Source organism: Culex quinquefasciatus, chromosome 3 (genome assembly GCF_015732765.1).
Source record: "Culex quinquefasciatus strain JHB chromosome 3, VPISU_Cqui_1.0_pri_paternal, whole genome shotgun sequence".
In the NCBI taxonomy this organism is placed as follows: Eukaryota; Metazoa; Arthropoda; class Insecta; order Diptera; family Culicidae; genus Culex; species Culex quinquefasciatus.
The window spans coordinates 139474890-139763247 of record NC_051863.1 but is presented as its reverse complement, the minus strand read 5'-3'; the positions used below and the strand labels follow the sequence as shown (position 1 = coordinate 139763247).

Genomic DNA, 288358 nt, shown 5'->3' with positions numbered 1-288358 from the left:
TTTGTCAGGATATGGCTTTCTCAGTCGGATAAAAGAATCAAATTACCGGTTCTCAGCGAAGCTACACCAAATCGACGCTGTCGTACTATCTTGTCGCCCCGCCATTCCGACGTTCCAAGAAAAACATGTTTTAATGTTTGACCTTGAGTAAACAAAAACAAGGGCACGTAATGTAAACAATAACAAACACGTTTTGTTTGGCATTATTCCTAAGTTTGGGGGAATTTTGTTGCCGGAGTCCCGAGTTATATTTACAAATGTTTACGGTAGTCGGGCATGCACGTGTGTCAACCGCGTTCTGACCTGATATCCCTTTGGCCAGTTGTCGCACTAACATAAATTTTCTGGCTGTATCAAGAAAGCACGACAAGATTGAAACTTCTTTCAAATGAAAAGTAACAAAAGCGCACGGAGTTTTTTGGTATTTTTTTTACTAGCTCAAGATTGAAATCAAATTTTGGGAATCAATGAAGGTAAAAAGATGAGGCATTGTAAGCTGCACAAAATTACGTTCCTAAGTCAATTTGGCCAAAAATGCACATGCGACAAGTTAGAACGACAGCGGCGAAATGTCACCATTTTTCCAATTGTCATTGTGATTTTTTAAGTGATGGAATCAATTTTTATTATGATTTAATTATTGCAGAACTTAAATTTTAACCAATTCGTTCTGTTCAAGGAGCAATAGATTCGTTTCCCACTTTGTGATAATGTATAGAAGAGCAAAAAATTAAAGAAATCAAACTTTTAAAAAGGAAAATATGTCATATATTAACTAAATTAAATGTGATCAAAATTTACAACAATGCTATTGTAAAAAATGCTGTTTTTGTTACTTTATGCCCATTTTAACCCAATTCATCTTATTAAAGTTTCGAGCAGTGACGAAAACGTGTTTTCTTTATGCTTATTGGTCTACATTCAGGCGTATAGTTAATCTTTGCTGAATATTTCTTTCGGACAGCTAAACTGTGTGGAAGCTTTTCGTGCACGTTTCGTAAAACTAGCTTTTCAGCTGTTTCTGGTTGGGTTGTTTTGTATGTTTGTCACGTTCAGAAATGGCTAGTTTTTTTTTTGCATGGTTCGTAACTCAATTTCTTCAATATAAATATTGAAATGTTTGAATTTCAATTTTATGCTTCCCTACATTAAATTTTGAAATGCTAAATAAAAAAATAGTGTTAAATATTATTTCTACGAATTGTATACTTTACAATACTGATAAGATATATTTCAGATATAGACTTGTTAGGATACTTAAGATCTTCAAAGTAAAATGTTTTCTTAATTAAATTTGAAGCCGAAAAATGTCATTCCAATATGTCACAATAAGTCACTACTCTTCAGCATTCAACGCGCGAATTAAGATTCAGCCCCACAGCCCTTAAAAAGGCGAGACCTAATTTGTCCCAACATTAACCAAACACGCTGCAACACGACCTGACGCGACACGACGACGACGGTGCGACGGTTGGTATTTCCAGCGAGCTTTTACAGATCTTTTCGCACCAGCCAATTCAAGCCAAGTTGAAGCACGGGCCTACAAGTCAAATAAAGCGTGTTTATGAGCCCCATGGGAAGCTCATGAGAGTCTTTTTTGTGAGGTAGATCTTAGAGTTGTTTTTTGAATATTTGTAAATTTTGAATGAAACGATTCTTCAAATTTGACCAACATAATGTTACATTTTCAATATTATATTATAAATTAACATAATAAACGCTTTTTCTCATATCAACCAGCTTCAGTATTTCGTTCTTTGCTGAGCACTGGGTGGCTAAGTAAAACGGCGGTCAGTCAATAAAATCAGCCCAAGTGTCACATGTATCATTTCGGACGTGCAGAACTGGCCCGCGGACAGAGTTGGACACCGATCCGGGCGTGGGACGTTGTCGGTTGACGTTTGGCAAGAAGCCCATTTTGGAGCCACGTTTGAAGCACAGATTCGCGATCGAAAGGCAATTTTTCACATCAAGTACCGTTGACTGTAGTGATTTTGAACAAATAACAAATAACAAATAACAAATAACAAATAACAAATAACAAATAACAAATAACAAATAACAAATAACAAATAACAAATAACAAATAACAAATAACAAATAACAAATAACAAATAACAAATAACAAATAACAAATAACAAATAACAAATAACAAATAACAAATAACAAATAACAAATAACAAATAACAAATAACAAATAACAAATAACAAATAACAAATAACAAATAACAAATAACAAATAACAAATAACAAATAACAAATAACAAATAACAAATAACAAATAACAAATAACAAATAACAAATAACAAATAACAAATAACAAATAACAAATAACAAATAACAAATAACAAATAACAAATAACAAATAACAAATAACAAATAACAAATAACAAATAACAAATAACAAATAACAAATAACAAATAACAAATAACAAATAACAAATAACAAATAACAAATAACAAATAACAAATAACAAATAACAAATAACAAATAACAAATAACAAATAACAAATAACAAATAACAAATAACAAATAACAAATAACAAATAACAAATAACAAATAACAAATAACAAATAACAAATAACAAATAACAAATAACAAATAACAAATAACAAATAACAAATAACAAATAACAAACAACAAATAACAAATAACAAATAACAAATAACAAATAACAAATAACAAATAACAAACAACAAATAACAAATAACAAATAACAAATAACAAATAACAAATAACAAATAACAAATAACAAATAACAAATAACAAATAACAAATAACAAATAACAAATAACAAATAACAAATAACAAATAACAAATAACAAATAACAAATAACAAATAACAAATAACAAATAACAAATAACAAATAACAAATAACAAATAACAAATAACAAATAACAAATAACAAATAACAAATAACAAATAACAAATAACAAATAACAAATAACAAATAACAAATAACAAATAACAAATAACAAATAACAAATAACAAATAACAAATAACAAATAACAAATAACAAATAACAAATAACAAATAACAAATAACAAATAACAAATAACAAATAACAAATAACAAATAACAAATAACAAATAACAAATAACAAATAACAAATAACAAATAACAAATAACAAATAACAAATAACAAATAACAAATAACAAATAACAAATAACAAATAACAAATAACAAATAACAAATAACAAATAACAAATAACAAATAACAAATAACAAATAACAAATAACAAATAACAAATAACAAATAACAAATAACAAATAACAAATAACAAATAACAAATAACAAATAACAAATAACAAATAACAAATAACAAATAACAAATAACAAATAACAAATAACAAATAACAAATAACAAATAACAAATAACAAATAACAAATAACAAATAACAAATAACAAATAACAAATAACAAATAACAAATAACAAATAACAAATAACAAATAACAAATAACAAATAACAAATAACAAATAACAAATAACAAATAACAAATAACAAATAACAAATAACAAATAACAAATAACAAATAACAAATAACAAATAACAAATAACAAATAACAAATAACAAATAACAAATAACAAATAACAAATAACAAATAACAAATAACAAATAACAAATAACAAATAACAAATAACAAATAACAAATAACAAATAACAAATAACAAATAACAAATAACAAATAACAAATAACAAATAACAAATAACAAATAACAAATAACAAATAACAAATAACAAATAACAAATAACAAATAACAAATAACAAATAACAAATAACAAATAACAAATAACAAATAACAAATAACAAATAACAAATAACAAATAACAAATAACAAATAACAAATAACAAATAACAAATAACAAATAACAAATAACAAATAACAAATAACAAATAACAAATAACAAATAACAAATAACAAATAACAAATAACAAATAACAAATAACAAATAACAAATAACAAATAACAAATAACAAATAACAAATAACAAATAACAAATAACAAATAACAAATAACAAATAACAAATAACAAATAACAAATAACAAATAACAAATAACAAATAACAAATAACAAATAACAAATAACAAATAACAAATAACAAATAACAAATAACAAATAACAAATAACAAATAACAAATAACAAATAACAAATAACAAATAACAAATAACAAATAACAAATAACAAATAACAAATAACAAATAACAAATAACAAATAACAAATAACAAATAACAAATAACAAATAACAAATAACAAATAACAAATAACAAATAACAAATAACAAATAACAAATAACAAATAACAAATAACAAATAACAAATAACAAATAACAAATAACAAATAACAAATAACAAATAACAAATAACAAATAACAAATAACAAATAACAAATAACAAATAACAAATAACAAATAACAAATAACAAATAACAAATAACAAATAACAAATAACAAATAACAAATAACAAATAACAAATAACAAATAACAAATAACAAATAACAAATAACAAATAACAAATAACAAATAACAAATAACAAATAACAAATAACAAATAACAAATAACAAATAACAAATAACAAATAACAAATAACAAATAACAAATAACAAATAACAAATAACAAATAACAAATAACAAATAACAAATAACAAATAACAAATAACAAATAACAAATAACAAATAACAAATAACAAATAACAAATAACAAATAACAAATAACAAATAACAAATAACAAATAACAAATAACAAATAACAAATAACAAATAACAAATAACAAATAACAAATAACAAATAACAAATAACAAATAACAAATAACAAATAACAAATAACAAATAACAAATAACAAATAACAAATAACAAATAACAAATAACAAATAACAAATAACAAATAACAAATAACAAATAACAAATAACAAATAACAAATAACAAATAACAAATAACAAATAACAAATAACAAATAACAAATAACAAATAACAAATAACAAATAACAAATAACAAATAACAAATAACAAATAACAAATAACAAATAACAAATAACAAATAACAAATAACAAATAACAAATAACAAATAACAAATAACAAATAACAAATAACAAATAACAAATAACAAATAACAAATAACAAATAACAAATAACAAATAACAAATAACAAATAACAAATAACAAATAACAAATAACAAATAACAAATAACAAATAACAAATAACAAATAACAAATAACAAATAACAAATAACAAATAACAAATAACAAAAATGTTTAAAAATATTTTCTTTAACTTTAGTTCAAATATGTTTTTTTGGCTTCTATAAGTTTAAAGTCACATCACTTTTCAGTAACTGTAAGATATTTTGTATGAACTACACCTTCAACAGCCCAGACAAACTCGGACACAGGTAGCCGGTAGGTGGCAGCCCCAAGTGTGTATGTGTGTGCATTTAATCGTGTCGCGTTGGGCACCGCGAAATAAATTTCAATCAGCTGACTGCAGTTTGGTTTTACAGCCGCGAGTACATTATTATCAAGAATAACCGATTGATTGATTGATTGGCCGGCGGCGCGGCGGTACGCATTCACAAGTGAGGTATTGCTCTCTTTTTTTGGACTTTTGATGTATGATAGAAGGGTTTATGTTTGGAGTATACATGTTGCATGTCAGAATTCTGTGCTACCGCAAAACAGCCGCCACCATTTGTCAAATGCCTTGGGGTTTTCCTTTTCGGAAATTGAGGTGAACGTATATTTGTAATTGAGATGGCTGAGCACTTGAGGAAATGATAAAATGATAAAATGATAAAATGATAAAATGATAAAATGATAAAATGATAAAATGATAAAATGATAAAATGATAAAATGATAAAATGATAAAATGATAAAATGATAAAATGATAAAATGATAAAATGATAAAATGATAAAATGATAAAATGATAAAATGATAAAATGATAAAATGATAAAATGATAAAATGATAAAATGATAAAATGATAAAATGATAAAATGATAAAATGATAAAATGATAAAATGATAAAATGATAAAATGATAAAATGATAAAATGATAAAATGATAAAATGATAAAATGATAAAATGATAAAATGATAAAATGATAAAATGATAAAATGATAAAATGATAAAATGATAAAATGATAAAATGATAAAATGATAAAATGATAAAATGATAAAATGATAAAATGATAAAATGATAAAATGATAAAATGATAAAATGATAAAATGATAAAATGATAAAATGATAAAATGATAAAATGATAAAATGATAAAATGATAAAATGATAAAATGATAAAATGATAAAATGATAAAATGATAAAATGATAAAATGATAAAATGATAAAATGATAAAATGATAAAATGATAAAATGATAAAATGATAAAATGATAAAATGATAAAATGATAAAATGATAAAATGATAAAATGATAAAATGATAAAATGATAAAATGATAAAATGATAAAATGATAAAATGATAAAATGATAAAATGATAAAATGATAAAATGATAAAATGATAAAATGATAAAATGATAAAATGATAAAATGATAAAATGATAAAATGATAAAATGATAAAATGATAAAATGATCAAAATCTTTTCTCTCCGTTCACAAACCGTCAATTTCCGAAGAATGTCGATCAATTTTCCCCCCATTTGCCAGAAACGCCACTTCATTTTTCAGGCCCGGGAAAATTCTCACACGCACCTCGGCCAGTCTCTGCTAAAATGTATTTCAAACCCTTCAATAAAGCCAAAATAGCTAAGTCGTTTGGCAACCTGTGCCCATACCTGACGACGTTACCGGCCACCAAGAAGGAAGGTCAGTTGAAGAGGGTTGGAAATCGCATTTTGCGGACCTTTTAAGATTATCTTTTTTTTTGCAAAAGTGTGCGAAAATTTGATTGCGCACCCTCCTGGGGGGAGGTCTTGCCACTGTTGGACACTTGTACTTCATTTTTAATTCATAAATTCTGCGGGTTTTTTTTTCTAACTCAAACCGTGTACACTTGCTGAACAAGTTGTCGCTGGATCTGTCGCAAACGGTTTGAGTCGGCGGCAAGACCAAAAACAACCCCGTTGTGAATGCCATGAACGCTAAATAATTGACTTTTTTTTAGTCGCTGAATCATTAGACTTGCAATGAGGCTGCAACGGGCCCATCTCTGGGGGTTGATCAGCGGTGGAGTTTCAAATGACGCCAAATGGGGGAAAGTCTCGGTCTTTCGGAGTAATTTGGCGGAAAATATGAGAAATGGTGAGATGGTTTGGGGGTTTTGTGCAAAATAATTAATAACCCTGGAAGTAGTTGCGGAAACTTTGGGAAGGAAAGTTTAACGATCTGAAGAGAAATTGACTGTGATGAGCGAAGAGGGTGTTGCATCATTTTATGTGACATTGTAGTCTACTTAAATCACTTGTTTGGAAAAAATGCCTAAACTTTTGAGGAAAAAAATCTAATTTATTTGATATTTTTTTTGCAAAACTATTTAAGCAGTTCTTGATTTTTTTTTGCAATGTTTAGACAAACAATCGATTTACCTCGATTCGCACGCTCAACACAAAATGATCCATGAAAACATGTTCGATCTATTCAATGCCTTCATTGATCCAAGCCACTCCCAGCCAGCAGGTCATTGAAACCATCTGAAAAGATTTGAATCTATTCATCAAACCGATTAACAAAAGAGAACCTGTCGTATAAGTTTTTCAAAGACCTTCTCTTGCATGTGCGTGTTTGGACCACCACAGCCCAAAGGTCATCGCTTTTTTATTCGTTTGAAAGATGATGCGCCCGATAGAGGCATATTAAGCGGCAAATCTCCTAAGGTAGTATAAGAGTTTGGTAATCTTTGCAAACAAATCGATCTGGTTTTGAACAACAAGACGCCGTCGCTGACAATGACCCAGTAAGAGGGAAGCCATCAGCCGGAGTACGACGTCGTGGAGCACGTGCTGCTGGTTACTGGGCCAACCTGGTAGCGGTTGATGAGTTACTAAATCGAGTAGCAGGGCAACCATGTGCAATTTGGATCTTTTAAAAATTTAAACTCTGAATTAGCGTGGTTCACGTTTCTATGAAAAAGACAAAAGTTGTTATTTTGTCTTGCATCAACCGGAATTTCGTTCTTTTATGTCCCCAGAAGCACTCCTGAAAATTTGAGCCCATTTGGTAAGGTCTAGGAGCTCCAGTTTTAATTTGAAATTTATATGGGATTTTGATTTATTTTCCATGGGAAACTATCTTTTTTTTACATTGTATTAGGATTTTTTTTTATAAATCGATGAAATGACTTGATTCTTATAGTAGGAGATAGGTTTTGAACTGGGGAACAACTTTGTAGAAAATAAATCAAAATCCCATATAAATTTCAAATTAAAACTGGAGCTCCTAGACCTTACCAAATGGGCTCAAATTTTCAGGAGTGCTTCTGGGGACATAAAAGAACGAAATTCCGGTTGATGCAAGACAAAATAACAACTTTTGTCTTTTTCATAGAAACGTGAACCACGCTACTCTGAATGTTACAGAAAAGTGAATAAACCAAAGTTACAACCTCAGCCCATGCGTTTTCATCGTAAACCCTTATGCACTTCACTTGCCTTTTATTATTCATGTGAGCGATGGATCATTGTCCAGTACCTGCGTGGCTTTCCGATTGGATTAAGTGGATCACGATTTGGATTGTTTGTTTGGACAGTGATTCACCTTAAATTAGGGGGGCACCATGGCGCTACCGGTGGTGTGGTGGCGTTAAAGCTCATTGTAGTACCGAAAAAGTTGACCCTCGACATTGTGGTGAAGTAGTTGGGGCTTATTGTACGTTTGAATGCACCTCATGACAGGTGCTGTCACGATTTCCCTTCTTTGGTATTGAGACGATGGCTCTAGAAAAAGCTCAATTTCAGCGGGGTTTTGTTGAATTGAAATTCAAACAATGAGTAGGATTTAATGCAAGGCGATGCCGAAGTTAGAAAAAAGTTGTGAGTGTTTTTTGTTGGTTTTTCAACTTATGAATAAACTATCTTGCTTAGTTAATATTCAAGGGGGTAATTCATAAAGAACTTTACACTAATATCAACCAAAATTTTCTCCTTCTTCCCCTTTGTCACGCGAGCTTAATTTTGACCATTTGGGGTCCTCCCTTATTTAAAGCTTTGGAAAGTTTAATTTCACAGGTGGCATTAGTCAGCCGTGTATTTTCTTTTTAGAAAAAAAAAAAAAAAAACATAGAAATCGTGATTCAGAATTAATCAACCAAGAAATGGTTTGTACAAGTTGATTGTGTTTTAATATGGTGGTTCATATTCACTTCAATTTACTATTTAGTGGCTCTGTTTCAGAACCATCATCATTGCTTTAAGCTCAAATGACTGCAGTCACGACTGTCAACATATTTATTTTAGTTTCTTCAAAAGTTAAAAGGCCTATACTGCCCATGTTCGCATAAATGTCCCTTATGCAAAAACAGCAAGCTCAGGAAAACGCGAGGGAAGTTTGTCCCACACATAAGGCTACGTGTTAAATTTTTTGAAATTAAATATGTCTTTATTGAATATTCTTATAATAATTACATTTGTTTTACATGCTAAGTGGTATGGCCTAATGCTCTTCATCTTTGTTGTATTTTTCGTTTTATTATTAACTGATCACATTTATTTTATTTATTTCAAATTGTTTTACATTATTGCATTGAATCGAATACATTTGGGTAAAAAAGAAAAAAAAATCACTTTAACAACTAATCCTAACTTAAAACTAAAAAATAAATTCATTGAAATATTCAAAATCACTAGAACGAGTAAACTACGAACTGTATTTTAAGATGAATGCTCCAAGCGTTCTTACTTGTTCCTGACGAGTTTTGCAACCACGCAGTGTTGTTGTCATCTCGATGAAAATGTTCAAAAGTTCTTGTGGTGAATACAGGTCACTACTGCCTTCGCCCGTTGATGTTGGTTGGTTTTCCCTCGGTTGCTGACTGAAGCCTGGAGGTGTTGTATTCTCTGCAACTCTTTGCCGCTGATTCAACGGCAATGGCTGCAGATTTGGAACCACTCGAACAGCTCCTGCTCCTGGTGACGCCAAAGCAGGAAAATCCACGTCCGTGTATGCTGGTGGTGTTTTGCGACGATTTGGTTGGTGCCTCGTCGTCGCTTGCTGCCGAATTTTTACAAACTCAGCTCGTTTTGGGCAGCTTCGATTCTTGGTAGAATGGTCGCCGCCGCAATTGAAGCATTTCGCTTCGATGTTCTCGTTGATTGTTTCGCAAGCTTGAGTTTTGTGTTCACCTCCGCAGGTTGCACAACGACTCTTGATGAAACAGTTCCTTCCACCATGTCCAAACTGCAAGCAGTTCGAACATTGCGTCACGTCACGGTGCACTGGACGATAACGTTCCCAAGTCACGATGATGTTGAAAATTGCCCGAACTGCTTTCAGCTCAGACGGCGTTGTCGATCCTTTCTCGAGATGAACCAGGTACAGTTGATCACGATACTTGATGTCCTTGTTGTGTCTCGTCATCTTGAAGACTTCGATCACGTTCAACTTAAGAGTTTTGAGCTCTTCTTTCAGCACACTCACATCCATATCGTACAGGCCTCGGAGGACCTGTTTCATGGGGCGTTTACCTGGATCGTCATGGCTGTAGTATTCAATCTTTGTGTTGTTCAGGAAATCCCGAACGTAGTTGTAATCCTTTCTGGTAGGTAGCAGAATTTTGAGTCCATCAGCACACAAGCGAATGGAAGCTCGTAAAGCACCAGATTTGATAAACCCGGTCAGCCACTTTCGCACCGAATCCGATGACGAAGTTTTCACAAAAATGGGTGGCAACTTTTCCCGTCGTTCAAATTCTTCCTTCTCGCTCACGTCCACAGGGAGGGTAGCGAACTGGTTTCCAGACAATTTTTGAGCGTCCTTGCTCAAACTGCCTGGCTTTGCAGGTAGCGCTTCGGCATTCTTTAGCTTCTTCAAATCTGCCGATCCTGCTGGTGAGGACCGCCTCTTTTTCTTGCCGTGAGGCATTTTTGCACTTTTTAAGCACTTTTCAGGAGCTAAAATCCAGGAGTACCTCACTGAATGGTGTTCCACAAGGGAATGAGGCTACGTGTTAAGTTTTCACAAAAAAACAGGATTTCCTCCTGATTTCTAGAACAAAGTACTGGATGTTATAGGCTCTTTTGAAAGAGCACACAATTGAACCAAACTGCATCAATACATCAAAAGTGATGAAAATGCATATGGGACATTTATGCGATCATGGGCAGTATAGTCTGGAAGATTTTAAAAAGGGTGGCTCAAAAGATAAAAGATTTGTAATCCCTATCATAGTTTGTGAGTACTTATGTGTTAATTATTAACTTTTTTGAAGCCGGATCTCAGATATTTGATGACAATTATTTACGAATCCATCATGCGACTCATGGGTGGATGGGTAAACAAAACTCCTTTCTGATGAGCTCTAAATTTGATCGAAATATTTGGCCCTTTTAAAACGTAAGTCGTGATTTTTTTTTTCCAAAAGTTTTCACACTTGTTTCTAATTTAATCTAATCTAATCTAATCTAACACTAGCGCAGCCAGTCTTTCGAGGGCATCCTGGAGAATGCCTTAGATTGATTGTCATTCTTGTCATTATCAACATTTGCAGTGTGCCATTGCATTAACATGCATTGAAACATCACAAACGTCGAAACGGCCAGGCAAACTGCGTAAAGTTAACCGCAAAGATGATTCGTTGAATTGGATTGAGTTTGAACACGAATGTTCAAACAGCAATACATTTCTGAATCTACAGGGGAGGAAGAAACGTGGGGATCCCCCGCTCACGTTCCTGTTTGTTAGAGCAATGAATCGTTAGGAGCACCATGCTAACAAGTTATGGTGCTCCGGGACCCTCGAGGATGGGACATCGTATTTCCACAAATACCCTGGACACTATTTGCCGTGTTTATAGCGCCACAACTCGCTCTAAAAAAAGTTTTCACACTTGTTTCACTTTTTAACATAACAAATTGAACTAATTGTGATCCCTTCTCTAGGTACAGATTTTCGAAGATTTGCATAGCACTTTTCAATAGATAGCCCCCGAATTTGTTAAATTGGCTTTAACTCTGGAACGGTACATTTAATTTAAAAAATACAAAGTACTCTTTATTTGATTTTTTCTAAATTTTTGGGAGCTTTTGTGGGGAAATTTCCGAATCTTTTCAAATTTCACCTTTTTTTAATAAGCTTAAAATTAGAAATAACTTAAAACTAGTACTTTTTGTCCACAAAAACATTTTTGCCTTCCTCACTGAGGTAAGGCTATAATCCTGCTCGAAAAATGAACTTTTGAAAAACAGCTCGTAGACCTATATTCATGTATACCTATCGACTCAGAATCAAAAACTGAACAAATGTCTGTGTGTGTGTGTGTGTGTGTGTGTGTGTGTGTGTGTATGTGTGTGCGTATTCACCTTGGTGCTCAAAATTCTTGCCAAGTTTTCTCGGCACTGGCTGATCCGATTTGAGTAAAACAAGTTGCATTCGATTCGTTTTGGTGCCCCATACTGCACTATTGAATTATTTGTAGTTCAAAAGTTACGTATAAAAAAGTGTCAGAGTTGCGAATCAGGTGCTGGAATTTTGATGCCGGATCTCACTTATCTACATGAAAACTATGTCCGGATCCATCATCCAACCCATCGTTAGTTAGGTAATCAAAAGACCTTTCCAATGAGTCCAAAACGTTGAAGATCTGGCAACCCTGTCTCGAGATATGACCACTTAAGTGATATTTATGTACTTTTTTGTAGCCGGATCTCACTTAAATGTATGTAAACTATGTCCGGATTCATCATCCGACCCATCGTTGGTTAGGTAATCGAAAGACCTTTCCAATGAGTCCAAAACATTGAAGATCTGGCAACCCTGTCTCGAGATATGACCACTTAAGTGATAATTATGTACATTTTTGAAGCCGGATCTCACCTAAATGTATGTAAACTATGTCCGGATCCATCATCCGACCCATCGTTAGTTAGGTAATCAAAAGACCTTTCAAATGAGTACAAAACATTGAAGATCTGGCAACCTTGTCTCGAGATATGACCACTTAAGTGATATTTTTATACTTTTTTTTTAAATTCCTAAGCTTTGTCCGGATCCATCATCCGACCCATCGTTGGTTAGGTAATGAGTTTTTTGAAGATTTGGCAACGCTCAGTTTCAAGTTATGACCGCTTAAGTGACATTTGTGTATTTTTTTATTGTGAAATAGATGGAATTTGTGTCCAAACTCATCATATCACCAAATGTTGATAAAAAGTGAGGAAGGCACCAACCACATAGGTGATATATATAAGGGGTAAGCCTCCCCCTTCCGCATAAATGTCTCATATACGTTTTAATCCCTGCAGTTTAGTTAAAATCGTGTGCTCTTTCAGAAAAAGAAAATCAAAAAAACATTCAGTACTTTGCTCTAGAAATCTGGAGGAAATCCAGTTTTTTTTTCGAGAAGGCCTTTTGTTTTTCGCAGCTTGCTGTTTTTGCCTATGGGACATTTATGCAAACATGGGTAATAAAAGTTGTCAAAATCGATTTTTGTTAGTACAAAGTTGATTGAAAGAATGGCTATTTTTTCCCGTATTCCTATTTTTTTCAAATTGGCCTAATACATACAAATTTTCCGGAGATAAAAAAAATTCGAAAAAAAATCCTCCTCTAGATACAGATTTTTGAAAATTTGCATTGCACTTTTCTATGGAGAGCCCCCAAATTAGAATGCAAAATGGTATAATGGAATCGATGGTCAAAGTATCATCCAAATAAAAAAAGACACAAAACATAGAGAGAGGCTGAAATCGGTTATACTGTTATCATTACTCATTTCCAAGCCAAATTAGAGAGCCTTTGATTTTGAGCTAATCTATATATCTTGACTTTTTTTTGATAAGGTCCTATAAACAAATGTAAACATTGAGTGTATCCCTTTCACACCTTATGTCAAAGTCCATCGGAGTAAGCGGGATACACTCAATGTTTACATTTGTTTATAGGACCTTATCAAAAAAAAGTCAAGATATATAAAAAATTTCGACGGTTTTGTTCGAACGCGAATCAGTTCAATACGGAGCGTCGGATCGAGGTGCTTTTTGTTGCCTTGGATTCGTATAAGCCCAAGGAAGGTTCTTACGCTAACTAATTGACACTTTGGCCACTCTGGGACCGATTCAGGAGCATCTGCAGATTGTATGAGAAAAGTTGCGTAAAATCAAATTTTGATCACAGGAGGCTGAATAAGCAAACAAGCAAGAAACGTCAGAAAACCTAAAAAGGGCAGGACAAAGTTTGTCGGGTAAGGCTTGTATATTTATAAAATACTTATTTAATTTGAATCATATTGGATAAAACATTGTAGTTCATTTAAAATCCAAAGCACAACAAAGAACAAAAACCCGATTTAATCCCACCTGGGGTGAGATAGAGCCTTTCTTACTAAAGAATATAACGATGGTAGAGCTTCTTACAATTCATAACATTGACTTTGTTTAGAAGAAGAAGAAAGTCTTATGATGAAAGCAAAGTATTATAAATGATAAGATTTCCAAAAGAAACATAAAACGCCATTTTCACCAAAAGAATATTTTTAATCGTACATATTCTTAATCAAACAAGCGTTTATGACAAACGCGAGCATAGCAAGCTTCACATGCGCCAGTGACAACGCACACCGCGGTAGGCGCAAAGAAAAACCGAGGTATAAGTGAACCGCGTGTGCCGCACGGTGCAGGGAAGATAGCCATTCAGCTTCTACGAATGTGACAGAGTCAGAGATAGCTATTTTTACAACCGCACCACTACACACTCAATCACGAGTACCTTAGGTAGAAAGCCATTGGCGTCGCCAGCATTGAAAACTTTGAAAACGATATAAACGATGAAAAGCTTAGAAAGCTCCTATTGGAATCCAATGAACCCTGTTAAATAAACTTACGAAATCACGAAAAAATTGAGTCTACTTTTAGGCGATTTTCGGAGCCCAAGGAAAACAAATAGATTGTAGCCGGATGAATGTCATATGTCACAAAAGTTTTTAAATAAACATTGGACAGTTATGCAAAAACAAACAGGGCAAAAGAAACCGAAAAGCTACGATATCTTACATGTTGTAGGAAACATCGGTAGACAAGCTACTACAAACGAGTATAAGTCGAGCCAGCAAATATATGCGCCAGCATTCTCGCGCCAGTATTCGAAGCTCAACTTGACAACTTGTCGACTTGGCGACGAAGCGTCAAAAATCGATGCAGTGTGATTTTTTGACGATTTTTCCGATTAAAATTCATGCTGAATCGACATATTTACGAAGATGGAAATGACGTCCTGGCTTAAAGTAAAACCTATACCTTACTTTAGTAAGAAAGGCAAAAAGTAAATCGTTCTAAAAATTGATCGGGATTGCCGATCGATGTCGAATTTGTTTCAGATGCTCACTCATGGTCTGTACTATGAATGTAGCAAGAAATTTTGAATAAAATCAGAAATGAAAAATGTTGACGAAGGTCAAGGTGGGCTTTTACCTTTTTTTAGGGATTTTTTTTCTTATGGTAGGTCAATCAAACGGCTCTAACTCCAGAACCATATTATGAATCTGGATGAAAATTTGGGAGGTTGTAGGGCTCGAAAAATGCAATTTTTGAGATAAATAAAAGACATGAAAATGAAAAAATTTGACCATATTTTCATTTGAAAAATTGTGTATTTTGTTGAAAAGTCTGGCCGCATCCGAAAACAGATGGATATTTCGAAATTTTCGCGGCAACTCGCCCAGGTTCAGCACACTAGCTTTCATCTGCATTTAGAAGAATCGAAATCGGATATATGGGAGCTGAGAACGGCGCGACACAAAATTTTGCAAAATTTTACCACATACGAACATCACTCGACCTCCACGGAATTTATTTTCTCAAAATTCGAGGGTGTGAGATAGACGAGTTCTGTCAAGGTGAATCGATAGAGCGTCGAAAATCGATGCAGTGTGATTTTTTGACGATTTTTCCGATTAAAATTCATGCTGAATCGACATATTTACGAAGATGGAAATGACGTCCTGGCTTAAAGTAAAACCTATACCTTTCTTTAGTAAGAAAGGCAAAAAGATCATATTCTAATTTCTTCTAAGCTACATATTTTCAAACTATCGTTCTTGTTTAGATTTAAGTGTAGATTATCAACAATTAATATTATTGAGCTAATTCTATGATTTTATGTTTTTAAAACATAACAAATATATTAAAAAACATAGATTTTATGCCTTTTTCAAAAAATTCCTGGGATTTCAAAAATATATTTCCGTATCCCGGGAAATTCAAATCCCGTCGCCCTAATTGGACGGTAGAGGGTTAAATTTTTGGAAGCCAAATTGCTTTGCCTGACGAAACCGTAAAGAAAATTACTATGATCGCTAATTTTGATTGGTACAACTTATGAAGCAAATAAACAAGCAAAATAAAATCAAACAAACAGGATGTCAGCTCTTGAACTCACGATGTCATTTACTGCTGGCTCACGACACAGTGTTTAATTAGCTTTAAATAGCTCACAGAGTCATCTTCGGCGCCCAATTCCGCCTCGAAATCGTGTCAGCAAATTTGCATAACAACGTGCCAAGGTCATCGCGACCACCTTTTTATGGAGATGAATTAGTGGTGTCATCCGGTGCCAACCTCCCAAAACTCTAATGCTAATTTAAATAATTTATTCGTTTATGTACAACCTTTCCTAAGTTCAGCTCAATAAATTACTACTAGATAATTGCTCTACAAAACTCTTTTACGCACTAATTTTTACAACTGTCCCAGCTTCAGCTTGAGCTTGTTCGCGTCTGCCTGCTGGTCATCTGCCGGCTTCACCTCTTCAGCCCCGCTACTCTCTACGGCTGCCGTTACCCGCGACAGCAGCTTGCGACCTTCGTCGGAGTCAAGATCAACGAGCCGCACGTTACCGTTGGCTTCCTCAATCAGCACGATGCGCCGAACGACGTCGCCGGACCGGATGCTTCCGTCCACTTCGTTCTCGTCCGGGCTGACTTCGTTGGTGACGGCCTCCGCTAGCAGTCTTAGCTGACGCAGCCGATTGACGCGGTCCAGCTCCCGGGAGGGCAGTCGACCGGCTCGGCGAGCGTCCATTTCACGACGGCGGGCCACGCGCTCTTCTTCGAGGGTTTGTTTACGTTCCGCACGTTGCAGTTCGTACTCCCGCTGACGATCGCTGAGGTTACCGAGGTCCTTCAGAGCGTTGGCGCGCCGTTCCTCGATGCGCTGTTGACGTTCGGCACGTCTGCGTTCGAGGGCTTGACGCAGGGCGTCCACGAATTTCAGGATGGTGGAGGGTGCTGTTGACGACTCTGGAGCGGGTTTGGTGACATCGGCGATTGTTGTCAGCTCGGAGGTCGTTGTAGTTGATGCCAACGTGGTGTTCCTCCTACGCTGAGCCTCCACCGAACTCAGCAGAACTAAGACGGCTACCATCACTGTCAACTAAAAATAAATTCATAATGAGTAATCAAATTTCCCCCCAAAACAAGATCTCGCTAATACCTTAAACATGTCGTTCTTTTTCGGGGTTTCCCTTTCACCAACCGATTCAATGACGCACCCTCCCAAACTCGCTCAAATCAATTCCTGAAAGCAACGAAACAGACAACACAGCAAACCAATCGATACTGATACCCTTCCAACGGTTGCGCAAACTTTTTATAGCCATAATTATTACACGATTGATCCGCGTGTGTGCGCCGGCTTCCTTGTTCACCGTCCGACTGAGCCAATCAACTGAAGAAGCGACTCCAACGAATGAAGAATGAGAGCAGCCGCGGTGGGCACCTGTTGTTGGCCTAGATCTGAAAGGACCCGCACGGACTGGTCATGACCGAGTAGGTAAATTAAGTGGGACTTGTTCTGAACAGTGTAGAACGGGGGCGCAAAGTCGGTTTGCTAGTCATGGTTGATTAGCTGGTTTGAGTGGAGGAGAAATTAGGCTTGGTGAACTTGATGTTCGACATGTGTTTTGCTGGTAGACCGTCATTTTTTTTTTCTTGAAGGCATCAATTAGATCATATGTCATAAGTTCAAACATGAGACAAAAAAAATAATGATTCGTAAGATACTGAAATTGAACATCAGATCTGAAATCATTTACATTAAACAAATTAAAAAAAACACAGAAACTAAAGTATCAGAAGACACAAAACCATAAATAAACAGAAATAAATAAAAACAGAAACGCAGAAAAATATCAAAATAACAAAAAACAGAACAAAACATAAGACAAAAATCAGAAAACAAGAAAACAAAGTAAAATGCAAACACATAATAAAAGACAAAGGATACAAAGAGGAAACAATAAAAAAATTAACAAAATACAAAGAAAAAAAAGCAAAGAGAAAAACATTAAAACGGAAAACAAGAAAAAATTAAGAAAAAAAAAACAAAAAATATTTAATACAAAATAAAAAATAAGAAAGAAAACCACTGAAAAATATTTCAGCAGAAAACAGAGTACAAACATCAGAACAGAATATTAGAGAAAGACAGACAAAGAGAAAAAAATTAAAATTAAAAACAAGTTAACAGACAGTAGAGAATAAAAAATAATAGAATAATTAAAAAAACAGAAAAACTAGAAAACAGACTCAGAGAAAAAAAACAGAAACACGGAATCAGAAAAAGAAAAACAAAAGAAAACAGAAAAACAGAAACACAGAAAAACAGAAAAACAGAAAAACAGAAAAACGGAAAAACAGAAAAACAAAAAAACAGAAAAACAGAAAAACAGAAAAACAGAAAAACAGAAAAACAGAAAAACAGAAAAACAGAAAAACAGAAAAACAGAAAAACAGAAAAACAGAAAAACAGAAAAACAGAAAAACAGAAAAACAGAAAAACAGAAAAACAGAAAAACAGAAAAACAGAAAAACAGAAAAACAGAAAAAACAGAACAACAGAAAAACAGACAAACAGAAAATAGCCTTAAAAACTCAAAAAAAAAAAAACAAAAAAACACATGAAAACTTAAAAACTTAAAAACTTAAAAACTTAAAAACTTAAAAACTTAAAAACTTAAAAACTTAAAAACTTAAAAACTTAAAAACTTAAAAACTTAAAAACTTAAAAACTTAAAAACTTAAAAACTTAAAAACTTAAAAACTTAAAAACTTAAAAACTTAAAAACTTAAAAACTTAAAAACATAAAAACTTAAAACTTAAAAACTTAAAAACTTAAAAACTTAAAAACTTAAAAACTTAAAAACTTAAAAACTTAAAAACTTAAAACTTAAAACTTAAAAACTTAAAAACTTAAAAACTTAAAAACTTAAAAACTTAAAAACTTAAAAACTTAAAAACTTAAAAACTTAAAAACTTAAAAACTTAAAAACTTAAAAACTTAAAAACTTAAAAACTTAAAAACTTAAAAACTTAAAACTTAAAAACTTAAAAACTTAAAACTTAAAAACTTAAAAACTTAAAAACTTAAAACTTAAAAACTTAAAAACTTAAAAACTTAAAACTTAAAAACTTAAAAACTTAAAAACTTAAAAACTTAAAAACTTAAAAACTTAAAAACTTAAAAACTTAAAAACTTAAAAACTTAAAAACTTAAAAACTTAAAAACTTAAAAACTTAAAAACTTAAAAACTTAAAAACTTAAAAACTTAAAAACTTAAAAACTTAAAAACTTAAAAACTTAAAAACTTAAAACTTAAAAACTTAAAACTTAAAAACTTAAAAACTTAAAAACTTAAAAACTTAAAAACTTAAAAACTTAAAACTTAAAAACTTAAAAACTTAAAAACTTAAAACTTAAAAACTTAAAAACTTAAAACTTAAAACTTAAAAACTTAAAACTTAAAAACTTAAAAACTTAAAAACTTAAAAACTTAAAAACTTAAAAACTTAAAAACTTAAAAACTTAAAAACTTAAAAACTTAAAAACTTAAAAACTTAAAAACTTAAAAACTTAAAAACTTAAAAACTTAAAAACATAAAAACTTAAATACTTAAAAACTTAAAAACTTAAAAACTTAAAAACTTAAAAACTTAAAAACTTAAAAACTTAAAAATTTAAAAACTTAAAAACTTAAAAACTTAAAAACTTAAAAACTTAAAAACTTAAAAACTTAAAAACTTAAATACTTAAATACTTAAAAACTAAAAAAACTTAAAAACTTAAAAGCTTAAAAACTTAAAAACTTTAAAACCGTCAGGGATTGAACCTAGGCCTTACTGGAATGAGAGGCTACCACGCCAACCACTACACCATCGCACCCGGCAGTTTTATGGATGTAATTTGTGAATTTGGATAAACATGACATAAAGAACCACGGAAATCTGGAAATCCTGCTTTGAGATTCTGTCTTTTCAGTGGTTAATAGATATTTTCAAAAATAAAATTGCATTTAACATCTTGTTTGAAAGATTTTCTGGTATCCAGGGAACTAAAGCTCAAATCAATTTACATAAATGTGAGTAAGTGCCGGGTCCGGTGGTTTAGTGGTTAGCGTGGTAGCCTATAAACCCCAGTATGGCCTGGGTTCAATCCCAGACGGACCCGGTGGCATTTTTCGAGACGAAATTTGCCTGATCACGCCTTCTATCGGATGGGGAAGTAAAACGTCGGTCCATTTGCGTAAAAAGAGGTTTTGAGTGACTCACCACACATAACCTTCGGACGCCTAGAAATGAGCAGAAACTTGCAACAGAGCCAACAAAAGACCCGGGGGTCGTTAAAGTGGATTGCTTTGCTTTTTTTGCTTTTTGAGTAAGTGGCTTTTTTTTCTATATTATCTATGTTAGAATGCAATTGGAAGCCATTCCACCAAGAACATTCGCCGAATGCACTCGTTAGCACTCCATTCTAGTTCACCATTTCCGACAATTTCCCATCGTTCTGATGGACACTAAAGTTCCTCGCGGCTGGCGGGGTTTCGCTCTCATTCATTCCGAGTTCAAACTTGGTCTTCGGCATTAATTGATTGGTAGCCGTTCGGCCAAGAATGGTCAGAACCAATTGGTTGTATAAATGCACTTGCTTTAGGGTGAAGAATTATTATCAGTTTGCTAGCGCTCGAAGGGATCGCACAACTTGTTCAAGAATGTTGAAACTTGCGTTGATTTTGGCGTTGGCACTGGCAATGGTACAGAGTTCCTCAATCAGTGAGGAAAAACAAATTTTACGCTATGAAAATACTATTCTTCATAAAGATTCTAGCGCAAAATTGGTACAACAAGTTGATCGCTCTGTTGGCGTCGAAAAGAAGAAGAAACTGACCGAGCTGCTGGACGAGATCAACTCTTACCCGGAGTACGAGTTTGCGTACGGCGTGCGGGATCCCAAGACCGGAGACCATAAGGATCAGTGGGAGAAACGAGTTGGAGATCACGTGCAGGGAGTGTACATGTTCGAAGAGTCGGACGGAACCCAGCGGATCGTGAAGTACGAAGCGGATGACAAGCAGGGATTCCACGCCAAGGTGACCAACGTGGGCCACAAACATGCGGATTTGGAGGGCGTGGTGAAGTCGAAGGGCGGTGGAGTTGCGACCAGCTACAACATGGTGAACAAGAAGCTAAACTGATCTGATCGCAACTGAAATAAAATCTTTGTAAATCGGCGTCCATGCAGAGAGTTCAATTAACTTGAAAGTCCTAGCTCCTAGAATTGGCAAGTTGTCCCCGGCGGGAGTCGTTGCATGCATGGTCCTCTGCCTTAGAAGTCAAGTCTAATTACCATGGGTCTAGAAGGGGCCCAAAATCAGGTTGATTGGAGCATGTAACGACCCGGACTGGGCCGTTGTGTGCTAGTTTAAACCGTTAAGAGCTTGAGATATATCGAGCGACGATGGCACGTGGTGATAAGTGAAAGGAATACCGCCAGCATTGATTGGTCGTGTGTAGCTTATGGCGATACAAGTTGTGTTTGTTTTTGCCTGAAATTGGGCCTAATTATGCTAATGATTGGATGTGATTGTGTGTGTCTGGAAGGAACGAATCGTGAGTTCGATATATATGAGATGTTTCATTGCTCGTTCTTTATAGTATTTTGTGTTTCATCAGTACTTCAAATTTTAAATTTCTCTCACCTACAACAAGCATTCCACAACTACCTTTTAACTTATTCTAGCCAATCCTTCAAAGTCTGATTTAAGAGTGGCAATTCCCATCGTGTTAACCGTCATCACCACCCATTTTCGACAGATCGTCGCACCATAAATCAAGAACCCACCTCGGCAAAGATTCGTCTTGCCTCCTCAGCGGTGGCACAGCAGCAATGCTCGACTGAACCAAATTTAAAGCAGCTCGGAATGTAGTTGGTACTGCAATCGACACCGACTCGTGGTCTAAACTTTGTATTCACTTAAAACTTCACTGGGTTTGACTTTAATTATCACAACCAGCATACTTGCCGTCAGTACCAACCCAGCAGGGGGGCTTTACAAGTTCGACTCATTAGAAAATCTGCAACGTCGCTCTCGCAGAGCTGGTAGGCGTATTTGTTCAGCGTGTTATCGGCACGTCGTCAGTTGGGCATAAACTTCAATTAACGCTAGATTAAAACATTCATCACTTTGGCGCGGCCGCATTTGCATGGTGGAATGAGTTTCTGATCGGTGGCTAATTGAGTAGCCGTGAAAAATATGAACGAAATTCTTACAACATGAGCTGTCAAGAAAAATATTTTTTAGGCTCAGAGTTGAAGTTTGAGTTGTCTTTTCCTAACGCGACAAACGACAAGATGGCAAGATACTGTAGAATTTCTGAAAAGCGGGAGACATGTTGAAATTCTAGGTTGTTTTAATCTGACTTTGAATGACAATTGTTACTGCACCCTTCATTAAACAAAAACAAAAACAAAAACAAAAACAAAAACAAAAACAAAAACAAAAACAAAAACAAAAACAAAAACAAAAACAAAAACAAAAACAAAAACAAAAACAAAAACAAAAACAAAAACAAAAACAAAAACAAAAACAAAAACAAAAACAAAACAAAACAAAACAAAAACAAAAACAAAAACAAAAACAAAAACAAAAACAAAAACAAAAACAAAAACAAAAACAAAAACAAAAACAAAAACAAAAACAAAAACAAAAACAAAAACAAAAACAAAAACAAAAACAAAAACAAAAACAAAAACAAAAACAAAAACAAAAACAAAAACAAAAACAAAAACAAAAACAAAAACAAAAACAAAAACAAAACAAAAACAAAAACAAAAACAAAAACAAAAACAAAAACAAAAACAAAAACAAAAACAAAAACAAAAACAAAAACAAAAACAAAAACAAAAACAAAAACAAAAACAAAAACAAAAACAAAAACAAAAACAAAAACAAAAACAAAAACAAAAACAAAAACAAAAACAAAAACAAAAACAAAAACAAAAACAAAACAAAAACAAAAACAAAAACAAAAACAAAAACAAAAACAAAAACAAAAACAAAAACAAAAACAAAAACAAAAACAAAAACAAAAACAAAAACAAAAACAAAAACAAAAACAAAAACAAAAACAAAAACAAAAACAAAAACAAAAACAAAAACAAAAACAAAAACAAAAACAAAAACAAAAACAAAAAAAAAAACAAAACAAAAACAAAAACAAAACAAAAACAAAAACAAAAACAAAAACAAAAACAAAAACAAAAACAAAAACAAAAACAAAAACAAAAACAAAAACAAAAACAAAAACAAAAACAAAAACAAAAACAAAAACAAAACAAAAACAAAAACAAAAACAAAAACAAAAACAAAAACAAAAACAAAAACAAAACAAAAACAAAAACAAAAACAAAAACAAAAACAAAAACAAAAACAAAAACAAAAACAAAAACAAAAACAAAAACAAAAACAAAAACAAAAACAAAAACAAAAACAAAAACAAAAACAAAAACAAAAACAAAAACAAAAACAAAAAAAAAACAAAAACAAAAACAAAAACAAAAACAAAAACAAAAACAAAAACAAAAACAAAAACAAAAACAAAAACAAAAACAAAAACAAAAACAAAAACAAAAACAAAAACAAAAACAAACAAAAACAAAACAAAAACAAAAACAAAAACAAAAACAAAAACAAAAACAAAAACAAAAACAAAAACAAAAACAAAAACAAAAACAAAAACAAAAACAAAAACAAAAACAAAAACAAAAACAAAAACAAAAACAAAAACAAAAACAAAAACAAAAACAAAAACAAAACAAAAACAAAAACAAAAACAAAAACAAAAACAAAAACAAAAACAAAAACAAAAACAAAAACAAAAACAAAAACAAAAACAAAAACAAAAACAAAAACAAAAACAAAAACAAAAACAAAAACAAAATTAATTTTTCAACCAATTTTTGATCTTTAAATAGCATTGGAAAGAAGAACTCTAAAAATTTTAGAAAATGTTATAGTAAACTTGTTTTATGTGACTTTGCCAATGATTTTAAAAATGTATTTTTTTAGGGGTCAACTTTGGCCGTGTTTCTTACTAACATTTCATATATTTTAAGTAAAAAGAAGTATGCAGTATTTTTTCTAGTGTCCTAGACTATGCCTCTTCGCATTTTTTTACAATTTAAATGATAATGGTGCCATTTTATAGCAGAAAATTTGAAAAACAAGCAAAAAATTGACTGTAAAAACATGAACAAATAAGATAAGCAAAATGTAATGATAGGAGGTGGTAGAATAGGTAAAATAGTACCAAAAACAAACATAAACTAAACCAGACTAAATTGGGCGGTAGAGAGTTAAAATTAAATTGTTAAATTCCAACAAACCCTCGAAAGCTTCATTCAAACAGATAACCTTTTCAAGTCTGTCTGATAAAATATGGGTCAAACTCGCATGATGCCTCTTTGAACAACAAACAGCTTTAACGTGGAAACAGAGAGAGATGAACTGAACTTGGCATTGCATTAACCCAAACGCATAGGTTAAATGAGCTTTATTGAATGAGCGTTACACGCATCGCATAATTTCACACGTTCTATAGGTGCGGTAGAAGTTCTTGGTCAAAACAAACAAAAGTGTTCTTAAATGAACATTGCAAGTATAAAAGTTTGTAGAAATTTGCCCAGCATCATCAGACATCAGCCATCACTCTTCCGAGCATCAACAGCAGATTTAGCAGTTCTTGTCAGAAATATGAAGGTATTAATTTTTGGGAAAGTTTAAAGTATTTTTAACGAATATAATAAAATTAATTTCTTTTTGCAGTACCTACTAGCAGTGGTGATCCTCATCACCGTCAACTGTGTTGTTTCGTTTCGCCGGTCGGACCACCAGGTCAGCGAATATCGGTACAAAACTGTGCACATCCTGCCCGAAAAGAAGCTGGTTGATGAGAACTTTGAGGAAAAGCTGGAAGTTTTGAGCAAAATACTGAAGAAGCAGCAGCAAAGCCGAAAAACAGACGTTTCGGTCAAGGCTGAAGTTCCGCCCAAGTCGGAGGAGAAGCTCAAGGTGGATTCGTACGAGGAGCCCAAGAAGGATGAAAAGGTCGCCGTTCCACGGTACGAGTTTAGCTATGGAGTTCGGGACCCGAAGACCGGTGATCGGAAGGAGCAGTGGGAAAAGCGAGTTGGGGGTCAAGTGAAGGGCCAGTACAAGTTTGCGGAATCGGACGGTACGCAGCGAGTGGTGGAGTACGAAGCCGACGATGATAAGGGTTTTGAGGCGAAGGTGAAGAATGTGGAGCAGGGCAAGTTTAGTGAAGAGGAAGAGGAAAAGGTGGCTACGAAGTTCGATGGTGGTGAAAAAGTGGCTGAGAGTTACAGCTATTTGAAAAAGTATTATTAGAGAGTGAAGTGTGGCAGGTCATGAATTTCCTCAAATAAGTTAATGTGTATTGTACGAAAACCTATCGCAAGATTATTATACGTTTTATTTCATTAATTTCATGAAGTTTAGTTTCGTTTTAATAGCATTATGTTTCCCGAAAACAATGTACTAGGGTGGTCTTAATCCGGACTTACTCGGGGATACCCTCTGAAATCAAAGATTGACCCATCACTAGACTAACTTCCAAATTTGAGCTCAATCTGACCACGAGAACCCCTCCCTAAATGGAAAAAATCGTCATAATTTATGGAGAAAAGCATCTGTTCCAGTTATTCATAACAAATGGTTGGATAGAGAATGATAAGCTTTTAAGGTCTTTAAGATATAAGTCGGTTACTAACCGAACCGTCTCAGTTGAAACATACTGTGGTCATGGCCAAGTCCTGCCAAGACGGGGGTACTAATACATACATACATACATACAAAAGCATCTGTTCCAGTTATTTACCTGTGAAAAGCTCAATAACTACCCAATTCTTACCAAATTTCGGTACTAACACATTCATTAAATTTGGAAAAACTTTCCCGAAGACACCATATTTTTAACTTAACGGGCTTAGAAAGAGGGGTTCCCGTGGTCAGAATGAGCTCAAATTTGGAAGTTAGTCTAGTGATGGGTCAATCTTTGATTTCAAAGGGAATCCCCGAGTAAGCCAGGATTTGGCCACCCTAGTACATGCCTCTATTTGTATTGTTAAAGATCGTTTGGTAATTATTTCATTATACAGCATTTCCACACGAAAACAGCACGACAAAACACTATTTTCACAAAAACCACATTTTTCATAAAATCACAACTTCGTGCCATTTCAACCGATTAGGTGTCTTGAAAGCAAATGAAAGGTTATTAGTTAGCCTTTACTTTGAAGTTTCGATAAACTAGCCTATAAAACTTTAAAATGCCGTTTTTACGGCGTTGGAACCCAAAAACCTAAGTCATAATTTTCATCTGATTCGTCGAGAAGTTTTACATAACATACTAAAAATTTGGAAGAATTAATTAACAGGATTTCAAGATATGTATGATCTTTTGGAAATAAAAACTGGGGTTTTCTACGCGCTGTGCACAAAAACAGGAAAACTACGAAAACGGGAAAAAATCTTCGTATGTATTCATTTAAATTGTGATAAATTCAAAATTTAAGCAATGACTTTAACTTTTTTGGGTATCATTTTTTTTTGTAATTGAATGACGCGGCTATAGGTCATTGTACTCATAAAATAAAATAAACGTTGTAAACAAAACTATCAGCAATATCAGCACAATTTTAAGACCCGCCTTTGAGACATGTCCTAGTCCATACAAAAATGTTATCAAAATATTAAAAAATCGATATCTTAGGAACTGGAACTGATCGAGTTGATGTTTTAAGTAAAGTTAAAGGCTGTTACTTTAAAAAAAACTAGGCCTAGAAAAAACACTTTTTGTTCAAATATTTAATACACAATTGAATTGGTCAGAAAAAGGCAATCACAATTTTTATTTAAAGATGTTGGTGGAGGAGGAAATCAAATTGAAAAATTCAAGTCTAAATCTAAAATCTAAGTTATTCGCTCTACTAAAATTCAAGTCTTATTTTTAATAATCTGTAGCAAAACATATTACAAAATACTTTTTGCTAGAAAAAATGCAAATTGCTAGACTGCTAAACAATTTGAAATTATGTAAATATTCTCAAAAAAAAATAATTATTTCTCCAACCTGTTGTTACAACAATCAAAATCTTTAAAATAAATGCAAGAAAATTTCTGTTGATAAGCCAATTGTCTACAAAATAGCTACCAATGTACACGAAACATTTTCTCAACAACTTTTGGAATGATTTCTTATGTCAAACCTAGAAACATTTTTGATCTTCCAAGTCAAAATATTTCCAATCGTGTTTTAACATAAAGGGTTAAAAGTTCCCCTAATAAAATCAACAACAACAACAACTTTAACATAAAGTCTAATACTCGAAAACAAACTTATTGAGTACCTTTAGTTGAAATCGTATGAAGACTTGTCTAGTTGAAATAATTAGGCAAAAGGGCTTCATTAGTAATAAACACACTACCGACAAAGTTTTAGTCAAATAAACAAAAATAAAAAAATATACTTTAACAAATCTTGCTAATTCTTGTAAGAGTTTCATATTTCTTTATTTAACTCAGGTGCTCTAAATTAAAAAAAAAAGGCGGGCCAAATTTACAGTACAGTAAAGTACATCTATTAGTTAACGTTAAGGTGAAACGGTTATCATTTTAGAAGAAAATCGATCATTCTTCTTAAATGCTCTGTATTGAATTATTCAACGAATTTGTGGTCTAAATCAAATGTGATGATATAATAGTTACGAGAAAGTATCATCACATGTAGGGTACTATTGAAAACAACTTGTTGAAGTAATATTGTCAAAATATTGATAGCGACGCAAAATTTATATTTTTGAACGAAGAATCATAATCATAGAAGTCTTCACGTTAATTGAAACTTTATTAATTTTTTATGTCATTTAATTATTAGAGAACAAGAGTGTTATTCCAACAGTTTTGTTGAATCAATAATTACTGTATTGTTTTTATTTGGCTGTGTAAGCTACCAAGACCAACAAGACCAAAAAAAATCTTTAAAACTAATTTTCATGCCTCATCAAACATTGAAAACCGGTTACACAATATTTTAGTAAGAAGTTTATATACCTTGGTCTGGGCAAGGTCGTAGGTTGGTTGATCATTTTGTGCCTAAAGACAATCGTTATTTATATATATTTTTAATGATTTTTTAAGTATATTAAAATAGGTAATACAAAATTTAGAACCTACCATAATTTTATTTTTTAATAAAATGCAACTATCATGATACATAGATGCAATAGATTTTCAACAATAATTCCTCTAATTTCAATTAAATTTGGTGGTCCTGTTTCAGATATCAGTTCAGACTCTACTGAACGTTTTATAATAACTCCTTAAAAAAATGATGAATATTATGAAGAAATTTTCTGTTATCAATCACAATAAAACATGTGATTTTTTTGAAAAAGATGGACTTAACAAAATTATGCTTATTTCGATTTATCAAGATCAAATATGGATAAATCAATAATTTATATTAACAAAAACTTAAAATGTTCACAAAAAATAAGTTTAAACCAAACCCTATTATTTGAGAATTACGAAATCACTTTACGGATATGTCAAAGGGACATTTTACCAGATCATTTAAAATGAGTCCGCCGGCCACAAATAATCTCCTCGCGGGCCATATTTGGCCCACGGGCCATACTTTGGTCACCCCTGATTTAATTGATGATGATAATGTTGTCAATAAAAATTAGAAAAAGAGAAATTCAGAATGATGATTTCAAAATATTTAGAAAAACAAAGCTGTCTTTATATTTAAGTAGACAGAAAGAAACGTGTTAGAAATGCCGATATTTTATAAAGCTCTTTGTTGTCTGGTGTTGTCAACAAAAATCATTTTGAAACCCTAAGCAATGTCTTGAACATGAAGAATTTGTAATGGATCTGACAACAAGACCAGCAACACTAGCATTTAAACTTATTGTATTTAGTAGGAATATCAATCATGGCATTTTTCATCAGTAATTTAAAACATTAAATAAAATATAAACCATCTAGGTTTAAATATAAATGGTCTTCGTTTCGCAAAGAAATAAGTTTTAATTTACGTAAAATAATACTTTCCTCTAGGCGCTCCGCTGTTCACAGCCGTGTTTCCTTCCAACCATGCTTGTTGTTTTCAATCGAAGTTGTTAACAGTGATACACCGTTTTAGTCTGATTTGATAATATAAACTTAGATAGGATAATGTTACCAAAACTTGCCTTAAATTGCTTGTACGTGCAATGTTTAAAATCTTACCAAGTTCTGGGCACTTCACCCTGGTAAATTTCATCAGCCGATGTGTAGCGCTGCCAAAGAACAACCCTGTACCAAAGCTTAGTAGAACAAACAGTAGACGGTACGAATTCCGGCCCGTCTAGACTGTTGCCAGCCGACCCGGTCTCGCCCGCCCGCTAGAAGTTCACCGAAACGCACTTACCGGAAAGTTCGTACACGAGTTTAGACCAAGTTCGTTCGTGCAAGTTTAGACCAAGTTGCAGATTTCTACGCGTTTTCAAAGTTGCAAAAAAATGCTTCGGTATAAAAACCATGTTATGCAGCAAGAATGATATCAGTCGATAGTTTGGATTCTCGGAGTAATTATCTAACTCACTGAAGCAGCACAATGCTTAAGGTAGGATCAAAGCTTCTTTTTTTCATACAAAGTTCAATAGAAACTAATCAAAATCATTTCACAGGTTGCAACGGTGCTAGCCCTGGTGGTGGTTGCTGCCGTACTGGCGGCCCCCAAGGGATCACGCCAGGATCGGGAAAAGGGTAACGCCGTAGACACCCGACGCGGCGAATGGTCCTGGCAGCAGATCGAGCGGTACGACGAGAAGGCCGAGCGCGAACGTCAACGGGAGCAGGCGGAGAGTCGGGGACGCGTGGAGGAGCAGGAGGAGGAAGAGGGGGATGAGGGGGAGGGGGAAGAACAAGAAGAAGCGGAAGTAGAGGACGAGGATCAGGAAGCTGGAGATGAGGGTGAGGAGGAAGAATCGGCTGATGAGAGTGAGGGAAGTGAAGAGCAGGAGGAAGAGCAGGAAAAACCTCGTGTAACTGTTTGGGGACGTCAACTGAAACATCGTAAGGAAGAGGAGAAGTCCGAGCAGCAGAAGCGTCGAGAGGGGGAAAATAGTGGGGAAGCTGGAAAGAAGCAGGAGAGCAAACGAAACGACAAAAAGCGAGAGGAACGCGAGCAGGAAAAGAAGCGCGAAGAGCGTAAGAAGAAAGAGCAAAAGAGCAAGGTGGAAGCTCGTGAAGAAGGGGACAAGAAGCGACAGGAGCGAAAGAAGGGTGAGAAAAAGGACAAAGTAGAAGCTCGTGAAAAGCAGGACAAGAAGCGTCAAGAGCGAAACAAGGGTGAGAGTAAGGGCAAGGTTGAAGCTCAACGCGAGGAGAAGAAGAAAGAATCCCGCAAACAAGAGGTCAACAAGAAGGAAGAACGCAAGCAAGCTGAGCAAAAGCGAAGCGAGAAAGGTGGCAAGAACAAGGGTGAGCGTAAACAGGAGAGCAAGAAAGGTGAGGGAAAACGTCAGGAAGCTCAGCGTGCTGAGCAAGATGGAGGGAGAAAAGGCAAGGCTGGACGCCAGGAAGGATGGTTGAGGGCTCGTCAGGAGGGGCAAAGAGGCGAGCAGGCAAGTCGCCAGGAAGCTCGTAGGGAGCAACAACAGCGGGAAGAGCAAAAGAACGAAGAGCAAAATGAAGGCGGAGAGGAAGCGCAGGAAGAAGGATCAGTGGAAAGCGAAGCTGGAGAAGCTGAAGAGAATCGTGGCGACGAGCAGCGTGGTAACGGAGACGGCAGCAAGAAGGGAATCAAGCTTCCAAACTACGAGTTTGCGTACGGTGTGTTTGACCCGGTGTCTGGTGACCACAAGGATCAGTGGGAGAAGCGCGTTGGTGACCATGTTCGGGGAGTGTACTCGCTGCAACAACCCGATGGTAAGAAGCGCGTCGTTGAGTACGAAGGTAACGGAAAGAGCGGAATCGAAGCTGTCGTGAAAGAACTTCCCAAGAATAAGAAGGAGGACAAGGAACATCGCGAGAAGTCGGATGGAGTTGCCCACAGCTACATCAGGGTGAAGCAAATTAATTAATTGCGAACAATTGAAGAACAGTATATTATCCGGCTAATGAATTAATGACTCCCTATCTATACCTAAATAAACACTAAATATATATGCATCCATATCACGGTAGTTATAAATTGGGCTTATCATGTAAAACGAGGGGTTTGTACGTGTGTACTTCGCTATGCTCAATAACATTCCCATGCGAGGAAGAAACTGCCTACCGCTATCATGTAAAAACGTTCAATCAAGCTGGTTAAACACGTGATAGAGCAAGCGCAGCCAACATGCATACCAGGTACGTGCACTATCCGCATGGTACATATGCGTGCAATGCTTCCTCATTGGTATTCCTTTACATTTCGAGGGGGGCATCCGTGAAAGAAACCAAAAGGGCATTGAATCGGTCGAGGAGGGGTGGTGCTTTCGTGTGAACAACATTCGATTTATTGACAAATAACAACTGCAACTAACACTATTTCAACAATGCTACGCGCTAGCTTTCAGTCTGATATCTTCCGCATATGTACTTCTAGTTAAACTTTTCGAACTTAATATAACTTAGTCCTCCTTGATGGCCACTGTTGGTAGGGTTTTCGCTTACACTATTTCCCTGCTGCTGCTGCTGCTGTTCCGGTTCCCCGGAAACACTCTGCTCCTGCTGCTCATACTCTCCCCCGTCCTGCTCTCCACTCGGTGCAATCTCCTGCAGATGCTCCGGCGGTGCCCAATCGTCCTCCACGCTGGACTCTTTTAGCTTTTCGAAGAACTTGGGCGACTTGTACACCCCCTGGTGTGACTTGGAGCTCCCGTAGCCAATTTTCACGATCGGCTCGTGCCGAACTCCTGCCTTGTTGATTTGCACTCGGATGTTCTGCTCTTGATCGTCCGCTTCAAACGACCCCGGAAGATCTTCTTCAACCTCCCCTCCCACCTCCACCGATCCACTGCTTCCCGAAGCAGGAGTCAGCTCGTTCCCGTCAACCCCCGCCGATCGTCCACTGGTCCCAGTTTCCTCTTCCAAGTTCTGCACATCACTCTCAGTCAAATCCTTGTCAAAATAGTCCCTAAACAGCTTGTTAAACTGCTCCACCGTCAGCCCTCCATTCCTGTGCACCAACATCCGACTCAACTCCAACGGATCCGTCGTCTCACTCAACTCCTCCAGCGACGCATCCTCCTCCTCCTCCGCACTCTTCGTGTCCGGCCTCCTCGCCCCTTCACCAAAATCCGCAAACTCCTCCCCAACAACGTCCCCGTAACTGTCCCTCAATCCCGAACTTCCCCCATACTCCCGCTGCTCGCTCGATCGCGAATCCTGCTGGAGCGAGTTCCCCGCCGGTTCCTCCACCGAACCCTTGGCACTGCGATCCAGCTGCACCCGTGTATCACCCTGGTCGGCGAGCTTCAGCTCTGGAGTCGCTTCCGGCTGCGCTTGCTGATGCTGCTGGGTTTGATGCTGGATGCGGATCGCGTTGTGCTGCACCATCAGCCCGTCCGGCTGGTGCACCGTCTGCTGCATACCCTGGTTCGGTGGAATCTTCCGGATGTGGTCCGGGATGAGGAAGGTGGGCGGAAGGTTCGGTGCGCTGCTTTGCTCCTCCTGGGACTGTTGATTGATTGAGGGTTGGGAGTTCTGGGTGTTTTGCGAATCGGTTGGGAAGAGCTGGGGACCGGTTTGGTCCTGCTGGCTTTGCCGCTGAGCGTTCTGAGCGTTGTCCGGACTTGCTTGGGAGTTGGCGGCGTTCAGCTCGATGTTTCGATTGCCAAAGTTGGGGGATTCATTCTGATTGCTCTGACTGTTTTGCTCGTCATCCTGCTTGAAGAACGTTTGCGGTCTTGACTGCTGGTTCTGATTTTGGACATTCTCTTGGTTGAATCGCACATTTCCTCGCTCATTGTTTGAAACCTTGTTCTGGTTCACAAAGTCGAAGCTCTGGAAGCTGCGCGGTGGAGGTTCGGTAGTTGCTTGATTCTGCTCGAAAAAGGATTGCGGTTGATCACTGTTCGAGTTGAGTTGGTTGGAATTCTTGTTGTTTTGAGACTCTTTCGTTTTGGCAATCAGATTGTCAAAATCTTGACTCAAACTTTGGAAGTTTAGCGGTTTGTGAAGTCCTTCCGGTTTGTTCCACGAGTGACCCAGCTGGTTGAGGAAGGCTTGCGGGTTCAGATGGTTTGCCGAGCTCAGCGAGTTCATCAGACTTCGCGTGAACAGGTGTTGTGGCGAGTTCATGTAGTTGTGGCTTTGACCGAGGAAGACATGCTGGTTTAGTGAGTTGTGCGGGAATGCCGGACCTGGTTGGTTGAAGTATGTCTGGGGGTACATTGGTTGGTTTAGTGGCGGTATCATCGGATTAGCCATCGGTCCGGAAAAATCCAGATTTTGGTTTGGGAAGGACGGCGCGCTCGGGAAGTTGGGAAAGGTTGGAAGGTTCGGTTGGTTGAAAAAGGGTTGAGTCGGCCTAGTTTGTCGAGCAAGCGCCTCAGCCATTCGATTCCGGTTGATAAGGTTGGTCTGCTGGTTCTGGAGGGTCTGAAAAAACAGGTTCTGGTTTTGGAGATTCTGCTGGTTGAGCTGATTCTGGATGTTCTGGAAGCTCTGCTGGTTCTGACTCCAGACGCTTTGCAGGTTGGGCTGGCTCGGGAAGTTTTGGTTTAGAGTGGGTGGTGTATTTTGAACCCAGGGATTCGTTGGAGTAGCGTGCGTAGGACCAACTGGTTGAGGACTCGCAGGGGTTACAGCTTCCTGGATGATCTGTACATTCTGCTGAACAGGGCTGCTCTGCGTCGTCGAAAGCTGTTGGTTCTGTTGATTCTGTTGCAGCTGCAAATACTTCTGAGCTAGACGATCTTGCTGCACCGGGAATCCGGGCGCAACTCCGCTCTGATTAGGTCCAATGTTACCATTGCCAGTATTTGGAACTCCCTGACCCGCTGTAGTTCCCAGCAGCGGCTGCGGCGTCGGAGCCTGATTAACCCGCTCACCACTCTCCAAATTCTCACTCACTGAATAGCTTGGTGTCGACACTTCTACACTGTTCTGCTTCACGCTCCGTTGAGTGTCGTCGAGTTCCGACGAAGAAGATCCGACTTTGTCGGAAGTGTATCGAGTTCGACCGCGTTTGGCAGCAGATTTCGCGAGTTCGTTATCACTGTCATTGATTTCCAGAATGTTGGCCTTTGCCTTGCCGCCTGGTTTGGGCTTCTCGTACTTTACCAGCAGGTAGATTTCGTCTTTGTCGTCTTTTTCTTCGCTTTCTTTTGAAGATGGCAGCCGGAACTTTCTTGGCTTTTGGGTTGTCATAACCGGTGGTGGGATGGTTGGTTTTTGGGTGGTCTTGGCAGCTGCTGGAAACTTTACCGGACCTTTCTTTTCCTTGCCGGACGGAACTCGCAGCTGAGGGTTGTTGTGCAGCACTGTAGGCGTTACGTACCTGGATTCTGGAGGAGCCTTTGTTGTTCGCTGAAAGTAGTTCTCATCCATGTTGTGATTCTTAAGACGTTTTTGAGCTTTGAACTGATCGTCCGGAAAGATGTGCTTTTCAAACGGGAAGTTCTTCATTCCGGCCATCAGCTCCTTTTCGGCAAGCTCTTCCATCTGGGTTCGTTCCGAGGACAGCAACGTTTTGAACTCGACATCGTCGTCTTCCAAATTGACACTGTGATGAGGTCGTCGAGTTTTTTTCTTCCGTTGTCCGTACTTTGAGAACGACTGAGGTCGCTTCGTCGTAGTTACGAACTCACTTTGCCCGTAATTGGCCGTATAACCCCAACTATGACGCGCCTTCTTCTGACCCCTGTAGACACTGGCTCCCCTCACTTTTGACCCCTTGGAACCGCTGTTGTCAGCGTGCTTTCGCGGTGGTTCCTTCTTCGGCTGCTGCTCCGTGACAACCTCTTCCGACAGGGACGCCTCCTTCCGGTAGCCCAGCTGATCCATGGCGCCCTCATCGTTCGGGTTGGTTCGCTTGAACGGCTTCGTGTTCACGTGCCGCTGGTGGATCTCGAACGGACCATGCCGCACGTTAATCTCGTACTGATTCTCACGCTTCTTGGAAACACACTCAGACGTTACCAGCAGTGTTGCCAGCAGTAGCACTGGGACGAACCACTGCAAAGAGGAGGAAAATCACTTATCACACAAGTTCTTCTCGCTATAACTCTCACAATGAAAACACATGTTGACGAAACTCTCAATTAAACTTGCTTCAGAACAATTCCCAATCAATTTCCAAAAAACCCCAATCACATCCCTTCATTTTCATCAACACATGCCCCCGTTCCGTGGCGGCGAGTTTCTCAGAACTCACCTGGGCCATGCTGAAATCGACCACTACTGACAAACTCGCTGCGCTACACCCTTCTCGTGCAGGCAACAATCGACGGACTGACCACTTTCTCCGCGATTGCCAAACTATTTATAATTGTACTCGCATAACTGCCGAGAAAACAATCGAGGAAATGGGCGCTGGCGCCGTGGAAAACCAAACATTGGCCGAACATTTGCAAATAGGGGGCCCTTTTCGGACTAACGCTGTGGGCGCGATCGCGAGAAAGAACGGATGGGTCTCTGGAAAATTTGCAACATTTTGTTTTTTGTTCAATTTATACTCGAGATTCGCAAAGAAGTTCCTAGTTTAAAAGTTTTATATTGATTTTTATGAATTTTGTTAGCCTAATTTTTTTAGAGTCTTTGACAAATTCTGAGCCATCTGGGAACGTAGACATATTCAACATCAAGAAAAATGTACCGTATTACCTATAACAATGTGTAACTGCACATCACATTTATGTGTAATTTTACTTATTTCACATGATTTGAGGTAACATTAAGTTTAAAAGTAATACCACAGATAAACAGACGTAAACCTTTCAATAACAGAATCAAAACTTCATCAAACACTTCTCACTGGAGCAATCTAGTTGTGATCATGCATCGGGATTTTTTCATAAATTTCTAAAGTTATAACAAACATGTTTTTAAATACTCACAGTTTTCCCAAAACTTCGTATTTTTGGAAAAATACTCAAAATTTCTTTGTATTACAATATGGGTATCTAATGATTGGGATTTTTTCATACATTTTAAAAGTAATAATATTTTTTGTGATATACTCACAGTTTTCACAAAACTACGTATTTTCGAAAAAATATTCAAATTTTCGGTTTTTGACAATCTGTGTATCAAAGGATCGGGATTTTTTCAAACATTTCGATACTATCGAAATGTTTGGAATAATATTTAAATATATGAAAATAATATATGAAATTCTCAAAGTTATCACAAAACTAGGTATTTTTGGAAAAATACCCTAAATTTAGTTTTTTTTACAATACGGGTATCTTATGATTGGGATTTTTCAAACATTTCAATAGAAATAATATTTGTTTTTTTTAATACTAAAAGCTTTCACAAAACTACGTATTTTCGAAAAAAAAACATACTAAAAATTTAAGTTTTTTACAATATGGGTATCAAATGATTGGAATTTTTTCAAACATTTCAATAGTAGTAATATTTTCTGTGCAGTACTCAAAGTTTTCACAAAACTACGTATTTTCGAAAAAAAAATACTAAAAAATAAAGTATTTTTACAATATGCGTATGAAATGATCGTGATTTTTTTCAGACATTTTGAAAGTAATAGGGGAAATATACCCATTTTTATCACTCTAAGCCGTTCGACCAATTCTCATCACTTTTGTCGTTTTCCGCTATTAAATCAACATTTTCAGATGTAACAACAATGGAGAGTTGCTTGCTCACTTTTATTTGAGCTATTTAAAACACTTTATGAAAGCTGTAATTCATGATCAAAGTGCTGATAGGCCGATAATATAAATAGGCTGAGAAAGGGTATAGTTCCCCTAACACAAATTTTTGAAAATCTAAAAAAATTACAAAATTTCGTATTTTCGAAAAAATACTAAAAATTCAAGTTTTCATGCAATGGATATCAAACGATCGGGATTTTTTTCATACATTTCAAAAGTACCAACACATTTTTTAACACTCGCAATATTCACAAAACTACGCATTTTCAAAAAAAAAACTGAAAATGAGACCATGAGTAAAGTTTTTTTTTTAATTTTTTTTTTGAGTAAAGTCAGTAATTTTTATTGTTTTTTTTTTCAAAAGTATGTAGTTTTGTGATAATTTTGAACATTTTCAATCAAAAGTCTATTGAAATGTATTAAAAATTCCCAATCATTTTTATCCATTAGAAAAAAAAATGTTTTTTTCCAAAAAGACGTAGTTTTGTGAAAATTTTGAGTATTTCACAAAAAAATATTGTCAGAATGTATGAAATAATCCCAATAATTTGATACCCATATTGTAAAAAGCTGAAATTTTGAGTATTTTTTCGAAAATATGTAGCTTCGGGAAAATTTTAAGTATTCTTAAAAAAATGTGTAATTACTTTCGAATGTATGAAAAAATCCCGATCTTTTGATACCAATATTGTAAAATACTGAAATTTTAAGCATTTTTCTGAAAATACGTAGTTTTGTGAAAATTTTGAGTATTTCACAAAAAAATATTGTCAGTATGTATGAAATAATCCCAATAATTTGATACCCATATTGTAAAAAGCTGAAATTTTTAGTATTTTTTCGAAAATATGTAGCTTCGGGAAAATTTTAAGTATTCTTAAAAAAATGTGTAATTACTTTCGAATGTATGAAAAAATGCCGATCATTTGATACCCGTATATCAAAATCAATCATTTTGAGTATTTTTTCAAGAAACTGATATCAGCATTGGAGCATTTTAGTAATTTGAAGTTAGAGTTCTTATATTTTGTAAAACATATAAACTCATACAAAGGAATAAGGTGTTTAAATCTAGAATCGTTTAAAAAAATACCATAACTAAAATTTTGAATATTTGGGATTCCGTCATTTGTCGAAGAATTTCCAAATTATCCATCAAATTTTGTCCAGTTATGTTGTGAAAACATGCAAGCATGGTTTTGGAACATCTCGGATGTTATTAATCATCCGTAACTTCCGGGTATTTTGTGCAAGAGACTTACCAAAGAAACATGTCGAAACTTCATGATTTTGACTACGGATCTTACCCAGTCAGCATAAAGGCTACAACGCATTGTTGTAAAAACCCATTGGGATGTTCTGGGTTATCCAAGAATTCCTTGGAGTTGAGACATGTGGGTCTACCACCGTAGCCAAGCTAGGGGTCGACGGGTTTGGACCCCGGAACATGAGTTTGGTAGACTACTTTGGGATGACTTGGGTCATTGAAGGACTTCTTGGAGTTAAGATCGGTGGGTCTACCGCCGTAACTAGAAAGAGGTCAATGATTTTTGACTCTACTGTAATTTTGGGATGTTCTGAATCATTCTAGGACTCTCTGGAGTTAAGATCTGTGGTCATACCGCCGTAACAGGCAAGAGGTCGGCGGTTTTGGACCGCGGAACATACCCGGGTAGCTTCAGTGAGTATGTTAGACCACTCTGCTGTGATGTTGAAATGTTCTGGACCATGTTTTAGAATCCGGAGTCAGAGTTGGTTTGTGTGGAGAAACTTGGGTGTTGAACCCGATGTTGGAATCGTTACTCTTTGAATACGCGGGGTCAAAGTTGAATTAAAACTTTAATCTTGGAAAGATGGCGTCGAGTCAGGTTCTGTAAAGTTGATACATATTTAGATCCGGCGAGAGAATTAGGAGAGAGAGTCGGGATAAGAGAACTCATAAATCATAAATATTGAAAAGAGTTGAATAGTTAAACACTAAATTGTCCAAAGCAACGTTTCTACAGAGAATCCGGTGAGGGTGAGTTGATCTTACGCGTACACTTTAATCGGTATCGATCGATTATAGCTTATTCGAAGGCATTGATGATAACACACTGAGCCGATTTAGCATGGGTGCTGACAATTCACAGACAACGACACCGCGACTAGCTTCACCAAGAGTTACCACCTACAATTTCACTTTCATTTAAAGCCCCCTATCTGTGAAACGCGGTGGGCCCTCGGGTGTTGATTGCATGGTGAGCTATGGCTTGTTCGAGTGATGTATCAGCTGGTACCAACGTCATCACGGCTAATGGGCAGAAGTACTACAGCGCTAGAAGGTGCCCTCCCCAAGAAGGGCGTCCAACTGGAACGTCTAGACCTCGCCGTACGCTTCGGTTTTATTACGGGCATTCGTAACAGTTAAAGGATTGGCGGCAATTGAATGAAACACGTGTTTGTTACATATATCTGCTTAATGGGCGTTAAATCTGGGGGTTATTAAAGTGACACGGGTTGAGTTGAAATGCTTTCCATTAACCTTTTCCAAATTTTGACATGAACTTCACTAAGATGTTTTTGAAGCATTCAACAGTTTCCGATTCATCCTTGAACACCTCAAAATTTGCACCCATAAAACCTTCTCGGCAAATTCCAAACTCTGACGCAGCGTGACCCACAGGTTTTACCCGGTTCCACTAAAAAATCCAACTTTATGCTAAAATCCAAACCACACGATCTCCACATTTGGCACGGTGACTTCCTGACTCGTGCCTTGATCTTCTTGTGCCTGTTTGTAGACTCAAACAATGGAATTTACTGTCCCATCCGGTTGTCACCAGGGTGAGTAGTGTAAATAAATTCGAATTGTAATGCGACCAATAAAATTTGCTCAGAAGAGGAAGTTCCCATTAGTGCCACTAATTTGAAGACTAATTTTCTGATTAGCGTGGTTAGAGGTTCTAGTCGCAATCTGGAGATCCACCTCACCCAGAGATAATCACGTTCTTCATGCTTCAAGTGACACGCTCAACCGTAGTTGATGATGATTCATTGCTGTTAGTTGGCACATGCAATTTGGGATAATGATCTAAACACCTTTTAGTCTAAGGTTAAACGTTCCAGGATGTCTAGAGCAAAGTTTTCGAATTAACCAGCTGTCAGAATGCTGACGGGCTGAACCTTCTCCGTTCGAGACGAGTTGGAGGAATTGGGAATGGTGTGCTTACAATAGGTCGTTGTTCTTTGCTTTTTGGCGTTGAATCTGAAGTTGGTGTAATTCCCATGACGAATGGATCCACACAATGATGGCGCTTAGTTCTGGGATCGGCTTTTGGAAGGTTCAACGCCTCTACGGTATAATGATCCATCCGTTTAAATCTTCTGAATCGCGACTTGAAAGATTTAAATTTGATGGGGTTGTGGATATGATGGGGTCGTTGAACCTTGTTATTGTTTGAAATATTGTGGGATAAGTGATGATGATCGTAATTGCTTTGACGAAAAAAGTTAGTTCTAAAAAAATGCAACAATTTTCTAAAGAAAGGTCATGATTCTAGATCTACTTTGTAAATAAAACCTACAAAGTTGACAGAACTTCACATAAACTTTAGCATTTCCATCCAATACCGGTCATGATCTACATCTATCCCCCACTTGAAACAGTAAAATATACTATTAATCCTGAGCTTCATCCACGCACTTGGTTGGTCAGTTGCGCGCAAAATCTAACACGCCATGACAACTCAAATCATAACTCCGAACCCCGCAAACTATTAATAACGCTTTTTATTGACGGCTTATTGATCAGCTGAGGCTGCTGGCGTAAAACCACAAACCCGCTGCTGCTGCTCCATGGAAAATTATGAAGGTTCAAGAACAAATCTCACCATCGCGATCGCAATATAGGGGAAATATACCCTTTCTAATCAAACACCTATCTTCGTCATATGGAGGGTTTGATGCTCGATTAAAGCTCCAAAAATACTATTTAGGCTGTAAACTTACCAGCAACAGCACCGCCTCGAGTAAGCACGCAAATGTATGCCACTTACTGGCCAAAAAGATCAAATTTAATGCACTTTTGATCATAATTTCTATTTTGCGAGACCATTTCTCATCATTTTGTTAGCACACACATCCACACGCAAGATCAGAGGTTAACTGCTTAACGAAAGTCGCCATCAATATCTTTTCACTTGCGCTAACAATTTCAAAGCGCTTAAGATATAAAATTGCTTCCCACTACTGGCTACATGTTCTTTTGACCGTTACTTAGTCACTCACTTGAAAAATAATCCCGAAACATGTAAATAATTAGCAAGCGCCATCTAAAAAACAAACGCGCTAAGTCTTTTGACGTTTCAATTTTGCCCATCCATTCTAATCGAAGGCTGAAGAAAACCGAGCGAGAAGCGAAGGCAAATAAAGAACAAAGGGTGGCCATCAACACCACCAGCAGCGCTTGTGGTGTTGCCAGGAAACTTTTTCTATAAATGCTACTTTTCGTGAGTGTTCGCTCAAAATTTCATCAATTTTGGCAGCACGAAGCAGACCCAAAAGAGCGCTGAAGAAAAAAAGAACTAAGCTGAAAATACAAAAATGGGCGTGGCCCAATGCACACGACTGATTAGAATGCGTTTTTGAAATATTTTTTTAAAATGCTTGTAAAAGGAATAGCATAACTTTTAATAAAAGTGAAAATAAATAGAAATGTTCACAAAAAGTTGCTCTACTCGTTGGTGTACTTGGTTTTACTGAATTTCAAGGAACACTCCAGATTATCCAGCATCATTCAAACAAGACCGCTTATTAGGCTTAAAATGGGTTTATTTCCCCTACTTTGTCGTCGATCCTGCGGCGTCGTTTTCCTAACCTAGCCTAGTCCAGCGCTGCTGAACTAATCAGCGTACATTCTCTGCGCTGAAGATAGAGAGGGTGGGCCGTTTCGTCGAATGGTTATTCACCGAATTTGTGATTTCGGTTAATGTTGGCCGTTTCATCGAATGCGACAACCACAACAAGCGCACGACTCTTTATTTAATCAAATGGACCTTTTCATCGAATGGATCAATTCAACGAATTAGTCATTTTATCGAAAAAGTCATTTCATCGAATGGATCTATTCATCGAAAGGGTAATTTCACCGGCTGGATCATTTCACCGGTTGGGTTATTTCAACGAATGGGTCATTTTATCGAGAAGGTCATTTCATCGAATGTGTCTTTTAATCGAATTGGTCATTTAATCGAATGGGTCTGTTTATTGAAAGGGTAATTTCACTGGCTGGGTCATTTTATCGAATGGGTCATTTTATCGAAAAGGCCATTTCATCAAATGGGTCTTTCCATTGAATAGGTCATTTCATCGAATTGGTCTGTTTATCGATAGGATCATTTCACCGGCTGGGTCATTTTATCGAATGGATAAATTCAACGAATGGGTCATTTTATCGAGAAGGTCATTTCATCTAATGGGTCTTTTCAGGGAATAGGTCATTTAATCGAATATGTCTGTTTATCGAAAGGGTCATTTCTCCGGCTGGATCTTTTTATCGAATGGGTCAATTCAACGAACGGGTCTTTCAATCAAGTAGGTCATTTCATCGAATGAGTCTGCTCATTGAATGAGTGCTTTTCATCGAATAGGTCTATTCATCGAAAAGGTCACTTCATCGACTGGGTATTTTAAATCGAATAGGTCATTTCATCGATTCGGTCATTGTATCGAATAGGTCATTGCATCGAATATGTCATTTAATCGAATAAGTAATTTTTTTGAATGATTCATTTCATCTAATAAGCTTTTCATCGAATGGGTCTGTTCATCGAAAGGGTAATTTCACCGGCTGGATCATTTCATCGAATGGATCATTTCAACGAATGGGTAATTTTATCGAGAAGGTCATTTCATCGAATGTGTCTTTTAATCGAATTGGTCATTTCATCGATTAGGTCATTGTATCGAATAGGTCATTGTATCGAATAGGTCATTGTATCGAATTGGTCATTTAATCGAATAAGTATTTTTTTTAATGAGTCATTTCATCTAATAAGCTTTTCATCGAATGGGTCTATTATCGAAAGGGTAATTTCACCGGCTGGGTAATTTTATCGAATGGATCCATTTCAACGAATGGGTCATTTTATCGAGATGGTCATTTCATCGAATGTGTCTTTTAATCGAATTGGTCATTTAATCGAATGGGTCTGTTTATTGAAAGGGTAATTTCACCGGCTGGGTCATTTTATCGAATGGGTCATTTTATCGAAAAGGCCATTTCATCAAATGGGTCTTTTCATTGAATAGGTCATTTCATCGAATTGGTCTGTTTATCGATAGGGTCATTTCACCGGCTGGGTCATTTTATCGAATGGATAAATTCAACGAATGGGTCATTTTATCGAGAAGGTCATTTCATCTAATGGGTCTTTTCAGGGAATAGGTCATTTAATCGAATATGTCTGTTTATCGAAAGGGTCATTTCTCCGGCTGGATCTTTTGATCGAATGGGTCAATTCAACGAATGGGTCTTTCAATCAAATAGGTCATTTCATCGAATGAGTCTGCTCATCGAATGAGTGCTTTTCATCGAATAGGTTATTCATCGAAAAGGTCACTTCATCGACTGGGTATTTTTAATCGAATAGGTCATTTCATCGAATAGGTCATTGTATCGAATTGGTCATTTAATCGAATAAGTAATTTTTTTGAATGAGTCATTTCATCTAATAAGCTTTTCATCGAATGGGTCTGTTCATCGAAAGGGTAATTTCACCGGCTGGATCATTTCATCGAATGGATCATTTCAACGAATGGGTAATTTTATCGAGAAGGTCATTTCATCGAATGTGTCTTTTAATCGAATTGGTCATTTCTCGATTAAATTTTCAAAAGGCCCTATCTGCATAAGAAACCCATGAGGGATAGGTTGTTTTGGAAATTTAATCTAGATTTCATTGAATGGGTCTGTTTATCGAAAGGGTAATTTCACCGGCTGGATCATTTCATCGAATGGATCCATTTTAACGAATGGGTAATTTTATCGATAAGGTCATTTCATCGAATGTGTCATTTAATCAAATGGGTCTGTTCATTGAAAGGGTAATTTCACCGGCTGGGTCATTTTATCGAATGGGTCATTTTATCGAAAAGGCCATTTCATCGAATGGGTCTTTTCATTGAATAGGTCATTTCATCGAATTGGTCTGGATGGATAAATTCATCGAATGGGTCATTTTATCGAAAAGGCCATTTCATCGAATGGGTCTGTTTATCGAAAGGGTAATTTCACCGGCTGGATCATTTCATCGATTGGATCATTTCAACGAATATGTCTGTTCTTCGAAAGGGTAATTTCACCGGCTGGATCATTTCAGAAGGTCATTTCATCGAATGGGTCTTTAAATCGGATTGATCATTTCATCGAATGGGTCTGACCATCGAAAGGGTAATTTCACCAACTGGGTCATTTATCGAAAAGGTCATTTTATCAAATGGGTCTTTTCATTGAATAGGTAATTTCATAGAATGGGTCTTTTCAACGAATATTCTGTTCTTCGAAAGGGTCATTTCACCGGCTGGATCATTTCATCAAATTGATCCTTTCAACGAATGGGCCATTTAATCGAGAAGGTCATTTCATCGAATGGGTCTTTTCACCGGATTGGTCATTTCATCGAATGGGTCTGTTCATCGAAAGAGTCATTTCAGCGGCTGGTTCATTTCAAAGAATTGTGTTTTTTAATTGTATTCTTAAATATTGATCCCTGTCAAGATCAACGTTTCAACCTAAAATCATTCGGTGAGTTAACCCAACCTCCTCACAGTAAACAAATGCTCGCAAACTCCTCCGCATGTACGTACTCCGCCAGAACCAATCAATCTCCCGGTCACCACCGGCGTGAGGTGACACTCGGAATCGCGATGTGATCCCCGCAAAGTGGCACGTGGCCTTCTTGCCGTACCGGAGAGTTGTAGAACAAAAAGAAAGACGATTAATCTGGCCTGAAGTGGCAGATTGTGGGCAGCCGTGTCGGAGTTCATCATAATGACCGAGATCGTACGGCGATGAGGTTTTGCTACCCGGCAGTTGGTACTGGGTACCTTTTGTTCGAGTTATGACTTTTGAAAGTGAGAAGACCCTCGCGCCGACTTTCAGAACGACTTGCGGGTAACTTAAACCTAGTATTTTATTACATGCAACCTCTCTTTTCTAAGAGGAGGTGAGAGGAACCGGTTTTTGCGGCGCGCGCGATTGCATCCTCCTAAGATGGGGGCCCATAATTGCTGATCTCGCGAGCTTCTTGAGGGGGAGGTTGAACGCAATGTAATCCCTGTGTAAAGCTTGAACGTGCACTTGAAGTTTCTTGGCATGAAACCATGGCTGGGAGAATGTTTGGATCCCAAAATAACAACTTCACTACCGCCGATAAATGCCATTCCTGGGGACTTGAAATTGGCGAGAAAAGGACCAAACATGGAATATTTGCAAACGCCGGCCTCTTCGACTTGGTCGACCGTATGATTAAAGCAATGATGAGCCACGCGGTGTGTGCAGCAAAGTTGAAAGAAGCAGTTCTGTCACGCCTTATTTAACATGAAGTCTGCTTTGAACGGTGCCGACAAGCGAATCAAGGCGGTTGTTGTTTGAATGTTTTTTACACGAATCTGTTGGAGACTATAATTACTGAATTAACAATTAGGTTGAATCACTGCATTTTATAACAATTTTAGATTCAATCGTTCAAAACCTCTTGACAAAAAACATGGACATCTCATCTCTGTGTTTACTTTTATAATTTTAACAAACACATTGTGATATTCATTTATTACCTTCCCATTGATCCTACAATCTAGCTTTTGGTTCTTAAAACTTCATAGTTTTGGCAATATATTTAACGGTTTTATCGGAGCTAACCCATAGAACAGAACTTCGATAATGCCAGAGATCATTTCACTCCCCTCAAGTCGCCTTCCTCCAAATGCCAACTTGTATGCAAGTTGCTTGGTCAACACACTTCGCGATCTCCACCGAGTGGTCACTCAGAGCTTCGCGATCAACGCACGTGTTAACGGTGCACACACGTGTGCTGTGCAGCCAGCAAAGATCACTCTCGCTCTTCATATCGGGTAAACAAAAAGTGACATAACTCACCTGTGGGGGCACTCTCGCTCTCGCTTTGCAGCGTCTGCTCAACTCACGCAACGGTCTGCTGGTCAAGAATCTTTGGCGGCACGCGTCTTCGTTGGGGGAGATCACTCTCCAGTGCACTACGCCGACAACACGCGATATGCAGAACGCGCTCGCTGAGAGTGAGCGACTCTCCGATTCGAGCCGGTGTCCACTGCGGAGTAGCTAGCTGATATGGTGATGACTTGTTGTCGCTGGACATCGACTGATATTGAGAGATTTGCCATCGGGGTAAAATTTGTAAATTTACAATTTATGGTTCGTATTATCGATCCATACCAATTTGAGCAATACTTGACGTTTGACATGAAAATTGACAATTTAAACAGAATTCGCTTTGCTGGGCAGGGTTACAAGTTCCGAAATTGAAAAATCTGGCAAGGTTTTGATTAAAAATCTGGAAAAATTTTGCGGGTTATAATAGGGGCATTGGGGGGCAGAATGGCCCGCCTTAGTAAAATGCGCCAAAAACCATAGAAAAACATGAATACTTATGAATTCAGTGTAGTAGGCTTATGCTTTGGGATGTTCCCTTCAATGTTATATACTTGGTTGATGAAATTTTTTAGCTTAAAACTGTTTTTGAGTTACTTTAAAAAAAAAGTTTTTTCGACTTTTTTTCCAGGGTGCGGGGCAGAATGGGCCACCTTAGAAAACAAGCCATTTTGTCTAATACAATGTTGAAGGGAGATAAGAAATGACTTAAGGTACCTTTCTAACATAGTTTCCATGAAGTTAGACCACTTTAATAAAAATAGTCACTTACCAAAGCAAAGATTTTTGAAAATAGTGTTAATATGTTGAAAAAAGACACTATTTTTACAAATAATCATCAAAACAACTAAAAAATCAACGAATACTGCATTAAACGTGATTTGTGAAGCTACCAGGAGTGAAATAATCCATTTAATCCAAATTTTATAACTTTTGATTGTTTTTATAAGGCAGGATAAGGGTGGTCCATTCTGCCCCCAAGTGGATTTTTATTTAACACTTCCACCACCAAGTCTCTAAATGATTTTAAGGTTCCGTTGTTGTTTGTATACCTTGGTAGTAACATCTAGTAACGTTATAAACATTGAGCAAACTTTTTCAAACAATCCAACTTTTAAGAAAGCTTATTTAAGAACCTCGAAATAAACAACTTTTGCGTGGTTTTTCAATAAATTTACATTTAAGGGTGCACAGCAACGAAGGATGTTGTTGTCTTCTTATTCCAAAATTGTCAAAATTACGGACCCAATCCTGCAACTACGGGATTGTAAAATTAGTGAAACTTTGTTGTAAATTACTTTGTGGACAGTATTTTAGGGGAAGAATTAAAAAATATTTCGATAGTACCCGTAGTTTTAAAGATACTAAAATGTCTGCAACAAAAATCTGGGTGCAAAAGTTCTGGTTGCTGTGCACCGTTAAGCTCATAATTCGAAAAATATAATGAATTCAAACGTCGTTTTCGGTATGGTGAAGTTATTTGACGTCCTTTATAAGACCCTTGCCTTACACTTGGTCTAAATCAATTCTAAAGCCCAAAACCAAGGGTGGCCCATTCTGCCCCCCTGCCCCTATGAAAATTTTGAATGGTGCAGGGGAGGAAGGATATGATAAAATTCAAAATTTATTAGAATTGAGATGGTTAAATTGATTTTATGGCCTCAAAAATATTTTATTTAAATTTTCTTCAAGAAAAACAAATTCTTATTTTTTTATTTTAAATTAAATTCGTTCATTTTTATCAAAAAGTAGATTAAAATGGGCACAAAACGAAAAATCTGGCAAAATCAGGCAATATCTGGCACAGAGAAGGATGACATTTGAAAACATTCAAGCATTCCCAGATTTATCTGGCAACCTGGCATCCTGTTGCTAGGAGACTTTGAATTGAGCGGATTGCAGATTGGATTTCACCATGGGAAATGATGATTGTCTAAGCCCAAGTTGTCTAGGATTAGTGCGTCCATCCCGGGAATTCAAGGGACAAAATTCCCAGGATTTTTCCAAAACCGAGAATTCTTGTATCCTGGGAATTTTAAAATTTATCCCGGGAATTCCCGAAACTAAAAACAATAATGTTATAGTATAGAAATTATGATATGGTTATGGAAATGGATGAACAGTTAAATACTTAGTAATCGATATTCGGCATATATCAGCATTAATTTCACGTATTAGGAAAAAAAAATTAAATTTTAGTTTACAGATTAGTTAAATGGTAGCTGGGGAGATCAGCTATTATTTCCCATTTCGAATTTTGAGAAAAAGTTACCTGAAGCTTGAGAAATAGCAAAATGGTTCAAACTGTCAAAAAGCTTATCCGCCCTTTTCTCGTGTTGCTTCAGATATTTCCTATTTGATTATATATATTTTCAAAAGACGGGATATTATATTCACGTATATTTATGATTTAACATTAAAACAAATCAAATTCAATTATTTTTCATCAACTGGAACATGAAACAAATCAGAACAAATGAAACGAGTTAAGACAGCCATTTAAGATTTTTTTTGCATAATGTTTTTAATGACTTCGGTTAAAACATGAACAGAATAAAACAATAAGTACACCGATTACCAAATTAATTGCCCTAAGATCTCCTGTACCAATTCAGACTGTAGACTGCAGACAGAAAAAAAGACTGTAGCCCCGATTTTTCCGTTTGGCTGTAGTAACTTATATATAGCTTGTAAAATATGTTTTTTATGCAACACCGTCGTGAAACAATTTACTTTTTCTGTCATTATCGAAAGACGAAACGGCCTACTTTTTATCCACAAAAATAACAAAATGGAAAATTATTACCTTTCAATACCAGTTCAGAAAAGTTAAATTTTTCAGCACATTTTTAAATTCAAATGGTGAATTTACTTAACACGAGGATGTTTTCAACTAAATCTATTCAAAAAGTGTATTTCGGTATCATAAAAAAGCATTTCGTCGCTTGTGTGCTATCTTGTGACAAGTCTTATCTTTTTACAGCAGACGTGTCACAAGATAGCACAGAAGCGACGATTTGTGGTATTTATCCAAGTATGACTCGTACCGAAAAAATCTTTTTTTTTTGTAACTATTTGCATTAACTTCTATCATATAAAACATGCAATTCAAAACATATCTAAAATTTAACATAGACTGGTATCATTTTATTTATTTTCGCTTCTTGTTTGTCTTTTCTTTTCTTGTTTGACATTTTCGAAGAAACTGTTCAAGCTCTTTAAAAAATATTTGAAATAAGTGTATTTATAAAAAGACTGGTTTAATTTACATAGTTTTGTTGATTATTTAAAATCCAAAGCATAACAAAATTCAAAAAAACATCTAATTTTAATTTATTTTAAGCTATTTAAAAACTATCGTCCTTAAAGTGTAGTTTATCAATTGATATTATTGAGCTAATTCTATGATTTTAAGCTCGAAAAACAACAAATATAATAAAAACATAGATTGTATCACTGTTTAAAAAATTTCCCGGGATCTCGGGAATTCTCGAGATTCCAAAAATATTTGTCCAGTTTCCCGGGAAAATCAAAACCCGTGAAAATTAGAAGCCTTACTAGGAATTGATAATTCGGGATAGAACCAATTCCACCTGGACCAGATTCTCACCACCATAACAGCCGTATGATTTGGAATTTTTAAACATCTCGACGTCGTCGTGCTATTTTGTCGCACCCGCCATTTCGACGTTCCGAGAAAAACGCGTTTTGATGTTTGACCTTGAATAGACGAAACCTAGAACACGCAATGTAAACAATAACAAACACATTTTGGTTGGCTAACTATTCTGTGCATTGTCCCGAAGTTTGGTTGAAGTTGGTTGCTGGAGTCCCGAGTTATAATTCCAAATGTTTACGGTAGTCTAACTTGTACGTGCGTCAAACGCGTTCTGACCTGAAATCCCTTTGGCCAATTGTCGCACTCACATCAATTTGCAGGGAGTGACAAGATAGCACGACGAGATTGAAACTTCTTTCATATGTAAAGTGACAAAAATGCACGGAGTTTTTTCGGGTTTTATTGAATATCTCAGGATTGAAATCGAATTTTGGGGATCTGTCAAGGTCAAAAGGTGAGGCATTGTGAGCTGCACAAAATGGCGTTCTTAACTCAATTTGGCCCAAAATGCACGTACGACAAGTTAGCACGACGCCGACGATCTACGGTGTGTTAACGTTTCTATATCAGAGGTTAATAAACAACTTTATTGCAACGTAGCAGTGCGTGGCCGAATGGTTACGCTGTCCGCTTTGTAAGCGGATGATTCTGAGTTCGATTCCCATCTGCTCCAACCTTCCATCGGATGAGGAAGTAAAATGTCGGTCCCGGCCTTGGTTGTTGATAGGCCGTTAAGTCAATCCAGGTGTAGGAGTCGTCTCCATGCCATAAGTACAAACAACACACCAAACCAAGCCTACTCCGGTGGAATCGCTGGCGGCGGTTGGACTCGCAATCCAAAGGTCGTCAGTTCAAACACTGGGGTGGAAGGTTCCTTGGAGTAGAAAGAGGTTTGGGTGCTCTCCCCATTCAAGCCTTCGGACTCCTAGGTTCGAGCAGAAACTTGCAATAGAGACCACAAAAGACCCGGGGGTCGTTAATGTGGATGGTTTGATTGATTGCAACGTACAGTATGTAAAAAAAGTATTTACACCCCTTGGGCACTATGCACATTTTGTGATGAAACATGTAAAAAATTTAAAGTTTGACAGGAACCTAGTACTACGTTTTGTTCAGAAACTCATGCCAAACATGTTGCTTCAAAAAGCTCATGAAAAGATGATTTCTATAAAAAGTTATATAACAAATACTATTACGAAAATAAAAAAGGTGCAAAAAAAGTTTGTACACCTTTCGAAAAATTTACATAAATAATGTTATTTGTTGACAAATCACCATAAATCCAGTCTACCAACTCCAAATAGGCATCCTTGACTGATTAAAAAAATAATTTGGATTGAATATAAAGTTTACTAACTACTTAGTATAAAAGTTTATATAACTCTGGAAGTTCTATAGAAAACTTATCTTAACTTAATTTTGAAATCTTCTAATTCAACTAAATGTCAATATATTACCATAGAATTGCAAAAAAAAACATTTGGGAGTGGGTATAACACCGTTTTGGGGGTCTTTGTATCGCTAGAATAGATTTTTCGTTGGAATTTCGTAACAACCCGGAATTACGTCGTCGGAAAATCCGCCGGCATCCGAACCGGTCCACAATTCACAAGTCAACCTATGTGGAATCGGAAAGGGCATAAAATTTCCGATCTTTGATACCCAAACATCTAGGTTTTCCTTAAAACCTACGTTTTTAAATACCTGGGCAAAAAGTAAGGTTGATCCACGAGAACAAAAATTACGAAATTCCATACATTTTTGGCAGGTTGCTCAAACGAAACCATAACAACGTTTTTGCTTAGGTATTTAAAAACGTGGGTTTTATAGAAAACCTGGATGTATGGGTATCAAAAGATCGGAAATTTTATGCCCTTTCTGATGCCACATAGGTTGACTTGTGAATTGTGGACCGGTTCAGATGCCGGCGGATTTTCCGACGACGTAATTCCGGGTTGGTATGAAATTCCAACGAAAAATCTATTCTATCGATACAAATACCCTAGGGCGTCCAATTTTCCCGGGTTTTGAATTTCCCGGGAAACGGGAAAAATATTTTTTGAATCCCGGGAATTCCCGGGATCCCGGGAAATTTTTGCAGCAATCATGAAATCTATGTTTTCATTATATTTGTTACGTTTTTCTAGCCTAAATCATAGAATTAGCTCAAAACTGTTAATGGTGATAAGCTACACTTCAATCTGAACAAGGATAGCAGTCTTTAGATAGTTTAAAACACATAAAAAAATGTGTTCTTTGATGTGCCTTGGAATCTGATAGAACCTGATTTTCGAATATATTTCTTTTATTTTTTATTTATATAATATAACTACAAAAGCTTATACAATTTCATTGAAAGTGTCTAAAACAACAAGAAATAAAATTATACCAGACAACGTAACACTTTGGATAAGTTTAGAATTTAATGTTTTATATTTAAAAACATATTTTGAAAATTTTCTTTAAGTCACTACCAACTGGGGCTAATCGAGACTGCAGTCTGAATAGGCACAGGAGATTCTAGAGCAATAAACTTGGAAATCGGTGTGCTAATTGTTTTGATATGTTACTGTTGTAATCGAAATCAATCAAAACAATCAGAACATTATTCAAAAACAAATTTCGTAATTCGTTACTTTTGTCAGGACTTTTGCTCCAGATGCCGGTTTATGATGAAAAGTTAAATAATTTTTAAAATATTATGCTTTTTTCAAGTTTAAAGTCATAATTATACGTGAATATTATAATAAGTCTTTTTTTTAAATAAATAAAATTTAGTAGAAAATGTCTAAGACGCAAAGCATTATGCGGATCTGTAAACAAACATTTGAACAATTTTCCTTGCAAATTAATGCTGTTATATGCCGAATACCAATTTTAATGCTTTAAAATGTTTATCGATTACTAATTTCCACAACCAAATCTGAATTTCTAGACCAAAATTTGATATGTTTTCAATTTCGGGAATTCCCGGGACAAAATATGAAAAATCCCGGGATTCGGGAATTCCCGGTTTTGGAAAAATCCCGGGATTTTTGTCCCGGGAATTCCCGGGATGGACGCACTAAAATACCCCCAAAACGGTGTTATACTCACTCCAAAATGTTTATTTAGCAATTCTATGGTAAGGTTCTAGGTTCTATGGCTATGTAAGGTGGGTCTCGTGGCGCAGGGGTAGCGGCTTCGGCTGCCGATCCCGATGATGCTATGAGACGCGGGTTCGATTCCCGCCTTATCCACTGAGCTTCTATCGGATGGTGAAGTAAAACGTCGGTCCCGGTTTCTCCTGTCTCGTCAGAGGCGCTGGAGCAGAAATCCCACGTTAGAGGAAGGCCATGCCCCGGGGGGCGTAGTGCCAATAGTTTCGTTTTTTCTATGGTAATATATTGACATTTAGTTGAATTAGAAGATTTCAAAATTAAGTTAAGATAAGTTTTATATATAATTTCCAGAGTTATATAAACTTTTATACTAAGTAGTTAGTAAACTTTATATTCAATCCAAATTTTATTTTTAATCAGTCAAGGATGCCTATTTGGAGTTGGGAGACTGGATTTATGGTGATTTGTCAACAAAAACATTATTTATGTTAATTTTTCGAAAGGTGTACAAACTTTTTTTGCACCTTTTTTATTTTCGTAATAGTATTTGTTATATAACTTTTGATAGAAATCATCTTTTCATGAGCTTTTTGAAGCAACATGTTTGGCATGAGTTTCTGAACAAAACGTAGTACTAGGTTTCTGTCAACATTAAATTGTTTAGATGTTTCATCACAATATGTACATAGTGCCCAAGGGGTGTAAATACTTTTTTTACATACTGTATAACAGCCCAGCCAGTTTTCTTAGTTGCACTAAGTTACGTTCTTTTTCTACACAACTTATCTATTCTACTTAACTTAACTGGTTTTAGCCCATGAAGATCAAAATGTATATATTTTAAATAAACAATTTTAGGTGATAAGCCCAAACATTGCCAGAAAAACTATTTTTTCGTTTTTAACGAAAATTACAAAAAAGAGTTTTGTTTAGTATTCGAAACGATTGCTTCAAAAAGTTTGACTCTATCATTCATAGTTTCAAAAATATTTATCATCAAACTTTAAAATTCGATTTTCTCGAATAGTACTAAATGGTCGTTGTCACAAGATAGCACACAACAGAATATTTATTTTAAAACAAAACTTTCAGAAATAACATAGTGTCAGTTGTTGAAAAAAACAAATTTCATCTCTCAATTTCAAAAGCTCACTCCGTTCACCTCACCCCACACCACCTTTCTGTCACCCCAATCTGTGAGCTCTACAGTACACTACTCCACCAAAAAAAGCTCACACAAAAGAGAAAGAGCTCGCCAGTTGGCAGCTCTCTCTCTCTGATCTGCTGCTCACTCTCTGGCTCGTCTCGCGCACCTCCCTTTTCCTCCTCTCAAACCTCCCAACAGATCACCCCACGAAGCCGCAGAATCACAACAAACTTTAATACGTTTCCTCTGTTTTGAAACTTTTAGTACGATTTTTGTCGTCACCGGGTTTATCACGCGCCCCTCTTCGAGATCGAGCTCCGTTCGCCGCGCGTCTTTGCTCGTTGAACCGTTTCTTCAGGGGTGACAGTTTTTGTTTTTTTTTTGTAAAAGGGGGATTCATCAAATTTTGTGCAATTGGTGAAGCGATTATTTTGCGGTGTTTTTGCTTAGTGGTGAATCATTTGCTGACCTGTGAAGATTGAGCAATTTTGGCCAAAAGTGTTTACAGTGTGAGCTTAATAGCCAGGTTTTCAGATTACCCTCGAATTTTGTAAGTTCTTTAGAGTGTCAAATTGTGATTCGTTGAAGCATTGAAGTAGATAACTGTTGAAGGAAGAAACAATCCGCCGTGAAATCCACTGCAACTCTTCAAAAATACTCAAAATACTCAGCCCAGCTTGTAGTTTACAACCCAACATGTCAATTGTTCGCATGTTCTCGTATGTTTGACACATGCTACAAGTTTCAGAAGGTTCTGTACCCTTCAGGAAAAAAGTGCATTATCATTGAGATTCTCGCGCGTCGCAGCTTGTAGTTTGATGTGAACAGATGTGTGTAGTGCTGCTTTGTGTTTGGAAGCTTGTTTCTTGGCAAACAATTAGCATTGAACACGACGCCGGGCCGTACATCATCCTCGGGCCGACCTCCATCGCCGTAGACGACACCGCCGTTGACATCAAATTGGTCACCTTCTGAACAGCTGAGCTGAGCTAATCTAAGCTGCGATGCACCGGCTGCTCGATGATGCAACGCTAAGTGACTCGCTGAACATCTCTGCAGGATTGCGCATTACTCGATGAATAGAGAACTAACCTTAATTATCGATTGGACGTAGCGACGTAGATTTTACAACCCCCCTGCTGACAAGACACTCGCCAGATGAGTTATCGTAATATTATGCATCTGCCACTCCGCGGAACCAGTTCTGTGGCATGATCCATTTTGAGACGTCCCTGCGGGGACTCGACCTTGAGAGTGACAAACTGGATCATACGCCGCAGTGGAAAGTGGAGTGACTCTGTGGGGTTCTAGAACGCGGAAGATCGGCAAGCGAGCGAGCGAGCGGGATCGGGGGAGATGAACTGGCAGAGCTGTAGAGAGGCTTGTTCTGGACAATCTCGATGCGATGCGGCTTTGATTACAGTAATTTGCAAGCCATTCTCTCGGGGGTGATTGGGATTGGAGTTCTCTTGGGAATCGGTGATAGGGTCTTGGTTTGGACTTTTTTTGATTGAAATTTAAAGTGTTTAGGATAACATAATTTTTCGATTTCTTATTTAAAAAAGTCCTAATATTTTGATCTCGATATATTTTTGAATAAGGCTTTTTAAAGTTAATCATGATGATAGGATTCATTTTTTTCTTCAAATTTTATTGATACGGTAAGATTATCAAAAGGATTGTATTTTTAAAACATATGCTGAGGGTGGACATACAACGCCAACTACTTTCTTAAACAAAAGTTCAATCATGTTTTTGATAAAAGTTTCAATGAAAATTAATAATTTAAAATTCGTCACTGCGTTGTCAAAAAATGCCAGTTTCAAAGTGTTTGCACACTTAATTGAATACCTCAAATGGAACATAAGTAAGCAACTATTGATTATTCATTTGAAAAATTCACAATTAAATGATTTTTTTTACATTTTGCAAATGGGTAATTCTCTACAAACTCACACTAAATCGGGAAACGTTGCCCCGACCGTTGACTTTTGTCCCTGATCACGAATCCGAGATCCGTTTTTTGATATCTCGTGACGGAAGTGCGGTACGACCCCTTTCATTTTTGAACATGCGAAAAAATAGGTGTTTTTCAATAATTTGCAGCCTGAAACGGCGATGAGATAGAAATTTGGTGTCAAAGGGACTCTTATGTAAAATTGTACGCCCGATTTGATGCCGTACTCAGAATTCCGAAAAAAAAAGTATTTTTCATCGAAAAAAACACTAAACAAGTTTTAAAAACTATGCCATTTTTCGTTACTCGACTGTAAAAAAAATTGGAACATGTCATTTTATGGTAAATTTAATGTACTTTTCGAATCTACATAGACCCAGAAGGGTATTTTTTTCATTTAGAACAAAATTTTTTATTTTAAAATTTCATGTTTTTTCTAACTTTGGTCATTTTTTAGAGTGTAACAATGTTCTACAAAGTTGTAGATTCCAAAAGTACATTAAATTTCCCATAAAATGACATGTTCCAAAAAAAAATTACAGTCGAGTAACGGAAAATGGTAGAGTTTTTAAAACTTTTTTGAGTTTTTTTCGATGAAAAATACGTTTTTTCGGAATTCTGAGTACATTAAAAGTCCCTTTGACACAAAATTTCTATCTCATCGCCGTTTCAGGCTGCAATTTATTGAAAAACACCTCTTTTTTCGCATGTTCAAAAATGAAAGAGGTCGTACCGCCCCTCCGTCACGAGATATCAAAAAACGGACCTCGGATTCGTGATCAGGGACAAAAGTTACCCCTTAAGACAAAGTTTCACGCAAATCGAAGAGGGGTCGGGGCAGCTGCTGTGTGAGTTGGCGGAGAATTACCCAAATATAATCTTAAACCACCCAATATCACCCCGGTTTACGGAACATCTTTTATGCCAATAATTAACAAAGAAATTTTTTAAATGTTGAGTCCATTTGAAATCTTCCCACTTACTTAAAAAAACACAATATTTACATATCCTTTCATTAAATCTTTGATTACTCTTAATTGAAAAAGTCGTAAAAAAAATAATTTGTCGTAAATGAATTCTTGACGGATATCTCTAATTCACTGTAAGAAATCATGTTTTGTATTTGTATGTTAAAAATGTTTACCTTCATTAAATTGTCTATTTCTTATAAATATTTTATTTTGTCATTTTTTATATTCCAAGATTCAATAATTTTTTTAATTTCTTTTACATTAGAATTTCTGTGTAATTTGACATTTCTGCCTATAAACATGAAAAAGAAAATCCATATGAGGTGAATTGAGACAACGGTTGAATAAACAACAATTTGGTTTAATATTTAAAAAAATGTTATTGGTTCGATTACAGCATTCACAGATAACAAATTAAGTACACAGATTCTTGAATAATTTGAATTTTAGTGATTTTTAAAGGGGCCAAGAATGCTAAATAATATCATTTCTGAATCAAAATTTGAATTACACTGCCATCCCGTTTTTGGCAACATTTTCTTCTCGATTTTCAAAACACCTTATAAATTTGATTTTATTAGGACTCCTACAGGTTTTGGAAGATTTATTTATAAATTATTTCTCAAATTATAATGTATTTTAATGGAAAATAAAACAACTTGGAGACATTGAATAATGTCGTAACGTTCTTAAAAAATTAAACAATATTGCTGAATAAAAACTTTATTCGAATACAATAATTTTATCACGTCTTTGAGCATAAATTTTTACAAGTTGCTTATCGCTTCTTGTTTCGTGTTTATCTTTTTTTAGATTTGAAATTTGACATCAATTGTTACTATTTTTTTAATTCTATGGTAGTTTATGACCAAAAGTAAATCAAAAATTTGTTTTACTGGTTTTTTCTTAATATTTTTTTCTTGATTTGGCTTTTATGTTAGTTATTCGAAAAATTTAAGCACCCGTTTTTGACTTTAAAATAAGGACGAAAGCTGGCTCAAAATATCTCAAATCATTGGCAAATTCACAACAAACAACTGATAAAATAAAATTATCAATCAAGATTACTATTTCAAAACAACCAATTCGTCATGGATTTCCTATGTACATAGGACGTTTTGAAAAAGTAAGCGAGAAATATTCCTTACATTGAGTTTTTTTTTTATCCAACCCTTATTGTCAAAAGGTGTTTTTTGATTTTTTTACATTTTATTAGAGTCGCATTTCAACACCCCAACGTCCATGCCTGGAAAAAACAATTGGAAGTATAAAGTTAGAACTTTTTTAAGCCTTGGATTTCGGAGTGGTTTACAGGTACAGTTAAACCTCGCATATGCAACTCATATGGGGGTTTCTTATGCGAAGCACGCATATGCGAGGTACAGGGCTTATGGGATTTTGGCTATATGGGAGACATGGCCTATATTTTTATAAAAAATCATCTTAACTATACAAATTTATAGTGTTTTGGAATCGTTATGAAGTCAGCTATACAGCTACACCAAATTTACAAGGTTTACGATGTTCTAGGTCATCCGAAACTTCCTCAAGTTAAGGTCATGTGTTCCCCGTCGTACAAGTATTAGGTAGGCGATTGTGACTGTGGTTTTTGACCTCAGATCATATCCGGATAGGCTCAGGGAGGTTCAGGGACTAGTCTAACGATATGTGGTGATGTTCTAGGTCTTCTGTAGAGTCCCGAGTTACGGCCGATGAGTCTACCGCCGTAACAAGATAGTGGTCGGAGGTTTTGACCTCAGATCATATCCAGATAGCCTCAGGGAGATCCAGGGACTAGTCTACCGATGTGTGGTGATGTTCTGGGTATTCTGTAGAGTCCCGGAGTTACGGCCGATGGGTCTACCGCAGTAACAAGATAGAGGTCAGTGGTTTTTGACCACAGATCATATCCGGATAGACTCAGGGAGGTCCAGGGACTAGTCTACCGATGTGTGGTGATGTTCTGGGTATTCTGTAGAGTCCCGGGAGTTACGGACGATGGGTCTACCGCAGTAACAAGATAGAGGTCAGTGGTTTTTGACCACAGATCATATCCGGATAGACTCAGGGAGGTTCAGGGACTAGTCTACCGATGTGTGGTGATGTTCTGGGTATTCTGTAGAGAGTTACGGCCGATGGGTCTACTGCCGTAACAAGATAGAGGTCGGAGGTTTTGACCTCAGATCATATCCAGATAGCCTCAGGGAGGTTCAGGACTAGTCTACCGATGTGTGATGATGTTCTGGGTCATCTGTAGAGTCCCGGGAGTTACGACCGATGGGTCTACCGCCGTAACAAGATAGAGGTTGGAGGTTTTTGACCTCAGATCATATCCAGATAGCCTCAGGAAGGTTCAGGGACTAGTCTACCGATGTGGTGATGTTCTGGGTCATCTGTAGAGTCCCGGGGAGTTACGGCCGATGGGTCTACCGCCGTAACAAGATAGAGGTCAGTGGTTTTTGACCTCAGATCATATCCGTATAGGCTCAGGGAGGTTCAGGGACTATTCTAACGATATGTGGTGATGTTCTAGGTCTTCTGTAGAGTCCCGGGAGTTACGGCCGATGAGTCTACCGCCGTAACAAGATAGAGGTTGGAGGTTTTTGACCTCAGATCATATCCAGATAGCCTCAGGGAGGACCAGGGACTAGTCTACCGATGTGTGGTGATGTTCTGGGTTGTCTGTAGAGTCCCGGGAGTTACGGACACTAAGGCCGTAACTCCAGAGAGTCTACAAAATTCCCTGAAGGTATCCGGATGTGATCTGAGTTATAAAACAAACAACCTTTGTCGTGTTACGGCGGTGAACTAATGGGCCATAACTCCCGGAATTCTTTAGAAGATTCTGATCATCACCACATTCTGGAAGACTAGTCCCTGAACTACCCTGAGGCTATCCGGATATGATCTGAGGTCAAAAACCACTGACCTCTATCTTGTAACGGCGGTAGACCCATCGGCCGTAACTCCCGGGACTCTACAGAATACCCAGAACATCACCACATATCGTTAGACTAGTCCCTTAACCTCCCTGAGCCTATCCGGATATGATCTGAGGTCAAAAACCACCGACCTCTATCTTGTTACGGCGGTAGACCCATCGGCCGTAGCTCCCGGGACACTACAGATGACCCAGAACATCACCACATCGGTAGACTAGTCCCTGAACTTCTTTGAGACTATCTGGGTATTATCTGAGGTCAAAAACCTCCAACCTCTGTCTTGTTACGGCGGTAGACTCATCGGCCGTAACTCCCCCCGGACTCTACAGAATACCCAGAACATCACCACACATCGGTAGACTGGCCCCTGAACTTCCCTGAGACTGTCTGGATATGATCTGAGGTGTAAAACCACCGACCTCTTTCTTGTTACGGCGGTAGACCCATCGTACGTAACTCCTGGGACTCTACAGAAGACCCAGAACACACCACACATCGGTAGACTAGTCCCTGAACCTCCCTGAGCCTATACGGATATGATCTGAGGTCAAAAACTACTGACCTCTATCTTGTTGCGGCGGTAGACTCACCGGCCGTAACTCCCGGGACTCTACAGGAGACCCAGAACATCACCACACATCGGTAGACTAGTCCCTGAACCTTCCTGAGTCTATCCGGATATGATCTGAGGTCAAAAACCACTGACCTCTATCTTGTTACTGCGGTAGACCCATCGTCTGTAACTCCGGGACTCTACAGAATACCCAGAACATCACCACACATCGGTAGACTAGTCCCTGAACCTCTCTGAGGCTATCTGGATATGATCTGAGGTCAAAAACCTCCGACCTCTATCTTGTTACGGCGGTAGATCCATCGGCCGTAACTCCCGGGACTCTACAGGAGATCCAGAACATCACCACACATCGGTAGACTAGTCCCTGAACCTCCCTGAGTCTATCCGGATATGATCTGAGGTCAAAACCACTGACCTCTATCTTGTTACGGCGGTAGATCCATCGGCCGTAACTCCCGGGACTCTACAGGAGATCCAGAACATCACCACACATCGGTAGACTAGTCCCTGGACCTCCCTGAGGCTATCTGGATATGATCTGAGGTCAAAAACCTCCGACCTCTAGCTTGTAACGGCGGTAGACCCATCGGCCGTAACTCCCGGGACTCTACAGAATACCCAGAACATCACCACATATCGTTAGACTAGTCCCTTAACCTCCTGAGCCTATCCGGATATGATCTGAGGTCAAAAACCACAGTCACAATCGCCTACCTAATACTTGTACGACGGGGAAAACATGACCTTAACTTGAGGAAGTTTCGGATGACCTAGAACATCGTAAACCTTGTAAATTTGGTGTAGCTGTATAGCTGACTTCATAACGATTCCAAAACACAATAAATTTGTATAGCTAAGATGATTTTTTTATAAAAATATAGGCCATGTCTCCCATATAGCCAAAATCCCATAAGCCCTGTACCTCGCATATGCAACTCTTGCGACAAAACCGAATCAGGTGGAATGACTCGTATATGCAAAGTTGCATATGCGAGGCGCTCTTATGCGAGGTTTGACTGTAGCTACATTAAAGCAATTCTCTCAAGAATGAGCATGTTTTTTTTTGAAAATTAAATCTCTTTTTTAATTTCGATGAAATTTGTTGTGTGTATTTTTCCTGTAACCGAAGAAGTCGTGTTTTAAGAAATATTTCAAAATTTTCAAATCAGTCTCAATTTTGAAAAGGCTCAAAATCGCATTTTTTCGACAATATCGATTGTTTCAATTGAAAATCTTTTATTCGAAAGATCGTAAAATTCACAAAAAAACTTTTTTTCTTTCAAAATTGGACGCGTTGTATTTAAAAAACTTGACGCTATTTTGTATTTAAAGCAATTTTTTAGCAACTTACTGATCTTTTCCAGATTTTTTTTTTAGATGGTGAAGCTTGGTTATGAATTCTACTAGTAAAAAGTGTTACGTTTTCAACAATAAAATAATATTAGGTGGCTGTAACTTGAAAATTTGTTTTGACAACAGAAAACAAAGTCAATAATATATTTTCGATTTTTTTCAACGTTTATCAAATCTTGAATTTTGACTTCTTGTTTCATAGCATTAGCATTTTTTGTCATCAAAACATATCCAAAAATGAAATTTTTTAAAGTTCGATGCGAGATACCGATTTTTGAGTACTTTAATAGACTTTTTGCAATTCCGTCGTGAAACTACTTACTTTTCCTGTCATTCTTGAACGACGAAATAGCCTACTTTTCTGTACCAAAAATAACTGAATCGAATAGCAACACTTTTCAAAATAAATGCTGAAAAGTCCTACTTTTCAGCACTGAAATGGGTGTTGAAAAGTTGAACTTTTCAGCACTTGTTTCGAAAAGTAACACTTTTCAAATCTTTTTTGATTTAAACGATTTATTGACAAAATACATGAAAATTAGACTTAAAATTTCACTCAATGGGTGTTTTTCGGAAGTGCAAAAAATGTTGTATGGAACTCGTTACAAAACTTGACTTTTTTCAGCACTCGTCGTATTTATCCAACTCGGTGAACCTCGTTGGATAAATGTACGACTCATGCTGAAAAAATACTCTTTTTGCAACTTGTTGCATAAACTACTATTTTGTATAGACGGTTTTCAAGATTGACGACTGACGACATGACGACTTGTATGGAGAATCAATGATGCAAAATGACTTCTTTAGTAATAGAAAAAGTATCCACAAAGTTTCACCTAAATAGCCGGAGCGTTTGGTACGGTATGTCCACGCATCCTTCCTCCCCTGTAGATTCTGTGAAATATGATCCGTTCTCAGAATCCTCTCTGCGGTAATCACAACGCAGTAGGATGGCCGCTTTAACTTTTGTAATACATTTTCAGATGTTCTCGGATGTACTGCAATTATTAATAATGACAAGGAAAGTGCTTGGGGCGTAATCTAATCACAAGACTTTCCAGCATGTTTTCATCGGACTGGCTGCGTTTGGGTTAGATTAGATTAGACAAAGTTTCACCTAAATAGATAAAATGCGACAAGTTATCGAAATCTCAGAGAATTACTTATTATCAATAGTTGTATTTTATTCCTTAAGGTTGATTTGTCGCTATTTCCCTCAAAATATGTTAAGGGCTCAGAAATCCAGACTCATCAAAATACACAAATTTACAGAGAACCTCTCCATCTGCAACGATAGAGCCAGGGTTCGTGTTCTGTTCTGAACGCTCCAAGCAATCACTCATTAATCGGTCCTATTAATTCCGATGCACTGCTCTGTTGCTCTCCGGCAAACCGCAGCCGAGATGATTGTTTGCGGCAGACGGTTTCTCGGTGTAGATGCCTTGTTGCCGATTCCAATTTGAATACGTGAGCTGTTTGGCGTAGTTGGATATTTGCATCAGGGCACACAAAATGATACGTCATTATGGGTGGGAATTAGAGTAATATAATCTGGAAATAACATCTCGTGCACTGAATAAGGATGTAATAAGGTAGTTGTAGTTCAAAATTATTCGCTAATGATCAAGACTTGATGTTTGACGGAAAATTGGCAAATCACGCAGAACTTCATAACAGTTAAGTTGCTAAGAAGTTCAGGACTTTCTATCAATTTAACGTTACTGTATCCCAATTTTGTATCATTTGCACTGCACTCCAGCTGTAATGTATCAGTATCGAAAATGCTGGTCGATGCACTTTGCTGAAATTGTAAATAAACGCATCGAACCATCCCCCTCCTTCTGCAAAAACACGAGACATAGTGCTAATAAATGATAACTGCATGCAAATGTGCACGAACAGACACACACACTCACCCGCCAAAATACATGGAGTGTCGGCACTGGCAATTGCGTCACCTTAAGCCTATGCACACTCGACGACCGGCGGGTGACTTCAACGACGCATTTGCAATTTATCGCATCACCACCAAGCGACGAACCTGGCCTATGGGTTGAAGTCTGGCAGGTTGGATTTTGCCAACTGGGTTGTTACAGTACGAGGTACACAGTAGCTGGCTGCCTTTTTTTTTGCAAACTACCTTGGGTCCATTTTTCAACCCACCAGAAGCAGAAAGCACCAGCTAGAAGGCCGACAAAAGCCGGGCGTGTGCGCTCGATAGATTAGGAGCCCGCGGCGATGTTGAACCAATTTTTCAAACCGAGCTCCTTGCGTTATGGTTGCCCTAAGGGTGAGATAAGGGAGCGACTTGGGGTGGGGTGGATTAGGTACAGTGGAGGATGGATTGGGGTTTAATGAGATCGAGAAGTTTACTTGAATTTGTTTTTTTTTATTCTGTTATCATAGTTTTGCTGTTATTTGTGATTTTATGGTTTTGATTTTGATATTAACTGTTAACATTTTACAAGTAATGTATTCTTATATTTTAACCGTGAGCTCAAAACAAAAAAATCATGTACTTTTTAACTCAACAGTCTCCAATTTCATTGATAATTTGTAAATATGTTATCCTTGGATTATATTAGGCATTTTTGAATATTTGAAGCCAGTTGCATTCGAGAATGATATTTGAGAAGGAAGTACGTTATTAAAATATTTTATTGTTTCGTAAATTCGTAACTGTACCAAAAAATGGTCAAAGATCAACTTGTAGATAATTGGACGAGCTTTCTAAAAACAAAATAAAAACAATAGAGCAATTTTCTACGAAATCGGTCTTTTTTCTTCAATTTTAATTTTTGCATTTTTTAATTTGACTGAAACTTTTTTGGTGCCTTCGGTATGCCCAAAGAAGCCATTTTGCATCATTAGTTTGTCCATATAATTTTCCATACAAATTTGGCAGCTGTCCATACAAAAATGATGTATGAAAATTCAAATATCTGTATCTTTTGAAGGATTTTTTTGATCGATTTGGTGTCTTCGGCAAAGTTGCAGGTATGGATACGGACTACACTGGAAAAAAATGATACACGGTAAAAAAAATTTGGTGATTTTTTTATTTAATTTTTTATCACTAAAACTTGATTTGCAAAAAACACTATTTTTAATTTTTATTTTTGATATGTTTTAGATAAAATGCCAACTTTTCAGAAATTTCAGGTTGTGCAAAAATCATTGAGCGAGTTATGAATTTTTGAATCAATACTTATTTTTTCAAAAAATCGAAGTATTGGTTGCAAAAATTTTCAACTTCATTTTTCGATGTAAAATCGAATTTGCAATCAAAAAGTACTTTAGTGAAATTTTGATAAGGTGCACCGTGTTCATGTTAAATCCATTTTTAAATGACTTTTTTGAAAATAGTTGCAGTTTTTCATTTTTTAAATTAGTGCACATGTTTGCCCACTTTTGAAAAAAATATTTTTGAAAAGCTGAGAAAATTCTCTATATTTTACTTCTCGGGACTTTGTTGATACGACCTTTAGTTGCTGAGATATTGCAATGCAAAGGTTTAAAAACAGGAAAATTGATGTTTTCTAAGTCTCACCCAAACAGCTCACCATTTTTCAATGTCGATATCTCAGCAACTAATGGTCCGATTTTCAATGTTTGCCTATGAAACATTTGTGAAATTTTTCGATCTTTTCGAAAAAAATACCTTCAACATTTTTAAACCAAGACTAACATTTTAAAAGGGCGTAATATTGAATGTTTGGCCCTTTTGAAATGTTGGTCTTGATTTGAAAATTTTGAAAATATTGTTTTCGAAAAGATCGGAAAATTTTACAAATGTTTCATATATTAACATTGAGAATCGGACCATTAGTTGCTGAGATATCGACATTGAAAAATAGTGGGCTGTTTGGGTGAGACTTAGAAAACATCAATTTTCCTGTTTTTAAACCTTTGCATTGCAATATCTCAGCAACTAAAGGTCGTATCAACAAAGTCCCAAGAAGCAAAATATATAGAATTTTCTCAGCTTTTCAAAAATATTTTTTTCAAAAGTGGGCAAACATGTGCACTAATTTAAAAAAATGAAAAACTGCAACTATTTTCAAAAAAGTCATTTAAAAATGGATTTAACATGAACACGGTGCACCTTATCAAAATTTCACTAAAGTACTTTTTGATTGCAAATTCGATTTTACATCGAAAAATGAAGTTGAAAATTTTTGCAACCAATACTTCGATTTTTTGAAAAAATAAGTATTGATTCAAAAATTCATAACTCGCTCAATGATTTTTTGCACAACCTGGAAATTTCTGAAAAGTTGGCATTTTATGTCCTCTAAAACATATCAAAAAATAAAAAAATTAAAAATAGTGTTTTTTTGCAAATCAAGTTTTAGTGATAAAAAATTAAATAAAAAAATCACCAAATTTTTTTTACCGTGTATCATTTTTTTCCAGTGTAGTCCGTATCCATACCTGCAACTTTGCCGAAGACACCAAATCGATCAAAAAAATCCTTCAAAAGATACAGATTTTTGAATTTTCATACATCATTTTTGTATGGACAGCTGCCAAATTTGTATGGAAAACTATACGGACAAACTAATGATGCAAAATGGCTTCTTTGGGCATACCGAAGGCACCAAAAAAGTTTCAGCCAAATTAAAAAATACAAAAAAAATCGAATGACCGAAGTCCTAGAGAACTGCTCAATAGGGAAATTCTCTACCAACTCACACGAAATCGGGAAAAGTTGCCCCGACCCCTCTTCGATTTGCGCGAAACTTTGTCCTAAAGGGTAACCTTTGTCCCTGATCACGAATCCGAGGTCCCTTTTTTATATCTCGCGACGAAGGTGCGGTACGACCCCCTTCATTTGTGAACATGAGAAAAGAGAGATGTTTTCAAATAATTTGCAGCCGCGGAAACAGTGATGAGATAGAAAATTGGTTTCAAAGGGACTTTTATGTAAAATGAGACGCCCGATTTGATGGCGTACTCAGAATTAAAAAAAAAACTTATTATTCATCGAAAAAAACATTAAACAAGTTTTAAAACTGTAATTTTTTTTGGAACAAGTCATTTTAAGGGAAATTTAATGTACTTTTCGAATCTACATTGAAGGGTTATTTTTTGATTTAGAACAAAAATTTTCATTTTAAATTTTCGTGTTTTTTCTAACTTTGCAGGGATATTTTTTAGAGTGTAATAGTGTTCTACAAAGTTGAATAGCCGACAATTACAAAAAGTTGATATATAAACATAGGGGGTTTGCTTGTGAACGTCACAAGTTTTCGCGATTTTACGAGATAATGTTTTGAAAAAGTTACTTTTTGCGTTTCTCTTTGTTTCGTCGTCCGTGTCTGTCGCGGGTGACCTTGAACAGCCAGGATCAACGACGACCAACTTTTTCAAAACTTTTTTTTCGTAAAATCGCGATAACTCGTGATGTTTATAAGCAAAACCCTTTTGTATATAAATCATTTTTTTAATTGTCTGCTTTACAACTTTGTAGAACATTGTTATACTCTATAAAATAACCCTGCAAAGTTAGAAAAACACGAAATTTTAAAATGTTTTTTTTTTTGTTTTTTTGTTTTAAGTCAAAAAATGACTCTTCTGGGTCAATGTACATTTGAAAAGTACATTAAAGTTCCCTTAAAATGACATGCTTCAAAATACAGTTACAGTTGAGTAACGAAAAATGGCAGAGTTTTTAAACTTTTTTATTGAATTTTTCGATGAAAATTACGTTCTTTCGGAATTCTGAGCACGCCATCAAATCGGGCGTCAAATTTCCATCTCATCACCGTTTCAGGCTGCAAATTATTAAAAAACAGCTCTTTTTTGCAATGGTGCTATAATGAATAGTTACGTTAAAAACTGTTATTTAAAAAACCGGGCGACTTTGATGGTTACTGGATAATGGTTTTATGATTCAAACTATTTTCATTGAGAAAAACATGTCACTTTGAAAGTATTGGAATAATCTGATTTTTATTATTTTTTCATAATAAACGTTAACTTAATTTGAAAACTTTTCAAAAAAAAAAAATAAAACTCAACTTTGACTGGTTGTTTACACATTCCTATATTTTAAGTAGATAATGTGCCTCAGAGGAATATCCTCTGCATTTTTTATCAAAATAATTGATAATTGTATTGTTATATAGAAGAAAATATTAAAAACAAGCAAATAAAAAATAATGAAAAAGTGACTGTAAAACCACGAAAAAAAAACTTTAAATGCAAAAGATAATTACAAGAGGTGGTAGACTAAGCCAAATACTATCAAAAACAAACATAAACTAAACAACCAAAATTGAAATAAAAAAAAGAAAAACATTGAACAAGAGAAGTAAAGTTATTCGTAGAACAAAAGTTGCATACGTAAAATCGCGATAACTCGTGATGTTTATAAGCCAACTCCTTATGTCTATATATCAAAATTTTTGTAATTGTCTGCTCTACAACTTTTTAGAATACTGTTACACTCTAAAAACTAACCCTGCAAAGTTAGAAAAAACACGAAATTTAAAAATGAAATTTTTTATTCTAAATGAAAAAATGACCCTTTCTGGGTCAATGTAACATGTTCAAAATTTTTTTACAGTCGAGTAACGGAAAACAGGAGAATTTTTGAAACTTTTTCAGTATTTTTTCGATGAAAAATACGTTTTTTCGGAATTCTGAGTACGCCATCGAATCGGGCGTCTAATTTTACATAAAAGTCCTTTTGACACCAAATTTCTATCGTTTCAGGCTGCAAATTATTGAAAAACACCACTTTTTTCGCATGTTCAAAAATGAAAGGGGTCGTACCGCCCCTCCGTCACGAGATATCAAAAAACGGACCTCGGATTCGTGATCAGGGACAAAAGTTACTCCTGAGGACAAAGTTTCACGAAAATCGAAGAGGGGTCGGGTCAACTTTTCCCGATTTCGTGTGAGTTGGTAGAGAATTACCCAAATATGAGTATTTATTTACTAAATACTTTTAATTAGAAAAAATGTGTAACTAATATTGCTCCAAAATGTGTAATTTTTATACTTGTAATTCATTTACATTACAAGGCCATCTCTACACCATGGATGATTGACGGTTGTCCTTTTCTGCAATGTCACCTCGACTCACACATGCGTGTTATCTGCATGAATTCAAGTTTACCCCCAGCATGATCCAAATAACACCCCGTTTCTGGGCAATGTATATTCATTCACCGGCCGGGGTTGGAGTCTCCCCCTCGAGAGACAAATTGCTAATTGAGGCCAATTATTATCAGAAGAGCGGTGCCGGTTGCATCAGTAATAGCGCCGCCCGGAGTGCCGACAGAAAGTGAAACCCCTTCAGTTTTTCGCGATTCAGAGCTTCGGCCGGCTTCGGGGAACGGATGTACGCGTCAGCTGGTCTATACGAATATGAAGCTGTTGATTTATGAGCCCAGTTTCGTTCGTCATTGGAGTTATCTCATTTGGAATGGGGGAAATGAATGTCACGTTGGAATTAATGTAACACAAGGTTAAATTTAGATTTCAAGTTTAGTGTTATTGTTTTCATGCGTGCCTAAAAAAATTGATATTTTTCAAGGCATTTAGATTGTTAGCACTTTTTTACGTATTGATAAATATCAATTTCAATATTTACTCAACAATTTCGTTCAATCAGATAATAATTGGAGTCGTACACCAAACCAAAGGTGAAGTTTACAAAATTACATAACAGTCCCACAGTGATAACAGTTTAAGGGGAGAAACAGCCACCGCCCTCTTCTGATCGATTCACTAACAGGTCACTTTAATATTCAATTTCCAATCCAAGACCCCGAAGTTGCACCCCCCAGTGAGAAAGACAATGGAAAGAAAGCTCACTGAAATCGAGAGCTTAAACACAGTTCAACATTGAACTGAATGGGGAAAAAATGAAAAAAAAGAATGACAGAGCAGAAAAGCAAAGAAAAGAAAGAAACCTTTCATTGATGCATAATTTATTGGGAGCATGGCGAGCCACGACCTGCCCCACCACGCCACGGTGTGGCTTGTAAAGTCGCGCACCGTACATGATTCCTCCACAATGACTGGGTTAAGTCGGGTGGTTGGTCGATTTGCCTTGCCTGGTTTGTGGGAGGGATGTGGAGTAAAACTAGTCAAATGAAATAAAGTTTTTTTTTTTTAGTTTTTGTGATTTCATTTATAAACTTAATTCATAAGGATTTGAAACTATTATCTTTCAAATGAATCAATTACCATGAAAATTAAATTTTCTATTTTACCCTCCATCACCCATTAATAAAAAAGCACGAAGACTGGAGGGTGCCACTGCATATTGTGGTTGATTTTTGCATGAATGGTCTTGGCTGCAATCAATGGCTCCGGCAGTGGCATCGTCCAGCCCCGCATCGATGACGACTCAGTGAAGCGGTAATAAAACGGCCAAATTGTGATTACCTCTCTCTGCGTATTTATTCAATATGTGTCTCTGTAAATTGGTGTGATTCATGGCTTTTCGGTGAGCGCCCATTAATTAACGCCACAGCGATTTTACGGAAAGTGGCAGTTTTATTGAATGTTGATAATGATGTTGACAAAATATTTCGAAGACAGACAAAAGTTAAGCTATCTTATTTTACCTTTTGGTATTTAAATAGAAACTTTTTCAAACCCTGAAGAAAAATAAAAGCGATTCAGTCCCGTTTTCTTTTAATAGCTTTTTGTAATTGTTGTTTTTTATTTTGCTCGCTTGCGTTAATTACTATTATTGCAGTCTACTTAAAAAAATGCTTGTATAATCTTATTTATGTAATTTTGTTATTCGACCTGAATTTCATTAATCAAAATGCCAGCAAAAGAGTTCAAACATTATTTGAAAGCTAAAATTTTAACATACAACAATTCTACATGAAAATAGCACGATTCGAAAAAAAGTTATCCGTTCAAGCCCACATTGGAGAGTTTTGAGAGTTCCTTGGCCAAAATAATTAGATCCGTATTTATTTGTTCAGTCATTAGGGTGACCAACGCCGTGTAAGGTAGGTCCAAAAAATGAAAGGTGATTGATTGGGCATTTTGAGAAAAACATTTGGAGTTTCAAACAATTTGAAAAATATTAGAAAAGGTTGCATGAAAACTTAAAATGCGGTTTTAGAGGCCTCGGTACCAAAGAACTTAAAATTGAAAATCATGTTATAGGATTGCTTGGATCACCCTAACACGGCGTAGGTTACTCCAAACTTATAAATGTTTTTTCGAACCGTGCTGTTTGCGTGGGAAATTGCTGCATATTAATATATTTTTTTTCAAAGATTTTATTCTTTTTCAAAAATTATTTCTGTTAATAAAATATCCGGGTTCGCAACGACTGATTATTTTTTAATCTTTCTGGTTTTGGCGAGCAGTCTTGTCGAAAAAGAAAAACAGATTTTCTCTACTTCACCGACGTTTCGGCCTTTATTTTGAGGCCCCCTGAAGAAGGCCTCAAAATAAAGGCCGAAACGTCGGTGAAGTAGAGAAAATCTGTTTTTCTTTTTCGACAAGACTGCTCGCCAAAACCAGAAAGGTTAATAAAATAATTTTGGAATTTAATATAAATATGGATAATCAGATTTGTAATTTTTTTTCTATAAACACCTTTCTTTTCCACATTAGAAATCACCAGTACTTGAGTGAAAGATTTAAAATTTTCCCTGTTGTGAAATTTGATGAAAATGATTCCAAACTCCAAGCATTGAGCAAAAAAACTTTTATATTCATTTCACTGTTTATCGTTGCATTTCTTTAAAATTGCTTTCCGATTAGTAGGATTAGTTAAGTTTCACGATTTCGCGGAAAGCGTAAAATTTGGAAAATTTTGTGAAATATCGTAAAATCAGAAAAAAATCATAAATCAATGCAACAAATACTTATACAATCAACAAATATTTCTTCGACAAATCATATTTTTTGATAATAATATTGGTTTTCAATTGAAAAGCGTGTTATGAACTATGTGCGTAGTTGAACGGATAACATGCAAAAAAAAAACATTATTGATATAACATTTATCAAGAAATTAATTTTATGAAAATTTCAATGAATTAAATAGGAATCATGTCTTATCTCTCAGTTAATTGTATAATTGCAGTTATAATTTTCAATAAATACTTGTTAAATATTCTTAATAAAAAAATTGAAAGATTCAATATTAACAAACACTCTTGTAAAAGTTACATTCATTTTTTAATTGAAGTTGGACATTCGTTGGGCGTTCCAGTGTTAAAAATTAATGATCGCTTTTTGGAGCATCGATAGTATTTTATCAGCTTTTCTTCGTTTACGTCGAACTTACCTATATTAATATTATGTTTTCATTCCCTGAAACAACAATTTTACTATCTTTTTATTTTAAAACAAATCGCACAACAATTTAGAAAATTCAATTTTTTGTATATCCCAGGTTCAATGAGTTTTGCTTCACTATGATATTTGTGGTCAGGACTTTTCAGAATTTTCAAGAAATTTGATGATTTCGTTAAATAAACCTCGTTGAAATCAATTTTTTTTTAATTAAAAAAATTGCAGATTATATTATTGCTTTTTTGATTTTTTAAATGAAACTTTTCAAGGGGATATTTTTTAAGGTAATGAAATGTTTGAATAAAATAACTAGCACAAAGATTTTCTTATTTTTTAGAAAAAGAAACGACAAATTCATAAAAAAAATGTAGGTACTGAATATTTCTGCCACAAATATATTTTGGAAGTAAAAAATTAACCCTCTACAACCCAACCCCGCCTTTAGACGGGCTTTGATTTAAATAAATCGCCATAAATCAATTTTTCAACCAATTTTTGATCTTTAAAAAGCATTGGAAAGAAGAACTCTTACAATTTTAAAAAAATTAATGGGTTGGAACTTTTACTTGTTTTCTGTGACTTTGCCAATGTTTTTTAAAAATGACATTTTTTTAGAGGTCAACTTTAGCAGTGTTTTTACTAACATTTCTTATATTTTAGGTAAAAAAAAGTATGCAGTAATTTTTCTATTGCCCCAGACTGTGCCTCTACGCATTTATTTACAATTTAAATGATAATGGTGCCATGCAAAAAATTGAAAAAGTTACTGTAAAAACATGAAAAAATAAGATAGGCAAAATGTAATGATAAGAGGTGGTAGAGTGGGCAAAATACTATCAAAAACTAACATAAACTAAGCAAGATAAATGCAGATTAAAATACTAAAAATGAAACAACAAAAACATAAAACAAGAGAAGTAAAGTTTTTCGTAGAACAAAATTTGCTCAAAATAACCTCATGAACACGAAAAATAAAAATTTTCGAAAAAAAGATTTGGGCAGTAGAGGGCTAATAAGTTTTTAATTGCTTTCAAGTAATAGCTTTTAAGGGTTTATTGAGGGTGATAGCAATAATATTTTTATTTTATATTTTTTGTTGTTTTCATTTAGGCTGTTGCAAATATTTTTCAAAGTTTATGTCGCCCCTTCGTGTGTGTGTGTGTGTGTGTGTGTGGTCCAATCCAATACCCGCTGGCCGGCAGCGAAATTATGGGAAAGTATAATTTGTATCAGGCTTTGTTTATGCTGATACAGCTTATCTCAGTCCCGGGTATTAGGTGGTGATAGCCCTCGCGCTGCTTCCAATGACCCATTTCAGAATGACAGAGCTCCTTGCGGTCCAATTCCGAGGTCGCTGGGCATTGTCTGGCCCCGCCTAAACATAGAAGCAAGAATCAGAAGGACTCTCGATCTATCTTTAAACTTCCAATCCCATAATGCAAACCAGGGATTAGCGCGAATTTAATAATGATTAGAAAGTATGCAACAATTGAAAGATTCAGTTTGGATAGATCTCACCAATTTCCTGAAACATCCTTTAGTGTCGTCGCTTTAGTCCTTTTTGCAGCGTCGGTCTTCCAGCTGCGGGTCCTCAATCACGAGCAGTTTGAGCTTTCACATGCTGCTACGGAACACATCCTGTCGTCCTAGTCATCTTGTGGTAAACAAGACCACGAACAAAAACTGGATCGACCACAAAACATACAATTTTCACCCTAAAACAAAATTATCGCGGCACGCGCAAACCGTTGGAAAAGTCTGTGACAAAACATAACCGATTGCTAAATCTGATTTACAGATTCCTCTATCGTTTATTTGGCAACCCGGCTCGAAAGCTCTCCTGCAACAACCGCCCGAGCGCGCGAGCTTTTTGACAGCTCCCGTGGGAACAAAAGAAAACGAACGTCGCTACGTGGGACCGCGCGAAAGCTCCCGTAGATAAAAAAAACAAAAACAAAACCTTTGCGGGCCGTTACACAAAACTGTCTTTTTTCGACGAAATTCAAGGGAAATCCTTAGAACTCGATATTCTTCCACTACAACGCGTTGTTAATAATCATTATCATCACTTTTATACATATTTTATGGACCGAAACACGCAAAAAATACAAAAATACGCGGAGTAAAAATAATGTCCGAACACTCACGAGCAGTGCTATCAGCGCCTCCTTCAAAGTTTATGTCGCCCCTTCGTTTCGAAAATCAGTTGCAAATTTTTTTCTCAGAAAACTTCTAAATTTTAACGAATTTTTGAGTGCAATCAGCTGAAAACAATTTAAAATTATTTTCCTTGTGTTTATTAACATGTTTAACATGTTAAAGTTCATTTCAAATTTCAAGTTCATTTAAAACACACTTTTCATTCAAATTTTAATACCATGGCTTGTGGTTTCAAGTTTTATACTTTTTTTTATTTTTTATTGATCTTTTCTTCTACAATGACTATCAGATGTTTCAGTGCTTTGAAGAAACAATCATAAATTTTTGCTTGAATCCGGTATTTGCGTATTTGTATGAAAACTATGTCCGAAACCATCGTCAGACCTATCGTTCAATAGATACTCGAAAGATCTTCCAAACAAGTCTAAAAGCTTAAAGATCTGGCAACCCTGTCTCAAGTTATCAGTATTAAAATGATATCAATTTATGTTGGACGCCGGATATTTATTAAATTTTATTATAAGTGAAGTCTGTTAGTAGTATTTCCAATTGAAAATAAGACATAAACCTACGCACCTCAATTTTTAAGCCCATCCGTGCACATATGTTTTTGTTTGTGCTCTTTCAATATGGAACTGCTGTAGAAATAATGCTGTAAAATCAATGCTTCAGCGAATTGACATGTCATCTTATCACTTCTAGTCATGATATCTTATTGTTTGATCGAAAAATTAACACATTTTATTTTATTTTCAGATCAATTAAGAGCAGTGTAAAAATCTTCCACTTTGAAGCAGATCAAAGAATTGAAGAGCAAAAGTTTTCAGTAAAATTAGTGTCTTGTGAAATCAAGTGTCCTACTAGTCAGGGGGTAAATCGCAAAGTGAAATCTTGCAAAAGTGCACCGTTCAATCTGAAACACCCTAAAAAATCTCCCCCCAAAAAGAGCCAAACCTAAACAGAAGAAGAACCTGCCTCACCTGCCGTGTGGCCAACCCGGTGATCGACCATGGCGCGAGTACTGCATAACGTGGTGGTAAGTTTTGGGGGGAAAAAGTGCACCAAATATTCATTTAACACTCTCCTCGGGCGGCTTTCTCAGCGAGGTGGGGTGCGCAGTCCATTCAATATTTAGTCGATTAATTTACATTCAGCGCCTCTCAGTCAGTGTCGGTGGAAAAAGCCGCCAAAAACTGGCCTTTCATTTTGGCTTTTTAAATTTATGCTGTCAGTTTGATTCGCAAAAAAAAATTCAATGGGTAATTGTTAACTTGATAGATTATTAATTGCACAATATGGGCGTTTAATGGCCAGACTTCAATACGAAGTTTTCGTTGGGGCATTTTTTGGCAGTTTTCTTTCACACTGAAAGAAGGTAATTGTGTCCAAAAGTTCAGCAAAAGGCGTTTCCTGCCACGTTGATTTGATGCAATTTGAAAATGTTTAAACGATTTCCGCGTCTCACAAAAAAAAACATAATAAATCATTAAGCGGAGTTACAAATGTTGCAAAACGCTCCAAACCAGCACCACCACCAGTGGTGAATTTTTAATTTCTCATCAATGTCATCGAAAACGAAACCAGAGCCGTAGCACTGTCAGACGCACACGCCTCAGGGTAATTTGCATAATTATCACCGCCTAGTAATTATCCAATATTCACTGCTATTACTCCAAACAGAGAAGGAGGGGGGCCTCAGCATGGCACCTATCGATCAATATCCAATTTGGTGGCGGTTACATGGTGGCTTAGTGCGTACTTCTAGGTGATTACCATAATACAAGACCACAGTTTGGTCACACCTTTTTATTATAATTTTTGACTCTTATGAAGTTTAGAAAAGGCTGAAAATAAGCTCTAGATCATGTTTTGAGACAAAATGTCAAGGTGTGTTTGAGCAATTATCATTAATCTATAAGCAACTTAATTTAGACCAGTTAATTGATTTTGTTCAAGAAGCATGTGAGAAAATGTAAGAACGTGTACATGATGTTTAATATTTTAATTGGGATCTAGTACATTTACGATCATACTGATAACAAGTTGATAACGATAATGACTATATAGTTGAGTGAGCAGAAATATGTTTTTAAAAGATTAACTAAAACCATCCAGACAAAAAAAATTTTAGAATACATAATTGTCAGTATTCTTCTGAATACCTCTTTTGCCGAAAAAGACTACTGAGCATATTTTCTTTGAAGAAAAGCGAAATTCCTCATGTTTCAGATTTTTTAAATTTAATGGGTTGAGTTTGATCGGCTACACAGTCTGGGCAAAGTAAAACGCTGTTTTATGCTGTGTCCGACGTTTCGGCGCTGATTGGCGCCTTCTTCAGAGGGAACTATTAATAAATAATTTATTGTTAGAAACACATAGTAGAGGACTTATTACAGAAACCATACATAGCTTGACTTTTCTTGTAAGCTGCCTTTTCTAAGGCTAACGTCATAAAATCCATCAAAAGCTGGTGGTACACTGACTAAAATTAACAAATAATGTGACAGTGTCTTGCGAACCTTCGTGGTGAACGGACACTAGAGCTGCGGTATTTTTTACTACCTAAGCTCAGAGTTATTTCAAACAAAATTCACAGTCTTTTTAAAGACTACCTGAGTTACTTTCCAAAATTCTAAACAGTCTTTTCAAGACTAACCCCACCTGAAATTTTTTGTATTTTACAAACGAAGCCATCTTTTAAGAGAACTTTGCTTGCAAAATGCGTCAAAACAAAGGTAAACGCAAATCTTCTGAAGATTTGGTCGTTACGTCGGTGAAGCGTTTGAACGCTAAGCCGGCTAACGGAAACAGAAAAAGAAAACAGCCTCATCCGAGGTCTGATTCTGATTCTGAAAGTGAGGTCAATCCTCCAATTCCATTGGCAAACAGTTTCGGTGTTTTATCCGAAACTGTTGACAAGGATCCTTCTCCTCGTACTGAGCCTTCTGCCGTCGAGAAACGAGTAAAGGCTCCGCCAATTGTAGTGACTTCCGTCTCTGATTTGGCCAGCTTTCGAACGCAACTGAAGAATTGCAAGGAAACTTGCAATTTGAAGGTTTCGTTCCAGCTTGGTCGAAGAGGAGAATGTCGCTTGTTGACGGAATCTTTACAAGATCACCAAACTTTTGTTGGTTATTTGAAAAACCACAAACACAATTTCTACACGTATGAGACCAAGAATGCTCGTCCATTCAAGGCGGTCCTGAAAGGTCTCTCCAACGACTTGTCGGTGGATGAGATCAAAAACGAACTTAAGGTGTTGCTTGGCTTTGCCCCATCCCAAGTAATACCAATGAAGAAAAAATCAAACGGGAATATTTCTCGCTTTGGTTTGACTTCACAATTTTATCTGATTCATTTCAACAGAAATGAAATCAACAATTTGAAACTTTTGGACAAAGTACAGTTTTTGTTCCATGTACGGGTAAAGTGGGAGCATTTTAAGAAACATGGCGGTAATGGCCAGAATCTGACCCAGTGCCGGCGTTGCCAGGCATTCGGTCACGGTACTGATCATTGCGCCATGGTTCCAAAATGCATGGTTTGCGGGGATTCTTCTCACGACAAGGACAATTGTCCCGTGAAAGAAGTCACCCAATTTAAATGTGCAAATTGTGGTGGAAATCACAAATCAAATTTCTGGGATTGCCCCATCAGAAAAAAGGTTTTGGATTCTCGTGCTAAGCATCAGCCGAAAACCAAACCGAAATTTTCTCAAAGTCAGGTTGTACCTGCATCTTTAAATCAAACGTTCGTGCTGTCTCACTCGAACAATACCCCTACCGTGGAAAAGTTAGGTAACAGCAATGGCATTTCTTATGCCAACGTCGTTTCGGGTTCGGGTTCATCCACGAATTTTAAATCCTCTACCAATCTTCAAATTGGGCAGGTACCTCAAATTTCATTTGAAAATTTTTCTGCTGGCAACGCTTTGGGATCTTCTGATCTCGGCGATGTTACGTTTGAAAAATGACTTTTTGCAAAACTCACTGTTTGGTTTGATTCAAACAATGAGTAATGCTACATCCATGATGGAAGCTATCCAGATTGGATTAAAATTTGCGAATGATGTTGTTCTTACCCTGAAGTTTAATCATGGATCTAAGTAATTCCATCAATATTATGAATTTTAATGCTCGCTCTTTAAAAGCGAAAGAAAATGAATTTTTCAACTTTTTACGAGTTCATAACGTGCATGTTGCTGTTATAACCGAAACATTTTTAAAAACTGGCACTTATTTGAAAAGTGATCCAGATTATAAAGTTATAACCAATAACAGAATGAATCGAAATGGCGGTGGAGTTGCAATAGTTATCCACCGTAGTATGACTTATAGCACTTTACGTGACTTTAAGTTAAAAGTTATTGAAAGTTTGGGCATTGAACTTGAAACTTCTTTTGGGAAAATTATGATTGCAGCTGCATATTTGCCTTTCCAATGCACTGGGGAAAATAAAAATTATTTCAAAGGGGATTTGAATAAACTTACTCGGCATAGATCTCGATTTTTGATCATCGGTGATTTTAATGCCAAACACCAATCTTGGAATAATTCAAAAGTAAATTCCAATGGTAAAATTCTATTCAGAGATTGCACTTCTGGTCTTTATTCGGTTTTATACCCGAATGGGCCAACTTGCTTTTCTTCTGTTAGAAATCCATCAACAATTGATTTGGTTTTGACAAATCAAAGTCAGTATTGTGGTCCTTTAGTGACTCATGCTGATTTTGATTCTGATCATCTTCCAGTAACTTTTTCACTTTCTCATGAAGCAGTTACCAGACCCAATAGTTCTGTGTTTAATTACCACAAAGCTAATTGGGACAGGTATCAGCATCATATTGAGAATAATTTAAATCATGATTTTGTTTTAGAAACCAAAGCTGATATTGATTCAGCCTTGGAATCTTTAACTAATGCAATTTTGGATGCTAGGAATATTGCTATTCCTAAAGTCCAAGTCAAATTTGATTCTCCCATTATTGATGACGATCTTCAGCTTCTGATTCGTCTGAAAATGTTCGCCGAAGACAGTATCAACGTTCTCGTGATCCTGCACTGAAGCGAATTCAAAAGATTTGCAAAAGGTTATTGACCACAGATTCACTCTCCTGCGAAATGAAAAGTTCGCAAGAGATGTCGAACAAATTAAACCTTATTCCAAACCTTTTGGAAACTTTCAAAGGTTCTTAAGAAACCTCAAAACCAATCCCTTCTTTAAAAGATGGTGATAATATTCTATTAACTAATGGGGAGAAAGCTCAAAAACTTGCTCAGCAGTTTGAGAGTGCTCATAATTTCAACTTAAATGTTTTGAGTCCTATTGAAAATCAAATTTCAATAGAATTTCAGAATATTGTTGAACAAGAATTTTCATCAGATGAAGTTTTTAATACGGATCTGAATGAAATAAAATCTATTATCAAAAAATTTAAAAATATGAAAGCCCCTGGTGAGGATGGCATTTTTACATTTTAATTAAAAATTACCAGAAGCAACTTTAAGTAGCTTGGTCAAAATTTTCAACAAATGTTTTGATTTGGCATATTTTCCCAGTAGTTGGAAAAATGCCAAAGTAGTTCCGATTTTGAAACCGGATAAAAATCCTGCTGAAGCCTCAAGCTATCGGCCCATTAGTTTGCTTTCATCTATTAGTAAATTATTCGAAAGAATAATTCTTAATAGAATGATGACGCACATTAATGAAAATTCAATTTTCGCTGATGAGCAGTTTGGATTTCGCCTTGGGCATTCAACTACTCATCAGTTGTTGAGAGTTTCAAATTTAATTCGAAGCAACAAATCTGAGGGCTATTCTACTGGCGCTGCTCTTCTAGACATAGAAAAAGCATTTGACAGTGTTTGGCATAAAGGTTTGATTGCGAAATTGAAAAGGTTTAATTTTCCGATTTATATCGTGAAAATTATTCAAAATTATTTGACGGATCGTACTCTGCAGGTATGTTATCAGAATAGCAAATCTGATCAACTACCTGTACGTGCTGGCGTTCCTCAAGGAAGCATTTTGGGTCCAATTTTATACAATATTTTTACTTCTGACTTGCCTGATTTGCCCCCAGGATGTCAGAAATCACTTTTTGCTGATGATACAAGCATCTCCGCCAAAGGTAGAAGCCTTCGTGTCATCACAAGAAGATTACAAAAGCTTGGATATTTTCAATTCTTATTTGAAAGAATGGAAAATTACTCCAAATGCTGCAAAACTCAACTTATTATTTTCCCTCACAAACCAAGGGCTGATTTTCTTAAACCAAAAGTCATCACATTATAAAGATGAATGAGGTAAATTTAAAGTGGGAGGATCAAGTGAAATATCTTGGACTTGCTTTTGACAAAAACCTTACTTACAAGGATCACATTGAAAGTATCCAGGTTAAATGTAACAAATATATTAAATGTTTGTATCCACTTATAAACAGGAATTCTAGACTTTGTCTCAAGAATAAACTGTTAATTTATAAACAAATTTTCAGACCTGCCATGCTTTATGCTGTGCCGATCTGGACAAGCTGTTGCTTAACCAGGAAGAAAAAACTTCAGAGGATTCAGAACAAAATTCTGAAAATGATTCTGAAACTTCCTCCTGGTTCAGCACCAGTGAACTTCATCAATTAGCCGAAGTTGACACTTTGGATGTTATGTCCAATAAGATAATTGATGCATTTCGACAAAAATCATTGCAGTCTTCAGCTGCATTGATCCGCTCTTTATATAGTTTATAAGTTAGTTTTAAGGTATCCCTTTTCCCTTTTGTGCATGTAGGACCTCCTACATTTGAAATCACTGAATAGCGAAAGCTACAATATTTCATGAATATATGAAAGTTGCTAGTATTTAAAATTGAGGTGAAAAGTCATCGATTGTGATTGGACACTCAATAATATTTTAACTGAATGAATGTACATGGAAAAGAAAAACTGAATAAATATAAATTAAAAAAAAAAAAAACAAATAATGTGAGATTAGGACATTTAGGGACACTGAATTAACATTTAAATGTCTCACATTGTCGCTATGGTCACAAATTTTGTGGCGGTTCGAGTTACTTCGGGATATGATTTGGGCGTTAAGGGGTATCATTTCCATCGGGTACGCTTTGGGTCAAATTGTGCGGGCGAAACGTCGGACACAGCATAAACAGAGTTTCACTTTACCCAGATTGAGTAGCCGATCAAACTCAAAATAATAACAACAGTCGAACTCTCATCAATTTTAATGGGTTGTTTATATATTTTCCAAACTGCATTTTTTCAAAAATAAATACTGTTGAAAATGTTTTCAGCAAATCGAACATTATAATTTATTATACAAACTATATTGCCCGTTGCTTTTGTTTTTCGTCATATTTAATCAAATTTAACTAAATTTCAAATGTTAGTTCATATCTATCCTATTTAAATATTCTCATGTCAAAAATCCAGAGCAATATTTTTATGAATTCATATTTATATGTTTTAAATGACAAAACTAGCATCTTTTGAGAATAAGTTGGAAATAAGTTATTTGGCAGAGTTGCCAACTTTAAAAAATAATCATAATAATTTTTGAATTACGTAGAAAAAAAGATGAAAATTTTGTTTTCATTATTTTAAATGTTAAATCAAGTTTGCATTCAAAAATTAATTCAAAAATAAAAGATATCGTATACCGTTTGCAATTTTTTGCAATGAAAATCCTAGATCGAGAATGACCAACACTGTATTTTTTTGTTTGCGACCGCCTCGGAATTTGAACCAATGACCTGTGGATTGTGAGTCCAGTGCGCGGTCCGATTGATCCACACAGGCAGACTAGAGACCTACATAGGGAAATGAAATGTTTTGGGAGAAATTTCAAACACCCAAAGTCATTCAAATTTAAGGTTGAAAAACTTGTAGTTTTTTTTTTTTTTTTTTTTTTTTGGTGCTGGCACTTTTCTTGTACCGAACAAGCACAATCATAAAAAAATGTTACTTTAAACCACCTCAGTGATTGATGCCTTCCTCCTAAAATCAATTGAAAACGCTTACTGCTTGTATTCAAATGCGCCTGAATAACTAAATAAACTAAATACTATAAAAGCGATACTTACGTTTCTGCCATGAAAAGCCATAACATGTAGAAAGCTTGGGCTAACAAGGTCGATTCCATAAAGCTTAGTGCTGCCTCAGCCGGATCTTTTGGAATGTTCACCCATTTTTGTACCGTAAACCGGGGTGACTTTGATAGGATTTCAATTTGTTTTTGGAATATTTTCCAACAGGTTAGGTTTTTCTCTAGATTATTATTTTTAAAACATGTACTGGGGTAGGTCACACAAAGTCCATGCACTATTTTGGAAAAAAGAGTTGTTTCAATAGTATTTAGAAAAATAATTACGTTAAAAATCCTTAGTTTAAATTCCGGGGTGACTTTGATAGTCATAGTTTTTCTTGTTAAAATCATATTTATGATGTTCAAACTTTATTTGTAAGTTGAATGTACCATCACTAAAGTAGCCGATTTAGTTTTTAAGAAAAAAAATCAATGTTTATATTTAGTTAACTAAGTTTATAAGCTTTTTAGCAGAATACATATAAATTTTTGGTAAAATTATTAAAAAGTTGGAATTTCGCCTGAAATTTGTTAAAACTAGTTTTGTTTATAAAATTATCGATTTATATTGCATTTTATACTGAATTCAAAGCACGAATCACAAGTTTTAACATTTTACCTGAAATTTGTTCGACTGAAATTTCAAAAACACATACTATTTATTATTTACAAACTTATTGAACCTTCTCCTAGTGGAAAGTTTTCCAAAGAATCCGAAAATGCATTCCATTTTCCGATTCAAAATCATGTTCATTGAGAAAATCATGACACTTTGAGATGTTTAAAATAATGGCTTTCATCACCTTTTTGTAACCATAGTTATCTAACTTTTTAAACTTTTCAAAATTTTATTAAAAGTTCTGTTTGAGGTACTTTGAACACTTCTCTACCACGGTCAGTATGATTGTAAACAATCCCGTACGTATTTTAATTGAACTCTTCATTTTGCGGAAAAATCACAAACCTATCAAAGTCACCCTGGCTATCAAAGTCACCCCGTTTTACGGTACATGTCAAAATAATATTTTTGCACAATTGCTCATAAGTTTTGATAGCGTTGTCAAATCTTCAATCTTTTGGGCTCGTTAGAAAGGTTTTTTCATTACCTATCTAACGATGGGTCGTTTGATAGATCCGGACAACTTTTTCATCAAACTTTTTGAGATCCGGCCTCAAAAAAGAGCATAAAAACACATAAGTGACCATAGCTTTTGATAGGGTGGTCTTCAAAATTTTGAACGCGTTGGAAAGATCTTTTAAATACCTTTCTAAAAATGTATAACATGACGGTTTTTCTTACAAAAACCACCCTTTTTACAATCTTTCGGACTTTAGTCAAAATCGTTTTTAAAGCATAACTTTTGAAGTACTTTACAAAACATCACCATTTATAGATAGTGACTTAGGGGACCCTAAGACGGATCGAATGAGGCTAAAACATACAAAATCGGTTCTGCCAGTCCCGAGATAATCAAGTGCAATTATTTTGATCAACATCCCACCACACACACAGACATTAGCTGAGAATTTGATTCTGAGTCGATATTATACATGAAGGTGAGTCTAGGAGATCAAATTAAGAAGCATGATATTGTTGGTCGATGGAAACCCCGATTTGACAGTTCGATTGGAACCTTGAGAATGACATTTCGCCTCTCCATATAGGCTCTCTAGGGCAGACTTTCGTTAAGATCAGAAAATTCAAAATTATAAAAAGACCCTAAAATACTTCTTTTTGATCGTACACAATTTTAAGGTTAATTTAAGTTTTAATAAATATGTTTCTAAAGAACGCAAAATTTTGCGATTGATTCGATTTGTTATTAACCCTCTACTGCCTAATTTTTTTTTTCGAATTTTTATATTTTTCCGTGCTTAGGAGGTCATTTTGAGCAATTTTTGTTCTATGAAAAACTTTACTTCTCTTGTTTTATGTTTTTCTTGTTTTATTTTAAGTATTTTAATTTGCATTTATCTTGTTTATTTTATCTTTGTTTTTGGTAGTATTTGGCCTATTCTACCACCTCCTATCATTAAATTTTGCCTATATAATTTTTCATATTTTTACAGACACTTTTTAATTTTTTTGCTTGTTTTCACATTTTCTGCTATAAAATGGTACCATTATCATTTAAATTGTAAAAAATGCGTAGAGGCATAGTCTGGGACACTACAAAAATTACTGCATGCTTTTTTTTACTTAAAATATTGGAAATGTTAGTAAAAAACACAGCCAAAGTTGTACCCTAAAGAAATTACATTTTTTAAACCTTGGCAAAGTCACATAAAACAAGTTAAACTTCCAACCCTTAAATTGTCTAAAATTTTAAAAGTTTTTCTTTCCAATGCTTTTGAAGATCAAAAATTGGTTGAAAAATTATTTTTTGGCGATTTTTTAAACCGAACCCGTCTAAAGGTGGGGGTTGGGTTGTAGAGGGTTAAAAATCGACACTATTTTGATGATGCACAAAAAACTAATTTTTCAACTTTACTTTTCTTTCCAAGGCTGAATCATTGGATTTGGACAAATCTTCGATATATCGTCGCTTGTGTACTATCTTGTGACACGTCTTATCTTTTTAGAGCAGACGTGTCACAAGATAGTACACAAGCGACGATATTTGGAGCAAATTTGTAGGAATTTTTCTGATCTTTTCGATAAAAACCTAGAGATGTCAAGCTTGACCATGCCTTATTGAAATAGGTAAAAAGTCACGTTATCAACAAAAATCAGTTTTAGTGGATTGATCTCAAAAAAGTTGCAGGTAAACGAAATTTTTGAAAAGTACTTTTTGATTGCAAATTTGATTTTCATAAAAAAATAAATTCAAAATAATTTGTTAGACTTTGTGAAGATATTTTTGAATAATGTTTTTTTTCCAAAATTCCAGATGAATGTTGACCAACGTGTGCATTAGTTAAAAAAATAAAGCCATTTTTACGCATCTACATATAACAAATCCAATAATGAAACTTTCCAAAAATAGTTATTGGCGTTATCCAACTTTTTGTCAGGCCATTGCAAATATTTTTCAAAGTTTATGTCGCCCCTTCAAAATTGGTCTGAAAAATCGGGGGGGCAAAAATTTTTTTGTTCGAAAAACTTTAAAGATTTAATGAAAATAGAAGTCAAATTAACTTAAAACAATCTTAAACGCATTTTTCTGCTTTGATTATTATAATTAGCATTTTTGGGCATGATTAAAAATATTTTGAATTTTTATGAAGCTTTAATGTACAGCACCGCAAAAAAAAAAAATTTGCAGAGAAATATTTTTTTGTCAATACCTAGGTACTTTGAAAACTAATAATTGCATAACAACTGGACATGTGTTTAATGCATTTTCAAACACTTTTTTTATTTAAATGTTGAAACCATGGCTCGTTAATTACATTTTTAAACTTTTTTTACCTGACCAATATTCTTGAAAACCTGAAAAAATATTCCTTGAGACTTTGAAAACTGGCATTTCGCTTCGGAGGTACATTCTCACAAAGAATTTGAATCGAAGAAAATGAGTTTTTCTCAGTGTTACTAAATTATCCTGCAGTTTTTAACTGACGATACCTCGAAAATTATTAGTTTGATTTTCAGTGTTTAAAAATTAATCTTAATTGTAACATGTTCTGATCATTTCAATTAAATAATTTAAGAAGATGTCTTGTTTAGTCCCATAAAACATATCAAAAATATCGAAAAAACATACTTATCTTGAAAATTTAGTGTATCACAAATAAAATACAAAAATCGGATAAAATTCTGGTACCGGGGAATGCATAGACAAAGCTTCATTGAATTCTAAAAATGAAAGTTTAAAAATCTCGACAAAATTGTATGAAAACATGGTTTCATCCAAATAAAAATATCAAAAAAATAAATTTCCAAAATATTGCACAAATCTGTTTAAGTATTGACCACATCAATTAAATCAAAACACTTCTGGTCTTGAAATCAGCGATCACCACCAATAACAACATAATCACTTCCAGAACGAGGTGTCGAAAGATCCATTTTCCGTGATGGTCAATCAATCCGCCCATCATCGGCTCGTTCTCGGTGCCTCCAAGAAAGGGCAGCCCGTTTTCATGATTTATGGCAAATTAGCCAGGGTGATCTGGCATCTGGCTGGGCCTGAATTGTGATTGACTGGCACGGATAAGAGCTCAAAAAATTGATCCCACTTGGCCCGTAACACGTAATAATCAACGCCCACCCGCCGCACCATAATAACCTAATTGTCTACGACGAACCACAATTGCTCATAAGTTTTGATAGCGTTGTCAAATCTTCAATCTTTTGGGCTCGTTAGAAAGGTTTTTTCATTACCTATCTAACGATGGGTCGTTTGATAGATCCGGACAACTTTTTCATCAAACTTTTTGAGATCCGGCCTCAAAAAAGAGCATAAAAACACATAAGTGACCATAGCTTTTGATAGGGTGGTCTTCAAAATTTTGAACGCGTTGGAAAGATCTTTTAAATACCTTTCTAAAAATGTATAACATGACGGTTTTTCTTACAAAAACCACCCTTTTACAATCTTTCGGACTTTAGTCAAAATCGTTTTTAAAGCATAACTTTTGAAGTACTTTACAAAACATCACCATTTATAGATAGTGACTTAGGGGACCCTAAGACGGATCGAATGAGGCTAAAACATACAAAATCGGTTCTGCCAGTCCCGAGATAATCAAGTGCAATTATTTTGATCAACATCCCACCACACACACAGACATTAGCTGAGAATTTGATTCTGAGTCGATATTATACATGAAGGTGAGTCTAGGAGATCAAATTAAGAAGCATGATATTGTTGGTCGATGGAAACCCCGATTTGACAGTTCGATTGGAACCTTGAGAATGACATTTCGCCTCTCCATATAGGCTCTCTAGGGCAGACTTTCGTTAAGATCAGAAAATTCAAAATTATAAAAAGACCTAAAATACTTCTTTTTGATCGTACACAATTTTAAGGTTAATTTAAGTTTTAATAAATATGTTTCTAAAGAACGCAAAATTTTGCGATTGATTCGATTTGTTATTAACCCTCTACTGCCTAATTTTTTTTTTCGAATTTTTATATTTTTCCGTGCTTAGGAGGTCATTTTGAGCAATTTTTGTTCTATGAAAAACTTTACTTCTCTTGTTTTATGTTTTTCTTGTTTTATTTTTAAGTATTTTAATTTGCATTTATCTTGTTTATTTTATCTTTGTTTTTGGTAGTATTTGGCCTATTCTACCACCTCCTATCATTAAATTTTGCCTATATAATTTTTTCATATTTTTACAGACACTTTTTAATTTTTTTTGCTTGTTTTCACATTTTCTGCTATAAAATGGTACCATTATCATTTAAATTGTAAAAAAATGCGTAGAGGCATAGTCTGGGACACTACAAAAATTACTGCATGCTTTTTTTTACTTAAAATATTGGAAATGTTAGTAAAAAACACAGCCAAAGTTGTACCCTAAAGAAATTACATTTTTTAAACCTTGGCAAAGTCACATAAAACAAGTTAAACTTCCAACCCTTAAATTGTCTAAAATTTTAAAAGTTTTTCTTTCCAATGCTTTTTGAAGATCAAAAATTGGTTGAAAAATTATTTTTTGGCGATTTTTTAAACCGAACCCGTCTAAAGGTGGGGGTTGGGTTGTAGAGGGTTAAAAATCGACACTATTTTGATGATGCACAAAAAACTAATTTTTCAACTTTACTTTTCTTTCCAAGGCTGAATCATTGGATTTGGACAAATCTTCGATATATCGTCGCTTGTGTACTATCTTGTGACACGTCTTATCTTTTAGAGCAGACGTGTCACAAGATAGTACACAAGCGACGATATTTGGAGCAAATTTGTAGGAATTTTTCTGATCTTTTCGATAAAAACCTAGAGATGTCAAGCTTGACCATGCCTTATTGAAATAGGTAAAAAGTCACGTTATCAACAAAAATCAGTTTTAGTGGATTGATCTCAAAAAAGTTGCAGGTAAACGAAATTTTTGAAAAGTACTTTTTGATTGCAAATTTGATTTTCATAAAAAAATAAATTCAAAATAATTTGTTAGACTTTGTGAAGATATTTTTGAATAATGTTTTTTTTCCAAAATTCCAGATGAATGTTGACCAACGTGTGCATTAGTTAAAAAAATAAAGCCATTTTTACGCATCTACATATAACAAATCCAATAATGAAACTTTCCAAAAATAGTTATTGGCGTTATCCAACTTTTTGTCAGGCCATTGCAAATATTTTTCAAAGTTTATGTCGCCCCTTCAAAATTGGTCTGAAAAATCGGGGGGGCAAAAATTTTTTTGTTCGAAAAACTTTAAAGATTTAATGAAAATAGAAGTCAAATTAACTTAAAACAATCTTAAACGCATTTTTCTGCTTTGATTATTATAATTAGCATTTTTGGGCATGATTAAAAATATTTTGAATTTTTATGAAGCTTTAATGTACAGCACCGCAAAAAAAAATTTGCAGAGAAATATTTTTGTCAATACCTAGGTACTTTGAAAACTAATAATTGCATAACAACTGGACATGTGTTTAATGCATTTTCAAACACTTTTTTTATTTAAATGTTGAAACCATGGCTCGTTAATTACATTTTTAAACTTTTTTTACCTGACCAATATTCTTGAAAACCTGAAAAAATATTCCTTGAGACTTTGAAAACTGGCATTTCGCTTCGGAGGTACATTCTCACAAAGAATTTGAATCGAAGAAAATGAGTTTTTCTCAGTGTTACTAAATTATCCTGCAGTTTTTAACTGACGATACCTCGAAAATTATTAGTTTGATTTTCAGTGTTTAAAAATTAATCTTAATTGTAACATGTTCTGATCATTTCAATTAAATAATTTAAGAAGATGTCTTGTTTAGTCCCATAAAACATATCAAAAATATCGAAAAAACATACTTATCTTGAAAATTTAGTGTATCACAAATAAAATACAAAAATCGGATAAAATTCTGGTACCGGGGAATGCATAGACAAAGCTTCATTGAATTCTAAAAATGAAAGTTTAAAAATCTCGACAAAATTGTATGAAAACATGGTTTCATCCAAATAAAAATATCAAAAAAATAAATTTCCAAAATATTGCACAAATCTGTTTAAGTATTGACCACATCAATTAAATCAAAACACTTCTGGTCTTGAAATCAGCGATCACCACCAATAACAACATAATCACTTCCAGAACGAGGTGTCGAAAGATCCATTTTCCGTGATGGTCAATCAATCCGCCCATCATCGGCTCGTTCTCGGTGCCTCCAAGAAAGGGCAGCCCGTTTTCATGATTTATGGCAAATTAGCCAGGGTGATCTGGCATCTGGCTGGGCCTGAATTGTGATTGACTGGCACGGATAAGAGCTCAAAAAATTGATCCCACTTGGCCCGTAACACGTAATAATCAACGCCCACCCGCCGCACCATAATAACCTAATTGTCTACGACGAACCACGAAATCGCGGGCATTCGATTCGACGATAAGCGTGAAATTCGTGATAGGCCAAAAAAGGGGGGCCAAACGGCTTGAACTCCGTTCAAATTTGTTCCGTGTTCCCTTGGCCGCTTTGGTCCATTTTTCGGTTGACCGTGCAGGGGAGAGGTATTACATCACACGAAATCGATAGATTGATAGCCAATCGGTTCGGCGGGTCTTTCACTTTCAGCTGTGCGCGGCAGTTGTGGGGGGCGTCGTGACCACTTGACGTCGAACAATCTGCGGGCGAATCTTCGACCGTTGTTGCTTCGTGGCGGGCCTTCGAGAGTTCAAAAACGAGGCCAGCACTGGGGCTGCGCCCAAATTTGCAACCGCGACCTCACACTGTGGTACAATTGTATGAAAAAGTGTCCAACTTGCAATAATTAGTTAAGGTGCAGTTCCACCGACAGCTGGTCATCATCACTTCTTGAGGGTTTGGCTCCTGTCAAACCAGAATTGCCCCGATAAAAAAAGAAATAAAAGACACACCGCCATTAGGAGTTTAATGTCCCCTTTAATCACGATCTAATCAAATGGCCGTAACTAAAAAGCTCCAAAAGCACCGTGAAAACCCGCCTTTGCAGGCTTATTTGAATGTTTTTACATAATCTGCGTGGCACACTCCGACAAAAGTGTGGTGCATTTTGGAAGGCTTGGCGTCGAATCGCCGGTAATTGAGCGTACCGAAACCATCAAAACATTGAACGCTGGCAAGGTTGTTTGGGGCACAGGCAGACAACAGGTCGCTTTACTGTGGAGGATTGGCAACGGGTCTTGTTCAGAGTCATCATGCCAAGCAAATCACGAATCACACTCGGTAGGACATCAACGACACACACAGGGTCATTGCTACTTTTTAAGTCAATTGGTGTGCATTTGATTGTTCTGTTGATGACGAGGTTATTCGATTGGATTTAATTTAATCTATTTGAAAAGCAATAAATATCTCATTTAGAAAAAAAAAATCATCTTCAACTTCAGTTTTTGGAAATAAAACCAATTCAATATGTTTTCAACATTTATTTAATCTCTAATTTCATTAATTTAACTATAAGCGTAATGCTAGAGATCTTCAAAAGAACTTCATTTAGGGTGAAAGGACAAAACGAGTGAAAATTGTGTAATTACTTTTTTTTTCAAATTCCTTGCAGGCTGTAAAACTTTTGCCAAAATTTGTACATTTCTTCGTCGAATCCATTAATCAACTTGAGTGCTGCTGGAGCTTTTGGATTTTCAGAGTTGGTAAACTCCAAAATTTTACAATCTTTGGCACTACATGTGGGACCGGGAATTCTGAAAAGAAACAAAATAATTCAAACTTTGTTTATAATCATCATGTAAGCATAATCATACCTTCCGTAAGCGATTTTAACAAAATAGTCCACAAATCCTTTCGACACGATCCATTCCGGTGAGCCGACGGGGAAGTCGGCTCCTATCGCGGTGTTCCGGAACAGATAGAGCAGCTCGTCGGAATGGACCACGCCAAAGTCGGCGGTCGTGTAGGTGTACGAGTACGAGTGCGAGGCACGTCCCTTGTAGTTGAAGTAGTACACCCCGATGGGAGCTTTGTGGGGCGCTTCCAGCGCCAAGTGCTGCTTGATACTTTGAGTCGTGGAGTAGGTGATGGTTGACTCGGTCATGAGCTGTTGAGAAGAGATTTTTGAGATATTTATTCTCAAGCTTCCCATGCGCCAGTGCCAACGCACACCGTGGGTTTGGTTTTCTAGCTTCGGTACGTGCCTGAACCCATTTGTGTATTGGTATCTTGGTACATCGTACCAGCGCACCACGACACTCTCGGCTCGCCCCATCGGTTTTGTGTCTGGCACTCACCCATGGCATGAACCCAGCGTGCCGTGGTACGTGTCGTGGTATTGAACCCGTTTTGTACCGCCAGCGCGTACCACGACACGTACCTCGGCTCGTAACGAGTGAAGCACCTTGGCTCATATAACGGGTTCATGCCATGGGTGAGTGCCAGACACAAAACCGACGCGGCGAACCGAGAGTGTCGTGGTGCGCTGGTACGATGAACCAAAATACCCTCGGTGAGTCGGGTACGGGTGTAAACCGAACAAAGCAGGCGCAAAGCAAACCCGAGGTACAAGCGAACCGCGTGTACCGCACGGTGCAGGGAAGCTTGTTTATTCTTGTTTATCATTTTTTTTTAATTTGAGGTAAACTTCATCTAAATTTTCATTATGTCAAAGAAAGCTTATTTGCATCATAAGTTCTTCCAGATGTCGATAAATTTTTTTTATTAAAAGTCAACCACGGATTTCATGATTTCAAAATATTTTTGGTACATATTACATGAATAAAATCAGAGAAAACTATTAGCTCCCGAGATCAGTTTACCCGAGACTCTACCCATTCTTCTCCGCCAACTCACACAGCAGTTGCCCCAACCCCTTTTCGATTTTCGTGAAACTTTGCTCTAAGGGGTTAATTTTTTCCCTGATCACGAATCCGAGTTCCATTTTTCGATATCTCGTGACGATGGGGCGGTACGACCCTTTTCATTTTTATGGATTTTTATTAAGACACGTTTTCAGTAGTTTGTAGCTAGAATCCCTGAATAGATGAAAAAAAAAATGTGTTAAAGAGACTTTTGGGGAAAATTGGACGCCCGATTTAATGGCGTACTGGGACCATCCATAAACCACGTGGACACTTTAGGGGGTATGGCGATTGTCCACGATCCATACAAAAGTTTTTGTATGGACAATTGTCCACGAAGGGGGGTAAAAGATTCCCAAAAGTGTCCACGTGGTTTATGGATGGTCCCACTCCAAATTCCGAAAAAAAAAAACATATTTTTCATGAAAAAAATAATTTAAAAACAGTTTTAAAATCGCTGCCAATTCCCGTTACTCAACTGTCAAAAATCGTGAGACTTGTCATTTTATGAGAAATTTAATGCACTTTTCGAATCTACATTATCCTAGAAGGGTCTTTTTTCATTTAAAACAAAATGTTTTTTTTCAAATTTTTCAAGATTATATTTTAGATTGTAACAATGTTCTACAAAGTTGTAGAACAGATAAAAACTTTTTTTTGTATATAAACATAAGGGGTCTGGATGTGCTCTTCACAAGTTATCAGAATTTTACAAAAACTTTTTTTTAAAGTGATGATTTTTACAATTTTTGACCAGTTTTTCGAACTATTAACCCCTAATCTTTTGAAAGTTTTTTTTTTCTTTTTTCAATCTTTTGAAAGTTTTTTTTTTCTCGAAAAGTTCAATAAATTTTGCATAATAATGACCCTTTAGACCAGCGATTCTCAACGGGGTTACCGGGCATACTTGATTACATGGCAGGGGGTACCAACATAGAAGAAGGTTGAGAATCGCTGCTTTAGACGATTGTTGTGACTCGTGCATTGCTAGAATCTGATTTTTCTAAAAAAAATATGTTTATGGTGAGTGGCAGTCTCTGGCTTGTTATTTTTTTTTAATTTTATAAAAATCCTTACATACAAGCAGTGCACGAGCCACACCAATCGTCCAAAGGGCCATTCTTATGCAAAATTTGCTGAGCTACCCCTTAGAGCAAAGTTTCACGAAAACCGAAGAAAGGTAGGGGCAACTTTTTCCGATTTCGTGTATGTTGGTGGAGAATTATCCATATATTTAAGGAATTTTATTGCAAAATTTGATTCTCGTTTTTTTTTTTCAAATACTTTTAAATGATAACGAAATACAATTTAAAAATAAACAATTATTTTATTTTCAGTGCAGATATTTAAAAAATCCTAATTCAAGCCTTTTTAAAAAGTACAAAATTTGTGTTTTCCGTTTAGGTCATTGCAAACAATTTAAAACTTTATGTCACCTCTCTTTCAAATTTGATTCGAATAATCAGGTAGCAATTTTTATCAAAAAAAAAAAAATCAAAATAAGCAAAAAATAAAAAGGTTAAAAAAATAAATTACAGGCCACGGTTGAATGAAAAAAGTGTTGTCAACTAATGCATTACAAATCTGTCCAGTTGTTTTGCAATCATAAGTTTCCATAATTTCTCAGCATTGACGAAAATTTTATTTTTGCGAGAAAAAAAGTTTTTGCGGTAATGTACATTGGCATTCCATAAAAGTTCAAAATATTTTTAAATTAGCCCAAACATGCTAAATATGATTATCAATGCAGAATAGGGAATTTTAAGTTGTTTCAGTTGATTAGACTTCTATTTCCATTGAAATTATCAAGTTTTTTTTGAAAAAATATATTTTATTTTGCTACCTGATTTTGAAGGGGGGCGACATAAATTTTGAAAAATACTTGCAACGTCCTAATTGCAGATATCCACAAGAAAATATTAGAATTTGAAAAAAAAACTATACAAACATTCAAACCAAATTGCTAAGACATTAAAAAAGCTTTGGATAGAGTTTCCTATATTTTAGGATCTTTTCATTAAAAAAACTTCGCATATGACCTAAATAATGATAAAAAAAACAACGTGTTTGATCAATCTTGTTCAAATTTGAAGGGTACAGATATTCTTTCACTAAAAATTGTTTAAATAAAAATTAAATTCGTTTGCGATGTTGATATTTTTGTGTCTATTTGATTTTGATGTTTATTTCATAATTTCAAAGATTTTTAGCCAAAACTATTTAAATTTGACTTTTCAAGTATATTGTGAGTTGTAAAACATTGCTTATTGTTTTCTATATGATCTAGTTAATTTCTTATTCTTACTTTCGGATAAAAGAATATATTCTCGACACTTTAGCATTCAGCATTGATAGATTCAGTCAACTTTATCTGTGTTGTTATTGCTTCATACAAAAAGAATAATTTTGAAAATAAGAAGAAAAAAAATGTTACATTAAATTGAGCCTAATAATTCCAAAACCCATGGAAAGTATTTGTAAGATTGAACTATTTTCTGAACAACCCTCACTAATTAATAGTATGGCAGTTAACCAATCATTACAGCTGTATGAAGACTTGGATGCAAGAACAAATGATACAAAACGTTCGAAAATAAAGAATTTCACGGAGATAAAAGGTTCCCAAAGTCGTTAACATGCGTTCATGAAAATAAGAACCACGCACAAAGTGTTCAAACGGCATGCTACGTTTTTCAAAAACATATCAGGAGTTTTAAACACTTTGTTCGTGATTCCTATATTCATGAACTTATGTTCACGATTTTTGAGAACTCTTTTTTCTCCGTGCACTTTCCTTTTGACACTATGCCACACAATCATACAATATTTGCGCTGTAATACGGTTCATGGAGATCCTAGAAGATCCACAAAAAAAGGACAAGAGCACAGCACACGACTAGTCTAGAACACCTTTACTTACTTCTTGTAAATTCAGAAAGTTTTGTGCAGTCAGCCACCGCTCGTCCGTTCCGTCGGGGAAGAATCGATCCTTCAACATTGGGGTGGTTTCAGCATTGTCAACACCCCCGGCCAGCCGAGGAATATAAGCTTTTGACTTTTCGTTCAGCTCGTACAGCAGCGTAGCATTCGTGACAATTCCGAGCGAGTCAGCAGCGCCATCGTTTGGTACCGTCCCGGTAATCCACGGGACTTGCTGATATTTGCCCGCCGCCCAGAGCGCACGCGGTTCTTCGTTAAGGAACGAACCGTTTGTGAGATGTCGCTCCGCAACTGGTTGATACAGGCCCGTTGGATGGACGTGGAAATATTTGAGCTCATCGATACTTTTGCCCAACTCTATGGCATCGACCTGGCGAAGAGCCTCAACCAATTGTTCTGTTGATATTTTGTATGCTGCTGGAATACCCACAACTTCTGCTTGAAGCCTTGCAAGCCACGGTTGGTCAATGTTCCAATTCCAATACGCTAACGCCGTTCCGCTCATGCTCACACCACGTTGAAAAGTACCTTGGCTTAGCCGGGACATCATGTGCATTTGCACTGCAGCTCCTCCAGCACTTTGCCCAACCAGTGTGACTCGGTTTGGGTCTCCGCCGAACCTTTCGATATTCCTTTGTACCCAGCGCAGTGCCATGCTCTGATCTTTGAGTCCGTAATTTCCCGGAGAACTACTGTCGTCGGTTGAGAGGAAGCCAAATACTCCAAGACGGTACTGAATCACTACCACTATGACCTTCCCGGTGTCCATCAGTCGCTCAGGACCGTACTCGGCAAAGGATGCCGAGCCCGATGCATAACTGCCACCATGGATGTAAAATATCACCGGGAGTTTCTCGCGCACATTCTGAGGTCGGTACAAATTCAAATACAAACAGTCTTCACCTCCTTCCACCAAAGACATGGGCCGGGCGTCACTCTTCTGTACACACTTGCCTCGTTCGAAACTGGCATCGTAATTTCCGTCCCATGGTTCAACTTCCACTGGGTCCTGAAAAAATCACCAATTCAAATTAAACACCTTCACGTCACCAACACCAAAAACTTCAATCAGCTCACCCTAAAACGTAACTGCCCTACGGGAGGCTTCGCGTACGGAACTCCAAAAAATGCATCAAACTGACTCCCCTCGAGTGCATCCCGAGTGGTCCCAATAAGGCACCCATCCTCGATGCAAACCAACGGAGTTGGCAACACTATCGGTAACTGAGGGAACACGTTGCCCGAACTGCTGGCGGCCACAATTGCACCCGTGGCCAATAGGGTGGCCAGGAGCGTCTTCGAGGCGGGGTCCAACATGTTTACCGCGCGCAAATCTATCGACAATTAACGGCCAGTCTCAACACTTGGAGTGATTTTTATCGGCTTGAAGAATGTTCTGCATCGCTAGTTTTGGTGCAAGCGTGTTTGCACGAGCTTTTTGAGCTTTAAACCCTTTGAGCTGATTTTAAAACTTGTACACTCGACATGTTTAACTCACTGTTTGAGGACTAACATGAAGGGTTATATAGTGCAAAACGAGTATTCTTTGAAACGATACGGTTTTAAACCTCACAACTGGGGTTATCTGGGGGCGAACAAGGATTATGGGCTTAACAGGGACTTATGAAGGATAGAGTAGTCATCAATGTTATTGTTCATCAAATTATGGCGACTTTAACCAAATTTTGGTTTTTCGTCAATTTAGAAAATTTTGTTAGGTTTTCAGTACAATTTTAGTTTTATATCGATAATTTTGCAACAACTTTGTGAAATGCTTTCTATTTGTTGAAAAAGCTCTCAAAATTTGCGAATACAAGTTCATTATAAAATATAACCCTGCAATGTTAGGAAAAGCACGAAATATTTAAACGGAAATTTTTGTTCTGCACGAAAAAATAACTTTCTGGGTTATTGCAAATTCGAAAAGTTCTTTGAAATTCCCTTAAAATGACATGTTCCAAAAAAAATATTAACAGTCGGGTGGTGAAATTTTTAAGCAATTTCGGACGTCAAATTTCACATAAAAATCCCTGCAATTTCAAATAATAAGTTGGATTGAAAATATAATTTATGAGTCCCTTAATTTCCAAAATAATATAGAATAGAGAATGAAGGTGATTTGATATAACTCGAAATTTCTAAATGACTGTTTTACAGCAGTTTGTTTTTTTTTTCCTGGATTAAAAATATATCTTTATTTTTATGACAAAAAAAAATATATATACACTGTATTATACAGCAATTCCATTTGAAAAGAGCCTAAACCGAAAAATAAGTTCTCCGATCGGGTTCAAAATTTTGCTGGGGGTTCCTTGGCTAAAATAATTAGACCCGTATTTTTTGTTTGGCCATTAGGGTGACCTACATCGTGCTAAGGTGGTTCGAAAAATGGCAATTTTCGTCATTTTTCGCAAAGACCACTTTTTTCTAAAAATCATATCTCCGCGCCATTTCATCCGATTTTAGCTGTCTTAGATGCAAAAGAAAGGTGATGAGTTTGGCTATTTGGGAAAAATAGTAAAAAGTTCCAAAAATCTAGCTTAACTATTGAAAAAGTCGTATGAAAACTTAAAATGGCGTTTTGACCGTGTCTGGACCAAAGAGCCTATGTCTGAAAATATTTTTATCGGATTCCTCGGAAAATTTCACATAACATATCAAAAAATTGGCAATGTCGAACCGTACGTTTTGGAGATACGATTTTTTGAAAATAAAAACTGCGTTTTTCGACGCGCCACGCGCAAAAACGGAAAAATGACGGCAAAAAATCAACTTTTTTCACTAAAACTGCGATAACTTTAAAATTTCAGCGATGACCTATAGATGTTTGGGTATCAAAATTTTTGTAATTGAAAGACGCAACTTTGGGTAATAAACATTTTTTGAACAAATTTCCCTAAGTAGTGAATATAACTTGAATACAGTGCACGTTTTAAAATAAATTGCAGTATCAATATCAATTGAAAATTCTGGTTTGCATCTAATCATTAATTTTTAATTCTAAAATAGTTACATCTATATTTTCAATATTTAAAAAATAACTGTCACCCTCAAAGGTTGTTTTCAATATGCTTTTTCAATTCCCTTAAATATAAATATTTAAAAAATAAATAAATTCAATGAATCAATCAATTTTTAGTGAAGAAAAAAGGAAAAATATCGATTTTTTCATTCAATGGTAACCCAACATTTTACCGAAGATATCAAATAGATAAGAAAATCCCAATCGATGATGAAGATATGGATATTTATTGTGTGACTTATAAAAACGGTTCTTATTTACAAACAAAATTAAATCATTCTTAAGTGTAAAACTCTTTACAATTTTCTCAGTTCGATAGGAAATCCCAACTCAAGTCCCACTTTACGAATCGAATTACCAAAGAGTATCGAACTGACAGGAACCGTCAAGGTCTGCGTCACCGCGCATCAGTTGCGGAAACCCATCATTAATTAGCATTAGCGCATCCGGCATCGGCAAAACAATCAACCAAACGATGCTTGATGCTCTTCTGCCTTGCGACCACAGCAGCAACAACAACAACGGCAAAACTTGAGAGGATGCACCGATGCGCACATCAGAGCTGTCGGAGATCGTTCAGTGTTTTTAATCACATAATATTGCAATTGCAATTGATGCTGTTACGACGACGACGACGTCTAGAAGACGTCTATTGTATTCTAAGGCCGGTGTGCGACTTCTCACGACACCGCGTTGATCTGTGAAGTGCGCTACATAATCTGTAATCAACACCTTTGACGTGTTTGTATTTGATTTAACGAGCAAAAAACTCTTCCAGCAGCAATGCGAAGATGACTCACGAATCAAGTCGTACATTTATACAACACTTCCCACGGCAATAGATCATCGACCGACGCCGTTGACGTTTCTATGACCTGAAGCACGATCGAGAAACCTTAAACGCGATACACTTATTTAGCAAATTAGGCTGAAGATCATCCTCTTGGAGGATGTTCACGACCTCCCATAAATCTTGGCAGAGTGGCAGGTTCGCTTCCTTGTACTCGGCACGACGTCCAGTCCGGCGAATCTTCAACTCTTGGGTGAGCTCCCCCTAACAAAAAAATAAACAGATGTTCCGTCGTTAAATGACCAGCAGGTTCCAAACCGGCACACTGGAAACGAAGCCGCGTGGTTTAACGAAGCAAAGCAAAGCCCCAAGCGACCTTGATCTTGAACGCTAGCGAACTTGCGATCAGCGCTAAAGACCTGCAGAGGCAGAAAAAGGTAGTAGAAGGAGGGAAATAAGGGGGTACACTGGGGACAACAAGTTTTGATTCGTGGAGAAATCGTGAGCCATTGGAGTAATCTGTGTAGTAGCAATGTTTTGATCTGGTTGGATTAGGTTATTGAAACATTTTAATTTTTCTACCAAATAGTGGAAGTTGAATCCATATGACTGTATTTTTTACTTTATCATAGCTAAAAAAATTGTATTGTTCCAAACACCAACTAACTTCGTAATATAACTATTTTCCTTGACACCTTACAATTCAAGGTTTTCAAAGGAGTGTCAAATCGCTTTGTTAGGGAATAGGACCTCGAGTAAACCTTCCTCATCACTAACAACATCACAGCGATAGAGCCGATTCGTTTATGGCAATCTGTGGCGTCGGTAACGATAGACACTGTTGGCGTGCCCATAACATGTACGGTGATGTGTAAAACCCGGCGAGAATCGATCAGTTTGCGATTAATTAAGGTATGCAATAATTAACTGTCAAAGGACAGTCATCGACTGACACCAGGCAAGGTTGACAGAATGTCATCTTTTATTGGATGAGTGAGTTACTTGTTCGCCTTAGGTTGTTTGCAATTGAATAGTTTTTTACGAATCGTTGATGAGAATTGACATCCAAAGTTATGTAATTTTATATTACAAGTTTATTTTCATATACCAAGATAGCTTTTTATAACTCGATTCAGTATTAATCAAAAAAGTCAGATAACATTATTTTCATGTAAAAGAATATAAAACTAATTTATTGAGTAAATCAATAAGAAAACCATATTCAAAGGTCATTTAAAACCAAACTCTGTTTTGTATATTATCATTTTTTATTTCATAAGATGATTAACTCGATTCTTTTTCATGCGCAAAATAGTTTCCAACATAAAATTAATCAGCTCTTAGTTTGGGATGATAATCATACGTAAGTTAATGAAACATTGACCGAATAAAATAAATAAAATGAAACAAAACAGACTTCTCACAAAGTACACAAGTAACCATTTTCACTTTTTATCCAAAGTGTCAGAATTATTGCCAACATTTTGGACCTTTTTTGTTTAACAGTTTTTACATGAAAATTAATCAGTTTAACAGTTAACACTAGAGCGTCCAATTTCCCGGGGTTACAAATTTCCCGGGAAACGGGAAATTTGCAGCCAATTTCCCGGGAAATCCCGGGAATTCCCGGGAAATTTTAAATTTAATGAAAATTGTTATGATCATGGTTTTGATTAATATTATGCAACAAAATTGTATAGGACATCATCATTAATGGTTTAAATAAGTGTGAAGATCAATTAACAGCTTGACTGCATGTAAAAAAAAATTCAACTACAAGGAAATGTATTTTGGTATTTTTTGATAAGAAATTTTAAACTTGCCTCTGTACCCAGTTTATTGAAATGAGAAAAAAAACATACAGAAATTATTTTTTTCATGGCAAATACTGGTTTCGACTCTTGAACAAATGGTAAAGCTTTTTAGTGTTGGTTTTACTCCAAACAACCCAATGTTTTCAAATATTTGAAGCAAGCTTTGAATATATTTTTGCATTTTTTGAGAACAAACAATAGAAAGTAATTTTTCAATGATTTGTTTTTGTATTATTAGGCCCTTGCAAATATTTTTTGAAGTTTATGTCCCTCGACTCTGACCCTAGTCGAGGGGGGGCAAAAAAATAAAAAAGTATACAAATTGAACTTACGAGCAATGGTTTCAATATTTTAATGAAAAAAGTGTTTAAAAATGCATTATACACCTGTCCAGTTGTTTTGCCATCATTTATTTCCAAAATATCCAAGTATTGACGATTGTTTTTTTTTTTGCGAAAAATAAATTTTTTGCGGTGCTGTATATTGGAATTTTATAAAAATTCAAAACATTTTCAAACAAGCCCAAACATGCTAAATATTACTATCAATGTAGAAAAATGCATTTTAGAATGTTTTCAGTTGATTCGACTTCTATTTTCATGAAAATTTTGAAGTTTTTTGGAAAAATATTTGTTTTGCCCCCTGATTTTTCAGACCAATTTTGAAGGGGGGGGGGGGGGGCGACATAAACTTTGAAAAATATTTGCAGCGGCCTTATGCAAAATTATTTAAAGTATACGATAAATTAACATCATTCCACAAAAAGTCTTCTATTTTTTTACATTTTAACCTCTAACACCTGTAGTTGCACCAGTGCTCCATAATTATTTTACTTCAAATTGTAATTTCTTTAGTTTGAATTAATTCTTTTTGCACAAATTCGATTTTCATCTCATTTGATCATCGTAAACATAAACGTAAAAAAATCTCAATCTTAATTTGGAGGTAAGGAGTTAATATTGTTTAGATGAAATGACATCAATCTGTTGAAAGCTTACCTAATTGTAATAATTAAATACTCAGTAAGCATGATCTATTCCCAGTTGCTTCAAAAATTAATATTATCAGAAATAATTCTGATATCATAATTTCTGATATTCTGATTAGTTATATATAAACCAAACAATACATTTAATTGAACAAAATCATGTTGAGTTTGTTCATTTATTATTGTTTCAGAGCAATTTCAAGAAATAGTTCCAAAAATTTTAGAAAATTTATACTTCCGCTTGAATTTCGGGAATTCCCGGGAAATTTACAAATTTCCCGGGAAACGGGAAATATTTTTTTTCGGGAAATCCCGGGAATTCCCGGGAATTTTTTTCCCGGGACGGGAAATTGGACGCTCTAGTTAACACATGAGTTTAAAATTGTGACCTGTATTGATTTACATCAAACAATACAACAAAAACTATGGGTAAAGAAACTTTTTTTTTAAAGAATCAACAATACAAAACAACAAATAATGTAAATGAAAACTGAAATGTGCAGTTCTTAAAGATTTTATGATTTTTGAAGAAGTGCATCGTATTCCAGTTGTTTCTCCTATTTTGAACATTTTTAATCCGACCGAAAATTTAATTTACAAAACATGTTTTTTCGAGGTGATTTGATATCTTGATAAATATGAATTTTATTTTCAATATTTAAAAAAAAACAACAATGCAGTGAAAATTGTTATAAAATACCTGAAATACTTAAAAATAAAGACTTTTACTTAAATGATTAGAGAATATATTTATTGTTGTTTTAAAATATTTTTAACTCTGTTCTCCGTGTACGCACGAGTGCAAGCAGCAGTCAAGTGCTAAGTGCTCCATCGTTTTTCCGATTTTTTTGCCGTAATTTACCGTGATTCGCCGCGAGTTTGCTCCACCAGCATGCCAAGGGCCGGCCGTGGCCGTGGCAGTTCGAGTGCGGCCTCGAAAAACCCGCGAAGTTCGTCTACCGGCCGTGTGCAAAAAGGTAAACAAACCAACGCCGCGTCGACCGCCATCGCGCCGGGGAGTGTGTGCGCCAAAGGATTCGACCCGAAGTTATTACACGCTAATTACCGCGTCCAGGATCGCAGCCCTATAAGGCTCCGTTCAGCTACTTCCGGCAATCCGTCGACCGATGGCGCTTCAACATCCGCCAACATTCCCACCAGTAACAAGTTCGCGAGACTGAGTGACGATGAAAGCAGCTACAACAACACCGACGGTAGCACTACCGACGACGACGACGACGATGGTCGTGCACGGAAAAAAGTGCCGACGCCAAAAAAAGTAATTACTCCAAAGGAACGACGACCACCACCAATTTTTGTTTTGGACACGTTGGCGGACGATGTTGACGAGCAGCTGGAAGGCCTCGTATACTGCCTAAAAATAGGTAAATCGTCAGTGCAAGTGTTCACATTTGACCAAAAGAACTTCGACCTGGTTGTGGAGAAATTGAAGCGTAAAAACTTCAAGTTCTACACATTCGACCCCGTGCAGAAGACCGCTGTTAAGATCGTCTTGCAGGGTACCAAGACCGCCCGATCTCCGTCCTCAAGGAGCACCTCTCGGGTGTCGGAATAACGCCGCGAGACATAAAAGTCCTCTCGCGGAAGACAACCGTCACAGGTACACACACACTGTACCTGTTGTACTTCGACCGCGGCACCGTCAAAATTCAAGACCTGCGGCGGACTAAGGCGTTGGACGGTTTTTGGGTAAACTGGCGGTTTTACTCCAAAAATCCGACGGACGCAGCGCAATGTCACCGTTGCCAGAAATTCGGCCACGGCTCGCGGAACTGCAACCTCCCGCCCCGCTGCGTGAAGTGCGGTGAAACACATCTCTCGGAGGTGTGTGCACTGCCACGAAAAGCGGATCTTGGAGATGATGCAGAACAAACCAAGCCGCGCGTAAAGTGCGCGAACTGCGGCGGTAACCATACCGGTAATTACCGCGGATGCGTTACGCGCAAGTCCTACCTCGAGGAGCAGGAAAAGAGGAAGAAGAAAGCAGCAGCATCCCACCCTCCTCAGCGAAGTACGAGTGCAGCCGTTCCTGCAGCTGGCCAGCGTACGGTTCCAGCGGCCGGTCGTTTGCAAGCGTGGTCGCTGCCGGAAGCGGCGATGCGGCCCAGCAAGGAGTCACCGGGGAAGATCTCTTCACCCTGCCGGAGTTCTTTGCTCTCGCGGGGGAGATGATGACGCGGTTTCGGACCTGCCGTAACAAGGCGGAGCAATTTCTGGCCCTCGGGGAGCTGATGATTAAGCACATCTACAAAGGATAAAATACTGTGATTTAGTTATAAGCTTTTCCTCTTTCTTTCCCCTTTCCTTTGCAATTTTAGCAAGTTTTTTATTATTTTTTCTTGCTCTTGTTAGTGCCTTAGTTATAGAAATAATTGTTTCAAAATGGATTATGATTCAACACACAGCTGAAAGGAACTCCAAAACTCTGTTATGAATTGCAAAAGAACTTATTGTATCATGATTATTCACCAATAAAACCGAATTGAAATTGAAAAAAATATTTTTAATGGAAAAATTCAAAATATCACAAAAGTATTTTTGGAAAACTATGTAAATATGGTTTAGAAAATCTTAAAAAAAAGTATTATGGATGGTTTAAACTGAACTCTTGTTCAAAAATGTGTGGCAATGCCATTAACAATTTGACCGGTGAACATTATTGATCGTAAGTTTGCTCTTAAAATCCATTAAAACTAGAGGTGGGCAAAAAAAGAGCGAGCCGCTCAAAGAACCGGTTCACTGAAAAGAGCGAACGAACCGTGGCTCAGAAAAAAAGAACCGCGGTTCTTTTTAAACTTCGGACTTTTGAAAGAACCGTTTCAAGATGGCATGATTTATGTTATAAATATAATTTACAAGCCTTACCCGAAAAACTTCGTCTTTTCCTTTTTTCGTTTGTTGACGTTTTTAGCTTTTTCCTTGTTCAGCCTCCTATGATCAAAATTTGATTTTATGCAACTTTTTCCATACAATCTGCAGATTTTCCGGAATCGGTTCCAGAGTGGCCAAAGTTGCCACTTTTTGGCGTAAGAACCTTCCTTGAGCTTATACGAACCCAACGCAACAAAGAGCACCTCGATCCGACGCTCCGTATTGAACTGATTCGCGTTCGAACAAAACCATCGAAATTTTTTATATATATAGTAGAGTGTAACAAAAATAAAAAAAAATAGTATTAAATTTGTTTTTGAGAATTGAAAATGCAATTTCAAATATTTTAATGCTAATAAAAATTTATCTCAAATGTAAATGATTGTCTGAACAAAATGATTGCACAACTGATTGTACACTAAAGTATTACCAGAATACGAATTTGAGCATTTCAAATTGCATAATTTGTAAAATATTACCAAAAATCTACTGAATGATTTTTGAAAAAAAAATAAACCCTTTTGTCCGATTAAACTTTAGCGTTTATAGACTTTGTCGATTAAATCAGAATGTAGAAAAGAGTTCACAGGTTATTTTCTTCAAATAAAACATCAGCATTAGTTCAATTCTTGCAGAAATAAAAGCAATTAAAAACAATTTTCCAGCATCCTAAATTTAAGTTTGGATGCCATTCAATTACTGGAATGTTTAGGTTCGAGTAGAAATCTTAACAAAGAGACCACCAAGACCTATAGTTTCCAAGGGCATCTTCTCGTTTTCAGTTTTAATTTGTTTTATCAAATCTATATATATAAAAAATTTCGACGGTTTTGTTCGAACGCGCATCGGTTGATAACGGAAAGTCGGATCGAGGTGCTCTTTGTTGCGTTGGGTTCGTATAAGCCCAAGGAAGGTTCTTACGCAAAAAAGTGACAACTTTGGCCACTCCGGAACCGATTCCGGAAGATCTGCAGATTGTATGGGAAAAGTTGCGTAAAATCAAATTTTGATCACAGGAGGCTAAAAACGTCAAGAAGTGAAAAAATGACAAGACGAAGTTTGTCGGGTAAGGCTTGTAATTTATAAAAGTCCAATGCGAAATAACTTATAAAATCACACGATTCTTTAAAAAAAACCTCTTTTTATCCAAACTTTGAAAAGAGCGAAAGAGCCGTTCAAAAGAGCGGTTCTTTTTAATGAGCGAACGAAAATGCACGGCTCCTAAAAAAGAGCGGTTTTTCCCACCTCTAATTAAAACATATAAAAATGAAGCCAATACAATTTGTAAACATAAAAATCATATTAAATGAAATTTGCTACACAAAATCATGGAACAAATATTTCAATTTAAAAGGCATTTCCCGCAAACCAAATTTCTTATAAGGGCCATTTCAATAATTTAAACTTTTTTTAAAGCCCTAGTGAAAAAAAAAATATATTTCGAGAAAAAAGTACATGGAAATTGTGTAGGCTACCCAAGTAAATGTATTCAATATTTAAAATTCGAAGCACGCATTAACAGTTCTACAATATTTTAGAAAAAGATTAGAATTCTTTCTGTGCCATCGGTTGACGGCTTGATACAAATAGTACACAACTTTTTATTTTCAAATTTCAAGTTTTCTCTGAAAAATATTCGAAAATTTTAAATTTCAAAAACCTATTTAAACGAAAAATGTCATGTATGAAGAGAAGTATAAGAACCGCTGAATAAGATAATGAAGGCATTATTTTCCTAAAGGAATATACATATTTTTAACTTAACAAACTTTGTTGAAGTAATATTACAGTCCAGACTCGATTATCCAAAGCCTCGATTATCCGAATTATCGATTATCTGAAGTTCGATTATCCGAAGGTTTGTATGGGTCTTTGGATAATCTAATGATCATACTTAAGCTTCCGAGAAATTTTTCCGAGTCCTTCGGATAATCGAGTCTGGATTGTATTTCAAAAAGAGAAAATATTGCAACATCTAATTTCACACCTTACATATTAACACAATTTTAACTTTGTATACTCAAAACGCTTCTTTCAAATTTATTCCTACTTTAGAAGTTTAAATTCGAAGATATGTTGGTTTCTTCGATAGTTTAGTGAATAAGATACACGATAGGGTTTTCTTTCTTTTTTGTGGGCTATTGGTGAAATTAAAGATTAACTAATTTTATTACAATTTTAACCCACCACAGCCCAAATTTTTTTTTTCGATTTTTTTTTTGTTTTTCGTGTGTTTAGGAGGTCATTTTGAGCAACTTTTGTTCTACGAAAAACTTTACTTCTCTTGTTTTATGTTTTTCTTGTTTCATTTTTAGTATTTTAATTAGCATTTATCATGTTTAGTTTATTTTTTTATAGTATTTGGCATATTCTGCCTATCTAATTTTTTCATGTTTTTACAGTCATTTTTTTCAATTTTTTGCTTGTTTTTCACATTTTCTGCTATAGAATGACACGGGCACCATTATCATTTAAATTGTAAAAAAAATAAGTAGAGGCATAGTCTGGAACACTTCAAAAATTGCTGCATACTTCTTTTAACTCAAAATATAGGAAATATTAGTAAAAAACACAGCCAAAGTTGACCCCTAAAAACATGTCATTTTAAAAACATTGGCAAAGTCACATAAAACAAGTAAAACTTCCAACCCATGAATTTTCTGAAATTTTGAGAGTTCTTCTTTCCAATGCTTTTTAAAGATCAAAAATTGGTTAAAAATTGATTTTTGGCGATTTTTTAAATCGAAGCCCTTCTAAAGGCGGGGTTGGGTTGTAGAGGGTTAAATTTTACGATTTTGCATAATTTTTCAATAAAATTGAATCAAAAATTCAAAGCATATTGCTTTTTCACTTTAATTTTTCCTCTAATCTTTTTGAATTTCAGAAACTCAACAAAAAAAAGATCTAGTTTTCATTCGTAATATTGATTAAAATCATAAATAACTCGAATTTAAGCCATGATGCCAGATATAATAACAATTATCTGTACGACCTGCACGGATACAAATCTTTGTAGCGTCGTTTAGCATCTTGAACGAGGCACAACCCAGTGATTTATTTTCAATTACATCTACTTAATAACTAGGGACAGAGATCATTTCAGTATTGACCCTTTACTACTCAAGTCTTTGCCGTAACTTCGCAACCCTTCAATTGCACCAACATTTTGTCACGAGCCTCAAAGTCAAGTTTTCATGTTTGGTTATAATTATACGTGATTTATGTCCGTTAGTTAGTTTCAGAGTTCATCATAAATTTAAACTAGTCTAGAGCGTTGAGGTTGGGATTTTTCACCCCTTTTCAACGGCTGTACACCGCAAAACAAGAATGCCACTTTGACAGCGTAAAGTTCTCTGCGCGCAACGGAAAGGGTCAAAGTCGTTGCGGTGAACTCCTCGGGGATTTGCAATTATTGTATTATCACTCGTGGTAGCTGGCAGTGGGGCAATGCAACATTATTTCCATTGAGTGACAGGGTTCAAGCTTCAGGCTTTGAACATTCTTGAAACCAACTGGCTCCGGGTCATGCTTGCAGGAGATTTATGGTCTGAAATAAGCAATTGCACGCTTGGAGTTTGATATTAGCGAAAATTTGCTCTAAGTTACTTCTGTGTGACGTTATAAGTAATGTCACTCGAATTTTTGAATATTTTAATCAAAGAATTGATATCTCACCAACAAAATCAAAACACATCGTTGGCTTTTCATATCACATATTTATTGAGGAGCATGATTTGAAACTTAGCATAGTGGTGTCGCAGACGACAATCGAAAGATAGACACGACTTTGAGGGGTTTTCACAAACAAGAACCCCCCCTCGATGAGGCACGCCCGCGTTACATCAGTCTCTCAACATAGTTACTCGTAAGATTACAGAGGATTTCAGGGTTTGAAACGTATGTACAAGGTTATGGCCGCTGCAATCAGTCCTGCCTGCAGTTGACGTCCTACAGAAGGTGATGCTGCTGGTTGTTGTAGCTGAAGGCATCGTCGTGATGCTCGTAACCTCCCTCGGACTCCAGATGATGGTGGCTTCCCTCGTACAGCTGCGGATGCTGACCGTGGCCAACGCGCTTCACCTTTGCCTCGAACCCGGAGTGCTTGTCCGCCTTGTACTCTACGATCCGCTTGGTGCCGTCCGGTTCCTGCAGCGAGTACTCCCCCTTGACGACGTCCCCGTCGCGGATCTCCCAGTGGCTCTTGTGATCGCCGGTTTTGTGATCCTTCACGCCGTACTCGAACTTGTACTTGGGGTACGCGTAGTAATCCTTGTAGTGCTCATCGCCACCTTCATAGCCGCCACCCTCGCCGAACAGTCCGAGGCCACCCGAGGAGGAAGAGGACAGTCCTTCACCGCCGCCATAGTATTGGGCCCGAACAGTGGAACCGGCTACCGCTACGGTCGCTACGAGGATAATCTGTAATTGGACGGTTTATGTTGAAATTATTATGAAGTCTGGAAACTTCCATTTAAAATGACAATTCGTCACTAACATTTCAAAAAAGCGTCATAGCTTAGCATATTGGTTGAAAAAAAATACAAATTAAATATTTGAAGAGAGTTTTGATTGATACATGGACAGAAAATTTGAATAATTTCGGGCTATTCAAAAAATACGTAGCATTTGAGAAGAAGAGTGAGAGGATTTTTGACAAAGTATGATTGACTCTACACTACATTTATCTCTGAAAGGGGAGTGAAAGGAGAGGGGATTTTCAAAAATGCTACGTCATTTAAGAGGAGGGGTCAAGTGACGCGATTTGTGCAGAATGCGAAGAGAATAAAAAAAAGGCAGTCAGTTTCGAAAAAAATACTACGTCTTTTATGAATGGCGAATTTTTTTTTTTTAATACTCCCCTCTAACCACTACTTTGTGTGTGTGTGTGTGTGTGCAACCAACCAAACGGGACCACGCGGTCGCTTCTTACAAATTGAGTTGTTTCCATGTATTTTTTTTAGATCTTCATTCTATACATGCAAATAACTCGCATAGGCATTTGGAAGGTGTTAGCTCTGCCGAGCTTCGGTGACCCATTTCTACGCTGGCTAGCCGAGCGCGAGGACCCTCAGCTTTTATCGACAAGCCCCGCCCTGAAGAACGTTTGCACCAATCGGGTTCAAACGTTATTTAGAACTTCCGAACCCTTGTCAAATGGACAAGGACCCAGCGCGTATATAGTTTGATAGTAACAGTATTCCTAATTCCAGGCATTGCTCACCAAGCCGTGATGGCCTAGTGGTTAGCATTTTTGCCTACCAATCCAAAGGACGGGGGATCGAACCCCGACTCGAGCGACTTTGGTTTTTCGTTCATGTTCAGAGTTTCAAGATTAATATTTCCTATACTTTCTCGTTGGGAGCAGATGGGAATCGAACCCAGGACCATTCGCTTAGAAAGCGAACACCGTAACCAGTCAGCCACGGCCACTCCTACTCCCCTCTAACCACTACTTTTATGTGAAAAGGTAATTTGATTTTTTTTGTATGAAACTTTGTCCATCGATTTTTTATGTCCAAAAAAAAAAAAAAAAGGTTACACTTCATAAACAAATTAACCATTTTTTTAATTATGTTTTTCTCAAATACTTGATTTTTTTCACAAGATGCAACAAATTTAACCCCTTCAATTTTATTTTATTTTTTTATAAGTTTCAAAAGACAAGAAGTGCCAAATTTTGAGCTATAATTCCAATACAAATATTTTTAAAAGTTTTTGTCATCCCCTCCAAAAACGGCCGAAAAATCAGAGCGTTTTTTTTTGTAGTCAGCTGAATTTTTTTTATATGCATGCTCCTGCGTTTGGAATCATTTTAGTATGTTTGGGTTTATTTATAAATCAATGGAATTTTTGAAAATTTTCGATGTACAGTACACCAAAAAGTTTTTTTTTTTGCTAAAATTTTTGTTTTAGTCTAATCTTACATTTTTTGAAAACTAATGATTGCTAAGGAACTGTACTAGAGTAAAACGCATTTTAAAACATGATTTTCATTCAAATGTTGAGACTGTAACTGACCGATTCTTAGCGAAGCTACACCAAAATGTCACATTTTTCAATTTTCAATGTGATTTTTATTATGAAAAAAATCATTTTAATTATAATTCAATAATTGCAATGTGCTTTAAATGCGTTTTCTTACCTTAAAAGCCAAGAATATTGACCAAATATGGTCTGCAAGCCATTGAACGGGAGAGGAGTTTTTTCATAAATCTGCTCCTTTCGTTGTCCCGTCACGAAAAGAAATGCCCTGCAAAAACTCAAATTTCAACCAATTCTTTCAGTTCAAGGAGCAAACAATTCGTTTTTTAATTTGTGATAATGTGTAAAAGAGCAAAAGTTTTTAAAAATCAAACTGGCAAAACTGTAGCGATTTTTGTAGTGTGCCTTTTAAAAGTCCAGTTTTACGATGTTGTCCCGTCACGCTACATTTTTATTTCAGGGGAAGCACAGGTACTATATGATTCATTCTGCATGATATTTCTTTGTAGGAAAATCAATTATCTTTCCAAATATGTAATAACATTGGGGGGTTTTCTCTTTTATTTTGCCACTACAGCCAAAATGTTGAAAAAAACTTGGGATTTTTTTGAAAAGGAGCCAAAGAATCGGTCAACTTATTTTTTCAATACTAATATTTTTAAAGTATCGAAATTGCACAGAAAAAATCTAGAAAATCATTTTAAATGTAAAAATAAATTCTAAATCAAAAAGTACTTCGGTAAAACATAGATAAAGTTAACCGTTTTTGAGTTAAAGTCATTATTAAGTTAAATTATTCATTAAAATTGTTTTTTTTTGTTTTAATATTAATATATTAGAAATATAAGATAACGGAGTAGCAACTATAGGTGAGCACTAATGCTTGTCTTATACTTATTTTATGCTAATATATTAGAAAAGTCGTAAAAAATCTCTTAACTTTGCTTTCTTGGGCATTGTTGATCCGACCTGCGATATGGCCATGCAAAGAATGAAAATTACCAAAAATGAGTTCGACGCAATTGACCCCCAATTTTCAATCGATGATATCTTGGAAACCATTGATCAGATTATAATCTATAGATTATATTAATGTAAGAAGTAAAGTTTGTGTTTTCTTAACCTCTTGAATTTTTTTTTCAGATTGTTTCAATCACGACATAATTTTGGTATAGGGCAATATAATATGAGTTTTAAAAAAAATATTAATGTAAGATTAGACTAAACGAAAAATTCAAGAGGTTAAGAAAATTTCACGCAAGTCTTACTTCTAACATTGAAAATCTGATCAATGATTTTCAAGATGTCATCGTTGGAAAATTGAGAGTAAACTGGCCCTCAATTAATTATGGAGACTGTATGAAGGAACAAATTACGCAAAAATTGCTTATTTGGACAGAAAAAATCGGTGATCAAAGTTTCTTAACCCTCTACTGCCCAATTTTTTTTCGAAATTTTTTATTTTTCCCTTGTTCCCTTGAGGTCATTTAGCGCAACTTTTTTTCAACAAAAAGTTTACTTCTCTTGTTTAATGTTTTTCTTGTTCTATTTTTAGTATTTTAAATTGCATTTATCTTGTTTAGGTTATGTTTGTTTTTGATAGTATTTGGTCTATTCTACCACCTCCTGTAATTAAATTTTGCCTATCTAATTTTTTTATGTTTTACAGTTACTTTTTTGATTGTTTTTCACATTTTCTGCTAAAGAATGGCACCATTATCATTAAAATTGTAAAAAAATGCGTAGAGGCAAATCTGGGACACTAGAAAAATTACTGCATACTTCTTTTTACTTAAAATATAGAAAACAAGCCTTACCCGACAAACTTCGTTCTGCCTTTTTTTCGCTTGTTGACTTTTTTTGCTTTGCTAATTCAGCCTCCTGTGATCAAAATTTGATTTTACGTAACTTTCTCCATACAATTTTCCGATGCTCCGGAATCGGTTCCAGAGTGGCCAAAATGTCAATTAGTAAGCGTATAAACCATCCTTGGGCTTATACGAACCCAACGCAACAAAGAGCACCTCGATCCGACGCTCCGTATTAAACTGATTCGCGTTCGAACAAAACCATCGAAATTTTTTATATATAGAAAATGTTAGTAAAAAACACATCCAAAGTTGACCCCTACAAAAATGACATTGGCAAAGTCACATAAAACAAGCCAAACTTCCAACCCATTTTTTTTCTAAAATTTGAAGAGTTCTTCGTTCCAATGCTTTTTAAAGATCAAAATTGGTTGAAAAATGGATTTTTGGCGATTTTTTAGATCGAAGCCCGTCTAGGGGCGGGGTTAGGTTGTAGATATTAAATATTTGTTTGAAACAATAAAGAGTATTTAAAACCCCGTAAGGAAAATTAATTGAATATGTTCCAAATTCTTAATTGACTGTTTGAAACAATCTTAAATTATAATTGATTGATTTTTTTTCAAATTGTTTTACATGTTGAAAATCTCCCAAATTCAAACTATAAAAGACATTGTTGAAAAATATAATAAAAAATCTGATATTTTCTAAAATGTTTCGTACTTTCCGCTAAAGTTAGTTTATGTTGGCTACCATTAAAATGTAACTTTTTTTTGGGTAATTCTCCGCCAACTCACACAGCAGTTGCCCCGACCCCTCTTCGATTTGCGTGAAACTTTGTCCTAAGGGGTAACTTTTGTCCCTGATCACGAATCTGAGGTCCGTTTTTTGATATCTCGTGACGGAGGGGCGGTACGACCCCTTACAATTTTGAACATGCGAAAAAAGAGGTGTTTTTCAATAATTTGCAGCCTGAAACGGTGATGAGATAGAAATTTGGTGTCAAAGGGACTTTTATGTAAAATTAGACGCCCGATTTGATGGCGTACTCAGAATTCCGAAAAAACGTATTTTTCATCGAAAAAAACACTAAAAAAGTTTTAAAAATTCTCCCATTTTCCGTTACTCGACTGTGAAAAATTTTGGAACATGTCATTTTATGGGAAATTTAATGTACTTTTCGAATCTACATTGTCCCAGAAGGGTCATTTTTTCATTTAGAACAAAATTTTTCATTTTAAAATTTCGTGTTTTTTCTAACTTTGCAGGGTTATTTTTTAGAGTGTAACAATGTTCTACAAAGTTGTAGAGCAGACAATTACAAAAAAATTGATATATAGACATAAGGGGTTTGCTTATAAACAACACGAGTTATCGCGATTTTACGAAAAAAAGTTTTGAAAAAGTTGGTCGTCATCGATCATGGCCGTTCATGGTCACCCACGACAGACACGGACGACGAAACAAAGAGAAACGCAAAAAGTAACTTTTTCAAAACTTTTTTTCGTAAAATCGCGATAAATTGTGATGTTTATAAGCAAACCCCTTATGTCTATATATCAAAATTTTTGTAATTGTCTGCTCTACAACTTTGTAGAACATTGTTACACTCTAAAAAATAACCCTGCAAAGTTAGAAAAAACACGAAATTTTAAAATGAAAAATATTGTTCTAAATGAAAAAATGACCCTTCTGGGACAATGTAGATTCGAAAAGTACATTAAATTTCCCATAAAATGACATGTTCCAAAATTTTTCACAGTCGAGTAACGGAAAATGGGAGAATTTTTAAAACTTTTTTAGTGTTTTTTTCGATGAAAAATACGTTTTTTCGGAATTTTGAATACGCCATCAAATCGGGCGTCTAATTTTACATAAAAGTCCCTTTGACATCAAATTTCTATCTCATCACCGTTTCAGGCTGCAAATTATTGAAAAACACCTCTTTTTTCGCATGTTCAAAATTGTAAGGGGTCGTACCGCCCCTCCGTCACGAGATATCAAAAAACGGACCTCAGATTCGTGATCAGGGACAAAAGTTACCCCTTAGGACAAAGTTTCACGCAAATCGAAGAGGGGTCGGGGCAACTTTTCCCGATTTCGTGTGAGTTGGTAGAGAATTACCCTTTTACTCTTTTCAAACACCGCAGAACTTATGCATAGCTCCTTTTTATTAGTTTAATAAAATTATGAGTTTCTTCAATAATTTTTTTTTTTATAATTTTGTCAGTTAGAGTAACTACTGGAAAAATGAAATCCCTCGCAATTTCAATATCAGATAAATGTTGTAAGATAATTTAATAAATATAACATTTTGTCTTTTTACGGGTTGAATCCCATTTAAAATCCAAATGCAAAGCGCCAGCGCCTGTTACGTCCAATCAAACTCATATTCGGGATTTGGACTCAGTATGTCCACCGGAACAAGCTCCTGAATGCCTGCCAAAAGTATTTTTTGTTACACTCTGGTTTATACACATCCGAAAAAAAATTCTAATAAGTTAACATTTCTTCTTGATTAAATAAAACTTAAATTTTCCTTCATAATGATATTGCACAACCAACATTGCATTTACATAGATCTTCATTGTGGTTTAGTTGAGCGTTTTAGCAAAATGCATTTTTATTCATAGTATAGATCTTCAGTTATGATCCCGATTCTTGAACCCCTTTTTGATTCTTGATCACTTTAACTCACTTTGAACATTTCTTCGCTAGAACTGCACTTTCACTGCACAACGAACACGGGCCTGCACTAGATTCAAATCACCGTCGCCGACTGATAAAGCCCTGCCGCATAAACTGCAATTTTATACCACCGGCTTTCCCAAAAAACCCGCAAGTTTGCGCCAACTCTTGGATAACTGTACACACAGACCCTTTGTAGCAAACTCTGCAAGAAAAACAACATACGTCTAATTCGTGTAACAATGAAAACGTTATGGAACAGTTTTTATTAAAGCCGGGTTGCGCGAATTCTTTGCCGCTTTTTACCCACCCAAAAGGGCTTGAAAAGTCTGTGATGCGCCCCCGTCAAGTTGAGGGGGGAAATGTTGGTCAACCCCACCCAACCAACCACCTGCTCCGTGGAAAAAGCCCACGTGCGTTTTCCGTTGAAGTTTGCAGCAGCTACCAAGCCTACCTCAACTTGAGTTTATTGCTTTGTTTGAGCCGCCCAAGACAGCTGGCGTTTGTGTTTGATGAATAATTTAATTAGTGCATAGCAAAGGGGGCCACAGAATTGAGACACATTTTTTATTGGAAGATTTATGGCCGAATTGATCAGGTGGAAAAACGATTTCGTGCTGGCTGGGGCTGACGACTTGTGACAGCAGGTGCAACTGATTTACCGCGGTGATAAAATTAGCTGACTGTGGGGAAGTGCCCGTGGATAAGTGGTTTTATGGGAGGTGGTTACTTGTCAAAAATATTAGCGAAGAGAGAAGACTTGAGTAAATTGTGGTTTAACATTCATACTTAAGTTTTTACTTTGTGGCTTGAGAAGTTGTCAAATTGAAAGTTAAGCAATAAAGCCATATTTGTAAAATGGAAATTATGATTTTTTTGCTTTCAAAGGTTAATCAAGAACATATTTTCGTCTATTGTGATAAACATAAATATAAATGCACGTACCTACCGTCATCAGGGGTGACATTGGGTCTGGGGGTGAGATTGGGTCATACAAAAATGCTGAAATTTGTATGATTGGTCGTAATTCATAATCAAAATATAAAAAAAAAACTTATTTTTCTCACATTTAATGCAACATGAAACGAAACTATTGGCACTACGCCCCCCGGGGCATGGCCTTCCTCTAACGTGGGATTTCTGCTCCAGCGCCTCTGACGAGACAGGAGAAACCGGGACCGACGTTTTACTTCACCATCCGATAGAAGCTCAGTGGATAAGGCGGGAATCGAACCCGCGTCTCATAGCATCATCGGGATCGGCAGCCGAAGCCGCTACCCTTGCGCCACGAGACCCACATTTCCAATGCAACATGTTCATTGTTATTTTGATACATTTTACAAAGATTCAAGTATAAAAAACTCTAACTTTTTTGCATTTTTTTATCGTAGTGTTGAATAATTGGGTAATTCTCCGCCAACTCACACAGCAGTTGCCCCGACCCCTCTTCGATTTGCATGAAACTTTGTCCTAAGGGGTAACTTTTGTCCCTGATCACGAATCCGAGGTTCGTTTTTTGATATCTCGGGACGGGAGGCCGGTACGACCCCTTCCATTTTTGAACATGCGAAAAAAGAAGTGTTTTTCAATAATTTGCAGCCTGAAACGGTGATGAGATAGAAATTTGGTGTCAAAGGGACTTTAATGTAAAATTAAATGCCCGATTTGATGGCGTACTCAGAATTCCGAAAAAAACGTATTTTTCATCGAAAAAAACACTAAAAAAGTTTTAAAAATTCTCCCATTTTCCGTTACTCGACTGAAGTTGGTCGTCATCGATCATGGTCGTTCATGGTCACCTGCGACAGACACGGACGACGAAACAAAGAGAAACGCAAAAAGTAACTTTTTCAAAACTTTTTCTCGTAAAATCGCGATAACTCGTGATGTTTATAAGCAAACCCCTTATGTCTATATATCAAAATTTTTGTAATTGTCTGCTCTACAACTTTGTAGAACATTGTTACACTCTTAAAAAATAACCCTGCAAAGTTAGAAAAAAACACGAAATTTAAAAATGAAAAATTTTGTTCTAAATGAAAAAATGACCCTTCTGGGTCAATGTAGATTCGAAAAGTACATTAAATTTCCCATAAAATAACATGTTCCAAAAAATTTTACAGTCGAGTAACGGAAAATGGGAGAATTTTTAGAACTTTTTTAGTGTTTTTTTCGATGAAAAATACGTTTTTTCGGAATTCTGAGTACGCCATCAAATCGGGCGTCTAATTTTACATAAAAGTCCCTTTGACACCAAATTTCTATCTCATCACCGTTTTAGGCTGCAAATTATTGAAAAACACCTCTTTTTTCGCATGTTCAAAAATGGAAGGGGTCGTACCACCCCTCCGTCACAAGATATCAAAAAACGGACCTCGGATTCGTGATTAGGGACAAAAGTTACCCCTTAGGACAAAGTTTCACGCAAATCGAAGAGGGGTCGGGGCAACTTTTCCCGATTTCGTGTGAGTTGGTAGAGAATTACCCAATAATTCTCTTCTCTTTTGGGATATTTGTGGAATAAAGAAATTTTGCTGGAAATGTACAATCAATTATCTGCATTCGTAGACATATTGCTGAAAAATTTCAAATATCTTCAAAATATCAAACAGTCTCATGTTTGATGCTCTAAATGACAACATAGACCAGTGATTTTTATGGTAAAACAAATTTTAACAATATTACAAAATACCCAACTGAAAAATTTGTTCTAATGCTTTTTTTGGTAGATCGCAATTAAAGTGCAAGAAATCATTTTATGTTTTACGTTTTTATTTCTTGTCCAAGAAAACATTGTTCCTAACATTATATTCTATCATTTCAAAAATAAATATTTCGATTTTCTCGTTAAGACATGAGGCTTGGTTTTTTTTGTTTAAAAACATGCTTTTTTCAAAGAGAAGAGCTGATTTTTTCTAGTTAAAAATTTAAAAACAAATAAACTGCCGTCATCAAGGGTGAGATTGGGTCATTCAAATTTCTGCCTTTTTGTATGACTCACTCTCACCCTCAGACTCTATTTTGCCTTTGATGACTGCTACTATAAAATTAAACATTAAAAATACCAAAATAATCTTGAAGTTAAATTCTGGTCTAGTTGGTAAGTTTTTTGTGTACACAGCAACAAATCTACACACACAAAAATGCAATTGAAGGGATTCATACCCAGCTCTTACAGGAAGAACTGGCGCCTTAGCCCGCTTCCCATATTGATGTTCTACATATGTCTGGGTGTAAAATTACATAAAATTTTATAAAATAATGCAAAATTTATTTCACACCCAGACCTTTTACGTTGCTGGATAACTACTTTTTTTTGCTGTGTTGGTTCCCATACTTATGAGCTACATATTTTTGAGAGTAATATTATTTACCGTAAAATGGGGTGACTTTGATAGCCGGGGTGACTTTGATAGGTTTGCGATTTTTCCGCAAAATGAAGAGTACAATTAAAATACGTACGGAATTGTTTAGAACCATACTGACCGCGGTAGAGAAGTGTTCAAAGTACCTCAAGAAGAAGTTTTCATAAATTTTTGAGAAGTTTAAATAGTTCTACAGCAAAAAAGTAGTAGTCTAGGTGTCCCGCCCGTGTGGATCAATCGGACCGCGCACTGGACTCACAATCCAGAGGTCGCCGGTTCGAATCCCGCGGCGGGCGCTCTAAAATTCTTTGTGTAAATATGGGTATTCGGCGCCGTCGCTCCGTGCCATACTTTCATACACTTAGGAGCCCAGGGCGGCGAAGTCCTTGTAAATAAAAAGGAAGACACTAGTGGTTGGTACTAGCAATGGTGGCCGACAGCTATAAAGTCAACTTCGTTTTTTTTTTTTTAAATAGTTAGTTAACTGTAATTTTAAAAATGAAAGTCATTATTTTAAACTTCTTAAAGTGTCATGATTTTCTCAATGAACATGATTTCGAATCGGAAAACCGAATGCATTTTCGGATTCTTTGGACAATTTTGCACTAGGAGAAGGTTAATTAAGTTTGTAAATAATAAAAAATGTGTGTTTTTGAAACACAATTAAAAAAATTTCCAATTTATAGGCAATTTCAATTGAACAAATTTCATTTAAAATGTGAAAACATGTGATTCTTGCATTGAATTCAGTATAAAATGCAATAGAAATCGATTATTTTATAAACAAAACTAGTTTTAACACATTTCAGGCAAAATTCCGACTTTTTAACAATTTTACCTAAAATTTATAGTATTTTGTTAAAAAGCATATAAACTTAATTAACTAAATATAAACATTGATTTTTTCCTAAAAACTTTATCAACTACTTTAGTGACGATATATTCAACGTACAAATAAAATGTTAACATTTAAAATGTTAACATTTTATTTGTATGATTTTAACAAGAAAAACTATGACTATCAAAATTTAAACTTAGAATTTTTAACGTAACTATTTTTCTAAACACTATTGAAAAACTTTTTTTCCATGCACTATGGACTTTGTGTGTCCTACCCCAGTACATGTTTTAAAAATAATAATCTTGAGAATAACCTTACCTGTGGCAAAAAATTCCAAAATCAAATTGAAATCCTATCAAAGTCACCCCGGTTTACGGTACATAAAAGTTTGTAAAGAATGCACAATTTATTTTACACCTAGACTACTACTTTTTTGCTGTAGATGATTTAGTTGGGGGATAATGTTACTTGATAGCAAACTGCGATATCTCGAAAACCACGAATCGTAGAAGGTTGATCCAGGAATCATTTGAAACAAAAGAAGACGTAGAATCGATTTACGCAGTCACCTTTTAGATTTGAAATAGTTTTTTATGTTTGTTTTAAAATAAAAACACATTGATTAATTTTCACTAAGAGCGTATTTCTGAGCTTTTTTTTTACAATAACCACTTCTAATCTTATTATTTTTTTCATGGACATAGAATTTTAAAGGTTACTGTTTATTAATTACCATAAAACATGTCAATTTTACCTAAAACATGCTCCCTTAAAAACCAATGTCTGAAACTGAAACGAAAACATTGAGATTTAAAGTGGATCTTGTATAAAATCTTCTTAGGAACACGATCGTAATGTCAAAACTTATGTTAAAACCTGCGCTCAAAGTAAAAATTTATCAACAAGTTTTTATTTGCGCAACTTATACAGAAAACAATTTTTAATCTTAATGTGAACTGCGATCGATTTTACACGTGGTTTATGGATAGTCCCTTCATAAAAACAACTTTAACAAATTTAAAAAAATAACCGTAATTTTTCACATCATTTCTCAACATTCTTTTACTATCTTCCCTATCTTCCAGGGGCTGATAGGACTGCTAGCCATCACAGTGCCATTTGCCAGCGGGATCCGCGTGTACTGGAACACGAACACCGGTCCGATCGTGCCCCCCACGTCAACGCCCGCCCCGGTGCCCCAGCCACCCTTCCGGGATCCGGCACCGGTGTGGGAGGACCAACGGGACGACGTGCCCAACCCCAATCCCTACGTGTAAGTTTTGAAACTCGAAACTTGTCAGTTCTTTCGGATAAGTACCAATCGTGTCAATGTTTAATTCATCCAGCTACATTCTACCCCCACCATCCCGACCCAAATACAACGACATCACTGCCCAACGCAAGCAGAACCAACAGGTGTACTCCACCGCAGCGCCGTCCCAGCCAAGCCCAACAACTCCGGCGCCGGTGACTCCATCCGTCAACCCGACTCCCACGCAGGCACCCAACACTGGACGCATCATCGAACGACCCGTTCAAAACCAGAACCAACTCAGTCAGAACCAGCAGCAGCAGTTAGTTCCTAGCTTAGCCGTCCAGTACGTGCCCAACCAGGGCCTGAAGTACTACGCCGTGGTGCCGGTCGTCCAGAACGGACTGCAAGGAGGAGGAGCGCCGGCACCGGGCAAGAGCGCCTACCTGAAGACGAACGATGCCCAGCTGGGCAAGGAGTACGAGCGGTACCCGGAGAAACCCAACGGAAGGTACAACGCCAAGCTGAAGAAGTACAAGGCGTACGAAAAGGTGAAATATGTGCCGTACTACGTGGTAAGTAAACGAGCCACCGCTTTTTGGCCAAAAAAATCCAAACTTGATGGAACTAGCGTAACTGGCGGGTGAGAGGGATAGTTATCAGTGACGGTGGCAATTCTCTGTGAAATAAGCAGCTGTATCATGTTTGTAGTTATGTCTGGTATAAATTTCGAAGCCAGATTGAACTTCTACTAAGTTAACAGCATCTCCAAGAGAACTGCACTACCGAGCACTAGAAGGCAGGTTTTATGCAAATTTGTACCGTTTGCTGATTACCAGGTTCGTCGTCGCCTTCCGCTCTCTGCACTCGAGACTCGACTTAATAATGCTTGAAAACTAACCCCCTTCGTCTGGGTTCGTACCCGTAATCAATTCCGTCCGAGTTTAAGTCTATGCAGAAAATCTGCGGCTACAAAAGAGCAAAAGGTCTCTCGCAGGTTCCCTTATTATGCAAAAATGTGCGCGCGTTATGGAGAGTTTGAACATACAGAAGGGGTTATATCATAGAAATGCAAGCTGGGCTTTTACTTTTCTTTGCTCTTTTCTCCGCCCGCCATTATTGGTTGCTGTACCAGCAGAGAGACTATTTTTAAAAAACGGTTATATGCGAGAACGGAGCAAATTTGAGACCATCTGTTTAGGGGAAATAGGCTTATTTTGAGTATTCAAAAAGCAATTTCAATTTTATCGATTGAAATTGCGTTATTTGGTATGATGTTAACGGTTCAATTTTGAAAAACAATCGGAGAAATATTTAAAAAAAATCTATTTTGTCTTTTTGAATCCTAAATAATTCAAATACTGCACTTTGAACATACAAACTACCATCCCCTAATTTCAACATACTACTTTATCCAATGATGGAAACGGCCCCATGTCGAACCTCACGGTAGCACGAGCCACCCAACCCTACACGTGTGCGATCATGTTGCAGCACCAAATATGATCGCAGGTGAAACGAAAGTAATCTGTTGTTTCCTTTTCTGCACACTGCAGGCAGACATTCACTTCCAGCATCCGAACAATTGTTTGTTTTGTAACGTCGTGTTAACCCTCTACCGCTCAATTTTCTGTTTTCTTTTTTTAAATTTTTGTTCGTCTAAATTTTATTTCTTCGTTTATTTACTAATATTGATTATTGTTATTTCTTTCAGATAATTATGTTTTGTTTTTATTTATCTTTTGATTGTTTTGTATTTTTCACGTTTTTCAACTTTTTTGATTGACACCGAGTCTTCGACAAAGTTGTAGGTATTGATCTATTCAGAAAAAAGTTACACGGAAAAAATGTCATTTTTTAACAAAAAAATCAGTTTCCTATAAATCCGTATTTTTTATTTGTTTTAGGGGATAAAAACCCGCATCAAATTTAATTCAAAAGTTTGAACAAAAATTTTGTCGACGAGTTATGAATTTTTAAAATTGATTTTTGTTTAAAAAATAAATCTTAAAATTGTTTGATCTAATTTTTATGCAAAATCGAATTTCGATCGAAAAGTACTTTACAATTTTTTTGATTAAGTGCACCGTTTTCAAAATATAGCCGTTCAAAGTTAAATTTTGTTCGATAAATTCCGTTTTTTTACTGTTAAAATAGTGTCGATGATTGTCCATTCCCAAAAATATTTTTTTTCGAAAATTTCAGAAAATTCGAAGATTTGACCTCTGATTGCTGAGATGCAGCGGCACAAAGAAAAAAACAGGAAAATTGAAGTTTTTTAAGTCCTACCCACCCGAGCATGGGTAAATAACAAGGGAAATGCGTAATAATACCTTTCTCTGGTATCAATACCAAATTTTGGTATTCCTGGACCCTTTAAAATTTGTCTTAAGGATTATGCAAGAGCAAAATATGGTATCATACCAATTTAAGGTATTGTTTTGATATTGCAAAATTGCAGAATTTGTCAATGGTCGAACACCACATTTTGGTATTCTTTTGGTATTACAGTATTTTATCAAATTCCTCTGAAACTATGGTAAAATTTTAACCAATTTTGACAAAATAATTAATTTTGCGCTAAAATGATGTCTCAAAGCGAATGCTTTCATTGAAAACCGGAAATTTCAAACTTGATTTTAAACATTTTTGATATACCCCCTACAGAAATGACTTAAAATTGTGGAAAATTTTCTAAGTCAGGATGGCACATTTTGGTATTATTTTGGTATTAAAGTGTTTTATCAATTTCCTCTGAAACTATGGGAAAATTTTGACCAATTTTGACAAAATAATTAATTTTCCGCTAAAACGAGGTCTCAAAGCGAATGCTTTCATTGAAAACCGGAAATTTCAAACTTGATTTTAAACATTTTTGATATACCCCCTACAGAAATGACTTGAAATTGTGGAAAATTTTCTAAGTCAGGATGGCACATTTTGGTATTATTTTGGTATTATCAATTTCCTCTGAAACTATGGGAAAATTTTGACCAATTTTGACAAAATAATTAATTTTGCGCTAAAATGATGTCTCAAAGCGAATGCTTTCATTGAAAACCGAAAATTTCAAACTTGATTTTAAACATTTATGATATACCCCCTACAGAAATGACTTGAAATTGTGGAAAATTTTCTAAGTCAGGATGCCACATTTAGGTATTATTTTGGTATTGAAAGGTTTCATCAATTTTCTCTGAAACTATGGATTTTTTTTAAATTTTTGACGAGATAATTAATTTTGCGCTAAAATGACTTGAAACCCAAAAATTTTAAAGCTGATTTAATTTTTTTTTTGTGATATACCCACTTATATTTTTTTCAAAAACGTTGAAATTTTTCTAAGTTGGGATAACCAAATACTTTGAAAAACGAGTCAATCAACAGATTATTGAATTTTGGTGAATTTCAATCCAGTTTCATTTTAATAATACTTATTTTTCAATCTTGTTATTTTTCAGAAGCTTCAAGAACTTCAAGTACAGCCGTTCATCAATGACAAATGCATTCGGTGTGGTGAAGAATATCACTAAAAACAACATGGAATCATCAGGTGGGTAGATTTGGTTGTTGCATAAGGATCATTTCCGTTTTTTCACTAACTGCAACTGCTGCACTAAAAATGGTATGAAAATAGCAAATTTAGGTATTACTTGTGCAAATACCAGCGACCAAAATGTGCTCTTGGTTGCCCAGTAATAGATGGTAAAATACCATGAAATCAAACCAATATCATGTTTGTGGAAGACCACAGGAATACCAAAATATGATTTTCCAAGAGCGCGGGAATACCTAAAATTAAAACCATGACAATACCAAGTTTTGGTATTGAAGCAATGTTCAAAAATCCAGAAGACCTCAACTTGGTATTGAAATGATTTTATTTTGTGGTATTATTTTACCTTTGGAATAACATGGTATGGTATTGTTGTGCTCTTCCACATACAAGCTTTTGGTATGATTTCATGATATTTTACCATCTATTACTGGGCAACCAAGGGCACAATTTGGTCGCTGTTATTTGCCCATGTAATACCAAAATTTGGTATTCCCGTGTTATTTACCCCTGCTCGGGCAAACAACCCCCCGAGCAGACGGAAATAACTTGGGAAGGTCAGTTTTTGATATTGTGAGAAGATCGAAATATGTTATTGGGATGATCGGATTAGTTGTTAAAATAACAAAAATCAATAACAAAGATTTGTTCGAAGAATAACTTAAACTGTTATTATGTTGTTATTGCAATAACAAACCAATAACACAGAAGGAATCATGAAGGAATAACAAGATTTGTTATTTTGTGCGGAGAGGTGGAGCAGCATAATAACAAAAAATGTTATTGAACTGGTATGTCTCCATAACAAAAAAAGTTATTGTTTTGGTTTATTTGTAATTTGCAAATAAACCTGCAGTTGCCATAACTCCTCTGTACTAGTCAGGGCTACAGAGTCGGATACCTCCAAGCGACTTTGAATCCATACTTTGAAGACAACTCCGACTCTGGATGCAGGATATGACGTCAACGACGACTTCAGCTCTCCAAAAATACCCGACTTCACAGATTCCGACTCCAAGTAAAAGTTGCTGAAAATTAGATGAATCCGATGCAGTCTCCGAGGTCACACTCCAGCTCGAACTTCAACGTCAGCTCCGACTTCCTGGCTCTGTGAAAATAATAACAGTTTTTGTTATTCACACTTCAAAAATTCTCAATAAATAAATCAATTCCGTTAGGGAATATAACAAAAATAAAAAAAAAAGAACTCTCAAAAGTTAATTTATCGAATTAATTTTAGCTTGAAACCCCATTTCATGGTGAAATAATGACCCCGATGAAATTGGTCAAAATTATTTCATAGTTCTAGCCAATTTTAGTAAAATCCCTTAGGGAGTATATCAAATAATTAAAAAAATCAACTTTCAAAATTTCAACTTTTTAGAATAATTTTAGCTTAAGGACCCCATTTCATGGCCAAAATAATGACCCCGACGAAATTGGTCAAAATTATCCCATAGTTCTAACCATTTTGAACTAAGTCCTTTAGGGGGTATATCAAATAATTAAAAAAATCAACTTTCAAAATTTCAACTTTTTAGAATAATTTTAGCTTAAGGACCCCATTTCATGGCCAAAATAATGACCCCGACGAAATTGGTCAAAATTATCCCATAGTTCTAACCATTTTAAACTAAGTCCTTTAGGGGGTATATCAAATAATTAAAAAAATCAACTTTCAAAATTTCAACTTTTAGAATAATTTTAGCTTAAGGACCCCATTTCATGGCCAAAATAATGACCCTGACGAAATTGGTCAAAATTATCCCATAGTTCTAACCATTTTAAACAAAGTCCTTTAGGGGGTATATCAAATAATTAAAAAAATCAACTTTCAAAATTTCAACTTTTTAGAATAATTTTAGCTTAAGGACCCCATTTCATGGCCAAAATAATGACCCCGACGAAATTGGTCAAAATTATCCCATAGTTCTAGCCAATTTTAGCAAAGTCCCTTAGGGGGTATATCAAATAATTTAAAAAATCAACTTCCAAAATTTCAACTTTTTAGAATAATTTTAGCTTAGGACCCCATTTCATGGCCAAAATATTGACCCCGACGAAATTAGACAAAATTATCCCAAAGATCTAAACATATTTAACAAAAGAAAAAATAATAACAGATTGTGTTATGGACACTTAGAAACTTTTCCATTTGTGCGATTTGTGGTAATTTTATTTCTAAGTCAGTATACCGAACGAATAACAAATTTTGTTATTAGGAGAGTTTTTGAAATGTATAACATTTCCTCTTATTGGCGTGTTATTAAACATTTTCAGTATAATATCACTTCAATACCAAATTTTGTTATTTTATCAGAAACTGTTATTATTTTTTCTTCTTGAAGTTGAACTTCAGGTTAAAATAATAACACTTTTTGTTATTTTAACAGGATTTGTTATTGAAATATTATTAATTTTGTTATTACCGTCTGCCCGGGCCTCCAATTCCTAATGTCGATATTTCAGCAACTAATGGTCCGATTTTAAATGTTAAAAAATGAAACATTCGTGAAATTTTCCGATCTTTTCGGAAACAATGATTTCAAAAAAATATAAAAGACTAACATTTCATAAGGGCGTAATATTGAATGTTTGGCCCTTTCGAAATGTTAGCTATGTTTCAAAAAAATCAATAATATTGTTCTCGAAAAGATTTTTTTTAATTAGGTCGACGGAAATATTAAAAATTAAAAATTAAAAATTTTAATAAAAATATTAGTCTAACTGACTGAAAACACTTTAAATTGCATTTCTCTGCATTTAAACTCATATTATGCATGTTTGGAATCGATAGTATCGATTGATTGTAAATTATACAAAATAAAACAATTAAGCAAACTTATCATTTTAAAAAATTAAAAAAAATATTTATTTATATAATTGACGATAACACGAGTGAAGAATTTATTTCTTGCCCACTAATTCATGCAACGCACTAGGGTGTAAAATCGTTGCAATTATCAGCAATTTATGGGGTTTCCTCCCTCGATCAACACAATCTCACAAAGCAAAAAATAAAATGCCGAAGGCAATTATGTTTATTTTGCGCCGTTTCAACGCATGCCACTTGCGTAGAACTCGTTAAAAAAATAAACGAACGAGTTGGTCCAACAACGATTTTAACCTTAAATTCATGAAAAAAAATTTCAGATAAAATTGCAAGTTTCTGCAATCTTTTTTTGAGAAAATGGGATTAAATGGGAAGTGTTTCATCAACCAAATATTTTTTAAAATTATGTTTTGCTCTTTTAAAACTACATAAATTTTAATAAAACAAAGTCAAAACATAAATTATTTACCGTATCAATAAAACTGCTCGATCTCCAAGCGTTACCTATCCCAACTTATCGTGAGTTTTTAATCTTTTGCCGTGTTGAGTTCGATTTTTTCTCTTGTTCTGCCAGCCCACCCCAAGGCAAATAAGATATTATCGGCTTTTAATTATGCAATTTGTATCCGATCACAGTGCTGCAGACATGGGTTGAATGAGCTTACTTATAAATTGATCTTATTCAGAACGAATTAAAAAACAGCTTTCACGAAATCTTAAAAAGTTTTAAAACTTAAAAAAAAACGTACCCCTCTTCGATTTGCATGAAACTTTGCCAAAGAGGTAATTCTAGTCCCTGATCACTAGGGTGACAAGAAAAACTTAAAATTTTGGAAAATCTGAAGAGATACCACACGGCTTGATTCTTTAGGCAATCATAAGTATCTGTGCCAATTTTGAGCCAAATCGGTTACGGTTAAGGGGTCGCTTTTTATCGTTGAAATTTATATACCGTAAACCGGGGTGACTTTGATAGGAATTCAATTTGTTTTTAGAATATTTTCCAACAGGTAAGGTTTTTCTCAATATTATTTTTTTTAAACATGTACTGGGGTAGACCACACAAAGTCCATACACTATTTCGGAAAAAAAATTCAATAATGTTTAGAAAAATAGTTACGTTAAAAATTCTTAGTTTAAATTCCGGGGTGACTTTGATAGTCATAGTTTTTATTGTTAAAATCATATTTAAGATGTTCAAATTTTATTTGTACGCTAAAGTAGCTGATATAGTTTTTAAGAAAAAAAATCAATGTTTATATTTAGTTAACTAAGTGAATAAGCTTTTTAGCAAAATACATATAAATTTTAGGTAAAATTGTTAATAAGTCGGAATTTTGCTTGAAATTTGTTAAAACTATTTTTGTTTGTAAAATTATCGATTTATATTGCATTTTATACTGAATTCGAAGCACGAATCACAAGTTTTCACATTTTACATGAAATTTGTTCAACTGAAATTGCCCCTATAAATTAGGAGATTTTTTTTAATTGTGTTTCAAAAACACATATTATTTATTATTTACTTTTTTACACCTTCTCCTAGTGGAAAATAGTCCAAAGAATCCGAAAATGCATTCCGTTTTCCGATTAAAAGTCATGTTCATTGAGAAAATCATGACACTTTGAGAAGTTTAAAATAATGACTTTCATCAACATTTTCTTAACTATAGTTAACTAACTTTTTAAACTTGTCAAAATTTTATGAAAAATTCTTCTTGAGGTACTTTGAACACTTCTCTACCAGGGTCAGTATGTTTCTGAACCATTCCTTACGTATTTTAATTGCACTCTTCATTTTGCGGAAAAATCGCAAACCTATCGAAGTCACCCCGGCTATCAAAGTCACCCCGTTTTACGGTATGGGGAGAAGGTAAAATGGGGAAACAATAAAAAGCGACCCCTTAACCTTAACCGATTTGGCTCAAAATTGGCACAGATACTTATTTTTGCCTAAGGAATCAAATCAGAGGGTATCCCTGATGTAGATTTTTTTTATTGTCACCCTATGCACCACACATAACCTTGCAACAAAGACCACAAAAGACCCGGTGGTCGTTAAAGTGGATTGCTTTGCTTTGCAATAAAAAAAAGTCACAAAAAAAACACAAAATTTTTAAATGAAAAACAAAATCAAAGTGCAAAATTTACTCTGCAAGTATATTTAGAGTTTTATTTGAACATGTCCCTAATTATAGCAAAACTCTTAGATTGTAGGACCTAGAAAAAAAACTCTATAAAACTCAAGTCTTGGTGTTAATATGGCACTGGCTTCTCATTTCACTTTAACGACGCCATTTTATGCAGCTTTCAGTTTCAATGCCTCACCGTTTGACATTTGCAGATCCTCAAAATCGATTTCAATCTTAAGAAAATCAATAAATATTTAAAAAAAAACTCCTTGCATTATTGTTATTCTTCATATGAAAGAAAATTCGATTTGATCGTGCTATCTTGTCACACTCTGCAACTGCGACAACTGACCAAAGGGATTTTAATCAGAACGCGTTTGACACACGAACATTCCCGACTTCTGTAAACATTTTTAGATATAACTCGGGACTCCAGCGACCAAATTCAACCAAACTTCAGGACCATGCACAAAATGTTGTTAGCATTGCGTGGTCTATTTTTTGTTTATACATTAAAACGCGTTTTTTTCGGAACGTCAAAGAGCGACAGGTGACAAGAAAGAACGACTTCGTCGATATGATTTTACACTGCATCTTTTAATTTAGTTATTTATTTTGAAGAACTCTCATAATACATTTGTTTAACAACAACGAAAACCCTTGCAAAATTAATAATCACAAAATAAAATAAAACCATTGTTAAACATGAAAAAAAAACTATTTGCTAAAATCACACCGTCCACTGATAGCACAACCAGCGGAGGTGAAGACAATTTGCGAGAACTTCTCCGCACACCGCACCGCACCGTTGACAGTGACAGTGAAGGTCTCCTGCCGCGGCGTGATGCCACGTCGTCAGTTGACACCCGCAAGGCCGGCGGATGGCACATGTTGGGGGGCCGGCCGAGAAAATTGAGCATAATCTCTTCCTCATTGTTCTCGTCGTGATGGCCAGACAGGTCTAGCCATGAGGTGCAAAGTGAGTTCTCTGGAAAATTTCCTGAATTGATTTTCAGGAAAATTTATCACTTATGTGAAAATAACAATGCAAAGATTGCATTTAATAGTTATTTTTTAATTAAGTCTAAACTTTTTGGGATGTTTTCATTTTACAGAGAAAACAATTCGCACAACTTGTTTCAGTATCTACGTGTCGTCAAGTACGACAGTGCGTGAGGTTCCCTGCCTCGTAAAAGCTAATTGACCATAATTATTCTTCCGTTTGCTTGACAGACACTTGGAAAACAATTTCTTGGCGAAGAATTGCTTGACGAGTTTAACGTGGATGGAATAATCATCAAAAATATGGCAGCAGTTGACATTGGGATGAAATGGGAAGAGAGGATTCAGACTTTATTACAGGGATTTCAGTACAAAGTACTCTTAGTAGTGCTGCTTAATGTTGGAGTAGCTCTCGCCATGGGGATGATGGGCATGACCCACTCGCTGGACATGGGGCTGGAATCCGGTCTTGTGGTCCGAGCTGTAGTCCACGACACGGTGGGTTCCATCGGCCTCATCCACGGTGTACTGTCCCTTAACGTGGTCACCCTCACGGGACTCCCACTGGCTCTTGTGGTCGTGGGTGTGCGAGTCCTTAACTCCGTACTCGTATTTGTAGCTCGGATGGCTGTTGTAGTCCTCGTAGGCCAGGACGGCGACGGCCAGACAGGCAACCAGGGCGATGATCTGTTACAAAACAAAGGTCAATCACTCGCACCAAAACCACCTCCATCAAAACCTACCTTGAACATCTTGAATCTCCGCTAAATTTCTTTCGGTTTGTTTGGGGCGTGTAGCTGCTCGTAGACTGATGTCGGTTTCAAATGGTCACAGAATTTTTATACTCCGAAAAACTTGGAAGCCGTTGTCGAGTTTTGTCGTGCCGGCGTGGTTCGATTTCCACTCTCGTTTTCCATTTTCCACGGCAATGGCGACGGTCATGTGAATATGTGCTGCTGCCGCCAGGTTTGGGTCTGGGTGGCCACACGACGGAAACCTTGGTTGCCGGTCTTACCTCGACGGCGGCGCGCCAGTCACATTGACCAATGAACCGTTTCGGCAAACCGCAATCAAATGGTTCTCGGAGAGTCCGGTGGTTACCAAGTGGAGCTCGTTGGGGGCATGTGTGTTGGGTGGCGTTCTGGGTTTTTGATGAAATTTTTGTTTATGGGGAATTTTGTCAATCGATTTTTGTTATGCAATACATTTCCAAGCAGTATATGGTATCGTTTTGTTTTGCTGTACGGTTTTCGAAGTAACGAGCACGTTCAAAAAATCCTGAACTGCAAATTGGAGACAAATGACGGTGTTTTGAAGATTTAGTTTTTCGTTTTTTTTTTTCGTGAATTTTGGTTTGGGGCGTTCGGTGTCTTAAACAACCAAATGAAGGAGAGTTGCAGCCGAGGTGTGTTGTTGGCCATCCCATCAGCATAATAAGAAGCAGCTGGAAAACCTTTCTAGAGTAACGGCTCTGGATATTCTGGTCATCACGTTTACCAGTTCAATATGTGCGGAGAACTTCGGTCAAAACATTAAGGAGGAGCCTTCTACTTATTTGGTGAGATCAATCCAAAAAAAACTGATATTGCATTTATCATTGCCACTTAACTAAATACACGCTGATTCCATTTTTGCCTTATGGGATTGGAAGTTTAAAGATAGGTCGAGGACCCGTCAGCTTCTTGCCCTATGTTTAGGCGGGGCCGGACAATGCCCAATGACCTCGGAATTGGACCGCAAGGAGCTCTGTCATTCTGAAATGGGTCATTGGAAGCAGCGCGAGGGCTAACACCACCTAATAACCGGGACTGAGATAAGTTGTATCAGCATAAACCAAGTCTGATACAGATTATACTTTCCCATAATTTCGTAGCCGGCCTACGGATATTGGATTGGTTGAACACACACACACACACACGCAATACATTCCCAAGCAGTATTTCGGGAGTTCCAACTCCGGCTCGAACCAACATAAGAAGTGATCGTTTCCCTTCTGGGTTCGATTGCTTAATAAATGAGAGATTGTGTATCATTACTAGCTGGACATTATCAGGAAACCTTAGGGAAGGCAAACTGGACACTTAATCTGCTTTGTAAATGCCAGATTCATTACTCTTCAAAGATGTTCTCCTCAGAAACTGGGACACATTTACAAAAACAAATACCGAAGCTTTATATTTAATATGATTAGGGATGCGAAATGGTCAGGGTGTAGTAAACTCTAGTTTTATTTTACAGTAATAGGGAAAATTTTCATATGTTTGGCAGGTTAAGGGTCCTTTCCTAACTCCGTCCAATTTAATGATTTTCTTGCTTGATCACTTCTTGTTGAGCTAATGATATTCGCGTTCAGTTGAAAACGCATTTAAGACGCCGTAATTGAACGTCAATGTGCTGATATGCCAATATTAGATGGTTGAAAGAATAACATGCTTGTAACATGCTAATTTCCTGTGTCATTCAAAGTCTTTTAAGAACTTTTGCTTTAGAGGGCAGACAAGATGTCACCCAGACGATGATCGCGATTTAAGATCTATAAAGCGTCAAATTTAAACTTAACGGTGCACATCAATCAAACCTTCTGCACCCAGATTATTGTTACAGACATTTTAGTATCATCACAACTACTGGAACTTTCGATTTAATTTTTTATTCATCCCCTAAACTACTATTTCCAAAAAGTTTAACAAAAAGAAATTGGCAATTTTATAATTAAATTATTTCAGGGTTGGATCCGTAAGTTCAACAATTTTGGAATAAAAAGACAAAAACTTGCTTGGTTGCTATGTACCCTTGAATAAGTTTTTTTTTTAAATTGTACTCAGTAAAAAAAACAATGAAAAAGTTGGCAGATAGTCTTCTAAAAAAAATTTTTTTATAGGTAAAATGTATCGTTAAATTGTGTTAAATTTCCAACTTTCTATGTGTGATTGAACACATTCCATGATATTGATGTAAAATTACATCGAAAAAAAGGGATCAACATTTCAATAATCCAACTTTTTTTTTGCTGTGTGCCTACGATATGTCGTTTTCAAGGAAAAATGGACAAGTTCACATGACCCCCAGGAAAATTTGCGGAAAATAAAATTTCCATAAATGACCTTTCTATAGATATGGTTTATGACATCCAGGTGTGCCATCATTATTATTTTTTTAATTTGTTTATATAATAAATGGTTGAGCAATTTCCAGAACCTTGACCAAATAACTTCTAAACTTCCTTTTCCCCTTTTCAAAAAATAGTGGGAGATTTTATTTCATTCATTTCAAAGTTCAATGCATGCAATAAATTTTGACATAAGCCAAAACATAAAAATGTACCTCTGGGATTTTTTTCAAATATCCAATAGAATTTTTTGACTATTATTCAATGCGACTCTATGAATAAGGCAAATGTCTTTGTTAGGGTTGTCTTTTTGGCTGAATTGTTCAGGGTTTATTTGTTTGTTGCTTTTCTATATCTGAAATGCTTTGAATTTCAAAATTTTGTTAGACAATTTTAAGAATATTGAGCTTACCACATAATTCCATGATTCGAAAGATTCATACTTTTCCAAGATAAAAGCTACAAACCTGTAAACGAATAACGTGTTGGAATATTTTCATGATTAGAAAGTTTCGGATAAATAAATTAAGATCAAAAATTGTACTTTTGAAACGATTGTAGCAATAACATGATTGCAAGAATATTCCATCCAAAAATTTAAAATTACAAATTCCAAAGTTGAAAAAGGATTAGAAAATTAATTTAACAATACATGACGCACGTTCAAAAAATGAAAAAGAAATGAAACAGAGAAAGGATTCAGCAATAAAAACTAAAACAGTGTATGATTTCAAAAATCCTCTTTTTTATTTCAGTCTGTCAATTGTGCCAGTATGACTTTAGTAGTGCTGCTTAATGTTGGAGTAGCTCTCGCCATGGGGATGATGGGCATGACCCACTCGCTGGACATGGGGCTGGAATCCGGTCTTGTGGTCCGAGCTGTAGTCCACAACACGGTGGGATTGCCTGTCTGACCGTCGCCGTCTTGGCTTACGAGGACTTCAACAGCCATCCGAGCTACAAATACGAGTACGGAGTTAAGGACTCGCACACCCACGACCACAAGAGCCAGTGGGAGTCCCGGGATGGTGACCACGTTAAGGGACAGTACACGCTGGATGAGGCCGATGGAACCCACCGTGTCGTGGACTACAGCTCGGACCACAAGACCGGATTCCAGCCCCATGTCCAGCGAGTGAGTCATGCCCATCATCCCCATGGCGAGAGCTACTCCAACATTAAGCAGCACTACTGAGCGAATTTCTTTAGAAAAGGAATATGATGCCATCATAGTCAAATATAAAGTTGATCTTGAATAGTATCTTCTTAAAACCTTTTTGTTTTTGTAATAAGTTTAAACATTTTTCTCATTGTTGTGAATCTTCAGTCCACTACTTGTTTATAGATTTTTTATTTTTGTTTTGTTTTGTATTATCAATAGCACTCCTGCAATGAAAAATAGCACTCCTGCAATGAAAAATCGTCACATTCTTATTTTTTTATATTGAAACAATGGGAAACTATGTAAAGCATCACACAATCGTGAAAATTTTACCTGACATGGGCTAATGAAGATTGAAACTTATGCAACTCTTTTTATGATTTTACATGCTGATTTATTTTGCTTGCAGAAATTCTTTATATTTGATAAAATACAGATAACTCTAGAGGTAATTAATTCTCCTAGAAATGAAAACGATTTTCCATCTATAAATTGAAAATGTTGTCTTATGCAACGTGGGAATAAGGACGTCGAAAATAGCTACTTCATTCGTGAATGGCACCATAAAAATATTTATTTTTAACCAGAGATCGTTCTTATCTACATTTTTGGCATTTTCAAAAAAAAAAATGCGATTTTAAATTAAATACTTTTCCTGTGATTTTACAGTGACAAAATCACCTTCTTATCATTAGGCCGGTACAAATATAATTTCAAAATTCAAGCCTAATTTTTTGTTTTAAAAAAAGGCGAGAAGTTTCAAAAAATGCTTATAGATCACTACAAATTTGGTACAATCAAAAATTTGTAAAATATCAATGAATTTATTTACGTATAATATTTTTTTTAACGATTACGGGAATTGATTTCTTTCTGTGTGTAATAATACTTAAGGGTTCGGGGTACTCAACGAAGTTCTTTTTTCTTCTTTTAAAATCGTTGAATTTACAGATCCAACCCTGCAACAATTTGATTGTCAAATTAGTTCAATTTAGTTATAAATATATTTTTAGACAAAGTTTCAATTCAATTCAATTCGGTTTTATTAGTGAATAATCATGGTACTATTTGTCCATTCGCAGTACATAACAGAGATTTGGAGTTCCTTTCAGCTGTGTGTTAATTCTCAATCCATTTTGGAACGATTATTGCTTATCACTAAGAGATTGCCAAGAGTAAGAAAAAGATTAGAAAAACTTACTGAAATTGCAAAGGAAAGGGGATAGAAATAGAAAAAGCTTAAACTAGATCACAGTTTTTTTATCTATTGTAGATGTGCTTAATCATAAGCTCCCCGAGGGCCAGAAATTGCTCCGCCTTGTTACGGCAGGTCCGGAACCGCGTCATCATCTCACCCGCCAGAGCAAAAAACTCCGGCAAGGTGAAGAGATCTTCCCCGGTTACTTCTTGCTGGGCCGCATCGCCGCTACCGGCAGCGACCACGCTGGCGAACGATCGCCCCATCCAGGAGGGAACGCTGGGTTGTCCGCTGGAACCGTACGCTGTCCAGCTGCAGGAACGGCAGAGCTCGTATTCCGCTGAGAAGGGTGGGATGCTGCTGCTTTCTTCTTCCTCTTTTCCTGCTCCTCGAGGTACGCCATGCGCGCGACGCATCCGCGGTAATTACCGGTATGGTTGCCGTCACAGTTGGCGCACTTAATGCGCGCCTTGGTTTGCTCTGCCTTGTCCCCCAAGTCCGCCTTGCACGGCAGTGCACACTTCTCCGAGAGGTGTGTTTCACCGCACTTCACGCAGCGGGGCGGGAGGTTGCAGTTCCGCGAGCCGTGGCCGAACTTCTGGCAACGGTGGCATTGCGCTACGTCCATTGGGTTTTGGAGTAAAACCGCCAGTTTACCCAAAACCGTCCAACGCCTTAGTCCGTCGCAGGTCTTGGATTTTGACGGTGCCGCGGTCGAAGTACAACAGGTACAGAGTGTGCGTACCTGTGACTGTTGTCTTGCGCGAGAGCACTTTTATCTCCCGTGGCGTTATTCCGGCACCCGAGAGGTGTTCCTTCAGGTCGGCGATTGGGCGGTCTTGGTAGCCCTGCAGGACTACCTTAACCGCGGTCTTCTCAACTGGATCGAATGTGTAGAACTTGAAGTTGCTACACTTCAGTTCTTTCACCACCAGGTCGAAATTCTTTTTGTTGAAAGTAATCACTTGTACTTTCGATTTTCCAATTTTCAGACTATATTGGAGGCCTTCCAGCAACTCGTCAACATCGTCCGCCAACGTATCCAAAACAAAAATTGGAGGTGGTCGCCGTTCCTTCGGAGAATTATCTTTTTTTTTGTCGTATTACCTTTTTTTGCGTGCACGTCGATCATCGTCGTCGTCGTCGGTAGTGCTGCTACCGTCGGTGTTGTTGTTGTTGGTTTCCTCGTCACTCAGTCTCGCGAACTTGTTACTGGTGGGAATGTTGGCGGATGTTGATGCGCCACCGGTCGACAGATTGCCGGAAGTACCTGAGCGGAGTCTGCTTCTTATAGGGCTGCGATCCTGGACACGGTAATTAGCGTGCAATAACTCCGGATTGAAACCATCAGCGCACACGCTCCCCTGCGCGATGGCGGACGACGCGGCGGCGTTGTTTTGTTTACCTTTTTGCACTCGGCCGGTAGACGAACTTCGCGGGTTTTTCGAGGCCGCACTCGAACTGCCACGGCCACGTTTAGACAAAGTTACGGTACCATAATCAGGGGTGACATTAGGTTTGGGGGAGAGATAAGGCCATACAAATTTCTGCATTTTTGTATGACCCAATTTCACCACAGACCAAATGTCACCCCTGATGACGGTATGAATGAAAATGTATGCCAATAGTTCCCATTGTTTTTGAGATACGAAAATATTTGCAACGTAAATCTCGATGCACCACTCTCTGGTTGATGTGCTCTGTTATACAATTAAAAAGGATGTTGAGCTCAAAAATCAATTTTATTTACAACAAGTCTGTCAACGATTCTAGTAGTGCTGCTTAATGTTGGAGTAGCTCTCGCCATGGGGATGGTGGGCATGACCCACTCGCTGGACATGGGGCTGGAATCCGGTCTTGTGGTCCGAGCTGTAGTCCACAACACGGTGGGTTCCATCGGCCTCATCCACGGTGTACTGTCCCTTAACGTGATCTCCCTCTCGGGACTCCCACTGGCTCTTGTGGTCGTGGGTGTGCGAGTCCTTAACTCCGTACTCGTACTTGTAGCTCGGATGGCTGTGGTGGTAATCTTCATGGCCCTGATCTCCTCCGTAGTACTGGGCAGAGGCAACAACGGCCAGACAGGCAACCAGAGCGATGATCTTTTGAGTGAAGAACGGTTTAAGAAGTTTGCTTTAATCCAGTTGATAAGATATTACCTTGAACATCTTGGATCTCCTGTATTCCTAATGAATGTTTCAATTAGATGGTTATTAGTGAACTGATGCCAATTGTTCGCCAGCTAAACCATTTTATACTTTATTGGACTTCGTTCCTCTATCGTTTCAGTTTTCCTTCTTATGTACCGTTTGTCTTAGCTCACATGTGAGGAAAGCGCAGAAGGAAAATTAATAAATTTTCACCTAACTCGCTTTAGTAAGTAAACTGACCGTAACGAACCGTCACTCAAATCAAATAAAAATCGCAAAAGAATCGTTGACACGCAGCGCAATTAATTGGAGGAATGTCTAAATCGGATCAACCACATAATATGGCTGCAACATGAGTGACAGGTTTCAACCGTTTGGTGGTTGCATTGTATTTGGCTGGCAATGAGCATTATTTTTTTAGAAGAGAGTGTTCGTAAAAGGAGTGAAAATGTTTTTATATATAAACTGTACTGTAGTCCACAACAGTCACAGTTTGCATTCTATACTCAAATTAAACAGTTCAAGTCGTTTAACAGGAGATCCAAGATGTTCAAGGTAGAGTTAAAGTTGTTAGATCCTGCAATCAATTTACTCACAACCCCATACAAACACTTAGATCATCGCTCTGGTTGCCTGTCTGGCCGTTGTTGCCTCTGCCCAGTACTACGGAGGAGATCACGGCCATGAAGATTATCACCACAGCCATCCGAGCTACAAGTACGAGTACGGAGTTAAGGACTCGCACACCCACGACCACAAGAGCCAGTGGGAGTCCCGTGAGGGAGACCACGTTAAGGGACAGTACACCGTGGATGAGGCCGATGGAACCCACCGTGTTGTAGACTACAGCTCGGACCACAAGACCGGATTCCAGCCCCATGTCCAGCGAGTGGGTCATGCCCATCATCCCCATGGCGAGAGCTACTCCAACATCAAGCAGCACTACTGAATGAAGAGACAATAAATAAGAGCAATTGAAAATGAATTTCGTTTTGTTTATTATTTTTTTTAATTCCATCATGTTTAGTTATAAATTTATAAAAATAATATATCTGGATAGTGAACCAATATTATTTTCGAAAAATCATAATAATTGTCCTTTATTATATGAGCACTGGTGCATGCGAATTTGGCCGTTTTGGTCTTAGGATCCCATAAAACACTTTTGAAAATTATGAAGTTAAGTTGTACCTCTAAAGTTATGCTAAAAATCTATTTTACTTAGGGCCTTGAATATTGTAAAAAGAAAGTTTTTCAGAAGAAAACCTTGATATTATAATTTTTTAAAAAGTTATTTAAAAGAACTTTCCACTGCGTTCAAAAGATTGATTATCCGACAACTTGTTGAAAGTATACACACTTAAGTGTTTGTTTTTTAAAGACTGATATCAGATGTTTAGATTAAAATGATTTCCGCATCAATCATGCGACCCATCGTTGGGCTCATAATCATAAGTCTAATAGATTGAAGATCTGAAAACGCTATTTAGAGGAGAGTTATGATTAAATCTTGCTTACTTTTTCAAAAGGTCCTATGTACAATGAGAACCAATAGTGCATTGGTTGTTTTGAAATAGAAATCTAGATATGAAGTTAAAATTACAGATCTTTTGTAGCTCGTGCATTTCAACTTTACACATTTTTTTTCTAATTTACAATTGATTTTAACAAACTTAAATACCCAAAAAATTTAAGCTGTGAATTTCAAATGTTTTAAAAAATCTGACAAAGTCACCCAGGTTAACCAGTTTATGGTTTTTGAGGATGTACAAATACTTTAACACCCTCTTAACAAATGTACATAAAGATAAAAGGTATGCACAAAACAACACAAAAAACAATTTTAATGTCGATGCCCGTGTGCTCTCTTCTACTATCTAGATAGGAACCCCAGCAAGCTTAGTAAAAAAGTGCTCACCAGCATCGATGTTTGTAACCAATTGAAAATTTCAAAAGAAATTCCACATACGAATATTAAATTTTCATTTTCATTTCATTTCATTTCATTTATTGGATTGTTTTGGCAAAAACATCAGTGCAGTAATTATCCTAAGCTGAGATATGGGGTACCTTTCAACAGCTGACTAATTCAAACGGTGTTAGAGTTTACTGGTACACGAGAGAAAAATTGAGCAAGGGAAGGAAAAAAGTTACAAAATAACCTTCGAAATTGCTAATAGATAGGGGATAGTTAGAGGAAAGGAGGTAATTCTTATTCTAATATCACATCAAGGGGACATCCGCTGCAGCAGAGGATTAGCTGAGGTGGCACACCCCATCCAAAACTTTGGAAGCACTCGTAGAAGCCAATCGTCAATCAGCTCCATCTTCGCCATCCTGTGGACGTCGTCAGTCGGGTGGAAGGGATCCAGGTTTAACACCATCTTCAGCAGCCGGTTCTGCTTCACTTGCAGTTTCTTCCGATGTGAAGCAGCGCAATCGTGCCACGCCGGGTATGCATACGTCATCGCCGGTTTGAGCACCGTCTTGTAGAGCAGCAGTTTCGAGTTGCGGTCCAAGTAGGAACACCGTTTCACAAGCGGGTAGAGCATCCTGGTGATCTTGTCGCACTTGGTCGTGGCGTTCTTGATGTGTTTCGCGAACGTCAGCTTCTTGTCCAGGGCGGCCCCCAGGTACTTGACGTCCTCCGACCATGGCACATGGCTACCCCACACTGAAACCTCCCTGCGCGGAAGGTAGCGTGGGCTTCGCTTGCGTGTGAAGAAGATCGCTTGCGACTTCTCGGCATTTGTCTTCATCTTCCACTTCTTCTGGTAGCGTTCGATGGCGTTTTGGGCAGCTTGCAGCTTGGTCACGACGATGGTTGGGTCGGAGTCTGACGCGAGGAATCCCGTGTCGTCGGCAAAAAGGAAGTAGCTGACGCCATTGATCATTGCCAAGTCCGCCGTGAATATGTTGTAGAGCGTGGGACTAAGGACGGCACCTTGCGGGACGCCGAAGAGAACTTCGTGCCGGTCCGACACATGTCCGTTTACCACAACGTGGTACGATCGGTTTTGGAGGAACGAGCGGACGATCTTCAGGATGTACAGCGGAAAGTTGGCGAGATACATCTTGTGCAGGATTGCTTCTTGCCACACTGAGTCGTACGCTTTCTCGACGTCCAAGAGCACCATGCCGGCTGACTTGCGCCGCGCGAAGTTCGCGCGCACCTCCTTCACGAGCCGAACGAGCTGATGATTGGTGGAGTGCCCTCGCTTGAATCCGAACTGGGTGTCCGGAATAACCCGCGTGTTCTCCAAGTGTTGGTCGATGCGCACCAGAATTACCCGCTCCAGGAGTTTGCTGAGGGTTGGCAGCAGGCTGATCGGCCGATAGTTCGAGGGGTTAGTGGCGTCCTTATTTGGCTTCGGAATGCCTATCACCACCGCATGCTTCCACGCGGCTGGGAAGTATCCGAGTCGGACACAGGTGGAGAAGATCTTGGCGATGAAGATGTGCGCCTTCCGGGGAAGCCGCTTCAGCACGATGTTTCTCAGTTGATCCTGGCCCGGTGTTTTCTTCGCCTTCAGTCTTCGGATGAGCTGCGCCACCTCTTTGGGACGAACCAACCACGAATGGTTGTCCGCCAGCGGGGTCCGATCGATGGCATCGATGGAGTTGTTCACCTCTGCGACAGTCACTGGATCATCAGGCATCTGGTTGGTGTGAGCGCTAGCGAAACTGGCCGCCAGTAGTTTAGCCTTCTCGGATGAGGATGCGATGATATTTGTTCCCTTGCGCAAGGGAGGGCTGTACTTGGTCGTCTTCCTCAGGGCCTTGGTGATTCGCCAAAGCGTATCCCGATCGTCGTGCAGCGTCCGTAGCGTGTCCTTGAACTTGTTGAAGTTTGCCTGGTTGCACTCCTCTCGAATTCGCCGATTTAGCGACGACACGATGTCCTGGTAGATCGGGTCCCGTCTCCTGTACCATTGACGCCTTCGCGTGTTGCGGAGCGCGATCAGCCGGCGAGTGTCCTCCGGGATTGCAGCTGTTTGGTAGCTACGCTGTTGAACTTCTGGAACTGAAACAGCTTCGGCGTCCAGCAGGATCTTGGTGAAGAACTCTACCGCTGCGTCAACATCGGCTTCCGTGTTGAGGTCGGTGACTTCGGGGTTCAGCAAGTCCAGCTTCGCGTTTATCTCCCTTTGAAAGCGCGACCAGTCAGCACGAGCGTAGCAGCGAAATTTGGGGGATGACTGCTCAATCGGAGCTGACAAGCTGACGTCGAACAGCACAGGCTTGTGGTCTGACGAAAGCTCGTTCAAAGCGACCGGTTTTGTCATGTCCAGCAAGTTGTTGGAGAGCGCCAAGTCCAACGTCGAGGGTCGACCACGCCCCGCCGGGTGAAACGTGAAGGCGTCAGGGAAGTGGACGAAAAAGTTGCGGCTGGCTGCCTCCTGGAACATGACTGTTCCCGCTGTGTTTGCTCGTGCGCAGTTCCAGGAACGATGTCGAGCATTGAAATCACCGACCACGAAGAAAGGCTCGGTCCCTCGCGTGATGGTGGAAATGTCGCGGCGGAACTGTGTCCATGCTGAGCGCCGTCTTGCCCCGGGGAAGTAGGCAGCGATGATGTGTACGTTTCCGTCCGCTGTACTGACGGAAATGCCAACAGTTTCGATGACCTTGGTCGAAAAATCGAGCTCAGTGTGCGTTAGGCCCTTGCGGACCGCTATCAGGACGCCGCCGCCTCTTTCGGCATCGGCTGAGTCGCGGTCGAATCGAACACAACGGAACTTTGGATGGTAGAAGGCTTGTTCCTCGTGCAGCCAGGTTTCGGTCACGATTCCCACGTCCACGTCGTGCCGTTCCAGAAAATCAAAAAACTCTAGCTTCTTTCCGTGAACGGATCGTCCGTTCCAATTAGCCACGCGCAAGATATCTACAGCGTTAGACACTGTAGATATACTTGGCTGTAAGCTCCACGAGAGCTTCGAGTTGGTCAAGTCGCGATTTGCAGCTTTTCAGCCGGGCGAACACTTCTCTCGCAAGGGCGAGGAACTCAGACATTGTGAACAGATTGCTGTTGATGTTGTTGCTGCTCCCTTGGGACAGCGCTTCCGCGAATGTCATGGTCGATGTACCGACCGGTGAGTCGTTGCCGGTGCTACCGTTCTGCGGCACGGTGTTGCGGGGAGGGGTCAGGATTGGGGGTTTGGCGTTCCTGAGTTGTGCTTTCTTCTCGGCCAGTTTGGCCAAGTAGTTTTTCCGAGTTGGACAGCCACGGTAGTTCGCGGTGTGCTGGCCGCTGCAGTTCGCACACTTTATCGCTTCTCGCGTCACGCTCTTGTCCACCCTCGCCAGGTCCGCTTTGTTCGGCAGCCTGCACTCGGCCGAGAGGTGCTTCTCGCCACATTTCACACACAGCGCCGCAAGATTGCAGTTGCGCATTCCATGCCCGAAGCGTTGGCAACGGTGACATTGAACCGCATCTGTGGGTTTCCGCTCGTAGTAACGCCAACGAACGACGATGTTGAACACCGCCTTCACCTTTTGCAGATCGGACAACTTCACTGTCCCTTTGGCAAAGTGGAGAAGGTACAGCGCACTCTCCTCCAGCCCGGCAACTTTCCGCGAGAAGAGTTTAAGCTCCTGGACGTGGACACCGAGAACAGCCAGCTCAGTTTCCAGTTCAGCTTCGTCGTACACTGGCAGTCCCGAAAGGACTACTTTCATCGGCTGTTCAGCAGCGGGGGTGTACGTATGGTACTGGATGTTGGCACCCCGAAGGGCCGCGAGTGCACTTCGGAAGGTGTCTTCACCAGAGCAGATCAGCTGTACGCCAGTCTTCGTCGCCTTCATGTTGAACGCTGTTTGCTGGATTCGGCTTTGCCCCAGAAATTCGCGAAGCTGCCGGGTCGATTTTCCAACCACCGAGATAGGAGGGACACGTACCTTCTTTCCTTTTGCTGGTTCCCCGATTCGCAACACCGGGGGTGGTGTTGGATTTGGCGGCAACGAAATTGGGTCGTCACCCTGCTCATCCTCCAGCCCGTCGAATTGGTTGCTTGTCGGTATGTTGACTTCAATCACCTTCGTTGAACCGTCACAACCCTCGCTGGCGCTGTCTTCGGTGTCCATCGCAAGTGCCGCTGCTGCTGCCGCCGCTGCTGCTGCTGCCGCTGCCGCTGCCGCCGTCGTCGACCGCAGGTTGTACGGGTTCTTCGTCGGTGTTTCCTCTTCGAGGTTAGGGTCGTCGTCAAGCTTGCGTTTTTGTGCAATGTTCACTTGTACCGTTTGCGCCGTTTCTTCGGCCGCATTTTGCACTCCCGTGTCCGCGGAGTTCACCTGGTCCGACAGGATGCCGATTCGCAGGTAACCGAACCGTAAAACAGCGAAAAAATCGAAAAAATATGCACCACGAAAACGTTGGTTTGTTTACACTACCAAGTCAGGGTGTCAACTTCATATTAAATTTTCCAAAAATGTCAAATTCAACAGAAACTGATGAAAATTTTACCAATTACTGATGAACAACTATTTTTTACACAAAATCTGTCACCATTCTCAGATGTAATATAACATTTTATCTGTGCATAATTAGACAATAAATCAAGAACCATTTAGTAAACGAAAGTACAATTTACAGAAGATTTATTCAAACTAATTTTATTTTCACAAAGGTATCTGTCTAGTAGTGCTGCTTGATGTTGGAGTAGCTCTCGCCATGGGGATGATGGGCATGACCCACTCGCTGGACATGGGGCTGGAATCCGGTCTTGTGGTCCGAGCTGTAGTCTACAACACGGTGGGTTCCATCGGCCTCATCCAGGGTGTACTGTCCCTTAACGTGGTCTCCCTCACGGGACTCCCACTGGCTCTTGTGGTCGTGGGTGTGCGAGTCCTTAACTCCGTACTCGTATTTGTAGCTCGGATGGCTGTTGTAGTCCTCGTAGGCCAGGACGGCGACGGCCAGACAGGCAACCAGGGCGATGATCTGTTGAATTTGATATGAAGGTTAGAGTACGTCTATATTTCGAGTTTTGAATAACAAACCTTGAACATTTTGGATCTTTAGATTGGTTGAAATGGTTGGACTGAGCGATACTTGAAAACTGATAACTTTCAAAGCATTCATTCAGTTTTTATACTGTTTACTTTCCCATGTTCAGAATGCATTGCATGGTTTCCAATTGCTTAACTACCCATATGCACTTTTTGGAGAAACAAAATTCATACGGTAAACTGTGAAGGTGTCACCTTGTCATACGATTGGTTTATTTGCAGCAATAAGTTAATTAATTTTCAATAGAGTCGCTGGCCCAACACCAATTTCACTGCCATGCACTGGTCCAAGACACGGACAGAGTGGAAAGCAAACTCAGAGTCGGAAAATCGGAGAGCTAACGGTATAAAAAACTGAGAACCGTTTTCAATCGACATCAGTCAACTCACATCATTCTTACAGAACAAACCATCCCAAAACAAGTGATCCAAAATGTTCAAGGTAAGTTATTCAAAACCAAAAATATGTGCGAACTCTAAACTTCATAACGTTTTCAACAGGTCATCGCCCTTGTTGCCTGTCTGGCCATCGCCGTCCTGGCCTACGAGGACTTCAACAGCCATCCGAGCTACAAATACGAGTACGGAGTTAAGGACTCGCACACCCACGACCACAAGAGTCAGTGGGAGTCCCGGGATGGAGACCACGTTAAGGGACAGTACACCGTGGATGAGGCCGATGGAACCCACCGTGTTGTGGACTACAGCTCGGACCACAAGACCGGATTCCAGCCCCATGTCCAGCGAGTGGGTCATGCTCATCATCCCCATGGCGAGAGCTACTCCAACATTAAGCAACACTATTGAGAAGCTACTGGTCAAAAGAAGACGAGCCATTGAATAAAACTTTTGTAAAATACAAACCTATTCTTATTTTATATCATTTTCTCCTGTTTTTGTGACTAATCTCAATAAATGAAGAAATAATAATAAAATTCTTTCTCGCATCCTCTCTTCGATCTGCTGAAAAAAAAAAGTTTTTTTTTTACACAAATTTCGAAATATTGATGGGAGGCAATACATCAAAAGATTGAATAAGGCTAATTCTATCGTTTAATGATAGGGGTTTTTCGAAGAATCAAGATGCACTATCAATATTTGATCATAATTTATGTATTTGGGTTCCCATCCGGTGTAGCCATCCGAGCTACAAGTACGAGTACGGAGTTAAGGACTCGCACACCCACGACCACAAGAGCCAGTGGGAGTCCCGTGAGGGAGACCACGTTAAGGGACAGTACACCCTGGATGAGGCCGATGGAACCCACCGTGTTGTGGACTACAGCTCGGACCACAAGACCGGATTCCAGCCCCATGTCCAGCGAGTGGGTCATGCTCATCATCCCCATGGCGAGAGCTACTCCAACATTAAGCAACACTACTAAAAAGACGATATTTTTTCAACAAAATAAAAGTACCATATTTATCTTCAAATCTACCATCTCTTTTTATTCTATTGTAATCGTTGAGATTTTTTGCTTACCTGTTAAATATTTAATTAGTATGAAATTTGTGTATCATTTGAATTTTCGAGAACGATATTTTCTCTCTGTCAAAATTCGGATGTTGTGAATCACGAGGTATGACATTTTTGATTTATTTTTTGTTGAATCATCAATGGGCCTTTTATTTCGAAATTATTTCTTTCAAAAATTTGATTCGTCAATTTGGATCATTTTCCAAAACATTTTTGATGAATGCTTCAGAATCGATTGAATCGTTTCCTCCAGGGCCCCGGCGATGGCCTGAAAAAAAGCTACCGAACAACATTGGCAATATGGCGGCGTTTGTTTATAAACAATGCGAAGTGTAAACACGATTTTTTTCTTGATTCAAAAGTAATAAGAGTTTTAGTTGCTGCTGCTAAATGTAAAATTCGTTGTATTTATGTGGAAACTTCGCAGAATCACAAGATACTGCCGGTGATTGCGACCGCAGCAGCGGGTTATGTCGGCTGCGCGGATGGCAAGTCTGCTACTGGCAGGTATGTTCTTTTGGTTGATTGTTGAGTATATTATGAGTACATTGAAAATAAATCTTTGTAGCGCTGGTTTGCAGCAAAAGGTACCTGCTGGACGCGACAGATCTGGAGAATGTTCCTAAAAGGGAACGAGCCTGTGCAGTGCTGCGTCCACCGGACAAGGAATGGTTTCGCTGGAGGAGTTGGAGCATGTTCTGGGCAAGTTGCCGCTACGGAAGCTGGAGATTGTGACAAACAGTGAACGGGCCGGGTCAAGAACGCCCCTATTCGGTGCTGCTTCCATCGGCCGGGGCAACGTTCCGCTTGAAGAGCAGGAGAATGTGACAAAAACGCCCTTGCACAGAGCTGCGCCCTCCGAACGTATGACGTTTCGAGGCGAGGCCCTGGTTTCCTCAAAATTAATCGGGGGCTCAGTGCCAAAATGTAAAGAATAATGCTACCAACTCACATCATCAAAACAAATGTGATCATTCGTTAATTGAAACAATAAATCTCCAACAAGTGTCATACATCGACTTCTGACCACTACTTTGTCACCAAGCTGTGTTGGCCGAGACAGTTAAGTCATTGGGTTGGTTTGTCAAAGGTCTCTGGTTCGATTCCCGTAGTTGACTGTTTTTGTTTTATGTTTTGACGAATTAACTTATTTTTACAAATTAATATAATTCCCTCGTCCATCTCGATCTGTGTACTCTGTGACACTTTAATGTTTTAAACGTTATCTTGAGCTGACTTTACAGTAATATCTAAAAGTAATGATCATGATGGGTAGTAAAAATAAAAACGTAATTTGCTAGCAATAGTTATTTTTATTCAATGGCATCTGGTTGTTTTATCGTTATTCTTTTAGTAGTGCTGCTTAATGTTGGAGTAGCTCTCGCCATGGGGATGATGGGCATGACCCACTCGCTGGACATGGGGCTGGAATCCGGTCTTATGGTCCGAACTGTAGTCCACAACGCGGTGGGTTCCATCGGCCTCATCCAGGGTGTACTGTCCCTTAACGTGGTCTCCATCCCGGGACTCCCACTGACTCTTGTGGTCGTGGGTGTGCGAGTCCTTAACTCCGTACTCGTACTTGTAGCTCGGATGGCTGTTGTAGTCCTCGTAGGCCAGGACGGCGACGGCCAGACAGGCAACCAGGGCGATGATCTGTTGAAAACGGCATAAAGGTTAGAGATCTTTAAAATTTTAGTAACCTCAGTTTTGATTACCTTGAACATTTTGGATCTGCTGTTAGATTTGGGAACTGATCTGCTTGAGTTCTAACTGAAAACTGATATTTTCTCTCTTGACTACCACTTGAATATATACTCAACAGCTTGATACTTTTAAAAATGGCATGTGCAGTTCTTTGCAGAGCAATTCAAATCAATTTTTCTACAAGTTATGCAATACGTTAAATTTCGCACACCACAAAATATGTATCTTTTCCTTTCGCACAGAACAGTTGGTTTCACTGCCTCTGCTGGTGGAAGCTAACCGTGCAAATTTCGTCCAATTCTCCTTTTGCCGGTTCGTAATAAGCCGGGTAGCGTTGAGCTACACCCACCAGAAAAGCGCCACCTTTCGGTTCAACTTCTAAGTGGTGGCCAAGGTCAGTGGCAACTGCACTCGTTCAAAGTGGCTAATGAGAAAATTGGCAAAAATGAAAAACTGTTGGTTGGCCAGGCAAGAATTCAGACATGCGAAAATTTGGAGAAATTTGACCAAACCCAACGGTGAGGTATAAATTTCTTGAGGTAGGTTGGACCAGACATCAGTTCAGTCACAGCTTTTCAACTATTCAGTTCTAGAAACTATTACAGCAGAACCAAGATGTTCAAGGTAGGATACTAAAAATTTAAAAGGGGAAGCATGTTTCAAACCACGATTTCTCAAATTAACAGATCACCGCCCTGATTGTGTGCCTGGCCGTTGCTGCCCTGGCCTACGAGGATAGCCATCCGAGCTACAAGTACGAGTACGGAGTCAAGGACTCGCACACCCACGACCACAAGAGCCAGTGGGAGTCCCGTGAGGGAGACCACGTTAAGGGACAGTACACCGTGGATGAGGCCGATGGAACCCACCGTGTTGTGGACTACAGCTCGGACCACAAGACCGGATTCCAGCCCCATGTCCAGCGAGTGGGTCATGCCCATCATCCCCATGGCGAGAGCTACTCCAACATCAAGCAACACTACTAAGAATGGCCATTGAACTCCGGTGATGCAGTTGGGTTTATTTGCGCGTAAAGAATAAATATTCCTGATTGCTCTAAAAAATTTGAACTCAGTCATTACAGAATCCAAAATAGTAGTTTATGCAACAAGTTGTTGATTGATTTTTTTCAGCAATTGTGGTACTTATTTCCAATCAGGTTTATTGAGTTGGATAAAATCGACGAGTGCTGAAAAAATCAAGTTTTGTAACAAGTTTCATACACTTTTTTTGCAATTCCCAAAAACACCCTTCGAATTGGATTTTTCCAGTGAAACGATTGTTTTCCCGCTTGAATGATATGTGTCATCAAGCTAAGTGTCTATCTCCAAAACAGTATCAAAAAGTATTATTTGCAATACAAGTGCTCCAATAAATGCTGATAAGAGGATTTTTTCAGCACAAGTCGTACATTTAAATAAATGGATAAACAAGACGAGTGCTGAAAAAATCAAGTTTTGCAACGAGTTGCGTACAACATTTTTTGCAATTCCAAAAAAATGTATGGAATTCCATGTCAAACACACATGTGTGAAGTAAATTCACCGATCAAAACTAAAAAATATTAAAAAATGTTACTTTTTGATACTAGTGTTGAATAGTTTAACTTTTCAGCATCCATTTCGAAAAGTGCTGCTATTCGATTCTGTTATTTTTGGTACTGAAAAGTAGGCTATTTCGTCGCTCAAGAATGACAGGAAAACAATGTAGTTTCACGACGGAATTGCAAAAAGTACGTGTTATTTTCGACGATGAAAAGTTTCCCAACTTTCCGTACAAGTTTTCTTACGACCCTTTCAAATATAAGGCTAGATTCTTGAAACTCCAAACTTCTTTTCTCTAAAAGCCCAACTTATCCCAATTTTATTTTTGAGAAATTCGTCGGAAATTGGAATTTTTGATGATGATGAAATAAATATTTTTTTCGCCTGAAAGATTGAGCACGTTACGCAAACAGTTAACTGGCTCCAAATACACAGGTGACCTGCCTTTAACTTCTTGGATCTTCTGTGATCTTTTCGGCTAAACGGTTTGAGTGGTGTTCGCTAACTGGTGTTTAATTCAATTAATTACAGAACTTTTATGCTGCACTCAAAACACGACATGCTTGTTGTTATTTGAACCTGTTTAAGCTTTAGAGTAGCGTGTTGTCACGCTATTTGCAAAGAAGGTTGTTTTGATGAATCGTAAAGCTCTTTATAGGTATGTTCAAACTTTCTTCTTGCCGACTGAAAAAAAATTAATATAAATTTTATTAAGTGGATCAGTAGATCAATTTAATACGTTGCAATAAACGGAATCGATACAGCTATTGTAAAACTTGGCAAATACCGGCACAATTTGTTTTTTTTTTCAATTCTATGTTTCTTTCCAGAATCTCAAAAATAACATGTTTATTTTTTTCTAAATTAGTCATTTTGCATCATTGTTACCTAATACCTAATAAAAAAGTTTTGGCAGCACAAATTTCATAGGCATGAGAAGTTAGATTGAGCCAATGTGATTTTTCAGATTTGGAAATTTATTTTATAATCAATTTAACTTAATCTTCCTGACTAACATCAACTTAAAAAAATACAAAAACAAAACCCAGTTTAATGCTGCTCATGTTGGCGAAAGGGTCTCATAAGCATTTTCGTCACATTTAATTTAGTGGTGCAGTCTAGTTTTAAAGCATATAGAGTAGGATGTAACAAAAATGACTTTTGGCGGGCATTCAGGGTTTGTTCATACTGAGAACGAGCTTGAGTGGCTCGCCCTTCAATTTAAATGGGATTTAACCCGTAAAAAGATTTTTCAAAAATGTCAATTTTTGAGGCATTTTGCCACTGAAGCGTTTACCAAAAACATCACTGGCGTGTAGGCCAGATCCTTGCGCATCTTGGTATATATAACATTGAAGTTTGGAGCACCCTGAAGCAGACAAAGTTTGGCATTTTTCGAAAACCGGCCCCGGCAAAAAAGATATGCGTCGCGTCTCGCGACGCCCGAGACGCCATTTGATTTTGCTGGGACCGATTTTTCGAAAAAATGCCAAACTTTGAAGGTCTGTACCGAGCTCCAGGGTGCTCCAAACTTCAATGTTATATATACCAAAAGATGCGCAAGGATCTGGCCTACACGCCAGTGATGTTTTTGGTAAACGCTTCAGTGGCCAAAATGCCTCAAAAATTGACATTTTTGAAAAAATCTTTTTTTACGGGTTAAATCCCATTTAAAATTGAAGGGCGGAGCGCCAGCTCCTGTTACGTCCAATCAAGCTCATATTTGGGATTTGGGCTCAGTATGCGCACCGGAACAAACCCCTGAATGCCCGCCAAAAAGTCATTTTTGTTACACTCTAATATAGAGCTTCAGAAAAAAAAAAACTGTACACTAAATCCCCTAAATACGCTCCCCCCGATTGCGCCTCTCCCGTTTTGCGCCCCCCGAATTGCGCTCAAACCCCGAAATAACGCTCCCCCTGAATAACGCTCTAATTGGCGCAAATCGGGGGAGCGTTATTTCGGGGTTTTGGCGTAAAATGGGGTTTTCTTTTTAAATGTACTTTATTTACATATAAATGAAACATTTGTATAAGGGGTCATCCACAAAACACGGATAAGGGGCCATCCACAAATCAGGGTATCCAAGAACTCCCGGAAGTCATGCCATAGATATCTACCTGATCATCGAGGGTATATATGGGTCTATTAACCATCGGTATAGCTTCAGGTAGCTTCAGTGAACCACCATGGATACTCTGGGGTACGTTAGATTGTTATGGGTCCGCCAGGAACTCCATGGAGTTATGACCTGATGATCTACCTGACCAACGGGGGTCTATATTGGTATATTAACCATCGGTATAGCTTCAAGTAGCTTCAGTGAACCACCATGGATACTCTGGAGTACGTTGGATTGTTATGGGTCCTCCAGGAACTCCATGGAGTTATGTCCTGATGATCTACCTGATCAACGGGGGTCTATATTGGTATATTAACCATCGGTATAGCTTCAAGTAGCTTCAGTGAACCACGATGGATACTCTGGGGTACGTTGGATTGTTATGGGTCCTCCAGGAACTCCATAGAGTTATGACCTGATGATCTACCTGATCAACGAGGGTCTATATGGGTGTATTAACCATCGGTATAGCTTTAGGTAGCTTCAGTAAACCACGATGGATACTCTGGGGTTCGTTGGATTGTTATGGGTCCTCCAGGAACTCCATGGAGTTATGACCTGATGATCTACCTGATCAACGAGGGTCTATATGGGTGTATTAACCATCGGTATAGCTTCAGGTAGCTTCAGTAAACCACCATGGATACTCTGGGGTACGTTGGATTGTTATAGGTCCTCCAGGAACTCCAGGGAGTTATGTCCTGATGATCTACCTGATCAACGGGGGTCTATATTGGTATATTAACCATCGGTATAGCTTCAGGTAGCTTCAGTGAACCAACATGGATATTCTGGGATACGTTGGATTGTTATGGGTCCTCCAGGAACTCGAAGAGTTATGACCTGATGATCTACCTGATCAACGAAGGTTGGTCTATATGGGTCCAACAATCCAACGTAACCCAGAGTATCCATCGTGGTTTACTGAAGCTACCTGAAGCTATACCGATGGTTAATTCACCCATATAGACCCACGTTGATCAGGTAGATCATCAGGTCATAACTTCCGAGAGTTCCTGGAGGACCCATAATAATCCAACATGGCGAAGGGTATCCATCGTGGTTCACTGAAGCTACCAGAAGCTATACCGATGATTAGTTCAACCATATAGACCCTCGATGATCAAGTAGATATCTAGGGCATGACTTCCGGGAGTTCTTGGATACCCAGATTTGTGGATGGTCTTACCCGTGTTTTGTAGATGACCCCTTATATAAATATTTCATTTATATGTAAATAAAGTACATTAAAAAAGAAAACCCCATTTTACGCAAAAAACCCGAGATAACGCTCCCCCCGTTTGCGCTCAAACCCCGAAATAACGCTCCCCCCGTTTGCGCTCAAACTCCGAAATAACGCTCCCCCGAATTGCGCTCTCCCCCGGTGTGCGGGCCCCCAAAAAGAGCGCACATGGGGGATTTAGTGTACTGTCTAGAAAACTTCATCCGTTTCTCTCAGCTTGCTATTTATGCACATGTGACATTTATGAAAACATGGTAATATATCTGAAAAAATGTTAAGCACCGAAATATTTGTATAAGAACGATGCTCAAGTTTTTTGTAAATAAAATCATACCAATGAGAAAAAGCCAAACATTAAAATTTTTTAGGCACATTTATTTTCAGTCGTGTTGGTTTGCTTGTTCAATCAGCCAATATCCGTTTAATAGTGCTGCTTAATGTTGGAGTAGCTCTCGCCATGGGGATGATGGGCATGACCAACTCGCTGGACATGGGGCTGGAATCCGGTCTTGTGGTCCGAGCTGTAGTCCACAACGCGGTGGGTTCCATCGGCCTCATCAATGGTGTACTGTCCAGTGACGTGGTCACCATCACGGTGTTCCCAGGCGCTCTTGTGGTCGTGGGTGTGTCCGTCCTTAACTCCATACTCGTACTTGTAGCTCGGATGGCTATCCTCGTAGGCCAGGGCAGCAACGACCAGGCACACAATCAGGGCGGTGATCTGTTAATTTGAGAAATCGTGGTTTGAAACATGTTTCCTCTTTTAAATTATTGGTATCCTACCTTGAACATCTTGGATCTTGTGTGTAGATTTGTTGGTTAGTTTTAGAAAAGCTGCTAGAAGACTGATGCCAGTTCCAACGGAACTCAGAACTTTTATACCCAAGCACAATTTCCACTTTCGGATGATTCTCCTTGGTGATTGATCTTTTCCACGCCCCTGGCGCAGTTTTTCGTGCACCCACCCAATTGGGAAATTCTGCGTCCATTAGAAGTGATCCAAAAGCGCGCGCGCGCTCGTTTCCACCTGCTTGGAGTTCATTAGCGTGCGGCACGACCTTGCCGGCGTCGTTTTGCGTTTTTGCAGTCACACATCCGAAAGTGGCCAACGCATGAATAAGCAGGTGCCGTTTTTGGAACCACTCAATAAGTTATATTTTGGCTGGAAATTGAGTTTTTGCATATCATTTGAACTGTTAGGCATACTTTATCGGTTACTTATTAAATCTGGCTTAACACTGGAACGCCCAACGCATGTCCAACTTACACGGACGCCCAAGCCTCCCAAAAAAGTTGGAACGGTAACTTCAACTCGCTGGTTCTCGGGCATAACTCAACCAATCGAGGCGATTCTTGTTTCCAGTGATTTGTAAGAATGTTTAGATGATTCTAGAACTTTGCAGAACTTAATTTGATCAAATCTGTAATTTTTGCGATCTAAAACATCGTTCCACCTTTTTTAAAACGACTGCCTCCGCGGAATTTTTGGCGATTTTTTTTTTACACGCGAAAAAAAAAGTTGGAACGATGTTTTTGATCGCAAAAAATACAGATTTGATCAAATTAAGTTCTGCAAAGTTCTAGAATCATCTAGACATCCTAACAAATCACTGGAAAGAAGAATCATCTTGATTGGTTGAGTTATGCCCGAGAACCAGCGAGTTGAAGTTACCGTTCCAACTTTTTTGGAGCCTTGGGCGTTGGAATGTTAATAAGCTTTTATAAGCTTGAAAACATTCTATTTTTACAACACGTGTTGCAAAATCTTTTTTGAAAAGTTAACTATGTCCAGAATGAAAACTTACTTGGCCTTTCGAAAGTTTTTCTTCTTAAAGCTACTTTTCCTTCATGAAGTGTTTTATAATTGAAAAAATCCTTATAACTTTTAGAACATTTCAAACTAAAATGCATTTTACTTGAAAACGATGCAATTTATCAAAAAAGTTGTACAGTCAGTTTCATGAAAAAATTCATTTTGCATTTAGATTAAATTTTAAATTTTGTTTCGATAAGTTTCGATAAGTAGTTCAAAAGTTATTTATAAAAATGTGTGTGAACATATATTCGGATCTCACTTACATGCATGTAAACTTTGTCTGGTCCCATCTTCCAACCCATTGTTGGTTAGGTTATCGAAAAACCTTTCCAAAGAGTACAAAATTTGTAAGATCTGGCAACCCTGTCTCAAGTTATGACCATTTAACAATTTTAGGCCTGAATTTTCAAAAAAAAAAAAATTTTTTAGTTAATGATGGGAAAATACGAAAATTATAGGCTACTTTAGAAAATTTTGATTTTTGATTTTTATATGACCCATCAGGTCTGAAAGGGTTAAGTGATATTTATGTACGTTCTAGAAGCCAGATCTCACTCAAATGTATGTAAACGATGTCCGGATCCAGCATCCCATCGTTGATTAGGTAATTGAAAGATCTTTCCAACGAGTCCCAAACATTGAAGATCTGGCAACCCTGTCTCAAGTTATGACAATTAAAGTGATATTTATATATTTTATTGAAACTGGATTTCACTTAAGAGCGAGTTTTTCACCGATGTGAAACAGGTCGCTCCGATTTGGATGAAACTTTCAGGGTTTGTTTATCTATACATGAGATGAACTCATGCCAAATATTAGCCCTCTACGACAAAGGGAAGTGGGGTAAAACGGGAATTGAAGTTTGAGGTCCAAAACACATGAAAAATCTTAAAATTGCTCGCATTTCCGTAAAACTTCATCAATTCCAACTCTCTTAGATGCATTCTAATGGTCTTTTGAAGCCCTTCAAAATGTGCTATAGACATCCAGGATTGGTTTGACTTTTTCTCATAGCTTGTGCAAATTACTGTTAAAAATTGATTTTTTTTAAAAACTTTATAACTTTTTGCAACAGCCTCAAACACTCATACTCCTATAGGTCAAAAGTTAGTGAATTTCTATAGTCTATAGTCTATAAGCCTACGGGATTAACTTTTTGGCCAATCGCAGTTTTTCTCATAGTTTTACGATTTTTCTATAACAAACTTTTTACAACGTTAGTTTTTGCCCTGTAGGCCTCCAAAGCGGCACTTTTTGGTCTCAATTTTGACATATTCGGAATCCTCAGAAAATTTCACATTAGATTGAGGTGTTGGAATTTTGAATTTGATTGGAAAATATGCCATTTAGAATTAATTAATAGTAGTTTATGCAACAAGTTGCAAAAAGAGGATTTTTTCAGCACGAGTCGTACATTCATCCAACGAGGTTCACCGAAAAAAAAGTTCAACTTTTCAGCACCCATTTCAGTGCTGAAAAGTGTTACTTTTCAGCATTTATTTTGAAAAGTGTTGCTATTCGATTCTGTTATTTTTGGTACAGAAAAGTAGGCTATTTCGTCGCTCAAGAATGACAGGAAAAGTAAGTAGTTTCACGACGGAATTGCAAAAAATATTATTTAGCATTTTGTCAGATTATGGGTAAAACAGGTATTCGCCTACTTGATGCAGCATTTAACGTATTGAACACAGGGTATGAAAAATCTAACTTTTTTTTCATAAATGTTTTATTTAATTTTTTTCTTAATCAAATTCATAAATCCAACATCTTAATCTTATGTAGAATTTCCTGAGGATTCCGAATATGTCAAAATTGAGACCAAAAAGTGCCGCTATGGAGGCCTACAGGGCAAAAACTAACGTTGTAAAATGTTTGCTATAGAAAAACCGTAAAACTTTGAGAAAAACTGCGATTGGCCAAAAAGTTAATACCGTAGGCTTATAGTCCATGAAATTCCCTAACTTTTGACCCATGGGAGTATGGGTGTTGGAGGCTGTTGCAAAAAGTTATTAAGGTTTTAAAAAAATCAATTTTTAACAGTAATTTGCAAAAGCTATGAGAAAAAGTCAAACCAATCCTGGATGTCTATAGCACCTTTTGAAGGGCTTAAAAGACCATTGGAATGCATCTAAGAGAGTTGGAATTGATGAAGTTTTACGGAAATGCGAGCAATTTTAAGATTTTTCATGTTTTTGGACCTCAAACTTCAATGCCCGTTTTACCCCACTTCCCTTTGTCGTAGAGGGCTCATATTTGGCATGAGTTCATTTCATGTTTAGACAAACAAACCCTGAAAGTTTCATCCAAATCGGAGCTCATCGATACGACCTTTAGAACAAACCGAGCAGAATCTACAAATACTGCCTCTTAAATGTATGTCAACTATGTCCGAATCCATCATTCGAAACATCGTTTGTTAGGTAATCGAAAATCCTTTTTAAATGTTTCTTAATTTGAAGATCTAGCAACCCTGTCCCATGTAATGACCACTTAGGTCAGGGGTGCTCGAAGTTTTTGAATGGCGGACCAAATATGATGATGATGAGCTTGCGGGCCATGTGAGAAAAAAAATGTTTTTTTTTTATTTCAATCTATAAAACTAAAAAAAAAAACAAATATCAGAAAAAAAAAATAAACAGTTTTGTACAAAAATGCCTCCCATCAATTGGTAAAAATTTATTAATTTATAATTTATCAGAAAATCAAAAAAAAAAATCAACAAAAATATTATTCATCTGCTTTTCATTACAACTTTCGAGCCTCAACAATCGTGATTTCACAAATATAATGAAAGTTTTAAAGTTGTATTTGGATGTTTTTTTTTTTAAATTTATTTTTTAAATATATTTTAGAAGGGTTGACACAAACTTTGTAAAAGTGTGTAATTTATTATTTAAATTATGTGCAATCTTGATGATAAAAAGTTGCTTAAGGATTTTTCTAAAATTATTCCTCCAATTCTAATAAAATTTCAATAAATATTTAAAGAAAATTTTGACATAATTTACTCTTTTTAATCACATTTGAACGTGTTACGATATATAGATACGATAAGATAGATTTTTATAATCTTTTTTACAATAATTGTTTCATATAATCGCGATCAAAGTATGGGTTTCTCATACTTTGATCCCGGTTATACAATGAGTTTTATTTTATTTATTTATTTTATCTAAAAAGGTTCACAAAATGGAGGAGAAATTTATGAGAATTTTCCTTATTTTTTTAACATAAAATCAAACTATTTAACTTGTTCAATGGGACAACTGTTGTCGCCTAGGGAGCCCAGCAAAAAAACAATGAGTTTTTCTTTGATAGTTTAAAAAAAAGTTCAACAGTCTCACTTAAAATAAAAACAAAAAATAATTTGAACCGTTAAAACCCCCTACTCAAAAGTCATTACCTGAAATTACCCGCTTAATTCTCGTCAGCAATAATTTGACACTGTGGCCCTGCCCACTTAATTATGCGGTTCGACCACACCAATTTCGTTAATGCCATAATGTTTAAATCAATTCGTCCACTTCGCTCCTCCAATCTTTCGAGACAACTTGGAGCTTCGCTCCACAAAAAGGAGGAAATAAAATTCTGCGAGGCATTCCACCTCATGACACAAAAGCGCAAGTGCCATTAATTACAGAAAATGAGGTACCTTTTGGGAACAGGAAATTTCGTAATATTCCTCGGAGATCCAAAAATTGCCCCAAAAAAAGCGTTCCAACTTAACTTAATTATAGGATCGTCGCTCGGTGCGACAAGCTCGACGTATGTTCGCTAATTGCATCGAAGAGAGTACCAATTTTGTGTGCTACGTGGAACCCATTTTCACCCCATGACCTCTCCGACAGACAGTGCCTGTTATCACATCACTCACCACACAGCCAGATTGGGTTGGCCGTGCCGCGGGGTTGACTGAGATCGAGTGTGACATGGAACATGGACTGGTCGTCGGGGCGTCGAAAGTACATGTCATCTGGACCACGCGGACCATTGTCGTCTTGGCGTGGCGGGCGTGGGAACGGCTTGTGACATAATCGGTTGACTATGCTAACTTTGAGGTTTTTTGGTTTTTTGGAGTTTCTTTATATATTACTTTTGGGAGTGATAAAATTTAAATGGCCGGCAAATTTATTCCATCTTTTCCAAAGTTGTCTCCTTAATAGTGCTGCTTAATGTTGGAGTAGCTCTCGCCATGAGGATGATGGGCATGACCCACTCGCTGGACATGGGGCTGGAATCCGGTCTTGTGGTCCGAGCTGTAGTCCACAACGCGATGGGTTCCATCGGCCTCATCCACGGTGTACTGTCCCTTAACGTGGTCTCCCTCACGGGACTCCCACTGGCTCTTGTGGTCATGGGTGTGCGAGTCCTTAACTCCGTACTCGTACTTGTAGCTCGGATGGCTGTTGAAGTCCTCGTAGGCCAGGACGGCGACGGCCAGACAGGCAACCAGGGCGATGACCTGTTGAAAACGTTATGAAGGTTAGTGGTCACACATATTTCTGGTTTTGAATAACTTACCTTGAACATTTTGTTTCACTTGTTTTGGGATTTGGTTTGTTCTGTAAGAATGATGTGAGTTGACTAATGATGCTTGAAAACGGTTCTCAGATTTTTATACCGTTAGCTTTCCGATTTTCCGACTCTGAGTTTGCTTTCCACTCTGTTCGTGTCTTAGACTTGTGCATGCTCTCAGGTGCATGGCAGTGGATTGGTAGTTGGTCCAACAACTAAATTGAAAATTAATTAACTTATTGCCGCTAATAAACTAATCGTATGACAAGGTGACACCTTTACGGCTTGCATTTAGTTTCTCCAAAAAGTGCATGTGGGTTGTTAAGCTATTAGAAACGATGCAATTCATTTTGCATGCATGCAACTCCATATAACGAAATTAAGTGAAATCAAGAAATAAACAGTATAAAAACTGGATGAAAGCTTGGTAAGTCATCAGTCTTCTAGTATCACTTCATCCAACCATTTCAACCAATCTAAAAATCCAAAATGTTCAAGGTAAGTTAATCAAAATCAAAAATATGTGCGTGCTCTAACCTTCATAACGTTTTCAACAGGTCATCGCCCTGGTTGCCTGTTTGGCCGTCGCCGTCCTGGCCTACGAGGACTTCAACAGCCATCCGAGCTACAAGTACGAGTACGGAGTTAAGGACTCGCACACCCATGACCACAAGAGCCAGTGGGAGTCCCGTGAGGGAGACCACGTTAAGGGACAGTACACCATTGATGAGGCCGATGGAACCCACCGTGTTGTGGACTACAGCTCGGACCACAAGACCGGATTCCAGCCCCATGTCCAGCGAGTGGGTCATGCCCATCATCCCCATGGCGAGAGCTACTCCAATATCAAGCAGCACTACTAAAAGGATACTGATTCCACATAAAAATGCCATTGAATAAAACTTTAGTTGAACCCTATTTATGCGAATCAATCGACGATGTAAATTGTTTTTTGTTTTTTTTTTAATTCTTCGTCCATCTCTCCATTTAAACCACCCTCGGGGTACAATTTTGGTTTAAAGAATGGAAACTAAATTAATATACCATGATTTCTTGAGGAAAGATCAAACTTTTTGTAGATTTTTACTAAAGTTCGCATGAATACAAATTCGTCTTCAGGTCTGAGAAGTGAATTAAATAGGAAAAAATATTTCTGCTTTTGGGAAGCATTTAAGACTATGGTGTCAAATGAATATTTAATCAATATAAAATTGTATGTCTTTTGGCCATGTCGATACTCGATACTCGATTTTCTCTATTATTTTTGACAGTTTTGACGAAAGAATGAAGTCGCTAGCTTGTTTGGTTAACAAGTGCATAAAGGCTAAATAAATATTTGTCAATCGTCTGCTGTGTGCTATCTTGTCACATAGACCATTTTGGTCGAAAATGAGTTAATGATGACGTTTTGCTATACTTAACCAACACTACAAGATGCTTTAACCTGATTTTGGGAACTCGCTTCCGTATCCCAGAATTCGCAAAACACACTTGTGACATAGACCAATTTATCATCAAAATGATCGTGCACACTTGTGACAAGTCATACGAAGTTGACTTTATAGCTGTCGGCCACCATTGCTAGTACCAACCACTAGTGTCTTCTTTTTAATCTACAAGGACTTCGCCGCCCTGGGCTCCTAAGTGTTTGAGTACGGCACGGAGCGACGGCGCCGGATACCCATATTTACACAAAGAATTTTAGAGCGCCCGCTGCGGGATTCGAACCAGCAACCTCTGGATTGTGAGTCCAGTGCGCGGTCCGATTGATCCACACGGGCGGGGGCAAGTCATACATGTTGTTGGAAAATGTGGAAAAATTTTCTTGTTTTTCACAAATTTATGTACACACATACTTTCTAAAAGCAATGCAACCTTTTGTTTTTGAAAATATACTGATTAAGTCGGTTAAACTATTGACTTAAGCCTATTTTAGTTTGTATGGGAATTCTGTGCACACTTGTGACACGTAATACATTTTAACTTTCGAAACACACTTGTGACACGTGCTTTTCAGATTTTTGTTTACATAATTTATTGTATCTTTAAAATGGTTTAACCAAATTAGTTGAAGCTTGGAGCGTTTATTAAGCGATAGTATACGAACCGATTGCTTTAAAAAAGTTTGTTTCTATCATTCATAGTTTTGAAAATATGTATCATCAAACTTTAAAAATCGATTTTCTCAAATAGTAAATCTGTCTGACAAGCCTGTTCCAAATAACGTAGAGAGTTCTCAAGTTTAGGGGTGCAAAGGCCTTTTGCTAGCAAACAGCAATGCCCTTTAAAAAATAATAAATTATTTCTAAAATAAAAATATAACCTAGAATAGTTGTGAATTGGAAGGTTTCAAATGAAAACATGTTTTTTATCACTTGAATTCCACTTCTAATTAAAAATTGAAATGACTCTATCAATGTAAAACAAATGAATTCAATTTGTTTCAATTTAAACTGTGCTGTGAAAAATATTTTGCTAGAAAAAGGTGTATTAAAAAAAACAAAACAATTCGAAAATTGAAAGCAATACATTTTCAATATAAACAAGTTTTATTCAATGGCATTTGCGTGTTCAAACTATATCTTCCTAGTAGTGCTGCTTGATGTTGGAGTAGCTCTCGCCATGGGGATGATGGGCATGACCCACTCGCTGGACATGGGGCTGGAATCCGGTCTTGTGGTCCGAGCTGTAGTCCACAACACGGTGGGTTCCATCGGCCTCATCAATGGTGTACTGTCCCTTGACGTGGTCTCCCTCCCGGGACTCCCACTGGCTCTTGTGGTCGTGGGTGTGCGAGTCCTTAACTCCGTACTCGTACTTGTAGCTCGGATGGCTGTTGAAGTCCTCGTAGGCCAGGACAGCGACGGCCAGACAGGCAACCAGGGCGATGACCTGTTGAATTTGATATGAAGGTTAGAGGTCACACATATTTTTGGTTTTGAGTAACTTACCTTGAACATTTTGGATCACTTGTTTTGGGATGGTTTGTCCTGTAAGAATGATGCGAGTTGACTGATGTTGGTTGAAATTAGTTCTCAGTTTTTTTATACCGTTAGCTTTCCGATTTTCCGACTCTTTGTTTGCTTTCATTTTGTTTGTGTCTTAGACCTGTGCATGCTCTCATGGTTGTGCATGGCAGTGGAATTGGTTGTTGGTCCAACAACTCTATTGAAAATTAATTGACTCATTGCCGCTAATAAACTAATCGTATGACAAGGTGACACCTTCACAATTTACTGCATGTATTTTGGTTCTCCAAAAAAGTGCATATCGGTAGTTTAGCAATTAGAAACCATGCAATGCATTTTGCACACATGGAGCTTCACAGAACATGTATGGTGAAGTCGAGAAATAAACAGTATAAAAAACTAGATGGTTTATATGACAAGTATCAGTTCTCAAGTATCGATTCAACCAATCGTTTCAATCAATCTAACGATCCAAAATGTTCAAGGTAAGTTAGTTAAATGTCTTAAATTGTACAAACTCTAATCTTCACATCAAATTTGATAGGCCATCGCCCTCATTGCCGGCCTGGCCGTCGCCGTCCTGGCCTACGAGGACTTCAACAGCCATCCGAGCTACAAGTACGAGTACGGCGTTAAGGACTCGCACACCCATGACCACAAGAGCCAGTGGGAGTCCCGTGAGGGAGACCACGTTAAGGGACAGTACACCGTGGATGAGGCCGATGGAACCCACCGCGTTGTGGACTACAGCTCGGACCACAAGACCGGATTCCAGCCCCATGTCCAGCGAGTGGGTCATGCCCATCATCCCCATGGCGAGAGCTACTCTAACATCAAGCAGCACTATTAGGAAGATATAGTTCAAAGACGCTAATGCCATCGAATAAATCTTGTTTATTCTGAACATTATCGTTGTCTGAATAATTTAAAATTAGATTATGTTTTCCGGAACCTTTTCCATTACCGATTGCTTTCTTGCAAAATAGCTTCCACAGCAGAGTTGTTAAGTTTTTGTTTGTTTTAAATTTCAAGTTAGATGTTAATTGAAAACAAATCAAATACTTTTGTTTGCTTGGCATTATATCAGATTTGTATCATTAAAACCTTTCTAGATTCTAGATCATTAATTTACAATTTCAGGCTTTTTTATAATTCTTCGAAATGATTAATTAATTATTCAGGGGTATTACCTGTGGATAAGCAAAGTACTTTTGCACTGCTATTTATATGTATTTTCCACTTTTTGAGATCATTTTGTCAGAAAAGGTCAGCAAAGTTATTTCGCTGAAATTTGTGACGATTGTACATTTAGCCTAAAATTATTTAGCCAAATGAAAATGATCGAAAGACATAATTTGGAAGCATGCGAACTTTCCGAAAAAAACAATGCCTACAAAATGTTGCTAAAAAAAACTTGGTAAATACAAACTTTTTCACGAAATCCTCAGAACAATGTAAACAATGAAATAGCCGAGTAGTTCTTTTTACGTTCACATTTTTAAATATTTCTGTTAGTTTTTTGATTTGGCAGTTCCTTAAAAAATGATCGGGTTTGATAAGAAAAAAAAAATAGTTTTATGAAATATCTCTGGCTGTCGATCTTCTCGATATCAATATGGGTCTTTTGTGGTCTCTATTGCAAGTTTCTGCTCGAACCTAGGAGTCCGAAGGCTTGAATGGGGAGAGCACCCAAACCTCTTTCTACTCCAAGGAACCTTCCACCTCAGTGTTTGAACTGACGACCATTGGATTGCGAGTCCAACCGCCGCCAGCGATTCCACCGGAGTAGGCTTGGTTTGGTGTGTTGTTTGTACTTATGGCATGGAGACGACTCCTACACCTGGAATGACTTAACGGCCTAACAACCAAGGCCGGGACCGACATTTTACTTCCTCATCCGATGGAAGGTTGGAGCAGATGGGAATCGAACCCAGAATCATCCGCTTACAAAGCGGACAGCGTAACCATTCGGCCACGCACTGCCACCTAAAAATTTGCAGTCCCTTTAAATAGCATGCTTTGATTTATCGTTCTATAATTGGATACCTCCTGCAATATCGACTCAGAGAGAGTCCACTGTATTTCAACCAAGAGCTGTTAAAAAAAATAAATACGATTTTTTTCATTTTTGTTCAACATTAATCCATCATGAGCCGTCTATAACTATTTTTATTTTTATCAATTTTGGTGAGTTTTTGCCTTTTTTTTAAACATCATCTCTGACATCATCAAATGTACAAGAAGCATTTAACCTTTTATAATTAATTTTGAAAAAAAAATCTTTGGTATCTTTTTCTAGGAAGTAAACATATGTTGATGACTACTACCACGTAAAATTTTTCAATGATTTATTATCCGTTCTTTTAACCTAGGTTGTACCCAGATTAAGGCTTAGATGGAGAGAAGGACTAAGAGTTCGAAAAAGGAGAAAAATGTCTTCGTCATTTGATTCGCATAGATAGGTTTCAACAATTGTTTTATTCAATGGCATTTGCGTCTTCAAACTCTATCTTCCTAATAGTGCTGCTTAATGTTGGAGTAGCTCTCGCCATGGGGATGATGGGCATGACCCACTCGCTGGACAAGGGGCTGGAATCCGGTCTTGTGGTCCGAGCTGTAGTCCACAACACGGTGGGTTCCATCGGCCTCATTCACTGTGTACTGTCCCTTAACGTGGTCTCCATCCCGAGACTCCCACTGGCTCTTGTGGTCGTGGGTGTGCGAGTCCTTAACTCCGTACTCGTACTTGTAGCTCGGATGGCTGTTGAAGTCCTCGTAGGCCAGGACGGCGACGGCCAGACAGGCAACCAGGGCGATGATCTGTTGAAAACATTATGAAGGTTAGAGCACGCACATATTTTTGATTTTGATTAACTTACCTTGAACATTTTGGATCTTTAGGTTGAAAGGATTGGAAACGATTGGTTGAAGTCACCTCCGTGTAAGCACGAGAGCAAGCAGCAGTCAAGTGCTCAGTGCTCCATCGTTTTTTCGATTTTTTTCGCCGTAAATTACCGTGATTATCCGCGAGTTTGCTCCTGCAGCATGCCAAAGGCCGGCCGTGGCCGTGGCAGTTCGAGTGCGGCCTCGAAAAACCCGCGAAGTTCGTCTACCGGCCGTGTGCAAAAAGGTAAACAAACCAACGCCGTGTCGACCGCCATCGCGCAGGGGAGCGTGAGCGCAGAAGGCATCGACAAAAAGTTGCTACATCCCGGATATGTTCCGAGATCACCAGTGCGAACCCGTTCCGGTACCTCCGGTGCCACAACCAGTGGCACATCAACATCCGCCAACATCCCCATCAGGAACGAGTTCCAGATGCTGAGCGACGACGAAGAAAACAACAACAACAACACCGACGGTAGCAGCACTACCGACGACGACGACGACGATCGTCGTGCACGGAAAAAAGTGCCGACGCCAAAAACGAACAATTCTCCAAAGGAACGTAGACCACCTCCAATTTTTGTTTTGGACACGTTGGTGGACGATATTGACGAGTTGCTGGAAGGCCTCGGATATTGTCTGAAAATCGGTAAGTCGTCAGTGCAAGTCTACACATTTGACAACAAGAACTTCGACCTGGTTGTGGAGAAATTGAAGAGTAAAAACTTCAAGTTCTACACATTCGACCCCGTGCAGAAGACAGCCGTTAAGGTCGTCTTGCAGGGGTACCAAGACCGCCCGATCTCCGACCTCAAGAAGGACCTCTCGGGTGCTGGAATAACGCCGCGTGACATAAAAGTCCTCTCGCGGAAGACAACAGTCACAGGTACACACACACTGTACCTGTTGTACTTCGACCGCGGCACCGTCAAGATTCAAGATCTGCGGCGAACTAAGGCGTTGGACGGGTTTTGGGTAAACTGGCGGTTCTACTCAAAGAACCCGTCGGACACAGCACAATGCCACCGTTGCCAGAAATTCGGCCACGGCTCGCGGAACTGCAACCTCCCGCCCCGCTGTGTGAAGTGCGGTGAAACACACCTCTCTGAGGCGTGTGCACTGCCGTGCAAGGCGGACCTGGGGGACAAGGCAGAGCAAACGAAGGCGCGCATCAAGTGCGCCAACTGTGGAGGTAACCATACCAGCAACTACCGTGGATGCAGTGCACGAAAAATTACCTCGAGGAGCAGGAAAAGAGGAAGAAGAAAGCAGCAGCGTCCCACCCTCCTCAGCGAAGTACGAGCGCAACCGTGCCGGCTGCTGGGCAGCGTACGGTTCCCGCGGACAACTCAGCATTCCCCCCCCTGGCTGGGGGCGATCGTTTGCCAGCGTGGTTGCTGCCGGTAGCGGCAATGCGGCCCAGCAAGAAGTCACCGGGGAAGATCTCTTCACCCTGCCAGAGTTCTTTGCTCTCGCGGGGGAGATGATGTCGAGGTTTCGGACCTGCCGTAACAAGGCGGAACAATTTCTAGCCCTTGGGGAGCTGATGATCAAGCACATCTACAAAGGATAAAATACTGTGATTTAGTTGTAAGCTTTTTCTCTTTCTTTCCCTTTTCCTTTGCAATTTTAGCAAGTTTTTTTTTTTAATTTTTCTTGCTCTTGTTAGTGCCATAGTTATAGAAATAATTGTTCCAAAATGGATTATGATGCAACACACAGCTGAAAGGAACTCCAAAACTCTGTAATGAACTGCAAAAGAACCGATTGTATCTTGATTATTCACCAATAAAACCGAATTGAAAATTGAAATTGATTGGTTGAAGTGATACTTGAAGACTGATGACTTACCAAGCTTTCATTCAGTTTTAAACTGATCGTTTCTTGGTTTCACATAATATTGTTCTTGGAGCTACATGCATGCAAAATGCATTGTATCGTTTCTTATATTCTAACAACCCATATGCACTCTTATTAAGAACCAAAATGCATTCCGTAAACTATGAAGGTGTCACCTTGTCATACGATTGGTTTATTAGCGACAATTAGTTAATTAATTGTTGTTGGCCCAACTACCAATTTCGCTGCCATGCTCATGTACATATCCGAGACACGAACAGAGTGGAAAGCAAATTCAGAGTTGGAAAATCGGAAAGCTAACGGTATAAAAAACTGAGAACCATTTTCAACCAACATCAGTCAACGCACATCTTTCTTACAGAACAAACCAATCCCAGAACAAGTGATCCAAAATGTTCAAGGTAAGTAATTCAAAACTCAAAATATGTTTGAACTCTAACCAGCAAATCAAATTCAACAGGTCATCGCCCTAGTTGCCTGTCTGGCCATCGCCGTCCTGGCCTACGAGGACTTCAACAGCCATCCGAGCTACAAGTACGAGTACGGTGTCAAGGACTCGCACACCCACGACCACAAGAGCCAGTGGGAGAGCCGGGATGGAGACCACGTTAAGGGACAGTACACCCTGGATGAGGCTGATGGAACCCACCGTGTTGTGGACTACAGCTCGGACCACAAGACCGGATTCCAGCCCCATGTCCAGCGAGTGGGTCATGCCCATCATCCCCATGGCGAGAGCTACTCCAACATTAAGCAGCACTACTAGGAAAATAGAGTTTTTAGAAGTAAATGCCATTGAATAAATCTTTATTATTCTGAAAATATTTTTCTTTTGTTTTAGAATATTTTTGCCTTGTTGTGTTTTTTGGCACTAGGATTACAAAATTGTATTATGTTATCCGGAACCTTTTTTTTTACTGATTGTTTTCTTACAAATTATTTTCCACAGCAGAGCAGTTCTCTCAGATTTCGGTCATTCGATTTTTTTTGTATTTTTTAATACGACTGAAACTTTTTGGTGCTTCCGGTATGCCCAAAGAAGCCATTTTGCATCATTAGTTTGTCCATTTAATTTTCCATACAAATTTGACAGCTGTCCATACAAAAATGATATATGAGCAACTCTCTACAAAACCGGCCGATTTCGACCATTTTTATTTTTTGTATTTTTTTATTTGGCTCAAACTTTGTGGAGGCCTTCCCTATGACCAAAGAAGCCATTTTGCATCATTAGTTTGTTCATATAAATTTCCATACAAATTTGGCAGCTGTTCATACAAAAATGGTACGTAAATATTCGAAAATCTGTAACTTTTGAAGGAATTTTTTGATCAATTTAGTGTCTTCGGCAAAGTTGTAGGTATTGTTAAGGACTATTTAGAAAAAAATAGGTACACGGAAAAAAAAATTTCCCGATTTTTTTATTATATTTTTTTTTACAAAGACTCAAATTCCCAAAATACGTATTTTTTGATTTTCGAGATTTTTTGATATGTTTTAGGGGACAAAAATCCGCAACCTTTGAGCTATAGAGAAACATGGTCAAAAAATCTGCCGCCGAGTTATGATTTTTTGAAAAACTGGTGATTTTTGGAAAAAATCGAAATTTCATACATAAAATTTTTTTGACCTCATTTTATTATGCAAAATTGAATTTGCAATCGAAAATTACTTTACAGATTTTTCGATAAAGGGCCCCGTTTTCAAGATATAGCCACCGAAAGTTTGATTTCAGCGAAATATTTGTAGTTTTTCGATTTTTAAAAATAGTGACCATGAGTGACCATTTCTAAAAATATTTTTTTTGAAAAGTTCAGAAAATTTGCTATAAAATTGTCTAAGAGACATTGAAGATTGGACATCTGGTTGTTGAGATACAGCGGCTTAAAGAAAAAGAAACACGAAAATTGAAGTTTTCTAAGTCTCACCCAAACAGCCCACCATTTTCTAATGACGATATCTCAGCAATTAATGGTCCGATTTTCAATGTTAATACATGAAAAATTCGTCAAATTTTCCGATCTTTTCGATAAAAATATTTTGAAAAAAAATAAATCAAGACTAACATTTTAAAAGGGCCAAACATTGAATATTATGCCCATTAAAAATGCTAGTATTGATTTAATTTTTTTCAAAATATTTTTTTCGAAAAGATCGGAAAATTCACGAATGTTTCATATATTAACACTGAAAATCGGACCATTAGTTGCTGAGATATCGTCATTAGAAAATGGTGGGCTGTTTGGGTGAGACTTAGAAAACTTAAATTTTCGTGTTTCTTTTTCTTTAAGCCGCTGTATCTCAGCAACCAGAGGTCCAATCTTCAATGTATCTTAGACAATTTTATAGCAAATTTTCTGAACTTTTCAAAAAAAATATTTTTATAGATGGTCACTCATGGTCACTATTTTTAAAAATCGAAAAACTGCAAATATTTCGCTGAAATCAAACTTTCGGTGGCTATATCTTGAAAACGGGGCCCTTTATCGAAAAATCTGTAAAGTAATTTTCGATTGCAAATTCAATTTTGCATAAAAATGAGGTCAAAAATTTTATGTATGAAATTTCGATTTTTTCCAAAATCACCAGTTTTTCAAAAATCATAACTCGGCGGCAGATTTTTGACCATGTTTCTATAGCTCAAAAGTTGCGGATTTTTGTCCCCTAAAACATATCAAAAAATCTCGAAAATCAAAAAATACGTATTTTGGGAATTTTAGTTTTTGTGAAAAAAAAGTTAATAAAAAAATCGGGAAATTTTTTTTTCCGTGTACCTATTTTTTTCTAAATAGTCCTTAACAATACCTACAACTTTGCCGAAGACACCAAATTGATCAAAAAATTCCTTCAAAAGTTACAGATTTTCGAATATATACGTACCATTTTTGTATGAACAGCTGCCAAATTTGTATGGAAATTTATATGAACAAACTAATGATGCAAAATGGCTTCTTTGGTCATAGGGAAGGCCCCCACAAAGTTTGAGCCAAATCAAAAAATACAAATAAAATCCATTTCCGGTTTTGGTAGAGAATTGCTCATATGAAAATTCAAAAATCTGTATCTATTGAAGGAATTTTTTGATCGATTTGGTGTCTTGGGCAAAGTTGTAGATATGGATACGGACTACCCTGAAAAAATGATACACGGTAAAAAAAAATTGGTGATTTTTTATTTAACTTTTTGCCACTAAAAGTAAATTTGCAAAAAAAACACTAATTTTTATTTTTATTTTTTATATGTTTTAGAGGACATTAAATGCCAACTTTTCAGAAATTTCCAGGTTGTGCAAAAAAATCTTTGACCGAGTTATGAATTTTTGAATCAATACTGTTTTTTTCATAAAATCAAATTATTGGTCGCAGAAATTTTTTAGCAATTTTTTTTCGATGTAAAATGAAATTTGCAATCAAAAAGTACTTTAGTGAAATTTTGATAAAGTGCACCGTTTTCAAGTTAATCCATTTTATGTAACTTTTTGAAAATCGTCGCAGTACAGTGGACTCTCTCGTTGTCGATATTGAAGGGACTGTCGAGAACGGGAGTTATCAAATTATAGAACAAAAAATCAAAGCAATCTATTTGAAGGGACTGAAAAATTTATTGGCAGCTGGAGCAATATTGATATCGAGAAGATCGACAGCCAGAGATTCCATTGTATTTTTTTTTTTTGATTAGTGCACATGTTTGCTTACCTTTGAAAAAAATATTTTTGAAAAGCTGAGAAAATTCTCTACATTTTTCTTTTTTTAAGCTTTGTTGATACGACCTTAGTTGCTAAGAAATTTCCATGCAAGTGTTTTAAAACAGGAAAATTGATGTTTTCTCACCCAAACAACCCACCATTTTCTAATGTCGTTATCTCAGCAACTAATTTTCCGATCTCTTCAAAAAAAATATTTTCAATTTTTTAAAATCAAGAGTAACATTTCAAAAGGGCCAAAAATTCAATATTTCGCCCTTTAAAAATGTTAGTCTATGAAAATCAAACAAACAAACTTTTTGACAGTTTGGTGGTTTGCCAGCTTCGTTTGTTTGCCTGCATTTGTTTGCAGAAACGTAAGCCTGCATTAATTTAGCTTTGTTTGCGAGTTTGGCAAACTGTCAAACACAAAAAAGTGCGAGTTTGTTGGTTTGTTTCCTATAGTCTAATATCTGCTTTATATGAAGAAGAAGGACGAAGCATATAAAAAAGAAGAAAATATTCTTCGTTGATTGATTCGCATAAATTGGTTTCAAAAAAAGTTTTATTCAATGGCATTTGCTTCTATTAACTCTATCTTTCTAATAGTGCTGCTTAATGTTGGAGTAGCTCTCGCCATGGGGATGATGGGCATGACCCACTCGCTGGACATGGGGCTGGAATCCGGTCTTGTGGTCCGAGCTGTAGTCCACGACACGGTGGGTTCCATCGGCCTCATCCACTGTGTACTGTCCCTTAACGTGGTCTCCATCCCGAGACTCCCACTGGCTCTTGTGGTCGTGGGTGTGCGAGTCCTTAACTCCGTACTCGTACTTGTAGCTCGGATGGCTGTTGAAGTCCTCGTAAGCCAGGACGGCAACGGCCAGACAGGCAACCAGGGCGATGACCTGTTGAAAACGTTATAAAGGTTAGTGGTCATACATATTTTTGGTTTTGAATAACTTACCTTGAACATTTTGGATGACTTGTTTTGAAATTGGCTTGTTCTATTAGAATGATGTGAGTTGACTGATGTTGATTGAAAATTATTCTCAGTATTTATACCTCAGGTTTTCCAACCAATTTTCCGACTCCAAATTTCGCTTTCCATTTTGTTCGCTACTTTGGTTTGGTTTCTATCGTGCACCCCTCGACAATTCTCTCTGTATGCAATGAAATAGACAGTTGTGTCAACATCTTATTCAAAAATTGGGTTGGAATAGAAACGTCTAAGACCATCAATTTAGGATTAAGGAATTATTTTATATGTGATATGATCAAACTAATTAAAAGGTCAGCAACAAAAACGTGCCAAACAATTAACCCTCCAACCAAGGGTTAATTACGACGAACCTGGTTAATTGCTTCGAGGTTAAAGCGTTCTTCTCACCCGCCGTTTAATTGAACCACATATAATTTTAAATTACTCTTGTTGCTTTTCTTCTGACTGAGTTTTTTCTTCTTTTTTCATTCTCGTTACAGTACTTTGATGGAGCGAAGCAGCAATACATCTTGTCCAGTGTGGCGCCCAAAACGGCGTTGCCGGCCAAGACCGCATAAATTGGAGACAGAGACCCACCAACAAGGAGGGGAGGTGGCCAAACCAGCTTCATGGACAGTAGCATTTATAGTAGGAGGATGAGGTGTAAGCAGAAGAGGAAGACGGTGAACAAAATGTGACGAAATGAAAATTAATAAGTGATTCTCGAATGCAAAATTTTAACCATGTTTTGTGTGATGAAGAGAAAAAATGGCAATTTCAACAGAAAGTGTTTTGAGGAAAAAATGACGAAACTTTGACATGAATCATGAATCCATTTATTAGACGTTTAAGATTTTTCAGAATATATACCAGTGAAAGAAGAACGACTTAAAAATGACAGTGGATCAGACAACGAGTGAAATGTGGTAGGAAAGTGCCGAACCAGTGTAAATTAGGTTAACAAAAAAACAACTGTAAATAAATGAAATCAATAAATTATATTCTACCTTTTTGTTTTGTCCGAAAGTCCACTTGTTTATGTTTTTGGCGTAGTTCTCTAGAGTTTCGAATAAAAATTATATTTTTCTTATTTTTTTATTCATATTAAAATCATGTTAAGTAATTCTTTAAGTTCAAAGAAAAAGCTCAAATTGAGGATGGCTGCTACAAGCTTGTGAGCAACCTGTTATTCCCAAAATATTGCAATTTTAAATTAGAGATTTTTCACAATATTGACTAGGAGCCTTCTGTTAGTGAAAAATCTCATCAAATTGACCTCATAGTGGACAGTACCACTCGTGTAAAGATCGATGATCAGCTCTTTAAAAAATAAGAAATTTTCAAGTGCATCAACATTTCTGATTTAAGGTCTGTGCTCATTAGATTCACCCTCACCGACGACGTTGCATTTAATGATCGTTTCACAGCGGATAAATTAAACCATGATTAAAAAATATCGTGTAATTTGCCATTCAAATGCGACCAGTCCCGACCTGCTCTACCCCACATCCTCCCCTTAACTTGCTCATGAAGGTACGACACCTTTTCAACGATTCGGTGAAATCTTTGTACGGAGAACGTCTCGCGTTCTTCAACCGTTCCACAACCGTATCGAATCATAATTACAGAAGATGATTGACTTGAACCGCGAGACGACACATTCGCTTGCTCTAAATCCGAGGACACATCCCATCACCACCACCCCCATCTCCCCCCTCAATAACTTGAACGCCAATCAGACCATACAGGTAATGAGTTTAGAATGGGAGGCCGTTAATTAGTTTGCTTTAAATTGCGACTGCTCGGCAATAATGGGAGCTTTTAGAGGGCTTCTTCTTGTTTGTCACATCTTCTTCCAGCTTGAGGACATCGAGCAAACATCGAGTCATGATCTGCGTTGGTTGGAGATGTACTCCACTGTATGTAATTGCTGAACCTGGGTGTCACGATTCCGTGTAAGTGTTTTGACGTGGGAAGTGTCCTTGAGGATGTTTGTGTTGATTTATGAGAGATTTATTAGATCAGTGAAACATTTACATGTGCTAAAATTTGTTAAATGTGCAATAATTCATGAATAAATTAATTTTCAAAAAGTATTGAAAAGTATTTTTTTTTTTCAAAGACTTTGTGTTTGAAAAATTGTTTAATATTATCTCTAAAAATATGTAAATTTACATCTTTTTATGCAGCAATTCCATTTGAAAAGAGCCTAAACCGAAAAAAAGTTGTCCGATCGGGCTCATTAATTTTCTGGGGGTTCCTTGGCCAAAATAATAAGACCCGTATTTTTTTATTTGGCCATTAGGGTGACCTATGCCGTGTTACGGTGGTTTGCAAAGTGGCTATTTTCGTAATTTTTTGCTAAAACCTCTTTTTTCGAAAAATCATATCTCCGCGCCATTTCATCCGATTTTAGCTGTCTTAGATGCAAAAGAAAGGTCATGAGTTTGGCTATTTGGGAAAAATAGTAAGAAGTTTCTAAAATCTAGCTTACCATTTGAAAAAGTCGCATGAAAACTTAAAATTGCGTTTTGACCGTGTCTGGACCAAATAGCCTATGTCTGAAAATATTTGTATCGAATTCCTCGGAAAACTTCACAAAACATTTCCAAAAATTGTCGATGTCGAAACGTACGTTTCAGAGATATGATTTTTTGAAAATAAAAACTGAGTTTTTTGACGCGTCACGTGCAAAAACGGGAAAATGACGAAATCAACAAAAAATCAACTTTTTTCACTAAAACTGCGATAACTTTAAAATTTCAGCAATGACCTATAGATGTTATGATGCCAAAAGTTGCGTCTTTCAATTACGAAAATTTTGATACCCAAACATATGTGTATATTGACTTTTCCTACATACAGTGATGTAACATTAAATCAAAGAAGAGTAATATTTAACCATCAAATTTGTCAACCATGGTACTGGTAAAATAAAAAAAAGCAGGAATCCTGATTTTCTGTTTCAAACTGAGATATCTCGGAAATCACAAATTTTATAAAAGCAATCAAGGATAATTTTGAAAAGGAATAAAACATATTTCAATGGTTTGTTGAACAAATAAAAATTTAATTCCAAGAGCATTAAAATAATTCTTTACATTTTCGCATATTAACTTTTCTTCCTATGTTAGAACTTGGAAAAAATAGTACTTGCATTTCCTATCTCAAAAATAGCAATTTTGTATCATTCGATTTTCCATACAAGGATCCACACAATGTTTCGGTTTGGTCATACAAACGGGCATGTCTATATTCAATAATAGGGATGTTGATCAAAAAATTGTCACTCGATTATCTTGACATTGGCTAAACCGATTTTGTCCGTTTTGGAGTCATTCGATACGTCTTGAGGTCCCATAAGTCGCTATTAAAAATTATGCGGTTTTGTTAAGTACTTCAAAAGTCATGCTAAAAAAATCAATTTTAACAAAAATCCGGAAGATTGTAAAAAGGGTGGTTTTTGTAAGAAAACCTGGCATGTTATACATTTTTAGAAGGTATTTAAAAAACCTTTCCAACGCGACTAATAAATTGAAGATCTGACAACCCTACCAAAAGTTATTAGCACTTCAGTGTTATTTATGTACTTTTTGGAGGCCGGATCTCAGATATTTTGAAGCAATGTCCGGATCTATCATGCGACTTGTCGTTGGATAGGTAATCAAAAGACCTTTCCAACGTTCAAAACATTGAAAATCTGACAACCCTACCAGAAGTTATAAGCACTTAGGTGTTATTTATACACTTTTTTGAGGACAGATCTAGGATATTTTGATGAAAACGTTGTCCAAATATATCATGCGACCTATCTTTGGATAGGTAACTAAATGACCTTTCTAACGAATGTGAGGGTAGATAACCTAAGGGTGGATTAAGTAACGTTTTTTATTGGCTTTTTATCACTTTCATTTACATTTTTAAATTTTTTAAATTGGCAATATGTGTAACCGGAGATATGACTTAGAAAAGAATATTTTTGTTAAAAAAATGGAATGAAATGTTAAACAAAATCTCAAAATGCAGTGTAGATATAAAATCAAAATTGCAATTTACAATGATGATGAACATTTTTTCGTGATGATGGTGAAATATTGAGCTTTTTTTTATTAAAATAATGTTGACATCTTAGAATCATAATTAACCATTTGAAAAGGTTAAAATCACTTACTTTGTACATTTTCAAATTTTTATTAAGATTTTTAAACTTCAACAAACCAAACATATGTCACAGATCTTTCATTTTTTACAATAAACAGCCCAAGTTTAAAAATTAAACACTGCAAAATCAATTTTCACAGCATTTTTGGCACTACTATGCAACAAACAGTTTGATTAACATAATCAAGTAAGAAAATTGATGAAAATGGTCTGAGAATTATATAATATTTTTTCAGTGTGCCTCATTTTTTGCAATGGTGCTTTCATGAAGAAATTTAAAGTTGCGTAAAACTGATCATTTTTCATTAAAATCAAACCTGTTAATGCCTTTAACTTGAAAAAGTGTAATTTATCATCTTTATCAAAATATATTTGCACATAATTTTTTGTTTTAATTTTGTTTTAGGTCGTTGCACATATCTTCAATATCTGGCCGAAAATAGTAAAAAAAATATTTTCAATTTATTATAAAATTCCCATGTACAACACCGCAACAAAAAATAAAAAAAAATTTCAAAATTTAAGTTTATCTAAAAAACCTATCTTTGATAGCTTTGTAAGAGAATAAAGTCTTTCAGATGATACAATTTAGATTGAGGGGAAATTTAGTCAAAGTGATTTTTTCTGATTTTACTAATTTCTCAAGTTTTTCTCAATGCTACTTCTGTTTTAAGGATTGTGTAGGGGACATTTAAGAATCCTCTGCTAAAAACATCATATTTTTAACATAAATGCAATATTGGAAATTATCTGAATGATCTTGGGAATTGTCCATACAAAAAAAACTTTTTTGTATGGATCGTGGACAATCGCCAAACCCCTCCCCCCCCTAAAGTGTACACGTGGTTTATGGATGGTCCCCTTCCAATAAATCAATTTTTTAAAATACTTAATAAAAATGGTCGAAAAATCTCCGCTTTCAACATTGTAGCATGTCATTACAATTCCTTTGAATAAGTAACACTGTTTGGTGACTTGTTTTTGCCCCTTTTTTGTACAGTAGTCCAGACTCGATTTTACGATGGCTTCGGAATAATTTCACTTAGGATAATCGAATCACAATTTTTTTTCGTTTTTTTGTTTTTGATTATTAGCTTCACAGCCAAAAAAAGTTGAATATTGGAATGTTAAAAATTTGGTAGGTTGAATATTACCTCTTTTTTGAGTAATATTACCCAAAAACTGTGTAAAAATGTGAAACTAATAAATATCTACCAGAAACTGATGAAAATTCATCATTTTCTGATATAATACTACACCTTTTTGACAAAGAACTTTGTCCTAAGGTTTCTATACGGGGTGTCAATCCAAAATTTTCGCGAAGCGAAAACGTTACGTGACGAATTCCCCTCTCGGCAAATTTCCCCTCTTTTTGGTGCACGCTGGTTGGTTGAACAAACGTTTCCCTATCAGTCAATATAGAGACGTGAGATTGATGTATCTAAAATCACCCCCACTCTACCTCATAATTTTCGGATCGTCGACGCGGCAAAAAGCGATTAAGGAGATGTAGGAGAATGGGTGCAAAGAGGCGGGGCATACGTCCCCGATCTAAATTAACAAAACTCGGCTCGGTCGGTCCCGGAAATTCAGTCTGTTGCTGGCCGTCGACGAGAACACAACGAGCAGATGGCCTGGTGGCCCGTTTGCAGACGGCCTGGAGGCCCGGGAGCAGATAGCCTGGAGGCATGGACACGCCAAGACATGCCAGCCGGCATGAGCGGGAATTGGAATTGGCCACCACTTGGAGTGGCCGGAGTCCCCGGCGGGTGTTCCGATAGGGGGACTTTTCCCGAACCATAAGAGTTGGGGCAATATGGGTATCAAACTGTAGGGTTTTTGATACTAGACATGAAATTTGACATTTCGGCAGTAGTGGCCACCACCTGGAGTGGCCGGAGGCCCCGGGGATGTTCCGATGGGGGGACATTTGCCGAACCATAAGAGTTGGGGCAATATGGGTATCAAACTTTAGGGTTTTTGATACTGGATATGAAATTTGACATTTCGGCAGTAGTGGCCACAATCCGGAGTGGCCGGAGGCCCCGGGGATGTTCCGATGGGGGGACATTTGCCGAACCATAAGAGTTGGGGCAATATGGGTATCAAACTTTAGGGTTTTTGATACTGGACATGAAATTTGACATTTCGGCAGTAGTGGCCACCACCTGGAGTGGCCGGAGGCCCCGGGGATGTTCCGATGGGGGGACATTTGCCGAACCATAAGAGTTGGGGCAATATAGGTATCAAACTTTAGGGTTTTTGATACTGCACATGAAATTTGACATTTCGGCAGTAGTGGCCACAATCCGGAGTGGCCGGAGGCCCCGGGGATGTTCCGATGGGGGGACATTTGCCGAACCATAAGAGTTGGGGTAATATGGGTATCAAACTTTAGGGTTTTTGATACTGGACATGAAATTTGACATTTTGGCAGTAGTGGCCACCACCTGGAGTGGCCGGAGGCCCCGGGGATGTTGCGATGGGGGGACATTTGCCGAACCATAAGAGTTGGGGCAATATGGGTATCAAACTTTAGGGTTTTTGATACTGCACATGAAATTTGACATTTCGGCAGTAGTGGCCACAATCCGGAGTGGCCGGAGGCCCCGGGGATGTTCCGATGGGGGGACATTTGCCGAACCATAAGAGTTGGGGCAATATGGGTATCAAACTTTAGGGTTTTTGATACTGGACATGAAATTTGACATTTCGGCAGTAGTGGCCACCACCTGGAGTGGCCGGAGGCCCCGGGGATGTTCCGATGGGGGGACATTTGCCGAACCATAAGAGTTGGGGCAATATGAGTATCAAACTGTAGGGTTTTTGATACTGGATATGAAATTTGACATTTCGGCAGTAGTGGCCACAATCCGGAGTGGCCGGAGGCCCCGGGGATGTTCCGATGGGGGGACATTTGCCGAACCATAAGAGTTGGGGTAATATGGGTATCAAACTTTAGGGTTTTTGATACTGGACATGAAATTTGACATTTCGGCAGTAGTGGCCACAATCCGGAGTGGCCGGAGGCCCCGGGGATGTTGCGATGGGGGGACATTTGCCGAACCATAAGAGTTGGGGCAATATGGGTATCAAACTTTAGGGTTTTTGATACTGCACATGAAATTTGACATTTCGGCAGTAGTGGCCACAATCCGGAGTGGCCGGAGGCCCCGGGGATGTTCCGATGGGGGGACATTTGCCGAACCATAAGAGTTGGGGCAATATGGGTATCAAACTTTAGGGTTTTTGATACTGGACATGAAATTTGACATTTCGGCAGTAGTGGCCACCACCTGGAGTGGCCGGAGGCCCCGGGGATGTTCCGATGGGGGGACATTTGCCGAACCATAAGAGTTGGGGCAATATGAGTATCAAACTGTAGGGTTTTTGATACTGGATATGAAATTTGACATTTCGGCAGTAGTGGCCACAATCCGGAGTGGCCGGAGGCCCCGGGGATGTTCCAATGGGGTAATCAAACAGCCATGAAATTTGACATTTCGGCAGTAGTGGCCACAATCCGGAGTGGCCGGAGGCCCCGGGGATGTTCCGATGGGGGGACATTTGCCGAACCATAAGAGTTGGGGCAATATGGGTATCAAACTTTAGGGTTTTTGATACTGCACATGAAATTTGACATTTCGGCAATAGTGGCCACAATCCGGAGTGGCCGGAGGCCCCGGGGATGTTCCGATGGGGGGACATTTGCCGAACCATAAGAGTTGGGGCAAAATGGGTATCAAACTGTAGGGTTTTTGATACTGCACATGAAATTTGACATTTCGGCAGTAGTGGCCACAATCCGGAGTGGCCGGAGGCCCCGGGGATGTTCCAATGGGGTAATCAAACAGCCTGTTTCAGAGCCACGAAATAGACCACAAAAGAGTTGTCTTATGTAATTATAAGGGAATCATGGGGAAATTTGGATCGGACGTTCTAATCGAAAATTTCTTGACTTTTTTTTGATAAGGTCCTATAAACAAATGTAAACATTGGGTGTATCCCTTTCACACCTTATGTCAAAGTCCATCGGAGTAAGCGGGATACACTCAATGTTTACATTTGTTTATAGGACCTTATAAAAAAAAGTAAAGATTTCAACAATCATCTAGCAAAGTTCTTTGCCATACTGGTCATGTGTAACATAACCACCTGCACCTTTTTTTTACACAAAATCTGTCACCATTAAATGAAATTTTCCTGATGAATATTACCATCATTTTTTTTCTGTGTTGAATATGACCCCAACAAACTCTAAAGTGACATTCTGAAGAAAGGCAATCAACAACTCAACGATGAAGTTGCAGGACGCGAATTTGATGTTAAAAGGGAGAAAATAATAAAATAGGAAAAATAAATTTTTGTTCATGTTTCGATTATTCGAAGTCCCATACAAACCTTTAGATAAGGCGTCATCCATAAAGTATGTCACGCTCTAGGTGGGGAGGGGGGTCTGAGCAAGTGTGACATTGCATGTTATAAGTATAAGAAAAGATTGACGAAGGGGGGGAGGGGGGGGGGTAAATTTTGGCTGATTTTAGCGTGACATTCTTTATGGATGAAGCCTAATTGAATAGCGTATAATCGAAACTTCGGATAATCGAGGCTTCGGATAATTGAGTCTGGACTATATTCGAATATCAGTTTAGTTTCATTTGACCCAATGTCACCCCCTCTAAGGGGTGATTGAAGATAGTTTCCATCAAATATAAAAAAAATGAGAAAAAGTTATTAAGCTATCTAAGAACAATCATACGTAAAAAGTTTACAACTGTCAAAATATCAGGGTTTGTTTTGGGAACGAGATTTTCCAACAATGTGGATGATTGCTTAGCAACAGAACAAAGTTTTCCAGGAGATTTTATCTTACAAAAACTCACTTCTACATTTCTTAAACCCTTCGATCGCACGTGTCGTTCTGCCTCATAAACTTCAATTGCTTGTGTCACCTCGAGTGCAACAAGCATTAGAATACAAATTGTTCAATTATGCTAAACAAATTGGTTTCGAAGGTAAATTTGCAATCACCTGTATGCATGTTCGATTGCACCTCAAAATTGCATTCGTCCGATGTGTACAATCCAATCCAATACATTTTGTCACGTGCGTGAGTCATGCGATAAGCACTCGAAAAAACGCTCAACTTGATAAGGTACGAAAAACGTTTCGCGGCTCATAACTTTCGACAAAATGTCAACTTATCTTAATTGGACCCTTTTCGATTTAAAAATCTGACATTTTCCCTACTCACACGGGATGGCGAGAAGCGATCATCATCATCGTAATTTTCACCAGCCACCGAACAGTTCGTATCGTTCAGGCGTGACGACCTTGGGAAAGGAACCTACGTCGGCAATGAATCTTCTCGCTGGTTGCAAAAAAACACAAGATTGAAATTGTAAGGTTATGGTTGGCAGTGTTCCCAAGTTACTTTAGCCAACAACATTGTGTAACTGGAAAAAAATCTGGCAACACTTTTCAATCTAAATATAGTTCGCCGGAGATCCTCCACCTTGCGTTCCGCGTGATTGCTCTAAAGATCACCGGACTACCTGGCACGCAATCGTGTGCCGACAGGCCACGGGGACGTGCCTCCGCAAATGGCCAGGTTTGGCAAGAAATAATGATAGCAAGCAAGAAAAGTCGCGGCGTACCTTCATCGGAAGGCAAGCAAAAAAAACCAGAATAAAAACAAAACCTGACCATATGGAAGAGAGTCACGTTTAAATGTCATCTTCAAGGTACTCCGGCGGCCTGGCAGGGCAGGGTTGCCAGCAAAGGGGCACACTCACATGTGCCAATTATGGCAGGGTGAACCCAAAGATAAAAGGGTAACGAGTACGACAGTGATGCGAACTTTGCCACATCCAAGAATTGCTGCCGGTTTTTTCGCAAGAGAAGAAAAAGGTGGATCCTCGACGAGATGTGACGTGATTTTGAAATAAATGCCGCGCGCATGATTAAGGTTGATGGGGACCTAGTTGTCGTTGCAATCGCGGGGTTGCTCTTTTTAGGCTGATTTTCCATAAATATTCATAACAACTCAACTTACCTCAACTTCGATGAGAGCAGCGCCGTTTGCGACAGAGAAACTGTTTCGCGATGAACCTTTAGAAGAATATCAAGTGTTGGATTAAACTCGAATCTTGTTGCATCCTTTGAGAAAATTGTAGGACATTGATTTTCCTACAAGAATCTCACACTGGAACTATTTTGGGCGAGACCTGCGCCACCTGCTGGTTAAATTCCGAAGCGATGTTATTCCTGATTCATTTTAGCGAACTTTCCCATACAAAATTCTACGATCTAAAGGGACACCCCCACCCTCGTTCAAGGCAGCAAATTATTGAAATACACCTCTTTTTTCGCATGTTCAAAAATTGAAGGGGTCGTACCGCCCCTTTGTCTCGAGATATCAAAAAACGGACCTCGGATTCGTGATCAGGGACAAAAGTTACCCCTTAAGACAAACTTAACTATTTTTCCTTAAGGGGTTACATACATGTAAATCGGGAAAAATGTCAGAGGTCGGTCTGAGAACATAATTAAACTTTTTTCAAAATCTGTTTTCAGGGCATTAAAATATACATTTTCATCTATTAACAAAACATATTTGAAGACATTTGGTTGTATCATTGCCGAGATATAGCTATTTGAAGTTAGCAGTTTCAGAAAACGGGTGCCACGATATCTCAACATTGCTTCGACCAAATCGGCTCAAAATTTTGGTGAAGACTCGTTAAACCGGTCCCGTGTGCAACTTTATCTAAAAAAAAGATAAAAATATTTTTCTGTTTTTCATATAAAAAATCGTCAGTTTTTGATTTTTGTATTTTTTGAAAATTAAAAATTTCAAAATCGAGCTTCGTCATGCACACGGGACATGTCTTGGGAGTCTTCACCCAAAATTTCAGCCGATTTGGTCTATTCCATCTCGAGATATCGTGGCACCCGTAAATCAACTTTGTGTTCAAAGAAAAACGCTCAGAAAGTTAGACAGTTGGCTTTGCGCATGGCAAAATTCTGAACTTAAATCGTCTCTAACTCAGTTAAATCATGAAATATCTTCATGAAACTTTCAGGAGTGATTCAAAATCATCTTTTAAGTGGATTTAATAAATTTTCTGTAATATGAAATTTTGTGATTTTCTACATGTATGTAACCCCTTAAATCCTATCTAATACCCTTTCGTTTGTGCTCAAGACAGTTAAATTCGGTTAAAATGGTGCGGAGTTGTGATTTTTTGAAAAATGAGTTTTTGGCAAAAATCGACGAAAATTACCATTTTTCGGACCACCCTAACACGTAGTTGTAATGGCCTAACAAAAAAAAGGAGTCGAATTATTTCGGCCAAGGAACCCCCAGAAAAATTTTAAGCCCGATCAGAGAACTTTTTTTTGTATTGTATTTTCCGTATGAAGTTATCGATTTATATGTATTGCATCTTTAACTGAACTCGAAGCACGAATCAAAATTTTACACATTTTATATGAAATGTGTTCTTCTAAAAATGCCTTTAAATTTGGAGATTTTTTTGGAATTATGTTTCAAAAACATATGATATTTATTATTTTCAAACTTATTTTACCTTCTCCTAGTGGAATATTATTGGAAGAGTCCAAAAAAGCATTAAATTTTCTGATTCAAAGTCATGTTAATTGAGAAAATCATGACATTTTGTGAAGATTTAAATAGTATTATTCATAAACGTTAGGGCGTCCAATTTTCCCGGGTTTTAAAATTCCCGGTAATCGAGAAAAATATTTTTTTTAATCGCGGGAATTCCCAGGATCCAAAGGACAGCTGTTTTTTGATAGCTTAAAATACAATCAAAATTGATTTTTTCGTTCTTTTCATTACAATGTGATCAAAATTATAAGTTTATAGTATTACTACTTTTTTTATAACATAACCACAAAAGCCTAATCGATTTCTTTGAACTGTCTGTAAAAAAAAAACAAGAAGAGAAAACAAATAAATGATACCAGTAAATGTAAAAAATGGATAAGTTTAAAATCTCATGTTTTATATAAAACATGCATTACATATTGTCTTTAAGTCTTTACCGTCAACTGGGAAAAATTGGGACTACATTCTGAATCGGAACAGGAGGTTTAAGAGCAATAAATTTGGTAATGTGTATACTAATTGTTTTGTTCTGTTTCTTTTTTACCGAAATAAAAAAAAATATTACCATTATGCAAAAAGTTTGGCTTAAAAAGCTGTCTGAATTATTTATTTATGTTTTAATTTGCTTCAGATGCTGGTGTTTGATGAAAAATAAGTCAATATGATTATTTTTTCCAGATTTGGATTCATAAATAAACGAAAAATATAAGAACAAGTATTTTTTTAATTAATAAAATCTGTAAAAATGTTGGGATCTTTAAACTAATATTTTAACAATTTTCCCTAATAAGTCGGTTTAATGCTGGCATAACAAATTTGAATCCTTCAAAATTCTTGTCAATTACTAAGTATTATACATATCATTTATTTCCACAACCAAATCTAAATTTCCAGACTAGAAATTGTTGTCGTTTTGATTCATAACCCAGCATTTTTGACACAAAAATTAATTTTCATTCAATGAACTTGAGAACATGCAAGAGAGAACTCTTGCATATTGAACGAACAAAGTGGAAAACGAAAATCGATGACGGAAAATCGAAGTGCTCTATTGGTATAAAAAACCACACCCAATTACCAATCGACATCAGTCAACTCACATCGTTCTAACAGCACAAACCAGCCAAACCAAAACAAGTGATCCAAAATGTTCAAGGTTAGTTTCAATTGGCTCTAGATGTTCAAGAATTTCTAATCCCAAGATTCGCTCCCCCAACAGATCGTCGCCCTGTTTGCCTGTCTGGCCTTTGTTGCCGCCATGCCCTACGAGGATTATCACAGCCATCCGAGCTACAAGTACGAGTACGGAGTTAAGGACTCGCACACCCACGACCACAAGAGCCAGTGGGAGTCCCGTGAGGGAGACCACGTTAAGGGACAGTACACCCTGGATGAGGCCGATGGTACGCACCGCGTGGTGGACTACAGCTCGGACCACAAGACCGGATTCCAGCCCCATGTCCAGCGCATTGGCCACGCTCACCACCCACACCACGGAGAGAGCTATGCCAACATTAAGCAGCACTACTAAGAATCGATGATGAGCTGGATGGTCTCAAATGTAAAATAAAGTGATTTTAAACAGCTGAAAATATGATTGTTTGGAAACATTGAAACATATCCCGCCCATGTAAGACTTTAAATCTAAAACACAATCTCCACTTCCACAAGTCTTATCTTGTTTGTTCAATCTACTGACAAAGTGCTCATTTAACCACTAATAAACCCTCATAAAGTAATCAACCGTGCTCAACTTCAAAGTGTTTCCAAACACACACCCTTCTCTCGATACGATACTCAACTGCGGCCCCCAAAGGAGTAGAATGGGTGTTAATTCAATTATGATTTTGTCAGCTACTTGCAGTCGTGGAAAAACTAGTTCTCCAAGTTATTCTGAACACACGCGGCAAGGTGGAAAGCTCAGACCTTGCAGCATGATCGATTCACGCGGCACCCTCCACAGTTCACGGGCACACAAACAATCGATTCCGAGCCGATAACCGATCCCTGATTTGGTCAGCTGGTCAGCAACATTGTGTCCAACTTGTGGCACGGTCAACGCCAAGATGGTGGGATTGATAACTACACCGTGGTGGAGACAACCGTAAAAGTGGTGTCTGTGCCTTATGGTCGATCGATGGGTGTGAATGACGTTCACCTGACCCCAGCGCAACTGGTTTGACGGTGTGATTGACAATACGGGATGCAAGTCCTTTGGTAATGTGCTTTTAATAGCATCCCAAGTAACATTTTTTTCCAGGAGTTCTACAAGAGCTCTTCAAGATAGCTACAGCATAGCAGTTTGGACCGCGGTAGTATAAAACTCTCTTCAAAACTTCTTCAGGAGTTTGGAAGAGTACTTGAAGAGAGTTTTATCCTACCGCGGTCCAAACTGCTATGCTGTAGCTATCTTGAAGAGCTCTTGTAGAACTCTTGGAAAAAAATGTTACTTGGGATGGTTCTATTTAAATAGTGACATTCGAATTGATGGTAAGAAAAGTGACCTTTAAAAATTAATTACCTTTTTTTATTTAATAAATGGTTGCAATAATGAATGAAAATGCAAAACAGATTACTCAAATCTTTGAAATGTGAGCGAAGTAAGTTTGACATTTACACCAGGATTTCAAGTGGCAAGCAAAGAATCATTACGGCAAACTACCTCCTGCTGGGAGAACTGTACTGTCCTCATCAATCAGTTTATAATCACGGAACTACTCGTGGAGATTGTCAAACAAATGTCGAGCAATACAATTTTGTTGTCTATAGGGTGATTTTAATCAAGGTAAAAAAATACATATCGATCAGAAAATTCGTTGCAGTGATGATATAATTTTTATTAACATTCCAACTCCCAAGCCCTAAAAAAAAGGTGGAACGGTAATTTCAACTCGCTAGTTCTCAGGCATAACTCAACCAATCGAGACGATTCTTGTTTCCAGGGATTAGTAAGGATGTTTAGATGATCCTTGAGCTTTGCAGAACTCATTTTGATTAAGTTGGCAATTTTTGCGACCAAAACATCGTTCCAACTTTTTTTTTCGCGTGTAAAAATAATTGCCAAAAATTCCGCGGAGACAGTCGTTTTAAAAAATGTGGAACGGTGTTTTTGGTCGCAAAAATTAGAGATTTGATCAAATCGAGTTCTGCGAATTTTTATGGTCATCTATATATTTTTTTTAAATCACTGGAAACAAGAATCGTCCCGATTGGTTGAGTTATGCCCGAGACCCAAAGAGTTGAAGTTACCGTTCCAACTTTTTTGGGAGGCTTGGGCGTCTTTGTAAGTTGGACATGCGTTGATCGTTCCAGTGTTATAATAATAAACCATTTATCCATGGCCTTGGGTACTAATCCACCAACTCATGCAGGAGTGGTAACGAATGACCACTAGGGTGCCCTGAATATTGAAATTTTATTCAAAACCACCATATTCGCTCCACTTTATGTAAAGTTGGCAAACAATAGCTGAAAATTATTCAATTCAATTAGTTTTTATTAGTAAATAATCAATTCACAATTTCATAATTCTTATAACCTAATAGAGTTTTGGAGTACCTTTCAACTATAATAACTGTACTATAGTTCATTTGGATGTAATTGGATATTCTACCAATGGATTTGCCAACAGAAGGAAAGCTGAAAATTAGTTTTAAAATCTTTGCCATTACCCGTTTCTCAGCTGTCAAAAATCGAGAATTATATCATTTTATGAAAAATTCAATTTCATCTAAAAATCTACAATAACCCAGAGAGTTAGTTTATCATTCAGATGTTTTATATTTTATATAAACGATTTTTGTAACTGCTCATGGTTATTTTTGCAGAGTGTACTTATGTTTTACAAAGTTGTAGAGCAAAAAAAATAGGAGTTTGCATGAATTCTTTCCTAATTATCAGAATTTCAGGTTTTTTTTATGATTCAGGCGGTTATGTTACACACAACCAATATAACAAAGTACTTTTCACATAGTTGTTAAAATTTATTTTATTTCATAAATGTTTTATCTTGAGTTGCTACTGGTAAAATTTCTTTTTTCATGTCCGGTATATTAAACCATCTTATTTGATACCCCTATTGTCAAAAGTGATTATTCTGACCATTTTTACCAGTTTTGGAAGTTTTCACCTCTGAAATTAAGTCTTTTGCTTTCAAAAGTATTTTTTCAGCATTCTGCATTCTGCAATTGCATGAATTACCCTTTAGGCATTATTTTTGGGCTCGTGAACTGTTAGAATACAGGGATTTTTCCTGAAAAGTATTTATATTATAAACAGCAGTATTAGGCTAGCAAAATCCTTACATTTAAGCGGCACGTCCAGACCCTTTTTATGCAAACTTTTCCGAACTTGAAAAAAAAAACAGTAGTTTATACAACAAGTTGCAAAAAGAAGTTTTTTTCAGCACGATTTGTACATTTATCCAATGAGGATCACCGAGTTAGATAAATACGAAGAGTGCTGAAAAAACAAGTTTTGCAACGAGTTCCATACATTTTTTTTTGCAATTCCGAGAAACACATTTGAATGGATTTGTATTTAGTCAATCAACCGTTTAAATCAAAACAATGTTGCAAAGTATAACGTTCCAAAAAAAGTGTTCAAAAGATCGACTTTTCAACATCCAAAAGTAGAACTTTACAGCACTTATTTTGAAAAGTGTTTCTATTCGATTCTGTTATGTATGGTAGAGAAAAGTAGACTGTTCCGTCGCATGTGAAGTTCAACTTTTCAGCATCCATTTCAGTGTTGAAAGGTAGAACTTTTTAGACTTTATTATGAAAAGTGTTTCTATTCTGTTATTGTCGGTAGAGCTGTTTCGTCGTTCTAGAATGACAGGAAAAGTTAGTAGTTTCACGACGGAGCAGCAAAAAAAACACTTTCGAATACTCAGGGATGCATTCAAAGGTTGAAACATCGAAAAACTGGTCAATGCAATCAATTTTTCAAAAAAACGTTTTCGTGATTTTCTGATAATGTGGAGACTACATGCAAACCCTTTTTTAACATTTTTGCTGATGTTGTCTACTCTACAACTTTATCCCCTTCACTCCCAAGCTTCCTATAAAAATTCTCCCTTTATCTCGAACTTGTTAGTTTAGGTGTTATATAACATTGTTACACAAAATAACACATTATTTTAACATTAAAGGTTATCATTGTTCATGTAATACTTAGCCAGTTTGTTACTTTGAAACTACTAGGTTGTGAAGTGAATTTAATCTAAGTGGGCAACAAATTTCTTCTCTTCTTTAAAAACATTTTTTTCATTTAGTCAAAAGAGACCTCAAAGAAAGAAGATACAAAAGTGGTCCACATCTTCAAAAAACTACACGCACAAAAATATTTCCAAATGTTACATCATTAATGATGTAACATTTTTGCACGTGGTTAAACATTTAAATTTATATGCAATTTGATGTAAAATTGTAACAAATTATATGTAAAAACACGATTTTACGTGTGATTCAACCGTTTACGTCGAATCTCAAGTTTACATCAACTGAGTTTTATGTTTTGTGTTTTACATTCGATTCATTTTTTTTCCGTGTCGAGTAAATTCACATTTTTTTCTGAGTAGTTTGAATCAAATCGCAAATATTCAAACATTCTTGAACTCTTGAATATCCAAGTGATATCCAGACAAACTGCATCTTAACTAAATACATTTTTTAAGCATTACAATTTCGAAACTCTTTAGATGAGTTGAAAGAGTACTCAACGAAGGGGACTTGCTTCAACGTATCTAAAACATTCAAATTTTCTGCTTTTTGAAATAACTTTATTTTACAAATTGAGACCATCCAGTTACTCAGCCCATCATCGATTCTTAGTAGTGCTGCTTAATGTTGGCATAGCTCTCTCCGTGGTGCGGGTGGTGAGCGTGGCCAATGCGCTGGACATGGGGCTGGAATCCGGTCTTGTGGTCCGAGCTGTAGTCCACCACGCGGTGCGTACCATCGGCCTCATCCAGGGTGTACTGTCCCTTAACGTGGTCTCCCTCACGGGACTCCCACTGGCTCTTGTGGTCGTGGGTGTGCGAGTCCTTGACTCCGTACTCGTACTTGTAGCTCGGATGGCTGTGATAATCCTCGTAGGGCATGGCAGCGACAAACGCCAGACAGGCAAATATGGCGACGATCTGTTGGGGGAAAATGTTGGAATTAGGAAGTTTTGTAAATTTAGAGCTAAAGGAAACTAACCTTGAACATTTTGGATCACTTGTTTTGGTTTGTGCTGTTAGAACGATGTTGAGTTGACTGATGTCGGTTGGTAATTGGGTGTGGTTATTTATACCAATAGAGCAGTTCGATTTTCCGGCATAGATTTTCGTTTTCCGTTTTGTTCATTCGATTAGACTTTCGTGAAACTCTGCATGTCCTCAGTGCATGAGTGGTATTGAAATTGAGAGTTGGAGTAGTAACCGCGTTGAAAGTAATTCAATAGTTTTGCCGCATAACGGAGATTCTGTTAAAAGTTAATCCTATAAAACTTTTCAATATCAATCTATCAATTATTTTTTTAAATATATTTTTGAAACCGACTTTATTCAAAATTTTATTGAAAGGCAAACCTATTCAACCTTGACAATCAATTAGCCATTAGCGATATTGTTAATTTGAGTTCAAATTTGTTGATGCTGCTTAAGTCAATTTCTCTTCTACTTCATGCAGTTGAGAACATGCACGACCAAATTCTTGCAAATTGAGCGAGCAAAATGGAAAACGCAAACCGATGCCAGAAAATCGAAATGCTGTATTGGTATAAAAAACCACACCCAATTTCCAGTCGACATCAGTCAACTCACATCGTTCTAACAGCACAAACCAGCCAAACCAAAACAAGTGATCCAAAATGTTCAAGGTTAGTTTCCATTAGCTCTAATTTTTTTAAGAATGCTAATCTCAAGTATTATTCTACAGATCGTCGCCCTGTTTGCCTGTCTGGAGTTTGTTGCCGCCATGCCCTACGAGGATTATCACAGCCATCCGAGCTACAAGTACGAGTACGGAGTCAAGGACTCGCACACCCACGACCACAAGAGCCAGTGGGAGTCCCGTGAGGGAGACCACGTTAAGGGACAGTACACCTTGGATGAGGCCGATGGTACGCACCGCGTGGTGGACTACAGCTCGGACCACAAGACCGGATTCCAGCCCCATGTCCAGCGCATTGGCCACGCTCACCACCCGCACCACGGAGAGAGCTATGCCAATATTAAGCAACACTACTAAAAATCGATGATGGTCTCGAAAAATAATAAAATGAATGTATAACAAAACCAAATTATTGTTTAAAAAATTCGTGGATAGTCAGAACATCTCTAGCAGAACAAAATTTTTAACCAGTCTTCCTGACGTCAACGAAGACCTTTTCTCGCTATGCCATAGGTCTTCTTAGGCTTGCAAAGTTGCCTACTTTCATTACTTTGCTTTCGTATTAACAAGAACAAGGTCACCAGAACACGGCCGTCACGTCCCACCTGAATACCATCTTAAATGTCATCCCGAAGAAACAAACAGAAACAACCACACCGCGTCATCACGCAAAAAAAAAAGAAACAAGTCCGAAAAAGTGAAGAAGGAAAGCGAAACCCCCATCGCCGCCAGCAGTCAGTAACATCAGCTGAATACCTCAACGCAATGAGTCTCTGGCGGTGATCTACTTTGCCCAGCGTGGTTTCTGTTTCGTTCTCTGGAAACTGATTTTTTCAGGTCCAAATTAAGCTTCTTCCCCTAAGTGGTAGAAGAATCACTTTTTACCCAGAGAATCGTCTTTTATCTCGATCACAGTACTACCTGCAGTAGCGTCATGGCAATGACGAAGTGGGAAGCCACCCCCTTACTTCCCTTCGTTACGGAGGTGAAAAGCAAAGGGGGGGGACACATTCCGCATCTCCACACACTGGTTTTAAAGGTCAAGATCATCGACGGCGAAAAGCGGCATCAGCAGCGGTTCCGATCAACTGGGGTCGATCGTGTTTACGTTATTATGTATTATTTCGTGTTTTCATCCACGCAGAATATATGGGCAATCGCGGGTTATCGCGGTCGAGTTTCACATCCTTATGGAAGAGTCGGCGCGGGACGGCTGTTTTTTTTTCATTACCAACTTGTTACCATTTCGGATGCGAGCAACTTGCGCGATGACTTTTAAAGTGCCGGTCAGTAGTCCAGTTGGCATTTGGCTGGAAATGCCTGGAGGGCAGGCAGTGAACAATTTGCGGGATTGGATGTTTAGGGTGGGTCAATAAACCAAAAGTGTGAAAATGTGCATCGTTTTAGTGCGTTATAAAATATTGAAGAAAAAATATCAAGGTCATGTTTATTTTGATTTTTTCCTATTATTATTTTAAATCTTTTGATCCCTATCAAAAATAGTTAGTTAAATTAAACAAAACTGTAAAAACTTGCTAGTGAAACTTAGCAATGTAGTAGTGGTAAATGAGTCGTTTCAAACAAGGAAATTAAAAATTTAGAAATGCAAACGAAATCAAAATGAAAAATATGATAAAAAAAATGTCAATAATTTCAAAACGTTCTGTAAAAATTTAATGCAAAAAAATCAAAACATATTTTTAACCCAAGCTTAATATCTGAGACATTGGCATTGGTTTAATAAGGTAGTAGAACACCAACGCAATACAAAAGAGTACCAAAATTGTTCATTCATCAGATGTATTGATATGATGCAACGTTAAATGGAATTGAATATTTTTTTCCCATTTTTTTTGTTGCAGTCAAGAAATTTATTTTTTAAAGTTGAGTTGAAGGTCATTTCCCGGTGGATTATATATTATTATTTCGTTGCAACTTTTAATGCGCTCGTGTTCAAAATAAGTGTCAAGGGATCTTTTTAAATAAATAACTGTTATTTTTAGGTTAAATCAACCTTCGAAAAATAATAAGTAAAAAGTTGGCGGAGGAAACTTTTTTTTGCACGCATAATCACATTTGAGTAAAATGGATCCAATATCAGTGCATTTTCCAAGGGGATCCAGAGTATTTTAATTTTGAAAGATTTGGTTAGTAATATTAAACCTTTTTTTTGATTAATTTTACTTACAAAATGTGTAAAAATTTGAACCTGATGAAAATTCATCAGAAACTGAGAAATATTACACATTTTTTGACACAAAATGTGGCACCATTTTCTGATGAAAATTATCATCTTTTTTTCTGTGTATTTTCTGTGAGCAATTTCGTTGTAAAGCCTTTTTAAACACCCTTGGTATTATCGGATTTTTTAGGAATTATTTGGACATATAAAACTAGTATCTGGGCCAAATGTGAGCACCCAAGGTCAACGGTAAGTGAGGCAAATCGGGACAAAAATTTGAAAGTTCGAAAACTTCATAAATCTTATATAAAAATTCAACAATTTCAACATATTTTCTAAAGGGTTAAAATTGATGAAAATAAACATTTTTATGTATGTTTCTATTGTAAAATTGTAAAATTAGTAATTTTGCCCGCTGAATCCGAATCTGGAATCTATTTTTGTGTAAACAGTGATGTTTTGGAGCTACGCCCTTTTGGAATGTTATTTGCGTGTTTTAGCTTTAATTTAAATCGCTTGCAAGTTTGGTCAAATCTCGATTTTCGTTCCAATTTAATTGATATGTAACTGTTCTGCAGAACTATTTTTGTTTAATGTTTTCTAATGTTGTGATTATCTAAAGAATATCGTATAGTCACATTTTGTAATATGGCGGGGTCTTAAGCTAATTTTGGCATATAAAATAGAAAACCGGAGAAAATTTTAAGAAATACTGCCTCATTTGGATACATTTATTTGGACAGTTGCACTTAAAATAAGTTGTAGAAGACATTTCCGAACAATTTTTATAAAAAAATATAAGTTGCAACCAATTTTTAATTTTCTCTATTTATTTTTCAATCCTAGCCCACCTCAAATTACAAAATACGATTAAACGATATTCTTAAGATAATCAGAACATGAGAAAACATTAAACAAAAAAAGTTCTGTGAGTTAAATATCAATCAAAATCGAACGAAAACCAAGATTTGAAGGAGCTTGCAAGCGATTTAAATTAAAGCTAAAACACGTGAATAACATTAAATAAGGGCGTAGCTCCAAAACATCACTGTTTACACAAAATTACTGACCTTTAATACATATGCTTGCAACGTTGTGTAATTAGTAGGGCTTGCTTCTGAATTCTGAGAAATTTTGAAAATTTCACTAAAACTTAAATATCTCTGCACTGGAGTGTCGAAATAGAATTTTCTTGGAGAGAAAAATATTTTCCGTGAAATTTCATACATGCTGCATGCATTAGTTTTACTGTGAAAAATGGGCTACCCTAAATTAAATGAACATTTCTTTAAAAAGTTTCGAAAAAATGCGACTTTTTCGGCATAAATTAGCCTGGGAGAAGCCAAAAATTTAAATTTTGGTCCAATATTGCTAGTGCATCTTAATCTATGGACAAAAACCTATTGCTTAAGCAAAATACATACCAGATTGATTTAGGTTTTTGTAATGATTCTAAGCAATTTTAGAAAATTTGTTCAAAAAAGTGACTTTTTATTTTAAACTTTTTTATGCTAATATTATTTTTATTTTTTGTTTAAAAAACTATTGTTTTTTTATTTTGATCCTCATTTTACGAAACAAATATTTTGTTCAATAATCTTAATAATAAAAACAATTCCGCACGTTTCAATGTAAATATTGTCAAAACTTTCATCAAACATTTTTGGAAATATTTATAAAACGTTCAAATTTGGTAAAGGTAGAAATCTGTAACAATTGCAAAAATGCAAGTATTTCATATTAATTTGAAAGTCATAATAACCCTTTTAATGAACTGATCCTCGAACTTACTTTGCACCGGGATTAGAACTTCTGACAGTTGGATTACGAATCTTAATGACTACCACCTGATTCAGACAGATAAATTGCTAAAATCGGAGGAATAAGGCGATTGCAAATATTTTGCAAAGGTTTTGTCGACCAACCATTTCCTCTCCCCTTCCCAATTATTGAAAATTTGTTCGAAAAATCAGGGGCACAACTATTATCAAAAAAAAACTTCGAAATATCAATGGAAATTTAAGTGCAATCAGCTGAAATCAATTAAAAATGCATTCCTCTGCGTTATGAATCATTTTGAGCATGTCTAATCTAATCTAATCTAATCTAACACAAACGTAGCCAGTCCGATGAAAGCATGCTGGAAAGTCTTGTGATTAGATTAAGCCGCAAGCACTTTTCTTGTCAATATTAATAATTGCAGTACATCCGAGAACACCAGAAAATGTATAACAAAAATTAAAGCGGCCAGCCCTACTACGTTGTGTTTACCGCAGAGAGGATTCTGAGAACGGATCACATTTCAGAGAATCTACAGGGGAGGAAGGATGCGTGGACATACCGTACCAAACGCTCCGATTTATGATAGCATGTTGTGTATGGTGTGTCTAGTGTGCGGTTATACAATAATATATAATACAAATATAATATAAAATAGAATATAATGTAATTGGAAAGTCCTCACCAAGTTCCTTGATGGTGCTGCTTTTCCTATTTGAGTCATTCCTCTCTAGACTCAAAGATGAGATGAAGTGACTTTTGCAGTGCTATCTTGCGTCACCGAAAAATCAGCGCTAATTTCGCTATTTTTCACGCTTTTCAACCCGTTTTGTATACACCGTCGTCCAATCAACCAAACAAAATTTCCAAGACTTATTACACTCATCTCCCCTAAACAGCAGAAGTCTGCCACGAATACAAAAAAGTCTGCAAATCGACAGAAAACACACTGGTCAAAGTGACGCTTGTGACGTTCGTTCGTTTTGACATTTTGGCTCTTTTTTCCGCACACGTTCCCAGAATCACGATGGGACGGGAAAAATACGAAACCGAATGATCGGTGCAGTACAAAAACTAAGAACACAGTTGGGCACATTCTAAACAACAACGAAACGCCTTATTTTAACTCATGCAAATTTCCAGCCTGCGGTGTCATCGTCCAACCAAACATGCACTCAATGAGTGCCATTCTCAGCTGTTCGCTCTTGCCCAGAGACACCAACACACTATCCGCTCTCACTCTCTTCTTTAACCTCTTCGAAACGTCAAACACCACGAGCATCATCGAAAACAATTTTATCAAAAATCACTATAAAATCACTTTTTTTCAACTAAACTTTATCATCTCTGCATAGATGACATCGTCATGAATCGAATGACACTAGTTTGGCTTGGGTAAAACTTAATTTTCAACCAAATAAACGCGATTTTTTCCCGAACAACGCGACGACGTGTAGTGCACGTTCGACTTCCGTTTAAAATCCCGTTATGAATCATTTTGAGCATGTTCGGGTTTATTCAATTCTTGATTTAAAGAATCAACTACGCCATCAAATAAATTGTTCAGATTGAATGTCACCATTTTCGAAATACAAAACAAAAACTTTAAAATTTTAATGAAAACACAAGAACATCATTCTTTTTTTTTTTTAAATACTTAAAACAATAAAATCAACAATACTGATAGAAAAGTGTCATTTTGTGTTTTCTAATATTTTTAATTAACAAAATTTTTCTAAAACTAACATAATTTCAAAAAAACTTCAACTGACAAATGAATTTTTTAGTCTTTTAAATTAAAATACCTTAATTTTATCTGTTTTGTTAATTTGGCCCGCAAGCTCATTTGAGCTTCAAATTTAGCCCGGCCTCCAAAAACTTTGAGCACCCCTGAAATAGGGGGTTCAAGAAAGTATTTTATTATTTTTTCATGTCTGAAAAAACATTGAAGTGAGCACCTAAAATTCCTCGACATGACCTCAAAATGTCTAGTGTGTATGTACGTGACCAAAATTCTCACTGAATTTTCTCAGCACTGGCTAAACCGATTTTGATCAAACCAGTTGCATTTGATTTGGTTCAGGGTCCCATACATCGCGTTTGATTTTGATGTTTCGATAAGTAGTTCAAAAGTTATGCATAAAAATGTGTTTTCACATATATCCGGAACTCACTTAAATATATGTAAACTATGTCCAGATCCATCATCCAATCCATCGTTGATTAGGTGGTCGAAAGACTTTTCCAACGAGTCCAAAAAATTGAAGATCTTGCAACCCTGTCTCGAGTTATGACCACAGGATCTAAGAAAAATTGAAATTTGTGTCCAAACCCTCCATATTCGCCATGGCTGGAAAATAGTGAGGAAGGCATCAACCACATAATTGGATTAAGTTAGTTTTTTAACCATTGTACTACTCTTCGCACATACAAATGCAATTTTTTTTAAAGAATTAATATTATCTTACTCCTCCTTTAGTTGAAATCCACCAAAGAATTAATACAACTATCCGCTTTAGTGTCGATCGTCATCCTATAATTTATCAAACCACAACCTCATCCCATCCTGTCAGGCTCAAACGGCACCAGATGCGAAGCCGACTCCATCCAACATTCCACGTCGCGCAAGGTAAGACACCTTAATCAATTGAACCCGCGCGTCTGTCGCGGGACTCTCGTGTGTAAGGTGCTCACCAGCGGTGATGCGCACACTCTATAATTTTCCTCCACCGGCGGCGATCGCTATCGATTCTTGTTCAATTCAAATGACTATTTTTAAATCTATTCTGCGCCGTCTGTCGGCGTCGAAGCGGATCATCCTCGGTTAGAACTCACTAGTATTTGTGCGATGCTTAAGGTGAAGTACTGTGTTGTAGATGAAACTATTCTTAAAATTTATTCTAAAAGCTGTTCCATTCAATTTAATAACAGCTGTACGTTTGCCGAGAGCAGAGGATTCATTGAAAATAATCGTTCACGCGGACGTCGTAATCCCCTCTTGATAAAATATTGCTTGGCACTTGTTCGCTGAACACGGGTAAATAAATTCCAACGCCATTCATGGTTCAATCACACAGTTTATTCACACATTTTCCACAGTTTGTCTCAATTGTACTTTTTTAGCTTGCTGTAGCTCTGCCCCACGTGATGCCCGACGTGACCTTGCTCATCAACCAGGTGTAGCTTCTGTGGCCGCACGATGGTCTTCACGATGGCCTCGAATCCGTTCTTGTCATCGGCGCGATACTCCACGATCCGCTGGGTGCCGTCCGGTTCGTCCAAAGTGTATCCGCCCTTTACGATATCTCCGTCCCGCATCTCCCACTGGCTTTTGTGGTCTCCAGTTTTGGTGTCCTTGACCCCGTATTCAAACTGATACTTGGGATACGAGTGGAAGTCTCCATGATCTCCAGCCAGTTCACTCTCCACCTCGCCCAGATGATGCGGCTTCTTGAGCTCCTTAATTCCTTTGGACTTGATTACTCCCCCAATCTCGTGATGCTTCACGGGAACCTCGTGCAGGATGTCCGTCCGGTAGCTGGATCCCCCCAGCTTGGCAGGCTCCACCGTAATGAACACCACGGCGGACAGCAGAAGCAGTGACTTGAACATCTTTAGGAACTCTTATGGTTACGTAACCAGTGGTAACACGGAACTGATTGAACCTACCCCAAAGATATTGGTTTTTATATTGTGGTATCTTCTTCAGTTCCTCAGAGCCTGGCAGAGTGTTTGATCCGGATAGCACACCCTCATTATTGACGGACGGCCTCATCGATGCAACGGTCGAGTGCGTACCACGCACCGCTCAGAGGCTGGCTGTGGCGATGGACTAGTTCTGATAGCTGGTGTTAATGGTTTTGCATGTTGTTAAGGTGTAAACTAGAACCGTGACCGTCTGAACTTGCTGGAAAGTGGAACTGATCCCAAAATTAAGCAAATTTTAAGACTAATTAATGTCAAACTAGGATAGTGTTTGAACACCGTAAGGCAAGATACCAACGTATGAGAGTCAGTTTTTTTTAGATTTTGTTCGGTTTGTTCTTGAGGTCAACTAGCAGGAGTGTAGCCAGAATTTTAGTTCGGGGGGGGAGGGGGCTGGAAGAAGAAATTTTCTTCTTCTTTACTTCTTCTTCCCTCTCTCCCATATGTCTTCCAAAAATTTCGGGGGGGGGGGGGCTTCAGCCCGAAGCCCACCCCCCTGGCCAGGCTACGGGCCTGTCAGCTAGAGGTGACACCATTTGGATGAACTTTCAGCGTATGTTGTCATACATGAGATGAAGTCATGCCAAATATGAGCCCTCTACGACAACGGGAAGAAGGGTAAACGAGCATTCAAGTTTGAGGCCAAAAAAACATTACAACTTGATAAAATCCAATTATCTTGATCACAGTTGCACTCTTTTATCATTTTTCTGAAAGCTGTTAAAAATTGTGTTTTTAGACCACAAAATATTTTTTTAGTTTAATAGTAGATCAAAAGATGGGAAATAATAAAAAAGAGAGATAAACCTCTTAAAGTTTAAAGGAATTTCTTGTATGTTTGGCAGGTTAAGACCTCGCTCCTTACTTCCTATTGAGCTAGGTATCATTCGACTTTAAGTTGAAATTTGTTTTATAAGCTGTAATTGTACGACAAAGAGCTATGCAACATTAGAGGCTCGATGGAGTTAGATGATGTTACCCTTTATAATAAATTTACAACGTTAAAATTGAAACTCATGATAAATTTTTGCTCTTTTCAATAAAAACTCTAATTTTTTTATCAAGATCTTGACCATTGCTTCAAAAATGTCAAATATAAGAGTGTTTTTAAACCTTTATTTTTTTTTTTATTGAAAAAGCAGAAACATTACACAAATTTCAATTTTTAACTTGAAAATCAAAGCAATGGTTTCTAAGACATCGCGAGTTGATGAGGACTTATGACACTGAGAACAACTAATTTTTCACTAAATTTAAATTTTGAGAGGCTGTATTTCATCAACCAGCTCTCTATTCAAAAAAGACAAAAAAAATGTAGTAAATTTTCTCAGCTCTTCAAAAATATTATTTGCGCGGGTGCATTTCCTTCTTAAAATATTTATTGATTTAATTGTTTGAAAAATAAAACTATCTTAACATGCTTGTAGCTTGAAAATGGTGCACTTTTTCAAAAAATATGTTAGGTCATTTTCAACTGCAAATTTTATTTTGCGTCTGAAAATGATTTAAAAAAAATGTTAGATAATATTTTAATTTTTTCCAAAAATCTTTTTTTTTTTTGCTAAACCTTATCTTTGGTACTTAATTTTGCCCCATCATAATTTCCAACGAAAATTAAAAAAAGATCAAAAAACACGTAAATGATGTTGAAAATAAACGCTTCAGTGGCCAAAATCCCTCAAAAAGCTACATTTTTGAAAAAAAAAATTTTACTGGTTAAATCCCATTTAAAATACAAATGCAAAGTGCCAGCTCCTGTTACGTCCAGTCAAGCTCATATTTTGGATTTTGGCTTAGTATGCCCACCGGAACAAACCCTTGAATGCCCGCCATAAAGTCATTTTTGTTACACTCTAATATTACACCCTAATGCCCATTTTGTCTGTCCAGTCCGCAAAATTGTATGGAGCCTTTTATGGAAAATGTAATGATGCAAAATGGCTTCCAAACAAAACAATGTAAAATTCAAAACATGGAAAAAATTGAAATTCTGGAGCATTACCCAGATGACCTTCTTTCTAAAAATTTCAATGTTAAAATGGTTTTAGATGCACAGAAAAAAAAATCATTGTAATATTACATCTGGGAAGGGGTACATCTTTTATGTCAGAAAAAAAGGTGTAATTTCACCTCTGAAAATGTGTAATTTTACCACTTTTCTGGTGCAATGTCACTTTTTCAGTATTAATTGAGGTAAAATTACATCATAAAAGAGGTAATATTCAACCTTCCAAAATTACAGCTTCCAAATTTACATTATTTTTTTCTGTGTGGGCTGTAATAATTTTAAATTGATTTTGCGCTGATAATCATTTTAGAGTTGAGCACGTTTCAAAATGTGAAGAATATTAATGAATTTAGGATAAACAGTCCAGACTCGATTACAAATTGCGCTTCGGAATCAAGAAAAAAAAATCTTGCCTTGTTTTAATTGTTGAGCTTGGAGATGACCCCAAACCTGCTCTTAACTTATTTAGAATTTACAAATCCAAGATGGCGGCCAAAAAAGCGATGTTGAAATATTGAGAACATGTTTTTGGTAACGTCACGATTCGAAATCCGGACACTTAGTAGCATATCATTTTTGTTATAGCTGGCAAAAAATCATGTAACAAGTTGGAAATGTAAAAATATCATCAGGATGTAGTATAAACAGTCAGTTTTAAGAAAATGCATGCAAAATTTGTCCTTTCTACCAATTTTTCATCAGAATTTTAAAATTAAAATGACTTTTTGTGCTTCGAATCCCGGACACTGATAAAAGCTGATTTGAAATCCGGACACTTTTGCTTCGAATTCCGGACACTAGATATTGCTTATGAACCGCACAAATTTGGACGGAAAAGTTAATGAATGACATTCTTTAGGTCTCAAATAACAGCTCTGTTAACGTCAAAACAATCGATATTTTGTATTAAAATTTGCTAGAATTTAAGGAAATCAAACCAATAAACTTCTGCTTTGCCTTCCCGGTGCATCAGACGCTTATGAAATATTTCACGTGAAATGTTTCACATTTTTGGTAAACTTATAATTTTATTTTATGGCATTAACTTCAAACAAACTTTAAATGAAAGTTGATGTTAGAATTCATCTAATAACACAGTTTTACATTCATAATGCGAACTTATATCCAAATAATTGATTTAACAAAATGAGGTGTCCGGGTTTCGAAGCGTCTGGGAATTCGAATCATGACGTTATGCTATTAGGCAATGAACAACTTAAATTTGACTGAAATGGGTTTGCAGAACTTAAATTTGATGTTAATAAAGGAAATAAAAAAATACGAAAAAAATACTTTTGTTCATGATTAAATATTTGAAGCAAGTTAATTTTTCATGTTTTTCGTTGCTGTAGTATTTATTGTCCTATGCTGAGATTATAGGGAAAGTGTTTATTTATATTAAATGGGTCGAATAAATCAACTAATGGAAGTAAGTTACAAATAACCCTTGAAACAGCTTATGAAGGTTAATTATTTTCCATAATTTATGTTAAGGAAAATGGAATTTCTTATACGAATATGATAATTTCGGAAATTTTCAAATATTTCTAAAAGGCTCTTGAACATTACTCAATATCGTAATTATCACTATTTCAAAAGAACGTAGCTTAAGATTTTTATTATTTAGGCAGCGGTTCTCAACGGGGGTACCGGGCCTACTTGATTTACATGGCAGGGGGTACCAGCCTAGAAGGAGGTTGAGAATAGCTGATTTAGAGCAATCGATAAAGATAATTTAAGTTCATCAAATGATCAATTTTATTTATTTAAACACATTTTGCTAGTTTTTGTTTATTTTATAAATAAATAAAAGATTTCTCTGATGCTTCAACTTAAATAGACAGAAAATTTACTCAAGAGAACAGAATCCACTCCAAACAATTCGTCTCCACCACAAACCATGGTTTACTGGTACTTAACTTTGAACCACACAATTATATACTCATAACTGAAGCATGGAATTTAGAAAGTGATCCAATCGCAGATTGACGAGACCGTCTAGCCGGCGAGCGCCATCCTTCAAAACGTTGGCTCGAAACAATATGAGATCCTAAATGGAAGGGATGAACAAAGCATACCGCACACCAAGGTCCCAGAACCTTCCACCCCCACCACCAAAATTGACTTGATGGAATTTAAATTGATTTATGAGTTTTGACTGATTGAAGTGGTCCGGATGTTCCGTTGGTGGGTGACTTGCGGAATTGCATTTGAAATTTGTTGTAGCTATTCTTGAAGAAGTCAGAAATGGGTTCCTTGACGGTACCCCGAACAGGTCTTGCGCGTATCATCCTCGAGAGCGCATTTCAATCGTCGCGTGTTCGAAAGGGACGAACCACAGCAGATCACCTTGCGCGGTGGTCAAATCTGGTTCTATCCGAACGGAGGCTAATCGATACGACCTTCAAGAACCTAACCGCACTTTTTCAGCCATTCTCCCCCATTAAAAGGAATTGAACTTCTTTACTGTCGTTTTTTTTTTTCTCTAAAACGCACGCCAGTTGTCTCGCTCTCGGACCAAACAAACTTACAAAGTTGCCCCTCTTTCGGAGGATGGTATGATTGGTGGTGAATGTGACCTTCGGGGGCACTACTGGCTTGAGCTTAGAAGACCTCCCCTGCACCTCTGATCGCGCGGGTCTACGGTTTGCCCATCTTTGCTCATCTTTGCTCATCTTTCATAGCATCGCACAACGTGTTTGCGATAATATCTCATATTTAAAAATGCAAGTAACAAGTACCCGGTGGAGAGCAGTGGCGTTCTAGCTAGGAATAATTCTTGGAGAAGTAAATTTTTCTGCTTGCTTCAGGAATTTTGAGCGAACTTTGCGCACCGTCGATAAAAAAAACAAAATTTTACAAACTTTGATGGTTTTGGGAAGAATTGCTTTTAACTTATTTCAGCATCAACACTAAAAATATAGCACAACGTCATTGCCCATATTGCACGCCACTGCCCTTTCTAACACCAGTCTCCTTCGGCGCTCGTTCACCGCCGTCGGCGCAGGAATGAAAATCGCTTGCACACAGATTCTGTCCTCTTCCCTCGCCAGCAAAGCCGCTTCAGCCTCCGGTGACCTCCCTTCAACCAAGAACCCGTTGCGGCATCTCCGTCTAAAGCCTACCTTCAGCGTACTTGGCGGCGTCGTCGCCGCATCTCTCGGTAATCCGACTTGGAGGAGGAACACTACCGCTCGTGCTAGCCAGTGTTGCCAGCGAGTGAGTGCTGCTGCTGCTGCACCCTAATCCTAATTTCTGCATCGATCATCAAGTCATGTTTCACCATCGGCGCGGATGCCACCGTTGTCGGTGCTCGTCTTAGAATCGAAGCTTTTAGTCCTGATCTCCCCGGCCGCCCCGGCAGTGGATTTTGAAATAGTTCTCCGCGCTGTGGAAAGAAAGAGTTCGACGGGCACGGACGGACATTCCCGGCGGGCACACAAATCGCCAACCCTTTTGTAGGTTCGCCGTCCAAGTGGAAGACACGGAGGGAAATTTGATCGCGGAAACGTGTGTTGACGAATTTGAAAGCAATCTGGTGAAAACATCACCTTGACTTTCAAGTTTATCAATACATGCTTGTTATTATCGAGAATTTCTCTCCGTGCCAAGTGGATAAATCACCTCCAATCATCATCATCGTAATCCTCGTTTCAAGTGGCAATTTAGTGGAAATCCAAGTGAATCGAACCTTGTCCAAGTTCTGAGACCATCACCCGCTATTACGGTGTCAACGGATCGGACTTCTGCTGTCATCGGTGCTCAGCGGTGGTCCCAACGTCCGAACGACCCTTGGACATTCAATCGCGGATCAGTATCGAACCTGAAGTTGCAACTCCCAGAAGCAGCAGCGAGCAGAGGCATCCAAGGTAAGAAAGAAAGGCTTCTCAAAAAATAAGCTGGTGATTTATCACTCAATTTGTGCCACCCCGAGTCACCGCTGTGCAGTGAGGTTCTGGGCCCCAGTGATTTATGAACTGCATCATGGATCAATTCTTGCTTGCGAAAGGGGGTCTGCAATTTGAAGTGATGATCGATCAATATCCGCGCGAAGTGAAGTGCACACTGCTTTGGTGGAAAATGGTGCAAATCTGAGAAGGAAAACTGGAATTACAGTGATTATGAAGGGTTCGAAATCTAGTGGAACGTGGATTTGAAAAATATGGATAAACTAAGCAAGACAAGGCCATCCAGTGATTATGGGTTTCAAATCGGTTGCTTCTGGTAGAGAGTAGGTTTGGTATAGTCAAGGTTCTGCTGCTAGTTTTAAAGAATACACGAGCCAACAAAAAAGAAAAAAAAAATCCTTGCACAGTCTCAATACATTTCAAGAATATTTACATTAACGGCATTCAGTATTAAAGAAGTTACGAAATTTTAAAACGGTGTTACCAGATCATCAAAGCTTACGTTCTACAAAAGATTCGTTAAATCTTTGATAGCACAACTCGACATTTTTAAAGTTGATGTGAGTAAACGCTTCAGTTTCATCAAAATATACTAGATTTAGGCTTCCTGAACCCGCTCTAATCGGCAGAATTGAATTTAAGTCATTTTCCAGCGAAAAAAAAATTAAGGAATTGTACATTTCGGGTATAAATGGTATATCGTTTCGCCCGTGTGGATCAATCGGACCGCGCACTGGACTCACAATCTAGAAGTCGCCGGTTCAAATCCCGCGGTGGGCGCTCTAAAATTCTTTGTGTAAATATGGGTATTCGGCGCCGTCGCTCCGTGCCATACTTTCATACACTTAGGAGCCCAGGGTGGCGAAGTCCTTGTAGATAAAAAGGAAGACACTAGTGGTTGATACTAGCAATGGTGGCCGACAGCTATAAAGTCAACTTTGTTTTTTTTTTTTTTTTCATAATAAGCAACTGTGTTCAGGCAGCCCAAATCTTCATACCTTGACAAAATTTACTGACATCAAACCCAAAAATATCGAGTTGTGTAACTCTTCAAAGGTCATGACGGGGCTACCAGATCATCAACACTTATGACTTTCAAGATATATGAAATATGTTAGATATATTAAGTTGATGTTATTATCTAAATTTTCAAAAATAATAATTTATACATTTTTCGTTTTGCTGAACTGTCAATAACTTGTTGCAATCCCATCAAATCACATAAAAGTGCATCTTTCAAGGCCACGCACTATACCTATTCCCCAAGTGCCCCTAACCATTACTCATTACTCATTGTCCTCGGTGCGGTTAATCAGTCTTTACGATCCAACTCCCCCCATATCAGCCGTCAACATCAAGGTGGTAAACAGTCAGGTCACCCCCGTCTACCGACACGCGTCTCGTGTTTGGTTGGTTAAAACTAATAGAGCTACCACCCCGGCAAACACCGCATAAACTAGACTAACCCAATCGCCTGCTCCAAATCTCGCCCTCGTAAAGTAGCTTCAAAAACTTCATAAATTACCGTAGTGCACACACCGCGCGCACCTACCTTTCGGCGATTGAAGTCCGTCCGGGCTTCAATCATGATCGCTCCTCTGGCCGCTCAGAATTGTGTCAAAGTACCCTTCTCCCCTCTGATGGTGGTAGCGACGACCGACGGTAGCCAAGATCTGGTCGGATCTACACGTAGTCGTACCGATCGGATTAGCCAGCTGCGTTGGGTTTGGGTCATTTCGCCGATTGGGTCACTTTGTCGAACGATTGTTTCTCAGATACACAACTCGACATTTTTTGAAGTTGATGTCAGTAAACGCTTCAGTTTCTTCAATTTATGATAGATTTGGGTTCCAATCGATAGAATTGAATTTTAGTGAATTTCCTACCAATAAATAAAATTGTAAATTTCGAATATAACTACTATGGAATTACTTTAAGCAACCATGCGCACCTCCTAATTTTAACTTCCCTCACAGATTCAAGTGTGTGCAAATGGTTGCTTTAGATAATTCCATAATAATTACCCGAAATTAACAATTTAATTTAATGACACTAAATTCACTAAAATTCAATCCTGTCGATTGAAGCCCAAATCTATCATACCTTGACAAAACTGAAGCGTCTACTGACATTAACTTTAAACATGTCGGAGGTGTGTTAGGATAAATTTTCTAGATTTACATGTATGACCTATTCAGTGGAATTGGTGGAAACCGAAAATCTAAAATGATCGAATTGCTATCCAAAATATTCCTTCGACCAAACTCTCCTTCCACTAAGAAAACCAGTCCCATTGCTTGAGCTATCAACAGTGATCGACAAATCAACCGAGGCGCCGCGCTTGGTCGTTGATGATGGTCACACGTCCTGATCCCTTAGCCAATACCGCACCGCAAACCGTTCGATCTAATCTCGCGCGGAACAGCTGGTGCCGTTCCCTAAGCGCGATGCCACGCGTCCTCACCGTCTTTGGCCGTGTTAGTCCAGCAATGTGTTGCTGGAGCTACCTGCCTTGACGGTGTTATGCTCAATTGACACATTTGTATTGGGAGTTAAAATTGGCTCAAAGTGACATTCACAAATATTTTTTTAGATTTTAGACAAGGGATTTCTAATATCGTGTCACTAATCCGGAATTACTTGGAGTTTGGGCAAGTTATTCTGTAATTCCGATGTAATCCTGGTAATTCCTGATAATTCCAATAATTATTGGTAATTCCATTTTTTTTGTGAAAAATACTAAAGAAACTTGAAAAAAAGACTGTTGGAAAAATAATTTCGATAAATCTATAAATGCCTAATAATTTTCATCTAAAGATTTTCCGGCACCGTACCAAAGTGGTGGCTTAATTCAGTAGTTCCGGAAATACTTCTTGTAATTCCGGAATTTTCAAGTAATTCCGTATTAATTCGTGTAATCTCCACTCTGACTTCAAACTCATCTTTTGAATGTTAGTGAATTTTCTACGTACAAAACGGCAAAAAGTTTTTTTTTCGTAAAAAAATATATTTTTGCCATATTTTAAGTTTTTTGAAAGCTGATGATTGCATATCAACTGTAGAGGTGTATAATGCATTTCCAATGGGTTTCTCATTGAAATGTTGAAATGCCCAGTGAAAAAAATATAATTTAACCCAAAAATGAAGAATTTCTCGTCTCAATGTCCTGATGCAAACATTGATCGAGCTCGAGCTGTCACAGCCCTGCGAAGTTTGTTGGCTGACATATCGGGCGGTCAGTCAAAAAAAAGCAGGTGGAAGCCACCTGACAAAAAACTTTTGCTTGAAAGCGATAAGAAATCTGATGCAATCAAACGTCCAGTTGTCATGTAAACATGTAAACAAGTTTTTGGAGGTCGGGCCAATTTGAAGCTTAAATAAACCTGCGGGCCAAATTTACAAAATAGATTATTTAAAATAAAAATACGTTATTTTAATTTAAAACACTGGAAATTACATAAATTTATAGTAAGTTTTATTTCAATTTCTGTTATTTTTTATTATTTTTGTCAATCAAAAATTATACAAAACACAAAATGGCAGTTTTCTATCGGTATTGTTGTTTTTATTGTTTTAGTTATTTAAAAAAAAAAGTCTGAAAAGGTTGAGTGTACTTGTGTTTTCAATCAGATTTTAAATTTTTTTTTATATATTTCTAAAATGGTGGCATGTAATCTGAACAATTTATGTAACGTAGTAATTTCATCCTTATATTAAGTGCAGTGTTGGCATTATCGCACCCTCGCGAGAAAAAAATCCTCTCTCTCGAGTTCTCGCCGCGAGTCCCGAGCTGCCGAGAGAAACTCGCCGATTGCCCGTTCTCTCCCCTGTTCGCGAACGGGCTAGCTCGCGAGAAAGAATTGCCCGTTCGCGAGAAGTAAAACAAGTTGGCAACGAAGAAAAAACAACACAACTGTTGAAGTTGCACCTCTTTACCATCGTGTCGTTCGCATTCATAAACCTGATAAACAAATTGCTATCTTAGAACGAAAGGCTAGCACGAGGCGCTCGCGAGCGAGAAGAGAAAAGGATAACAAGTCCTCTCCCTCGCTCACGAGTGAGAAAAAGCTTTCCTTCTTCTCACTCGAATCTCACCACTGATTAAGTGTGACTAAGGATAATCGTTGAGAGCCAATTTCAATATTTCAATGAAAAAATGTTTGAAAATGTTCTAAGCACCATAAAAAGAAAAAAAAACATGTTTATTAATTATATTTGAATAAACCCGAGCATTGCTAAAAGGAAGAGAGGTTTTGTCGACAAAAGCATTGTAAAATATTAGCAACATCCTTATTTCTCCGATTTCAACATTTTGTGTGCTTGAATCAGATGGTAGTTGTCAGATTCGTATTCAAACTGTCTTGAGTTTGAATCCCGAGGGAAGGTTTCTAATTGCAAAGTAAGTTTAATTACTTAAATTATTTTCTATAAATTACTTATATTTTTAAAATCATTACAAATTTCTACCTAAGTCAAATTTAAACGTTTTATAAATATTTATAAAAACGTTTGATAAAAGTTTTTACGATATTTACTTGTTTCACTCACATTGAAAACATTGAAACGTGTAAAATTATTTTAATTAATAAGATTTTTGAACAAAATATGTATGCTTAAAATGAGGATTAACACTAAAAAAACTTAAAAGGATTTGCATTAAAAAGTTAAAAATAAACCTTAATTTTGAAAAAGTATAAAATTCCAATCAGACTGGTCAGTAACCCTTGATGCTGGAAACCCCTTGGTTTTAAAGTAGTCTTCGACTCGACAAATTGTAAAGACCCGGTGTCAAAGTTGTAGTCGGACTCAAAAGTTAAGTCAAGTAATTTTCAAAAAAAAAATCGTTTGTTGTAAGAGGGCCAGTTAGAGGAAGTAAATGAGCTTTTTGTGGGCCAGAAGTCGGGGTCTTTGAATCCGAAATTTAGTAGGTAAAACTCTTCTTTACTCGAAACTCCCGACTCCCGGTTGAAGCTCTCTAAAAGGCTCGTTCCAAATTGTGTCAAGATAGCACGACCCCGGCCAACAGTGGAAGTTCTGCCAAGACTTCAACAAGCTGGTGGTGACGGCGATAGTGTTTAGAATTGAGTGCGCGCGCGCATAAGCAAATGAGCTGACGGAGGAGGATCGTACCATAAAGCATGTTTAATTGGATGTTAAAATTATTTATGCGTAAGTTTGGTGCAAATTATGTTTTACGGCGCTGTGCAGCGATCAGACTTGAGCAGCTGGTCGTTCTGAGTGGTACCATTTAGAAGGGCTCGTTCGTTTTTTTGTGTCTTTTTATTTATTTTTTTTTTGTTTTAGAATTGTATTACTTTTATAGATTTCCTGTGATATTAAAAAAATATTCATCAATAACTCAATAAGAACCTGACCAGTTCAATCTAAAAATTCAATTCTGTTTAACAATTTTGTTTTCAAAACAATATTTTCGAAAAGATTCCAAAGTTATCAACCTGAACGGTTACGTGAGTGTTCTGGCTTGATTTAGGAAGCGCTTAAAATGGCTGTGATTAAGTGTGGCCTATAAACTCGAGAGCAAGCCATAAATATGTTACAAAATAGATGGGTCATAAATCGATATTTACGCTAGACTTGCGAAACTAGGCGTAGAGGTATCAACCTAGCTGCTTGTTCCAAAAGTTGGCCCACAAATTTCGACTGCAACGTAAAACCTCAGCCCATATTTGAAAGTTAGCACAAGAAGCAAACTTTTTACTTTCGAAGCACCACCCACGAAATGCAGACATCCTTCCAAGCCAAAAAAAATGACTCCACAAGCCATATTCAATTTAGCGCTAAATTAGTGATGGCGCTCTTCTGCGCTATTAATTTGGACAGATTTTCACCGCCGGGTTTTCGTTGATGATCCGTAACGTCGTTAAACGCGAGCTAAACGATCCGGTTAAAAACGGACCACCGCAGCAGAAGTGGGTTGGAAAAAAGCAAGCAGCGCGATTCACAGTTTTTGAGCTATTAGGTTTTTATTATTTGCGCATATTGGTAAAACGGTGGCCGGCAGTTCATCATCATCATCATCATCATAACAGTCGTTTGCCGACGGAAATTAATTGATCTCTTCTCACCTTAAGAAGACCTTCAGTAACAGACTGTTTTGGGTTTTGGCATTGATGAAAATAAATGGAATTTTGAAGAAAAAAAATGTATTTGGTTGAAGACTTCCATGATCAGGAGTCGGATATTCAAATATAAATTTCCAAATATATTGTGAACTTTTGAGTCAGATCACTCAATAAAATCTTAATACCTTTAATGAAGCTACCTTGAAAACCCATGAAAACAAATTCAATGGTCAATTTTATGTTCAAAATGTGGTGACTAAATCGCTCCCACATTTTCCCATAAATAATCAAAATAAACCGCCATATTTACAGCGTTCTCACAGCAGGATTCCATTTGATGAAACCAAATTGCTGATAGTTTCATTTGCAGATAATTCAGCTCGTATCGAATGTCCCCGGCACGAAGACAACTCAGTTCGCCACTTTTCTCAAACGGAAAACGGTGTGAACGCGCTCATTGGCCTCTCAACGGGTCTCTAATTTACACTGATTACAGTCCACGCCGCGCACACAAAATTGTTGGCAAATTTGGAATGCCTTACATAATATTCCCACCAACTGAGAAGCCTGAGACGACCAGGGCGATAAAAATTTATTGCACTCCAAAAGCGCGCTGTACAAGCTGCCACTGAGTCGTGTCTTCTAATCCTTGCTTGACCATTGCAAATCTGCCAATTCCTAGAAGAGAGCCCCCTTCTAAGCTCGACTTGGAGACACACGGCGTTCACACGTTTTCATGTGGAGTGACTTGAGCTGTGAGATATTCAGTTGATTCGATCTCCAAAGCTCTATTAGCAGGCTCTCACAGTTCAATTTATATGCAAATAAATTGTAGCTGCGTGATCGCGGCGATGAATTTTGCAGACTCCGCCACTTAGGGGGTAGAAGTGCCAATTTGTGATGGAATCACCTGTCGACACGATTGGTGAGTGTCCCATCGTCGAGAAGATTTGTTGATTAGTCTTCTAGGATACTTTGTTCAAGAGGTCGGCATCACTCTGAAACCAACCAAACACAAACCAATGAAGGAATGGATTGTTGTGGGTGGCAAAATTGTTGGTTAACATCATTTCTGCTGCACCACTCACATGCACTCTGAGGACATGCAGAGTTTCACGAAACTTCAATTGAACGAACAAAATGGATCGTCGCCCTGTTTGCCTGTCTGGCGTTTGTTGCCGCCATGCCCTACGAGGATTATCACAGCCATCCGAGCTACAAGTACGAGTACGGAGTCAAGGACTCGCACACCCACGACCACAAGAGCCAGTGGGAGTCCCGTGAGGGAGACCACGTTAAGGGACAGTACACCCTGGATGAGGCCGATGGTACGCACCGCGTGGTGGACTACAGCTCGGACCACAAGACCGGATTCCAGCCCCATGTCCAGCGCATTGGCCACGCTCACCACCCGCACCACGGAGAGAGCTATGCCAACATTAAGCAGCACTACTAAAAGAAGGTCTCGAATATAAATAAAGTGATTTTTAACATCTGAAAAAACGATCTTTTAGATAACTTAGAATTTCAATGTGTACAAAGACTGCCAACTTTTGACAACCCTACAGATATGGTTGCAATGATTTCATTCTTAAATCGAGGGTCTTATAGGTCTTTCAAGGACCTGTAGGATAGGTCAACCACCGAAATAGCACCATATCAGCAAAGTAAAATTCTTTTTAATGCAATTTGAAGAAATGTGAAGATCCAGGGTCAGAATCGGACGACTTATGTTTGAAACTACGTCAGACTCAAAGATTTAACTTTAGTAAGCATTTGGTAACTTAGGCCATCCCAAAAAAATAATCCTTGCTTGTAACCAAGGTTATATTTTTCAAACTTGAATCGATCTTTGGAGAGACTGTCATGCCTTGAGGTCGTTTTGAGCTTCCTAAAAAATCTCAGAATAATTATTTAAACACCTACAAATTTATCGCCACGTTAAACAGAAGCTGCAAAACAGTTCTAAATCATCAAATAACTTTTTAAATACATTTTTATCTGGAAAAAATCCGTCATATCGTTTTTTTTCAAACTGAATTATTATTTCTGTTTGCAATCATTATCGAGAATACAGTTATCAAATATGGGTTTTCCAAGGTTTTTTACATATTTTTTATTCTGCTTTTTGTGCCGGAAGGTTTCCACAAAGTTCTTCGATATTTTATGATCTAAACCTTTCGAAAGTCGCGCTAGTGTACTTTATGCATCGTTTGTAAGGGAAGCTGAAAAACGCGAATACCGAATGGTTTAGAAGATTATAAAATAAAGATCTGATTTTATTTTCAGAGCGTCATCATTGAGAATTGCTCTTAAAAATTCTTGGAGGCATTGTACAAAGATTATTTTTTGCTTATTCATTTGGATGACATTTTTTTTACAATTATGCAATTTAATACTGAAAAAAAAATTGAAATTTTAAATTTAATACTATTTGCCACAATTTTGGAAACTGACAGTGCCCATAGATAAAAACTGACAGTGACAGTGTCCATAAATAGGGAATTTTAAAAACTCAAAATTCTCTATCTTGAGATTGCATTTTCAGATCGATTTGGTGTCTTCGGCTATTGTAAGTATAGGAAAAGCGTGAGAAGGGGGGAGGGAGGGTAATTTTTATTTTAATTTAACTTGACGTCCTTTATGGATGAAGCCTTACCCTTTTTCAATTGCATTTTTTCATAAAAAATAACCTCTCGAAAAAAAATATTTTGAAAATTCGAACATTTTCATTTTTGGACATTAAAATGGCATCTATGGCACAGGTTGGTCAAAATTAAATTGACAGCGTTGCCAATTTTCAAAAAAATCATGATTTTTGAAAAAGTCGAAACTAAAATTTTGATTTCATTTTCACTCCTGAAATCTGAGTGCTATCGTAATCTTCGTAATCTAAAACATAAAAAATAATAAAAAAAAGTTATTTTGTAAAACTATATTTTTTGTGTGAAATATTCAATTAAGGAATGCATTTTTTCTACAGGGTATTTTTTTTAAGCCAAATTTGCCGAAAATACCAAAACGATCAGAAAATTTGAATTTTGTATATTTTTATAGTTTTTTTTGTATGAAATTTTGCCATTATTGTACAGACACATCAGTGATGCAAAAAGACTTCTTTGATCATAAAATAGTGCACACGTAATATTGAATGTTTGGCCCGTTTGAAATGTTAGTCTTGATTTTAAATTTTTGAAAATATTTTTTTCGAAAAGATCGGAAAATTTCACGAATGTTTTATGTTTTAACATTGTAAATCGGACCTATAGTTGCTGAGATATCGACATTGGAAAATGGTGGGTTGTTTGGGTGAGACTTAGAAAACATCAATTTTCTTGTTTTTTAACCTTTGCATGGCAATATCTCAGCAACTATGGGTCGTATCAACAAAGTCCGAAAAAGCCAAATATAGAGAATTTTCTCAGCTTTTCAAAAATATTTTTTTCAATAGATGGCAAACATGGGCACTATTTTAAAAAAATAAAAAACTGCGACTATTTTCAAAAAAGTTACCTAAAAATGGTTATAACTTGATAGCGGTGCACTTCATTAAAAATTCACTAAAGTACTTTTTGATTGCAAATTCGATTTTACATCGAAAAATGAAGTTGAAAAATTTTTGCGATCAATATTTCAATTTTTTTAAAAAATCTGTATTTATTCAAAAAATCATAACTCGGTCAAAGTTTTTTTGCCCATTCTGGAAATTTCTGAAAAAATTGAATTTTATGTCCTCTAAAACATATCAAAAAATAAAAAAATTAAAAAATAGTGTTTTTTTGGAAATCAAGTTTTAGTGACAATAAGTTAAATTAAAAATCACCAAATTTTTTTTACTGTGTATCATTTTTTTTCTGTGTAGTCCATATCCATACCTACAACTTTGCCGAAGACACCAAATCGATAAAAAAATTCCTTCAAAAGATACAGATTTTTGAATTTTCACATATCATTTTTGTATGGACAGCTGCCAAATTTGTATGGAAAATTATATGGGTAATTCTCTACCAACTCACACGAAATCGGGAAAAGTTGCCCCGACCCCTCTTCGATTTGCGTGAAACTTTGTTGTAAGGGGTAACTTTTGTCCCTGATCACGAATCCGAGGTCCGTTTTTTGATATCTCGTGACGGAGGGGCGGTACGACCCCTTCCATTTTTGAACATGCGAAAAAAGAGGTGTTTTTCAATAATTTGCAGCCTGAAACGGTGATGAGATAGAAATTTGGTGTCAAAGGGACTTTTATGTAAAATTAGATACCCGATTTGATGGCGTACTCAAGTTCCGAAAAAACGTATTTTTCATCGAAAAAAAAACACTAAAAAAGTTTTAAAAATTCTCCCATTTTCCGTTACTCGACTGTAAAATTTTTTGGAACATGTCATTTTATGGGAAATTTAATGTCCTTTTCGAATCTACATTGACCCAGAAGGGTCATTTTTTCATTTAGAACAAAAATTTTCATTTTAAAATTTCGTGTTTTTTCTAACTTTGCAGGGTTATTTTTTAGAGTGTAACAATGTTCTACAAAGTTGTAGAGCAGACAATTACAAAAAAATTGATATATAGACATAAGGGGTTTGCTTATATACATCACGAGTTATCGCGATTTGACGAAAAAAAGTTTTGAAAAAGTTACATTTTGCGTTTCTCTTTGTTTCGTCGTCCGTGTCTGTCGCGGGTGACCATGAACGGCCATGATCGATGACGACCAACTTTTTCAAAACTTTTTTTCGTAAAATCGCGATAACTCGTGATGTTTATAAGCGAACCCCTTATGTCTATATATCAAAATTTTTGTAATTGTCTGCTCTACAACTTTGTAGAACATTGTTACACTCTAAAAAATAACCCTGCAAAGTTAAAAAAACACGAAATTTTGAATTGAAAAATTTTGTTCTAAATGAAAAAATGACCCTTCTGGGTCAATGTAGATTCGTTAAGTACATTAAATTTCCCATAAAATGACATGTTTCAAATTTTTTTACAGTCGAGTAACGGAAAATGGGAGAATTTTTAAAACTTGTTTAGTGTTTTTTCGATGAAAAATACGTTTTTTCGGAATTCTGAGTACGCCATCAAATCGGGCGTCTAATTTTACATAAAAGTCCCTTTGACACCAAATTTCTATCTCATCACCGTTTCAGGCTGCAAATTATTGAAAAACACCTCTTTTTTCGCATGTTCAAAAATGGAAGGGATCGTACCGCCCCTCCGTCACGAGATATCAAAAAACGGACCTCGGATTCGTGATCAGGGACAAAAGTTACCCCTTAGGACAAAGTTTCACGCAAATCGAAGAGGGGTCGGGGCAACTGCTGTGTGAGTTGGCGGAGAATTACCCATATGGACAAACTAATGATGCAAAATGGCTTCTTTGGGCATACCGAAGGCACCAAAATAGTTTCAGCCGGATTAAAAAATACAAAAAAAGTCGAATGACCGAAATCTCAGAGAATTGCTCAGTATTGAAAACAATGGGTTTCTGTCTCATGTTATTGAGAAAATGCGGTAAATATCATACAAAACTGGTCCATAACTGTTCATTTAATAAACTTTCGGAACAATTGCCTAAATGACCAAATCGGACCAGATTTCGTGTGCACAGTTCCAAAGATCTGCAACAACCTCAAGAATGACCTTACCGGCAGGTTTCGCTAATCCGTGCGCGCCGCGTACCGCTTGCCGCAAAGTGAACTCCATTTGAAACGTTTGGTTTCGCTCTTTCCCGCTAAAGCGTTTCTGTTGCACCGCCCCCCCTCAGCACATGTGAAAACTCCCGCCGCAAATTGGCGACCTCTCCTCCCCCCTCCGGTTAATGCTCAGTCATGGTAAACGGTGGCTTCTATTTGCATACATGTGTGTGAGTTGTTGCGAGTGTGTGTGTGTGTGTTTCCATTAATTACTTTGGTTTTTGGTTCGCCGAAATTAGACAATTCACACAGCAAGGTTCTCAAAGTGCTCTAGTTGTGTGTGCACCGCACGCTAAAAGTGAACCGCTCACTTTGGGTCAAGGAGTTAATCGAAGAACAGCTTGAGCTCAAAAGTCATGCTGAACAGCACTAACAGTATTCACTGGATGTCCGTTCTGCATGATTCGGTGGATTTTTTTGCTACTTCTTCCAACATTTGCGACATCTCTTGAGCTGTTGAAGAGTACATCCACTTAGCGCAGTAGTTCCAATGACTTTCAAGAGTTTGGATTAAGGTCAGTAGCGTTTCAATAAAACAAACAAAAAAGCCAAACTAGCCGTGTCTTGCAGACACAATAGCTAACTCATCAACTGTAGCAAAATGGCGCTCCTTTCTATAAAAGTCAATACTGATGAAAACGGTTGTCTACGATCGTGGGTTCTGCCTTCGTCGTCGATTTCATCCTCAAGGATTCCTGCACTGCAGTGATGCACTTTTGTCTGATTATAGAGAGGATTTGCGGTGGTAGTACCTGCCAGAACCTGTTTTGTTCTGTAAAGAATAACTACTCATTACATACTGCAATGGCAAAAAATTGTGATTTAATACATGATCTTATAAAATTTTATGACTTAACTTTAAAATCTGAATTTAACGGAAAGGAAAATTTTGTGAAATTTTGAAAAAACAATAAACATTACTCACTTCCCTGGGAAGATTAAACGTCATCCATTGCACTTTGCAGAGACCTCAGTGGGTTGAAGGTGCAGTTCAAGGTTGGTGAAGGAATTCTTGCCAGTGCGCGGGTCGTCATCTCTCGGACTCATCGGGTTTGAGAAGGAAGTGTTGTTCTAGAGAGGGAAAACAGGTTTTGTGATGCTACACGGCTGGCACGCTGGTTCCGGATGTGAGTTGCAGCAGAAAGGTTTTATGCTGAAATCAAGCTGAATTGTAGGAATATTTTGATATTTCATAAGCTTAATCAAACTCTGCGAATAAAATGAAGATTTTTTCACTGAAAGTTGAAAATTAATTTTAAATGATCCTCCTTCACCCAGAAAACGTTTCCAGAAAATTCAAATAGCAAGCCATAGTTTCAACATTTGCATGGAAAAAGTGTTTAAAATGCATTTTACACTAGTTCAGTTGTTTTGCTATCATTACTTTTCAAAAAATGTAAGATTTGACTAAACATAAAAAATTTGCATAAAAAAACATTTTGCGATAATAAACATCGACAATTTTCAAAAATTTCAAAAGATTTTTAAATCAACCCAAAGATACTTAAAAATTATTCTTAACGCAGGGGAATGCATTTTAAATTGAACTCAGCTGATTAAACTTCAATTTCCATTGAAATTCAGAAAATCAGAAAATGTTGTTTTCAATATTGCACTTGTTGTGTACGATTGAGGTGGAATGACCCAAATACACAAATAAAACAGACCTTCCCAAATAAAATTCAAAACGAATCGAGACTACAGTCAAAGTAAGGAAAACATTTTTGCAGAGTACTTATTTACTGCACTGTGAATCATCACCACGTTTCATGAACTGATCGTACACAATACAAGCACCCCATAGAAGAAACCTTCAGCGCAGTGTCAAGTTCAAAGGAACAGAAAGATCCATTACGGATCATTAGCACAGCTTCCACGGAACATCAAGTCGTTCAATGCTCATCAATACTGTGAGCATGCACGAATTGAAGATCTTAACCATGCGACAAAGAGCAGCTCCCATTGAAGGTGGCGAACAACACGATTTTTATCGCTAACGGGAGTTGGTTTGGATGACTTACTTAGACAAATAACAATTTGAGGTGACTTTGAGCCATTTTACCGATTTTTTTGATCGAAAATATGTCGTTTTTAAGTAATGCGAAATGACTTTCTAGGTATAATAAGTATTTCTTAGTAGATTAACTTCCAAACTCTTCACTTGTATGCTTTTTTGTGACACAACTTATTTTTTTTTTCAAGCAGCGACAAAATAAAACAAATCAACACATTTTCTTCAAAAAAATATAAAAAAAATACAGGACCATGATTCAGCGTAACAACTTTTCGTTAAAATGACGCACACCATTTTAAGATCTCATTAAATCGCGTGTGTATTAGTTCATCACTATTGAGGAAGCCATCAATCTGCAAACAGAGTCTTCCCTCGGTGGGACCTCCATCGAGCCACCATAAAACTAAGTTCGTGACGCTCGAATTACTTCCACCAAAGAGCATCGCCAAACGGTTAGAAACATTTACGTACAAGTCATCGTAAAGATGCGATCTGTACAAGTTGTTGCTCACGAAATCATTCAATTGGCATCGCTAAACCAGCTGAGAGCTGGGTTCTGGTTCGGGGAACCCTGTTTAGATCAGCTCATTTTGGAGCTCAATTGAATTCCATTTGTCAAACGGGGGCGCTTTTGGCAATCCGAAATGTCACCTCGTTTTGTTTGCGGTCTAGGATGATAAATCACTCAGGGTATTGTTGTCTGCAAGACTGGCCTCAAAAACTATGATTTAAATCAATGATGCAATTTACTTTAAAAAATACATTAAATACAAGAAAATACCTGAAATTTGATTAGTGATTAATAATAGTTATTACCAATCAATTTTAAACAAAATAAAACAGTTGTAAACAAACATCATGCCATTTTGCACAGTTTCAGATATTATGATGGCAATAAAGTTCAACAAACCTACTCAGAGCAATTAATACAATAAAAAAAAACTCATCAACATTTTACCGTATGTTTGAGTGAAAAAAAATATGGCAAAAGCTCGAAAGACTTAAGTTCAATTCATGTTTATTTCCTTACAGCTACAAATTAATTCAGAAACAATCATTGGATGAAATAAATCCCTTAAGTTTCAATTAAGCGTGAGCAGAAAAAAAACGGTTTAATACAACCGCTTCTATTGCTAGGGAAGACTTAAATTCGAATGGTCAACATATTCGAAACTAGGATAGTTTGGACATTTTTTTTTTAATTCTTCAAAATATATTATCACTTTTTGTTTGTGTTGCTAGTGTTTGATAGAATGAAAAAAATCCCAAATATTTCTGATACATTACAATCAACAAAATTAAATACATAAAAATTTGTAATTTTTTTAACAGAACTAAAACATTGTTGAAACAAGAAAAAAAGGTTTCAGTAAAATTACAAAATCTCACAGAAACAGATTATTGATTTATTTGAATGTTACAAACTTATAAAAAAGCTTTAATTTCAACTCAATGTTCAAATAAAATAAGGTCGAAAGTGGAAATGTTGTCGAATGGACAAAATGTTGTCGAGGCAACACTTCTTAACAAAAAGAAGAAATAAAAAAAAATCTTTAAAATATATTTATTTTAGACATTTTCTAATAAAGAAAACTTTTTCAAGAACTGCTCATGGTTAAACAATTTTGAAATAATTTTCAACTCAAATAAGAGTAATCTATAACGGAAGAATAAAACAAAAAAACTAGAACACATTATAGAAGATAGAAGAGAGAAAATAATTATAGAATATAAAATTCTTTTAAAAAATCATTAATAATTCATAACTTTTTTCTCAAAATTGATTTAACATAATCATTCTTACTTAAAAGAATGCATAAACTCAAACAAATATGAAAAAATACGAATAACTTTTGATAGAATATAAAACTCACATATATAAAACATAAAAAAGGAACACATACATCGAAAGAATGACTAATATTACACTGCTTTTTAATTTGAGCGTCCAATTTCCCGGGGTTACAAATTTCCCGGGAATTCCCGGATTTTTTAAATTTATAATAAATAAAAAATGTGTGTAGATCAATTAACATTAACAACTGCATGTAAAAATCATACAACTTCAATAAAATGTTTATATTTTTCTGATTTAAAAGCTCAATCGTAAAATAGATCAAAAGATATATCAGGTATTTTTAATGAGAAGTATTTTTTTTATCAAAGTGTTTGGACAGTGAGTAAAATGAATCCATACTCCACAAAAAAATCATTTATGCTTGTTCTGTAAACAGTTTTAAAAAGGGTAGTTTGAAATTAAAAAAAAAACATACAGAAATCATGTTACACAAATAACTTTGCTAAAACAAATCATACTGATTTCAGCTTTTGAACAAAATGGCAAAGCTTTTTAGTTTTTCCTTAAAAATCATACTTCTCGTATTTGGTTCACTTAAAAAAACTCAATGTTTTAAAATATTTGGAGCAAATTTCAAAAATATTTTGCATTTTTTGAACACCTCTTAAAAAATACAGTGTATCTTTTTAACATTTTTTTTATGGTTTTATTATGCCACATGACTTTCAGGTTTATAATTGACTTCGATTGAATGTTTTTCACATCAAAAAAACATGATTTTAATTTTACGTTAAATTAACATAATTTCACAATCAGAATTGAATTTTTCCTTTTTAATCCTCTAACACTCATTGTAGCACCAGTGCTCCATAATTCTTTCACTTCAAATTGTAATTTCTTGAATACTAGGTATTCAACGAATTGAAGTATTTCTTCTTGCACAAACCGATCTGAAATATTTAACAATACCAATCCTAGTTTTATCCCATTTGATCATGGTAAGAGCAGTAAAGTGCTTAAAATATTTTTTTTTTATGAAATAACACCAATTGTTCTTTAAAAAGCATACTAAAATTGTAATAGGTTATTTTCATTCAGTAAGATCTATTTCCAGTTTCTTCAGAAATTCTTTTTATTATCAGAAATAAATGTTGATGCCAAAATTTCTAATCACCTGGTTAATTATATATGAATTAAATATTACATTTAATTGAACAAAATCATGTTGAGTTTCATTCATTATTTTTTTCAGAGCATTTTCAAAAATATGGTTCCAAAAAATTAAGAAAATGTATACCACCGCTTAAATTTCGGGAATTCACGGGAAAGTTACAAATTTCCCGGGAAACAAGAAATATTTTTTTCGGGAAATCCCGGAATTTTTTTCCTGGGACGGGAAATTGGACACTCTATTTTTAATAAAACAAGAAATAACTATACTGAATGAATAAAAAACACTTTAAAAAAAGTTTATATGCAGACTTTATAAACATGTTTTTTTTAACTGCTCTTCAAAATTAATTTAAATAGTACAGGGACAACCATATTAATATTGTAATAAAATTTGGATTAGAATTTGGATTTTTCTCAAAAAGTTATTATGTAATCATCATTTTGTAAGCTCTTGAAAAAGACACAATTAGAAAAACGAACTTTTTTGAAATAATAATCTTCGAATGAAATATAATGCAACACACAGCTCATTGTATCTTGATTTTTCATAAATAAAACCTAATTGAATTAAATTGAATTAAATAAATAAGACGAAGGCATTCCAAAGACGATATATACAAGAAGTTTAAAAAATGAGGGAGTCAAATTTTCCCTTGTACTAAAGATGCAAACACACTAAAAGTTTGAAAAAGTTAGCTGTACCGTCATTTAAAGCCAATCAGAAAAATTGGCCTGAATTAGAACAGCTGCTTTAGCCAAAAACCTAATGTTTTGAAATTTTTGATTTATTTTGCTAAGAACGGACACATTACAACCAAAAAGACGTCAATTTCAAAAATTAAGGCTTTTCAAGTTCTTTAAAAATGTAGCAGTGATCCAAAGTTACCCCACCCTAGCGCAAAATCCGCACATGCGCGTGCAAGATGCTCGTTTAATGGTCGCAGTGAACCCGAAAAGACACCCAAATATCAAGGCCAATGTTTATAAATATTGTCTGCTCTTGCTGCTATTGTTTGGGTGACTTGCCCTTGACAAACCCGCCGCAAACACACACGCGCCACCCGAAACATGTCCCAAGCGAACTTGTTTTCGGACGAATCGGATGGATGGAACTCGATCTGGATTATTGAAGTGCTTTAGTTTTGTTGTTTCTTTTTTTTTGTGTGGAGTTGTTTTGTGCGGTTAAACCAGTTTCAAGTTCATGTGCGAATAAATAAAGGGGAATCATTTCCTGGTGGATTCTGAGTTGATCATCCTCGATAGAGCAAAAAAGTATCGCTAAATTTACCTTTTTTTTTTGTTTGATTTCAGATGTACGTGTTAGGAATATTTGTGGCCGGAATGCTACTCACAATGGAAGCACTAAGTGAACACTTGGTGGAATTTGTGTCCAACTACCAGACAAATTCACAGGTAAGAAATTATAGGCATGTAAATTTCCGCCAAATTCATTTATAACTCAATTCCATCATCATACCGCTAAGTAAGTTAGTAAGTCAGTGGGTATAAGTAAGTGAGTAAACATCATGCAATCAGCCGTAATTTTATGATCTAATTGAATGATAATAACTGCACCCTGCACAAGAGCCCCTCCCATCCGTGCATCAAACCGAGATCTTCATGAAGAGAAGCGTGTGGCACGATAAATGGCCCCACGTCTGGCTCGTAAATTGATTACCCGCACACCGCTTAGGATCTATTACAGAACACCACCACCACCCTGCTCAGCATTGACTGGGGCATTACACACCTCTCTTTCAAAGTGCCCCAGGATGTGGTGGCGGAGGTTGGTACGCGCGCGCGCATCAGGTCTTGACAGGTGAACCCCCAGACAGAGAGGAGGTGCGTTGCGTTGTGCCCACTTAATTGAGGGTAATCTAAATGCCATCAACGCCACCAACCTGCAGTGGCGAAAGTGGTCAAAAATTACTTATTTTGTAATTATTATATCTTAAAAAATTGATGAAAATTCTGACCAAACATTGATTCCTTTAAATACAACTCGGAAAATACAAGTGTAATCCAATAAATTAAGCAAATTGCAGAAATCGACCCTCTTTTAACATGCATCGTTGAATCCCCGCAGGGTTTATGGTAATTTACACGTTGAGTGACTTTCGATAATATGCCAACGAGTAATGAACAAAACCTACAACGGCGGGGCCCGGTTTTGTGGCATTAAAGTGGATAAGCAATCCTAAGGCCTTGACTTTTGCAAATTTACGATAATGGCGAAAAAATAGTGCATGTTCTGGATGCGTTGTGAACGAGTTCAACTTTATTGTGGTTTTTCATCATTTAAGTTTTGTTCGTTGTATTCATTTCATGAAAATCACATTTATAAATAAAATTGAATTATCACTAAGAAGTCATACAAATCCTGCTGTCACTTAATACACTAAAGATTATTGATATCCTCCTCAAAATTGTGTAAATTTATGTTCGAAAAAAAGATTATTTGGCGTTCTAGCCAAATGGTGTCTTCAGAAGAATTGTTTTACTTAATAAGGGCTATCTTTTGAAGTTATTGACATACAGGGTGACGACCTTTTAGGCACTCAACCAAAATCTAATCTTGTTCGATGAAGTTTTAAGGCTTTGGTGTCTTCGGCACAATTGTAGAGGAGAAAATTTCATGAGTGTTTGTCTTAGATGCCTAATTTCTAGATCTTGATCTACACGTGATTTACGTCATTTTTGCATAAGTTATAGCCTTTTTGAGATTTTTGACGTTTTTGAACCTTTAAACTTTGTGTCATCGGGACTGGCAACACCAGCCAGCAACAGTCAAGTTTTCGGTGCTCTTCAAACTTTTCGTTTTAACGCCGTAATTAACCGTGATTACCCACGAGTTTGCTCCTCCAACATGCCAAAGGCCAGCCGTGGCCGAGGCAGTTCGAGTGCGGCCTCGAAAAACCCGCGTAGTTCATCTACCGGCAGAGTGCAGAAAGGTAAACATACCAACCACGCATCGACCGATATCGCGCACGGGAGCGTGCCCGGTGACGTCACCGATCCTTCATTTTTACACGTGTCATACCGTCCACGTGAGTCCCCAGTACGGACGAGACAATCTACGCGGGCATCCGGAAGCATTTCCGGCCAGCAGCAGCAGCAGCAGTTCACTAGCACTGCGACAACAACCACTTCCAACGTTCCCACCAGCAACGAATTTGAGATGCTGAGTGGAGATGAAAACAACACCGAGAGTGACAGCAGCAGTGCTGGCGACGACGATGACGATGATGAACTTGCGCGCAAGCAAGGAAAGCAGAAAAAGTGTCTCCGAAGGAACGACGACCACCTCCAATTTTTGTTTTGGATACGTTGGCTGACGATGTTGACGAGTTGCTTGAGGGACTCCAATATTGTCTCAAAATTAGCAAAACTTCTGTGCAAGTGATTACCCACAAGAAGCTGCATTTCGACTTGTTGGTGAAGAAGTTGAAGTTGCGAAATTTCAAATTCTTTACATTTGACCCTGCAGAGAAGGTCCCAGTAAAGATTGTCCTTCAGGGACATCCGGACCGCCCGATCTCCGACCTGGAAGAACACCTGATGGGCGTCAAGGTAAAGCCTCGAGAGATAAAGGTGCTCTCAAAATCGACTGCGGTGACAGGTACGTACACCTTGTACCTCATGTACTTCGATCGTGGCTCCGTCAAAATCCAGGACCTACGGCGGATCAAAGCACTAGACGGCTTCTTTGTGACGTGGCGATTCTACACGAAAAATCCGGTCGACGCAGCCCAATGCCACCGCTGTCAGAAATTCGAACACGGTTCAAGAAACTGCAATCTCCCACCCCGGTGTGTAAAGTGCGGTGAGACCCACTTCACCGAAAGGTGCAGTCTTCCGCGGAAAGACCAGCTAGGGGAAAACGCCCAGCAGCACAAAGCGCGTATCAAGTGCGCCAATTGTGGTGAAAACCACACGGCGAATTTCCGTGGCTGTGCCACGCGGAAAAAGTACATGGGTAATTCTCCGCCAACTCACACAGCAGTTGCCCCGACCCCTCTTCGATTTGCGTGAAACTTTGTTTTAAGGGGTAACTTTTGTCCCTGATCACGAATCTGAGGTCCGTTTTTTGATATCTCGTGACGGAGGGGCGGTACGACCCTTCCATTTTGAACATGTGAAAAAGAGGTGTTTTTCAATAATTTGCAGCCTGAAACGGTGATGAGATAGAAATTTGGTGTCAAAGGGACTTTTATGTAAAATTAGACGCCCGATTTGATGGCGTACTCAGAATTCCGAAAAAACGTATTTTTCATCGAAAAAAACACTAAAAAAGTTTTAAAAATTCTCCCATTTTCCTTTACTCAACTGTAAAAAATTTTGGAACATGTCATTTTATGGGAAATTGAATGTACTTTTCGAATCTACATTGTCCCAGAAGGGTCATTTTTTCATTTAGAACAAAAATTTTCATTTTAAAATTTCGTGTTTTTTCTAACTTTTCAGGGTTATTTTTTAGAGTGTAACAATGTTCTACAAAGTTGTAGAGCAGACAATTACAAAAAAATTGATTTATAGACATAAGTGGTTTGCTTATAAACATCACGAGTTATCGCGATTTTACGAAAAAAAGTTTTGAAAAAGTTGGTCGTCGTCGATCATGGCCGTTCATGGTCACCCGCGACAGACACGGACGACAAAACAAAGAGAAACGCAAAAAGTAACTTTTTCAAAACTTTTTTTCGTAAAATCGCGATAACTCGTGATGTTTATAAGCAAACCACTTATGTCTTTATATCAAAATTTTTGTAATTATCTGCTCTACAACTTTGTACAACATTGTTACACTCTAAAACATAACCCTGCAAAGTTAGAAAAAACACGAAATTTTAAAATGAAAAATTTTGTTCTAAATGAAAAAATGACCCTTCTGGGTCAATGTAGATTCGAAAAGTACATTAAATTTCCCATAAAATGACATGTTCCAAAAATTTTACAGTCGAGTAACGGAAAATGGGAGAATTTTTAAAACTTTTTTAGTGTTTTTTTCGATGAAAAATACGTTTTTTCGGAATTCTGAGTACGCCATCAAATCGGGCGTCTAATTTTACATAAAAGTCCCTTTGGCACCAAATTTCTATCTCATCACCGTTTCAGGCTGCAAATTATTGAAAAACACCTCTTTTTTCGCATGTTCAAAAATGGAAGGGGTCGTACCGCCCCTCCGTCACGAGATATCAAAAAACGGACCTCGGATTCGTGATCAGGGACAAAAGTTACCCCTTAGGACAAAGTTTCACGCAAATCGAAGAGGGGTCGGGGCAACTTTTCCCGATTTCGTGTGAGTTGGTAGAGAATTACCCACATCAAGGAGCAGGGCAAGAAGAAGAAAGCGCCAGCGTCCCGCCAACCTCCGAAGACTTCGAGCTCGACCGCTGCAGCAGCTGGCGGAGGAGCGGTTCCATCGACCAACTCAGCGTTCCCTCCCGGTTGGGGAGGTTCGTACGCTAGAGTAGCCGCTTCTGCGGGAGGTTCTCCCCCGGGACAAGCTGATGTTACCGGTGATGATTTCTTCACGCTTCCTGAGTTTTTCGCCCTTGCTGGAGAGATGCTCACGCGCTTTCGTGCCTGCCGAAACAAGGCAGAACAATTCCAAGCTCTCAGTGAGCTGATGATGAAGTACTTCTACAACGGATAAGCTGCCTTGTGCAGCGAAGTTTTTCGACGTCAGTTTTAATCTTTTCTAGTTCTATCCTTTTCCTTAGCAAATCTAGAAGGTGTTTTTTTTTAATTTTTCCTTTTCTTGCCAAATCCATTGTTAGAATATCCAATTACATCAAAATGAATTATAGTTCAAATCATAGTTGAAAGGAACTCGAAAACTCTATTAGGTTATAAGAAAAACGGAATTGTTAATTGATTATTTACTAATAAAATAAATTGAATTGAATTAAATTGAATAAACTTTGTGTCCCGATTTGTCCCACTTCCCGTTGACCTAGAGTGCTCATATTTTGGCCAGATGCTAGTTTCATATGTACAAACAACCCCTTAAAATTTCAGGCAGATTGCTGAGGTCGATGCGAGATGGGTATGCTTTGCTCGTGGACTCGCTCTTAAGTCTAATGGGTTGAGATGAGTTTCTAGTTGATTAAAATCTAAATCGATGAATGTTTACGTGAATTTCTTGAAAGACAACTTTGCATTGCATGAACTACGTTTAACAACATGTTTAAAGAATATAATGATTTTAATCAACGCATGTCAGTTCAGTAAGGAATGTTTTTTAAATGTGCAGGTCATGAACCATCATCATCATCATCAAAGTTAAATTATGAAAGCAGGAAATCCCTTATACTTTTTTAACCTCAAATTCCAAATTTTAACTAAATCAGACCCTAGTAGCCTTAGACTCATACTACTTAATTAACACATTTTACCTAAACAGCATTTCTGTGAAGGAAATTTGTTAGATTTCCTAAAACAACAATTATTCTACATCGTCCGCGTGAAAAAAAAAGTTTTGAAGACCTCAAAATTGCTTTCTAAGGTTATTTGCTTGAAATCGTATGCTGTTTTGCCGGATTGAAGAACAAAATTGATTATTTCTCTTGATTCCCTGCATCATCCTTAATGAAACTGGTTACAAAAGTTTTTCAAAAATTTTGGGCGCGCAAAAACGTGCGAATTTAGGTTTCTCGTTTATAAATAATCAAATGATGTGTTCACTTATATTCAATATTATTATTATTTATTTTTGAACGATTTTTGCAAAAAAAAGTTCAAGTAACTATATATTTCATGATTTTGTGTATGCTCCTACAAAAAAATAAAGAAAATAAAAGAAAATTTATCACCAAAATGCTGAAACTAAGTTTATTGAATCCAAATCTGGCATATACTTTAGAAAATGATAATTGTGAAGGTATGAAATATTTTCTGTAAAATACTTATCAAACGATGTAGAGTAATATTTTTTCTAAAATATTTTTCAAGGCATTTTTATTAAAATATGTGCTATTTTACCTCTGACTGTTAAATAGATTCCAATTAGGAACTTAGATATTTGGACAGGGTTGTCTGGTTTTAAAAGTAAGTCATTCTTAACAATTAAAAAGCTCCAACACCTCTTTGGTTTACGTGATATTTACCATCTCGATCTCGATTCGAACCATCTCATTATTACACCCAAAAAGAGGGTAAATCGCTTTTGAGTTACTGATGTAATTTGGTTCAAAATCTTGTGTTCTTTCAGAAAAGCCTAGAACATCCAATACTTTGTTCTAGAAATCTGGGGTAAATTTAGTTTTTTCGAGAAAACTTAACACGTAGTCTTAAGTAAGGGATAAACTATTGCGTTAAATTTGCTGTTTTTCACATAGATTATTTTTACAAACATGGGCAGTAAACTGGATAAGGATTCTGAAAGGAAGTAAGAAAAGGACTCTCTACACAGCTGTACCATATGAAAGTAAAAGAAAAAAAATAGAAGTGCTTCGGTTGGTCCAAAAAATTGCCATTTTCGTCGATTTTCACAAAAACCACTTTTTCTTAAAAATCATAACTTAGCTCAATTTTTACCGATTTTAGCTGTCTTAGGCGCAAATGAAAGATGATAAGTTTGACTTCCTAGAAAAAATTATTTGAAGTTTAAAAAATCTAGCCTAACATTTGAAAAGGTCATATGAAATATTCAAATGCCGTTTTGACGGTGTCTGGACCAAAGAGCCTATATCTGAATATGTTTAACGGATTCTTGGACAATTTTACATACCATATCGAAAATTGGGCGAGGTTCATTAACAGGGTTCTTACATATGATTTTTTGAAAATAAAATCCGGGTTTTTCGATGTACCGCGCGCGAAAGCGGGAAATTTACGAAATTGGCAAAAAATCATCTTTTTTCACTAAAACTGCGATTACTCCAAAATTTCAGCAATGACCGATACATATTTGGGTACCAAAATTTGCGTAATTGAAATACGCAATATCGAAGCACTTTTATTTTTTTTCTATAACTTTCATATGGAACTGCTGTATATCTAAATTCAAGAGCTAATTTTTCAAAACAGCCTATGAGTCATGAGTTTCCTATGCAGATAGGACATTTTGTAAATATAATGTAGAATTTAAAGTCATTTTTTATAATTTATCTTTCACCTTTAGATCGACTACTCGTTCCGCTACTACATCGACCATCCCGAGTCGGGCGTTTCGCTCGACCACTGGGAAAACCGGCGCGGCGATTACGTACACGGTGGCTACGGCGTACTGGAACCGGGAGGATACGTCCGCACGGTGCACTACGAGGTCGAGGGGGACAACGGTTTCCGGACGATCATCAAAACCACCGCCCCAGGTTCATCACTCGCTCCGTTTGAGTATCTTTAAAGTACTGTAATTTTTTTTCGATTCAATTTTTACAGGTAGCACATCCCAGTACAACATCCACAGTGGCAAAAAGTCCCAACCCCCGCAGCCCTACTGGCACGCCCAGCCGGTGGCCTTCGTCCAGAACGGCCACAAGTCCTAGCCCGCCATAACATCGCCGTCATCGTCATCCTCACACTGTTACATTCGTTACCTTAGAAAACCGATATTAGAAGAAATAATAAAAAAAGCTAGTTGAAGCGAGAAGAAAGTCCCACTGGCCCCGTTACGAATCTATGCCGGCCGGTTGTCCACTCCAAGTGAACCGGTTCCAGAGCACCACACCCTTTCCTCTTCATCCGCCGCGCAAAAAGCGAATTACGCAATGCATGCCGTCGTGAGCAGCTGCTTGCACTTTCTTCCAGACATGCAGCACGAGACGACCTCCTCTAATTACATACCTGTCTTATCTAGGGTAGTTGAGACGGTTGTTGGACTGCTATTTTATTAGCACTTTGTCCTAATTTCTTTCTTTTTTGATTACTTGTACTTTTTGGTAATATTCTTCCTCTATAGCTCAAATTGGCGCTTACTGCAGTCTTTGAAAGTCCAAAAAATCGCAAAATTAAAAATAGTGTTTCCAACAATTGCCCCAACTACCCTACTCCACTTCAGCAATCCTGAGGCCCCCGTTGGCGGCGTCTCTTTTCACTCTCATCGAAAAAGCGAAAGAGAGAAAAAACAAACAATCGAACGAAATAAGTGAAAAATTGCAGATAAAAATAAAAGTAATCGAAAATGAACACCACCCGTTGACTTACCCGTCCGTGGCCACGCAATAACCGCGTTTATTTGTGTAGATTTATTGTAAATAAAGTAATTTTAGCGTCGAAGAAGCCGCCACGCCGATCGGCATCGACCGAAAAGTGAATCATTTGCGTCTGTAACCGTTATTGAAAGCCCATTTTCTTGGGGGTGGGGTGAGGGTGGTCCTAGGACCAGTGACCTGATGATGACCGGTCGATTGCTGCCCGCAAGGGTCAACATGGAGAATTAATGCGGTTTGTACGGTGTAGATTCTCACGCAGCACTGACTTGGCCGAGGGGTTATGGGTCGCTTGTGTTCAAGTCTTGTAGAAGCATACCGAGCGGTGAGTTAAGGTGGAATGCAACTACATGGCTGTTGAGGCAGCATTTATGGAACATTCCTGGCGTATGTTGGCTAGATAGTTTGCGAAGAGGTCAGCACCATAAATTAACTATAACTGCCAATGTGTTGAAATAGATATCGTTCACTCAACGGATGATGATTGAGGGTATTTATGTCATTATAAATAACTGTCAGATTGATGAGGCTTATGAGAAAATATACTGGACGCTCTATAGAATATTACTCTAAGTGAAATGATAAGTAAAACTTATTGTAACTTGTAAAATATTGTGTAAAAAATCACAATTAAATCAAAATTAAAATCTGTTCTTCCTTGATAATCAGTAAAAAGTTATTTTAATTTTATTCTTTTATCTTTGAACATTGGACATTTTTTATCAAACAATCAACATTAGAACAAACTCTAGATCAAATTTTTTTAAACATTATAATTGCTATCCAACATGAATTAAAGAAGGGAAAGATTTATTATCAGCTTATCGTTTTGATATACACATTTTAAAATTTCGAATAGTTAATCAGTGTTTAAATTTACACAATTTTACAAATTATTTTTTCAAAGAATTTCTAAAGATTTAATCAGTCCCAATCAATCAATCATTCAGCTGTCATCAAAACAAAGTCTCCCAAAATAGCGGTTCCCACACCTTAATGGAATTCACACCACCAATTTCCGATCAAATTTCATTGTACCATTTCGATCCAGACAAATCAATTGAATTCACTGTGTATGTGTGAATGTGTCATTAAAATCAACAAGCGACCAAAACAAAAAACCAGTAACAGTAAAGTTCAAGGTTAAGCCGCGCACAGGCACGAGCCCCGCAATCGAACGCCATCGGCTCGTCATCTTGTAAATGTGCAAGTGATCTTTCCGATACATGTTATTGTGCGAAACAACAAAAAACCTTAACAACAAAATGTTGAACAAAAAAAAGCAGCCGAGACAATTAAGGAGGTGAAGCGTTCGATTGCGGCAATCGGTGCGAACCCCCAGCTTCTGAATTGGGCTTGGCTTGATACAAGATTGGAAGGTTCGTCGCTTGAAAAGTTTCAGCTCGATGTAGCGTTGAAGTCTTTCGTTGTCATCGTGGAACAACCACGCAACTTGGATTGGGGCAACGTTTCAAGCGCCCAACTGTAGACAATCTTCAATGCAATTAAGGGGCCTCTGTTGATTGCTGAGCATTCGAAATTCTATCCAACTTGAATACAAAATTGAATCGATAAGGACTCATGCATAAACCACGTGGTTTTTCAGGGGAGAGAGGGTGGTCTGACAAAAAACCACGCTCCATAAAAAAAGAAATTTTGTTTGGAAAAAAAAACCACGGAGGGCGAGGGGGTTTGATACAATCAAATTCATAGTCCACGTGGTTTATGCACGAGCCTTAATGTTGCTGTCATAAATCGATAATTCAGATAATCTAACTTTTTATAACCCTCTACTGCTATTTTATTCAGACTTGAAATATTTGTTATGCTCATTAGGTTATTTTGAGCAACAACATACTTTACTTACTTGTTATCCTTCTTTTAGTATGATATTTAGTCATCTTCCTTGTTTTATGTATTTATTTTTTCAATATTTTTAACAAAAGTTGGCATATTGCTCATCAATTGGGATCACATTTTCTGATGATAAATTTTGAAATAAAAAAAAATCATGCATCTACTTTTACGATACAAGAAATTTACGGCAAAGTCAAAGATGCCAGAACAATATTTTTTAATCTATTTTATTTAATTGACAATAAAAATACATACTCCACCGACGTGGATGATTCCTTCCTCATTGCGACTTAAAGATGAGCTTCAAGGTAAATCTAGATATCGTTTTCATCAAATAAACTCAACATCAAATTAAATCTTCAACTAAGTACATAAATGAAAGGTGAACACAAAATTATTTAGAAAAAAACTAAATAGAAATTTTCAAGCTAACTTTTCAACAAATTAAAAAGAAACAGTATCAGTAAATTCTGAAACTTCATTCGCCACAATGAATTATTCCGTGAAATCTCATTACCCAAAATTACCCATACGCCAACAAAAAATAAAATGAATAATTTTCCAGAAATGTTTTTTTTTTATGTTTTACTAAGGCTGGTACAAATATTTTTAAAAGTTTTTGTCACCCCCCTCCTCCCTTCAAAATTGGCCCGAAAAATCAGGGGGCAAAAAAAATATTTTTACAATAAACTTCAAAATTTCAATGAAAATTCAAGTGCAATTAGCTGAAATAAAATTAAAATACATTCTCCTGCGTTTAAAATAATTTTTAGCATGTTTGGGTTTATTAAAAAATCTTAAGATTTTTTGAAAATTTTCGATGCAAAATCTTTTTTTTCGATAAAATTTTTGTTTTTGTCAGATCTTAGATTTTTTGAAAACTAATGATTGCAAAACAACTGAACTAGTGTAAAATGCATTTTAAAACACTTTTTTCATTTAAATGTGAAGACTATGGCTTGTTATTTGAATTTTTATATTTTTTTATTTTTTTGCCCCCCCCCTTGACCTCGGCCAGGGCCGAGGGACAAGAACTTTTTTAAATATTTGCATCGGCTTAATAGAAAGGTAATTATTTACAAGATTTCTGAAAATCATAGAAATTGAACTTTTGATTATTTGAAGATTTGAAGATTTGAAGATTTGAAGATTTGAAGATTTGAAGATTTGAAGATTTGAAGATTTGAAGATTTGAAGATTTGAAGATTTGAAGATTTGAAGATTTGAAGATTTGAAGATTTGAAGATTTGAAGATTTGAAGATTTGAAGATTTGAAGATTTGAAGATTTGAAGATTTGAAGATTTGAAGATTTGAAGATTTGAAGATTTGAAGATTTGAAGATTTGAAGATTTGAAGATTTGAAGATTTGAAGATTTGAAGATTTGAAGATTTGAAGATTTGAGATCGGAAGAGCACACGTTTGAAGATTTGAAGGTTTGAAGATTTGAAGATTTGAAGATTTGAAGATTTGAAGATTTGAAGATTTGAAGATTTGAAGATTTGAAGATTTGAAGATTTGAAGATTTGAAGATTTGAAGATTTGAAGATTTGAAGATTTGAAGATTTGAAGATTTGAAGATTTGAAGATTTGAAGATTTGAAGATTTGAAGTTTTAAAGATTTGAAGATTTGATGATTTGAAGATTTGAAGATTTGAAGATTTGAAGATTTGAAGATTTGAAGATTTGAAGATTTGAAGATTTGAAGATTTGAAGATTTGAAGATTTGAAGATTTGAAGATTTGAAGATTTGAAGATTTGAAGATTTGAAGATTTGAAGATTTGAAGATTTGAAGATTTGAAGATTTGAAGATTTGAAGATTTGAAGATTTGAAGATTTGAAGATTTGAAGATTTGAAGATTTGAAGATTTGAAGATTTGAAGATTTGAAGATTTGAAGATTTGAAGATTTGAAGATTTGAAGATTTGAAGATTCGAAGATTTGAAGATTTGAAGATTTGAAGATTTGAAGATTTGAAGATTTGAAGATTTGAAGATTTGAAGATTTGAAGATTTGAAGATTTGAAGATTTGAAGATTTGAAGATTTGAAGATTTGAAGATTTGAAGATTTGAAGATTTGAAGATTTGAAGATTTGAAGATTTGAAGATTTGAAGATTTGAAGATTTTAAGATTTGAAGATTTGAAGATTTGAAGATTTGAAGATTTGAAGATTTGATGATATGAAGGTAAGAAGATTGTAAGCATATCTGAGGAATTAAATCCTAGAAAATGGCATTCTGGAGAGCAGGTTAAAACCCAAATCTGTTGTTACTAATAGGAAAAAAATTGAATAAAAAAAAATGTTCCGCAATTTTATGGATTCTTGGAATTAATCCAAAAAATTCAGCAATCATTGAAACATATGTTATGTTTATTTTTGCAGATTGGTAGTGTAAACTTGAAAAATACTGAGAATTATTAAGTTTCACTTAAAATAACTAAAATAAATGGTCAAACGTATAACAGATTCTATTTACATTCATTGCACCACTTTTAAATTACATTGACATAGTTAGATTTGTTTTACATCCTGTATTCTTTTTATACAAATATTTTTAAAATGTTTGTACAAGACCAATCAATCTTTTAATAAAAAATTTAGAATCTGAGGTTTTAAAGTGGATGTTTCAATTGAAAAATACACTTATTTTTGTAGATCTGCCATGTAAACCCAGCTAAAAGCATTGTTTGCAAGCGTCACCTCACATCACAAATTAAGCAATTTATTAGCGATCAATTTTCCAAAGGCAACGCTCAACCAATCGCCAAGAAGCCAACTCTCGGGTTGACCATTTAGTGGACCAATTAAACGCAGTCAACAAGCCAACCAGCCGGAGTACTACCGCGTGACCAGTCCCCGACCAAAACCAGTCCAGTTCAAGCTGAAATTTACATAACATTAATTAATATTTATCTGCCTGCATCTTCACTTGCACTTTTTTCCTACTACTGCCGTCTACTGTCCCACTACTGGCGTGGTGTGTATTTCACTTTCATTCGACGCAATAGTCGAGAGCGTTTAAAACCCACTCGAAATTCGCATGAGACTCCGTTTAAAGTGCCTGCCTCTAGTACCCGGGCTACTCTCACCGGCTCGGGCTCCACCAATAGCCCAATAAAGAAAATAGTTAACTAGTGAAGTAGCAAAAGAGAATAAATAAATAAATCCAACGATGAAGGAAAAATAAAGAGAGAGAGAAAAAAAGCGAAAAAATAACGGTGGCGCAGTCATAAAACAGGCAATTTGAAACGTTGCAACAAGAAAAACAACATTGCAAAAAAAAACGACGAAAAACATGAAAACAGCAAAAGAGAAGCAAAACATACTTTTTCAAGTTCATCATAATTTGTTCCAATCTCGGGCGTGAGCTTTATGCTTTGGCGTGTGGTTGTGCGGTTCAGCTACATCACACTCGCGCACACACACACGTACGTGAAAAAAGTTGCAAGCAAAAGTGGTGTGTTGATGTAATCGACCCTCCTCCTCATAACCCCCTCGCAACACTCTTCCTCTCTATTGCTAGCGATCATTAACCGCAAGACTTCAACGATAGGGTAAGCAACGAGAGCGAGAGCGGGAAAATGTGGGTCAGTCTGTACAAGAGAGGCATAAAACTGCGCACACCCCACAAGAGTACCCCTTAAAACTTGTTATGATGAGAGAGGGAAAACCAAGCATATGTACGTGAGAATTGCGAGCTTGAAGTACGTGAGTGAGAGGGAGATGATGCAGGCAGTGCAGAGTGGAGGCACGCGCAATGTTTTAATCATTTCCGCAAATTGGATTAAAAATGCAATCGCTGCAAAAAGATGAAAGAGTGGGGAAGGGGAATCTTGGGGGAGGGTTGTGAATAGATTTTTTAATATGTTTTTAGCAACTTTTGCATTGATTGAGAACCGATTTTTATTATTCATACTCAATTATAAATGACCATAGAACCAAAACACTATCAAAAAGAATACATGAAAAGTGGCTTGTTTAAACCATTGCTTTTATTTTTTTCAAAGTCTCAATATAGTTTTTTGGAATAACTTTAAACAAGAATGCTCATTGTTAACAAATGGCATGCAAAATTCATAGCTTATAGATGACTCAATTATTTTTCAATCCAAGATCTTAATTTGCCATCGTTTGTGAAAGATTCGAAACATTTCTATCCGTTTTGTTTTTATTTCTTAATTAAATGAAGGATACTTTCTTCTATTCCAATTTGATTAAACTAAAGCTCCGCTACAAATAGTTTCGAAAGGTTTTTTTAAATTTGATTTTTTTTTGAAAATGAATAAAATAATCATTTCAATAGTTTTTTAAAGATCCAAGAGAAATTAAAATTTAGCGCCGCTATTTAAATATTGGGAAGTCTCGGACAAACAAAATTTGGCAAAAATAATTTGAAAAAAAACTTTACATATTTTTTTTACATTTTCTACTTAAGTTCTAAGTTAAAAAAATATCGAAAACGCTAGATAAAATATGAAAGAGTTCCTTTTTTCTGATCAAAACATATTTTTTCAAAACATCAAACTAAAAATCCAGTTAACTTGCTTGCTTTTTCATAATTGTTTAATCGAGATAAAGAACATAAATTTAAAATCAATTGTTTGTCGAAATTATAAACAATATAAAGTTGGAAGAATAAAACGTCAAATAACAAATGGTAGAAAGCAAGCAGGTCTTTTTGGCCTTATGAAAATAGAGTTTTATGTGTTCAAAAACTTGTAAAAAGTACAAAAAAATAAATAAAAGACATTTTTTTCGGGAAAAAATGTTTTTGAGGTGCTGTACATCGGAATTTTATAAAACCAGACCCAACATGCTAAATATGCTAATCAATGACTAGACTTCTATTTTCAATTAAAAATATTTTTTTAAATTTTCAAATGGAAAACTTCTTTACAAAAATAAGAAGAAAACAAAACGTATACTTAAATAAAGCAAGAACTCATGATAGAAAAAATGCAAAAAAATCAAAAATATTTTTTGATAACATTTTGCTCCTTCAAATTAACCCTCTACAACCTAACCTTGCTTTTAGACGGGCTTCGATCTGAAAAATCGCCAAAAATCCATTTTTCAACCAATTCTTGATCTTTAAAAAGCAATGGAAAGAAGAACTCTTAACATTGTATAAAATTTTAGGGTTGGAAGTTTTACTTGTTTTATGTGACTTTGCCAATGTTTTTTAAAATGATATTTTTTAGGGGTCAACTTTGGCTATGTTTTTCACTAAAATTTCCTATATTTTATGTTAAAATAAGTATGCAGTAATTTTTGTAGCGTCCCAGACTATGCTTTACACATGTTTTATCTTTTTAAATGATAATGGAAACGTGAAAAACAAGTAAAACACTGAAAAAGTGACTGTAAAAACATGAAAAAATTAGATAGGCAAAATGTAATGAAGGTGGTAAAATAGGCCAAATACTACCAAAAACAAACATAAACCAAACAAGGAAAATACAAATTAAAATACTAAAAATAAAACAAGAAAAACATGAAACAAGAGAAGTAAAGTTTTTCGTAGAACAAAAATTGCTCAAAATGACCTCCTGATCACGGGAAAAATAAAAAAAAACGAAAAAAATTTGGGCAGTAGAGGGTTAAAACAAAGTGCTGCCTAAGTGATGATAAGGTTGAATGAACAAGCAATTGATCATCGTGAGTAGTTTTGTGAATAAATTAAAAATTTAGTTAAAACAAGGCGAGGCAGACTAAATAATTTAAAAAAAATGAATATTTATGTAGCAAACCATGGTTTCAACTTATCAATCAAAACAGTGATGGTAACATGACATGCCATGACTTAAATAAATTAAAACCCCTTTTATCAGCTTAAAAAATACTTTATGGCTATTAGACTAGCTCGTCGTCATATGAAAAATTAAAATAAAATTATTTTAGACCAGTTTTGAGCACGCTGTACCTTTTGACATGATCAAGATAGCATAATACTTTCTTCGGGAAAGTTTTAGAGATTTTATTCAATTTTAAAGCTATTGTGTTGGTTTGAATATTCTCCTGGAAATTAAAAATGATACAAATCAAAATACAAAAAGAAGGTTTTTCCATACTAATTCTTATACAAAATTGAAATGCAATACAATTGAAATGCAGTCGTCTTGCAAGCATATGTTTAAAAAATTTAATTATCAAAATATTATTCTGATTCAACAAGTTCATTGACATTTTGAAGATTTTTGAAAATATATTTCGGTTGCCCCCCTGGTTTGTGGAAAAAAGTTAACATTTTGTATGATATTGAAATTTATTTAGGAGAAATATTCCCATTTTCGTCACAGAATAAGCTTTTGACCAATTCTCAAAACTTTTTCAAAGTTCCGCTATTCAAACAACATTTTCAGATACATTAATAATTGATAGTTTTTTGCTCACTTTTATTTGAGCTACAATTGACTCTCTCGTTGTCGATATTGAAACCACCGTCCAGAACGGTAGGTATCAAATTATAGAATGAAAAATCAAAGCATGCTTCTTGGAGAGACTGAAATATGTATTGAAAACTGGAACAATATTGATATCAAGAAGATCGACAGATTCGACTGTATTTATTATTTTGGAATATTCAAAAACACATTATGAAAGCTGTAATTCATGTTCTACAAACTAATACTAAATGGTTCCAACACACCAATCTATTCCGAAAATTGCATCCATATCTGAAAAAATGCCTTATACGTCAATCCACCAAAAAACGTTTGTAAAGTTATGACGCAAATCAGTTTGCTCTAAATAAATCAATGTTCACACTACAGTAGTAAAATGTTTTATTTTTAATTGTTTTTGTTGCCTTGAATGTCACACAAGCTGCTTGCTCAACTCGACTTTAACCGATTTTATGATTTTTGCTCTACAAGATCACTTTCTTAAGCAACACCCTATTAAAAGATGCTTAAGCGCATTTTACAAGTAAATTAACTTATCCCCGGTCGAGCGAATTGATCCACGACACTTGACGGCCATTCTAAAAATATGCCCCGGCGTCTAGCCATGCCAAAAGAGGTAGTAGTGGCCATCAAATTTCCTGGTTGCTTGCTCGAGCTCTTGAGCTGAACTTTCGCAACAAATCGAATGGCCTTCAAAACATCGGTCCAAAGCTTCCAACCCCACCGCGCACACACAAGGGAGACCCTTAATTGAGCGTTAAACAATAAAAAGTGGGCTTAATTTTTGCGCATTATACTTACATCGTTCGCGTTTGCTGTCAATGTCGCTTACATACACTTTAGAGGGCTTGAGACAATAAAAATCTCATTTTAGAGACCGACATGAGCTTTGGGCTTTTATGATTCTTGAGACCCTGTCAGGCCGTTTGTGCCACTTTGAGGCGGTCTCGTGAATTATCCAGTGCCACTAATTGTAGCAAATTTGGAAACGCTTTTTTTTCGGCAGGTGTGAGTACTTGACGCGAGTACTCTGTGGTTAAAAAGTTTGAGTAAGCTGAAACGCAGAAAAAACCACTAAAAATAGTCTAGACACTAATATGCGTCGCAAATAAGCTGCCAATTTTGCTTCTCTTCTGGTGGATGAGCTTGCAAATTATTGAGCGGCAACCGTCAAGTTCTTCAGACGAGTGATTTTTGCGCAAAAATGCTCTGGGGAGGTTCATGAAGGACCATGAGCAGCTGTGCCATTGCTCTCTGACAAAGCGATCAATTTTCGATTTCGTCACCGATCGTCGTCAATCGTTTGGTATGGTTTGGTTGATGGAAAGCCGTGTGGTCACAAAGAAAATGAGACAATAGAACATCAGAACAATAGAATAATAGAACATCAGAACAACAGAATATTGAATATTGAACTTTGAACATTGAGCATGAGCATGAGCATGAGAGACCACCCATGGTTGTCCTTCTCCGTTGCTGAACAGGACCGTAATATCCAATCAACACAACCGGTCATACGCTTCAACGATCAAATAATGTTTCCCTTATCAACAGCATGCATGAATGCGCTGAAAAGATAAAACATCACGATCATCAAAACTAGAGCCGTTGCTAATAGGTAACAGTCATTGGCCACCAACGGCGCCCGCCATGTCAGTTTGTAGATCTCGAGGGAACGGGACGGGAATGTTAGTTAGCACAGGCTGCTACCAAGGGTGGGTTCTATACGATATCCACACCCCCGCGTGTGCCGGAAAACTACTTCTACTTGGGATTTTGTTAGTGGGAATGGGTAATGGCCAGGATTCATCATAAAGGATGATGATGTGGCCCAATAATCAATAAATTTCGTTTAATAGGGTGATGTATTATTCTCAAGGCAAACAATCGGATGCTGCGGATGAGACTATTCCCGTTTATTTGCTGTTGAGTTTAGCTTAAATGATTCAATCTTAGACAGCCGGCTGTGGAAAGATATGATCAAAATAATATGTAATTAAATGGTGAAATTTTATACTCAGCGTAACATTTTTGTATAGAGTTTAACTAAGATGATTTATACTTTCAAATAATTATAAAATGTGTGACTAATCAATGGTTGATGAATTACGATGTTTTAAGCAGGACTGGAATAATCGCGTTGAAACAATATTTGTCGCGTGTTTTTCGAGCTACAGTGCTTAGAAGAGGTATTTTCACGGTGACCCGACGGAAAGACGCTTTAAATTGGACTAGCATAGTTGTCATCGCAGCCACCAGAGCCAGCCGCATTCTTTAACACACGCCCGAAAACAACAAAAACATACCGGCGACGAACGCGAAAAAACAAGCGATCGGATGGATTGGCGCTACAAGTCGAACAAAAAATAAACTGTCTGACACAATTTTTAATAAATTCAAGAAAACGCGTTATTGGACCCTGCGTAAATTTCGACCGTTGAAATGCGTACATCTTCTATTCTCTTCGCACATTTTACAAAAAGAAGCGATCGCGACCAAAATAAATAAAGACAAAAAGAAAAACAATGAACGCTCTCACCCAAATCCAGCAACGATTTCTGTCATCTTAGAGTATGGCAGCAAACAACAGCTGACAAGTGCGCACTCAACCGACTGCTGCGCCAACGGAGCCTTTTTCTTGCACAGGACAACAAACGATGCTTGAATATTGAACTTTGAACATTGAGCATTAAGCATTGAACATTGAACATTGAACATTGAACATTGAACATTGAACATTGAACATTGAACATTGAACATTGAACATTGAACATTGAACATTGAACATTGAACATTGAACATTGAACATTGAACATTGAACATTGAATATTGAACATTGAACATTGAACATTGAACATTGAACATTGAACATTGAACATTGAACATTGAACATTGAACATTGAACATTGAACATTGAACATTGAACATTGAACATTGAACATTGAACATTGAACATTGAACATTGAACATTGAATATTGAACATTAAACATTGAACATTGAACATTGAACATTGAACATTGAACATTGAACATTGAACATTGAACATTGAACATTGAACATTGAACATTGAACATTGAACATTGAATATTGAACATTAAACATTGAACATTACACATCACACAAATATAACGACTGTAAGCTTAGCTGAACTTCTAATATGTGAATACATCAAACAACAACAACGTTTCATTTCCAGCTCGTGTGCAACAAACTAAAGCCTGACACCAGTGCCATGACCAGCCGCAATTTTTGCCATCAACCTCTAGAAACTGCTCTACAGCTGATGTCTTTCGTCAGGCTCTAACATTTCTTGATCATTGACTTGACTTTTTTTGTTGCTGCAAAAAAAAACAACAACAATCAGCTGAGCCAATATTCCATGCTTCTCTCTTTTTTTTCTATCAAAGTGGAACCATTATTGATTGACTCGTATGCTTTACGATTTTATTATGTTTTGTTTTGTTTTGATTCTGGTTTTCTGCCCAATTGCGGAATGCCTCACGGGCAAACGTTAGTATTTTTTTTCTATCTTGCTTTGCATGACCACTTGTCAACACTGACGCACTCTATAAGCACGACACACACTGTCGCAACAATTTCACTGCACGCAACGTGTAAACAAAAACAAACGCTGATTATGTCACGGTCTTATTTCTGTTGTGAGATTAGCTCGTTTTTAGCTGATCAAATTAGGACCAGAAAAAGAAACAGCTGAAAATAAAAAAAAATGCAAACAATGCCTCCTAGTTAGGACGTCACATTGTGTCCATATGTTGATCAAGGGTCAGTTGGTCACTGTGGTCGTGAAAATCTAGGTTACGGCGGTGGTTTGACCATGAGATGGACCGAACCGCGCATGGTTCAACACCTTTGGGTCGTTAGGTTTCAAGGTTTGCTCAATTCCTCGCTATTTTATGTTTTACGACCAGAAGTTGTTTTTGCATAGTTAATAAGTGAGTGAGAGCGTGATTGAGTGAGTGAATTAGTGCGTGAAAGAGTGAGTGAGTGAGTGAGTAAGTGAATGCGTGATAGAGTGAATGCAAGAGTGAGTGAGTGAGTGAGTGAGTGAGTGATTGCGTGATAGAGTGAGTGACTGAGTAAGTGAATGGGTAAGTGAGTTAGTGAGTGAGTGAGTGAGTGAGGGAGTGAGTGAGTGAGGGAGTGAGGGAGTGAGTGAGTGAGTGAGTGAGTGAGTTAGTGAGTGATTGAGTGAGTGAGTGAATGCGTGATAGAGTGAGTGAGTGAGTGTGTGAGTGTGCGAGTGAGTGAGTGAGTGATTAGTCAGTGAGTGAGTGAGTGAATGAGTGAGTGAGTGAGTGAGTGAGTAAGTTAGTCAGTGAATGAGTGAGTGAGTAACTTAGTCAGTGAGTGAGTGAGTAAGTGAGAAAGCGAGTGAATGAGTGAGTGCCTGAGTGAGTGAGTGCATGAGTGAGTGAGTGCATGAGTGAGTGAGTGCATGAGTGAGTGAGTGCATGAGTGAGTGAGTGCATGAGTGAGTGAGTGCATGATTGAGTAAGTGCATGAGTGAGTGAGTAAGTGAGTGAGCAAGTGAGTGAGTAAAAGAGAGAGTGAGTGAGTGAGTAAAAGAGAGAGTGAGTGATTGAGTTATAGCTTCAGTTTTTAAACATTTGAGTGATTTTCACTGTTTCCGCAAATCGACTTTTTTCAACATAAGTTAAACAAATTTTCAGGAGTTCTCTTCAAATCATCTTCAAGAGTTTGGGAGATTTGGAAGAAGAGAGTTTTGTCCTGCCACAGGTCCACGCTACTATGTTGTAGCTATTTTGAAGAGCTCTTGTAGAGTTCCTGAAACTTTTTGCTACTTGAGCATACAAGTCCATACAATTTTGTGGGCTGGTTATACAAAAATTGTATCTAAATAAAAAAATTCTGTATCTTGGGAATGGGATGATGGGAATAGGAAATGGGAATTTATGATCGATTTGGTGTCTTCAAATAAAACGTCTACAACACAGTTCATAATGCATCTATACAAATTTATCGAGTATTAAAAAAAGGTATTTTTATGAACGTATCGAAATTATTTTCAAAAAATAAAGGTTTATTTAAGTTTATAAATTATCAGACACATAAGCAAATTTTGAATCGAAAAGGACTCACAACAATTTAAAAAATTGCACCGTTTTTTAGCTTATGCCACTTTTTAGGTTAAAATTTTCAAATGCTGTAAAAAATGGCATTTCTAGAGAAAAAATATTTTTAAATTCGTTTCAGGCTGCAAATTATTGAAAAAAAACTTCTTTTTTCGCATGTTCGAAAATGAAAGGGGTCGTACCGCCCCTCCGTCACGAGATATCAAAAAACGGACTTCGGATTCGTGATCAGGAACAAAAGTTATCCTATAGAACAAAGTTTCACGCAAATCGAAGAGGGATCGGGGCAACTGCTGTGTGAGTTGGCGGAGCATTTTTGTATGACCCAATCTCACCCCCCAGACCTAATGTAACCCCTGACGACGCTATATCGTTTATTCTTTGAAACTTTCAACCATTCAACAAATTTTATAAATACCATCAATCATTGATGTACTTTATCACAAATATTATCTTAAAACAGCTTAAAACCAATGTAAACCACATTATCCGATTAAACCAACTATAATTGTCAAGTCCAACTCCACTTAACCTGTCAACCGCGAAAACCTGCTAAAAGTCCAACCACCAACACGGTGCGACGTCTTGGCGGTCAAGAGCAGCACCAATTTCTGTCACGCCACATATTTTCATCCGCTGAAAAAAATAAAATCACCAAGCAATCAACATTCCACCGACTAATTCGCACCACATCACTTCACATTACTGCCGTCGTCCTTCACCAATCTCATGTAATAAACATCGCGTTCGAAGGCGGGTTCGGTACAGATTTTTCATGACCGTTTCCTTCATGTTTACACCTGATATTACCAACCAATGTTCCAAAAACAGCTCAATCACCCGCTAGTCAAGAGGTCCACAACTGGTGCATGCCAAAGTTGCACGTCAGTAGATTCTTGCCTGCTTCCTTCCGTGCGCACCTTAGTCGGAGCTACTTAGTTTCTACCACCCCGCTCTCTGGCTCACTCAGACATTGAACTAGTGAACCGTAGCAGAGTTTCACCATTCTTGTTTTTTTTTTTTTTGTTGCACATTAATGAAAACTAATGACTGACTAATTAGAAATTGCCACAGTTCTCCGGCTCAATTAGTGGGAAGCTCAGAAGTTCACACACACATATGTTTTGAGCTGAGTGCTTCGACTTCGGTTTTGAGAGGGTCCTACTCGACTTCGGATGGATGGATGATCGTCGTCGTCGGAAGTTGTTGTTGGGTTGGGTTGAGTTTTCCATGGAGTATCAAGCAGGTTTAGGGTAGGAAAATGAGTTGGATTTGTAACAAAAAAAAGCTATTTTGATACACCCATAAACTTGATAACTTCCTCAGTTCATCCCTTTCTCATACCAGAAATAATTTAGAGCTTGAGAAAAATGTTTATATTGAAATAAAACTACAGTGCACAGAAACCCAAACAGAGGAAAATGACTAGGGAATAAATTTTTTTTTATTGCTTGGACAAATAACATCGGCCAAGTTGTGATCTTGGTTGTATAGTATAGATTGTAAAATACCACGAAATCTTTCAAAATCTGGTTTGTTTAATTCGAATATATCTGTTGGAAAAACGACATATGCTTGAAGTCTTTTTTAAGCCAATTAGATGCGAAATACTAAGATTGAATAATTCTAGGTTCTGGGTTCCCAAATGTATTCTATTTAATGCAAAAATGTAAAACAATTTGAAATAAATAATTGAATGTGGACAGTTAATAATAAAACCAAAAGTACTACAAAGATGAAGAGGATTTAGCCATACCACATAGAATGTAAAAGAAATGTAATTATTATAAGAATGTTCGATAAAGTTATATTTGATTTCAAAAATAATTGAGTTCTGGGTACAATCTAAGTAAAGCATTAGTAGAACTACTTGTTTATCAAAGCACTTTCCTGTATTTAGTTGTCAATACGTGTGTGTATGCAGTCCCACCAAACTCTCCTTAGCCGGCAGCGAAATTATAGATAAATGATCATTCAGGAAGAACTTATGGTAAAAATTACGACCCAAGTCCTTTAAGTGCAAAAATTAAAGCGACCAGGCCTACTGCGTTGCATTAACCGCAGATATAGATTCTGTGAACGGATAACATTTCACAGAATCGACATGGAGGAAGAATGCGTGAACATACCGCACCAAACGCTCCGAATAATGGCCTATCTACAACCAACTTAACTTAGGTTCCTACGTAAGCAGTCAACAAGGTTGTTCGATGGCAATCAAACATCAGGACCAGTTTGCTACGATGTTCTGGCAACACCATATTTGACGATTTTGGCAGGGTAATAAGCAAGGTTTATAATCGATAGAATTATCGTAGATAATATTTTCGTCAAACGATAATGATAATGGTTATCGATATCGTTATTCCGATAATTCTATCGGTGATAAGCTTATCGCCGATAACGGACGATACTCATTTTTATAATCATTCTTAAATTGGCTTAATCCATCCAAAATCCAATATCATGTTAAATTTTCAATGCATTTGCTTAGAATATATTTTTTGATTATGTAGTCAAGTTCTCAAAGCATAAATACATTTTCATAATTTGCAATATGGGTATCAAACTAAGCGACATTTTACCTGCATTTTCACTGTTTTAGAGTTTTTTGAATGCAATTCTCAAATTTTCACAAAATACCGTATTTTATCGAAAATACTCAAATTTTTATAAATCGCAATAAAAACGGTTTGAAACTTTGAATGCATCTTCACTGTTTTAGAGATTTTTGTATGAAATACTCAAATTTTTGCAATTTTGCAAGCATTTTCACTTTGCATGCATTTTTACTTCACAGTGAAAATGTATGCAAAATTTCTTATCGTTTGATCCCATATTGCGAATTATAGAAATTTGAGTAATTTCGAGAAAATACGGTATTTTGTAAAAAATTGAGTATTTCATTCAAAAAACCCTAAAACAGTGAAAATGTAAGCAAAATTTTAAATCTACTGATACCCATATTGCGAATTATAAAAAAATGAGTTTTTTTTAAAAGAAATACGGTATTTTTTTTTAAATTTAAGTATTTCATTCATAAAACTTTAAAACAGTAAACATGCATGTAAAATTTCGAATCGTTTGATACCCATATTGTGAATAGTAAAATTTTTTGTTTTTTCGAGAAATACGATATTTTGTGAAAATATGAGTATTTCATGAAAAAAACTGTAAAACAGTGAAAATGTAAGCAAAATTTCGAATCGTTTGATACCCGTATTGCGAATAATAAAAATTTGAGTATTTTCGAGAAAATACGGTATTTTGTGAAAATTTGAGTATTTCATTCAAAAAACTGTAAAACAGTGAAAATGCATGCAAAATTTCGAATCGTTTGATACCCAGAGAGCGAATTATAATAATTTGAGAATTTTCGAGGAAATACGGTATTTTATGATTATTTTTTAAGTATTTGTACTTCAAATCTTATCATATTTTCAAAAAAAAAATTCTAAGAGAAAGCTTGAAAATTGAACATAATAAGGTTGGATTTAGTCAATTTTAGAAATATATTAAATATGAGTGGCAGTGCGTGGCCGAATGGTTACGCTGTCCGCTTTGTAAGCGGATGATTCTGGGTTTGATTCCCATCTGCTCCAACCTTCCATCGGATGAGGAAGTAAAATGTCGGTCCCGGCCTTGGTTGTTAGGCCGTTAAGTCATTCCAGGTGTAGGAGTCGTCTCCATGCCATAAGTACAAACAACACACCAAACCAAGCCTACTCCGGTGGAATCGCTGGCGGCGGTTGGATTCGCAATCCGAAGGTCGTCAGTTCAAACACTGGGGTGGAAGGTTCCTTGGAGTAGAAAGAGGTTTGGGTGCTCTCCCCATTCAAGCCTTCGGACTCCTAGGTTCGAGCAGAAACTTGCAATAGAGACCACAAAAGACCCGGGGGTTGTTAATGTGGTTTGATTTTTTGATTTTTTTTGAGCAACGATAACGATAGATTATCGTTACCGTCCCGACGATAACGATAGAACTTTCGTTATCGTTATCGAACCTCGATAATTTATTCGTTAACAGTTTCAGTGACCTACGGATACTCTGCATCATATTGAGATGTTCTGGACCACTAAGAACTTCCAGAAGTTACGAATTGAATATCTCGTCAGCTGTATGCTATCTTGTGACAACGACCATTTAGTACTATTCGAGAAAATCGATTTTTACAGTTTGATGATACATATTTTCAAAACTATGAATGGTAAAGCCAAACATTTTGAAGCAATCGGTTCGTACACTATCGCTTAACAAACGCTCCAAGTTTCAACTAATTTGGTTGCACCAGTTAAAAGATACAATAAATTATGTAAACAATAATATGAAAAGCACGTGTCACAAGTGTGTTTCGAAAGTAAAATTGTACTACGTGTCACAAGTGTGCACAGAATTCCCATACAAATTAAAATAGACCTAAATCAATAGTGTAACCGACTTAATCAGTGTATTTTCAAAAACAAAAGATTGCATTGCCTTCAGAAAATGTGAATCAATATAAATTTGTGAAAAACAAGAACATTTTTCCACATTTTTCCAACAACATGTATGACGTGTCACAAGTGTGCACGATCATTTTGATGATAAATTGGTCTATGTCACAAGTGTGTATTGCGATATCCGGGAAACGGAAGCGAGTTTCCAAAATCGGGTAATAGCATCTGCAAGTGTTTGTTAAGTATAGTAAAACGTCATCATTAACTCATTTTCGACCAAAATGGTCTATGTCACAAGATAGCACACAGCTGACGATCTATCAGTTCAACGGGTACCTGTACCGGTGTATTCACCATCGATATAGCTTCAGGTAGCTTCAGTGAGCCACGATGGACTCTCCACAATCTGTTGGAATGTACAAGGTCATACAGGAACTCCCGGAAGTTGAGGCCTGGATATATATCTGATCAACGGGGGTTTATATGGCTATATTAACCATCGGTATAGCTTCAGGTAGCTTCAGTCGACCACGATGGGCATTCTGCGGTAAGTTGTATTATTTTGGGTTATACTGAATCTCCCAGAAGTCATGATCTAGATATCTACCTGATCAAAGGTGGTTTATAAACCCAGATAGACCCCCTTTAACCAAGTAGATATCCAAGCCATGGATTCCGAGAGTTTCTGGATAACACAAAACAATCCAACATAGAATTCTACAGATCATGCTGTGTTAGAATTTTTTATCAGCATAATCCAAATCTTATACTAACTATATTTTCTTATAAAAAAAAAATCAACCAAATTTTACCAACCTAACTCTACAACTCAGTGGAAACCTCACTAATGAAGTTTAAAATTTTCACGGTTCTGCTCGTGTGTCGGTCGATCGGCGTTTAGGTTGATCGGCGGTGCTTTACCTCTTCGTCCACTATAGTTCTACTACCGAATCGACGTGGTAGATGTGTGTGGGTTCCAAACACATCCCAGAGAATCCGGTTCGGAGTTTTTACGATGAGTACTAAACGCTTCGGGCCAAGTTTGCTGTGTCACTTTTTGTAGTGGTTGTGGGCGTTTGCGGAAAATCGACCACATAGAATGTATCACCACGTGACGACTACTTTTTTTTTCTCTCGATTGTGTGCGTGTGCTAGAAGAAGAAGTCCTCGAAGTATCAATGACAGCTATGTGGCGCGAACTTCGGTTGACGAGCTTCGTACTATCCATTGGGGTGGTATAAAAACTATGTCTAGAGTCCAGAACGACATCAGATGTCCGTTTGTTAGCCTAAGGGTAACAGTTATCTAACGAAATCCTTTAGTGAAGAGTGCCTTTTAGTTTGGCTAATAGTTTCGACCCGTTTTTCGGAGATTTGCAAGTACTACTCGTAGACACCCAGCCCAGCTCAGCAACATCAACAATGTTGAGAGTGAGTGATGTTTGGTTGTTGATCTGCAGATCGTAGATCAGCTAGTTGGGTTAGGTAACTGGGCTGAACGAGAAGAAACGGTGGAGATATTATGTGATAAGTGTTCCTAAAAGTGCAATTGAGATCACTTGAGAGATCAAGCGGGGTTTTGCTTGTTGATGAAGATATATGCACACGATTGGGATCAACGGATGCTGAAGTGTGAATTGTGCAATTAGTGGAACTTGAGGACTGTTATGAGTTGAAGTGAAGTGGAACCAATGTGGAGAGCATTATTGGCAGTTCATGCATGTTATGGTCTCATACGGAGCAACCTGCAAAGATGTTGATATCAAATTAGAAGATTCAAAAGCTAATTATTTCTTATTAAGGGTTGATGTCTTTGTGAATTAATTAATTAATTGATTGCTTGAAAGATAATTTCAATTAATTTAAGAATAGCTCTATATTTGTAATATATATTTTTATATTTTCCCTCGAGTGACCTTTTTTCAAACAAAAACAAGAATTCATCTGTATCAGAACTAAAGGAATATCAGTTGTCATATTACTTACTATCGTTGCTTTAACACAAGGAAATTTCAAATTCATAATAATCATCCCAATTCAAAATTTTGTTATCCCGGGCAGACGGTAATAAGAAAATTCATGCCATTTAAATAAAAAATACTGTTAAAATTACAGAAAGTGTTATGGAATCTTCTTGAAAAATCCATTTTTGCATAAGGGTTTAATAACAGTTTATGTCATCATAACAAAATTTGTTATTGGTCTGATATTGGTTGAAAGACAAAACAACTTGGGAATAACATTTTTTGTTATGGAAGAATAACTCCAACTGTTATTGGGATAATCGGATTAATTGTTAAAATAACAAAAACTAATAACAAAGATGTGTTCGAAGAATAACTATCAATGTTATTAGTCTGTTATTTCAATAAAAATCCAATAACAAAAAAAAATCATAACGCAGAATAACAAATCTTGTTATAAATAACATTAAATGTTATTGGCTTAGTATTTTCAAATATCAAAAAATGTTATTCCCAAGTTATTTCCGTCTGCTCGGGATTCCATAAAATCTTCTTTTCAATAAAAAAAATTACCATAGTTTATTTAAACTTGAGCAATCTGAATATGAATTCAAAGACAACAATTTTTAAAATAGTTCAAATGTACAATAAATTGATATTTCGTTGGAGATTGTCATTTTATTTATGAATAAAGAATGTATATTGAACGAGCTCATTTTAATTAAAGAGGCTAAAACTTTGGTGATTTTTCTATTTTTTTAAATAAAAGAATAGAAAATTTTACAAACTACATGCACTTATTTTGTTAAACACCTTTTTTCCCTTCCAGTTTGTATCCGCCCTTGCGATCCTCGCCGCGACCGCCAAGGCCGCCCCGGTGGAACCGGCCCACTACTCGTTCGTGGCCGCGCACCCCCAGCACTACGAACATTCCGTCCAGCACCACTACCAGCCTGCCCCGGAGGTGCACTACCCGATCCAGGTGATCGAGAATGTCCACCACCACGGTCATGAGCTGCCCCAGAAGTACCTCGTGGAGAGCCATGATGTGCACCATCTGGACCATCACCACGAGGTGGCCGCCGCTCCGGTTTACGTCGATCATTCCGCCGCCGGCGGATACAGCTCGCTGTACGGTGGTGCCAGCCATGGCCTTTTGTACAACGGAGCTGGCCACCATGGTGGGTATGCCACCAAGTACAACGACTACTACGCGTATCCCAAGTACAACTTTGAGTACGGAGTCAACGATCCACATACCGGAGACCACAAGGCCCAGTGGGAACATCGCGATGGCGATGTCGTTAAGGGTGAGTCTCATCACAAGTCAACACTAAATTGAATAATAAAAATAATTCCACAATTCCAGGAGGATACATGCTGAAGGAAGCCGACGGAACGACCCGCGTGGTGGAGTACACCGCCGATGACCACAACGGATTCAACGCCGTGGTCAAGAAGATCGGCCATGCCCACCACCCGGAAACCCACAACCACCAGCACGTCGTTGCCGCGCCTCAGCCGCACGTGTACGGAGGCTTTGGAAACTACGCCGGAGCGTACGCCACCGGTGACTACTACGGCAAGGGTGCCACCAGCTACGCCAAGGTCTGGAAGCAGGAATAAGACCTCCGCCCGCAGCTCCCGGACCCCAGTATTAGTCAGCAGTGGTGCCAAAGACGACCCCCCGCAAAACGGAAAAAAAGAAACATGATGGCATAATTATAATTATTTAAAGCTTGCTTTTTTTTATTAGCTTTGTTTACGAGATGGATACATGCTAGCTTCAAACATGAAAGGCGAAAAGTTTTAGCCAAATACGCTCTTCACTAATGGTTATCGAATGTTGTGCTTAAATGTACTATACGAAGATAGATGTCTTGTTCAACGATGAAAGTGTTGGTAGCTTCACATGAGCAAACGATTGTTCATTGATGGACCACACTAATTGGCAAGGTTTGATCTTCAAAAATAAAAATGAAAATAAATAAATCGATCTGTGATAAAAACAAGGAAGTTCAATCAACAAGATGACATCAAATCATAGGAGAAATGGGGGTAAGACGGTCACCCAAAGGTAAAAATTCATTTTAAAATAAATATTCATTAGTACAGATCTTAGTTGGACTTCTCCTTCATACAGTATCGCTTCGCTTCGCTTCGCTTCGCTAGGAGACGGTGATTTTAGCGGATTGCAGACTGGATTTTCGCCATGTGATGTGATGATTGTCTAAGCCCAAGTTGCCTAGGAATCGATAATTGGGTATAGAACCAATTCCACCTGAACCAGATTCTCACCACCATGGCAGCCGTCCATTGCCGGCCGCTCCCATCTCCACCGCGCACCAGGGACAAGGATAGGGGATTTGGAAGACGGGAAGTGTTGATGCTCCACTTTTTCAGAGTATTAAGGGAAAATCTCCACGGTATCCTCAAGTAAGTTTCGCTTGGAGTTGGACGGTTTTTGGGAAGGTGAATGGTCTGAGGAGCCACCCTAGGCGAGTGGTAACGACCGTTTGCATTGTTGTTCGAATTCTTCGTGTGTTCTCATTTCTAATGGGAAAGCTTTCAATTCTTCTCATCTCTTATTGGATGAATTCTATCAGTCGCCCAGGCTATTTATAGCGAGGTATTTTTAGATTCAATTTCAACTGCGCTTGCAATCTTGCATGCAATCTTGTTTGAGTTCTGATGTTCAACTTGCATTCAATTTTGATTGTTTGTCCGATTCTTGGATTCAACTATACCATTCTAATTCCTCCTCAAGCTACCAATGCTCCACGGTTAAGTGGAAAGCATTTTTGCTTGCCAATCCTAAGGACAGGGGATCGAACCCCGCCGTGAGCTTTTTCATGATTTTCCAATTTTTATTTCCATTCCAAATTTAATGAGTCCAGAACTTTCTCGTTGGGAGCAGATGGGTATCGAACCCAGAACCATTCGCTTATAAAGCGAACATCGTAACCATTCAGCCACGACCGCTCCTTCCACGATGTCCCTTGCGATCTAGTGGACTGTAACTTTTCTCGGGGTAGATTCGGATTCGCGCGGAACGGTTTAAAATCGGTCTTTCCAAAGTCAAGCAAAACGCGTCTTTCTTCTCTTGACAATGGAGCTTAACTCAGTTGGACTTCTCCTTCATACAGTATGTAAAAAAAGTATTTACACCCCTTGGGCACTATGCACATTTTGTGATGAAACATGTAAAAAATTTAAAGTTTGACAGGAACCTAGTACTACGTTTTGTTCAGAAACTCATGCCAAACATTTTGCTACAAAAAGCTCATGAAAAGATGATTTCTATAAAGTTTTATAACAAATACTATTACGAAAATAAAAGGTGCAAAAGTTTGTACACCTTCGAAAATTAACATAAATAATGTTATTTGTTGACAAATCACCATAAATCCAGTCTCCCAACTCCAAATAGGCGTCCTTGACTGATTAAAAGAATTTGGATTGAATATAAAGTTTACTAACTACTTAGTATAAAAGTTTATATAACTCTGGAAATTCTATATAAAACTAAACTTAATTTTGCAAACTTTTAATTGAACTAAATGTCAATATATTACCATATAATTGCTAAATAAACATTTTGGAGTGGGTATAACACCGTTTTGGGGTATTTGTATCGATAGAATAGATTTTCGTTGGAATTTCGTGCCAACCTGAATTACGTCGTAGGAAAATCCGCCGGCATCCGAACCGATCCACGATTCACAAGTCAACCTATGTGGAATCGGAAAGGGCATAAAATTTCCGATCTTTGATACCCAAACATCTAGGTTTTCTTTAAAACCTACGTTTTTAAATACCTAAGCAAAAACGTTGTTATGGTTTCGTTTGAGCAACCTGCCGAAAATGTATGGAATTTCGTAATTTTGTTCTCGTGGATCAAACTTACTTTTGCCCAGGTATTTAAAAACGTAGGTTTTAAAGAAAACCTAGATGTTTGGGTATCAAAAGATCGGAAATTTTATGCCCTTTCCGATTCCACATAGGTTGACTTGTAAATCGTGGACCGGTTCGGATGCCGGTGGATTTTCCTACGACGTAATTCCGGGTTGGTACGAAATTCCAACGAAAAATCTATTCTATCGATACAAATACCCCCAAAACGGTGTTATACCCACTCCAAAATGTTTATTTAGCAATTATATGGTAATATATTGACATTTAGTTCAATTAAAAGTTTGCAAAATTAAGTTTAGATAAGTTTTATATAGAATTTCCAGAGTTATATATACTTTTATACTAAGTAGTTAGTAAACTTTATATTCAATCCAAATTCTTTTTTTAATCTGTCAAGGATGCCTATTTGGAGTTGGGAGACTGATTTATGGTGATTTGTCAACAAATCACATTATTTATGTTAATTTTTCGAAAGGTGTACATACTTTTGGCACCTTTTTATTTTCGTAATAGTATTTGTTATATAACTTTTATAGAAATCATCTTTTCATGAGCTTTTTGTAGCAAAATGTTTGGCATGAGTTTTTGAACAAAACGTAGTACTAGGTTCCTGTCAAACTTTAAATTTTTTACATGTTTCATCACAAAATGTGCATAGTGCCCAAGGGGTGTAAATACTTTTTTTACATACTGTAGAAATTACCTAACTTGGTATCTTCAAAATAAACTTTTCTTAACTTTTTATTAATTAAATTTTTTTCGATCCTCCCTCCTCTTGTAAGACGGCCGCTGTTTTTGCAACTTAGATAACTAAAATAAAAATACATAAAAACTCAACATTTGTAACAGATACTGTTTAGGATACTATCATTATCATTTTGAATCGACAAACTATAAGAAATATGCCCAGAAAAGCTTTAAAACAGTTAATAAACCAAGCATTTTATTCCAATGAAAAATATTACGTCACACAGGTGATCAAGGCAATTTTTTCTGACTTTTAAAAATTTTGTTAACAAATTACACATCTGTTTTGCAAAAAGTGGCTCAAAGTAACTTATTCAGCAAAAAGTACATTATCATCGGATATTTGGGTAACTTTTATCATGTTTAGTAGCTTTAGCAATTATGTTTTAGAAAAAAAAATCTTGACTTCTAAAGTACTCGAATTTTTCAAGCTAACACTAGTAAACATTGAGAATTAGTCTTGTTGAGACCTGAGAAATTTCTCAGTACTGTAATTTACTGTTTTAAGAATTGTTATAATTAGAAAAAGGAATATAGATTCCGTATGATGTTAATGTTTTAGGAGCTTAAATTCTGCATAAGAATTTCTCCAGCATTCCTGCAGATCTATCTTCACGCACACGTATCAACTCAGAATCAAATTCTGGGCAAATGTCTGTGCGTCTGTGATTTTTTTTTTATTTCGGCTGAACTAATTTTGTCCGGATTAGTTACATTCTGTCCAGTTTCGGGACCCATAAATTGGTATTGAAAATTGTAAAGTTTAATTCATTTGTTCAATAGTTATGCATACAAACAATTTCTATGGATGTAGAAAATGCTTGATTTTGAGATATCCTCAACAGTTCCAGCTCAGACGTCGTCCTTGACTTGCGACTTCTTACGGATATATTTCGAAACTACCTTGATAAACCTTTTTAGTAAGCATTCAGACTTGAGTGTCTAGTGCTTACAAAATTCCCGGGAAACGGGATTTTTTTACAAATTTCCCGGGAACTCCCGGGAAATTTTAAAATTATCACAAATTGTTCTGATCCTTTTCTGATTAATATTTTGCAACAAAATTGTATATAATAGAAACTTAAATGATCAAAATAAGTGTGAGGATCAATTTATGCCTTGACCTCTTGACAAAAACCATTTATTCGTATTTTTGCCTTCCTTACCTTACTGAGGAAAGGCTATAAAATCACTCGAAAACTGAACTTCTCAATTAGACCTCTTAGACCCACCTTCATGTATACCTATCGACTCAGAATCAAATTCTGAGCAAATGTCTGTGTGTGTGGTGGGATGTTGATCAAAAAATTGTCACTCGACTATCTCGACATTGGCTGAACCGATTTTATCCGTTTTGGCGTCTTTCGATCTGTCTTGGGGTCCCATAAGTCGCTATTAAAAATTATGCAGTTTAATTAAGTACTTCAAAAGTTATGCTTAAAAAACGATTTTAACAAAAGTCCGGAAGAATGTAAAAAGGGTGGTTTTTGCAAGAAACCCCGTCATGCTATACATTTTCAGAAAGGTATTTAAAAGACCTTTCCAACGCGTTTAAAACATTGAAGATCTGACAATCCTATCAAAAGTTATGAGCACTTAAGTGTTATTTATACGCTTTTTGGAGGCCGGATCTCAGATAAGTTGATGAAAACGTTGTCCGGATCTCTCATGCGACCTATCGTTGGATAGGTATTTAAAAGACCTTTCCAATGCGACCAAAACATTGAAGATCTGATAACCCTATCAAAAGTTATTTGCACTTAAGTGTTATTTATGTACTTTTTGGAAGCCGGATCTCAGATATCATGATGAAAACGTTGTCCGGATCTATCATGCAACCTGTCGTTGGATAGGTAACCAAAAGACCTTTCCAACGCGTTCAAAACATTGAAAATCTGACAACCCTACCAAAAGTTATAAGCACTTAAGTGTTATTTATACACTTTTTGGAGGACAGATCTCAGATATTTTGATGAAAACGTTGTCCAAATATATCATCATCATCATCACCTTTCCAACGAATGTGAAGAAGGCAGGATTAAGTAACGTTTTTATAAAGAAGTTGCTATGTGAATAAAATTAATCCATGCTTTAAAACCTTAAAATTGCCTCTAAATCTTTCTATATTAATGATAAAAGATAACTAAATTGAAATGAAAAAAATTCAGAAAATATGTTTTTCATTACATTTTCTTTTTCAGAACAAAGCATACTAGTTTGAGCTAATGAATAAAAAGATAATAGATAATTAAATTACCTTAAAAATCTGCTTTTTCACTTGATAGACAATTTTAATGCAATCACAATTCAAAGTTTTCATATATAAAGAGCGAATTTTTGAAATATGTTTGCATTTATATAAACGGTAAATTTATTTAATACGCATTAGTTTTTTAATGATTCAGCCTAACAAATGACTTCAGTTTTAGAAATTTTTAGCAAAAAACGTAGTTTCATATTTAAACTTCCTATGCCCTTGGTAGCTCATACCGAATGATGATACCAAATCAATTTCATTCAATTTTGTCATGCTAAAAAACATTTAAAAAAAGTTAATTTAGGTACCTTATTTTAAATGATATAATATCAATTTCCGTTTACAAATCTATAAAACTTTATTTTCATTCCATAATATGTATCTTAATTTTGGTTGCCCAAGAAATAATCAAGATTTATTCCCAGCTGAGTGCTTCAGCGATATTAATTGTCTGACATAATACTTGACATGATTTTTTTTACGGTCAATATGAACAGTAAATTGAATTGAATAAAATAAACTTAAGTTCTTTAGTATTTTTTTCTGTAAATTTTTAAAAAAGTTTTAAAAAGTAATCAAATGTATACTTTTGCTTGAATTTCGGGAATTCCAGGGAAATTTACAAATTTCCTGGGAAACGAAAAATATATTTTTTGGGAAATCCCGAAATTTTTTTTCCCTGGACGGGAAATTGGACGCTCTAACTCAGACGTGGTCTAATACAAACAGGAAGCTTATCCAAAAAATTAACACAAAACAATATTTTTAGATGTAAAATTTTATTCTAAATTAAAAAGAATTTTTTAAAATTTTAATTAAGTTCAACGTTTTTTAGTTGTATTTATGTTTAAGTTGAATTATTCAACACATTTATTTATTTTTTTCAGTGAACAGCTGAGAAAAATCTCTACAATATGCTTTTATATGCTTTGGAATATGGCCTTGCAAGGAATCAAAATTACCAAAAAAATCGTTTTCTTTAAATTTCCTAATCGATGATCTTTTGGAATCAATTATCAAATTTTCAATGTTTAAAAGTTAATCTTTTGTCAAATTTTCGTAATCCCTTGATAAAATATTTTCAGATTCTAAAAATAATAACTTACTTTTCAAAAGAGAATTCATATTATTTGACCCTATTTAAATTTAAGTCGTAATTCAAAAAATCTGAAAATATTTTAAACAACATTTTAAAAATTTCACACAAGTTTCACTTTTTCTATTTAAAATCTAATAAATGGTTTTCAAGATATAATCGATTGAAAATTGAGAGTCGATTGGGTAGAATTAAAAAGACTCATTTTTGGTAATTTTCATTCTTTGTTGGGCCTAAGGTCAGATCAATAATGTTCAAAAAAGCAAATTGTGAAGATTTTTCTCAGCTTTTCGAATATTTTTTTTCAATGATGCTATTTTAAGAAATTGAAAAAATACAGTTTTGTTTAAAAGTTTAACTGGAAATAGCTATAAACGGTGCACTTGATCAAAATTTAACTAAATAGTTTAATATTACAACTAAAAATGATTCATTGAATTTCGATAATTTCTAAAATCCACTATTTTTTCAAATGATTATAACTTGGCCAAAATCAAAACGTCCGTCATACCCTATAGCTCGAAAGTTGACACTTTTTGTCTATTAAAACATATCAATACATTTAAAAAAAAATTCGAAAGTAGTAACGGTCAAATTCGCGTTTCGAGAATTTATTTAATTGCCCTAATCATAAACTACAAGTTTGAGAATATCTTTTTTCAAGATACATAAATTTGTATGAAGAAACTAATGATTCAAAATGGCTGTCTTTAACCAAAGTCTCCAACGGATGCTCATTTGTGCTACGCGAATGCAGACCTGCATTCTCTTTGGATATGAGGAGCAAAAAACTTCGGTGCACTCTTCAAACAAACAAGTATAAATATCTTTGCACCAATAACTTCCGTCCATCATTGTACTTTCTCCTGCACACCAATTCACAACTAACTGTCTAGTTAGAAAAATCAAAGTAAATAAGCCACTAAAATGTTTAAGGTAGGTTCATCAACAACAATAAGTTTAGATTGTTTTAAAATCAATTTATTTTACAGATCATCGCTTTAACCCTCACCATCCTGGTCGCATCTTCGGCTGCCAGCGAGCAAGTCGCGCTACCGGGTGTGGCCGGGCACGCCCAGTACAAGTACCAGTACGGGGTGCAGGGCGTCGAAAACGGAGACCACAAGGGCCAGTGGGAGCACCGCGACGGGGACCAGGTGCAGGGATCGTACACGCTGCTGGAGGCGGACGGCACGAGCCGGGTCGTGGACTACAAGTCGGACTCGGTGCACGGCTTCCAGGCCCACGTCAAGCGGGAAGGTCACGCCAAACATCCCACCGGCGAGAGCTACGCCAACTTTTATCAGTTTTTTTGAAGAATTGATTTAGAAAAAATGAATTAATGTACTATAATTTGATCTCTCAAGGGCTTGCTTTCGAATTGTTTTTTTGAGCAATATTTAGAATGAGTCATCATAATCGGTTAAGATTAAATTGAAAAACAGCTCGCAAAGTTAAATACCTTATGAAACGAACATAATTATAGCAGAGTACTTTTTTTTCAAGATTGTTTTGAAATATATTAATTGATATTTAACTGCTCTGTGCTATAAAATCTTAATGAGTTGTACGAGAGTTACTCGTGATAATCATGCTGGTAACGACTACGAAAGAACATGCTTTTATATAGCAGCACGAAATCAAGTGGCTTAAATTTAAGTATGTATATCCACTAATCCACCCCAATCGTCCCAATCAAGTTTGTTATGATATCATTCCCCTTCTGTCTCGCACCGTTACGTCCGAAGCAAAACGTCACACGCAACCATAATGACACACGCTCTTTTGACTCGAACGAAAGAGAGAGATTAGCGTAAAACAAACATCCCATTTATGTCAGATCAATATCCAGCACCCCTCCCCGAACGTGTCTCCAAACGTGCTGAAACTGCACGAGATCGATTATGTCAGAATCATTCCTTTGTACGATCACCACAGACTGATCGTGTAACACTACCACACGCACGTAACGCACCCCCCTCATAGCTGGTCAACCCGGTTACAATTTGCCAAAAACAGAGAGGACTCTTTAAAAACGTAAGAGGCAGCTACTGCGCCCTCTTAAAGCGCGCATAACAAACAGGTCGGGGAAAACGGAAAACTCCAAAAGCGGGTGCCATTTAACGCGCCCCTTATGGCGTTTGCGGCGCCACGGGAAGGAGTCGCTGTGAAATGAGTCTCGATCTTTTTTTTATTATTATTATTATTATTGATTGCTGAGTAATTCTCGAATTTGATTTGATTTGATTTGATTTGATTTGATTTGATTTGATTTGATTTGATTTGATTTGATTTGATTTGATTTGATTTGATTTGATTTGATTTGATTTGATTTGATTTGATTTGATTTGATTTGATTTGATTTGATTTGATTTGATTTGATTTGATTTGATTTGATTTGATTTGATTTGATTTGATTTGATTTGATTTGATTTGATTTGATTTGATTTGATTTGATTTGATTTGATTTGATTTGATTTGATTTGATTTGATTTGATTTGATTTGATTTGATTTGATTTGATTTGATTTGATTTGATTTGATTTGATTTGATTTGATTTGATTTGATTTGATTTGATTTGATTTGATTTGATTTGATTTGATTTGATTTGATTTGATTTGATTTGATTTGATTTGATTTGATTTGATTTGATTTGATTTGATTTGATTTGATTTGATTTGATTTGATTTGATTTGATTTGATTTGATTTGATTTGATTTGATTTGATTTGATTTGATTTGATTTGATTTGATTTGATTTGATTTGATTTGATTTGATTTGATTTGATTTGATTTGATTTGATTTGATTTGATTTGATTTGATTTGATTTGATTTGATTTGATTTGATTTGATTTGATTTGATTTGATTTGATTTGATTTGATTTGATTTGATTTGATTTGATTTGATTTGATTTGATTTGATTTGATTTGATTTGATTTGATTTGATTTGATTTGATTTGATTTGATTTGATTTGATTTGATTTGATTTGATTTGATTTGATTTGATTTGATTTGATTTGATTTGATTTGATTTGATTTGATTTGATTTGATTTGATTTGATTTGATTTGATTTGATTTGATTTGATTTGATTTGATTTGATTTGATTTGATTTGATTTGATTTGATTTGATTTGATTTGATTTGATTTGATTTGATTTGATTTGATTTGATTTGATTTTTGATTTGATTTGATTTGATTTGATTTGATTTGATTTGATTTGATTTGATTTGATTTGATTTGATTTGATTTGATTTGATTTGATTTGATTTGATTTGATTTGATTTGATTTGATTTGATTTGATTTGATTTGATTTGATTTGATTTGATTTGATTTGATTTGATTTGATTTGATTTGATTTGATTTGATTTGATTTGATTTGATTTGATTTGATTTGATTTGATTTGATTTGATTTGATTTGATTTGATTTGATTTGATTTGATTTGATTTGATTTGATTTGATTTGATTTGATTTGATTTGATTTGATTTGATTTGATTTGATTTGATTTGATTTGATTTGATTTGATTTGATTTGATTTGATTTGATTTGATTTGATTTGATTTGATTTGATTTGATTTGATTTGATTTGATTTGATTTGATTTGATTTGATTTGATTTGATTTGATTTGATTTGATTTGACTTGACTTGATTTGATTTGATTTGATTTGATTTGACTTGATTTGATTTGATTTGATTTGATTTGATTTGATTTGATTTGATTTGATTTGATTTGATTTGATTTGATTTGATTTGATTTGATTTGATTTGATTTGATTTGATTTGATTTGATTTGATTTGATTTGATTTGATTTGATTTGATTTGATTTGATTTGATTTGATTTGATTTGATTTGATTTGATTTGATTTGATTTGATTTGATTTGATTTGATTTGATTTGATTTGATTTGATTTGATTTGATTTGATTTGATTTGATTTGATTTGATTTGATTTGATTTGATTTGATTTGATTTGATTTGATTTGATTTCTTATCCTCTTGCTTTCATATAGGTAAATCGCCTCCAACCTACACAGCAGGTGCCCCGAACCCTCTTCAATTTGCGTGAAACTTTGTCCTAAGGGGTAACTTTTTTCCCTGATCACGAATTCGAGGTCCGTTTTTTGATATCTCATGACGGACGGTGATGAGATAGAAATTTTTTGTCATAGGGACTTTTATGTAAAATTGGACGCCCGATTTGATGGCGTACTCAAAATTCCGAAAAAACGTATTTTGTATCGATAAAAACACTACAAAAGTTTTAAAAAGTCTGCCAATTTCCGTTACTCAACTGTAAAATTTTTTGGAACATGTCAAAATAAATATGAAAATGCTTATTAAAGCAAGAAACGTTTCCACTGAGAAACTATCCATACCGATTTCGTCGTTATAAAAAAAAGTGCCATAATATGGATATGATATAATGGCGAGCATAATCGAGCGAAAGTGACCAGAAACGCTCAACCGGCTGAGTGGAAGGAAAAACGAAGATCGGTGGAGGCAAGACAGCTTAACTCAAAACCCAACTTGACCAATTTATTGGCCCATAATGGCTCGCGCTCCGTCTGTCTGGCCGGCACAAAATCCGTTGAATGACTACTAGGTACCCGCTAATTTCCAGTCGCACAATGCAACGGAGGTCCGTGGGGCCGGGGGCTTTTCAATGTCTCTCAAGGCCATCGGGGGGACGACCGGCGAAGACCAACGACGACATCATCAAGTTGGTGTGGTGTGGTCAGTTCGGTGGACGCGTGTGCACGTGCAAACGAAACAGAATGTTCGGCGTGTGAAAAAGATGCCGTGGTCGCCGCTGCCTTTTTTTCGGGTTCGTCTTCTGCGGCCAAATCAGTCACCGGTATAAATATTCTTCGGTTCAGTGACGAAGGCATCAGTTCACTCGCAGCATTCGTTCTAAACTAGTGTTTTGTGTTAGTCGTGCAGGAGATCCAAAATGTTCAAGGTGTGTGTTGTGTGTGTTTGGGTGGGATTAGTGAAAAATAACTGCTCTGAATAAAAATGCAACAATGATTCAGTGAAATGACTTAACAGTCTCAAAATGAGTGCAAGTGATTCTAATCTGGAATGTAAATTTCCCCCCTCAGATCATCGCTTTGGTTGCCTGCCTGGCCGTGGCTGCCGTTTCGGCCGAATACTACCTCGGGGAGCACGTGGAGCACAAGGAGTACCACTCCCACCCCAAGTACAAGTACGAGTACGGTGTAAAGGACGGACACACCGGTGACCACAAGAGCCAGTGGGAGCAGCGGGACGGAGACGTAGTGGTCGGACAGTACACGCTGGACGAAGCCGACGGAACCCACCGCGTTGTCGCGTACAACTCGGACGACCACAACGGATTCCAGGCCCACGTGCAGCGCGTCGGACACGCCCACCACCCCCACGGAGAGAGCTACGCCAACATTGACCAGCACCACTAGGAGGGAACGGGAGGGAGAAGCCCGTTCGGACTGAGCAAAAAATCGTTTCGTTTTTTATCACATTAAGTCACCATCAAGTTGTTGTTTTTTATTTAGAGTTGCGTTTTCGCAACCATGCCAAATCAATAAAATGTTCCTCGCTCGTACAAGTTACTTCGATGTGTTTTAATTCTACAATTAAGTTCATGTGTGTGGTTTAAGAACGACATATTCAAAAGTTCAAGCGAGAGTTTAAATCTACATTAAGGTGTAACGGGCCATCATTAAATATGGCGATAAAATATGGAGGAAAAACATCCCGTTCCCCGTTAACGATGATACTTTCCCGTTCCACCTTATTCGTTGAAAATTTGAAACTTTTTCTAAAAAAATATATTTCTTAGCACTTCTATTACCGTTAAAATTATAGAAAAATAATCACTGTGTTCGAAACTTCCACTAGAACACAGGAAAACTTGCAGTAACCTCGAAAAAGCTTAATTTTCTTTAAATTTAGCCTGTTTTTGAAAAGTATATTGTTACCATACAAAAACAGGTGCACTTTTAAACACTTCAAAACTAGCGTTTCAATTACCTTACCTCCATAAATTGCTAATCCCTCGACGTGCTGCAGCCCGGAGAATCAGCCGAGAACGACCAAACACAGCAAAACTCGCGATTTTCGCGAAAACTAGCATCGAAAAATGCGAAGTGAAAATTTTCCGCGAGTTTTTTTTTTGTATACAAACACCCTTCAACACAACCATTCGTTACACAAATGTTGATAGTCATCACGAAAGTGGTTGCCAAAAATTTCAGTCAAGTACATTATATGAAATTCACAAAATACCTTTTCTAATTTGATTATTTGCCACGTACTGATGTAAAATATTGAAACAATTAACGAATATATTTTTTTAATGATAAATTATAATTAACATAAGCATAAAAGCTAAAAAACAACGATATTTAATTTGGGCAATAAACAACAATTTATAAAACTCTGCCCTTTTTGGCAACACTTTTCACTGAAGCTCAATGTTGTGACAGCTGTGATTTTTGCTGTCGATCTGTCAGTTTCAACGTTCAGCGTAAAATTACTCCGAGCCAAGATTTCCAATTTGGCCGGCTGATTGCCAGTTCAGGCCGTCCGGATATTCTGGATTTTACCAACGAACAAGAACTTTCTCGGTTGCGGCCATCAAGGTAGGGTAATCCGCCAACCAACAGCTGAAGATCAACTCACGGCAAATGAAAAGGTTGCACTGGGTCGATGCCAGATCAAGACGGATGTGGCCAGTGAGGAATACATCCAGTCCAGCACCATTCCGTAGATCTTGAGCTGCTTCTCGGTGGATCGTTCTCCTTGCTGGCCACATCCGGGTCGGCCTGATCTGGCTGCCATCTGACGCAAACTTTTCGGTTGTTTTGAGTTGAGGAGGGAGATGTTCAAGCCTTGGATTTAGATCTGCTGCTCGGAGAATTGTCCTCCTTGCTGGCCACATCTGGGACGGCCTGATCTCACAAGTCGTGGTTGAGTGGGGCTTGATCTGGCTGCCATCCGGCGCAAGCTTCTCATTTACCGTAAGTTTAAGGGGCCAGACCGTAGGTCGGCAGATTGCTCATCCTTGATGATCGCATCCGAGAAAGGCTTGATGTGGCTCCCACCCGGCGGAAGGTTTTCACTTAGCGTTAGTTGAAGGTTCGTCCTCTTGTCATCTGTCGGGGCTGCTTGTCCTCTTCGTCGATCAAATCTGGAAAATCCGGACGGCCTGAACTGGCATAATAGTGAATCTTGGCTCGGAGGAATTTCACAAAGTCACGGCAAGTGAAAACATTCCGCCGGGTGGGAGCCACATCAAGCCTTTCCCGGATGCGACCATCAAGGACGGATAATCTGCCGACTTACGGTCTGGCCCCCTCAACTCACGGCAAATGAAAACCTTGCTGCGGATGGCAGCCAGATCAAGCCCCACTCAACCACGACTTGTGCGATCAGGCCGTCCCAGATGTGGTCAGCAAGGAGGACAACTCCCCAAGCAGCAACTCAACATCCACGGCTTGAACAATGCCCCCCCCCCCCCTTCTCTTCCTTCTCTGCGCACAACAACCAAAAATTTTCGTTGGATGGCACCCAGATCAGGCCGACCCTGATGTGGCCAGCAAGGAGAATGATCCACCGAGAAGCAACTCAAAATCTACGGACTGAGCAGCCACCCACCTGTTCATAACATAAACAGCATAACAGAAAACAAGTACATAAGACGTTTTGAAAAAGTAAGCAAGATATAACATCACTACTACATTTATACTCGGTTGACGTGATGACTAATACATGTAAATTTCAATGATCATCATCGTACCAATACATTCACACCGCACTAATACATCAACATTGACGATGATGAGGCGTTTCACCTTAACTAAACAATTTCTTTAAGACTTGCTTGACTTCTTGACAAAAAAGGTCCTACTTGACAGCTCGTTCCAAGGAGACCATGGTTGATCCATCGAAAAAATGTTGTCTTGTTAATTTTTTTTTTGCATTTAAATGAAAAGAAATGATTAGAAATGGTTTTTAATCATGTTTTTTTACCGTTGTACATAAAAATCGGCAATGGGCTTTAGGACTCTATTTTGCGAAAAAAAAAAGAGTTTATTCAACAGAATTCAGCAAAGTAAACATTTCCAGAGTTTTTTAAAGGTTCAATCTGGGTGCTGAATAGTGGTTCGCAAAACGGCCTCAATTTTGAACTGTCAAAGTGGAACCAATTTACTGTTCGCCAAAAGTAGAGAGTATTGTGATCGGTCATTTTAAAATGTTTTTTTTCTTTTTTTTTTGCAAGAATGAAAAATGTGTGGCTTTTGAGAACCTGGGGTCGAAGTCTTAAGAACCTTAAGAAAGTTGAAGCTGTCTCTATTGTTTGTTCTGGTTTAGTGAACATCCTTTCTATTTGTTGGATCAGCTTCGCTAGCATTAGCGATGTTTTTTCGCTGGATCAGGAAGAACTGCAGGATTCCATAATCAGTCAGGAAATTTATCTGCGACATTGCAGAATTATACTCTCTCCGCAGTTCTTCGTCACCCGTAGAAAAGAAAAATCTATTCTAACCGATTGAAACGCGACAATTTTCTTGCAAAAAATGTCAAAAACTAGTCAAAATAAAACATATACTACCGATTATAAAATAGCTCATTTACCAGTAAGAAAAAAATCATGCTTGTGCTTGAACATCCTCCTACTTTGTAGATGTGAACAACGTGGGATCATTCGAAAATCACGTTACGCATTCTCTCTATTCATCACCCAGGGTTCAATATACATAACTTTTAATCTTTGGTTGATGAGTTTTTTTTTCGTAAAATCGCGATAACTCGTGATGTTTATAAGCAAACCCCTTATGTCTATAAATCAAAATGTTTGTAATTGTCTGCTCTACAACTTTTTAGAACATTATTACACTCTAAAAAATAACCCTGCAAAGTTAGAAAAAACACGAGATTTTAAAATGAAAATGTTTGTTCTACATGAAAAAATGACCCTTCTGGGTCAATGTAGATTCGAAAAGAACATTAAATTTCCCATAAAATGACATGTTCCAATTTTTTTTACAGTCGAGTAACGGAAAATTGCACAGTTTTTAAAACTTTTTTGGTGTTTTTTTCGATGAAAAATATTTTTTTTCGGAATTCTGAGTACGCCATCAAATCGGGCGTCTAATTTTACATAAAAGTCCCTTTGACACCAAATTTCTATCTCATCACCGTTTCAGGCTGCAAATTATTGAAAAACATCTATTTTATCGCATGTTCAAAAATGGAAGTGGTCGTACCGCCCCTCCGTCATGAGATATCAAAAAACGAACCTCGGATTCGTGATCAGGGACAAAAGTTACCACTTAGAACAAAGTTTCACGCAAATCGAAGAGGGACAGGGGCAACTTTTCCCGATTTCGTGTGAGTTGGTAGAGAATTACCCACCAGGTACAAAAATGTGTTTTATATCGCAATGTTTATTCTAAAAAATTAATAATTAGACAATTTTCTTTTTCATATTTAAATTGGCAAAAATACCAAAATTATGAGGGTTTAAAGAAATTAAAAACTATAAAAAATCTTATCAAAAACAAGGGGGGAGGGGGGTCTGGCAAAATGTGACGTATATTTTGAGGGGGGTTCAACTTTGTGTGATAAAGTGTAACATAGGGGGGAGGGGGAGGGGTTAATTTTGGCTAATTTTTGCGTGACATACTTTATTGATGACGCCATACCGCAAAAAGTTTTTTTTTCGCTGAAATTTTTGTTTTCCTCAAATCTTACATTTATTGAAAACTAATGATAGCAAAACTTCTCAACTAGTTAAAAAAGCATTTAAAAATACTTTATTCATTCAAATGTTGAGACTATAAGGTCTGTTATTTAAATTTTGCGGATTTTTTTGCCAGTGACATATTAATATTAAACCAAACATGCTTGAAAATCATTGATAATTGCATTTAAAATTTAAAAAAAATAAGTTTTACATACTGAAGATAACAATTTTGCCCTCAGATTTTTCGGGACGAATGGAGGAGGGGGGTTAGGCGACATAAAATTCGAAAAATATTTGCAATGGCCGTATATAAGCAAGTAAACTTTATAATTATTTTCACAAACTAATTTAAATGACCAGAAATTATGTTATTTGTTCAATTTCAGAAAAATCGGGAAATACCAAAAATCTTTGCTGATAAGAAAATTTGTCAAATTCAATCGCTGTAATCATTCATATCTGCAGCGGACCAACTATATAGTATTCATTTGTTGCAAAGGTATTTAATCAATTTTGTGATGTAGTGTAGCCGATTCGAAAAAAGGCCGCACTCTGCTTAAAAATCAAGGGTTGACCTGAGACATTTTTCTCTGAAATGGAAATATACTGTAGTGTAATGGTCAATAAATGAAGCATTTGAAGACTGAAGTCCAAAATGCATAAGCTCACACACAGTCAGTCACAAGATAGCTCGCATACGAAGATTTGAAGTACCAACTTTTTTCAATTTTAAAAACTAATTCTAATCAAAACACAACGAAACTTCAATTTGAAACGATATATTTTCAAAAATTTGTTCTAATTCTTTGGTTCCGAGATCAGTTCACCGTCCTAGTAGTGCTGCTTGATGTTGGCGTAGCTCTCGCCATGGGGATGGTGGGCATGACCCACTCGCTGGACATGGGGCTGGAATCCGGTCTTGTGGTCCGAGCTGTAGTCCACAATGCGGTGCGTACCATCGGCCTCATCCAGGGTGTACTGTCCCTTGACGTGGTCACCATCACGGTGCTCCCAGGCGCTCTTGTGGTCGTGGGTGTGTCCGTCCTTAACTCCGTACTCGAACTTGTAGCTCGGATGGCTGTGGTAGTCCTCGTAGGCCAGGGCGGCAACGGCCAGGCAGGCAACCAGGGCGATGATCTGGATTAGAGGGAATAATTAGTGATGATGATAAATTGTTTAAAAATTCAAGTAATGGACATACCTTGAACATTTTGGAAGTTTAAATTGAGTTGTTGTTCTGATGGAACGCTAAGCTTTGACTGATGCTTTGTTCGCGCAGCGGTAGAATATTTATACAATCGGCCTTAAACGTACGAGCCACCGCAGTCAGTAGTGGCTTGTTTACGTACGACCATTCTTGAAAGCAACAAGGAGGTATGGCCACACGATCGATTGGAAATTTCACTCGCGAGTATTTGTCAAGCGCGATAAAACGCAAGCAGTGCATGTGAACACGTGAACAATGAGATGTTTTACTTTCGAAGGGTGGTCAAATGGGAAACACAGTCTATCAGATTTTTTAGATGGAAAGTTTGTTGTAGAACAATATTTTAAGATTGGATTGATTAGTGTGATTTTATCAATGTTTCAAAAAATATTAAGTGTTGGGTAATCTTTGCTATGGATTTTCAAACAATAAACTTAACTTTGAATTTACAATTTAGATTTTACTTCGTCCAAGCACTATGTTGTTTCATTAAGCCAATTCGCATCTTATTAACACCTAAGCTCCCAAGCTCAAGAAAAAGAATGAATTAATATGGAAACTTCCTTTTTACAGCAGCAAAAGTGAAAACTTCATAATTCAAGAACTAATTTCAATTATTTTAAAATTTCGTTTAAGATACGACAACATCCTTGATAACTTTTTTGAAAGAAATGTTTTATTTTAATGCTAAATTTGTTTATTGTCTTTGAAAAATGAGTTTTGGCTAATTTGAAAATTTAACTTTCCGATGTTTATTTTTCAAATTTGACCACCCTTAGTCCCACTGTGCCCCGGTAGCGCCCCAATAGATGATTGATCGCATTGTTACAATAATCGAGGGAGATTTTTTTTGCTCTGGTACTTAAGCGCCACCAATATCCCTCCAATGAATGGCCCCACCCCGGCCACACGAAACGGACAGTGAACCGTGAAATTCGCAGCTATAGTTTGGCGTGATGTGGTGTCTATAACAAGGTTAATAGAAAACTGAGCTGAAGGAGCATAAAAAATGGAAATGCACTTTCAATTAGCCAGCATGGCACTTGACGACGACGACGACGACGATGACGGAGGTGCGAAATCGGTTGTGGGGTGCTTGAGCCATTTACCCGGGGTAGCGGACAAACATGCCCAAACATACTTGCTGGAAAGCGGCCCCAGCTGGCTCTGAGAAGACAACTTGCAATGTGTATAAATATTCTGCTTCTGGTTGAGCACGGCATCAGTCTCACCGCAGCTTTTCAATCGTGTCAATCAGCTCCAAGCTAAAAATTCAAAATGTTCAAGGTAGGTGCTGATAACGGCTCATGTCTGGTGCAAAATAAACTAATTTCAATTTTCTATCATTCCAACTTAGATCGCCGCCCTGGTTGTCTGCCTGGCCGTTGCCGTGCTGGCCGTCGAGGATTACCACAGCCATCCGAGCTACAAGTTCGAGTACGGAGTTAAGGACGGACACACCCACGACCACAAGAGCGCCTGGGAGCACCGTGACGGTGACCACGTCAAGGGACAGTACACCCTGGATGAGGCCGATGGTACGCACCGCATCGTGGACTACAGCTCGGACCACAAGACCGGATTCCAGCCCCATGTCCAGCGAGTGGGTCATGCCCATCATCCCCATGGCGAGAGCTACGCCAACATCAAGCAGCACTACTAGGACGACGATCCGATCTCGAAACCAAAGAACTAGAACAATTTTGAAAATAGAAAAATGAAAATCCCATATCATATGCTTCCTTTTGAAGAAGATATCACAACCAACGTGTGTGTGGAAAGTAATTGAATGAAATGTTTGGCAGTAGTGAAAGTGATCGTGTTTAGAGAAATTAAGTATTATTTGTCACATACTTTGACTGATAATGTGAATAAGATTTGAACAGCAGTGTGGGTAATGAGACCCACAAGTAAGGCCTGACGAGTTCCTGGAATGGACGTGGGCCCCACTGGGCCCCACCACTGATGTATGGTAGATGGGGTCTGGGCCACTTTGGAAAACACTGCTCTAAAGGGTGTGAATCCATGGATTTAAAAAAAATCACAAAACAAGAGTTGAACACGTTTTTAACAAGCTATGGTCGAGTGTCCAATTTATGATATTGTAGACATGTTTTATAATTAAATTTTTTAGCTTTTTACAAACTTAAGATAAGATTGTATTCTTAATACTTTTTTAAGGTAATTGGCTAATTGAAGGGGTTCTAGTCGGAGTCGTGGGGGAAACACTGCTTATTCTCGAGCCTTATTATGATATGTTAATCTTGAAGGCATCATATGGGTTAGCTACTGCCAAAGTTTAAATAATTCGATTTTTTTTGTATTTTTTAATCCGACTGAAACTTTTTTGGAGCCTTCGGTATGCCCAAAGAAGCCATTTTGCATCATTAGTTTGTCCATATAATTTTCCATACAAATTTGGCAGCTGTCCATACAAAAATGATGCATGAAAATTCAAAAATCTGTATCTTTTGAAGGAATTTTTTGATCGATTTGGTGTCTTGGGCAAAGTTGTAGGTATGGATACGGACTACACTGGAAAAAAATGATACACGGTAAAAAAAATTTGGTGATTTTTTATTTAACTTTTTATCACTAAAACTTGATTTGCAAAAAAACACTATTTTTAATTTTTTTTATTTTTTGATATGTTTCAGAGGACATAAAATGCCAACTTTTCAGAAATTTCCAGGTTGTGCAAAAAATCATTGACCAAGTTATGAATTTTTTAATCAATACTGATTTTTTCAAAAAATCGAAATTTTGGTCGTAAAATTTTTCAACTTCATTTTTCGATGTAAAATCAAATTTGCAATCAAAAGTACTTCAGTGAAATTTTGATAAAGTGCATCGTTTTCAAGTTACAGCCATTTTTATGTAACTTTTTTCAAAATAGTCGCAGTTTTTCATTTTTAAAATTAGTGCACATGTTTGCCCACTTTTGAAAAAAATATTTTTGAAAAGCTGAGAAAATTCTCTATATTTTGCTTCTTCGGACTTTGTTGATACGACCTTTAGTTGCGGAGATATTGCAATGCAAAGGTTTAAAAACAGAAAAATTGATGTTTTCTAAGTCTCACCCAAACAGCCCACCATTTTTTAATGTCGATATCTCAGCAACTAATGGTCCGATTTTCAATGTTAATATATGAAACATTTGTGAAATTTTCCGATCTTTTCGAAAAAAATATTTTCAAAATTTTCAAATCAAGACTAACATTTCAAAAGTCCAAACATTCAATATTACGCCCTTTTAAAATGTTAGTCTCGATTTGAAAATTTTGAAAATATTTTTATCGAAAAGATCGGAAAATTTCAAGAATGTTTCATATATTAACATTCAAAATCGGACCATTAGTTGCTGAGATATCAACATTTAAAAAATGGTGGGCTGTTTGGGTGAGACTTAGAAAACATCAATTTTCCTGTTTTTAAACCTTTGCATTGCAATATCTCAGCAACTAAAGGTCGTATCAACAAAGTCCGAAGAAGCAAAATATAGAAAATTTTCTCAGCTTTTCAAACATATTTTTTTCAAAAGTGGGCAAAGATGTGCACTAATTAAAAAAAATGATAAACTGCGACTATTTTGAAAAAAGTTACATAAAAATGGCTATAACTTGAAAACGATGCACTTTATCAAAATTTCACTGAAGTACTTTTTGATTGCAAATTTGATTTTACATCGAAAAATGAAGTTGAAAATTTTTTGCGACCAAAATTTCGATTTTTTGAAAAAATCAGTATTGATTAAAAAATTCATAACTTGGTCAATGATTTTTTGCACAACCTGGAAATTTCTGAAAAGTTGGCATTTTATGTCCTCTAAAACATATCAAAAAATAAAAAAATAAAAATAGTGTTTTTTGCAAATCAAGTTTTAGTGATAAAGTTAAATAAAAAATCACCAAATTTTTACCGTGTATCATTTTTTTCCAGTGTAGTCCGTATCCATACCTACAACTTTGCCGAAGACACCAAATCGATCAAAAAATTCCTTCAAAAGATACAGATTTTTGAATTTTCAAACATCATTTTTGTATGGACAGCTGCCAAATTTGTATGGAAAATTATATGGACAAACTAATGATGCAAAATGGCTTCTTTGGGCATACCGAAGGCACCAAAAAAGTTTCAGTCGGATTAAAAAATACAAAAATTAAAATTAAAGAAAAAAGACCGATTTCGTAGAGAATTGCTCATATCCAGTGTGCATGACTAAGGCGTCATCCATAAAGTATGTCACGCAAAAATCGGCCAAAATTAACCCCCCCTCCCCCCTATGTCACACTTTGTCACGCAAGGTTGAACCCCCTCTCAAAAAGTACATCACATTTTGCCAGACCCCCCCCCCCCCTTGTTTTCGATGGAATTTTTTATAGTTTTTATTTCTTTAAACTCTCTTAATTTTGGTATTTTTGCCAATTTTATTATGAAAAAAATAATAATAAGCTGTCTAATTATTCATTTTTAGAATAAACATTGCGATTTAATAAACAGTTTTGTTACTTTTAAAAAAAAGAAGACCTGGTATAACATTCAAGTATGAAAAAAAATTAGAAACTTTTTTTTCACGGCTTTGTATCTAATAAGTTCAAACCATTTACAGCAGTTTTCTTATGAACATCCTGCTTTCAAAGCATTTATTTACAGAATTTTGAAGTTCCAACTGAATAAAAAAAATGTGACTATATAATCAATTATAATGTGATACTTCTAAATAATAGTAACCAAACAATTTTGGAAAAGATGATTTAATTTAATTGTGTACATTTCGAATTAATATTATGCAATCATAAAAAAAAACCTAGCGTGACGTCACAGTCTCGCAAACCCCCCCCCCCCTCCCCCCTTCGTCACATCTTGTCACACCTACGGTAACCCCCTCTCCCCCCCCTAAGAGCGTACGTACTTTATGGATGACGCCTAGTCCAATTTTGTAATTTTGCTTGTTTTTAAATAGCAAAAATCAAAAAGTGACAATTTTGAATAAGAAAAACCAAAAAAATTTATGTTTTTTTTAATAAAGATTAAAAACGGCTTTCGTCATGCACATGGAACCGGTTTAACGAGTCTTCACTAAAATTGTGAGCCGATTTGTTCGAAACAGTGTTGAGATATCGTGGCACTCGTTTTTTGAAACTGCTCAATTTAAATAGCAATATCTCGGCAATGGTACTACCAAATGACTTTAAATTTATTTTGTTAACAGTTGAAAATGTATATTTGCTAATACCAACCTCTAATATTTTTGCTGATTTACGTGTATGTAACCCCTTAAATCAGTTCATAATCAATTGCAAACCTCTTTTTACACCTTAGCTTCCATCCACCCCGGGATTCAAACTGACGACCTTTGGATTATTAGTCCAACTGCCTACCAGCGACTCCACCGAGACAGGACCCAGGGAGACGACTCCTACACCTGGACTGAGCTAACGACCTAACCCTTTTTAGGTTAGTCCGGGGCAAACATTTACTTCCCTTCCGACGGAAGGCGTGATCAGACAAATCTCGTCTCGAAAAATGCCACCGGGACCGTCTGGGATGGAACCCAGGCCGACTGGGTGAGAGGCAACCACGCTTACCCCTACACCACGGTCCCGGCTTAAGGTCTGTACATGCAGGATTTAATTCAATATCGATAAATCGACTCCTTAATGCTATGCTTCTTTTTATCCTAATTCTAATTAACGCTGGCGAGTTCTGGCAAACGTTTGCTAAAATAAGGAATTGGTCAAAACTGAGTTTTAATATTTTAAATGTTAAAATATAATATTAGGGGGCATTAAAGGGTTAAAATTTTATTTTTATCGAATTCCTTGGACAATTTTCTATAAAATGCAACCTGTAGAATGTCTTTTGCTCAAAAAGTTGCAAACTTATGATTAAAAGAAAAAAAAGCTTTTTTTATAAAATTGTCAAAAAAGAGGCCGGTGCCAAAAATAGAGAGAGGGTCCAATCAACACCAAACTTGGGATTTCTGTTAACTATCGAGAGATGAACGTTCCCTCCAAGTTTGGTTCAAATCGATGAAGGTCGAGTCCAAAAGTGTACCTAGTTGCCCTGAAATAACCCTTAATTGATTTCAATTCAGGGGTTTAGGGGGATTTGGGCTAATAAAAAGGGTATTTTATAATGCAGAATTGATCATTATTCCAGTCTTTTATTACAAATTTAATGTAACACTGCAAATATTTTACAAGGAAAATTCATCAATCTAAAATGCTCTGAATTTCGTTTAATTCAACGAATGTCTTCAAAAAAATCAGCTTGAGCCAGTAAGAAATCGTTTTTCAACACAACAATTTTCAGTGATTTTTCTTTAATAGCTAAATCCAAAAAGATTTTTTTCCCATACAAATTCTTACGAGCCAAACATTGTTTTTAAACAAATGTATTTCAAAATTTAGATAATTATTATAATTAGCATCATTACCGGCAATAAATGATTAATGATGATTTCTAGACTTTTATTTGATTAGGTCCTATAAACATATGAAAACACAATAGCTTATAGGACCTTTGAAAAAAAAAAACTCTAGATTTTTTTTATATCTCTACAAAGAATAGGAAAATCATCGCCAAAATAAATCACTACGTGTATGCACGGAGAAAAATCCGTTCCAAAAATCCTGAATAAGCGTTTATGAATTTCGGAACCGCAAACAAAGAGTTCAAATTGCATGGTACGTTTTTCAAAAAAGTACCATGAAATTTGCACAATTTGGACGTGGTTCCAGATTTTATGAAAACTTGTTCACGATTTTGAAAACTGATTTTTCTCCGTGTGGTATTATTCTAAACAACTTGTAGAAGGAAATGTTTCAGAATATTGTCAGAAGAACAAAATCAAAAAAAAATAAAGGCTTTGATGGAAGTCGTGAACTAAAGGCTCCTCGAAATGTTAATACCAAAGCTGCCTGCTTGAATTTGTGCAAAAATAAAATTCAAAACAATTAGATTTTACTACTTTATTTACTCATTGCGACATTTTTCTCGTTCAACCAATCCGGAAGCCATTTTCTCTCTTAGTGATGCTGGTCAATGTTGGCGTAGCTCTCTCCGTGGGGATGGGCGGCGTGTCCCATACGCTGGACATGGGCCTGGAATCCGGCCTTGTGGTCCGAGGCGTAGTCCACCACACGGTGGGTTCCATCGGCCTCATCCACGGTGTACTGTCCCTTGACGACATCTCCATCGCGGCTCTCCCACTGGCTCTTGTGATCGTGGGTCTTCGAGTCCTTCACTCCGTACTCGTACTTGTACTTGGGGTGGGCATCCTCGTAGGCAGCGGCGATGACGGCCATGCAGGCAACCAGGGCGAAGATCTGGAATAGTTATAACATTTGTTGGTTAGATATTTTTGGAGAATGTTTGAAATATTTGCATATACTTTGAACATTTTGTTTGAGGAGGGTTTGTTGCTGTTCTTCTGAAAGACTGAGCTGAAACTGATGCCAGAACATTCTATTCTTCGTATATTTATACGAAAAAGAACTGTTCGTGAGGCATCACAAAATTGTGATCGCTCTCACACAGTATTTCCTATGTTCTCGTGAGGCCAGTTTAATTTTCCCGCCGAATTATGCATGAAGGAAAACGTGGTGCACACATACCTTGTTAGCAAAAAATGCACAAAATGCAAACGAAGCTTCAGTTTGGCATTTCTCCTTCACGGTATATTGTATACACGGCAGCTAAAGAGGAAAATTCACACATAGAAAAATAAGAAAAAATCAAGAACATACGTGCAAAAGAACGAGTGTCATGGCTACGCTGGCATGCAAGTCCAAATGTTGCTTTCTTTGTGCATCGGCTTTAATAGACACCTAATGCATTTCTTGACATTGACGATGGAAAATGGCAATAATTGTACCCATTTATGTTCCTATAAATATTTGGAAAAAAGATCCACCAGACATCAGTTCAGCTTCATCGTTCCATTCGAGAGAAACATCTGCCAAAACCTCCTCAAAATGTTCAAGGTATGTCTTTGAATAATTTCAAAGCTTTATAATAAACCGCAATAACTTAAACCAACTTTTTTTCAGATTTTCGCCCTGGTTGCCTGCATGGCCGTCATCGTCGCGGCTTACGAGGATGCCCACCCCAAGTACAAGTACGAGTACGGAGTTAAGGACGAAAAGACCCACGACCACAAGAGCCAGTGGGAGAGCCGCGATGGGGATGTCGTCAAGGGACAGTACACCGTGGATGAAGCCGATGGAACTCACCGCGTGGTGGACTACGCCTCGGACCACAAGGCCGGATTCCAGGCCCATGTCCAGCGTATGGGACACGCCGCCCATCCTCATGGAGAGAGCTACGCCAACATTGACCAGCATCACTAGGACTGACGTTGACCGGATAATTGTTATGAATGTGAATAAATGTCGAATATTAGCGAAAGATTAAATTTCCTTTGATTTTTTATTTGAATTGAGAAATTCTGATCCTTAGTTTTATTAATATTTTGTTGCTTAAAAGCATTTTAAAACTATTTGATAATTATGAAAAAAAAATCACAAAAAGGAAACCTATTGAGTAATTTTCTAGAATTTTTCAAGATGTTTTATTCTGTATGTAAAAAGAAGCTACATATTTTGCATAAAAGATTATTCCATTTATGGCTCCATACAATTTTGTGGGCCGGTCATACAAAATTGGCATGTGATAATTCAAAAATGTGTTTCTTGTGAAGAGTTTTTCTGATCGATTTGGAGTCTTCGGCAAAATTTTAGGTTATGTTTAGGAAATTTCAGAATGAAATTGAAGTAATAGAAAACAACATTTCCGATTTTTGGTGCAAAATCTTGTACAGAAGATATAAATTTATGAATAAAAAAATTGGAAAAATAAAACTAAAAATTTGTTTAACAAAACTTCAAACAGCTTCTTTAGACGCAAAATCTAAAATGACTTAACACATTTTTTTATTAAGTAAATCGCCTTCAAGTTGAAGGTACCGTGGATCGGGGTGACATTGATGTAATTTCAATTTATTTTTCAAATATTATTCATCCATTTTCAGCGATTTCACGGAAGTCGCGTAATCCGTGAAATTTGCCCTTGACCGTGAAATCTGATCAATACCGTGAAATGCCGCGAAATTCGAAAAATCAATCGGATAAATTCTCTTCAGCGTTTGAAAAATTTATTTTTGATTTGAAACAACCCACAAGACGAGTATTTTGGAAGCAGTTATAAAAAAACATTCAAAATGATTTGAATATTTAAGTTACATTTTTTTAATTTTATTTTAAAGTATAATACATGTTGATAAAAATTGCAGTATTTATAAATGTTTTAATTTATTGTAATTATCAATACAAAATGCTTTTCCCAAACTTATTCATAGTAATCAAATATTCAGGGTCACAAAATGTCCAGGTACGTATTTTTTCTACAATGTTTTTTTTCGATCAAGTGTTTCATAATTCTTTGAAAAAAAGATTTATTTAAAATTGTTATTTTAAAACCAGGGTGACAAGTAGTTTCATTTCAATATTATATTTGTATGTATCATTTGAAAAAGAACCAATCAAACGTTAACAAACTGAAAAAATGTTCTTTTTATTATAATTCACATAAAATTTATATTTATTTATTGAAAAAAAAAATCAAGCGTGATCAAAATGCATTTGAGATTGATTATTCTTAAAAATATGAATTTTTGTTGCAACCAAAAACAATTTCTTTGCATGATGCATGATAAATCTACTTTGAAAATAGTTCTGCTGAAAATGCTTATAAATCGGTAGATATTTTTGATTTCTGATTCAGTTGCGATTAAAACATGTATCCTAGAAACTAATATTAGTTGCATGATGATACAGATCGTTTACCGATTCGATTTTTTTTTTTCATTGAGGAAATATAACACGTGAAAAGCATCATTATTTAATTATCACTCATCAAGTTTCATAATTCATGTTAACTTAACTTTTGAAACTTTTCAAAATATGCTGAAAACTACTTCTTTATTTTGCAAAACAAACTTCAGTCTATCATTGTCACCATGGTTTACGGTTTTTAAGGTAATTTTTTTAACCTGGTGATCAGTTTTGGCAAATAAAAAATACTTCATGAAGAAAAAGAACCCCTGCCAAAATTATTTGGAAAAGCTGAGGAAATTTTCAACATTTTTGACTGCCGAGAAACTACCTTTTAAATCTTAAATTTTGTGAAAATTGAGTTTTTCAATGTGTCACCAAAATAGCTCCCATTTTTAAAATCGTGATATCTTAGAAACTGTGGTTTGGTTGAGCGTTTTAGCAGAATGCATTACTATGAATACAAAGAGACGAGTTGTTCCTTTTAATTCCGCTATATATTTTTAATATCTTGACAGATACGTATTTCGTCTACTACTTGCAGACTTCATCAGTGTTCTGTTCTCGACTCGACTCGAACAGAACAGAACACTGATGAAGTCTGCAAGTAGTAGACGAAATACGTATCTGTCAAGATATTAGAAACTATTAGGGGAGAGTGGGGAGACTTGATCCCCTTTTTTTGTATCGCACATAACTCTGTCAATTTCTCACAAAACTATAAACTTTTAGCATGAATTGAAACCTTAAACATTCATCTATGTTTGGCTAATAAGGGTATTTCATCAGATGAACTCTTCGAATCATGCCAAGCGTTTTAAAAAAATATTTTAAACCGGCATTTTAAAAATGTTAGAGGTAACTTGATCCCCATTTCAACATTTTGAAGAAATCTTAAGCAAAATGTTTCTTATTCATCCAAACTTGTAATTTTCTATAAGTTACCGCAATTTCACATGAAACCTGTACGTTTGTGTTCAAAATATAACAAGTTTAGCATGTAAAATATTTAAAAACTTTAAATATTTTTTTTTTAGACCAAAATTAAGCATGTTTACAAAAGCTGAATATTTTTGTTTACAAAACTTTTGAAAAAAGGTTCAAACTTCAGTAAGTTATGTACAACTATACTAAAGGAACCTATGTGGGTAATTCTCTACCAACTCACACGAAATCGGGAAAAGTTGCCCCGACCCCTCTTCGATTTGCGTGAAACTTTGTCCTAAGGGGTAACTTTTGTCCCTGATCACGAATCCGAGGTCCGTTTTTTGATATCTCGTGACGGAGGGCGGTACGACCCCTTCCATTTTTGAACATGTGAAAAAGAGGTGTTTTTCAATAATTTGCAGCCTGAAACGGTGATGAGATAGAAATTTGGTGTCAAAGGGACTTTTATGTAAAATTAGACGCCCGATTTGATGGCGTACTCAGAATTCCGAAAAACGTATTTTCATCGAAAAACACTAAAAAGTTTTAAAAATTCTCCCATTTTCCGTTACTCGACTGTAATTTTTTTGGAACATGTCATTTTATGGGAAATTTAATGTACTTTTCGAATCTACATTGTCCCAGAAGGGTCATTTTTCATTTAGAACAAAATTTTTCATTTTAAAATTTCGTGTTTTTCTAACTTTGCAGGGTTATTTTTTAGAGTGTAACAATGTTCTACAAAGTTGTAGAGCAGACAATTACAAAAATTTTGATATATAGACATAAGGGGTTTGCTTATAAACATCACAAGTTATCGCGATTTTACGAAAAAAAGTTTTGAAAAAGTAACTTTTTGCGTTTCTCTTTGTTTCGTCGTCCGTGTCTGTCTGCGGGTGACCATGAACAGCCATGATCGATGACGACCAACTTTTTCAAAACTTTTTTTCGTAAAATCGCGATAACTCGTGATGTTTATAAGCAAACCCCTTATGTCTATGTATCAAAATTTTTGTAATTGTCTGCTCTACAACTTTGTAGAACATTGTTGCACTCTAAAAAATTACCCTGCAAAGTTAGAAAAAACACGAAATTTTAAAATGAAAAATTTTGTTCTAAATGAAAAAATGACCCTTCTGGAACAATGTAGATTCGAAAAGTACATTAAATTTCCCATAAAATGACATGTTCCAAAAATTTTTACAGTCGAGTAACGGAAAATGGGAGAATTTTTAAAACTTTTTTAGTGTTTTTTTCGATGAAAAATACGTTTTTTCGGAATTTTGAGTACGCCATCAAATCGGGCGTCTAATTTTACATAAAAGTCCCTTTGACACCAAATTTCTATCTCATCACCGTTTCAGGCTGCAAATTATTGAAAAACACCTCTTTTTTCGCAAGTTCAAAAATGGAAGGGGTCGTACCGCCCCTCCGTCACGAGATATCAAAAAACGGACCTCGGATTCGTGATCAGGGACAAAAGTTACCCCTTAGGACAAAGTTTCACGCAAATCGAAGAGGGGTCGGGGCAACTGCTGTGTGAGTTGGCGGAGAATTACCCATGTATGAAAACCCAGCCCAATTAATAATCTTGAGGCTGATTCCAGTGACTGTAACAATGCAGGGATCAAATCTCCCTAAACGCACTTTTTTAAACAATTGATTGTAAAAATAGTATGACGATAAATTTAACATCAAAAGCGTAAGGGTTTTGGAGTTGATAAGTTTATCAAACAATTCATGTATAAAACATATTTTTTGAATATTTTTTGAGTGTTTTCTATACATATCAAAACAAAGAAAAAAAAGATCTCTTTGAAGTTTTTTGCAGCTCGTTTTAGAAAAATGTGTGTAACTCAATCTAAACATTTTTAATTTTTTTCTTTGTTTTCTACAATGAGTTTAAGTTAATTTCACACAACTTTCTAGAACAAAGCTCATTGTTTTACCCACATGCCCACATGCTGACGAGATACAGGGATCAAGTGTCCCCGGGGATCAAGTCTCCCCACTCTCCCCTACATATTTCGATTTCCATTGATCCCTAACTCAATTTTATGTGAAATTTTTTGCTCTTTTCCATAAAAATAAGCAAGCCCAAAATGAATGCCCTTCCAAAAGGTTACTCTTGATTCTAAATTATCGAAATTAATTTCGTTGTTGAAAAACGTGTCTTAGTAAAAATTCAGAAATTTTAGAGGGTCACCCCCACCATAACACAAAAAAAAACAAAAGGTACTTCAATAAATCGACATTTTATTACTCAAAACCGGACTTCCAAATCTCTAATGGTGCTGATCAATGTTGGCGTAGCTCTCTCCATGAGGATGGGCGGCATGTCCCTTGCGCTGGACATGGGCCTGGAATCCGGCCTTGTGGTCCGAGGCGTAGTCCACCACACGGTGGGTTCCATCGGCCTCATCCACGGTGTACTGTCCCTTGACGACATCTCCGTCCCGGCTCTCCCACTGGCTCTTGTGGTCGTGGGTCTTTTCGTCCTTAACTCCGTACTCGTACTTGTACTTGGGGTGGGCATCCTCGTAAGCGGCCACGATGACAGCCATGCAGGCAACCAGGGCGATGATCTGGAATTTTGAAGTTTCAATTAATTTGTCAAATATTTCCTAAACTGATGAAATTCACCTTGAACATTTTGAATTTGTGAATTCGTAACGATGGTGTGTTGATGAATGCTGAATGTGTACTGATGCTACTCAACGGTCATCAGTATTTTATATACGTTTAAGTGAGCAAATTAAGCTCTTCTTCAAACAGATACCGTGCTGCACTTTTCATTGTTTCTTCTTCCATGCATTGCATTTTTCAATTCACCGTTTTTAGCAGTCATAATTTCGCCCGTTTCGTGCCGTCTCAATAACACCCTTCTATTTGCATTGAATTGAAAAGAAAAACGAAAGGAAGCTAGCACAGCTTATCTAATGTATTAACAACAAATTTGGCCGGAGGTAATTTCATTAAACAAGCAATATCACCTCTCAACGCGGTACAGGATGCAATGAGAGCCAGCTTCCACACAGCCCAAAAAGTGCTTGGAGGTTCAAGGTGATGAAGAAAGTGTTCAAGATGAAACTGAGGAACCAAGCGTGAGGAGCAAGGTAAAAACTGCATTGCAGGAGTTCTACAGGAAATTGACACTCTCGTAAACACTAATTTATACGAAAAAACTAAAAATGCTCAAACAAGTAAATATAACAGTTGATAATTTTGTATCATTGCATTAAAAGATCTTTATTTAGCTAAATCGTTTTTCTTTTCAAAACAAAAATAAAAAAACTATTTAAAATGCACAAACAAATTTATAATTTTAATTAAATTTAAATCCTAAAATTAGAATACAGAGTTAAAAAGTGGAACAACAACTTTTCGATTTGACAGAGAATTGCTCATTTCCAAACTGTTCAGTGTGATACAATAATAATAACACACATGATGCCGAATTATCGGTATTTGAATGTTTCACAAAACTGAACCAATTGCCGCCCATAATTATCGTTCGCCTCACCCTCTATAAATATTCATGGATAGCCGAAATTCATCATCAGTCGGTTCACAGCATCCGATCAGTCTCATCAAAAGAAGAAGCACAAAAAAGTAGCTCAAATAAAAAGCAATAATGCAGAAGGTGAGCTCAAATTCGAAGATTTGATTTCAGACTCGTTTCGAATGTAAATCCCAGCTTCAGAATAGTTGAACTAACCATTTGACCCCCACTTTCCAGTTCATTGCTGTTGTTGCCTGCCTGGTGGCCGTGGCCGCTGCCCTGCCCTACAAGACCGGCCCTGCCGCCCCCATCGTGGAACCGGCCCATTACGCCGAACCGAAGGACTCGCACCACCACCCGCAGTACAAGTTCGAGTACGGAGTCCAGGACGGTCACACCGGCGATCACAAGGCCCAGTGGGAGCAGCGCGATGGTGACCACGTCAAGGGATCGTACACCCTGGATGAGGCCGACGGTGGCCACCGGGTGGTGGAGTACCAGTCCGACGGTCACGGTGGAATCAACATCCAGGTCAAGAAAGTCGGCGGACATGCCCCCGCGCTGAAGGCTCCCCAGCACCACCACCACGACATTGTTGCCCCCATTCCGGTGGTTCCGGTTCCGGTCAAGTCAATCAAGACGAAGCACCAGCACACCGGCGAGAGCTACGCCAACCTGAAGAAGCATCACTATTAGGGTGCTAGGATAGTGCCAACTTTTGAGAGGAAACACACGTTGATCGTGGAGCCTCACTAGCAAAATTGTTAATAAAATGTGATAGTTAGATAGCAAATTACATATCAACGTGACTTAGTTAATGTAGAGATGACAATCATAAATGAAAATTGAAATCTTTTGTTTCGAATTCCGAATTAGAGCGAATTCCGCCCAAAATAATAAAAAAATATCATTCTGGGTTGACTCTTTTCTTTTTAGAAAGGCACACTTTAGTATATCTCGATGGTTTGACCAAGTTAATCTGAAAATTGTCGAGACTTCGGCTTGGATTTTAATTGACAGAAGTTCATTTTAGAAAAAATACTTTGCTAATTTAATTATTGATATTTTTATTCCACATAAAAACAAACTTAAACCACATTTGTGGTTGGTCCCATCCTCACTACATACAAGAAAATGAGGAAAAATGGTATATAAGCAATTCTCTACAAAACCGGCCGATTTCGACCATTTTTATTTTTTTTTTTCGTTTTTTTTATTTGGCTCAAACTTTGTGGGGGCCTTCCCTTTGATCAAAGAAGCTATTTTGTGTCATTGGTACACCCATACAAGTCTCCATACAATTTTGGCAGCTGTCCATACAAAAATGGTATGTAAATATTCAAACAGCTGTAACTTTTGAGTGAATTTTCTGATCAATTTGGTGTCTTCGGCAAAGTTGTAGGCATTGTTGAGGACTTTTGGTTCACGGAAAAAAAAATTGCAGATTTTTTTATCAACTTTTTTTTCACTAAAACTCAATTTCCCAAAATACGTAATTTTTTAGTTTCGAGATTTTTTTATATGTTTTAGGGGACAAAAATCCGCAACTTTTGAGCTATAGAGAAACATGGTCAAAAATCAGCCGCCGAGTTATGATTTTTTGAAAAAAATAGTTATTTTTGGAAAAAATCGAAGTTTCATGCAAAAAAAAGTTTGACATTATTTTTTAATGCAAAATTGAATTTGCAATCGAAAAGTACTTAACAGATTTTTAATAAAGGGCTCCGTTTTCAAGATATAGCCACCGAAAGTTTGATTTTAGCGAAATATTTGCAGTTTTTCAATTTTTAAAAATAGTGACCATGAGTGACCATTTCTACAAATATATTTTTTGAAAACTTCAGAAAATTTGCTATAAAATTGTCTAAGAGACATTGAAGATTGGACCTCGGGTTGCTGAGATACAGCCGCTTTAAGAAAAAGAAACACGAAAATTTAAGTTTTCTAAATCTCACCAAAACAACCCATAATTTTCTAATGACGATGTCTCAGCATTTAATGGTCCGATGTCCGTGTAACATTCGTGAAATTTTTCGATCTTTTCGAAAAAAATAATAAATAAATCAAGACTAACATTTTAAAAGGGCCAAATATTGAATATTACGCCCATTTAAAATACTAGTCTTGATTTAAAAATTTTCAAAGTTTTTTTTTCTAAAAGATCGAAAAAAATATTTTTATAAATGGTCACTCATGGTCACTATTTTTAAAAATCGAAAAACTGCAAATATTTCGCTAAAATCAAACTTTCGGTGGCTATATCTTGAAAACGGAGCCCTTTATCAAAAAATCTGTAAAGTACTTTTCGATTGCAAATTCAATTTTGCATTAAAAAATAATGTCAAACTTGTTTTTACATGAAACTTCGATTTTTTCCTAAAATCACTATTTTTTTCAAAAATTCATAACTAGGCGGCAGATTTTTTGACCATGTTTCTCTATGGCTCAAAAGTTGCGGATTTTTGTCCCCTAAAACATCAAAAAATCTCGAAAATCAAAAAATACGTATTTGTGAAAATACGTATACGTGAAAAAAAAGTTGATAAAAAAATCTGCAATTTTTTTTTCCGTGTACCTATTTTTTCTCAAAAGTCCTCAACATTACCTACAACTTTGCCGAAGACACCAAATAGATCAGAAAATTCACTCAAAAGTTACAGCTGTTTGAATATTTACATACCATTTTTGTATGAACAGCTGCCAAAATTGTATGGAGACTTCTATGGGTGTACCAATGACACAAAATAATTTATTTGGTCAAAGGGAAGGCCCCCACAAAGTTTGATCTGAATCAAAAAATACAAATAAAATCCATTTCCGGTTTTGGTAGAGAATTGCTTAGCTGTAACTTTTGAGTGAATTTTCTGTGTCTTCGGCAAAGTTGTAGGTATTTTTGAGGACTATTGAGAAAAAAATAGGTACACGGAAAAAAATTTAAGATTTTTTAATCAACTTTTGAGCATGAGCATGAGCGTGAGCATGGTTGACTGCCAATGAGCTGCTACTCCGTTATTGACAGATCAGCTGAAGTTAAACAATGAATCAAAAATGATCAGTGGGAGCCAACCATCCGTTCACTGTTTAACCTCTGAAGATCCCTACTTTATTAGTCAATACCGGCGCCCTCCCAAGAAGCCTGCAGTTCAACGAAAGGGAGGAATGTTAGTCCGATAGTTGTTTTTCGCTATATACTTGTTGATACCGCTTGAGACCGTTGAATCCACAGCATCTCCTTCAAGCATCACGTGATTAATATTTTTTAGGTTAGTAGGATAAGGTATTGGCTTTTCGATGCCTCCCGAGCTACGATGCTATGGGAAGGTCTTTCTGGTTAACACTCAAAATCACTCACACACAGTTATTTTGCTCCACTATTAACTCGACGATCCAAATTGTCAGTGCGTCTTTTGATCAAAATAAAACCTTATTCGAACAATTTTAACACAATCCACACGACGCCGTGCCTTGTGATCAACGATGATATAGGAAGGGCTTTGAAAATCACAAAAAAATCACTTTTCACTCCGAATATTTTTGACGATCACGCGCTCCATTTGCCAATTATGCACTCTGAAGATTTTTTAATCTACTTTTTTCACAAAAACTCAATTTCCCAAAATACGTATTTTTTGATTTTCGAGATTTTTTTATATGTTTTAGGCGTCATCCATAAAGTATGTCACGCTCTGGGGGAGGGGGTCTGAGCATGTGTGACATTGCATGTTATAAGTATAGGAAAAGCGTGACAAAGGGGGGGGAGGGGGGGGTAAATTTTGGCTGATTTTAGCGTGACGTACTTTATGGATGAAGCCTTAGGAGACAAAAACCCGCAACTTTTGAGCCATAGAGAAACATGGTCAAAAAATCTGCCGCCGTGTTGAAAATTTTTGAAAGAATAGTGATTTTTGGAAAAAAAATCGAAATTTCATGCAAAAACAAATTTGACGTATTTTTTTAATGTAAAATTTTTCATACAAAAATGACATTTTTAAATCGCTGATAACTTTTCAGGATCGAGTTTTACAGCTTTGGTGTGTTCTACAAAGTTGTAGAGCATTAAATTTTCAATAAGAATCTCACTTTTGGGAATATTTGAATGGAAGACCAAACCGTAAGAAACTTGGGTTTTCCATACATTTTTTCGATTTTTTCCATACAAACTTCACCTTCGAGTATCAATGGGTAAATGATGACCGATTTTGCTCATATTTGGTTCAGAGTCCTAAAATAGCTCAAGGAACAATATTCAGCTTGTGGAGCGAGGTTTTGAGAAAAAGTCCCATATTCTGGGCACCCTAATGTACATGGAAAATGAACTGAATAAATATGATTAAACAAAAATCGGATCCGGACATTGTTTACATACACAGAAAAAAAAATCATGGTAATATTACATCTGGGAAGGGGTACATCTTTTATGTCAGAAAAAATGTGTAATTTTACCTCTGAAAATGTGTAATTTTACCACTATTCTGGTGTAATGTCACTTTTTCAGTCTAAATTGAGGTAAAATTACATCATAAAAGAGGTAATATTCAACCTTCTAAAATTACACCTTCCAAATTTACACAATTTTTTGCTGTGTACAGATTATAAGAATCTACTTCAAAAAAGTATACGAGTATTACTTAAGTGGTCATAACTTGAGACAGGGTTACCAGATTTTCAATCAATTAGTCTCGGTTAGAAGATCTCTCAATTATTAATTAAACGATAGGTCGGATGATGATTATCACTTAAGTGGTCGAAACTAAAACTGGGACTTCGGATATCCGGATAATTTGCAGCATTAAAAATTCTATTAAGAAACGAACTAACTTATACAACCCAGCATTGTCTCTCGACTGTGGGGTGACATAAAGATAAAACAAAATAATTGTACAGGTTTTCAAAAAACTTTTAATTTTGTATCACATGATTTAGGGCCGAATACTATTATCTGAAAAACTATCCGATCCGTTACATTTATATTCTTAAATCTATTTCAAGTTCATTAAATATTTTTATCAAAATAATTTTCAGTTCTGATAGGATTTTCGTACATCTCTTTTGATTTGGTTTGATTGAAAAGATGATATAATATCTAATTTTATATAGAAAAGAATGTAAATTACCCGGATATCCGCTCTAGTCGAAACTTAAAACAGGGTTGCCAGATCTTCCAAATTTTAGACTTGCTAGACTCTTAATTACCTATCCAACAGATCATGGATCCAAATATTGT

The 288358-nt window shown here is 36.8% G+C and overlaps 23 protein-coding genes across 30 annotated transcripts; 14 read left to right on the top strand and 9 right to left on the bottom strand.

The window, feature by feature from the left end:
• Positions 1-16854: 16854 nt before the first annotated feature.
• On the bottom strand, positions 16855-17538 carry LOC6046520. The gene has a single exon (XM_001863666.2). The coding sequence runs from the start codon at positions 17536-17538 to the stop codon at positions 16855-16857; it is 684 nt and encodes a 227-aa protein (XP_001863701.2).
• A 7616-nt stretch (positions 17539-25154) lies between these two features.
• Positions 25155-25856, top strand: LOC6046518. The gene is made up of 2 exons (XM_001863664.2): positions 25155-25208; positions 25275-25856. The coding sequence occupies exons 1-2, from the start codon at positions 25203-25205 to the stop codon at positions 25854-25856; spliced, it is 588 nt and encodes a 195-aa protein (XP_001863699.2). The 5' UTR covers positions 25155-25202.
• Positions 25857-30132: 4276 nt separating this feature from the next.
• On the top strand, positions 30133-31603 carry LOC6046517 (cilia- and flagella-associated protein 251). Its single transcript, XM_001863663.2, has 2 exons — positions 30133-30141; positions 30206-31603. The coding sequence occupies exons 1-2, from the start codon at positions 30133-30135 to the stop codon at positions 31601-31603; spliced, it is 1407 nt and encodes a 468-aa protein (XP_001863698.2).
• A 23031-nt stretch (positions 31604-54634) lies between these two features.
• On the top strand, positions 54635-172963 carry LOC6034650 (cytadherence high molecular weight protein 3). The gene is made up of 5 exons (XM_038261395.1): positions 54635-54937; positions 75391-75670; positions 120845-121032; positions 121106-121586; positions 172465-172963. The coding sequence occupies exons 2-5, from the start codon at positions 75644-75646 to the stop codon at positions 172540-172542; spliced, it is 774 nt and encodes a 257-aa protein (XP_038117323.1). The 5' UTR covers positions 54635-54937; positions 75391-75643; the 3' UTR covers positions 172543-172963.
• Positions 130916-131306, bottom strand: LOC6034649 (cuticle protein 19). Its single transcript, XM_001844887.2, has 2 exons — positions 131278-131306; positions 130916-131221 (listed from the first exon to the last, which is right to left on the bottom strand). The coding sequence occupies exons 1-2, from the start codon at positions 131284-131286 to the stop codon at positions 130916-130918; spliced, it is 315 nt and encodes a 104-aa protein (XP_001844939.2). The 5' UTR covers positions 131287-131306.
• Positions 138599-139102, top strand: LOC119769357 (cuticle protein 19-like). The gene is made up of 2 exons (XM_038261403.1): positions 138599-138708; positions 138770-139102. The coding sequence occupies exons 1-2, from the start codon at positions 138700-138702 to the stop codon at positions 139100-139102; spliced, it is 342 nt and encodes a 113-aa protein (XP_038117331.1). The 5' UTR covers positions 138599-138699.
• LOC119769359 (cuticle protein 19-like) lies at positions 145577-145968 on the top strand. The gene is made up of 2 exons (XM_038261405.1): positions 145577-145603; positions 145663-145968. Exons 1-2 carry the CDS (start codon positions 145595-145597, stop codon positions 145966-145968), a joined length of 315 nt encoding a protein of 104 aa, XP_038117333.1. The 5' UTR covers positions 145577-145594.
• Positions 147989-162579, bottom strand: LOC6034640 (cuticle protein 19). Of its 3 annotated transcripts, none has more exons than XM_038261399.1 (2): positions 162537-162574; positions 147989-148294 (listed from the first exon to the last, which is right to left on the bottom strand). In XM_038261399.1, exons 1-2 carry the CDS (start codon positions 162543-162545, stop codon positions 147989-147991), a joined length of 315 nt encoding a protein of 104 aa, XP_038117327.1. In that variant the 5' UTR covers positions 162546-162574. The 3 variants fall into 3 exon arrangements, with proteins under 3 accessions (XP_038117327.1, XP_038117326.1, XP_038117325.1); XM_038261398.1 differs by lacking the exon at positions 162537-162574 and adding an exon at positions 148357-148399; XM_038261397.1 differs by lacking the exon at positions 147989-148294 and adding an exon at positions 162172-162477 and having other exon boundaries at positions 162537-162579.
• Positions 153676-154046, bottom strand: LOC6034643 (cuticle protein 19). The gene is made up of 2 exons (XM_001844881.2): positions 154038-154046; positions 153676-153975 (listed from the first exon to the last, which is right to left on the bottom strand). The coding sequence occupies exons 1-2, from the start codon at positions 154044-154046 to the stop codon at positions 153676-153678; spliced, it is 309 nt and encodes a 102-aa protein (XP_001844933.2).
• Positions 159227-159609, bottom strand: LOC119769358 (cuticle protein 19-like). The gene is made up of 2 exons (XM_038261404.1): positions 159592-159609; positions 159227-159532 (listed from the first exon to the last, which is right to left on the bottom strand). The coding sequence occupies exons 1-2, from the start codon at positions 159598-159600 to the stop codon at positions 159227-159229; spliced, it is 315 nt and encodes a 104-aa protein (XP_038117332.1). The 5' UTR covers positions 159601-159609.
• On the top strand, positions 160072-160448 carry LOC119769361 (cuticle protein 19-like). Its single transcript, XM_038261407.1, has 2 exons — positions 160072-160083; positions 160143-160448. The coding sequence occupies exons 1-2, from the start codon at positions 160075-160077 to the stop codon at positions 160446-160448; spliced, it is 315 nt and encodes a 104-aa protein (XP_038117335.1). The 5' UTR covers positions 160072-160074.
• On the bottom strand, positions 165069-165445 carry LOC119769360 (cuticle protein 19-like). Its single transcript, XM_038261406.1, has 2 exons — positions 165434-165445; positions 165069-165374 (listed from the first exon to the last, which is right to left on the bottom strand). The coding sequence occupies exons 1-2, from the start codon at positions 165440-165442 to the stop codon at positions 165069-165071; spliced, it is 315 nt and encodes a 104-aa protein (XP_038117334.1). The 5' UTR covers positions 165443-165445.
• LOC119769356 (cuticle protein 19-like) lies at positions 167693-168066 on the top strand. Its single transcript, XM_038261402.1, has 2 exons — positions 167693-167701; positions 167761-168066. Exons 1-2 carry the CDS (start codon positions 167693-167695, stop codon positions 168064-168066), a joined length of 315 nt encoding a protein of 104 aa, XP_038117330.1.
• On the bottom strand, positions 171585-189989 carry LOC6034639 (cuticle protein 19). Of its 2 annotated transcripts, none has more exons than XM_038261400.1 (2): positions 189962-189989; positions 171585-171890 (listed from the first exon to the last, which is right to left on the bottom strand). In XM_038261400.1, the coding sequence occupies exons 1-2, from the start codon at positions 189968-189970 to the stop codon at positions 171585-171587; spliced, it is 315 nt and encodes a 104-aa protein (XP_038117328.1). In that variant the 5' UTR covers positions 189971-189989. The 2 variants fall into 2 exon arrangements, with proteins under 2 accessions (XP_038117328.1, XP_001844929.2); XM_001844877.2 differs by lacking the exon at positions 189962-189989 and adding an exon at positions 171950-171970.
• On the top strand, positions 184854-185289 carry LOC6034638 (cuticle protein 19). The gene is made up of 2 exons (XM_001844876.2): positions 184854-184914; positions 184978-185289. The coding sequence occupies exons 1-2, from the start codon at positions 184906-184908 to the stop codon at positions 185287-185289; spliced, it is 321 nt and encodes a 106-aa protein (XP_001844928.1). The 5' UTR covers positions 184854-184905.
• A 573-nt stretch (positions 189990-190562) lies between the features above and the next one.
• Positions 190563-263523, top strand: LOC6034636 (cuticle protein 19). 3 transcript variants are annotated; one of them, XM_001844874.2, is made up of 2 exons: positions 190563-190622; positions 190682-190993. In XM_001844874.2, exons 1-2 carry the CDS (start codon positions 190614-190616, stop codon positions 190991-190993), a joined length of 321 nt encoding a protein of 106 aa, XP_001844926.2. In that variant the 5' UTR covers positions 190563-190613. The 3 variants fall into 3 exon arrangements, with proteins under 3 accessions (XP_001844926.2, XP_038120131.1, XP_038120130.1); XM_038264203.1 differs by lacking the exon at positions 190682-190993 and adding an exon at positions 263035-263523 and having other exon boundaries at positions 190612-190622; XM_038264202.1 differs by lacking the exons at positions 190563-190622; positions 190682-190993 and adding exons at positions 262819-262892; positions 263035-263523.
• LOC6034632 (cuticle protein 7) lies at positions 203530-230227 on the top strand. 3 transcript variants are annotated; one of them, XM_038264198.1, is made up of 5 exons: positions 203530-203768; positions 203969-204179; positions 222291-222392; positions 229105-229297; positions 229365-230227. In XM_038264198.1, exons 3-5 carry the CDS (start codon positions 222291-222293, stop codon positions 229469-229471), a joined length of 402 nt encoding a protein of 133 aa, XP_038120126.1. In that variant the 5' UTR covers positions 203530-203768; positions 203969-204179; the 3' UTR covers positions 229472-230227. The 3 variants fall into 3 exon arrangements, with proteins under 3 accessions (XP_038120126.1, XP_038120128.1, XP_038120129.1); XM_038264200.1 differs by having other exon boundaries at positions 203904-204179; XM_038264201.1 differs by having other exon boundaries at positions 203530-203772.
• Positions 249351-251622, top strand: LOC6034631 (adult-specific cuticular protein ACP-20). Its single transcript, XM_038264197.1, has 3 exons — positions 249351-249379; positions 250742-251222; positions 251282-251622. Exons 1-3 carry the CDS (start codon positions 249371-249373, stop codon positions 251536-251538), a joined length of 747 nt encoding a protein of 248 aa, XP_038120125.1. The 5' UTR covers positions 249351-249370; the 3' UTR covers positions 251539-251622.
• Positions 263524-268425: 4902 nt separating the features above from the next.
• LOC119769273 lies at positions 268426-276193 on the bottom strand. Its single transcript, XM_038261233.1, has 5 exons — positions 275911-276193; positions 270724-270728; positions 270223-270561; positions 268864-268883; positions 268426-268799 (listed from the first exon to the last, which is right to left on the bottom strand). The coding sequence occupies exons 1-5, from the start codon at positions 276177-276179 to the stop codon at positions 268494-268496; spliced, it is 939 nt and encodes a 312-aa protein (XP_038117161.1). The 5' UTR covers positions 276180-276193; the 3' UTR covers positions 268426-268493.
• LOC119769855 (cuticle protein 19-like) lies at positions 270103-270593 on the top strand. Its single transcript, XM_038263583.1, has 2 exons — positions 270103-270156; positions 270227-270593. The coding sequence occupies exons 1-2, from the start codon at positions 270148-270150 to the stop codon at positions 270530-270532; spliced, it is 315 nt and encodes a 104-aa protein (XP_038119511.1). The 5' UTR covers positions 270103-270147; the 3' UTR covers positions 270533-270593.
• Positions 276194-276848: 655 nt separating the features above from the next.
• On the top strand, positions 276849-277223 carry LOC119769272 (cuticle protein 19-like). Its single transcript, XM_038261232.1, has 2 exons — positions 276849-276857; positions 276924-277223. The coding sequence occupies exons 1-2, from the start codon at positions 276849-276851 to the stop codon at positions 277221-277223; spliced, it is 309 nt and encodes a 102-aa protein (XP_038117160.1).
• A 4651-nt stretch (positions 277224-281874) lies between these two features.
• LOC119769271 (cuticle protein 19-like) lies at positions 281875-282284 on the bottom strand. The gene is made up of 2 exons (XM_038261231.1): positions 282276-282284; positions 281875-282217 (listed from the first exon to the last, which is right to left on the bottom strand). The coding sequence occupies exons 1-2, from the start codon at positions 282282-282284 to the stop codon at positions 281918-281920; spliced, it is 309 nt and encodes a 102-aa protein (XP_038117159.1). The 3' UTR covers positions 281875-281917.
• A 982-nt stretch (positions 282285-283266) lies between these two features.
• Positions 283267-283830, top strand: LOC6034629 (cuticle protein 8). The gene is made up of 2 exons (XM_038261230.1): positions 283267-283275; positions 283372-283830. The coding sequence occupies exons 1-2, from the start codon at positions 283267-283269 to the stop codon at positions 283828-283830; spliced, it is 468 nt and encodes a 155-aa protein (XP_038117158.1).
• The last annotated feature ends 4528 nt before the right edge of the window (positions 283831-288358 follow it).

Coding starts and splice junctions, on each gene's coding strand:
- LOC6034631 (XM_038264197.1), top strand. Junction 251,223..251,281: donor CGATGGCGATGTCGTTAAGG/GTGAGTCTCATC, acceptor CCACAATTCCAG/GAGGATACATGCTGAAGGAA.
- LOC6046520 (XM_001863666.2), bottom strand. CDS start 17,538: ATGGTAGCCGTCTTAGTTCTGCTGAGTTCGGTGGAGGCTCAGCGTAGG.
- LOC6034632 (XM_038264198.1), top strand. CDS start 222,291: ATGTACGTGTTAGGAATATTTGTGGCCGGAATGCTACTCACAATGGAA. Junction 222,393..229,104: donor ACTACCAGACAAATTCACAG/GTAAGAAATTAT, acceptor TTTCACCTTTAG/ATCGACTACTCGTTCCGCTA. Junction 229,298..229,364: donor CATCAAAACCACCGCCCCAG/GTTCATCACTCG, acceptor CAATTTTTACAG/GTAGCACATCCCAGTACAAC.
- LOC119769273 (XM_038261233.1), bottom strand. CDS start 276,179: ATGGCCGTCATCGCCGCTGCCTACGAGGATGCCCACCCCAAGTACAAG. Junction 268,884..270,222: donor CAACCAGGGCGGCGATCTAA/GTTGGAATGATA, acceptor ACAACTCAATTT/AAACTTCCAAAATGTTCAAG. Junction 268,800..268,863: donor AAACTTCCAAAATGTTCAAG/GTATGTCCATTA, acceptor CCTCTAATCCAG/ATCATCGCCCTGGTTGCCTG.
- LOC6034650 (XM_038261395.1), top strand. CDS start 75,644: ATGGCGCGAGTACTGCATAACGTGGTG. Junction 75,671..120,844: donor GAGTACTGCATAACGTGGTG/GTAAGTTTTGGG, acceptor CCTATCTTCCAG/GGGCTGATAGGACTGCTAGC. Junction 121,033..121,105: donor CCCAACCCCAATCCCTACGT/GTAAGTTTTGAA, acceptor TAATTCATCCAG/CTACATTCTACCCCCACCAT.